Raw genomic sequence first — 243793 nt, 5'->3', positions numbered from 1 at the left:
TTATTATAATAAAGTATTACATGTATGTCATAGAATGACTTAGAGAGAACAGTACTGGGAAATGACTGATCCTTTATTTAAGTAAAGCTGTCAGTACCAGAGTAGAATAATACTGCATTCAGAATGTAAATAAAAGAAGTAGTATTTAAAGTGGAATGTAGTGAAATATCAGAAGTACATGTACATGGAGGGTTCACTGTTGAACTAATGTGTTTTACAGTAAATATCTCAGTCCTCCACATATTGCTGGTGTTTAGCCATTCACTTCTGGTCAGAGCTGCTAACCCAGTCTTTATGCTAAGCTAGGCTAACCAAGTCCTTACTCCAGACTCTTAAGAATAGTTCAGCATTTTGGAAAACACAGTTATCTACCTTCTGTCATGAGTGAGCTGTTGGATACCAGAGTCACGACATGGTTAGCTTAGCTTAGCATAAAAGCAGGGGGAACAGCCAAGTTCAAAAATACACCAACACCTCTAAAGCTCACTGACATGTTGTGTCTCCTTTGTTTAGGTTGTTCTAATGACTGTATTTAAAGATGGACGACGCGTCTCCACTTCCTCCCACCATATGAAAATAAAGCCAAAATATCCGAGAGCTGCCATTTTCTGCTGGTGATGTCATTTAGAGCAAGAGTCGGCGCAGCAGTGATCAAGGGGTGGAACCACTTTATAGAGGTCGCATCCATACAGCCACCCAACCCAATCATGAGTCAGTCTAGACCAGCCACTAGGGGGTGATTGAGATGTTTGGCTTCATTTTTGAGGAGCTGTCAGTCACCCATCTTTATGTGCAGTCATTGATTCGAACATAAACAAAAATGTAAAAAAGATCATCCCTGGTTTTGTATTTTGTGCTGGAACAGGGGCAGTGCCTGTGGTTTGGTGCCATCACACCTGTCCGGAGCAGAACCATCGCCTGTGCTTATTATCTGTCCCCTGTGATACAGGTGGAGACGCTGGTCACTACTGTATCTGTAAACCAGACAGTGTTTAAAACAGTGAGCTTTAGAGACGCGGCCAGGCCTATTATTTCACTCAGGCTAGCTGTTACTCCATGATTGTAGTTTTAATGCTAAGCTAGGCTAGCTGCGCCCTCACTCCAGCTGTGTACCAAATATATTTGCTATGAAAGCAAAGAAGAGGATTTCCCCAAAAAAATCCTTCAAACGGAGGAAAATAATATGAGAGAAAACACAGACTCGTTGCTTGTCTTTACTTAAAATACAACAAATGAGTCAGGTTTGTTCATGTCCCCCCTCCTGGAGGTCCAAGGCATCACCTATCAAGCCATGATAAAGCAGTCACTACAAATCGAGCACAGAGAGAGATTTAATGTACAGAGAAGAAGGTTTGCATATTAAAATAAAATGATCTTTGCAGCCTACACATTTCTCCCATCACACCGGCTGGTTCAAACTCCAGCAGTGCATCTTATTTATACTTTGCATGTAACAACGTTAGTCTTCAAAATTACTACAGCTGTAAGGTTCATGTAGTGGAGTAAAAAGGACAATATTTCCCTCTGAAATGTAAAAGTATGAGGTCTCACAAAATGGAATCACTCACATAAAGTTAACTACTCACAAACTACTATACTAAATGTTTTTATCTCTTAACTAACCCAACCCGCGCTACTCTTTCAGAATACAGCCATCTCAACCTCTCAGTGTGTTAATCTTATAGTTGTTAGTCTGCTCTGAGAATAAAATATAGTCGCCATTTCAGTGCCACCGCATACGAATGTACAAACGTCTACATGTCTTCTGTGAAATGGTTCAGCACTGAGGAAACATACTGACAGAGAAAAGCTTCTCACATGGAACTGTGTGATTGTTTCTGGACATCACGATGTGCGACAGGTCGATGCTACTGTACAGGAGATAGGAGCATATCTATTATTGCCAAAGACAACTAAAGTGCATGCTGCTTTACCCACTAACTCAATGGCTTGTACAGTAAGTCATAAAACATACATTAATATAATATGTAACCCTGTAGGAGGGTTTGCAGCACAATGTGTTAGCATTTTATTCACCTGTATACAAAGTATACCATCATCACATGTTTCAAACAAAGTGCTTTAAATAACCAAATAAAAAAAAAAACCTACATTAATTCAGTTCAGTGTCGCATTCAACCTCTGACCTCTGACCTCTGTCTGTGTGCTACAGGGTTGTTCTCTACAGAGACATTTAACTCATGGATCAGTGTTCAGAATAAAAACTGTAAATTTCTTTAAGCTAATTGACAAATCTAGTTTAAGTTTTCAGTCATGAAATTTGGCACATCTCTGAGTTTCCTTTTAAACACACACACTGCATCCACGTCCAGTGAAAAATACTGTGCATAAGAGCATCTGCTGCAAATACTGAGCAGTGTGTCTGTGCACAAAGTGTGAAGTGAACACAGGCACGAAGCTCTCGGAGAGCCTGTACCTGACGAACGGGACTGGGGACACTGCTGGTTCATCTTTAATATCTAATGTTTTTATTTTCCTCATTATCAAACACATCCTGCATGAAGGCGACCCTGACTCGTATGGGTTGGCGACGTGTGCCCATACAAGCAGTACGGCATCGTGGACCATTTGTAAGTTTTATATGTTGTAACTAATGGCTTTGTTAATGGGTAATCGGGTGTTAGGGTTAACATTTAACTGGCAAAGAGAGACACAGACGTTTTCCACTGGTGGCAACGTTGTTATAGGTTTTAAAGCCTCAGAGGTCAGAGGTCATCGTACAGGATGGGTGCTTTCCTGCCAAAAGTCTGTTTCTTTAAACCAGATTTCTCTTGATGACGGTTTCCTTCTTTGACACAACAGCTGTTTTTGACCCAAATCACAATCTTTCCACTGACTTAGTAGTTTTAGAACCCAAACATCACCAAACCTTAAAGGGTCCGTGTGTCTGTGTTTTAGTTTAAAACCTGCAACAAAGATTATCAGCAGATGAACCGTTTTGATGATATTGTGTTGAGACATCTAAACCATCATCGTCAGTATTGACAGTGAAGGAAACAAACTAAACCATCATCAGATTTAAAGGTGAACCTGTTAATTAAATCAATGAATTAATTCTTAATTAATGTAATTAACCGTCCTCTGGTGAGGTTAGCTTTATTCCAGCTAAACATGACAGAGAGGGTTGAAACTTGGTTGTGATTGGCTGGTGAGTCCAGACCAGATAATGGATTGATGGATTTTTTGATGATCCACTGGGATTAGTCCCAGTGTGCCTGGTTCCAACAGATCTGTTTCAGAACACCAAATATATTCATCCAATTTCTCTGAATCTTGTGACCTAAATTTAACTGACGTTGAAAGCATTTTCACATAAACTATTAATAAACTTATTGGTTTTACACATGGCATTAAAAAGGTTAATGTTCAGCTGTCACACAAAACCAAACTGTTGCCCTTATCAATAGATTATTTATATGTAAATTAATAAATTATGTATTATCATTGATAAAGCCATTAGTTACAACTTGAAAATGGTAGAACTGAAAAAGGTTAAATTCTGTTGGGCTACATTTTTAACAGTCTTCTTTTTTTTTTTTACAGTATGCAGACATGTTTTTGATCAAATTTAGAATGGTCAATAATATTGCTCAAACAACATTTTTCTGGATTGATCTCAATCTGCAGAAACTCTTTTTCAGTAAGTGAAGCTCTAAACATTATAGACCACAGATGGTTCTAATAATCTCTTCACCATTGGTGGAATTATTAACAAAACTGTAAACACCTGTATGTAATGAACATGGCTCATTAACATGGCAGAGAAATGCAGAAACACGACTTACTGATTCATTTGCATGTTAATGCCACAGAGTTTGGAGTGTCAAAATAAAAGCATCCAAAAGATGCTTTCTCTCACATGTGATGATGACTGGGTCACTGTTTAACATGAAATTAACATGAAGATTTAGACTGAAGGTATCAGAGTGTTATTGTTAATGTGCACACACAAGACAAGACATGCCTCCCTTTCTGCTGACAGGCTGTAACCATCAAAGAGGCTTTGTTTTGCATTTAGTTAAGAGTCATTCAGGTTTGTAGGAGAAGTAGCTAGAACTCAAAATGGCAGCCTTAAAACCATTAGAACTGACCATGCTGATTTATTGAAGCTGTGAAGACCCCAGCAGCTAAAAAGGAATTTGTTTGAGCACAAAAAACTTAAGAGATACCAGGTCAAAACTGAACCTCAAGGCCCCAGTATGCTTAAACAAAGTACTTTACAACAGGTTATTATGATCCATAGTTAGGTTTTGTTGCTAGGCAACATCTAGTGGTCATAGTAATGATGTCAGGAGCAAAGGGAAACGTGCAGTGACGTAGTTTGTATAACGACAGCGTCCACATCAGGAGGAGGTTGGGGTGGATGGATGGGACAACAAAGGAATATGACACAGGAGAGTGGTGTTTGATTCCCAAGTGAAACTAGCAGTTTATGTTGTTTCTATTATCATTGACTGTTTGTCGTTATTATTGTAACCATGATGACAAACGTTGTCTAATGTTGAGGAAGTACCACTATTAGTGATGGTGAGATGAAGCTTCATGAAGCACTGAGGCGATCCAGCAAAGTGGTTGGAGAAAAAGGTTCACTTCTTGATGCTTCATGTTAACAGAGCAACATCTACTAGCCAGAATTTAAAATAGGCAAATACAAACATCTGTATATTACAAAGTATCAGTTTAAGGGAAACCATAATTGTATCTTTATTCTAAGCATACCTTTAAAGTAGTTACTGTAAAATCACTCAACATGTGTCCTTGACAAAAATATAGTTAAATAAACTTAAAGAATCTATAATAATGTTCACTTCATAATGTTATTTCATTAGGAGAAATAAGTGTTATCAGACTGGAGAAGTCATCTTTGGTGGAGCCATTGCAAATGCAATCCAGTCAATGTCAATCAATGTTCAACCAAATCTATGAAATTCATCATTCCTCTCAGAGATCTAATAGCAAATTTTGCAGTCGCCCTATAATTTGAACTAAAACCAAAAGCAGTCACATGGTACAAACAAGACACAAGGCTTCACATGTCATCAGCTATACTCGACACACACTTCAAAGCCTCAACGTCTCATGTAACATCACTACTTATTTTAACCCAAATCAACATCTTTTCCTAAACCTAACCAAGACATGACTGTTTATTATTGTAACCATAGCCACCAAGGTCTGGTACACCTGCCACTGCAGGGGCGCTATTTCAGGTGACACTCCTATGGGTCATATCAGAGGTTGTTGGTCGTTCAGGTTGGATGTATTACATTGACATTTGTTGAACAAAATGTTGTACAACCTACTTTGTTTAAAGCATACTGAGGCCTCAGATGAATGATGAACCAAATTTGATTAAAAGATGGGGGGAAAAAAACCTTTTACAAAGAAAGTGGCCAGAAGTCTTAAGACCTGAGGTGAGTGGACAAAGAACAATCTCTAATTTCAGGACCATGCTGAAAGGGCGCTAAAAGTGAGGCTGCACCAGAGCACACGGAGTGAACATCGCAAGTAGAAAGTTTTATTTAAAAAAAAAAGTAAGATGATCAATGAAAGGTTGACAAGTTTTGTGAGATATATTGACAACTGGCTACTGTTTGTCTCCTCAGAGTGAAGCTCTCATCAGGTTTTAGGCCATTCAAGTGTTAACATTAAGTCTTCATTCTGGCATCACACAAGCTCCAGTACCTGTTCAGTACAATGTACAATATTTACACGGATCACATGTTATTATGACAAGACAACAAAAAATAAGTTAATGAGTATATTTAACAGGATATCCTATTTGCTATGTTAGGTTAGGGTTAAACTTAACAGAGGGTGTATTTGATTGTGAGGAAAATCTCAAGCTAAATTATGTTTCAAAGATTACCCAGCTAGTTAGTGTTGACTATGCTAAATGGTAGTGTGTGTGTTTGGTGTGGGAAGGGGCTGCATATGTACATTTCTCACTGGACAAAGGCTTTTAAGATCTTCATCTTCCTAGACATCATCTTCATACAGAGGATGCACATGGGTTAGGATGGTCATTGTTGTTGTATTTAGGTTAGGTAATAGCCTTGAAATTAACACATTTCGTTTTCTTGTGATCACAAACAAACACAAACCAAACTGACTTCTCATGATCATTAGACAAAGTCCATGGTGATCTTGTGGAAAATGGTGGATTGATAACTTGGGAGTGAGTAGCTACAAGCAAGAAACCTAAGTTACTGGGGTCTTGTTTACAACTAAGGGTAAGATGGAAAGTGGTATCAACAGGCAGGGTGGTGCCACATCAGCAGTCATGCAGGTGCCAAACCATTGTGGTGAAGAGGGACCTTAGCACTGGATTTACCCGTTGATATACATCCCAGCCTTCACCTATAGTTAATGATGGTCACTACTTACTTTGATTTGAAAGAGAGTAACAACCACACTTTAAGGAATTCAAGTGTCTTGGGGTCTTGTTCACAAGTGATAATGAGATTAAACACAAGATCAACAGACACCTGGGTGCTTCATTGGCCATAACGTGGGCACTGTACTGGCTTATCATGGTCAGGGCAAAGCTCTTAATTTACCAATTGATCAATGTTCAAACATGATTTTGGATACGTGGTTGGGGTATCACATTAGGATGCCTTCTGGACATCTGGGCATTGACTGGGAGAATACTGCAGATGTGGGTCAGATTACACACCACATTAATCCAGGGAATGTCAGAAAGATCTGAGGATGAGGCTAATTGTAAGTAAATTTGGGCCACCTTGCGTTGCCTTGTGCCACTGTGACCAGGACCAAGACCCCACTCACCAAACCAGGGGACATGTCTTAATCCAGCATAGGAATACAATGCACAATGCATGGTAAGTAGGATGAACAAGGGGGCCGGTAGGGGGCCAGCTCCTCACTGATACCATTATTGGGATATCAATTTAAAACTGAGGAGGATCATGTCAGGACCAGAATCATGAGAACACAGTTTGGGTTCTGTTCTGCCAAGGTAGGAAAATAACGATCACGGGGAAACAAACTTGTGTGAATAATTACAACCATGGCCTCTCCAACCTTGCATATTTTCACCTTCACTCTAGGCAGCAAATGATAGGGCATCACTTTAGATGAGTGGTGACTTTCTTTGGTTACACAAACAATAGGGTAAAAATGGCCTCCTCTTTAGTTACGCTCCCTGGAATAAGTCGAGGATTATGGCCACACTAAATATTAATCATTTAAAAAAGGTTGTTGATGTTGGTTTAATCATTTATTTTCTTTCTGTCAAATTTTTAAAGACTAACTCATAATTTACCTTTCCTTAAAGAAAATAGGCCCAGTCATCTTCACTTCCTAGAAAATTGCATACCAGAAGAAGAAGGTGGTCAGGTCCAGATAAAAGCTGGTCAAGGCAGTGGGAAGGTCAGATAGTTCTCTACAAACTGAGGTGTTTTCCAATAAAATGTTCATGTTTGTCTCAGACTAATGGTCCTGTGGTACACACTCTAGAAGGACATTTAAAGGGAGCTTTAGTGAGTGTAATAAGTGTGTCTGCAGTGTTTTGGATATGCCTAATGTGTTATTTTAATCACCAGAGAAGATTTAAAAACACTTTGAGATCTGCTGTTATGCCTCCAGTGGAGGCTGAATACATAGGTGATAATGGCAGATGTAGGCCAAAGACGTATAGTGGAGTTCATGATTTTTCGAATATGGAGACAAAAGTGTCTGGTATTGTGCTTATACCATGGCCACTTACCAACGAAACAAGTCTACAGCACAGTGCTTTGAGCTAAATGCTAACAATTGCTAATAAGCACTGACCAAAAATGGGAATGTCATTAGTTTTTCAGGTATTTGGTCATAAACCAAAGTATTGGACAAACTGAAACACTGACCTCATGATGGTGCTTGGTGCTGGATGAAAAGTCAGAGGATCAGTGTTCTATCTAGATATATCCTGAGGGTAGCATGAATGAGTCTGTAGCAAATTTTGGGCAAATCTGTGTCGTAGTTGTTCAAAGGATAGGTCTAACCTAAAACTTAGACTGCTGGTGGCAGTATGCAAAGTAATGGGATTACCAGAGTCACTATAGATTCTGAGGACCATGAATGTTTGAACCAAATTTCATGACAATACAGCCAATAGTTGGAGTTAATAGCCAATAGTTAAAGATAGTTCAGTTGGGACAAAAGTGGAGGACCTGCTATCCCTAAAACCACAGTTAGTGTGGCTAAAAACTGGAGCCAAGAATGATTATTGTTAAAATGGTTGCTTCCATTATCAGATGACAAATTACAGTGGACAAACAGATGCTTCCAAACAGAGCACGAGGGTTCACTGAACTGTTTGATGGGTATGAAAATGATGTGAGCTGTTCTGGATGCTCATGGTGGATCAACACTTCACAGATTAAACTGTTCGATGTCCTGATTCCAATGGACAAATGCCAGCTGTGTAGAAAAGAGTATTGTCCGTGGCCATGGCATGACGAACAATCTTCTGTTCATGTCTAGACTACAAACTAGAGATTAGTTTGCTCTAACATGGCTGAACTGTCTCTTAACACTGCTCTTGAATAGTTACAGAGAGAACACTTTTATTTTACCAGCTAATATTAGTGATGGTTAAATATATAACATTATGTCTCTGTTAATTCTAACAGTTATTTCCGCCCTGCTCCTTCTCCCTGCATTAGCTGAAGTAATTAGTAAACTGCACAGTAATGTTAAACATTTTCAAGCATTAGCTTTTTGTTTGGCTTTACGCTAGCAATTTACAGAAGTAAGCCTAGATTATACCTTACCGCTTCATTAGTTAATCATCTCTGTTAACATTTTATTGCAGCATTTAAGTAAAACGTTAAATTAGTAACTTAATGATGATGATAATAATAATAATAATAATAATAATAATAAACAAAAAAGACAAAAGCTAAGACATAACTTTGACTATAACGAAGATTAAATTGAAAAGACTGAGCATGTTCATTTCACTAACAGGCTTTGTTTGTTGTTTCTGCAGAGATTTGTTGCTGCTGTTCTAAAGTCATGCTAGTTATCAGATGCACCCTCCAGCATTAGAGTGACGGCATCTGTGAATTACACCTATTTGATCCTGACCTATTCCTTCTCATTCTAACTTCGACACAACATCTCTGTGTAGTTTTAATAAAGTGCCCTCAGAGCTGTGCAGATTTTACTAATCCAACTCAGTTTGTGTACATATTTTGAAGTTTCATATTTACAGAAAGAACAGAGATGAAAAATTCAAGATACCCTGAGGGTACTTCATTTTTTCCCTCAGAGAACATCATTTGCATGTTGACTGTTTTAGAGTTTTAGGTTTCAGTACTGCTACTGGTGTGAGAAAGCTTCCCCAGGCTCAGCACGCTAATTAAACCTTTCCATGTCATGAGACATGGGGTGAACATAAAATCAAAAACACCTGCAATCAACTTCAAATTTAACCTAAGCTTATAAGATGATGAGTCAACTTTGTAAATATTTTTGAGGCAATAGTTTGTAAGCATTGTTGTATTGGACTGCATTCAACTCTGACACCCACATTTGCACCTTTGAGCAGTTGCAGACTACCTAGACAAGCTAACGCAATGACCCTGGGATCAGGTGGGTTTGATTGCCCTTAGGCTCAATTCAGATTAGGCCTGTTTTCAAAATCAAATTGAGAACGTTGGGTATGAATGTATTTCCCATGGGTCTGTTTTGGATCCAGTCCAAAATTTTGACCCAAGAAGACTTCCACTAAAAGGTGTTTATACTATTAAGTACCCCCTCTTTATATAAAGTGGGGGCGCAGAATATTAAATATGTCATAAAACTACAGCCTTAAAAATTTTACTTAAATGAAGACATCACTTTAATTTAGACCTGTTGTAGCTAATTACATGATGTGTTTGTGATTTTATGTCCACGCTTTATATTTATTTGTGTACTGTTTGGTCAAACTCACTGCATTCTTAGAAGTTTTCTAGAAAAGACATTTTGTTTGGCTTCTGTCTCAGTAGAGAAGGTTGAGTTTTCTGTTAAGTGTAATTGAGGGTCTTGGGGTCTTGTTCACAAGTGAGAATGAGATTAAACGCAAGATCAACAGACACCTGGGTGCTTCATCGGCCATAATGTGGGCACTGTACTGGTTTATCATGGTCAGGGCAAAGCTCCTAATTTATCAATTGATCAATGTTCCAACCCTCAAACAAGATTTTGGATACGTGGTTGGGGTATCACATTAGGATGCCTTCTGGACATCTCCCTTAAAAGGGACTCTGGGCTTTCGATGTCCTGATTCCAATGGACAAATGCCAGCTGTGTAGAAAAGAGTATTGTCCGTGGCCATGGCATGACGAACAATCTTCTGTTCATGTCTAGACTACAAACTAGAGATTAGTTTGCTCTAACATGGCTGAACTGTCTCTTAACACTGCTCTTGAATAGTTACAGAGAGAACACTTTTATTTTACCAGCTAATATTAGTGATGGTTAAATATATAACATTATGTCTCTGTTAATTCTAACAGTTATTTCCGCCCTGCTCCTTCTCCCTGCATTAGCTGAAGTAATTAGTAAACTGCACAGTAATGTTAAACATTTTCAAGCATTAGCTTTTTGTTTGGCTTTACGCTAGCAATTTACAGAAGTAAGCCTAGATTATACCTTACCGCTTCATTAGTTAATCATCTCTGTTAACATTTTATTGCAGCATTTAAGTAAAACGTTAAATTAGTAACTTAATGATGATGATAATAATAATAATAATAATAATAATAATAATAAACAAAAAAGACAAAAGCTAAGACATAACTTTGACTATAACGAAGATTAAATTGAAAAGACTGAGCATGTTCATTTCACTAACAGGCTTTGTTTGTTGTTTCTGCAGAGATTTGTTGCTGCTGTTCTAAAGTCATGCTAGTTATCAGATGCACCCTCCAGCATTAGAGTGACGGCATCTGTGAATTACACCTATTTGATCCTGACCTATTCCTTCTCATTCTAACTTCGACACAACATCTCTGTGTAGTTTTAATAAAGTGCCCTCAGAGCTGTGCAGATTTTACTAATCCAACTCAGTTTGTGTACATATTTTGAAGTTTCATATTTACAGAAAGAACAGAGATGAAAAATTCAAGATACCCTGAGGGTACTTCATTTTTTCCCTCAGAGAACATCATTTGCATGTTGACTGTTTTAGAGTTTTAGGTTTCAGTACTGCTACTGGTGTGAGAAAGCTTCCCCAGGCTCAGCACGCTAATTAAACCTTTCCATGTCATGAGACATGGGGTGAACATAAAATCAAAAACACCTGCAATCAACTTCAAATTTAACCTAAGCTTATAAGATGATGAGTCAACTTTGTAAATATTTTTGAGGCAATAGTTTGTAAGCATTGTTGTATTGGACTGCATTCAACTCTGACACCCACATTTGCACCTTTGAGCAGTTGCAGACTACCTAGACAAGCTAACGCAATGACCCTGGGATCAGGTGGGTTTGATTGCCCTTAGGCTCAATTCAGATTAGGCCTGTTTTCAAAATCAAATTGAGAACGTTGGATATGAATGTATTTCCCATGGGTCTGTTTTGGATCCAGTCCAAAATTTTGACCCAAGAAGACTTCCACTAAAAGGTGTTTATACTATTAAGTACCCCCTCTTTATATAAAGTGGGGGCGCAGAATATTAAATATGTCATAAAACTACAGCCTTAAAAATTTTACTTAAATGAAGACATCACTTTAATTTAGACCTGTTGTAGCTAATTACATGATGTGTTTGTGATTTTATGTCCACGCTTTATATTTATTTGTGTACTGTTTGGTCAAACTCACTGCATTCTTAGAAGTTTTCTAGAAATGACATTTTGTTTGGCTTCTGTCTCAGTAGAGAAGGTTGAGTTTTCTGTTAAGCGTAATTGAGTTGTGTCCATTCATTGTTGGCTAGACCCTTGTCTTCCTTCCTTTCTGGTTTCTTCACCTTCTACTCCCTTACATCCACCTTCTGCAACTAAGCGAGGTCTGACTCGACCACGCACTGCTCGGTGTACTCCTTCACCAGCTCCACGCTCAAGGTGTTGCGGCAGAATTCGGCCATGGGCTTCCAGAGCGGTGGGTCCAGGAACATCTGGCACATCACATGACCCTTCAGAGTGGCGGTGTGGCGCTGCAGGTGGCACAAGAACTGCTGCCGAGCCAGGTTGAGGTCTTTACCGAACATGTCAATATTCAGGTAATACCTGGTTCAAAAACAGTGCATCAGATGACTGAGTGAAATGAAAGGCTTATTCTGAAAATGCACATCGTCTGCCTTAAATGTCATGAGTATCTTAAAGCCACTGTTACTATCAAAGGATACTATGGTAGACAGCAGTTCATGCCACTTTCGTACACCTATCTCCGGACAGCAGTTGTGCCTGACTAAACTTGCGACATCTGCTTGGCATTATGAGTAAGTAAAGAATGGACACTTACCAGTCATCTCCAATGGGCACCCTAAAAGGGAAGGTACAGAGGCTGGCCACGGTAGGGTTGGACACATCATCCACCATCCAGTCGATGTCCTTCTTCAGCAGGATGGCCATGTTACTGGGCAACAACTTGAATGGCTGCCAGTCTTGAATGATGGTGGAATTAGGAAGGACCCCCTGCATCAGCTCAGTGGTCAGATACAGCCGGTGAATAGCTGAGTGGTCAAGACGCACCGGAGGAGAGTTAGAGGAAGGGATGGACAAAGAGGATTGAATGTCTCCACCCAGACCAAGCTCAGACAGATGGAGTTTGAGATCTTCAGCCCTGAAGCGCACCAGCAGAATACCCTGTGGGCAAAAGACAACATGTGAGCTGACAAAGAATCACAACAGTAAATGCAAGACTGTAGCATTTTGAATGAAGCATGTTGGTCATTACCAACAAGCATAGATCAAGATAAAGGCAGGGATTTTATTATTTGTTTGTGGCTCATACCTGCTTGGTTATGATGCGATACTTCTGGAAGTCCTTGGGTCCAAGCTGATCATCACGGGTCAGGCGGCTTACTTTAACCTCTGGGTACTTGGTTTTGACCAGTTCAGAGCAAAAACGCAGCAGAACTCCTGCAACGCCTTTGCCCCTTTCCTGAGGAGCAACACGGAGACCTTCCACCAGCATGGTCTCCCCATCATCAATCACACACACCGACTCCAGAGCAATCTGTCAAGCATCACAGAGGAAGACGGATGACAAAAAACGTTCGGTCACATTGACATTGACATTGTCCCTTTTAGAACTTTTGGAACCTACTACATCCATTCATCCAACCATCTTTGTAAAACTGAAATATGACATAAGTATTCAGACCTTTTACTCAGTATTTAGTTGAAGCACCTTTTGCAGTGATTACAGCCTCCAGTCTTCCTCGGTATGATGTGATAAACTTTGCCACCTGGATTTGGGGATTTTCTTCCATTCTTAGCTGCAGATCATCAAGCTCTGTCAGGTTGATGGGGACCACAGATGGACAGACATTGACAAGCCTCTCCAGATGTTGGATAGAGTTCTGGCTGGTCCACTCAAGGACAATCACTAAGCCACTCCTGTGTTGTCGTGCCTGTGTGCTTGGGGGTCATTGTCCTGTTGGAAGGTGAACCTTCAGCCCAGTGTGAGGTCCTAAGCTCTGGACCAGGTTCTCATTAAGGATCTTTCTGTGCTTTTCCTCAGTCCTGACCAGTCTCCCTTTCCCCGTCAGTCTGATGCTGCCTCCATCATGCTTTATCATTGGGAGGATGTTGGGCAGGTGATGAGCAGTGCCCAGTTTCCTCCAGACATCACTCTTAGTAATGACCAAACAGTTCAGTCCTGGTTTAATCAGACCAGAGAATCTGGTCCCTGTCAGTCTCAGGGACCTTTAGCTGCTTTTTTATAACCTGTCACTGAGGAGAGGCTTCGTCTGGACACACTGCCATAAAGCCCAGATCAGTGGAGGTCTGCAGTGATTGTTGTCCTTCTGGAAGTTTCTCCATCTCCACACAGCATCTCTGGAGGCAAGAGTGACCATCAGCTTCTTGGTTTCCTCTCTCACCAAGATCCTTCTCCCTGATGTCTCAGTTAGTCCAGGTTCAGCTCTGGAAGAGTCCCGGCTATTCCAAACTTCTTCATGTAAGAATGATGGGGGCCACTGAGCTCTTGAACCTTCAGTGCAGCAGAAATGTTTTTGTAGCTGTCCATAGATCTGAGCCTCTACACAATCGTGTCTCTGAGCTCTGCAGGCAGTTCCTTCCTCTGCGTGGCTTGTTTTTGCTCTGACATGCATCGTCAGCTGAGAGAGTCCAAGAAACTCCAACAGTCAGCTGGCCAACCAATGGTGTAACCTTATCACTCAGTCAGTCAGTGACATTAGTGTTTTATAGGGCTGGTCCGCTGTTACAGTCCAGCCAAAAAATGTAAGGGTCTGAATACTGAATTTGCACTGTACCTTGAGACCACAGGAGGAGCTAGAGGACATGGCTGAAGAGGACACCTGGGCAAAGCCTCATGCCACTGGGCCTGCTGCCCTCATACAGCTTTCCAAAAAACTTTGAAATACCAAATTTAATCAAAGTAGTCTTAGTAGTCTTCTAGTATGAGGCATTACAGTTTTAAATTCAATAATCAAAGTCACAATCAGTTAAAGTAAGTAAAAAGAGCTTTATCTGATTATGCATGATGGTTTGTTCACATTAGTGCGGGGTGGTGGCTTCCTTTCAGTCCATATATAATGATCAGGATTTTCTTAACCCCATAGTTTTGAAATATTTTCAGACTATATTGACTCCTCGTTAGACTTACCACTTTTCCCTGTTTGCGGGCCAGTATGACTGTGCGGTTGGTCTCCCTCAGCCAGCTGGTGTACCTAGTGGGCAAGTAGTCAAGGCCTCCATAGATGTCCTGGCTCATAGCCATGATCTCGTCGAAGTCCTCCTCAGTGGCCACAGCGAACTGTAGGCCTGCCTGGGACAGAGACTCTGGGAGCTGGGGCATAGTCAGGCTGGTGTCAATCTTCATCGCGACACAACTGATGAGATACAAAGTGGAGCAGAGGTTATTTTGGATTGTATTTATCAAGTGTCTCAGAGCAGGCTGTCATTCTCAACCAGTCAAAGATGACCAGTTGAAAGTGACAAAGTGATATAAAAACACTTTCTTAAACCAGGGTTTAGGAGAGCTCAGGAGCTGTCCTAACCTGAGAGATCTTGACAGGTTCTGGGTGGTGTAGAAAAACACAAAGTCCATCTTTTGATTGGAGGCAACAACAAGCTTCAAAGACATGTCTTCTTGGATAACAGCTGTTTGTATCTGATGTTCTTCATGATGTTATCAATCCAACAACATAAAACAACCTTGTCCACTCCACACAAAATGAAAATCTTAGTATAACACAGTCAATCATTTCTCTGCCAACTAAAGTGATACAATGACATAAAGAATAATCAAATCAGTGGCTGAAGGCACAAAGAAAAAAACACAAAGTACATCCCTATTGATCACCAATCACAACATCAGCAGCAACACCACACTCATCCCAGTAGCCTACACTATCTGATCTGTATTAGAGACAGAGGGATGGAAGGAGAGGGACACTGAGAAGTCAGGACTGAGACAGGATGAATACTTAGGTGAGAATTTTGGAGGAATCTGTATTTGACATCCAAATGTAAATTTAGAAACTAGGCCTTATTTTACAAATGAAAAAAAACAACCCTAGGGACATTGAATCCAGAATCCTAAGCATTAATACATCAGTAATCTTAATAATAGTCAATCTTCACTTGGAACTGAAAAAGAAAAGGGGAAGAAAGGGACGAAATTAGCACAGCACTGGAAGTGAGAATGCTGCCATATGACCAATCAAGCCTGTACCACGCGATGCATGCCGCAGTGCACATCATCAGCCTCTCAGCTGTTACAACTACTTCATTCCACAATCTGAGTCAACACAAGCACAACCATTGTGCCAAAGCACTAACCAAAGGAGAATTAAACACACAATTGCTGGGAAAGATAAGTGCCAGGTAGATGAAGTAGATACTTGGTAAAAGACGAGGGAAGGTGTATGAATGGACCAGAGGAACCAAAAACAATGAGACAGAATGAAGACAAAGAGAAACAGACAGATGACAACAGACACAGGAAGTGAAGACTGGCACATATTTTGATCCCTGTCTTTCCCCATAAAGCCTGTAAATCCATACCCTCACCCCCCCTAATCTGTACACTAATACCCTCTGATACCCACTCCACATTACAAACATGGGTATTTGTCCATAGCTTAACTAAGACTCCAAGATGTAATGGAGAAATACACAATAGTTTAATCACAAAGTTATGAGCCCAACATGTTGCCCATATTACTGTTACTGTACTCAGATGGGGTGAGGGTCTTCTGGCAGCAGTGTCATTTGACCAGCAAAATGTAATTAATATTCAATATTTAATGATACTGAAGAAGATACTGAAGGTCTCTCGGAAAAACAAAAACAAGAGGCTCCTAAGAGTTTTATATTTAATTAGGTTCAAACACATTAACACATGATGCAGTGATGAGATCAAAACCAATAAAACATGCGTGTGCAAAAAGAAAGCAAAAGAATACAAAACAGAAGGGATACAATATGATAAGATACAACAAAATATAAGTAAATGATGACATATGGGTAGGATTGGGTGTTGATCTCAATAGGTATTGAATATTGATCAAATTGTGTAGGTTGCACCCACTGATCAGTTTTCCCACTTTTACCTGCAGCCTTTGTCCTGCTAATGACAAGTAGCCAGTACTTGAGTTACAGACAAGGTCTGCACTAATACACTGATGACAAACAGTCTCAAACAATACCCAGCCCTAACTATGGGTGGCACTATGTGGTCAATGCATGTCAATGGAAGTATAATAACCAGGAGACCTGAAGTCAAACACAGTTTAGTTAGCTTAAGACTGGTTATGGCTACTGAAACAATACAATTAAATTGACACTCATGAGACTTCTATACAGGTGTCAGACTGAGCAAACAGTATATCTCAGTGGATGACGGAAATAACACCAAAACACCAGATAACAACAGACTCATCAGACACCAATCTGGGTACTGCTGTTGACTGACAACATGAAGCTAACACAACATAAATCCAGTCTTGAATTCCTGGCACAATCTGGATCTTAGAACCAGAGGCACTGCACTCATAGGACCCATTCCCGTAGAACCTGACCATGGTCACCCCCTCATCCCTTTCTTCATGCTAATCCCACACAGATACAAGGCATTAGGATGTGACAGGGAACATTTTGGTATTAGTCCGACCTGCCACAGCAACTCTGGACAGAACAACCTGATGAACACAATTACACACTGTGGAAACATATTCAACAAAAAGTCTCCCAGAGAGAGACTCTCGCTCATTGACTTACACTGTTTATGACACATCAAGGAAACTGAAGAACAACAGTCAGTCTCCAAGTGTAGCTGTCCTGCATTAACTTCAGCCTTGCCATTTGGTCCCCCTCTGCGTGGACCACATCTGCCCCATTGAGGACGGTTGGATGTAAAGAGTGAGGATTAGTGGGACTGAAGGGGCTAAACTCACAGATGGCCACACAAACACAGAGGGCAGCTTTATTCTTAAGGGTTACACAATCACATGGGAGCTGGGAAGCCAGAAAAACACGGGAAAGAAGAGGACTGTACTGAAGTGGTACTTCCAAGTCAACAACGTAGAAGATAGACATGTCCATTTGTGTAGTAAGATGGTCGTGGAGCGACATGGCCACATTTATCAAGACCTGCACAGAGGCCCACTGTCAGGAGAGGCAAACCAGGCAAATGTTTGGGGCACCCAAGGGTAAATGGGCCCCCACTAGCCCCTCATATTGGTACATTTTGCAATGACAACTACATACCCCTTAAGCCTCCCATAAAGACTATACAGTGCACTACTGGTGCCCCAACCCACCCCTCCACCTCCCCAAATGGGGCCCCTGATGATGTGTGCTGTTGTAGCATCTACCCATTGTCGGCATGTGAGGCATTCAAGGAATGTCTGTAAATTGTAGCCTCTTCCAATAGTCTGCATGGGGGGTGGGGGGGTTCTTCATGGGTTTTGACGAGCTTCTTTTTTTGGGACCCTCCAAAGTCTAGGATCGCCACTGGACCTCAAAACTCCCAACAAAGCAAGAGGAAAGGATTGCACCTCAAGTCCAGACCCTAGAGACTATGCAACCCCAGAGAAAGGAGGGCCAGGAAGCCAGGGCTAAGTGACTATCAAGCCCAGTGTCCTGAGCCAGATACAAACCACCTATCAGTATATTAATATAGTGGCATCCAAGGATTTAGTGTTTTCACTGCAACAGGTAGGGACTAAGGAAAAGCAATGGAGTGATAGGTTTAGGATATTCCACTTGTAGATAGAAGAGGTGGCCAGGTCACTACAAACAGAGCACAGCAGCACAATGGGATCCAAGGTGCATACTGCACAATGACTCAGAATGCAGTGGCAAGACAAAGAAAAAAAATCATGAGGAATATCTGTGCTATAAATCTGTCCAATAGTACAAGAGTGGATAGAAAGCTCATATAATAAATATGACACTGGTTTGAGAAATACAAGGAGGTGAAAGATAAACTATAGAAAATGAGGAGAATGTGAAGACAAAAGTGTCACAGATGTGGAAGGAGCGTTCAGGACTGTTCCCAAACAAGTATGGAGATTCAGGCAGATTCCAGGAACCAGGTGAAATTCTCAAGAACGGTGTTGCACAGAATCTTCACGTGCTAAAGCTTCAGTTGAGCTTGAAGCTTGAAGAAGACATATTTGAGTCACATGTGACAGTGGAAAAGTTTATAAAACTGAAGAAGACAGAGTCTAACAATGAACACAGCTATTTTCACTACCTTTCTCTCTCTCGCTCAACTCTCTCATTCAACATGCACTAAATGCCCAAAGATGAAGGTAGAGAAGGATCGTAGCACTGGTCCTCTGAGTCCCCTAAACTCTAAGGCACCAATCATGCAGAACCAAAAGAGTAGAGAGATCGCTTTGTGGGAAGTAGTACAAAATACTAAAGCAGCTCCTGGCCAACCTGGCCATAGTCAAACTTGGGGTGGGCAATCTTACTTCGGCATATGATCTACTTTAAGATGAATCATACAGATAGCATCATTAGAAGTTTCTGTATTTAGATATTTAAATTCAAAAGTTCAATTATTGCAAACCAGCCCACTGTTAACGGTTGAACAGCTAGCCCACAAACTGCAGCTGGAGACGCTGAGTTTTGGCACATGTACCAGTTATCCACCGGAGCAGAACTACAGAATGACTGAACCTTCAAAGTAAAATACCAGCATATATCATCTCAAAGATGACAGCACTGTCCAAACAAATACTCCATATGAACTGAGCAAAAAGTTTGATAGATTGTGATGCAATTCGTAAACAGAAGACAGGATTGTGAGTGAAGAGTACCACTGAACGGACAAATATCTGAAAGACGCATCACAGCAGCAAAAAGATTCGAATAACAGTTTCCAGTGAGGACTTTCACAATAAATTTGGAAACTGAACGCAGATCGTGATTCAGATTGCAGACTGCGATTCTACCCAAAAAGGTTGTCACATGATCTTTTGGTTAGATTGCCCACCCCTAGGTCAAAATACTATTTCCCCCATGGGAGACAACGAGCTGAACACCTAGTGCTGTGTGTGAGGATAGACAGGTTCTCTCTGCAGAAAACTGTTTCAGGCCATGAAGGAAATCATAGTTTTAAAATGTCAGTTTGAAAGCATTTTAAAAACATATTGCTTACAAATGCTGATCCCAAAAAAAGTGACAAAATAATGAAAGGTTTTTAGAAGGGCATTTATTAACAGCTCTGGCATCCTTTACATGTCAAAGCACAGATTTCACTATCTGCGAGACACCTCTACAGGCCATAACACCAGCTAAATACTACAGGAGGACGATGAGTGCTGCTGCTGTGCAGACCAGACTGGCCTCAGAGGTGGTCCCACCTGTTCAGCAGTCTTCAAGTCCAGCAGCCTGCCCCCACCCAACACGTTTCTGTCATGTTCTACAGTTATCTACACCTGCCATGGAACTGGGTGCATGTCACTTGTGTTTTCTTTCAACCAGAGGCCCACCATCAGGAGAGGCAAACCAGGCAAATGTTTGGGGCCCTAAGGGCAAATGGGCCCCTAATGGCCCCTCATATTGGCATATTTTGCAATGACAACTATAAACTTGGTTAAACCACCCATGAGGACATTATACAGTGCACTGCTGCCCCCAATCCCCGTGATGATGTGTGCTGTAGCTAGCATCTATTGATTATTAGCATGTGAGAGGTTTAGGGGACATCTGTAAATTGTAGCCTCTGCCAGTAGTCTGCATGTAAGGGGGAATTTGTTGGGCTTCTTTGCCTAGGGGCCTCAGAATCTAGGACCACCACTGCTTTCAAAATAAACATAACTATTCTGATCAAGCATTGGGTTGTTGGCTCTATGAGTGTACAGCAGTACAGTGGCTAAACACATGAAGTCTGAGAGAAGTGTGCTCCATTAATTAGCAAGTGTAGACAGCTAGAGAGAATAAAATGGAAGTAAGTGGACCTCATGGCTGAAACGTGTCAGGTGTGACGTGTCAGACCAACACCTCTACACTCAGTTCTGTTCAGTGCTTCATCTGTACTTGGTTCCTGGATGAACACAGTGTCCATTGAAAACTTGGTAAACAAAATGTGGACACATTTAAATGAGACAACCTGGATCATTCTGTGTTCATTCATTCTCAGCTCCTGTTTGTGTTAGTCAAAGTACTGTCTTCTGATACTGTTATGTCCTCTCATGTTATGGTGGGGGTGTAACAATACCATTAAGAGAGGGGATTTAATGGGGGGGGGGGCAATCAGTCCCTCGGGGGGGTTGCTGGTTTGCAGAGGCCAACACAGAAATGCTAGACATGTTCCAATAATCTATCAATCAGCCATGTGAGCTGTGAGGGTATTTGTAGTGCAAACACTGTCTGGTCACAGCAGACACACACACGGACACATGGTGGACTCTGGTACTTTTCCATCATGCTTTGGTGCTGGGCTGGGAAGTCCAGGGCTGCCAATGAGAGCGATGCTGTTTTGTTTTGGAGTTTCTATCTCCCGCTCTCTCTCACACACTCATTGATTCACTCTTCGCCTGCACACTCTCACGCTCTCGCTGTCTTCCTGTCGCCGGCTGGCAGTATACTCCAAACTAAATGGAATTTGGCACGTTTGCAAAGACTGTGGAGCTGTGGCTGTGGGCAAATGCCAGTGTGCTCCCTGCATATTGGGTTCTGGTCACTGAATGATGCCAAGGCCACATGGGGGGCACTATGGAGCAGGCGTGTGAAAAAACACAGGATGCACAAGAAAAACTCCACCACATGACTTCAATGGTGAATTGACTGAGTCATGAGGAACGAGGGTGATGGTCAACAAAGCTGTGGGAATATTTTAGCTCTAAGGAAATATGAGCATTCTGCATTTTGTTCACATGAACATGAGACGACTTCACTTACCTAAAGCTGCCAAACAGTGACACACTAAACAATGACCACAGATAATATTCAAGAGTCTGTGATAGATAGTTGAGTTTAGCAACATCCACCGAATTGTGAGAAAACCTCTAAAAAGATAATTGATCAGATGATTTATTATAAACTGAGCAGGTGAAGTTGGGTCAACACGCTGGCACACAGTCCTCAAGATGCCATCTAGTCTTTCTTAACACACCAGTTGTGATTTATTTGGAGTATGCTGCCAGCTCTCCTCTTTGTCTCCCCCACACCTCCACACAGAACAGATAAGACCATCATACTGAAAATAACAGGAGCCCCTGAATAATGCAAAACTAAAAGGAACACACCATGTCTTCAGTAGATTATCCTGTTGGTCAAGTGATGAGAACATGGACACCAAAATCATTCATGTCTCCTGGGTAGATCCTTGGCTCCAGTGCTTCATGCCAGTAGGCTCCATGCTGACGCAAACACATAAGCATACCACCCTGTTGTGCGATAGCAGGCTCCATGTCATTTTTCCCACGCAGCCCCGCCTATACATGAAACAAACCAGTGACACACAGGCACCAGAAAATGATTAGTTGTTGAATCTGTCAATCATTACTCTGTGCTTGTTGCCATGACAATAACACAACTGTGCGACATACTTCAACATTGTCACCTGCACTGTTTGGTTCAGTGTAGGGTAATTATACTTTAGGAAAATACTGCACATTCACCTGTTTCTATGCATCATACTCCAAAATAACTTTAACCTGACCTTTAACTTTAATTCATTTAGGCTTTAATTACAATAATGATCATGCATGTTGCTCAATTTATTAACTGAAGTTCTGGCCTGGTACCAGCAGAGAGCACAAATCTGACCTACAGCTCATTATTACAAAATGTACATGTTCCCAGTGTACATTTGAAACACGAGGAATGTGTTTTATGTATATTTCCAAAATCCTCAAATCTGCATGATTCTTATTTGTCAATTTTATCAATAAAAAGATTGACACAAGGATTAAAGGTTCTTTCTGTCAGTTTTTTCTGCTGCTGAACCTGGTTTCCTGTCAAGAGCAGTAAATGTTTCTTGACAACAGCTTCAGCCGTCATTGTCTTTATAATACAAGAGGTTTTAACACGTCTTCTGAGCAGCTATGTCTTCAGACTGGGAGCTACAGTGAGGAGACGTGCTGGAACTAACTGGTTAGCATGCTAACTTCAGAAGAAGAAAAGACATAGATAGATAGCTAGGTAGCAATAGCAAAATTTATTAATAGCTCCTTTAAATACGTCTATCATGTACTGTGTGTCCAGTTAAGCTTAACCTGTGAGATGTGATGGACCTTACATCACAGATTCAAAATTCTGCTAAAGCAGCTAAAAGGTGGACCTTTGTCCAGATCCAGACCCAGACTTTGTCCTATCCAGACCTGGACCAATAAACTATAAATTACTGAGAATTATTACATTTGGAGGAGCATTTCTATTTTAACTAGCACAGCTTTTCCAACCTTAATAGCACTGGTCACGTGACGCTCCTCAGCCAATCACTGTGACTCGGGTCAGTGTGTGAGATACACACAGGTGAGACAACGTTGGAGAAGTAAGTTTGGAAAGTGGATATAACACAGCTGTGCAGTTGTTAAGATGTGTTGAGACTGTTTATTATAAACTGGTTGAGACTGTTGGTTAACTGGTTAACTGTTGGAGTTAACCATAAAGTATAAACATGGAAAGTCAAACCCTTTATTTCAGTTTTATTTTAATTTTTTTATTTTCAGTTTTAGTATGTGTATAATTATATTAATATCACCATCACCCCACCTCTCGACCACTGTTCAGGACCTTTGTTTGAGGAGTTCTGGTCTAGCTGGACCTGTTAACCCCTGTGCTAAACTGTGGATAAAGAGCTGTAGGTGTGGTTAGAGGTAACTGACCCTCAGGACCTTCAGGACCTTCATACTGTCTCAACACGTGACTGTAAATCAAGAAGGCTGACTCAAACTCCTACAACATCCTTGTGACTGATGTCAGAGAAACATTAACCTTCACGCGTGAGGTGAATATCCATGTGGATGACTCCATCTCTGTCACTATGAAGACTGAGGTCATGGTTAATGTCAACCCACAGATTAACTGCTATCACCAGAGCCCCTCCCTCTTCTGGAGGTGACCCACCACTGATTTCTACTGAAGAGAAACTTATTTCATTTTAATCTTAAACAGACTGAAGCTCAGTGGTCTGAATGAATGACTCTGTATTTTAGATGTCAGATTCCTTTGTGCACAGAGACGCTCATGCTGAGTTTAATTTGAGTTTTACATTAAGTCTAAAATTGTATTCACCTGTATTTTACTGAATGTTTGTGTGCAACCAGTGATCATGAGTAGATTCCAACTGGACCAAAATTTATATATATATGTGTATATATATATATATATATATGTGTGTGTGTGTGTGTGTGTGTGTGCGTGTGTGTGTGGTTTTTTTTGTTTTTTTTTAATTTCCTCTCAAATGATTGGCTATAACAGTATGCAGTTAATATAAATCCCAGTGAAAATGACCTGGATGTACCATCTACAGATTAATACTCTCCATGTCGGAGGCATCCAGCCAACACTGGCTCTCCCTCTGCTGCAGCAGTTTAATGGGTCAGAGCAGAGACTCTGTGTTAGTGGTGGAAATGAATGAACACATAAAATCTGAAGGGATAATGAATGTCCTCTTTCAGTCAGATGTCATTTTAATTTTTAATTAAAGTTTTAACTGATGACGAGAACTTAAAATCTTCCTTTGCTGTCTTTCACATTTGTCTTCAACAGAAAATCACTGTCCAGGAACTGATGCTCCCAACTGTGGGGGGGGGCATCACTGAAACACTTCAGGTTCGACTCTAACTCTTGTGACAAATCAGTGTTGAGTTATAAACTGACAGAGTCTGCTGATGGGACATGGATCCTTCACTGTCACTAGTACTCATTGTGTTTGTATTATCAGTTTTTTTCTCTTTTGTTCGGAAAGATTTGATAAAAATATTCTGCTTTTACTTAATTGCTTCATTTACATTAATTTGTGAATGATCTCTTTGAAATTCAGGTGTCAGTCACTTTAACCAAGACTATTGATCGAGACTGAGGAGCTGCTCTCATCACTGTGTGAACAGGAACCACAGGCACAGAGGACTGACTTAAAGATGAACTTAATAATCAGTTGTTGAATAAAAGCTCTGTATCACATTGATTCTAACTTAGAAATATCCTCAGATTTAGAGCCATCACCACCCACCCTCCCCAGCTCCCCACCCCATGACTGCTGAAGGAGCCAGTCAGCTCGAGTCTGTATCAGACAGACGTGGGGCGTGGTGGAATAAAACTGACTCCATCTTTAGGACGCCTCAGACTGACACGTCTGAGTTTGTCTTCACAGTGTGCTCCGTGTCACCAGGGTCATGGACAGTCCAGGTCCCAGAGGTCCGACTGTGGCTCCTGCAGGAGCACCTTTGCATGTCCTGCAGGGTGTCTCCGCAGATACACGGTCATGACCTCATGGAAAACGCTGTCTGCTCCCAGGATGAGACGAGAGTGAGCGCTTAACAAGAAATTGTTCCTTCGTTCCTTGATCGTGTACAATGACAAACAGTTAGTAAGGAGTTTTGTTGTTGTTGCTTATGTGACATAGCAGAGATAAAACATCTCACAGAAAACACAGTGAGGTGATGTGGATGATCTGAAGCTGTCACCGCCATGTGTCAGAAGGTGTCACCAACACAGTCGTGTTCAACATGTAGTCTGGTTTGTAGAGTTTCAGTCTGCCTCCGACAGTCATCGGGACAGAAACGCTGCAGTCAAACTAAACACTTCCTGGTGGGCGGAGTCATAGGTGTTACATATTCAAGTGAGAAGGAGGAAGCTTTGGTACAACAGTGTCAGGTTTGATGGAGCCAGGTGACTTTAACTCACCTCAGCTCCCACATCCTCTCCATGCTAACAAGCTGGCTAACTGCTAGCTGGCTAATTAGCAGCTAGCAGTTAGCCGTTCACACAGTTCACAGTTCTTATACAGAGCTTAATCCTCCAGCAGAGGAGGGGTTAATAAAAGGTGCAACACAACCAATCAGCTGAGGGCTGCATCCGTGTTGGACTTCCTGTTAGCATCATTAGCACAGTTTGCTAATGGTCAACAGTGTAAAAACACTCATCAAAGATTTACCCCTCAAGTGAGTCCACTGATCGTTCAACGTTTTGACGCTTTAATGATTTAAATGATTTAAGAGGAACCAGGAGGTGCCATCTCCACGGTAACAACAAAGGCTTCTGACTCCGTCCTCAGGACGACAGCTGGTTATAACCAGAGGACTGATGACTGACAACCAGCTGCCTTACACAAACACATGTACATGTGAAGCTCCTGTTCTCCATGAGCATCCTAACACACATTATCACTACCTGAACCCCCCCTCCATCACCCCTCCCTCACCCCCAACCCCCAGGTGATAACAACGACAACAGATACCACTACAGCTCACAGGTTTCAGATCACCTCCATTCAGCTGCAGTTTTTAATTAGAAGAAGAAGAACTGGACTGAATCTAAATCTAAACTCAGCGTTGACCTGATGAGGATCAGAGGAGCAGATCATCAACCTGGAGGACGCGTCTGCTTCAGGAAAACCAGGTTTATTATGTAGAAACCATTCAGACAAAAATACAACCCGCTTTCCACAGAGATGGAGGTGCATTAAAATTACATTCAAAGGACAATAAAAATAAAACAATACTCAGATCTTTACAGAATAATTAAAAGATTTAAAGTCAAACAATAAGAAGAAGAAAACTATAAGCAGAAATCTATATGATCTAGCTGACCTTATTTTCTGGATGTAATCTATTGAGAAGCCGTAAAAAACATCATGTTTGAAGCTGATGATGAGCTGTCAGAGCTCAGGTGTTCAGGAAGCTGCTTCCACAGGAGAGGAGCCCAGAAGCTGAAAGCTGCTTCACCTGGCTCTGGTTCTAGGGACCTGCCCCAGGTGAACCCATTTCACTGGGGGCTGCTGCTCTGTTGTCTGTGTGTCTCTGTGAGTCTGACGCACAACTGGAGTCAGATGAGACAAAGTAGCTTTGAGGACACGCCGTTCATCCTGATACTGCTTTACACAGGACTGACAGATACTGGAGCTGCTCTTCAACAGCAGTGGTTCCCGGTCCAGTCTGGGTGGGGGATGGTTTGGGGATGGGGGGTGAGGAACCAGTCGGTCTTGGATGTCAGCGTGTCCTGTGCTGCAGAGAGACCATCCGTCCTTGGTTTCAGTAGATAACAGGGAACAGTTGGTGCCACGTTTAACTTCAATCAAACTCTTTATCTGCAGCCATAGTGTCCTCTGACGTCCTGCTGTCCCTCTGTGGACGTTCTTGTTGACGTCAGTGTGATTCCTCTTCATGGACGAATATTTAGAAAATTTGAAAATGTGGAGAAAATCAGAGCTGAAGAAAACAGGTCTGTAACTTTATGTTTAAGTTAAAGTCAGTTTTCAGTTCAGTTCTGACCTTTGAACCATTTCAGCTTTAAGAAGCTGAACGTTCAGTAGAGACTGGAGGTGATCTGAAGTCTGAGCTGTCTCTACAGTCACTGATTAAAAAAGACCCAGAAACCATTTGTTCTCTTTATGTGTTTTATTAGTGAAGCACAGAGGCTGTGAGCTCAGGTCTGACTGCTCGCTCACACTTCCTCTCCACAGCCTGAACGATGAAGAGTGAGGATGACTCACAGCTGCTTCTCCTGGAAATAAACAAACACACTTTATTCAATGAATCTGGGTGTAGTTTAACTCCCACATTAAAATGATCACGATGTCATGACCTTCATGATGTCGTTACCTTGGTCAGAGCTCTGGTGTCCGTCAGCTGCCGTCCGAGGAACCACTCACTGAACCAGTCCAGCTCATGTTCTTAGTGGTTTTAAAGGTTTCAGACCAGCACCTGCACAGCGCAGCAGGGGTCATGAATAATAAGTTAAGAGAGGCAGGATGTATAATTCAGAGGAGGACAGTGTCCGCTTACCAGGTCTGTCTGTGAGCTGTGATCCTCCGAGGAACTGTGATGGTCGATCACAGTTACGTGTTGTTTCAGTTTCTTTGTCTGTTTCCTCCTCTTCAGTGTGTTTGTAGACTTCTCTTTAGTTCAATGTTGTGTTTCATTAAAATAAAATGTGACGTGATGCAAACAGACTGTGTCCTCTGTCCCTGAACCTGACACAGACTCAGGGCGGAAATCTTCAAAATTCAGCCTGTAAAGAACCAACATTATCAAGAGAGAGTGTGTGTGTGTGTGTGTGTGTGTGTGTGTGTGTGTTAGCTGTTGAATTAGCACTTCAGAGCTGTTTTAAACCAACTGAAATCAAAGTGTGCATCATGTTATGTTATCTGACAGAAAAAGTGCACAGCTAAAATCAGGCTACATAGCTGGTCAGCTGATCAGCTGATCCCGCCCCCTCCCTTCAATTAGCCAATCACCTGCTTTATAACCACCAAACAGGAAACATGTCAAGCAAGTGAAACCTTGCATGTGTGCAGCAGAAACATAGAGACAGAGAATGATGATTCTTCACGTTGGTTTATTTGGTCTGTTGCTGTGTCTCTGCACATGCGATCTGTTGATCCTGATCCTGATCCTGAATCATGTGGTTGGATTCAGGTTCAGTTGAGTCAGATCATGACTGAGTTAGTTTGGTTCAGAGACTGGTGTTTGTTCTGGGTCACAGAGAAACCAGATCAGACCAGGATCTGTACACCTGGTTCACATGATGTCATCTGCAAGACACGTGTCTGTAGACGGTGAGTGCTCGTGACCCTGCTCCTGCTGTAAAATGAGTGGGGGTCATGGAGTGGTTGTGTGCGGGGGAGGGGTGAGGATCACGTGCGTGACGCGCACAGACAGCTGCAGGTGTAATATGATGAATCAGTGAAGGGGAGGGGCAATACATCACTCTATACACACACACACACACACACACACACACACACATACACATTATCCCCTGTTTGACTTTGCAGTGGTTCATTGAGGTAATAAAACTGCTCAGGCAGTTATCCTCCTCACTTCCTCCTCACATCCTCCTGGTCTCCTTGTCACTTCTCACCTCTTCTTTGCCTCCTTCTATTTTAATCTCAATCCTAATTTCCTCCTAACCTCATTCACGAACTCCTCTGAGCCTCCTCCTCTTCAGCCTCCCCCTCCCCCTCCCAGCCTCTCTACCATCCCCCTCCTCCTGCTTCTCTCCTCTTCTCCTAAATCTGTCCCTCCCTCTTTTCTCCCCCCTCCCACCCACCCAATTCCACCCCACCCCCGCACTGCAGTACCTATACAGTCATTAATCTCCAAGGTCCTTTCAGTGCAACACAGTTAGTGTGTGTGTGTGTGTGTGTGTGTGTGTGTCTCTGTATATGTGTGTGTGTGTGTATCACAATGTCACATTAAACCCTGAGAAGTCACGGGTACTACTAAAGGCAGATTCATACTGTACACGTTAAAGGTACTATATGTAAGTTTAGCTACTGCTACATAGCTAACATTAGCATTAGCAGCTGTTTACTCACCAGTCTAGAAGAAACGTTATGAGTTGAGCGTCAAACTTTATTCTTTACTCACCAACATCTAACTCCAGAGGTGGAGACAAACACCAGTGTTAACTCTTGTCTCTGTCAGATCTTTTCTTCTTCTGAAGTTAGCATGCTAACCAGCTAGCCCGTCTCCTCACTGTTAGCCTCCAGTCTGTCCTGAAGACGTAGCTGCTCAGAGGACATGTTATAACCTCTGGTCTTGTAAACACAATGATGGCTGAAGCTGTTGACAAGACTGGTCAGTAAAAAGCTGTTAATGCTAACGTTAGCAATAGTAAAACTTACCTATAGTCCCTTTAATGTTCTGCAGGATGTAAGGTTTTGTTTGCTGCTGAAAATAGAAAAAATTCACCAAATCTGGAACATGCAGGCTGTGATAGAGCCTGTTTCCTGTGACGCTAAAGTTTCATGTGTTTCTCTGATCAGCCTCTGCAGGAGTGTTTCATAGTTCAGCAGGAATTTATCTGCAATTTGCAAGTGACAGTCATTTGTAAAATGTGACGCTGCCTCCTTCCTCACCGTCCTCATTGTCCATTAAAGAGAAACATAAGTTGAGTGCAGTTAGTCACACCCTCCTGTCAGAGTCACTTCCTGTGGCTGCCTCGTCCTCCAGCTCCTCATCATCACTGACTCTGGTGTCAGATTGACAGATGACTGACCTGAACTGACAAACACTAAAAGACTCATTGAAGACAGCCGTTACCTCAACAACACAAATGGGCTACAGACAACCCACAATGCTACTCTCTCTGTAGGAGCTGGACATAAAAAGAACCAAATGTCACTTTGCTCTAAACTCATTAGACAGACCATAAAGTCTGCAGTTATATTAGTAACCACTGAGTAAGGACAATAGGTCTGTCACCTATAAATGTTGATAAATCACCAATACCTTCAACAATAATCAGTTTCTAAATGGAGTTTGGTCCAGTTGGTCAAACAGTCACTGGAGACATCTCCCTGAAGGAGTAAAGAGCAGCTAAAGACAAAACTGTCATGGTGGACGAGGAGGACACAACCTGGCAACAAACAAACTGATCTGTAGATAATCCATAAATGATTTGTTAATTACAGATGATAACACTCTTATGAATGCTGGCTTGTCACAAAGTGGTAGCTGAAATATGATTTCCATCTCCTCGTCACAGCTTGGTAAACGTGTCTCTGAACCGAGGAAACAGTTTGATGAAGCATCTCAGTATCTTTCCGTTGCTGTGTTTCTGTCCTCTGTCTAATGATTCTCTATTCACCTCTTTGTTCCTGAAACTAGAACCACTGACGCGTCTCTCATCACACATCTGCATAATGTTAAACTATACAATCACTGAGCACTTTATTAGGAACACCTGTACACCTGCCTATTGATGCAACCAGCCAATCATGTGGCAGCAGTTCAGATCCAGGTTCAGTTAATGTTCATTAAACATCAGAATGAGGGAAACTGTGACTTTGATGAGAGAGGACAGAGAGGCTGCAGTCACTAAGATAACCACTCCTCGTGGCCACAGGTCACCATCCTCTAACGGCTACTTCCTGCAGGATAATGCTTCGTGTCACAAACTGGTTTCATCAACACGACAGTGAGTCCAGTTCAGGCTCCAGGATCCTGCAGCATGAAGGTGATGCAGTCATGTCAACATGGAGCAGAGTCTCAGAGGAAAGTTTCAACATCTGGATGCAGGACCTGAGGAGCTACACAGAGTTAGCGAGGTGTTCCTAATAAAATGATCACTGAGTGCAGATTGATCAGCCTTTAGCCAAAATCACGGAGCAACAGTCAGAACATGATAGAACCCAAACATCAGACACTGAAAACATATAACAAACTACATCGAATGTACAGCTGTGTGTCCATCCTGTCCTCAGAGACTGCTGCTGTTTGCATGGGGACAGGGACAGAGACAGAGACAGAGTCAGCGACAGGGACAGACAGGGAGACTGGACTGTGTGAGTAAATGTGTTGACAGCAGAGCAGAGAACAGGATCTCAGTGTTGTGTTTTCCTATCTTTTCTCTCCCTTCCATGATTAATACAATAAAGCCTCCACGCTTTCAATTCCAAATACCAAACTGTCAGAGGACATCACATCACAGCCACACGTCCCTCTCTATCTCTCTCTGCCTCCCTCTCTCTCTCCCCTCTCTCTCACTCCCTCTCTATCTCTCTCTCTGCCTCCCTCTCTCTCTCCCCCTCTCTCACTCTCCCTCTCTCTCTCTCTCTCTCTCTCGCCCTCTCTCTCATGACAACAGAGAGCATCCATGACTCACCATGGAAAAGAAAGATGTATATAAGTAAGAGTATGGTGATGATGATAATGATGATGATGATGATGATGGCTGCCTCCTGTCCAATCATTATCAGCTTCAGATTATCAGCTTCACTTATCGATAGTTTTACTTAAGCAGTGGATCAGATGACATAGTGTTTTCACTGCTGACAAACTGTGATGTCATCACAAACCGTGATGTCATCAGCATCATGTCCAGCAGCAGCAGACAGATGTTGGCGAGCAGCTGGTGTTTGACATGATTTATATGAAACTGAGCTGTAATCCAGTTTACAGCTGTGAGAGGCTCACACAGTCTGATCCACTACATGTGTGTTTCTTACATGTTGTGTTTCTTACATGTTGTGTTGTGTGTTTCTTCATGTGAAGGTGCAGACGAATCATCAGTCAGAATTCATCTTTGAATTCATCATGTGGCTCTGAGGCTGCTGCAGGTGTAGACACAGCTCTACACAGACACTACAGCTCCCAGCGTCCTGCTGCAGCTACCTGCTAACTACAACAAAAGGCTCATCATGACATTAATGTCACATCGTATCATATTAACAATGTTACTTTAGTTTAATCTTAATAAAAGAAAGTCTCTTATCTGTGTCTCACTGACTCTGACACTGTGATAAACTGGATCCTCTTGACATTTATCATCAATAATAATCATCCATAAACAATCTGTGTAACACTGTGTCTGCCAGATATGACCTCTATACACAGATAATCTGCAGCAGATACATGTTGAAGGAAACACACACACACACACACACACACACACGACAACACAATGAGGAAATGTTCATGTGAAAGTCACAGGTGTGTTGATGCAGGTTGTATCAGAACATGTTGTTTTCACCTGAAGATCTGACCTCACAGAACAACCTCCACCTGTACTGAGTCCACGTCATTAACCTGGTACATGGTTCTGTTCAGACTCTCACTGATCCTGGTTCAGGTTCAGGAAAGATCCTGGTCTGGTTTCATACAGAAGACTGTTCACAGCCTGTTTATTTACCTTTAACCTGAGCTGCTGATGATGTGATGTGAACCTGGTCTCTAGATGTGAACCTGGACCCTGGATGTTAACCTGGTCTTTGGATTTGTAAACCCACCATCCACCCCAACCACCACATGCATTCTCAAATCAAGTGAAAGAATTTTCCCAGAACGCATTGCAGCTGTGGAGGAATGGCCATGGTTGTGGCCATGTTTCGCTCTAATTAATGGTAATGTGATTGGTTCACTGGGTAGATTCATGTTTCAGTGGCTTGATGTTTAAAAACAGCAGAACAGAGAGGGAACTTTGTGAATCTCTGTTTTGTAAAACAATGTATTTATGATTTTGATAATTGATCAGTTTTTGCTTCATTTTTATAATCATTATCTGCTACGAAAACTATCAATACCAATGACATAATAAGAGCCCTGGGTTTAAACCTGATCCCTAACTGTACTGTCTGATACCTGTGGTTTGTCCATGCTTGGTCTGGTGATGACAGAGCTACCACCATCTTACAGATCCTGTGTCAGACAGAGGAAACTCTGGATGACACAGGTTGATGAAGGGGCTGCATTCTCACCATGTTCTCTGCAACTAACATGGATGTAGTGAGCAGATCTTCATGTTGTGTAAACACGTAAATCGGATGGAACATGTCACACACATGCAGTGGTTTTATTGGATCTTCATGAGGAGTACTTGACAGGAGGAAACCATGGAAACCACTAGTCACTTCATGACTCCAGTGTCTGTTGTCCACTACTGCAACTGGCTCCAAATTCACTGACCGCAATGGCCCCTGTAACCCCCCCCCCTTCAGTCAAGAGCACTTTGAGAGCAGTGATAGAGTTACAGAAGAAGTAATGAGAGAGGATCCACTTTTGTTAATTTACATGAGTCTCATTTATCTGCTCACATTCTCAGTATAAGATGAGATGAAACTAGACAGGCTACATTTCCTCTGTTTGTAAAGCTCAGTGGCAGGTTCATTGTGTGCAACATGTTATGCTAAATTTTGCACATTAGATGTTGGCAGGTCAACACACTAAATGTAAAAATTAATCAATCAATTTTTTGGAAATTAATTAATTTATATACTAAATGTTGTACATAAATTAGCATGTTGACATGTTGGCATGTTTACACACAAATTCTAGCATGCTAATGTACTACATATTACTCGCCAAACATTATTATGTATTCACATGTATATTAACATGCTAAGCTTAGACACTATAGCATGCTAATACTAGCATAGCACACAAATGTTAGCACGTTAATATACTAAATTCATTTACAACATTAATGACAAAAACTGGAAAAACATCCAGATGTTCTGAACTTAAAGTTAGTTATCGCTACTTCTCACATCATTTAAATAAAAAGTAGTGATCAGCTGTTTGTGAATTTAAGCTGTTTGACTCAGGTTAAACTGGAGCATAGCACGCAAATGTTAGCATGTCAGAATACTAAATATTACACCCTGACATTATCATGTATTCACATGTAAGTTAACATGCTAAGCTTACATGTTATAACATGCTAAAGCTAGCATAGCACACAAAAGTCAGCATGTTAATATAATAAATATTACATGCCAAACATTATCATGTATCAACATGTATGATAACATGCTAAGCATATGCACTATGACATGCTAAAGCTAGCATAGCATGCAAATGTTAGCATGCTAATATGATAAATATTACATGATAAACATTATCATGTATTAACATGTATGTTCACATGCTAAGCATAGGCATATTTGCATAATATAATAGCAAAAGCATATTCACAGTATTAATGACAAAAATTGAAAAAAATACAGATGTTATGAACTTAAATTTAATGCGTTTCTTTCACCTGCAGTTGAATTAGCCATCATCACTTCTACAGATGTCATATTTATAACTACAGCTACAGATGTCAACAGTTCTTGGCTCTTAGCTGCTGTTAGCTGTATTCTCTGTCTTTCATGATGTGAATGTGGGATAACAACAACATCTGGTTTGACAAACAGATATCTAAACACAGAAACAGCCCAGACTGCATCCATCCTTTCTGTTTTGTTTTTTTTTCCAAACTAAGTATAGCGATGTATACCTCAGAGATTTGGAGCTGATAAATAGTTTTATCCCAAAAATCTACAAAAGAGCCTGAACATGTTTGATTCTGCCAACCTGGTATTTCTGGTCCTGTCAGCAGTACAGGTCTAAGTATAGAAAAGTTGTAATTCCATTTTAAATCCCTCTAGAAAATCTGGTTTCAGTGTGTAATGACAGTTACAGCCTCACTGGATGACAGATTGTTCATCTTGTTTTATCTATGATGGGACTGGGTTTTGTCTTCTACCCACTCTGCTCTCCTTTATTTAACGACTCTTCTATGGAAAGCTATGGTTTGTCCAAAAAGGCTGTTGACTGACGTGAGATGCTGCATTTAAAAAAAGTCTGAAAGTCAGGAAATCTAGCAACAAAGGTGCTACGTTAGCAACAATGCAGCCCTGATGATGTCACAGAAACTGTTCGCACCAAACCATTTTGAAAGAGCTACAGCCAATGGAGAAACTTCAACACTCGTCCGGCCAACCAATGGTGTAATTTTATCAGTCAGTCAGTCAGCGACAGATGGTCACGTTTACAGGGCTCGTCCCACTGTTGTGGTCCAGCCAGAAATATGGAGACCACTTTATTAACTTGTCTTTATTCCTAATTCCAGCTGGAAGCCGTGAACATTATAATACAGGTCAGTGAATGCTGGTTATTGGTGCCCATGAGGACAGTCTAGCGTCACTGGGACATGAGGCATGAGATATCACAGAAACATATTTGGGCCATATGAAGAGACAGTTTCAGGACCCAGTCTTGGGGGTTGGACTCTGGTTAACTGGTTTAACAGGGAGGAACCTGTAGACACTGTCACTGATCCCATGATACCTCATCCTCAGGTGTTTCTGTTTGTTTGTCCGAACAAACACAAACTATGATCAAATTCAGTTCATCAGTTGGTCCACCAATAGAAAATGAACATCAGCCGTGATGTGACACATCTGGAGGACGTTGCTCCATCAGGTCCATCCAGATGATCTGGACCAGGTTAAATCTAGGTGAGTCTGTCTGACTAGTTCGTAAATGACAGTCCTAAAATTATCCCACTGTGTCCTCATCATTACCTCCCTCAATCACAGATGTTTCTGTTATTTAGTCCAAATCAACTGAGACAGTTTCTATTAAACTGAAGCCGCGTTCACGTCATTGATGGAGCGGAATTTTCTCCGGTTCCAGCTGCTCTCCAAACATCTCATCTCTTTTATAAATAGTGTGTTGGACACTTTTCAGTCACTTCTGTCATCGTTCAGATTAGATGATGAATCAAAAACTGATCTACAGATTAACTGATGTGGATGATAAATGTTTAAACAGCCACCGCTTTGACAGGAGGCGCCGCTCAGTAAACTGTGTTGATCCTGATGTGAGATGATCTGAATCAGGATGAAACCACCTGACTGGGTTATAAATATCCCAAACAACTGCAGACCACTGTTACCTGACAGTCCTGTTCTTTTAGTCCAGATGAGCAGACACACACGAGGCTGTCAACACAAACCTCCGGGACATCAGTGCTGTAAAGGCATGTGAGGAGCTGCTGTTTCTCATGTTCTGCATCAACTGAACAGTTTAGTGTCGGACTAAAGAGAGTCACCAACTTCAGCTTCAGGAGACTGTGATGATCATTTTCACTGTTTCCCGCATTAATATGAAAAATAATCAACACATCAGCAGAGCTGCAACAAGCACTGAACAATTAACAGAACTATTATTGAAATCACAATTTGACCGAGAGCAACATCCAGATCACAGCTGCTGCGGGTTTTTAATGAAGGTGAAACAGAACGGAGATGAAGCATTGTGATGCTACAGAGACGCCTCGGACTACAGATCATATTCTCCAGATGTAAAGGAACAAAAATCACATCATCATCTTTTTTTTTGTGAAAATGAATCTGTCAAGACGATCACAATATGATTTTTGTTGCATATTGTTCAGCCCTGGCTGCAACTAATGACTGTGTTGATTATCAGTAAATCTTATTCATTCCCATTAACAGTCCAAAAGCTGAAGACCTTCAGTTTATAATGATGTTAAATAGAACAGAAAATACATTGAATCTGGTTCAAGCTATCGGTTGAAAAGTGACTTTAAAATAGCGCCAGTACACTGCTCTGTGACTCAGTCCTAATCAATAGGAACATGTAGGTTATCAATAAAGATATTAAGCCGATCACTGCGTCATGTCACAGGTGTTTCAGATGAGGTGCTGTGTGGGAAGACGCAGTGAGGTGAATGGCGACCTGTGTGTTGCATGTCGCCCAGAGAGGATCATGCATGATGCTCTGAGGATCCTTCACGGTTCAGGCTTCACTGCTGTGTGACGTCATCAGTGATACCACCGTGATAACGGAGAAGATGGACACGGGCCGCAATAATCCAACAAGGTCAGCGGGCTGTCATCGGTGAGGGGGCCCGCATCACGTTTGCACCGGGTTACATAACAGATTCAATCAGACAAAACCATCAAGCCCATACGTCACAATGAGCCCCGCGGGCCTGCTGAGCCCCGCACGCTATAGGCTGCCGGTCCCCCCGCGCCCCACAGGACGGCACCGGGCCGCCCGCTATCTAACCACCTCCAGCCCCGAGCCGAGCGGGTCTTACCGCGGATGATGGCCGGCGGCGGTGTCCTTGGTGTCGGTGTTCGGAGGAGACAGGATGGAGAGCGGAGCGGCGGCTGGTGTAGGCGCTGCACAGTTCCGGTGATGAATGAGACACAGACAGACCGGCTCTCTGTCGGGGATCCGCTGGACACTCGGCACGGTCCACAAGCCCCGCCCCTCCCAGTCCCTACGTCAGGCCTCCGTACTGGACTCACTGGAGCGGCTCAGCATCTCTGCAGCCCTCCCCCTCCTCCTGTGTGTGTGTGTGTGTGTGTGTGTGTGTGTGTGTGTGTGTGGACGTGCACAGACTTCTAAGGAGCGGTATGGTAATAATATCACACAGTGGATTTACACCGTATCAGACACACTGAGGCGCTTTGTGCGCGTTTCTTTCTTTCTTTTTTTTCTTTTTTTTTTTGCGCCGTTAAAAAAACAAAAAACTGCGCAAAGTGCAGCCCCGCGCCGTTTAGGCCTGCTGCTGTCAGAGCTGTGGTAAGAGGAGAACAGACTTCATTCTAACAACAGGGAAGCTTCAGGAGGAGAAACGTGGAGGGGGATGTGACTCCTGTGATCATCACTAGTTCATATTTACTTATCTTCTGTTATTGTTATTGTTATTATTATGATTATTATTATGATTATTATTATTATATTCAGTCTTCAGTGGCAGTTTGGTTCAGGTTTTTTGGTCAGGTTTGGACAGAGATCAGGGTTTGGGTTAAACCTCTCACCACATTAACATTAACCAGGTGTTGGACAGGACTTTAATGACCTCTCTGTTCTACAGCAGATCAATAATCAATACATGTAAATCTCCCTCTCTCTGGAACAGTTTGATAATATTAAAGCATCTTTTTTTCCTCCTGTTCTGTTTCTTTTACATTTGTCTTTTTTGTTCAGTTTTGTTTTCTGCTTTTCCTTATTACACGTGATTTATATATATCCAGTATATACACATTACATTGTATAGTCCTTCACCTTCCTTTTCCTCCCAATCATCCACTGAGCTGTATTATTGTGTGTCATTGTGCGTCTCTCACTGTGTTGTTGGAATGATGCAGACTGCAGACTGAATGGGTGCTTGTGTGCGTGAGTTATAGTAAAATGATTTCACTGTCTTCATCAGGATGAGATGTTGACCCACACCTCATCATGTGTGTGTCAGTCTGCTCCACTGATGACCTGTTGTATTCATTATTATTTATCACTGGCTTTCTCAGCTTTAACCCTTTACTCAAACAGCCCTAGTTAGAGTTTATAACAAATATATAAACACTTATAACACTGTTATTATGTATTTGTCTTTAGTGTTTATTAATATATTTGTTAATAACATTATCTCCTAAACAAACATGGTTTGTTCAGGAGACAAAGATGTTAGATATACACGCCTGTATATAAGGTGTATTGTTATTTTGCCCCTCAGTGGGGTGGTGGGCTAACTGGGATGGTTTTGTAGATGGGGCCTGGTAACTATGGTGACAGTCAGGGGTGGTTTTACAGTGTGATTTATGTTGCTTTTGTCAGAGTAAATCACATGAAGTGGTTAATGTATTTGTACAAGCACATGATCCCACAGAGGTCATTCAATGTGCTGAAGAAAATCATAATAAGAAAAGAGAATAAAAACACAGATTATAAAACAGGTCATCTCTAATTAAAGTGCCAGATTTAACAGTTAATGAAGGCAGCTGCTCCTTAAAGACACTTACAGTTTGTGCAGATTTGATTTCAGCAGGTTCAGTGAACGGCAGCACTAAACTTCAGACTGACCATAAAGAAATAATCAAAAAGAAAAATGAATTTTGTTGATCCTCAGAAGAGAAATGAAAGTGAAGGACAAGAAAACAAAAGAAGAAAAACAGATTCAGGCTCTGAATAACAGAACTAAATAAACTTACTGATCTGACATAAAGCTGAAGTATTTTACACACCACACTTAAGTGTGCACCAGTGTATTATTGAACTAAAATAAATATAATTCAAATGCAGTAATATATTAATACAAAACTACAATTGGTTTTTAGAGAGCAGGTCCAGGACTGTCAGAATCAGACTTTCAGGCCAACAGATAAATGAAATATGTGAAGGGTTTATTTTAGACTTAAAACAGCATCTGCACCGTCAAATTAGAAAACACAACCTTAAAGAAAACACTGTATAAACTGGGGAACATAAAAGAGCCTGAACTGATTGAATTTTTCAATAGAATCCATTAATAAAGTGATCATTTAAATTAATTATCAATAAAATAAAATGTTGCATTTCAATTTAAAGTACAAATTAAAAACACAGTCAAAAATCATACCAATAACAACAACAACAACAATAATAATGATAATGATAATGATAATGATAATGATAATAATAATAATAATCACAGTTGCTGATGAGTGTTCTTTTTTGAATGGATAGAAATGTAAAACTGACCAGCTGTTGACCTCTGACCTGTGACTCCGGCCACCTGTTCCTGCTCACTGCAGACAGTGACAGCTGGCCAATCAGAGCTCAGCCGCTCAGGCCTCATCTAATTTCTCTGTTCTTTAAATTTAACTCAGATGAGATGGAAACTAGAGACGGTTCAGCTGTGACAGACACGTTTTAAATGAACTGTGAGTCATTATTTTAAAATCATTATTTATACTTTAAAGATGAGAAGAGAAGAATTCTTATCAATATTTTTAATGAGTCATTTGTCACTGTTGAGTTAATTATAAATAAGTAGGGTTTGTTAATGAGGACTGTTTCCACCACCACTGCTCCTCAGGATAATAATAATGATAATGATGATGATGATGAGTGGAGCTGATTCTGAAACAGGTTCGGGTTCAGTCAGGTACAGATGAGCAGACCATGACACCACAGTCATGTTCACACCAGGTTCACGCTCAATGAAGTCATGTGACCTGTCTGGAAACACCTGACTTGTGGACGTTCATTTCCCCTGTAAACAGAGTTTTAATCAGAGCTCTGCTTCTGATCTTCACTTCACTACATTCATCTGATCTGATCTACCAACCAGTTCAACTGCAGTTCATAATGTTACATATGAAACATATGATCAGTTCATATACATAACTGAGCAGCTGATTACACAGTAATACATTAAAGGAGCTATTTATAAGTTTAGCTGTTGCTACATAGCTAATGTTAGCATTAGCAGCTGTTTACTCACCAGTCAAGCTAGCTAGCCCCAGCCCGTCTCCTCGCTGCAGCCTCCAGTCTGAGGACGTAGCTGCTCAGAGGATGTGTTGTGTTTTGTGTGGTTACAGTTCACACGCCATCATTACTGCTGGTTAGAATTAAAACAGACAGCTGCTGTTAAGTGGAGCTGTTGTTCATTGGTGCAGTTTTATGTTCCACAAATTAATGGTTTTCTTTTGACATGACACATGACACCATGTTTATACACTGAGTTACATCATCAGTGATGTCACTGGGGTAGACTAAGTGTGGGGTTGAAGTTGATTATGAATAGTAATAAAATGGTCAAGCGATGGGGGTGGGAGATGGGGGGGTCATTTATCATATAGGAAGGTCAGTGAAAACAATTAACTTTGTCACACCCCTGTTCTCAGGAAATATGGTACAGTCCAGATTGGCTCCAGTTGATGGAAGTGGCTGTCTAAGCAGTTTGTTCTGGTGCTGGTGAGGGAGAACATATGATGACACGTGACGTGACGTGACGTGACGTGACGTGACATGGATTGGCGTGGCGTGACGTGGTGTGACGTGGCGTGATGTGGCGTGACATGAATTGGCGTGGCGTGACGTGACGTGGATTGGCGTGACATGGCGTGACGTGGCGTGACGTGACGTGACGTGACGTGGCGTGGCGTGGCGTGACGTGACGTGGATTGGCGTGGCGTGGATTGGCGTGGTGTGGCGTGACATGACGTGACGTGACGTGGATTGGCGTGGCGTGGCGTGGCGTGACGTGACGTGGCGTGGCGTGGCGTGGCGTGGCGTGGCGTGGCGTGGCGTGACATGACGTGGATTGGCGTGGCGTGGCGTGGCGTGGCGTGGCGTGGCGTGGCGTGGCGTGGCGTAAATCCAAGTTTGCTGTTTATTCGTTACATATGTGTCATGGTGCTACTCTTCATGTAAATAAATCACCACTTTGAAAATGGACAAAGGTCTGGCTGCTTCATTTCTTCTAAACACTATGGTCAGGCTCCTCACATTCCTTTAATTATAATGATTCAGCCAAATATAGTGTATGATGTAAATATCCTCATTCAGGAGTCATGGAGTCATAATGGATGATCTTACTGTAGTGGAGCTCATAATGATGCACTTTTACTTCAGTAGAGCTGTGAACGCAGGATTTCTGTTGTAATATTCAAATCATTTAAACAGGAAGTTTCCTCTGTACAGCATCTTAATGTCGCAACTGTGGTTCCAACACACATGAGGCAGTCTGACACAGTGAGGTACTTTATAAAGACAAAGCAGGTGTACAGGAAGGTGGTAGCTCAGCAGGTGGATCAGGAGACACACAGGTGAGGGACACAGGGGAACATGAGGAACACAGGGGAACATGAGGAACACAGGGGAACACGAGGAGCCGGAGCAGATGATCTGACAGGGACCGGACAAAGGGCTGGAATAAGTTGGGAGGGAGGAACAGGTGAAGGGAGATCAGGTGACTGCAGGGCTGAGAACAGGTGTGCAGATGGGTGCTGTCAACATGTGAGAGTCTGAGGACATCTGATAGATGAGAGGAGGAAGATCTTGGAGGATGGGGGGGGGGGGTTCACCCAGTGTGAGGTGATGTATTAAGCTGGAGACATGTCCTCATCAACATCTCTGCAGCTGTGGTGAGGTCACACTGATTAATAAAGTAATGAAGGTGATTGGTGCACAGACTGTTCACTGACGTCAGGCCTCAACATTCATCATCATCATCATCATCATCATCATCATAATATTCATCAAAAAGAGTGGACAATCACATGCTGGGCCTTTATTGGACATTCAGCTTGTAGTATAGATATACATGAGAAGTATATCAGACCAATAAGCTACAGCACAGCCCATGTTCAACTACTCAGAGTGAACAGATTCTTTGAACTGTTCCACTATTGTTATCATTAAAAACACCAGTTAATGAAGCTTTAAACTGTGGTTTTTATTTCTGTCACACATAACTACAGCAGCACCAGAGCTGCTGACACATTTCAGAAAGAAAATAAAGACGATTCAAACCTTCACTGTCTACAAACATCACTCAACACATTCAGGCCTCTGAAAGAGAAACCAGAGTTAGTCCATCTTCAGGCTGCTGAGACAAAGTCAGAAAACTTAAACTAACATTTCCATTTTTGATCATATGAACATTTTACTGAGTCAATTCATGTTAAATTTACTTTCTTAAATCATCATAATTGACGTAGTCCAAAAGAAAAAGGGACCAAACCACAGCTCACTCTGTTCATGAATCTTCAGTGGTCACAGAAGAACCAGGGGGTGTGATACATGACCAGATGTTTAATATGCACCTGTTCATGTTTTTGCCTTTTTCTTCAAACTCCAGCGAAGTGAGTCAGCAGCTGACACAGTCCACCTGTGAACTGAGCTGGGATCAGTTCTTGCTCACACACTGGACTGGACTGAGGTGAACTCCTTTCATTAATTCTCATTACTGAAGTATTCATAGTGTTATACCAACATCAGGAAATCTAGTGTCTCTGAACTGGTGCTTTCACTTTACTTACACCAGGGACGTGTCTTAATGAGCTCAGTGGACAGTCAGGTGTAACTGTACAGGTGTGATGTGGTGGTTTCCCTGCTGGCTCGTGTACAGCTGCACAGATCAGCTGGTGAGCAGACTGAGCTCTGCTGTCACCTGCTGTTAGAGATGAGCGCGGCAGCTACAGGTGTAAAGACTTCACCTGATCCTCCTGTCTGATGTTACTGCCTGTTTGTGCTGCTCAGGTCACGCTGAGGCTGAGAGGAGGTTTCATCTGTCAGGGTGACTTTGTACTGCACCTATAGAAAGTGGAGGTTAGTTAGCTTAGCATGCTAATGTCACTGATGTTCTTTTTCATTCACGTCAGTGTTAACTGGCTCTCTTCGTGGAGCCAGATGTGGTGACAGCAGATGACCTGGTTAAACTGACTGACTGACAAACTGTTTCCACTGGACAGACAGAATATATCACCTGGTCATAAAATATCGCCTGATCTTTATCTGAGTCAGTGACAGTTATAAGGAGACTGGATGATCCAGTGAAGATGAGGACAGGTTCACAGGCTGATGTGTGGACGAACGGAGCGGAGAGCAGCACCAGGACAGGTGAACCTGACACAGGTGGAACCTCCTCTGAGGAGCAGACACACAGGTATAAACACAGACTGAGGCAGCTGGGTTCAGGTGTGTGAGTGGGTGGAAAGCTCTGGTGATGAAAGTGATGGGGGACAGAGATGAGGGAAAGGTCTGAGGACATCTTGTGGACAGATGGAGAACAGCAGCCTCTGTTCCTTTATGATGGCGATGAATGAAGACATGTTTGTTCTGTATTATGTAATTACCAGTGGTGACATCATCAGTCAGAGACAAACTTCAAGTCCTGTCAGTGTACAGTGTTGTAATTACATTTTTTACCGAATAAGTGATTTCAGATGAGGTTTTCTTTCATTTGTCGTTCATTTTCACACCTGTTGCTCTTTCTCTCACCTGGATGTTTCATAAAGCTGAATTCATGTTTTTATGTGTTTTCCTTTCAGGCTGTAAATATTCTGAATCTTTTCTCTCCATATTCACACAAACATCTGCACAGTTCATTCACAGTTTACAGTCATGTAGTTATACCATGTTTATCATGTTTTATTTCCATTCCTGTCATTTATTTAATATCTTAGTTTATTTGTTTGATTGAAACAGACAGAGTGGACAACATGAGGCTCAAAATCTACTGAGGAAGACCATGACATGAAAGCTCAGTCCCATAGAATGGGAGGATATATTATCACATATATTCATCCTCTGGATATATGAAGATATAATTTATAACATGTATGAAACACCCACAGTAAAATTTGTATATACTAAATGTATATATATATATGTGTGTTTGTGTGTGTGTGTGTGTGTGTGTGTGTGTGTGTATGTATGTATGTATGTGTGTGTGTGTGTGTGTGTGTGTGTGTGTGTGTGTATGTATGTATGTATGTGTGTGTGTGTGTGTGTTTATATATGTTCTATATGTTTATATATGTTTCTATTATTAATTTTAAACATGTCTATCTTCACATTCTGGGAAAGTGTCTCAGACTTTTCGACTTCACTGTTTATAACATCAACATTTATTAACAGGCTTTGGGATGGATGTATATTTATGTTTATGTTACATATGTCTATAATATAAACATACATACATAACCATACATATTTGTATGGACTAGACATGTGTGTCATTATATAAAATTGTTCCAAGGTTTCATATATAATTTTACATATATGTCTGTATTTTACGTACATATGTTTCATTATAAAAATTCAATATATGCAGATATATTAAATTTGTGCATATTTGCTGAGTTATCTTATTGTGAAATTTAAATAAAGTTTTTCATAAACACCTCCTCCCCTCAGTTTCATGTGTTGGTAATATAAATATCTCTGTAAGTTTATTACTCCAGACACACATGTCCACACACTGCTGTAAATATGTCTCTGATCCGATTAATTATTTACTACATCAGATCCAGTTCTGTCTGTTTATGTGATAACTTTATTTTATTTTATAAAATATTTTTTGCAGATTAAATAAAACAGAGATCAACGTGATCTGACGTAAAACGTGACGCGTGTTCATAAGAAAATCTGACTAAATTTCATGCCTAATATGACAAGTGTGGAATATGGCAACCCTTTTGAAAACTACACCTCCCAACATTCCTTGCGAGCTGTAGTTTGACAACCAGCCAATCGGCGCCATGACAGGCCGGCACGTGACGAGAGTAAGTTCCTGCTGTGGCTTGAGGGAAACAGATCGACATTCAGCCGCGGGAGAATCGCACTTTGCGGGTAAGTAAAGACATTTGGCCGCAGTGAGTCCAGCTGGGCCCTCGCTAAGTGTCCTCCGGAGGCGGTTCCCGGAGGTTTCTGAGCTCTGTGGCGGAGAAACAGCCTGAATTTCGGCTGGAGCGAGCCGCCGTACCGTCTAGGCCTCTGCTATTTCCTGGTCAACTCCACAGCTGTACCCGCTGGAGCGGCCAAGTTGGAAAAGTTCAGTTCAGGGCTGTTGGAGAACCTTTGTTCTCCTCCACTCTGCCGGTCCTCAGGGTTTTAAAACGTGCCGGGAACAGGAGCCGGGTCTGACCCGGACCTGCTGCCGATGGAGAGAAACACAGAGACTCAGTGTTCAGACCTCAGAGCTGGTGGACTGCTCCTGAGCTGTCAGGTCTGGTAGTCTGTGGAAATCACCAGATAGACCAGTTCCACCGTGGAACCGGTCTAAGAACTGATCTAAGTAAAACCACTTCACTGAGGTTCAGCTCAGCGTCATCTCTTTGTGCTCAGATCAAATCAGGTGTTTTCAGATGTAGGTGAAAGTGCTGGTGCTTTGTTATTATTGATGTTTATCATCATTATCACCGACACCGAGGTCCAAGGTCAGAGGCTGCGCCACAACTGTGTGAGAAATGTTCCTGAGGATGTGGTGAACAGTGTATTGAACCTGTGCAGGTGTTTGTTCTCATGATAGGGCTGAAAAATGAATTCAGTTATTATCAAAATCTCAAAATAACCAAGTGACGTCTTTATACGTGAAGCACTGTGATGTCACATCCTCCACCTGTCAAGGAACATCATCATCATCGTCGTCATCATTTTTATATTGTCTTCAGTGAAAATGAAATTCAAATATTCTGCCTGCAATCCCATATATGTCATAACAGTAATAATAAAAATAATACATTTTATTTATAGGTTCCTTTAAAAGCACTCAACACCCAACACACAGTGAAATAAATAAAATGGCAAGTACAAGACATAAAAAAAAAATTAGAATAAATATAATTACATAAGATGAATATGATAACATTGAACAGTTAAACAGAACAGGTGATTGTGAACGGGTGTGTTTTGAGGTGGGGTTTGACGATAGGCAGCTCTGTCAGTGAAGCACTGTGATCCTGTGCGGACTCTGCAGCCTGGTTCCTGCATCAGCCGCTTCCTGGAGCCAGATCAATACATCAGCATGATCAATAATATTGATACATGTCAGGATGGATCTGCTGCAGAACAGGAAACTCCTGGTTCTGAATTACTCTTTAGACACATTTGAATGATTATGATGACATTTTATTCTTCAGTGTCATTTTGTCATTTGATGTGCAGTTACCATGGTTGCAGGTGTCCTGTTTACCTGTTCACTGCTGTGCTGATCTGTCCTCAGTACAAAGTGTAGAGCTCTCTCAGGAAGCTCATTTTCATTCTCTACCAAACCAACATGAACAGACTATAAATAGCTGTGATGCTGAGGTCTTGGTGCTGCTGTCAGAGGCTTTCACAGAATGAGGAAGTCCTGCCAGTTTCATGTCTTCAGTGCGAGTGTTGATGCAGCACAGGAGGATGTTCAGCTCCGTCACAGCCTGTCACTCAGCCGACCGTCTGCAGCATCCTCCTCCAGCTCAGCCTCAGGTCAGCAGCTGCTCAGACTCAGTCCCTGTCTTAGCTGAGGCAGTGATGTCCATCCACATGTAGAGATTAAAAGCTGCTTCTATTGATACACCATCTCCTCCATCTGATCTAAAAGTTTTCGTGATTTTCTTCTGAAGTTTGTTTTGTGCAGAAATCAGAAATGAGCATAAAAACATGTGGATGGAAACTGATCCAGGGACTGGTCTGGGCTTAGGACCAGCTGGTGCAGTGGTGGTTTATATCCCTTTCATGGTAGCTCAGCAGTAACACAAGGAGTGATGGTGCGTTCAAGTGCATGCAGTTCAGCCCCTCTCTCATCTTTCCTGCGGAGTCTCTGTCCGACGCTGTGTGAAGGTCTCACTGTGTCACTGTGTCAGACACAAACAACAACATTATACAATAATCTGAATATAAAGCAACATCCTCATGTCTAATTATCACAGGTCAGTAGATGAAGAATTTCCCTCTTTTAAACATGTTGTCAGTTTATTAGGAACACAGATAAACACGACTGAACGATATACAAAAAAAATCATTGCGATTATTTTGGCAGTTAATATGACAGATATTTAGTTATTCTTTTCATTTTCACTGAAATTATTTTTACTTCGTCCTGTACCAAACAATAATTTTTCTTTATGTCAGGAGAAAATGATCTGTAGTCTGGGGCGTCTCTGTAGCAACACAAAGATTCATCTGTGATCTGTTGTGACCTTCATTAAAAACACTGCAGTTGCTGTGATTTGGATATTTCACTTGGCCACTTTGTGATTTCCTGTAATATTTCTATGAATTGTTCACAGTCCTGGAGTAAATCCTCCGTCATGAAGGTTTTAATGTTCATGTCTTATTGACGCTGATTTAAACAGGTGTTGATTCACCTGTGGTGGTTTTGGAGGCTGTAGTTTGAGCTGCTGCTAGACACAAAGTTTGGATCAGTTTCACTTTGTTGCATGAACAAACTTAAATGTGTTGCAGAACCGAGTGATTCAGATTCAGGACTAGATCCAGATTTGAGCCCACCCACAGACCTGCCCCCACCTGTAGACATGAGTCAGCTTACCTGTCAGCAGGAAGAGGACAGCTGAGGGCTGTAGCTCTGGAGGTGATGTTTGGAAGATGTGAACATTTAAAAACAAAACTTTATTTAAACAGCACTTTCTTAACAGTGAAGAGTGTTTTATAGAAGAAACAACAGAAGAAGTAAAACAGGAAATGAATAAATAAATAATCAGTGTGAACAACAACATGTCAAACATGTCTTTGACAGACAGGGAGGGCCTCATTAAAATATGCTTTGAGTTGCATTATGGGACTTGGTGTTTTTGGAGCTGGACTCGTACCAGAGAGTCCAGTTCAGTCTTGATCAGGTGACTGTATTAGTTTTCATCAGGACCCTGCAGCTGATTGGTCGGTAGGTTGGTCAGATGTTACCTGATCTGGAGGCAGGTAGCTGAGCTGATAACCTGCTGATGTCACCTGATGACAGGTCTGGGGTTCAGCTGCTGCTCAGTGAACTTTACTGTTGATGAAGGTGTCAGTCACCATGTTCTCTAGGAGCTGCTACTCCTCCCCATCCTAACAGTCTCTGTCTCCCTCAGCCTGTGGAAGCCCCCTCCCTGAGCGATGGCCTCACCAGTCTCAGTCTACAACTCCAATGCCTTGGACACACACATCTCCAGTGTAAGTGACTCACACACCTTCACTGTGTCATCCAATGTGTTTTAAATGGATCAGACTTTACCCATCAATCAATAATCAATAACCTGAAATCACAAAGTGAAAATGTGATTTTTGGAAACTGAGGGAAGGATGAATGCAGCAACATACAGAGAGGTCCTGAAGAGAACCTGATCCAGAGTCCACAGACCTGAGACTGGAGCAGTGGTTCGCCTTCCAGCTCCACAGTGACCTGAAGCTTCAGGACCAGTCCCTGTCCCTGAGGGGACCAGTCCAAGCCTGGACTTAAGACCCCACAGACCATCTGAATCTGACAGAATCTGAGTCTAAGAGGCAGGACAGGATGGTCATCTGGACAGGTAGAGTCCTTAAGTCTGTAGAGACTCAAGAGGACTGAAGCTGGACCTCCTGCTGAAGGAGTCACCTGTGTCAGGTTGTCACCTGTCCTCACCTCTGTAGCTGTGACCATCTTCAGGACACCAGACTCTCAGTCTCTGTCCACAGGAACATCAGAGACACGGAGTCCTTTAGTGTCAACGGCTCGTCCCTGGAGACCAGCAGGTTTTTTTTTTTTTCCTGGCCACAGACTGTGAGCTGTTTGTGCTGCTGTCTCATCTGCATGACTGACAGAAAAGAAAAAGGCTCCAGTCACAGTCTGTGGGACCATCTGGACCTGGACCTGGACCTGGGCCCGGACAGAGTCACCAGACTAGCAACAGTCCTCCGGGTCTGAATTGCTGACAGAGAGCAGGAGACAGTTAGAGACAGTTAGAGACAGTTAGAGACAGTTGGAGACATTACTGTAAAGATGACTGACAGTAAATATTCAGTCAGCAGAGACACTACGGGCTCAGAACCTGTCACTTTTGTTATTAACACTCAGTTAATTAATTAATTAATTACACACAGACACACCTTCACCTGTTTTTACTTCTATTAATGTGTGTGTGTGTGTGTGTGTGTGTGTGTGTGTGTGTGTGTGTGTGTGTGTATATGTGTATGTGTGTGTGCGCACGCACGCACAGACCTCCAGAGAGTCTCTGAAGATGGAGTTGTTAGCAGATGTCAGTCTGCTGCCAGGAGAGGAGAAAATCACAGGTGAGTGTTTCATCAGTGTCATCAGCTGGTTTGTCACATGACAGGGCTGTCATCATCATCATCATCATCATCATCATCATCATCATCATCATCATCATCATCATCATCATCATCAACAACACTAAAGTGAAATACTAACAAACCAGCTGTGGCTGTAACCTCCATGACACCCTGACTACATTCAGATTTCTCCCTCTGTTAAACTGCAGCACAGAAAATAATGAACTAATATAACTAATATGACTAATGTAACTAGTATAATGTGACTCCTCTGTGATGATGGTGATTCAGTAACAACAACACCCTGACACTCACTGTGTGTGTGGCTGTGGCTCAGGAGGTAGCAGGTCGGTCCCCAGCTCCTCCAGTCTGTATGTCGGAGTGTGAGTGGATAGATACTGAGCCCTGATGAGAATGTGGCTCGTAGTGTAAAGCTCTTTGATTGGTCGGTAAGACTAGAGAAGCATTTACCATTTACATGTACAAGAAACAGGAGAGACTCTGTCCCGACAGATGTCACACACACCACACACCCTCCTGAATCACCACAGACTCAGCTGCTGCTCTGATCATCACTTCACATGTGATGTAGTAACATGTTGACTGGGTCTGTCCTCATCAGTGTTTATAGTCTCCCCTCTGCTGCTGTGAGACAGGGAACCTGAGCCAATCAGACATGACAGAGGACAGGAGAGAATATATATATATATATATATATATGTATATATATATATATATGTATATGTATATAGAATATATAATGTTTCTATGTGTGTGTGTGTTTTCAGATAAAGACATCATCTACATCTGTCCATTCAGTGGAGCTGTGAAAGGAAAAGTGTTGATCACCAACTACAGACTCTACTTCAAGAGCTCAGACACTGTAAGTCCCTGTGTGTGTGTGTGTGTGTGTGTGTGTGTGTGTGTGTGTGTGTGTGTGTGAGAGTGACAGGTCAGACAGGATTTTTCCTGGCTCAGGATGAGGTGTACCACACCTTCAACTGACTCAAGCACTTTTTAAAGCACCACGTTTTAGTTCTGGTGAATCCTGAGGAATCTACAGCCGGACAATAATAAACTGTAACAGTTCAAGAGACAAATCTTCGGTGCCTTTGTGTCACATTTACAAATTCACTGTTAGTGTCTCTCTTGTTGTTATTGTACCACACAGCAGCTGACATGAATGAGCCTCTAACCTCCTCTCTGATCCTTTCACAGTGAATCAGCTGAAATCTCAGCTCAGTCTTTGTCTTTAACTGATCGTGGTTATAACATCAGGGTTTTAGCAGCAGTTTGAAGTTACTGCTGGATAACATGTGGACCACATTTCAGTCACTGTTTCGAACTTGTTCCGTTGTCATGACAACAGAAACAGAAAAACATGTAAATGAGAACAGATTCACTGTGAATTTAGCTGAATTACAATACTGTATATGTGACACAGAGAGGAGGAGAGAAGAGAGAGAGCTGAAACAAGCTGATATGAGACTGAAACCAGCTGAGACTAGACTGAAACCAGCTGATACTAGACTGAAAGCGGTCCAGATGTAAACTAGGTTTTGATTTGGTTTGAGAATATATTTTCCCCATTCACATGGTCAGAGATGCAGGTTTCAGACAGTTCACAGTGCACTGTCAGGAGCAAGAGCTAATGTATTTAGTGGAGATGGCTGTTCTCTGCAGAGTAATGGAATTAGAACTGAGTAAAAAGCAGGGGAACCAGAGTGGAGCCTTGTGGCACTCCATATTGATTGTTCATGGAGAATCTTTACAACAAAAGAATTGAAATGATAGTGACTCCCACATTAAGCAGGAGTTAGATTGGTTCAGACTCTGGGGTCTGAGTCTGGGGTTTACAGGTCGTTGCAAAGTAGTTTATTTTTCTCCAAAATGAAGATTCATGGGAATAATTCTAGTTCATTTTGCAACATGCTGACTCTGTGTTGTAGGATGTGGCGGTGACGCTGGACGTTCCTCTGGGTGCCATCAGTCGGGTGGAGAAGATGGGTGGGGCATCAAGCAGAGGAGAAAACTCATATGGCCTGGATATCACCTGCAAGGTGTGTGGGTGAAATAAAGAGTGTGTTTTATTATATATCCAAAGGTCATTTAGTTATTTGCACCAATCAGCCAACACAGTCTTTGTGCTTGACATGTATATTTATATTTAATTTTCAGCATCTTTATATTTACAATATCTTTATATTTAAGACTTTTCTGAAGGACAGTTTTGATTCCACCAAAACAATTTATGTCACATTCTGTATAATTCACTGTAGATGGCTGCTGATAACTGTTATACTTTATGAATTACTATATTTTTCCCTATAGCCATGAGGCTTGGGCCAATATTTAATGATATTGAATTGATTTTCACTATAAAAACACCTGAAACATAGAATACAATTATATAATTATGTATTGTAAAAAATACCTGAGACATGAATCCAATAATATAAATATATATTATAAAAAATACATGTAACATAAAATAAAATATAATTAATAAAAAAAAATAATGACCTGAAATGGAGGCCTGTTCATTTCCAGTGTATTTATATCTCAGCTATTGTGTACAGTACAAACACCATTCAATTTTAAAATGCTCTATAGCACACACTTATCACCTGTGTGTGTGCTCATTATGATCACTACTACAGTCTATATGTTTCATACCATAATTCATTAAAACCAGATCCACTGGTTAGATTAAAAGGGAACTTAGTGATTCTGTTATTTTACAGGAGTTCAGTGTTGGAGTGTAACTCTTCCAGACTTGGGGAGTTTCAGTTATGAAGTCATCCAGAGATCATGTGTTAGCATCAGAGCACACAGCAGTCACACTTACTTACCTCTTTACTTTGGAACATTGTCTTATCTGCTGTAGTGCTGTCTGTGTGTGTCTGTGTGTGTCTGTGTGTGTCTGTGTGTGTCTCTGTGTGTGTGTGTGTGTGTGTGTGTGTGTGTGTGTGTGTGTGTGTGTGTGTTGGTAGTAAATGTGTTTCTTTTCTGTGTGTTCAGGACATGAGGAATTTGAGGTTTGCCTTGAAGCAGGAAGGCCACAGCAGACGAGACATCTTTGAGCTCCTCTTCAGACACGCCTTCCCTCTCTCACATGGTCTGGTAAGTCCTGGTATGACCTCTGACCCCGTCCACTGACTGATGACTGTCAGGTAGAGTCAGATGATCTCACATAGTTAGATCCACATTGGGTGGTTAAACCAGGAGGAACACCTGTTCAGTGTGGAGCAGGATGAAGATGATGTGTTAGATAGAAGGCTCCATAGTCTTCATGGTGAATATTAGCCCAGTCGTGATCACTGTGTATTTATAGCAGTACCAGCACTGGCTTACAGTCAGCCTCCATCTGTTTCAAAGCCCACTATTCATGCAAATGCTGAAATGCAGAGATGCAGCCCCCTCACACACCATGACACACACCTGCCCGCCCACACCACAGCTGCATCTGCATGGCTAATATCTGTGCATGGTAAAATCTGTGTCAGAGCCTCAGTACGGAGCTTTATAATGGAGCAGGGGTTTGTCTGTTAACAGTGTTTAAAGCTCCATGTCTGAAATGTGTGCCAAGTGGTGTGAGTTATGTCAGGCTGCTCATCTTCTACAAAGACAACATCAGACTGCAGGGTGGACGTGACACTCTCTGAGTCATCAGAACAAAAGTTGAACTCTGTGGACCAGCCTGGACTAAATTCTGAAGGAGCATCAGTCAGAGTCACAGAGCTGAACCTGTGGTTACAGCTGAGTGAACAGCAACCAGAGGATTTAGATACGACACCTGATTTCAGCAGCTTTAGGTCACTGTTTTAAACAGGTAGAAAACTAATCAACAGTTCACCTTAAAATCAATAATTGTTACAGTGATTGAAGAAGGTCCAGCCTCTATAATGTGAAGCGTTACTGCTCCTCTGTTTCTGTCCATTTAAAACTGAATCTGATTGATAAATAATCTGAGATCAACTTCACCAAACTGAGTGTGTCACTGTGCTGCTGCTTTAACATCACTGCAGATTGTCAATGAAACGTCTCCTCTGTTTCTCTGCCCCTCTGTCCTCTGTCTCTCTGTCCCCACTGTCTCTCTGTCATCTGTCATCTGTCTCTCTGTCATCTGTCTCTCTGTCCCCACTGTCTCTCTGTCATCTGTCTCTCTGTCCCCACTGTCTCTCTGTCATCTGTCCTCTGTCTCTCTGTCCCCACTGTCTCTCTGTCCTCTGTCTCTCTGTCCTCCGTCCCTCCCTGTCCAGCCTCTGTTTGCGTATTTGTCTCAGGAGAAGTTCGGGGACAACGGCTGGAACATCTACAAACCCATGGAGGAGTTCAGACGACAGGTGAGGAGGAGGAGCTGTCACATGGTCATTTCTTTACTCTGTGATATGGTCCACACCTGATATAACTGCATGGAGGGGGGAGGGGCACCTATTAGTAATATTAATCATATAATTAACATCTTATGTTAATAAGCTATGCTGTGTTAAAACATAACAAAGCTGTAATCACAAACAAACATTATTTATTTACATACAATAATCGGAGCAGGAGCAGTGATCAGTCAGAATCAGCAGGAAGTGATGTCATCTAATCAGGAGCTCTGTCCATGGTCCTGAAACAACAGATAACAAACGATAAGATTTGCTTTATAAATGCCTGTGTGTGTGTGTGTGTGTGTGTGTGTGTGTTTGCGTTTGCTTTACTATATTCATGGGGTCCAACACTGCTGGACTCCATAGGTTAAGATCAGGATCCAGATCCATAAACCTCTGTGTTGGTTCTTGACTAAGACTATGTGAACGCACAAAACCAGATCAATAACTGTAAAGTCGTGTTAGACTCTGACCTTCATGGACCCGATGAAGACTCTGGTCCCGACAGGCTCAGACTGTGATCGGTGAATCTTCAGATAGAAACAGTTCACACAACGACTCACAATGAACAATGAGGATATGATGTTACACAGTGAGAACACAAACACAGTTATTTCTGTTCATCACAGTTTAAATCTGATGATGATGATAATGAATGAAGCTCAGTGAAGTTTCTGTGTCTCCTCTTTATTTTACATTTTCACTTCACAAATAAATCTACTGATGATGATGATGATGATGATGATGACTGTCTCTTGTAGGGTCTACCTAATAGCAAGTGGCGCATCACCTTCATCAATAAGAGCTACGAGCTGTGTGACACCTACCCCACTGTGCTGGCTGTGCCCTATAAGAGTAAAGAGGAGGACCTGAGGAGAGTGGCTGCCTTCAGATCCAGAGGACGCATACCGGTGAGCTGAAGACCTGAACCACGTCAGGCAGGGGACTTAAGATGACTGAACTCAAGGACCACTTACTCACTTTTACACGAGGTCTTCTGGCTCAGAGGAGTAGGATCTGCCAGGCTGTGTTTGGTTTGGTCTCTTCAGAAGGTTGATTATATCACAGACGTACTGAGACTCTGAGGTGACTGTGGTCAGAGGATGGAGCAGAAGTAAAACAGTCAAACTGTGTGTTTCAGTCTCTGTTTCATGGCTGGTTGTAGTTTGAAACTCAGTCATGTGACCTGTCCTCAGGTTCTAGAAACAGAACTACTCCAATTTCTATCAACATGGCAGTGAACTCAGTTCAATTCTCATTCTCTGTGACAGCGGTCAGTCAGCTGTGAGTCCGTCCTGTCTCACCAGGTTTAACAGACCCTGTCCTTATCAGGGACTCACTCTGATTAACAGAGTCTGTTTGAGGAGGTTCACAGCCTGTGGGGGGTCAACAAAGACTCAGACTCGGACTCAGACTGTGTGGAAATGAGTCAGTGATGTTGAACCTGACACCTGCCCTCCGTTCAACATAGTCAAGTTCTTCACTTTAGATCCACTTCACAGTGACTCCATGTCCCATAGTTACTCACTGGTACCTGAACACATTTCTGTCTTTGTTCCTCAGGTTCTGTCGTGGATCCACAGGGAGAACCAGGCCGTCATTGTCCGCTGCAGTCAGCCTCTGGTCGGCATGTCGGGAAAGAGGAACAAGGACGACGAGCGCTACCTGGACCTGATCAGGGAGGCCAACGACACCATCAAGCTCACCATCTACGACGCCAGGCCCAACGTCAACGCCGTGGCCAACAAGGTCAGAGGGACAGGAAGTCCTGTCAGGGGTCGGAGGTCAGCAGGTGTAAGACTGTGATGTGAAGGAGGAAACTTCACTGACCCTAGGTCTGAACAGGTTCAGGTTTTAAAATGAAGAGAATCAGATCTACAGATAACGATCCTTCTTCATTTCAGTTAATTGGTTAATCATTTGAGCATTTAGTCATCAATTCAGAACCATGTACTGAAAAATAGTATTTTTTACTTTTATATCAGCGGAGTAATCACTGTTGATGTCTGTCTCACTAACAGTTGGACCTTTGATGTCATCTCAGTCAGTTGTTTATAAAGTTGAACTGCTTTGTCAACTTCTGTCCACACTGATACAGACAGATTGAAGGAGACACAGTCTCAGTCAGGAGTGATCTTCACTGTCTCTGACTCTACTGAGCTCTACTGTCCAACACGTCCCTCCAACATCTCCCACAGTTCACCTGGACTGAGGTCAGGTGATTGTGACAGTCATCAGACCATCAGTGACCTGTGGTCCCAGTTCACAGTCCTGTAGACTGGATCCTGGTGTTTTCAGGGGCAGATCTCTACATGTGAAATGAAGGAGCTGTTTGTTTCTCTCATCGTCTGTGTTTCCAGGCGACTGGAGGAGGCTACGAGGGAGACGAGTACCAGAATGCAGAGCTGATCTTCCTGGACATCCACAACATCCACGTCATGAGGGAGTCCCTGAAGAAGCTCAAAGACATCGTCTACCCCAACGTGGAGGAGTCCCACTGGCTGTCCAGTCTGGAGTCCACACACTGGCTGGAACACGTCAAGGTCAGACTGAGTTCACTCTTCTGGGTCTAAGATGTTTACGATGTGCCTGTATGTTCTCTGAGAGTCTATATCTGTGTGTGGTGTGTGTGCACGCAGCTGGTGCTGTCAGGAGCCATCCAGGTAGCAGACAAGGTTTCCAGTGGGAACTCAGTGGTGGTTCACTGCAGCGACGGCTGGGACAGAACCGCTCAGCTCACCTCTCTGGCCATGTTGATGCTGGACAGTCACTACCGCACACTCAGAGGCTTCCAGGTCTCACACACACACACACACACACGGTCAAAACACACACCTGAGTTATACAACAGTGAATCTAAACCTGAGGCAGCACAGAGCTTCAGATACACCTTTAAACATCATAGTGTGACCTCTTTAACCTGGTGTGATGAACATCTCCTCAGGTGCTGATAGAGAAGGAGTGGATCAGCTTCGGACACAAGTTCGCATCAGTAAGAAACATTTTACAGCTCGTATCCTCAGAGTGGTGTTAGAGTTTACCTTCCTGTTACTCATCTGTGTGTGTGTGTGTGTGTGTGTGTGTGTGTGTGTGTGTGTGTGTGTGTGTGTAGAGGATAGGTCACGGGGATAAGAACCATGCAGACCAGGACAGGTCACCGATCTTCGTTCAGTTCATCGACTGTGTTTGGCAGATGACTAAACAGGTGAGTTGGAGTTAACCTGATCAGAGACAGATCACCTGAGGGTTAAACAGGTGCAGCTTTAAAGTGATCAGAGCCTGTGTAGGACTGGTTGACCTATGAGTTATGTCATGATATTTTTATGTATTTTATATTTATACAGATAGATTCTTTTCTCATGTTGTCATCAGGTCGTCCATCCATCTCATTCTTTTGGATACGATGTCTCTGTAGCACGTGGACAGAACGTTCACCTGGACTTAAGGACAAACTGATTAGGTTTTGGTAGCTAAAGGTCAAAGGTCAAGGTCACGGAGACCTCACAAAACTTGATTTTGGCCTTGTAAGGACAATATCTCAAGAACTCCTGGAGGGAATCCCTTCAAGTTTTCACTTTGGTGGTCAAAGGTCAAAGGTCAGGGTCAGTGTGACCTCACAAAACACTTTTTATCCATAACGCAAGACTTCACAGCAGTTATGACAAAACTGAACACAAATATGATATATGATATCTGATCTGACTCTGGATAAACAGGGTGTGACCTGAGACGAGTCTGAGTAGAGGAGGGATCACAGGTTAAATCTGAACACACTCAGAGCTGTTTGTCTCTGAATCAGTTCATCTTCAGTTACTGTCTCTGATCATGTATGAGGTCAACAAGTTATTGATATGATGACATCAGTGTGACTCTGTCTCACATCATCTCAGAACTGATGTGACACATGTAGTATGATAAACACAGTTAGTCCAGTTAACCCAGTGTTGCCACATCAGCACAGTCAGAGCAGACTGGTCTGATTCTGGTCTTTCTCTGGTTTCATCATGAAACACAGTGCTCGCTCTGCCCTGTCTCATGAGAACCGGTCTGACTCACTAGATGTGGGCTGTAGGTATAATCTGAGCACCTGTTCTCCTCCCTCTCTGCTTCCTCTGCCTGTTACCATTTTTAAAATACCCTTCACTGCAGGACGCACCAACAACCTCCGAGCTGCAGCCACACACTGACAAAGACGTGCAGTCACACAGACACACGTCTTCACTGTATTTTGAGATGATGTCTTTGCAGTCTGTTCCCCTCCAACACTGTCGATGTATCCTGAGCTCAGAGCCACACAAGGCAATCGTGATTAGTTTAAAGACATGAAAACAAGAGTGTTTTTCCCCTATAGCAGAATGATGATGGCTGCAGCAGCAGACAGGTCTGACTCTGTGAGACAACATCTGAATGAGCCTCCCACCTGTTCACCATGTGCTCTGCACTCGGTGCCAAAATACCACAGAGAAAATGTCAGGTTCAGGAAAACGCCAAACTGTGAGAACTGCTCATGGACCTTTTGACTCTGTTACAAAAATCTTTAAAACCAGTCTAACAGAGTCTTTCTGATCTGAGATGAGGCTCTTTGACCTGTATCTGCTTCAGCTGATATTTCCCGCCATAGAAATTATTTTTCAGATTGAAAATATAATAATTTGTTGTGCAGTTTTACAGTTTTGCACAGACCGAGTCCGACCCTCATTTCACTGCTTTGCTTTGTGTATATTTTCCATTGGTATGTGACAAAACAACTTAGAACTGCTGTTCCGTGGTAACACCTGAAACATAATGTATTTATATATTATTAAAAAAACACCTAAAACATAAATTACAATAATATAATTATATATTATAGGAACCACCATTGAAATATACAATATTATAATTATATATTATAAAAAAAAAACAAAAAAAAACACCTAAACACCTCCTGCAATTATATCGTATATCGTGATATTTGGGCTGGACTGTATATTGGATATTGTAACTGATGAACTCTCGCCTCCTCTCAGTTCCCTACAGCCTTTGAGTTTAACGAGCGCCTCCTGCTGACGATCCTGGATCACCTCTACAGCTGTCGCTTTGGGACTTTCCTCTACAACTGTGAGAGTGCCCGAGACCAGCACGTAAGACCCCCTGGACTTAAACTCTCAGCTGCCTTCCACATACATGCAGCAGACTGCACTGTGTTTCCTCTGCACATGTTTGACGACTCCTCTGTGTCTGTGGTCAGGAGGTGAGGTCAAAGACCGTGTCTCTCTGGTCTCTGGTCAACAGTAAGATGGACATTTATCTAAACCCCTTCTACACCCCTGAGTCTGGCAGAGTCCTCTACCCCGTCGCCAGCATGCGTCACCTCGAGCTGTGGGTCACATACTACATCCGCTGGAACCCACGCATCCGACAGCAGGTAGGAGCCCACAGTGTGTCTTATAAGATACTGTGACCCAGGAAACTACCATCAGGGTCCTGGACCCTCAGGGGCCCAGAAGCCCCCTACTCACTGTGTGTCAGCTGAGTTGTAATATGAAGTATATGCACAAACCAGAAGCAGGGCCAGTGGTGGTGACTACAGGTGCTTTGTATTTCTCTAAATTGTCTCTTACCTGTTCATATCTGTGGCAGTATTCACCTTATATCTGTGAAATTAATTGGACAGACTCAGGACATAATAATTAAGTCCATAATTTTAATTATTAATTAAACAGGCATCACAAATTATTATTTAGTTAAATAAAAGAATGTCAGTCTTCACTCAGACTAGAAATTACATATAAAAAAAATCAAAGTATCAGTTTCACTGTAAGGAAAGATTTTAAGAATAAAACTGTAATATTTTCAGAATAAAAGTCTATAAAATAATAGTAGTAAAATAAATTATATAAAAATTATTTTATATAATTTTAAAAGAACACGTTTAATTATATTGAAAATACAGGCAAAATATTTTGAGAAAATGTTTCAGTTTTCTTTGTAAGGATATGTCTATATTTCTATGTGTATTTATAGACAGTTGTGTAGCTGTAGACAGTTTATATTTGTGTTTGTTGACATTATTCAAGCTGGATTTTTATAATTTAACCATTGTTTCATCAACATTTTGTTGCTATAATCTTACAAACATTTTCTCTCTTTTCTCTCAAAAAACTACACAACTGTGCTAATGATGGTGAATCATCACCTGTTTAAATTTAGACATTTCATGTGAATGAAGTCTGGAAAATATAAATATAAATTTAAAACAGATGCTAAAACATTTAGTTTTATACCTTTTGTGTGTGTGTGTGTGTGTGTGTGTGTGTGTGTGTGTGTGTGTGTGTGTGTGTGTGTGTGTGTGTGTGTGTGTGTGTGTGTGTCTCCAGCAGCAGAGCCCGGTGGAGCAGCGCTACAAGGAGCTGCTGGCCCTCAGAGACGAGTACTTGAAGAAGCTGGAGGAGCTGCAGCTCTCTGACTCCTCCTCCCGCCTGGCTAACAGCCCTACCCCCAACACCCCCTCTTCCCCCTCCTCCACACCATCGCAGCAATACACACACCTACACACTCCCTTCTGAGGGCGGTGGCACGCACACACACACACACGCACACATACATACACATGCGCGCGCACACACTCTCTCTCTCTCTCTCTCTGATATACTTGTTGACTTGCACTTGTGTCTTTCACTCTGCTCTGTCTTACACACACACATGAATGACTTCGTGTTGTTCAGTCCTAACTGAGGATAACAAAGATGCTAATCAGACTTAGTTTGATGGTTAACTCTAACACCAGAGAGGTGGTGGTGGTGATTTATGCAATATGTCACAGTACAGCCTTGTCACAACACGTCTCTACACACACTCATCGTACAGTGAAGCCTTAAAGACATTCAGCACAAAGGGCTTCAACACACAGGACACACAGCGGCTGTGCATCAGTGCTCACACAGGCAGGTGTGTGTGTGTGTGTGTGTGTGTGTGTGTGTGTGTGTGTGTGTGTGTGTGTGTGTGTGTGTGTGTGTGTGTGTGTGTGTGTGTGTGTGTGTGTCATATTCACCTGGTGAGGAGTAATTAACTCCAGGTCCACTTACTCACATTCTCCAGGTGAGAGCTCCAGATAAAGTCAGTAAGTGACCCTTGAGTTACGATGAGGCATTTAATCTGTGTTTCCACTTCAAAGAGAGGTCGGGGTGTGGCTTAGCTTGTGCTAGCTTTAGCCTAGCTTAGCTTAAACACAAGGATGTGAAGCAGAGGAAACAGCTCTGTTCAAAATGAGAAGATCCTGATGTGGTTGACTCCAGGAGGAAACATCTGTCTTTACTCCCACAGATGATTTATGTAAAATAATTAAAACCCTTTAAAGTCGCAGAGGAAGCTACAGGACGCCTCGGTCACACACACAGACACACACACACAGACACACACACACACAAAAATGTGCAGATTAAAAATTTACTACAATAAAACAGTAAAGTGATGAATAATTAAAGTCAACAGAAAAATAAACACAAAGGATAAAAGGGATGAGACCTTAAAACTGAACTAACATCAGATCTGGATCAACACAGTGTTGGACCAGGAGGATCAGGGTCAGACCTGGACTACACTCTCCAGTTTTATCTGGTGACTCAGACGTCTCCTGTCTGCGTCCTGCTGCACAGCCGCTGGTGTCCTCTGTGAACAAAGCGTGAAGCTAATCAACATGTACAACTCTCACTCTCACACTTCTTCCTACCTGCTGCACTGAGTGTCGCCTTGTCCCCCGAAGGGTGGAGCAGAGGCCTGGAGGGTCTGAGGCCTGGTGGTCTGAGGTCTGGAGGGTCTGAGGCCTGGTGGTCTGAGGCCTGGAGCTCCTGTGGCGGACAGGCCTCCAGCTGAGTGTGTAATCAGGTGTCAGGTCAAAGCTGGATGTGGGTGTGATTGTCTCTGTCCCGTGTGTTCTGCAGTATTTTCTAGCTCTTCCTCAGCAAATCCAGTTCTAGCCAATAGAGGGAGTTTGGTGTGAGCAAATCAGTGATTTACTTTTTTGAATGCAGCTTTGATACCGTTTGAAATGTATTTCAGGTGCTCAGATAGTTTTGGGAAGTTTCAGTGGTGCTGGCCTCTGATCCTGCATCACCTTGTACCTTTATGGTCTCACTAAACACAGACCCTGGATTGAGAAACCAGACCAGGTCTATGATAGCCTTACCATGCCAAGATGTTTGTTACCAGCACAGGGTTTTAGGGACAGTGGAAAAAAAAAAACTCTTTTTGTAAATCAGTCTGTTTGTTCAAACCTCCTCACTGAAAAGTCCTGTGTGAATGTCACACGATCAACAGCACAGGTGCCTTTTGGACAGGTGTTGGTTTTTACATTCTCCAGTTATCTGATTGGACAAGATAACTGGGTTGTTTACAGCAGCTTGTTTAGTTCATGTGTTCACTCGACTGGACTCCAGGTTACAGTTTTGTTTCCCCAGGCATCAAGAAAACACATTGTCATTACCGACAGGGGGAGATGGGGAAACTACACACCTGTGATTTAAGCATTATACTTGACTCTTTGTAGAAAGTGACTTTTCATACAGGAGAATCTATGGACGATCATTTCTGCCAGAAAAAGAAAAAATAGATAAAAATTCAAATATTCATGATGTTAAATTTCGAGGAACATTTTTCAATAAGAACTTGTTAAATCAATTTTGTTTTGTATTTTGATATTCTAAATTAAAATTGTGTATTTTTTTATATGAGTAATTTATTTGTTTTAATCAAAATGATGAGACAGTATTAGTTCAGTTTTTTATTTTGTCATTGTTTTGATTCACGGCCTCAAAGGTATGACCCATCCCATAATTATACAGCACAGATTTAGACATAAAAATATTTCAGTTGGAAAAAATTTACTTAAAATTGGGCATATTTTGGATCCACTGTGTGTACTTTTATTATCATCATTTTCCTTTTTCCCTCTGACTCTAATGAGCTTCCATAGACTCCTCCAGTATCAGGACCTGAAAACCACCTGTCCAAAGACTCCTGCTGTGACAGGGGTCTGTCTGGGTTGTTGTGCTGTCATGGAGCTGGTGTCTACACAGCAGAGTCAAACTCAGGACATCACATGGACATCAGTGCGTGCGTGCGTGTGTGCGTGCGTGCGTGCGTGCGTGCGTGTGTGTGTGTGTGTGTGTGTGTGTGTGTGTGTGTGTGTGTGTGTGTGTTGGAAACAAGTTTCTCTTTTATGACAATGGAATTTAAAGATTTTTAGAAATAGCCTGATGAGGATTTTGCTGCTAACTCTAAAGTTCCCCTTCTAGTTAGTTTGAACCCAACTGACACAAACTCAGAGGAATCAAGGCCGACATGGTGGTGAAACGTCACGATGTTCGTACTGTGTCCTTCAGTCTGTCACACGATGACAGAACTTTTCATTGCTTCAGTCCGTCTGATGAGAAACGTCTGTTAGTTCTCAGTCTCTGGGTCTTCGTTCCAGCCCAGGTCACTGATAACTAGCTGGGACTTGAAAACCAGGACTGGAGTGTAGACTTTGTGTTGCCAGCATATCATCATCCATCAGAGAAATCCTGATTGGCAGCTCATTGATCCATCACCAATAAAACCAATGAATAAGAACTAAAAAGCACCAGATGTGGTCTTGGTACCATTTTGGCTTTAGCCCTGCTACAGTGCTACGTTGTATGGATGACCACTGTAGATCAACCCCCACCCCCACTTCACCACAGGTTTAACTCTTTAAAGACACCTCCATCACAGGTGAATTACTGTTGCAGTAACAGGACGTCCTCTCTAACAAGACCAGTCAAGTGATAGATACCAAAAGATCCACAAGCATTTTCTCATGACCATGTTTGTTTACATGAGTCACTGAGACCTGGAGGGTTTTTCTTTAAGTAGATCAGTATCAGGCAGTTCAGCATACATGTGACCCCAGGTAGACCAGACCAGACCAGTTAAAGATAGGTTACCTGATCTGTTAAGGTGCCCAGTGAAGATACAGAGTGTGAGGAGCAGTTGGTTCCAGGAGGATTTTCCCTCTTTCAGTTAGCAGCTAATCCTTCTTACCTGGGTCGAACACGGTTTAGATTCTGTCCTGCTTTAACTTTAAACTGGACACATTAACGGCTTTTAACAAGTGAAATCCCTCAAGAAGACATTAGGGTTAGAAGTTTGAGCGTGATGATTGGATTTCTTACCAAAAAGCCCTTTGGAGTTTGTTGTTAACTCCACAGACTGGGGGCTCCTGATGGACCTCCTCCACTGTGCTTCTCTACAATGTCCCCGAATGTAATGTAAGCACATTCCTGCTGAAATGGGGAATAGAGTCATAGAAAAACCAGCTCAGACTCCAGCTGGTTGGAAGCAGTGATGATGATGTATTGTGCGATCAGTGTAACGGGTTCCTGTGTGAATGAGGTGTTGTAAGTCGTTTTGTGAGGTCATGTCCAGATTTGTGCCTTGATTCTTGTGAGAATCACCTTCTGTCATGTTTGAGCTTGACGGCTGTGGTGCTGGTTTCAGCCTCTTTGTTTAAGGGTTGTTTGAGGTGGGATCAGGTGGGCAGTCAGTACAGGAAGTCCTCAGGTAACTACAGAGGGTAAGAGATGGAGCAGTTGAGAGGGTACCTCTCCCTGTGTCCCCCCGAATCCTGCACCATATGAGGCAGGAACAGATCAAGGAAACCTACAAACTACCTGATCTGACTTTAACGAACCCTGTTGGTGAGCACATCATGTCATTTTGTTACTGAGCAAATGTCACGTACCTTCAAACTGTCAGAGATTTGTTGGTTCCACCCTGTAAAGGTCGATTTCTGACTATTCTAGGACTCACAGGCTCTCTGTTGAGTTCCCAAACCTCATCATTGACTGCAGAACAGGTGTAGTCTTTAAAAGAAGAAGTGATACAAAGTTTCAGTGTCTCACTTCAACACAAACAAGGCCTGGTCATAAGAGAACTAAGAACTTTACTCTTTTTTAATGTGGTTTAGTTTTATACAAGAAACAGACTCTGCTTCATTAGAGCTGCCTGGTCTCCAACTGTTTCTGAAACCAACAGTCACACGTGCTTCACCGTAATTGGCCGACTGTGGAGGTGAAAGAGGGGCGGGGTTTGAACTCTCCCCTAGTCCCCTACCAACATTTTACAAATGACAAATTAAATGTCAAATTAAATCCATATATCACCTGTATACATGTAATTCTGTGGATTGACCAGCAGGTGTCGCCAAAGCCGTCCACCATCACCGGGGGAACTTAAAATCAGGGGTGTACCTAGGTAAACTCTGAGGGGAGGGGCCACCTGCGAGTATGTCAAATCTCAAACATGACCTGTCTGTGGTGGAGTGGGCGGAGTCGAGAGAATGACCTGGTTCCTGTTCAGAAACGGGTGAGGAGAGGTTTGGTCTCACTGAGCAGGTTCAGAGGTGACGCAGCAGAGACGGCCACTTTAACGTGTGTTGGTCGGGTGGTTGTGTTTTTAGGGGAAAACAGAAGAAAATCTATTTTTTTTATTTTTTACTTTGTACAAGCACCATGATGTAATTACCTCAATCAAAACCTATTTTACTGTCTAAAGTTCTATTGTTGTAAGATACAATTATTTTGTGTAGTGTAAAATCTTACAGTTTTATAAAAGGAAAGTAATGTTGGTTCAGAAATTGTTGGTATAAATTGTGGATTTCTGCTCCATTGGGTAAATTTTTTCTTTGAGGGATTATTATTTTTTTTTTTGTACTTGCTAATAACCCAGAACAAAAGGCAGAAGCTTCTGGATCTGTTGACTCGTCACAGACCGTCGACATCTTCCTCTCAGTTCTCTGATGGTCTTTAGATTCACTCTGGCTCTGTGGTGATGAATCTGACAAGTACCTGTGTCATTGTTCATTTCAGTTTGACTCTTTCATTAACATAGCGGATGTAGTTTGAGGGGTTTGTGTCATAATATAACCTGCTTTCTAATGAATACACAGGAAATGTGTGTCAGCATCTTTTTGGTCTCAGCAGAAAGGTGGAGTCAGAGCACATTTCACATGTATGTCCTTAATCATGTTATATCCTCTCCACAGTTTGTTGGATAGCTCCTGTTATGTAAATATTACTGATTAAATTAATTTAAGTACGTCTGTCTCTGCCTCTGTTTGTTGATCAGAGTCCACTGAGATCATGTGTCTGTGTCATACTCATTCACACTCACATACATTGACACAGTAATAAAGTCAAACATCTGTTTATAAAGGGTTTATAAGGTGTCGTTATTGGCATATTGTTAATTTACTCATGTGTCATAGATCAGTTATGAGACCAATGAGAACTTCTGGGTTGCCAGGTTGTGGAAAATCCTCCTCCACTGATCTGATAGAAAACAGCTGCAGAACATCTGGACCAACTTCATGTAAAGTTTATTTGTCATATGCAGGTATAAACAAAGTTGACGGTACAATGTAATGTGTTGGACAAGAATCCAGTCAACTCAGCAATAAAAAAAGCATAATATGAATTAGAAATAATAGTACAAATAAATAAATAAATAATAATAATAGCAGAAATAGTGAAAATATAATTATAGTATGTGTATATCTCAAATAAATATAAGTAATTGTGCATAAAGTGACAAGTGTTATATAAAATGAATATTGCATTGCAGCAGACACAGTCACAGATATGTCATGAGAGACAGTTCAGGGTTCTGATGGTTTAATCTATAAACTGATTATTGACTGATCTATAAAGATTTAGTAAAGGTTTTATTAACGTTTAATAACAGTTTATAAACCCTTTATAAAGTGTTGTTTATTCTCAGGTGTTCACCTTGTTCTCACTGTGACCCCACAGTAAAGAAAAACAGGAAATAAGAAAATAAAAGTTGGTTCAGTGTAAACAGGCAGAGGCGGGGTAAGGACAGGATCAGTGTCTGAGAGCAGCTTCTGACACGTCTCCTTTAAGGCGCAGAGGAGGTTACATTTAGTTTCACATTTAATTTCACATCCTGTGAGAGGAAGTGAACAGAGCAGGGAGACTGAACCACATCTGCATCCAGCTGTGAGGCTGCAGCTGGAAGTGTCAGGTCACTGACTGCATGTCCCGTTAGACAGTGAAACTCCCATCCTCCTCATCCTCCTCATCCTCCCCGTCCTCTTCGTCCTCCATCTGTGGCGGGCTGTAAGTGGGCGGAGCTACAGAGGGAGGAAGAGATGCGAGAGAGTCAGGAGGAAGAACAACAACCAGAAGAGAGGAAACCACAGTCTGTCAGAGACACACACACACACACACACACACAGTCCCAGTCTTAACACACCAGACACACACTGAGGGCGGGTGCTGGATCAAACCCAGCTCCACTTCATCCTCATCCTCATACCAGAGGAAGCCGTCCTCCCCGCCCCCACTGACCCGGGGAGTCAACAGTCTTCTGACTGATGGAGAAACAGGCCGGAGCTGCCGGAGCTGCCGGGGCGGCGGACGGAGCAGCGCCCAACAGAAAGGCTTGGAGTTCGGTGACCTGCGGACCAGCGGCCGGTGAGACTGTGGAGAGGTGAGCAGGAGGGAAGTGAAACTTTGACGTCTAACATCATTTATTATGTTATTCTAATGTCTCGTTATTATTATTATTATCCTGAATGAGGAGGATAATGTCTCTGTCGACACAGTTTATTTATTTAAGTTTTGAAACGGGACTTTTCCAGTAATCAAAGACTAAATCAGCAGATTTTTAGCTGGAGTTTGGTTGACGGAACAGTTCAGGAGCTAAGTGTTATCTACATCTGTACACCGCAGAAGAAGGAGGAGGACGGGAGAGGCTAACATACAGCCTGAGGAAACGGCGGTTTACCGGAGGCTAACAGGCACCTAGCATTAGCGGCTAGCATTAGCGGCTAATGGTAACAGTTCAGTATAACAGGCCTGATTTAGCAGCGACAGCTAACGCAGCTCACTGTGATGAACTGTGGGCGATGCTAATGTTTACAGATGTGCTTCACAGATGTTTCTGTCCAACAGCTGTCAGTTTACCCACCCGCGGTTTTCAAAGTAACTGAGATTTTATTAAAAAAAGCAGTGTCAGTGAAATCATCTGATGCAAACTGACACCTGGAGACTCACCTGGACCTGAACCCGGGTCCGGATCAACTCATGTTAGTAATTTGATGAAACTCAGATTTATTCAAGAACATTATGTAACATCATGTATCAATAATATATCAGATTAAATATTAATGGTAAAGTGCTGCAGGTGTTTCCACTCAATCAGCCTTTCATCAGGACAGTACAGGGGTGCACAGGTGTGTGCAGATGTGCTGGATTGACACTTCCTGTCTCTCCAACTGCACCTGTGATGGCAGAATAACTGTGACGTTCAGATTAGCTACATCAGTTTCCAGTCAGGCTCACAAACTCTGACAGTGATCGCAGTGGGATTTGGGTGGAGCACCAATAACAGACATTACAGTTGAGATGACTGTAAAACAGTGTGAGTGTGTGTCTGTGAACATCAGCTGTGTGTGTGTCTGTTCAGTCCCACAGGTTCTCATGTGGAGTGGTGTAAACAGCTGATCGCAGCCACCATCTCCAGTCAGATCTCAGGATCAGTGCCACCTGACATCGTGAACAGGGAGAACAAGGTACCTGACACACACACACACACACACACACACACACACAAGCACACTCACACACACACACTCACTGTGTTCACAGTGTTTCTCATCAGTGTGTTTTGTAACTGTCAGGCTGGGAGACGACCAGATTTCATGGTAAGACAGAAACAGCAGTGTTTGTGTGTGTGTGTGTGTGTGCACATGTGCTGTATATGTGTCAGTGTGTGGGCAGAGCTTTGTGTGTCACGTGTGTGTCACAGCTGTGGTTGTGTAGATGAGCTGCTGTACAGTGTCTCTCTGCCTCTGTCTGTCAGCAGCTGCTCAGCCCAGTGTTCAGCACTCTGACAGACAGTTCACCTGAGAGCAGACACCTGGGGTCAGATATACAAAACACCTTAGGTTAAGATTTTACTTAAAGTCCAAGGTAAGATTTCCTTTAAAAAATGCACTAAAAACCTTATGCCCTCTCCTTAAGGTTTGCTTAAAATGTTCACTTTATTTAAGGTTTTCTCCTTATCTTAGTCTTATACTTAAGGATTCACTTAAAGTCAGTTAGGGTGCTGCACAGAAGACCTTAGTGACCAAACAAAGGGAAAAAAACTGTCAGTGCTGTAAATGTCTTAATGTTTTTCCTTAACTAAGCAAACCTTTTAAGAGATTCAGTGCAACAACCATAAGTAACTCCCTCAGCTAAGAAGAAATTCAAACTTAAGTAGAAAACCTAAGGTGTTTTGAGCTGCTGTTCCCAGGTGTTGAGGGATGAGAGGTAACCATGGTGACTGCAGTGTGAAGCTTCGTCACCTCAGGACATGGGAGGAGCTGTCAGCTGATCAGTGTTCAGTCTCACAGCTCTGTTACCTGACTGTCCACACACTGTCTCAGTCTCTGATGACAGCTGGTCATCCTCAGGTGTGTGGGTTACGAACAGGTACACCGTCTGTGGACTGACTCCCACAGTAGTGACAGGTAAATCTCCTCTCACCTGCTCTGTATCAGGGCGGAGTCAGGACCCAGGTCAGAGTCTGGAGGACCAATCACACACAGCTTTGCGTTGCCTGTGTTCATGCTTCTGCAGCTCTCAGCTGTGTTCACTCAGTCCACTTCTCTGTGTGGGTCTGCTGCAGGCTCTTGTGTGTTTGCTCCTGCACCTGTCACAGGTAGAGACTGCTCACTCTGTACTGTCTGATGTCATCAGTTCATGATGAGGTGGAGTAACACGTGAACTGGGTGTGTTTAACCTGCAGGTGTCCAAGAGGCTGAACCCCAGGGTAAGAGTCTGTGTGTGATCATACAACAACACATGAGGGGGGGGGTTGTAAATGTGATAATGATGATGATGATGATGATGATGATGATGATGATGAGGATGATGATGATGATGAGGATGACCTGCAGTAACCTCTCCATCATCAGGTCAAACTTGATCTGCCAGAGATGGTTTATTAGTGAAGACGCTTCACTCTGTCATGTCTCTGACCTCCAGTGTTCAGAGTGGAGACTCTCTTTAATGTACATGTGTCCTCTCTACACTGTATATACACTGATACTGATGAGGTCATGTCAGCTGACTGCTCAGTCCAGCTCTGATTGGTTCATATTTATTGTGTTTTGTTGGGGAAGTTTCTGCTTCTGGATTCAGTGAATTAAAACCTGAGCAGTCAAAGGAAGTCCAGTATTATCCTGAACCAGTCCTGAACCAGTCCTGAATCAGTTCCTGCTCAGTCCTGAACCAGTGTTCAGTGTCAGGGAGGAGGAGCAGCACTGTACTGGGAGTGTGGAGCATCACCAGTAAAGATACTGTGTGATGACTTCAGGTAGCGAGGGAACAGGTAATGATGATGTCTGTCACCTGGACTCTGGACTCTGACTCAGAGTCCAGCTCTCCGGGATGAGGATGAGTTTCCTTCATCCAGAACAATGTCTGCTGTGTAACGTCTCTTCCTCTCTCTCTTTTCTCTCACTTTCTCAATGCTGGCTCGACCCTGCAGCAGGATTTACATGATGAAGGTCTTTGTTACCATGGAGATAGTGATTCTGAGCATCCTTCCACTGCTTCGGCAAGTCGCTCACTGTCTGTCCTTCCTCCTGTTTTCTCCCTCCTCACCCTCCTCACCCTCCTCACCCTCATCACCCTGTCCTGGCCTGGTCTGCATGCTTCCCCCTGCTCCTCCTCCTCCTCTTTCTCTTCTTGTTTGTCCTCCTCCTCCTCTTCCTCCTTCTCCTCCTCTTCCTCCTCCTCCTCCTCCTCTACCTCTGTCCTGTGATGTTACAGCGGTGAATATTAAATCACTGCAGTTTATTCATTTCTTTGATTCTGTTGTTCTGATCTGCTGAGTTTTCTCTCTGTAAGACGTTTTATTATCAATCATAAATTAATTGATTTTATATAGATCTGAAGATACTGCACAGTCTCACTAACATATGAAATTATTCCTTTGATATTTATATTATAAATATCCAGATGAGTGTTTCTCTCCCTCCATTTAAACCCTCGTTGACACAGACAGTCACTGTTGTCCTCTCTGCTCCATATTTAACGTAGCTCTTGATGTTTGATGTGACATATTAACCATGACAACGTGGACAGAAGTATTGGGATGCTCCAGCTGATGTTCTGACTCAGACTCTCTGTGAATCTTAATGAGACCTCTGGTCAGCTGGTGCTTTGACTGAGCTCTCCCAGTTCTCCCAGTTTGATGGTCTCCTTCTCCCAGCTGAGCTCCAGCTGTTTCCACAGATGAGCAGCTGGATGAAGACCAGGAGCTGGGTTCACAGAGACACTTCAGACTGGTCTGTAGTGGTCTGTAGTATCGGTCCACAAAGATAAAGACTGACTCATTTTAACACAGAAACATCAGACACCAGGATAGCTCAGGCTTAACACCTGTGTTACCATGGTAACAATCAATGACCCCATGGTAACAATCAATGACACACATTAATGTCTGTCTAAAGTAAAACATCCTCCAAACTGTTGAATTCCTCCCAAACTCTTTCTGCTCAGGTAAACACAGCTCGGTCGGCCATTTTTTGATTTTGAAAAAGTAATTTACCCAGAATTCATTGTACCATAGTCTGGCTTAAGATGGTCAAGAAGTGAACTGCTTTATGCAGCAAATGAATTCACACCTGAGTCAGAGAGAAACCAGCTCAGGACTCAGAGAGAAACCAGCTCCTGGACTCAGAGAGAAACAAACTCATAGAGAAACCGGCTCCTGGAGCTGATCCTCTGATTAATAGTGAAGTTAATAACAACCACAGTTCCTCTTTATCACTGTGACATAGTGATGTCATCATGAGTTTGAACACAACATTATTCTGTTCTCATCAACAGTTGGTTTATGTCCCTGTCGTGTCTCCAGTGTTTGTGTGTGTGTGTGTGTGTGTGTGTGTTAACACAGTGTTACATCCACAGTGTTGCATTCACTGACCTGAAGGACAGAGTTCATGTTTGATCATCATCAGTCACTTTGTTTTATATCTGAACACAACAGTGTACAGAGGAGACCACAGTGATACTGCTCAACTAGTTTAATCTGTTTAATCAGTTTCATTAGTTTCATTAGTTTATTCAGTCGTGCTGGTCAACAGTGTGTGATGACCACCCTGTCAGACACATGTTCAGTAATACTTTGTTAGCGCTGCTGGTCTACGTTGTGGTCCACTAACTGGTCTGTGGTCTGTGCAGAACCTTCCAGCTCTGAGATACGGGGCTCAGGTCAGGATGTCCCAGAACCAGGTTCCTCTGCTGCCAGGAGAGACCATCCAGACCACAGGTAACCTCTGACCGTCTGAGTCTGAGTCCAGGTTATGATGTCACAGCATCAGATGTTCCTCATTTAAAATGTGTGTGTGTGTGTGTGTGTGTGTGTGTGTGTGTGTGTGCGCGTGCGTGCGCGCAGTCAAAGATGTGATGTACATCTGTCCGTTCAGTGGTCTGGTTAATGGGACTCTGACCATCACAGACTACAAGCTCTACTTCAGCAGCGTGGAGAGGGTACAGCTCACCTCACTTCCTCTTTACCCTCTTACTGATTTGATTGATGATTGATCTGTGATGATTGACATCTCGTCACATGTGCAGCAGCTGGCAGCGTGCTCCTGTGTGTTACAGTCAGTGTGTGTTGTGCAGGAGTCTCCGTTCGTCCTGGATGTGAACCTGGGCGTCATCAGCAGACTGGAGACCATCAGTGTCTCCACACAGGGAGAGAACACCAAGGGCCTGGAGCTGGTCTGCAAGGTGATCCTCATCACACTGTCACTGAGACAGGTTATTGAGAAGTGTGTTTCCTCTGGGTCATGTGGTGTTGTCCTCTCTGCATCAGGACCTGAGGAGTCCCAGGTTCGCCTACAAGACAGAGGACAGCCATCCAGATGTGGTGGAGGCGCTGGCCAAACACGCCTTCCCGCTCTCCCACAGCCTGGTCAGTGTCACTCGGTCTTCTTTTGTACTGGATGAGTATGATGTTGGCTTTTAATTTGAAGAGACTGGTCAGTGTGTGTAGGGTGGGGCTTCATTTCCAGCCTCCAGGAGTGGGGGGGGGGGCGTTCAGACCTTGATGCAGAGCTGCAGGAGTCATGGGACAGAGATGAGAGGTGGAGATCCTGCGGGAGGTGAAGGGAAAGGTACATGACAGTGTTAACGATGGATAGGTGGTAATTATCAGCAGACGGATTTAATAATATCTGATCACAGAGGACCCCCCCCCCCCCCCCCCCCCCCCCCCCCCCACACACACACACACACACACACACACACACTGCACTGTAGTCATCATCCAAACTGACTGTCTGCTAACTGCTAGTTCAGCAAACTGTCACTGGTACCAGTTTTGCCAGGACTCTGGTTGTAGCTCACAGCTAACTCACTGACTCCATAACAACACTGTACTTCCTGTTTATAAACCCTAAAGCATCATGGGAACAGTAGTTCTTCTAGCACTGTTATCAACTACAACATCATGTTGACTTTTTGTGTAGTGATGAATAAAGAAGCATCAGTCAGAAAACAACAAACAGTACAGGACCAGGAGGTCACCTGACTGTGGTGGGAGGCTGGTGAGGGATCATATCATGAACTAACATCACCTGAAGGTAACACACTTCCTGTGTCGTCCTCTGGCAGCCGCTGTTCGCCTTCCTGTACAAGGAGCAGTTTCCTGTGGACGGCTGGAAGGTGTACGACCCAACTGCAGAGTACAGACGCCAGGTGACCACACATCTGACACCTGACAGAGCTGAATATACCTCTACTTTAACTATAAATCATGGGACTGCATTGATCCACTGACCTATTATTGACTGACTCATCTGACACAGTGAGTTGTTCACCTGTCACCTGTCTCATGTCTCCTTGTGGACTGATGTGGTTTTCCAGGGCCTCCCTAACGAGAGCTGGACCATCAGTAAGATCAACAGCAGCTACGAGCTGTGTGACACCTACCCCTCGGTGCTGGTCATCCCCACCAACATCACAGACGAAGACATCAGACGAGTGGCTGTGTTCAGAGCCAAGCACCGCATCCCGGTCAGTCTGAGAGCCGCATCCAATCAGAGGCCCACGTGGGTCTGTGAGGGGTTCTCCTGGTCCTGATCTTGTGCTGCTCTTCCTGCAGGTCTTGTCCTGGATCCACCCTGAGTCTCAGGCCACCATTGTGCGCTGCAGCCAGCCGTTAGTGGGACCTTCAGATCGCCGCAGCAAAGAGGACGAGCGCTTCCTCCAGATCATCATGGACGCCAACGCTCAGTCCCACAAGCTCACCATCTTCGACGCCCGGCAGGGCAGCGTGGCCGTCACCAACAAGGTACGACAAAGACGGGTCGTTGTTGTTGTTTGTTTCCCTCCCTCCTCACCTTCATCAACACTGTTCTCCTCCTCCTCACTCAGGCCAAGGATGGAGGGTTCGAGAGTGAGAGTTTCTACCCCAACGTGGAGCTGAACTTCCTGGAGATCCCCAACATCCATGTGATGAGGGAGTCACTGAGGAAGATGAAGGACGTGGTTTATCCCACCATAGATGAAGCTCACTGGCACTCTGCCATTGACCAGACTCACTGGCTGGAGTACATCCGGGTAAACCTCACACACACACACACACACACACACACACACACACACACACAGTATGTTTGTGTAGCCTGTGCTGACTGTGTGTGTGTAGCTGCTGTTAGCAGGAGCAGCTAAGGTCGCTGATAAGCTGGAGTCGGGGAAGACGTCAGTGGTGGTTCATTGCAGCGACGGCTGGGACAGAACCGCTCAGCTCACCTCTCTGGCCATGTTGATGCTGGACAGCTACTACCGCACACTCAGAGGCTTCCAGGTCTCACACACACACACACACACACACACACACACACACACACACAGCATCAACCACACACTGCATCTGTGCACTGCTCTAATCTGTGTGTGTGTGTGTGTGTGTCTGCAGGTTCTGGTGGAGAAGGAGTGGATCAGTTTTGGACACAAGTTTGCTGCAGTGAGTTCTGATCACACTCATCATATACACAACAAACGGTTACTACTGTAACAACAGAGCAGCCGGTTGTTTTTTTTGTTTCAAACCAGAAATGACAAAATAGAAAAAAAAAAAAGAAAAAAAAAACCAAACAAACATAATGTATAAAAACTGTTTTTCAGTTTTTGCTCACAATTAAAAAGCAAAAAACATCAACATCAATGAAGAAAGGTAGTCAGGTGACATGGAAGTAAAGGTAAATATTTCAAAATAAAAGCAAAGAGGATAGAATGGCCATTCTGGAAAGTGTGAAACTATGCAGGCACAGACAGATGAAGGTCTGAGTAACATTGGATCGATAAAGATCTATTTTTGCTTAGCATTAGCACATGAAAGATACTTTGTCAAAAGTGTATGTGTGGGCGGGTGTTTTTGGTTTCAAAGGAAAAAAATAGAAATACCATGGTTGTTTTGTTTTTTCATTTTTGGTTTAAAAAGAACAACCAAACTGCCTGAACGTGCACAGACCTCAGTGATCACAGCTTTATTGAGCCTCAGTATTGACACCACAGCTGTCGTCTCACTGGTTTAATGTCAAACATCAGACACAGTTTCACTGAGTTTTCACTGAGTTTTTACTGACACAGACACAAACATGTCGTCCAAATGTCACTGATGTAGAAGCGCTTTGTTCTGGCTCTGTTACAACAATTTCCCCGTTTGATGGTGAAACATCGAAATTCACAACGTGGCCACAGGCAGGCCATCCAATGAAAATTCAGGTGGGGGTGCAGGAGGCTTTGTATAGGTGTTGGTGTTTCATGTGCCCAGTAAATTTCATACATGTAGCTGAAACACAGGGCTCACACCAGTCACATGACACCAGAGGAAGACGACACAGGAGGAAGAGTAGTACTGACCTCAGGTGTTCTGTCTCTGTTGCAGCGTGTTGGTCACGGTGATGAGAACCATGCTAACTCAGAGCGCTCCCCCCTCTTCGTCCAGTTCATCGACTGTGTTTGGCAGATGACTCGGCAGGTCAGATCCTCTTCATCATCATCATCATCATCATCATCAGCCTGCAGAAATAATAACCCAACACCATAAACATGTGCTGAACCTGCTCAGCCAATCATGTTGATAACCACTCCTCCTCCTCCTGACTACAGTTCCCAGCAGCCTTTGAGTTCAATGAGCTGTTCCTGATCACCGTGCTGGACCACCTGTACAGCTGCCTGTTTGGAACGTTCCTGTACAACAGTGAAGAGGAGCGGGCCGCCAAGGTACATACCACTCTAACTAACATGGGGGGGTCTGAGGATCCAGGTCATTACACTCCTCTGTTTACGTGGGTGGGGGGTCTTAGGATCCAGGTCATACCATTCCTCTGTGAATATGGGCAGGTCTGAGGATCCAGGTCCTAGTAACCCTCCTCTCTCTGTGCAGGAGGTGCAGACCCAGACCGTGTCCCTGTGGTCCTACATCAACAGGTAAGATGGCCACCTGATTGACAGGAGTCAGTGGAGTGATTGACAGCTGTGACTCTGACTGTTACATGTTGCCCCCTCCCCACCCCCCCACCCCACCAACAGCCAGCCTGAGGACTTCACCAACCCCTTCTACGTGGACTATGAGCACCACGTTCTGTATCCACTGGTCTCCTCCAGACACCTGGAGCTGTGGACCAGCTACTACGCCCGCTGGAACCCCCGCATGAGACCACAGGTACGCAGCCTCTGGAAGACGGTGGAATTATATGAACTTTTATGACTTAATGTTCTAGTTCACCGTTCACTGTCCTGAATCACTCCAACATGAAGCAGGACGAGAGGAGCTCGACCAAATAAATAAAGTCTAATATGCTGATGATGCTGATGATGATGATGATGATGATGCTGATGTTTCAGGTTCCGGTGCACCAGACCCTGAAGGAGCTGCTCATCCTGAGAGCAGAGCTGCAGAGGAGGGTGGAGGAACTGCAGAAGGAGACCACCTCCCACTCCCTGTCCTCCTCCTCTGAACACTCCCCCTCCCCCACACACACCACAGGAACTCCACTCCACACTGCCGTCTGACACACACACACACATGCACACAGAGTTAAATTCATGTTTTATGTCAATAATAAATAACAATGTTTACACTGAAGGATTCTTACATTTATATTAACATTGTTACAGGTTTATAAAGTTTTTTTTTTTTTAAACAGTATTTAAAGAAAATTAAAAACCAGCCATCAGTGAACCACCTCCCTCTGATTATTTATATTATTTAAATGTTTCACCTGGTTCAGAGCAGCCAGGTAAAGCTGCACTGGAGGAACACCTGAGTCTGAACACTGACCTCAGCTCAGTGAAGAAATGTCTCAGGGTCGTTACTGATCGATTCATTATTGTCTGTAGTTTTTAAATAAAATCTTCTCCATGACCTGAACCAACACGGTTTTAAAATCTTCTACTCTGATTCATATTTAACATGTTTTTATAAAAACTCGTCTAAAGCTCGTCTACTCTGACTTCCTGGTTGAGACACCTGGATCAGGCCTTGGCCCCGCCCACCACCTGCTGGCTCCAGGTGTCCAGGTGAAAGAGCAGAGAGGATGAAGATGGTTAGAGGAGGAAACATCAGAGAGACTCAGCCACATGTTGGAACCTCAGTCAGACCCAGACTAAGATGAGGAGTCTGTTGAGACCAGAATCAGAGACCAGCAGACGGATCAGAACAGTTAGCATAGTTAGCATCTTTTATTTGTTTATGTTGTTTGTTAGCTTGTAACCAGCAGTGGCTGACACACTGTTACTGGTTGTGCTAATGCTAACTCTGGCTCTCTGTGCTGACAAAGTTTCAGGTGTATTTAGCCCCGCCCCCCATCCCCACAAGGTGACAGGATTGGTTCCTTAGGTTCTATGACGTATGAATCCCTGGCTGTCTGAATCTGTTTTTATGAGACTGTCATTGGTTCACTGCAGTTCAAGGTGGAAACAGTCAGTCATGGTGCTGACTGATTATTTCACTCATCATGTGTCTTTATTATAGAAAAACATCATGTGGACGTTAACGAGGTGAAACACCTGATCCTCTTTAGAGGCTCTTTAACATGTTTACAGCCTCAGTGTGTAGTTCAAACAGCCTCTGTAAAGACTCTGTGATCCCTCATCTGTTTCCCTCCTGTCACATGGAGCTCGCCCTCTCTCTCTCTCTCTCCCTCTCTCTTCCTAGTCACTGCCTTAATGCACATTTCCTTTATTTACTTTTTTGTTTACGTGAATGATCCTCAGTTTTGAGGTTTGTTTCTGTCACTGTCACCAACTCACTGTTTTATAATAAACCAGTCACTCACCTGTCACTCAGCTGTCACTCAGCTGTCAGTCTGGTGTTTCCTGTAAATAATGTTTGTAATTAAACTCATGTTGCAGTGAACTCAGATGGATCAGACTCAGACTCTGTGTCGTCTTTTCAAACTGTTTCTTTATTGGTTTCATATCACGAACACAAACCTGTAACATCAGTTATAGAAGAGGAAGCAGAGCTTATGATTACACTTCGGGCTACGAGGACAGGTCACACCTGTCACTGAGTGGACAGCAGAGAAAAGCATGCATCTAGAGTGTGTATGTATGAGAGCAGTGATCTGTGTGTATGTGTTGTATGTGACAGGAAGTCTCACAAAGAGCCCTGGGGAGGGGGCAGGGTGGGGGGGGGGGGGGGGGGGGGGGTGCAGGCACTACAGTGAGAGGACAGTCAGAGTGTCATTTTGTCTGAGAGGAGGGGTCATGTGATCTACACTGCGGGCACCAGAATAATCCAGGTTTATCATCAGTTAACCTGACACAGTTCAGGACGCAGACCTGGAGCCAATCCTTGAGACCAAAACCTGGTCCTGGACAGACTGAAAGTCTGGATTAAGTCCAGTCCAGGGTCCTGTTAGCTTTGATCTGATTGGACACAAGCCTAAATTTATCAGTCCCTCAAAATGGACTCAAACCTGATCTGGAGCTGTCATTGTCAGAATGAACAGCTACTGTCAGCCAATCAGGAGTCCAATCATATGATATTTCAAAATTAAGGCGCACAATAATTTAAGATAATATCCAAATTGTTAAGATAATAACAAACCTGAAACTGCAGTCAGAATGAACTGGATAATTTCATCTGGTTAACATCATGTTAGCTTAATATTTACAACATTATTAATATTAATAATGATATTAACACCACTCATATACCTTTATTTCTACAATAGGTGATGTGCTGGTTCAAGGTGCTGGCATGTTTTCATCAGATCCAGTAAATTATCAACTTATCAATTATCAAGTAGAATATTTCATATTGATCAGACTCATTCACAGCCTCCCTCACTCTCCTGTCTCTGTGACACCTGACAGCTCAGTTTATGTCGCCATGACAACTTGGAGCTTTCTAAGCACCTCCAGATACCTGGACCAGGTGCACTGACTCCACTGCTGCTGAAGTACAGTCACCTGTCACCTCTCTCCCAGCCTCATATATACATTTACAACAACCATGACCCCCAAGGTAAAAACCTACCAGAGTCCACAACCTCCCAAAACCTGGACCAAGACCACAGCTGGACTCCTCTGCTACAGGGACCAGGGTCAAGGTGAGCTACAGTCTGCTGGTTGGTGGTCCAGCTGTGGTCCACACCTGCACCATCAGGTACATGGCTGCAGCAGCATCAGACTGTCCTGGTCCAGAACCAGACCAGTAACCAGGTGTTTCAGTGCACAGTTACTGACCTCAGGTGACCTCAGACCCTGAGGTCATGTGTTACATTCAGGTTCAGTCCTTGTTCAGCTTCATCATCTTTGGTGACTTTCTGCTGCAGCTGATGAAGACGAGGATGAAGATGTTTCATACATTCACTCAACAGGAAATTTGTCGTGTTGTGTTTGTGTGACGTTCGGCTTTCAGCAGCACCCACACCTGTGACCCCCCCAGAGGAGGTGAGAGCCGTGGGCGGTGCTCGTGCGCAGTACAGCTGGGGTGTGTTTGATGAGTACTGCAGCGTGTCCCTGTGGGACGGTGCAGATCTAAGGCAAAGAGGAGAACCAGAGGGGGAGTCCGTGACCAGGTGAGCTCTTCAGCTCACAGTCCCTGAACACAACACAAGTCAAAACCACCTCAGAACCATGTGGGATCACTTTAAATCCACCACAGAGACCAGAGACCAGACCCTGGTTCATCAGAGGAGGAAGTGTCAGTCCTGATTCCTCAGGGTCTGGCTGCACGAAGATCAGTCAGATGGTCTAATGAGTCAGGTCTGTCTCAAGTGGATCTCCCCAAATTCTCAGTCCAAAAACCTGGACCTGTACCAACTACACTGGGTTTTTTCTGCTTTGGCACATTTGTAGGCACAAATAGTCCCAACAAAAGTTTGGTTGGGAACAGGCGTCCAGACCACGTCCATGAGGACCACATGGACATGAGGACAATGAAACCATCACACAGACCCTCAACAGGGTTCAGAATCAGTTTCAGTCTTCTGTTGAGAAGGAAACAACAAATACTGGGGAAATCCACCAGTGTTAATGATGAGGGAAACCAGGTCTGGATTTAAAGACTGGAGGGGACTGGTTTCCCTGAAGGCAGCTAGGTGGAGTTAATGAGTCTGTCTGCTGAGATCTTAGGAAACATGAAGGACACATGAAGGAGTAGAAGGTTTACAGAGTACTCGTTCTCCATGACTTCAGGGTAAAGATACAAACCAGTCCAGGACCTGGGTCTGTCTGATCCCTGCAGCCTCATCAGAGCTCACAAAACCAGCAGAGGCCAGATCCTGTTGTGTTGTTGATCCTCATACCAATAAAAATCAAATGATGATGATGAGTCTGTTTGATGAACTGATTTAATTCAGTTCGGCTCTTTATGAACTCTTATTGTGACAGTTAACGTCTTGATGAACTGTTTCCCGTCTCATCACAGTGAATTCCTCCTGCTCAACAACAGGAACTCTCTGACAGAGGCTCTTTGTTCAGAGGTCAGAGGTCAGACCAGCTGCTCCAGTGTTCAAGGACTCTGAGAGGAGGAGCAGCACAGAGGGATTGTGGGTAAGAAGGCAACATGGAGGAGACCAGGCTGTGGTGGTCACTGTAACACAACACTGTCCCATACAACACACAAAAACAACAACAACAACAACAACAACAACAACAACAACAACTGTCTAGTTCAGACCAGGAGCCGGTTTCCAAAACCCTCCACCTGTGTAGATCCAGACTGATCCAGATCAGACCCACTCAGCTCAGGTTAGTTCATGTGGTGTGTGTGTCTGTGTGCAGAGGGTCTGAGTCCTGAAGCGGGTCCCTCAGTCCAGGTGGACTCTGTGAGTCCAGCACCACCTTCACACACATCAACACAACTTCACTCAGTGACTGACTCTGACTGTCAGACAGGAAACAGTGAGTGAATCAGCCCTGGTCTCCAAAATAAAAGCCTCTGGTTGAGAACACACAGGAGTCTTTATGAAAACGACAAACTGTCGTCAGCAAAGATACAAAAAGTTCAGCTACGTTATTAGGAAAAGTTCAGTCGGGTACAAAGTGTAAAAAGAGCAGGCAAAGAGTGTAAACACACACACACACACACACACTCTGAAGAGTACCGTCTAATACACACTGCTACCAGTACAAACACAGTAATATGTACAATCAGCGTCCTACAACTACAGCTGCTAACACCAGCTACACAGCTACAGCAGGTCTACTCTACACCACACTGACACACTCACATCAACCTCTACAGCTTATCCCACGGCGGCCATCTTTAGGTCACACCTCACAGGCCTCATCTCTGCGCTGTGATTGGCCGGTGGGGTTCAACCACAGGTGTGTCCCAGTTCAGGGGCCACATCCCTCAGAGACTCATCTGAGGACATGGCAGAGAGATTGGACTGTCCCAGGTCAGACGTGTCCTTCTCCTCCTGGAGGAACCAACAGGTGCTCAACATATCTACAAACCACCTTCATGATAATTCTTACTGTTAATTATTTGTTTCCTGTATTTTGTAGTTGTGTCATTTTCATCCTTGATTGTGTGTATTCTTATTCTCAGATCTCTGTTGAGACTGCCTGATTAAATAAAGATTAAATAAATAAAAAAATCCCAAAATTCATTGCACACCAGTAATGTAGATAACATGGCAGCAAACACCAACAGAGAGCCTGAGGGTCACACTGTTAAAACCAAGGGCCACACCCACCTCCTCAGGATGTGGCCCCCGAACGGGGACACAGCTCAGCTCAGATCTCAGAGACACACGAGGACTCATCTTCACCAGGACTGACTCTAACAGGATATCTTAACGACTCCTTCATGTGGGGCTTCAAATGTGACATCACACAGCAAACAGTTACTGTGCCACTGTCATTTGTCACATCAGCTGATTGTAATAAACGGTAATAACCTCCTGGAGTCTGATTGAAAATCAGTAGATGTTACTGATGAACCTTTGACAGCAGGGTAAAGCTCCTCAGTGTGTTTCTGTGTCTGTGCGTCACATTCCTCACCAACTGACAGATGTGTGCAGATGTTTAATGAGGAGAAACATCTGTCCTGCTCGTTAGGATCCACATGTTTCTTCCTGTCAGCTGTCTGTCTGTCACTCGTGGTGATGTAACAACCACCGTGGGATAAAGATCTGCTCAGCTGTGCAGACGCTGGCACCTCAGTGCTAACACAGTAAAACACAGGACAAATAGCAGCAGCCGTATCTTCAACAACGCGTCACTCTTCTCCTGGAACAAGGTGCTCTGACAGGTCGTCGCCGAAGACGACCTTCTCTAACCTCCAGAGAGAAACTGGACTGAAGCTACAGCTGACTCTCTCTACAGTACATGTGGTGACTCTTTAGTTGACGTGTGTATTTGGTGCTGTGACCTTAAACCTTTCACTTCTTCAGTGGTTCTTAAAGAAGCTGATGGATCATCACCACATGACCCAGACTTCTTCCTTCATCAAGCTGCGTCATTAAAGCGAGTTGAAAAAACAACATCAGATATTTACAGTAGAAAATGTTGAGATGCCTTAAACTTCAAAATCCAAATGTGAAAAAGGCAACGCTGACGTGATGATGTCACAGTCACATGAAGTGAACAGGGGTTACCTGCAGTGACCCCAGGTCTATGAATATGTACCAGGAGGGTCACACATCAGTGACTCTTCATCATCATCATCATTCACTGAACAAACATCATTACAGAGCTAACACATAAATCTAATTAAACATGTCCTTAGTATGAAGGTCACATGACCTCAGATCTATGAGTACATGCCTGGCTCATAGTTTAACATGTGATAATAACAGGCTGCTGTGATCATGTGTTTCCACACGTGTTGCCACGGAAACCTGGTACCACTGTTCATGTGAGAGCAGAGACTGACTCAAGTACCATGTTGATCCAGTTCAGATACGATCAATAATCAATCAGCTCTATGTCAACAGGAAGTGACGATGATGAGTCACAACCTTCATTCATCCAACAAAAGAAAAACAATAAGAAACAGCTGGAGTGTGTCACAGCAGCTCAGGTCCACATTTCTCACAATGCTCTGTGGGGTCACTGCAGGTCACTGACTCATCTAACTGGACCATAGTCCAGGTCCCTGTCAGGGACTGGGCCCTTGTGACCCCTGTGACCCCTGTGAGTCAGAGCAGCTGCGACACACCCACAAATGCTCCAGTTCTGTCTCCACCAACATGAACAGGTTGTTGTTGTGTTTCCAGTTATACTTCGACTGTGTGGAGTTCAGAGACTAAACTATAAGTTACTGTCATCACATGTAGAAAGGTTCTGTTCACAGAGAGTAAAAATCATGTTCACATTCAGTGTTGAGGGACTACAGGACTACAGGACTACAGGACTACAAATCCCAGGTCCTGCAGTACAGAACTACAGGATGAGTAAGGACATGCTACACAACAGACTGCAGCATGGCTGTGAGTGTGTGTTTGTGTGTGTGTGTGTGTCTGTGTGTGCGGTGTGTGTGTGTGTGTGTGTGTGTGTGTGTGTGTGTGTGTGTGTGTGTGTGTATGCAGGAGGGTTGGGGGCGGGGGGTGGTACATGTAGGTGGTGTGTGTATGTGTGTGTTACACAGCATTCTCCTCAGTGGGGGGCTCAGCGTTGGGCGGCTCCAGAAGAGTCTGTTGGACTGAAGACACAAAACATGATGTCACTCAGCTGCAGGTCAATCAATCAATCAATCAATCAATCAATCAACTAGTGGTTTGGCTGGATGGTCTAACAGCACTGAAGTTAATGAATACAAAGAAAAACTGTATATTACAGTTTGAATACATTGGATATATCTCAAAAGTATATAAACTGTAATAAATATACATACATGTATGTATACATAGACAGTATATGTGTGTGTGTGTGTGTGTGTGTTTACCTTGCGGTTCTGTAGCCACCACAGCTTCAGGGTTCTCAGTCTTCACCATATCAGTGTTCAGACTCTCTGTTAGAGGACAGAGAACGTTCACATCAGAACAGACTGTCCTCTGACTGTACTGACTGTACTGACTGTACTCTGACTGTACAGACTGTACTCTGACTGTACTGACTGTACTGACTGTACAGACTGTACAGACTGTACTCTGACTGTACTGACTGTACTCTGACTGTACTGACTGTACTGACTGTACAGACTGTACAGACTGTACTCTGACTGTACTGACTGTACTCTGACTGTGCTCTGACTGTACTGACTGTACAGACTGTACTCTGACTGTACTGACTGTGCTCTGACTGTACTGACTGTACTGACTGTACTCTGACTGTACTGACTGCACTGACTGTGCTCTGACTGTACTGCCTGTACTGACTGTACTCTGACTGTACTGACTGTGTACTGACTGTGCTCTGACTGTACTGACTGTACTCTGACTATACTGACTGTACTGACTGTGCTCTGACTGTACTGACTGCACTCTGACTGTACTCGGACTGTACTGACTGTACTCTGACTATACTGACTGTGCTCCGACTGTACTGACTGTACTCTGACTATACTGACTATACTGACTGTGCTCTGACTGTACTGACTGTACTCTGACTATACTATGACTGTACTGACTGTGCTCTGACTGTACTGACTGTACTGACTGTACTAACTGTACTGACTGTGCTCTGAATGTACTGACTGTGCTCTGACTGTACTGACTGTACTGACTGTACTAACTGTACTGACTGTACTCTGACTGTACTGACTGTGCTCTGACTGTACTGACTGTGCTCTGACTGTGCTCTGACTGTACTGACTGCACTCTGACTGTACTGACTGTACTCTGACTGTGCTCTGACTGTACTGACTGCACTCTGACTATACTCTGACTGTACTGACTGTGCTCTGACTGTACTGACTGCACTCTGACTGTCACATCCACAGCTCAGTGGGTGTTGTGTTCTGCCTGGAGCAGCAGCAGGAAGACATCCTGTGGAATAAAAGATTTGTGTTGTGTTGTTGTGGTTTTAGTAACTGACTTTGTTGCTGCTGTAAAAGTGTGTGAATCAGTGGGAACCTTCACAGATGTTTTAAATGTTAGAATTCATCTCTTTCACTTAATAATTATTCTCCTCTTATTCTAATCTTAATTCTCTGTCTGGTTCAGAAATGAAAGGGTTACTGTCCTGAAACCATCAAAGAGAGTTATCCAATCAGATTTGTCTGTAAGATCAGCGGGCTCACTCATTGGTTAGGACAGAAGGCCTGAAGCCCCCACAGCTGTGTGTGTGTGTTAGGAAAGTGGCAGGTGAATTAACCAATCACATTTTGATTTACAGAGGGTCCTGTTCTAGTCCTTCCTGCAGGCTGAAGGTCTGACCTGTTGTTGCTGTGATATGTCAACATCGCCGCCATATTGGACCAGACAGCACTGGTCTGTAAACACAGTGAAGGGAGGAGCTGTGGTTTCTCTGGATAAAACAACTGAGTCGTTTTTATGTTGAAGACTTTATGATCCACAAGGAGTAAAAATATAAGTATTTAATCATGGTGGTTCAGGCTGTATGTCTCACCTACAGTTATTAAATGGTTAAGTTGGCACCATGACGGCAGCAGGTGATGTCACAGATACAGATGTTTCCATGTTACCATGGTCTCCACATGTTAAACTGTGGAGCAGCATTAAAACGCCAAGACAGCTGAAACCATAACAATGCGCTAAAAGAAACTGAAAGTTCAGGGGGTCATAAATCTCTATCAGATCAGCTGATCAGCTGTTATTATCAAGTTATTGATTAGGCAGATTAAGTTTTGGTGATGTCATCAGATTCACTGAGTAACTGGACTCTACACACTGACCTAATGACTGAGCTTCAGGTATGTGGTCCACTGTTAGTCCACAGAGTTAGACCTACAGGAAGACGTCCACAAAGTTGAGTCTACTGTTAGTGGAGAGGACACTGTCCTCAGGACTGAGTCCTCAGGACCAGGTCTTTAGGACCGGGTCTTTAGGACCGGGTCTTTAGGACTGGGTCTTACGCTGCAGACTGAAGCATAGCTTCTTCTTCTGGTAGGAGATGTAGCTGCTGATGGCTCCCACCAGCGCCATGGCAACCGCACTGACAATCCCTGCAATGGTGCCGACCTCTGCTGTGGTTCCTGAAAACACACACACGCACACACACACACACAGACACACACAGTGAGCTCAGATGGACAGACTGTGATGTCTCATTGCCACAGACAGCGACACTCACCACTGTTATCATCATACTGGTCAATCTGGTCACTGGCTCCACCTGAGGCTCCACCTGTGGAAATAACAGCAGGGTCACATCTGTCTGAGGAGACACATGTGGTCTGTTCTTTAATCACAGGCCCAGTATTTACCTTTGCCTTTGTCAGGTTTGTAGGTGTCGTCTTTACTGACATCAGCCAGGTCACTGTCAGAGAATCCACCTGCAGGAGAGACACATCATCAATGAGGATGAGGATCTGATGAAGACCACATGAGACTGGATCTGGTATCCTGGATCCATCATCATGTGTCCGGACCATGAGAATCATCAGAATAAAGAGCACATCACATGTCTAACCATCACCTGTGTATCAGGAGTGCTGGGCCTGTGAGGTGAGTGTGGTTCAGTTGATTCTGATGTGAGAACATTTCATCACAGGAGCTCAGATCAAGTTTTGTATTTGTGCAGTGTCTCATTCTCACTGATCAACATGTGGACAGACACTGTTATTATATTACTATTGACCTGTTTCCTGTCCAACTCTAATACTGAGGACACATGACTCTGTATTTGCAGACTGGATCACCACAGCTCACAGCTTATTGTATCATTACATCATCATTACATAATAAGAATCAAGATTGGCTCAGAGATCTACAGAACAGTTAATTAATGAAAAACAGAAACAGAACAGGTTAACATAGATATTTAAAGCTCCATATTTTAAGTTCTCCAGTGTTTTATCTGAAGTGTTGATATCCATCAGAATATATATTACCATCTCAGTGCAGTTTTACATCTCCTCTCTCAGGCTTCTCTCTGGAGCTCTAGTGACAACAGGTCAGTCAGCCAATCAGAAGAGAGGATCTGAGCCCCAGTAGCTCCCTCTCTGCTGCTGCTGTCAGCAGAGATGATGGCTACATTTTAAAAGACACAGGTGACAGGTGAGAAGTTCCACCTACCTCCCTGACCCTTGTTCTTGTCTTTGCCACCGATATCGTTCTTGGGGTCCAGAGCGTCGGCCAAGTCAAAGCCATCATCAGCTGTAAGGGTCAAAGGTCAGTTATCAGTGTTGTTGTAAAGAGGACGTGTTGTTGTCCACATGTTGACAGTCAGACTGATCATGTGTGTTTACAGGAACAGAGACCTGTCTGTCTGTTTGTCCGACTGTCTGTCTGACTGTCTGTCTGTCTTTCTGACTGTTTCTCTGTCCGTTTGGCTGACTGTCTGTCTGTCACTCTTCTTTTCTTGTGGTTCATATCGTGTCTCATCTCTCAGCTCAGTTTCATCTGTTTCTTCATGTTAATTTTCAGGCTCCTTAAAAATAAATAACTGTGGTTTGATCAAAATATCTGGTTTCTAAAATACAGACCAGGATCTAAACCTGCCTCCAGGTCCAGGTCCAGGACCCAGGACTCAGGAGGGGAGCTGGCTGTGAGGTGTGTTCTCTCACCTGGTTTGGGTTTGGGTTTGGCTGGGGTCTTGGTACCTGTGGGGATCTTAGGTGTGACCCTGGGCGGGGCTTTGGTGGTGGTGGTGGTACTGACTTTAGACAAGTCATCGAAATCAAGTTCTGCAGAGAACATTAATATAATTATATAGATATTTAACACATGATGTCACATGATGCATTCACTGTCACATGAAGCGTTCACTGTCACATGGTGAGAACAGGTGGATGTGTCCTGCAGTGCACCATTATCACAGTGACACAGGTGATCAAACTGGAGCTGCTGCAGTGATTGGTTCACACATGTTAAACAGTTATTATAGAGAGTTAAATGATGATGGTCTCAGCTGCTGTGGGGGGAGGGTGCTCACCTGGTCCTCCTGCTGGTATAGGTGGGTGTGGTGCAGGAGTCGCTGTGGAGACAGAGACATGAATCGTGTATTAATTGCAGGTGGGCAGCACCAAGAGACATATTGACGTGAACAGGTCCAGGAAGTAAAGTCAGGAGCCCCAGCGAGGCGTTTGAGAAAACAGAACACTCACATGAACAAAAAGCTGAAGAGAGGGAGAACTCAGAGAGGAGAAACTGCTCCTCTTTAAAGACTGAGAGGAGGAGACATATCTGAGATAGGACACGAGCTGCGGTCTCTGAGGATGTCCTTCACTGTCCTCAGCTGAAACAGACATGTTTAACCTCTTTGCTGTTGCAGACTTTACCTTAAAGACCCTGCTCAACTGCACAGGTGTTTTCATTACACCTCTGCTCAGGACGAAGGTGGGTGGAGCTCTGAGGTCGCTGAACTGTCAATCAGATTCACTCCTGACAAGAGCTCAGGGTGTTCAGGGTCTTTGATCCACCTGAGCTCAGATTTGCAGGTGAGTGTTGTTCTGTTGTACTTACCTGGTTTACTGTCGTCCAGAGCATCAGCCAGGTCAAAGGAATCCTGAGAAAGGACTACAGAGAGGACAGAGGAGACAGAGGACAGAGGAGACAGGAAACAGGAGACAGGACAGAGGAGACAGGACAGAAGACAGAGAAGACAGGAAACAGGAGACAGGACAGAGGTGAGAGGAGACAGGAAACAGGAGAGAGGACAGAGAAGAGAGGAGACAGGAGAGAGGAAACAAGAGAGAGTACAGAAGAGAGGAGAGGAAGGGAGAGGAGAGAGGAGAAGGGAGACAGAGGAGACAGGAGAGAGTACAGAGTAGAGGAGAGGAGAGGAGAGGAGAGGAGACAGGAGAGAGGACAGAGGAGACAGAGGAGAGGGGAGAGGAGACAGGAGAGAGGGCAGAGGAGACAGAGGAGAGGAGAGAGGAGACAGGAGAGAGGGCAGAGGAGACAGAGGAGAAGAGACAGGAGAGAGGAGAGAGGGCAGAGGAGACAGGAGAAAGGAGAGAGGAGACAGTAGAGAGGACAGAGGAGACAGATTTATGAGACATGTTAGATTCACCTCGTATTGTCTGATCTCTGACTACAGTTGTGTAAATGTTGTATACGTGTGTGTGTGTGTATGTTGTGTGCAACATTTACACAACTGTAATTGATGTTTGAGCTGTTCACTGATCAGCTGTTGTTACAGTGTCACACTGACACACACCCTGGGGCCCCAGAGCCAGACTGGACCCCACGAGAACTAATCCTCTGTTTGTTGTCTGGACCACAGTCCACAGGTCATTCAGCACAGAGACACAAAGAGACAAACAAAACCCTGATAACCTCACTCTGCCAGTGTGTGTGTGTGTGTGTGTGTGTGTGTGTGTGTGTGTGTGTGTGTGTGTGTGTGTGTGTGTGTGTGTGTGTGTGTTTGCGCGTGTCTCAACATGCTGCAATGAAGAGACTATAACTTCATGTTTGTCTCTTTATTAAACCTTAAATATGAGAAGAGTCATTAACATTAACGACGCTGCAGCTTCATGACTCTGACTGATTAACACTCATTAGCTCTGACACAAGATAAGGACACTAATGGTCACAAGAAGAAAATGCAGAACAAACATTAGAAAATACACAAACTGACTTTGTAAATAAATGATACAAATTATCAATGAAACAAAAACAAATTGTTTAAGAAAATCAAAAAAAAAAAAAATTAAATAATAAGTTCAGGAAAAGAACCAGACCAGTCACAATCATCATCATCACACACATCAATGGTGTCAGTAACAATTAACATAAATATTAATATGTATTCTTTTTTAAATGTATTTATGCTTTAACACAGATATTGACAAAGGTGGCAATAATAACAAGGGGCTTAGGAGTGTCTTAAAAAAAGAATAAATCTGTAAAATTATCAGAACCTAAATGTAAAAATATAAACAGGAATAAAAGAATAACAAAGAGCAATTGCAGAAGCTAAAGGCTATTTATTCTTTTATTTAGTCCTGTTTATATTCACACATTTACTTTGTTTATTACACTGTTATAAACACACCTGTAGAGCTGGAGACAGGACAGCTCCAATCATTAGTCTTAATTATTATTCATTTGTCTGAAATGATGCAGCAAAGATTCTGACAAAGAAACTTTTTAAAACTCATTTACAATGTTGTGAAGGAAATGTGATGCTGCCTGTATTATATTAACATAATGAGGAAATTATATTCATGAATGTTTGTCTAACCATGAAACTGGCGATAATGGGTTTATCAGTTCATTAAAAATGAATTTCATTAGTTTTCCACCAAAATGTATCTGATGTTTATTTACTATTAATGATTAATGAAACATGATTTTATCACATCCTTTACCAAAATGTTTTTGTTGCCAACGACAACAGGAAGTCTGATGGATCCTGACTCTGGAGTCCTGAAGCCCCTCCTCCACACAGACCACCTCCCTCTGCTCCATTTAATTAGAGATTATGAAGATGTTGTCTCTGAACATGCTCCAGGTGATTAATATTCTTGTCAGCACAATGAATTTAGATCATATGGAAGATTGAAATGTCTAAATAAAAGTGAAATACAACAAACACACTGTTATTTATATATATGTGTTTCTGTCTGATAATTAAATGTGAAACATTTGATTTCTTTTTAAGAGGAAGATGCATCATCGATCATTAGTATCATCTGGACTCAGTGGTCAGACCACACCCACCTTCTAACTCCACCTTCATTTTGATCTCAACCACACACCCGTAGAGTTTAGTGAGTGTGTGTTTCACAGTCATCACACAGACATGAACCAGAGTCTAACAAGGTGAGAGCAGCTGTGTCCTCAGAGAAGAGACCAACCCACTGAGGATCCTGCAGAGGTGGAGGCCTCAGACTCCCCTGTGCACTGAAACACCCAACCTGTCTGTATGAAGGAGTCTGAGGACATTTAAGACCCACCAGCCTGACAGAGGCTGTGACTGTCTTCAGAGTGACTGGGGTCATTGGAGTCTTTGGGGTCATTGGCGTATTTGGGGTCATTGGAGTCTTTGGGGTCATTGGAGTCTTTGGAGTCTTTGGGGTCATTGGCGTCTTTTGGGTCTTTGGAGATTTTGGGGTTATTGGAGTCTTTGGGTCTTTGGAATCTTTGGGGCCTTTATGGTCATTGGAGTCTTTGGGGTTATTGAAGTCTTTGGGGTCTTTGGAGTCATTGGAGTCTTTGGGGCCATTGGAGACTTTGGGGTCATTGGAGTCTTTGGAGTCTTTGGGGTCTTTGAAGATCATCTGTGTTGGGACAGAGGGGTCTGTCTTCAGAGGGGGGGACATGATTTATCTCTGTCCCTCCCCCACATCTGTGAGTGGACAGTTGATTGTTTGTCATTTTGGTGTCGATGATTCATTTTCCTCTTAAAAAGAAAAATAAAAAGTTTTTCTGTGTTGTATCAGGAAAATTCATGTTAGTTTATCAAAAATAAAAGCTAAATAATTCTCATTAAGATTATTTTGATTTAGTTATAACACTAGATAAATACAAATAACAATGTGTGTTTCATTTAACTGTGTTTCTGTTTAGTTTCATTTCGACCCCCTCCATCACCCTGATCTCCATCAGCTCACTTCCTGTTTCTCTACACAGATGTGGTCTGAATACAGAGGAGCTGCCCCGCCCACCTGCTCCCACCTGCCCCCACCTGCTCCCATATGCTCCCACCTGCCCCCATCTGCCCCCACCTGTCCACAGCTGTCCCCACTTAACAGACAACAGAACTGTGATGGAGATATTCAATCAATCATTTTTATCAAAGAAGTGATAATGTTCAGAGTAAATCCTCCTTAATGTCAGTGACACACAGCCCTGATGTGGAGGAGGAGGAAGTGGAGGAGGTGAAGAAGGAGGAGGAGGTGCAGTGAACGGATGTAGTACAGGTGCAGCTCTCACATCTTTTACTGAAGTAAAAAGTAAAAATACTCTGTTACAAGTAAAAATCAGAGGATTATCAACAGAATCTACTTGAAGCATCAACAGTTAAAGTTCTGACATTGGAAGTGTTTTAACGTTAATTGATATATTCTCATAGACATCCTGTTGTCACTGATGCTTTAATACACTAGTCTGACCTACTTTCTGCAGTGGTGGTACTTTAATGTGCAACTGTTTAACAGAGCTGAACAATAAACAAAAAAATCACAATGTGACTATTTGGACAGATGCTGCGATGAGTCATGATTTCAGTGGGAATCATCAGCAATTTTTACGGAATTTTGACTGAAGAATCTAAAAATGATGATGTGATTTTTGTTTCTTTATATCTGGAGAACGTGATGAAGATGATGTGTCATCTGAAGCGTCTGTGCAGAACCACACACTGACTCTTCTCTGGTCTCTGGTTTTATATCAGTTAAAAACCTGCATCTGCTGTCATCATTTTGATAATATTTCCATTAACTGTTCGTCTCTACTGTTTAAAATTTGATAAGTTGATCACGTCTTGTGTGTAAAATCATAATTTGAAGATAAATGTGGTGCAGTGAAAATATTTCCCTCTGAAATATGGTGAGGTAGAAGTTTAAAGCAGCATCAAATAGAAAACACTCTGAAATACAGAACGTGGAAGTGTCGATACTGAGCTTGTCAGGCGGCTCAGTAAAAACAGCTTCTTCATCACTGTCATAATAAATGTGTTTCTGGCATCAGTTCTTCTTCATTAGTGTAAAGAGAGTCAGGAGACAGTTAAAGCAGATACAGAGAGAGAGAGAGAGAGAGAGAGAGAGAGAGAGACATATTGCTCACATTATTATCCTCACTTGATATTTACCTGATCCCACTGACCTATATTAACCTAAAGATAAATATTTTAAACATATATATAATTACACTACCTGGTATATGGAAAACCACCCCCCCTGGTTACACCAGCTAAAATGAAATCACAGTATTTTCACTTGATTTGCATGAACCTGCCTCCCAGCTCTTTATTTCCTCTGCTCATCGCCTGCAGTTTCACTCGGACTCTATTTCATATGTCTGATGCTCTGAAGGATGAAATCATTTCAGAACAGATCAGACACGGTGAGGTGAACGTAGAGATCACATGTTAACTTTTCATATCCATCATCAGGATGACATCATTGTCAGCAAGTGCAGCTGCAGACAGACAGGTCACTGAGGGTGGTGCCTCTTCACTCCCATCCCCGACACCTACCACATCCCATAACTAACCAATAACTAATACTCAACCAATACATCTGTTTATCGATCAGTCTGTCATCACTGAGCCTCGTGCAGCTGTTTAACGTCGACAGCTGTTCTATGAGAAACATCAGGAGCCGGAGCAAACCTTACGAACTGTCTGTGATAACACAATGTGAGCGTGTGTGTGTGAGCGTGTGTGTGTGTGTGTGTGTGTGTGTGTGTGTGTGTGTGTGTGTGTGTGTGTGTGTGTGATGTATGATTAGTGGGTCTCTGCTGTGTCTCTTTAACATGTGTCGGGCCGGTGGGCCGCTGCTCGGCCTTGAATCAAAGTGCGGCACAAAAGGCAGAGCATGGGGAGCCGCCGGTGGGAGCGGGACAAAGCCTTACCTTCCAGCGGCAGCAGCAGCGCCAGCAGCAGGCTCACAGTCCACACAGGGCGGGAAGCCATGACCCAGTCTGCACACACAGGAGCACCCGGAGGAGGCTGAGCAGAGTGCGGGTAGAGAGCGGGCCGGTACCGTTATGTCTGTCTGGGGCAGTTCAGCTCCGTCACGCTGAGAGCCGCAGTCAAGGCGTTCACTATGGCACTCTGGGACACGCCCACACGGTGCAGCTTCCTGCCACGCCTTTCAAAATAAAGTTACGTGCTCAGTAAAGAGGAAGCAGCCTTTTGCAGTTAGAGGTCCTCTGCTCAGCGTCGATGTCCCGGGTCGGAGCTTCAGAGTCTCAGGTCCTGAACCTGCTGACCTCCTGGACTTACACACAGCAGGCTCTAGACCCGGTGGTGCATACTGATATGGGCGATATGGTCAAATGCAGTGACCAATGAAAAAAAAACCGGAATGTTTGTCAGCTTTCATCCGAGTGAACCGGTTTTCTACCGCTCATCTGCACGTCAAGTCAGTGCAGCCACCGTGTGGGGAGTGGGCGCATCTGTTTCCTGCTCACAGAGGTTGTGGAAGGGGGCGAGCCAGCAGCAGGGATCCAGCTAATACAGCGCAGCTAGTGTAATTAGTAGTTTAAAGTCAGTCACACCATGAACTGCTTCCAAATAAAGCACTTTTCATTGCTCATATAGTTTAGTATAGTATAGTATTTATTATACTAGTTTATTTCTATTCTCGTTGCTTTTTGTATTCGTGATTGTGTATATTTTTGGTATTATAACTGTAAATGTCTGTGTGGTTCTCTAAGTTCTGATGTTTAATAAAAAGTTAGTTTGTGCAGAATGGTGTTTTTTGTTGGGGGGGTAACCACAACAAAAAGACCTAGAACCGCCACTGTCTAGACCAGTGGTTCCCAACCTGTGGGCCGACAAATCATTTGCAAAACAGTACAGAAAAAAGTTATTTAAAAAAATACTTATAAAGTTTTAAAATGTTTTAAAATGAAATTATCTTTAAAAAGATTAAAGATGTTTAAAAACTCTCTCTTTTTGATCAGACAGTAAAAGGAACATCATGCCATCATATACTTGTTTTCTGTCTCAGGCTGATTGTGCAACAGACACATCTATGGCAACAAGTGGAGTTTCAAAACAGAAAACTGCTTAAAAACAGGAAGAGTTAGAAGAGTCAACAGGTGATGAGTCCTCTGTCAAACAGAGAAGAGAAACTGATCCTCCTCCATTTTCTCCTCAGTCTTTTTCTCAATTTTGAGGTATTAATACTTAAAAATTGTTATTAAAATTGAGGCTATTAAAAATTATATTTTGAGGTATTAATACCTCAGTATTTCCATACTGTGTACTTCCTGTCTGAGGGAAATATTTCAATCTCTTACTTCACATGAGTTTTGCAGCTTTAAGCTCTGCACACTGGAAGGAAGAATAAACAGATGTTTGTGGATCTCAGTAACCACTTTACCACCCCTGAGGTTTATATGTTGGCCCCTGGAGGGGCCCGACCTGCAGGCTGGGAGCCGTAGTTAAAAGAGGCTCCACATGAAGCAGCTGTTACACACTGATGCTTCAGTATGAAACATTAATAATGTTCTGTCATTGTTCTGCAGGTTTCACTGAGACACTCAACATTTCACTGAACAGTTGCTCAACACACTCTGAAGCAGGAGTTCAAATACAGTAGTTATGTTGTTACTGCTGTTACTGCAGTACACATCTGAGTACTTCTTCCACCACCAGGTACAAGTACTTCATAAATGTATTAATCAGTCTATTTGAGTTAAATAGGCTTTAATTACTGACCACCACTTATCACTGTTGGTACTAACGGCAGTAGTAGTTGTAGTAGTAGTAGTATTACTTGAAAGAGGCTGCTGTCCATCATATTATGTGGGCGTGGCCTTTGTCCCTTAGCCGCGGAAACAGGCTGAATGTTCCCACAGAGCTGACAGCAGCGGATCACAGAGACCAGCAGAGACCACAGACCAGCAGAGCTAAGACACCCGGTCCACAGCAGAGTGAGAAGATGGGGGACAGAGCGGGGACCAGGTAAGAGTCTGATCCAGGTCTTGATGTGTTGTCAGGATGGCGGGAGGAGTCGGAGGTCCCGTTAACTCAACTGTTCAAGATCCTCTGAAAACAGCTGTTTAAACTTGTTGTTCTCACCGGAAGTAGATTTAATCTGCCGAACCAGACCGAGCGTGAATAACATGAACTGAGTCTAACTGGTCCACATCAGTCCCTGTCCTCAGTTCACTGATGTTAGAAACTGACAGTGACGTAGACCTGCACGGAGACAACAAACAGACAGATGTTGTTTTAGATCCAGATGTTACAAACTAACTGTCTCAAACTGCTCAGATCATTGAAGTCTGACTTCACTTCCTCAAACGGCACTGGTGTGGGTCAAGAGAGGAAGGATGTAGGTCCTGTCTCACCATCTGTCTCACTGTCTCTCTCACTGAGAGCCTGTCCCACTGTATGTCTCTCTGTGAGTCTGTCTCACTGTGAATCCCTGCTCTGAGGACATGTCTCTCTCTGTCTGTCTGTCTCACTGTGACTTGTGAATGGATAAAGTCTCAGATCCAGGACCAGGATCACATGTGGTCCAGACAGTGGTGGATGGGGGACTGTGAAGGTTTGGTGAAGGTGTCTTTCTGTGCAGATCCACCAGGTGTCAACAGAGACACAAACATTCATCTCACAGCAGGTGAGGCTCACAGGTCCCCCAGTCTGTCAGACTGCGGTCATGTGACTGGACGGTCATGTGACTGGGTGGTCAGGTGACTGGGCAGTCAGGTGTTACCTGCTGCAGTCCCTCCTCCAGCTCAGAGGTGGACAGATTCTTCTGTCAGTGTAACGAAGGGGAACAAACCCTCAGTCCTCTATCTGTACCAAGACGTATCTGAGGCTCACACTGAGCTTCAGTCATCTGTGTTACACAGACTGATACAGTCTGTGGTGATAAAGTCCCTCTTTGAGTTACAGGTGAGATGTCCACAGGTGAGATATCCACAGGTGAGATATCCACAGGTGAGATATCCACAGCAGCTTCTCGTGACCTTCACATAAACCTGTGAACACACTGTGGATTTTGTCTCCATCACTTACATGAGATCCTCTGATGGTCAGACAGTAAAGTCTGTCTCAGTGTTTATAAGGATATCTGACAGTTAGACGGACTTTAATGTGAATCACCTGGTAACCTTGGTAACCTTGAATCCCGTTTTAGATCTTGTGAACAGAGCTGGTTGACTTGTGTTGAGGTTTGTGTAGAGAAATACTCAGTTTGTCTGAAGCAGCAGGCTCAGACTGAGATGTGGGACATTTCAGGCTGTAGACACGAGGTCAGGAGATGAAGGTTTGTGTGAAGATGGTGTTTAGAAGCTGAAGTTTGAAGCTTTTTGTCTCATTTATTTTGTCCTTAATGTGAGTCCATGGAGCATTAGTGAGGCTAGAACAGGGTTTCCTGTAGAGCTTTACAGTGGAGGAGCCAATCTTCCTTAAAGAGCACCTCCCCTGACACTGTCACATGTTATCATCACAGGAGAGAGGTTCACCTGTAGACAGATGTCCTGTGATGTAGGAGACACAACTGGAGACAACCAGTCACCTTCTTAGCATGAGTGATAAACAGTGGAATACAGTTTGTTGTAAAAGACGCCACCAACACACAAACTCTCATCCCACTCATGTTCACGTTGTGTCTTACTCTGGTGCAGTTGTCATAGCAACAACAACCAGTCACAGTTTCCCGCTCATGACATCACATAGCTGCCTTTTGAGGAAGCTGCCTGAGCGTTGTTGTCATGGATGTTGGTTTGAGAGCAAAGGAAGCTCTGAGGACATGTGCATTTGATTGTGCTGCTGCTTGATAAGTTGAACTTTTTTCATTTTCTACCACAAACAACACAAAACAACGCATAGTGTCACCACATTCAAAGTGAATGAGAAGTGTCTCCACTGAAGCCCCCTCTGTGTGGGTGTGGGCGCTGTGTTCAGTTGTCGTCTGACATGAAACATGCACTTTGCATCATGTTATTCTTTGTCCTCCCCGTTAGGCACGAACACTGATCACAGTTAAATGACACACAGCACCCTCAGTTAATCTGCACTCATCACATGTTGTGTAGCACGTGTGTTGACCATGAGCATGTTGTTGTGCAGTCATTGTGTTTCAGCAGGTACCTCCATCAAAGCATTTTCAGCCACAGCCCTTTCTCCGCTCAGCTTGTAGTTGTACAGACAGACTGCTTCACCTGCATCATCACCTGCACCTTCACCTACATCACCTGCATCATCACCTGCATCGTCAGGCTGCATCACTTGCATCATGTCCATAGGTGTTCCTGTTTGGTCTGAGGTCTCTGGTGTGAACAGTGGGTCAGAGTCTCATGGCTGTCGGACCATCTCCAAATCTTTCTCTCTAACATTTGGAGATTTGGTCGTTCAGTTGATAGCAGTTAGCAGTTAGCAGTAAGCTCTGTGAGACTGTAGAGTGCAGAGTGTGAACCACAGGTCAAAGACATGATGGTTGAGTTGTATCTCGTCCTGAGTGCTGAGCTCAGAGGTTCTACCCTGCTGAGATCAGGTTTTTGTGCCTTCAGAATAAGGGTGGACAGGAAGAGGTTCACGTCCTCTGGAGATAATCAGGATGTGCATTTTGTTCTCTGCCCCTGTTTTCTTTCCTCAGGATGTAAAAGGCAGCACATTCCTGCACAGGCACATGCTAATATTCTTAATACTGCAGCCATGTGCATAAAGCTGGTGAAGCTGACTCAGGTCTTGAGAATGGTTCTGCTCGTGGACCAGTCCTTTCACAATAATCATGTTCTACAGTAATGAAGAAGACAGTTTTTTACTGTGTTCTGTTACGGTCACACACATGGACTCTGTGGCTTTGCTGTTTCATCACATAAACACTTGGTCGCACAATCGTTCCTGACATACACATTACTGGCACACTGGCCACATTTCCTGGAATACACTTCACCCACTTCCTGTTTATATTGTACAGGCGCTCTGCTCTTTTTCTCTGCTTCGCCTTTGACGGACTTTTACTCTCAGCTGTGTCTGGATAACGAGCAGGGGCTAAACCATACGTCTGATTTTACACACTGTACTTGATGCACATCTGTCACCTTCAACTTTTCACATAAACTAGTAGTGTTGCGTGGAGTCACCGAGGAGCAGCCAGGTGTCTTCATTGTCTTTTTAAATGTTGTATTGATGTATCATGTAAATCTCTTGGAATTACTTGTATGTTTGAGCCTTTCTGTCTTATGAACACTGTGTCAGAGGGACAGCTTTTCCTTCACATCAGCTGGAATTATTCCTTTAGTGTGTTTCTGCATAAACATATTTCCTCTCAGGTTTCTCTAGTGCAGTGGTTCCCAACCTGTGGCCCATTGGTTGGTCGTGAAAGTATAGAAGATGGGCCACAAAACATTTGCAAAACAGAACAGTTTGGGAGAAAAGATGTAACTAATTATAAAAAATGACAATATTAATAATGACTTAAAATGAAATTATCTTCAAAAACATGCTGAAAAATGTCATTGTTTTTCTTTTTCTCTCTCGTGACTGTGACCAGACAATGATAGTGACTTTTATGTTGTTGACCACATCATACACTTGTTTACTGTCTCAGTCTGATTGTGCACTAAAAGATCAGATCCATGGTTTAAGACTGGAGAAGCAGAATGGACAGCTGATTAACAACAGGAAGAGATACAAGGAGAGAGAGTCAAGAGACAGACGCTGAATCCACCAGTGATATTATTTAACCTCTGTATCCTTCAGGGTGGACGTGGATCACCAACAGAACCACTGCTCTGGTGTTTGGGTTGATGTTGTTGTTCTGAGTTAATTATAATGTTCTGTAGTAATGAGTGATGTCCTCCTCTGAATTGTTCCATACTGTGAACCAATTCATCACACACACACACACACAGGCACACACAGACACTGTAGTTGATCCATTCCATATGTAGAGTGTTGTGAGCTGGTCCAGGATCAGCTCTGTGACTCTGTCAGACTCAGTTTACAATGAACTTCCTGTGTTACACTGAGCTGTCAGCTGTTTACACCAAAGACTGTCTCAGTGTGTGTGTGTGTGTGTGTGTGTGTGTGTGTGTGTGTGTGTGTGTGTGTGTGTGTGTAAGGCAGGAAGTATGACTTCATTATACAGAGCAGTTGGTGTGTGTTGGGTTGTAATGAGCTCCCCTGTTCCCACACAGTGTTGAAGCTGTTTAGACAACAACTCTGTTGTGTATCTTCACTCTGTCTCACTGAAGTTTAACACAACCAGAGCTGTCAATCAATCAGTTCATCTTTTGTGGTCAACTTCCTGTTTCCTCTGCACAATGAGCTCAGGTATTAGACCTCAGGTATTCAGACCTCAGGTATTAGACCTCAGGTATTCAGACCTCAGGTATTAGACCTCAGGTATTCAGACCTCAGGTATTCAGACCTCAGGTATTCAGACCTCAGGTATTCAGACCTCAGGTATTCAGACCTCAGGTATACAGTCTGTCTGTGTCACATGACAACAGAACCTGTGACTCAGCTGATTGCTTGGTTATTGAATTGATTTCAGATCAATATGGTGGTTGTTCCAGGTCTGTCCACACTCATTTGAAATATGTAGTGACTTTAATAAAAGGCAAAACATTATGATGTCACGATGAAGTTGACCTTTGACCTTTAGGATATAAAACGTCATCACATCATTTTATCCTGTTAGATATTTGTGTTAAATAACTGCATATCTCTCGCCCACTCTCTCTGCTGTACTTCCTGTCTGTCTCCTCTCTCCCTTTCAAATTAAGACATAAAAATGACTTTGAACTCAGACTTGATTTTCAGGACTCAGGACTGGACTTGGACTCGAGCACTGACTGCAGTGACTGACTGCACTTCCTGACAGCTGTTCAGTGTCGACCTCTGTCAGCTCTCTGGACTGGACTCTAACAACTCGACTCAAGGTTTAGTAACTCGACAACACTGGTCATAATTAGTATGAATTCAGTTTCTTATGGCCAAAAACATGTTTTGTGAGGTCACAGTGACCTTTGACCTTTGACCCTGATTCTAATCAGTTCTTGAGTCAAAGTGGATGTTTGTACCAGATGGCAGGAAGAAAAAGAGCAAAGACATTTTGTTTCTGTGATGTGAAGATACAGACTCACAGTCTCTCTCCCTCTCTTTCTCTGCCCCCGCACCTGCCCCCCACCCCTCCTCTCCACAGAGTGTTTAAGAAGTCCAGTCCTAACTCTAAGGTAAGACCTGCAGGACAGAGTCTCTGTCAGTCTCTGATCTTGACTGCTGCAGTTTATCTGACTCCCTCTGGTTTCAGCTCACTGTTTATCTGGGGAAGAGAGACTTCGTAGACCACTTAGACCACGTGGACCCAGTGGGTGAGTACACACACACACACACACACACTTAGATTATGTTATTTACCATATCAAGAGTTTTTGAAGTGAAATGATTAAATTCTGTAGATGTTGTATTGAACTCAGAGGCAGGATCCTAACGCAGGACTGGAGACACTCAGCAGGTTAGAATAACAGTCTGTACTTAGTAAACAAGTTCAGTTCACAGGAAGGAAACTGAAGGTCAGAAACACATCAAACACTGACTCACTGGGAAAAACTCAGGTCGGAAAAAGACTGAAACAACTAGACAAACTCTGTCGAGTTGTGTTCTTACATCATCACAAATGTTTCCATCAGTTTCATCCATGTTTCATTCTTCATCTGTCGATGATGTCACTGAGTGTTTGAGCATCACTGCTCATATATCACATGTTCAACTGTAAGTCTGTGTGTGTGTGTGTGTGTGTGTGTAGATGGAGTGCTCCTTGTGGACCCAGAGTACCTGAAAGACCGTAGAGGTGAGAGACCTTCAGACAGACACAGATCCAGACCGCTTCACTGACTGAACCTTCATCAATGTGTTCCTCCTCCTCATCCTCAGTGTTTGTGACTCTGACGTGTGCGTTCTGTTACGGCCGCGAGGACCTGGACGTCCTGGGTCTGTCCTTCAGGAAGGACCTGCACGTCAGCTCCCTACAGGTCTGCCCCCCCCTGCAGGAGGAGCAGAGGCCTCTGAGCCGCCTGCAGGAGAGGCTGCTGAGGAAGCTGGGTCAGCACGCCCACCCCTTCAGCTTCACTGTAAGACCAGCTGACAGCAGCTCCACCCTCACACCAACACCACACAGCTCCACGTACACCAACACCACCTCAGCTCCACCCTCACTTCATCACCACCCAGCTCCACTGACAGCAACACCACCCAGCTTCATCAACACCACCTCAGCCCCACCCTGACACCAACACCACCTTAGCTTCATCAACACCACCTCAGCTTTACCCTGACACCAACACCACCTCAGCCCCACCATCACACCAACACCACCTCAGCTTCACCCTGACACCAACACCACCCAGCTCCACCCCTGTCCTCTCTCAGGTCATTCTCTAGCTTCAGGCCTTTTTCAGTCTCCTTCTCTCTCTCTGTGTTGTAACTGGAACAAACACAAGTCTGTTCTCCTTGATCCACGATGACAAAATCAAACATGTTTCTTGATAAACTCTATAAACTAAGTGACGTCTCTTGTTTCTAAAAGTCTTCAGACCCACAGTTCACCAACAGGTCTGGACAGAGGCCACGAAGTCCAGTGGACTCTCTAGTAGACCTCTGAGATCAGACTGTCACCCTTACACCATCTCTGTTTTCATAATCTGCTCAGTGAGGTTTAGAGGAGGAGGAGTTGTGTGCACTGATCTGTGTCACAGTTTTCTCTTCATGTGTCTGGATGTGTCAGATCCCCCAGAACCTGCCCTGCTCAGTGACCCTCCAGCCGGGCCCAGAGGACACTGGGAAGGCGTGTGGCGTGGACTATGAGCTCCGAGTCTTCTGTGCAAAAACTGTGGATGAAAAGATCCACCACAGGTGCAACAGATTCACATCAAACTGACTCCATGACACACCCAAAGAAATACACACTGTGCTCCATGACACACTAGTTCAGCTGTTTACATGAAGCTGCAGCCTCAGTAGATGAACATGAACATGAAGCTGCAGCCTCTGCAGATGAACATGCACATGAAGCTGCAGCCTCTGCAGATGAACATGAACATGAAGCTGCAGCCTCTGCAGATGAACATGCACATGAAGCTGCAGCCTCTGCAGATGAACATGCACATGAAGCTGCAGCCTCTGTAGATGGACATGCACATGAACAGATGCACATGTTTGAAGCTGCTGTGTGTGCAGGAACTCTGTGCACCTGGCGATCCGGAAGGTGCAGTTTGCTCCAGAGAAGCCGGGTCCTCAGCCGATGGTGGAGACCAGCCGCAGCTTTCTGATGTCTGACAAGTCTCTGCACTTAGAGGCCTCACTGGATAAGGAGGTAACACATTCACACTCACTCACACACACACTGTGATGTGTTGTTAGATGAGAGGGACACACACACTGATGTGTGTGTGTGTGTCTGTATGCAGCTGTACTACCATGGTGAGCCCATCAGTGTTAACGTCCACGTCACCAACAACTCCACCAAGACTGTGAAGAAGGTGAAGATCTCAGGTAACTCCACCTGTCCTCACTCACTCTGGGTTCACATGACACACATGGTCATCAGTTTCTGTGTTGTATCTTACACCTGCTGGGACCTGTAACATTTTCCCATGATGCACTGTGGTTGGACGACTGACTCTCCCTCCTCCTCTCAGTTCGTCAGTACGCTGACATCTGTCTGTTCTCCACGGCCCAGTACAAGTGTGCAGTGGCCCAGGTTGAAGCAGAGTGAGTACCCCCCCCCCCATACAGATGTTACAGATGTTGAAACTGCAGCCACAAACAAGAGTAATGGATCCTCCTTTGTTCTCTCTCCTTTCTTCGCGTCACTCCCTCCCTGACCTTTAACCCCCACCTCCACCCTCAGTGACCAGGTTTCACCCAGCTCCACCTCCTGCCATGTCTACACCCTGACCCCTGTGCTGGGTAGCAACAGGGAGAAGAGAGGCCTGGCCCTGGATGGAAAGCTGAAGCATGAAGACACCAACCTTGCCTCCAGCACCATGTACACACACACACACAAACATACACACACACACACTCACTCACACTCCTGGATGTGTACAGTCTCCTGACACTGTGTGTGTCTTTGTGTGTGTGTGTGTGTGTGTGTTACAGAGTGAAAGAAGGGACCAACAGGGAGATGATGGGCATCGTGGTTTCTTACAGAGTGAAGGTCAAACTGGTGGTGTCTCGTGGAGGGTAGGTCAACATTCAGGGGACCCAGCATCTTCAGGACCAGGGGCCATGGGCAGGGACGTCTCCACAGACACAGAGGCCCAGAAACCCCCACATGCTGACTGTTTGGAGACACTACAATTTACAGACATTTCCTGGATTTCTCACATGCTGACAGTGGTAGATGCTAGCTATAGCCCACATCATCAGTGACCTGTGTAGAGTCTTTATGGGGGTTTGTAGTTGTCATTGCAAAATGTACCAGTTAAAGGGGCAACCAGGGGCCCTCTTTCCTCCTTAGGGGCCCCATGCATTTGCCTGGTTTGCCTCTCCTGATGATGTGTCTCTGGTTAGAGTAAGTTTATCACTGTTAATCCAGTGAACAGCTACTTTTGATCCCAGATCTAGATTTGTATTAATTCAAATATAATGAGGAGTCGTCAGCGTACATGCAGACATGTGACGAGACAGCGTCCTTCAGTCGCTCCATGTTTCACATGTCTAACCTCTGAATGATCATTTTCATTCTCTCACTTAAAAAACAATTTTCATTTCAACATGATCACAGATCTACTTCTGGTGAAGGCTGTTGAATGGTTTATTTATATGCCTGCATGCTTTTTGGTTATTGGAAAAGTAAGATTGAAAAGTAGGTTCAGTCTGTAAACACATGGGTTTAATATCTTGTATTTATGTATTGTGTGTGTGTTTAGAGATGTAGCTGTGGAACTTCCTTTTGTCCTGATGCACCCTAAACCTGCAGTCCAGCCCTCCTCCACTCCCAAGTCAGGTAGTACACACACACACACACACAGCCCAGTTAACAGTCAAATTACAGTGTAAAAACTGTGTAAACCTCCTGTCTTGTTCCCTCAGATGCTGATGCTCCTGTAGAAGCAAACCTCATAGAGTTTGGCACAAAGTAAGTGTGTGTGTGTAGTTATCATAATAACAGATGTTACTCTGACTGACAGTTAACATGTTAACAGATGTTTGACCTTTAACTTATCATAATTCGTTTTTCTAATTAAATCCCATCAGGTGTTTCAGCCTCTGCACAGAGTAAACATGTTCTGTTGTGTGTCCTTGTGTGTGTGAGCTGACAGTTTGTTAGTCACATGTTGTGTGTCTCTCTTCAGTACTTCCTGTCCGGCTGATGAGTTTGTGTTTGAAGACTTTGCGCGGCTGAGGTTGACAGGGATGAAGGATCAGCCCGGTGACCAGGACCCCTTCTGTTAGCTGGTCTTGATTGGCCAGCAGGGTCCCTGGTCTGAGTTCAGGACCATGAACCCCAGAGGCCAGAGAAGAGAAGACAGGGGGCAGGTGGACCCCCGTCCCGACATTTATTGTGTCTTATAGAGGAAGTTCTTGTGTTTCACTCAGAGTTTTACTGGTTGTGTGTTAGTGTCTGAACAGAGGAGGAGGTCAGTCATCAGTTCAGTGATCAGCTGGTTGCTATGGTGACACTGATCACTAACAGGAAGTTTTGTCTTTTACGTCTTTGTGATGAAATCATCTGTGGATCAGAGTCTAATGAAACTACACAAATCATTTCATTGTTTTTATTTTTTCTTCTCTGAAACACACAACATGATGATGATACATGTTCACACTGTTCAGGACCTCCTCTTCACTGGGTCTGTTTAAAATCCACTCAATCTACACTTTCATACAGAGCGTAAAGAGCAGTCTGTCTCAACACACTGTCACAGTAACACATCCTCACCCTGTTTAAATACAGTTTGTTCTCAGAGGATCATGGGAAATGAAATATGAACATACCGCGCCGTCTTACACACTGAAGCGTGATGTTTAGGATAAACTGTGAGCAGAGGATTAATTAAATAATAAATCATTTGAAGACATTGTACGACTCCACATTGTCAGTCAGTCCAGCACTCTGGTCCAGAGTCAGTGATCTGGATCAGATCCCAACTGATGGAGTTTTGAAGATGATGCTAACATTTGAGTCTTTTAAAAAAAATTCATGGTAGTATAAAAAAAAATAAAATTATTAATAATAATAAAATTTACCTGATTTATCATCACCTCCAACTACTGAATGTGTTTCCATGTAAACTGGTACACTGATGAACTGTAATAACTTTGCTCTGACTCACTTTTCATCAATTCTTTCCATTATTTCATTTAATAACCAGAAAAAAAAAATAAAGGTTGATCCATGTTTAGTGCTCTGAGTTAAATCACCGTCACACTCGTGCCTCAGGACTTTCTTCACTATCATCTCACATCAGATCTGATTCTGTTTCATATTTTAACCTGTGAGTCAAACACATAGATGAACCACAGTCTGTGTCTGTCCATCCTGGTCCACATTTAATCTGAGCTGTTACAGTATGAAAGACTCCACAAACTACAGTCACACTGAGTTAGTTTATAAGTGTCTAAACAGCACTGTGTGTGTGTGTTATCTGTGAAAGATGTTAGGTTATGAATCAGATTTATACTATAAGTGTAAATGTTACATCTCACATCAGACATTTATAGAAAACATCTCACTTCAAATATTCCAAGAAAACATGTTATAAAATACTAAACAAGCTTCATGTTGTTACTCAATAAACTGAAGAAACAACTGTTGTAACTAAAAAAATCTTTATTGTGTTGTTTAACAAAAATGTTGTTGTACAGGATTTTATTTACTCTGTGAAAAAACATTTCCAGCTGTCAATCAGCTGACGAGTCCAGATGTGAGAGCAGGTCTCTGATGATGATGATGATGATGATAATCAGAGAATCAGGGAAACAAACTGGGCTCTAGTCCCTGTTCACTGGACCTGAACTTGACTGATCAGGGCTGTCATATACCAGGGTCCTGGATCCTGGGCCTGGTTCCTCTACTAACATTTCATGTTGGTCCACGTGAGTCAAAGATTTAACAGGCAGGTCATCAGACACCTTCACTTATTACTGTTGGTAACATTGCACATGTGAACATGAGACTTCAACTGTCTCTGTATGAATCTGAGTGAGAGACTGAAGGAAACTCCAGACGACTGTCTCTGCTGGTGGAGTCCACATGTGACCTGTTACACACATGAATAAGAAAACTGGACCAGGAGCAACAATAACTTTTTCTTTGAGTTTGTAATTATGATAAAAAGATCATTAAAAATATTTAACATTGGTGGTGAAGTGGAGGATGAGGAGTGATCAGTCTCATCAGGTGTTCATCAGTGATCAATACTCCACCAGTCAGCCACCGTCTCTGCTCTCATGTCTGCTGCTGCTGTTGTTGCTGCTGTTGTTGCTGCTGCTGCTGCTGCTGCTGCTCCAGCATGACTTCACAGGTCCGTCCCAGTTCTCCCAGTTTGACCTTGGCGTACTCTGCCCTGTTCAGGGCCATCTGACAGTCCTTCCTGGCAGAGTAGGTGGAACCTTCATGAGGTTGACCAGTAGCGACCTGGAGACAAAGACGGGAGGAAGACCTTCACTTTGCTGCTCAGTGTGATGCTCTCTGTTTATTATAACTGAACTGTTCTGTGGGACCTGATTTGTTTTAATACTGAGGAACATGTTTTAAATATTAAACAAAACCTGAGGAAAAATACATTAAAGCCACAAAGTCAACTAAAAGGAAAATTTACAAGTTACTTATTAAAGAACTTTTAGCAACAGAGGAGTTCCTGAGCTCTCAGCTTTCACACTAATATCTCTGGACATATCAGACACATACCACTGAATATGACGCCTATAATAACTATGAGTCTGACCTGTGTGAGGTAGCGGATCTGGCCACTCAGTTCACTCTCCACCCGGTTGACGGAGCTCTGGAACTGGACCAGCTGTCTGTCCAGGAAGCTGGCGTTGTGCTTGTCTTTGGAGAGCTCCAGAACGATGTTACCTGTGAAAGTGAGCACAGCAGTTCATGACCTCACACTGTGACAAACCATGAATTTAAAGGTCTTATAACAACAGGTCAGTGAGGGGCTCTGGGTCTGTCTTTTGATTGGCTGACTGTTTTCTGAGTGATCCAATAAAAATATAGCAAATTTCAGGTAAACACTCAGAGAAACCAAATCCTGCAAGGTTGGATGGTGGGTCCAGGTGGGTGGGGCTTGGAGCATGGCTGAGAGCGGTGACTGCTTTGTTGTGAGATCACAAAGTTCCAGAAGTCCTGACGGCTGGTTTTAAGGCTCAGTTTCTGAACACAGGCTGTGTGCATTTCTCTGTGGACTGAGGCTTTGATACTTTCACAGTATTAATATAGAACCTAGACCTGCTTTAAAATCAAAAAACACATGGACATCTACCTTTAGACAGTATGGACCTTTCAGTTCATAATGTAGTCAACATTAGACAAATCAACAATGCACTTTTGTTTTAAACTGCACATTTTGAAATTGCACACTAAGAGTTTTACTGTAAATTTAATTGTAAATATTTAGCATTGTAAATTTTAGAATAGTAGTTATTTGAATCTCTTTCTTCTTGTTTTGCTGATGCTGCAACACTGCAATTTCCCTTCGGGGATCAATAAAGTATTCATTCTATCTATCTATCTATCTAGTAGTCTTATAGTCTACAGTCAACTACTCACAGGATTAGTGAGCTGCCATCAGGAGAGCCTCAGTGCTCTGTTAAACAGCCCATACACCTTCCTTTACATTACTTTCATGGCTTTTTCACACCAGCTGTGATAAACGATACATATACAGATTTATCTGCTCTAATGTGATCCATTGTTAATATAAAACATTTATAATGTAGACTATTTAGGTATAAAACAGTCAACATTATCCAATGGTACGGTTTTGGCTGTTTAAATCTAACACACTCTGTCCTCACCGGCACACTGCAGGACCATCGCTATCTCCTTCTCCACGTCCTCCAGGGCTCTGAGCCGCTCGTTAGCCATCTCTGAGCCGGACACAGCTCCTGTCGGGTAGGGTACAGTGACACACAGTGGGGTCCAGGCGGCTCAACTCGGTGCACACAGGGGCAATTATACACCTGAACCGGACTGATGCATGGAAGCTGAAACTGCTCAAGCCGCGCAACAACAAAGAGCGCACTAAATCTACGTCACTTGTCGCACAGCGCTGACGTTCGCTTAACGGAGAGGAAAGATGGCTACCTCGGCTTGGCTGCATGGCCCGTCGGCTATGCGACTAACAGAGGGTTTGGTGTCGGTTCTGAAAGAACACCGTCCAGAGTATTTACCCGCCTTGTTGACCAACTACAGAGAACATGGCGTCTTCCCGGCACAGGTAGAGCCCGGCGCGGAGAGGCGCGTTAGCTTGGAAGCTAGTTGACTGTTAGCCTGGTGCAGCGGCTGCTCCAGGCTTTGTTGTTCAGTGAGCGGACACCTGGGTGTACAGCCGGACTGACTGTAGCACAGGCTGCTGCTGTGTCTCCGTGGGTCACCTTCACTGACACTGAACACCTGTGTTTATCTCTGCAGGGCGCGAGCGCCGTCGGGGGTCTCGTGGGCTTCAGTAACGCCAAACTGGGCTCGAGCAAAACCAGGTGAGAAAAGACGCTAGTGACGTCATCACCCCGCTCACCATACCTGCGGTACCGGAGCTGTGAAGACGCGGTTCCGCTTTTTGCTTGTTCTTGTTGCAGTTTTTTATATTAGCTTCAGCCAGCAGGTGATGAAAACATGAACACAACAGGCGTTTCCCTTAGGAAAACCTCCCACTGTGTATTTGGTATTATCTTTATGTGACAGGATACATATAGGGGAGGGTGCCATTTAAATTTTTAATAGTGGGACAAGTTTCAGTATCAGTCAGATACCTGTTTGAAAAGTGTGTTTACCTGGACAGGAGTGTCCTGATTTAGATATTGAGACGTGTAAACACCCGATCCAGGTTAGGGTAAATGTTATGTCCTGTTACTGTTGATCAGCTGACACAGGTGAATCGCAGCTGAGAGGTAAATGATCACTTGATACAGAAATGACAGAGAGGCTGAGATGTAGAGGAGTCAGAGACCTCGCTCTAAACACTGACACACAGTTAACTGATTATCAGTCTCATTGATGAACCACAGATTAATTGATGTCAGTACAGTTTACAAGGAATAACATAAAGAGCCTGGATACTGTGTGAAACACATGAGCAGATCTGATCATAAGTAGGAAACTCCATGAAGAATCCATGTAAAAACCTAATACAAAACATTTTATTTAAGAAAATGAGTCGTCAATTGTTAAATGTTGTCTAAACAAACAGATCCTGCTGTACTGCTGTCTAGAAAACCCCTCATTATGCTGCATGTGCTTGTTCACACTATCCAAACAAAGCTGATAACATGACAGTGTTCAGGAATCAGAGGGTGAACTATAACACAACACCATCTACATCTGTCCAGCTGCTGGTATAAAGACAGAACAATAATACCCCCCTTTACATGTTCATACCTTTATACAGAACAATGAGGTGGAGTAAAGGCACAATGCTTCCGCCTTGAAAAAAATTACAGTTTGAATCAGAAATTCTCTGATCAAAGATCAGAAAGATGAATTCGACCAAATCAAACAAGCTTTTAGTTTCCAGTTTGAAGTGTTAAGGTTTGATACTGAGCCCTAATTATAGCAAAGAATTAAATCCAAATAAATGGATGTGAGGAAAACTTTCACATTTACTTTTGAAGGTGTTAAAGTGATTTGTATTGTTTCATAACCAACCTCTTTCTTATACATATCCAATTTCCTTTGCTCTTTTCAAGTATACTATAAAATTAAATTCTAAATTTCAAGGTAAAAGTTTATCAGACATCAGTTTTCATGTTTCCTCAGTCTGTCAGTCTAATTCTAGATAAACGTGTGTGTGTGTGTGTGTGTGTGTGTGTGGGTGGGGCAGGTTTGAGGGCCTCTGCCTGCTCTCCATGCTGGTTAAAGATAGCTCCAGTGACCTGTTTGAGCAGCACTGCCTGTCCTGGCTGCGCTCCCTGCAGCAGGTCATACAGGTAAGATGTGCACACACACACTAACACACAGCTGTCACTCTGCCTTCTCCATAACACCTGAGTTAAGACCAACCTCCTCCCCTGTGTGACTGGATGTTCTCCCTCAGTCTCAGGCTCCAGTTCAGACCATCCAGCTGGCAGTGAACATCCTGAAGGATTTGCTCCAGTACTCGTCCCAGCTAGCAGAGCTCGCCAGGGAGGTCGGCCTCAACTCTATCCTGGGCATCCTGACGTCTCTGCTGGGCCTCAAGACAGAGGTGAGGAGACCGGGCAGTGGAAGAATTCATGTTTACAGGGACCAGTAATCGTGAGTGAAGGATGTCGGGATCCATGATAATACAGAACATCAAAACACAGTTTTAAAGCATCTCAGAGCCTCGTCATTCAGTTGATTAACAGAGAATTTAAACCAATATGTGCTGTGGTTTAATGTGATTATATCATCTCCCAAATGATGGAGTAAGTTTTGAGACAAACCTGGTGCTGCTTTTTCATCTGAGGCTCTGTCTACGTTTTAGTTTTAAACTCATCTCTTCTTCTACGTTTTGGTTCTAAAGACCACTTCACTTCACACTTACATCACAGACTCCTTGTGTGTTGAATTATGTGGTCCTTGCTGCATAAATTTGCTTATTTATGAGGTATATTTGACCTTTTTAAAACTTCATTTGGTTTTTCATGGTTCTTTTGTTGTAGAAATCATGGCAGGACATAAAGCCAACCAAATGCCTATTTATATGTAAGTGTTATTATAAATAAGAAATCATTTAAATCAGCTCCCACACAAGCTGCAGGTTCCTGCTTCTTCATTGTGAGAATTTTCTGGTTTTCTTCTTTTATTTTGTTGTAAATTTTGAGTCTGTTGTGACTGTTGCTCATCAGACTCCATGGAACTGTGACAGACCATGTGTCTGACATTTTAATGACTGAACTATTAATTGATTTATTGAAAAGAGCTGTGAATTGTTGCAGCCCTTTATGAAAGCTAGTTGAGCTCTATTTTGTCTTCCTGTGGTCTCAGTGTGAGCTGTCAGCCATGGAGGGGATGACAGCCTGTATGACCTATTACCCCAGAGCCTGTGGATCCCTCCGGGTAAGAGACAAGACTAAACAAGACAATACACGACTCGAGTGAAGGAGTTTTTTTCTTAGTCTTATGGTTTAGAAAGCACTTTAAGATCATGTGTATTTCATTTGATCTTTGAGAAAGAACATAAAAACGTTTTCTTCTTGTAGGACAAACTGGGAGCGTATTTTCTCTCCAAAATGGACAGTACAAACAAGAAAACACAAGAGGTTTGTCATTCTCTTTCACCATCATGTGTTGATGTTTGCACTTTTTATCCTGTCTCTTTCTCTGTCTCCTTCACAGAAACAATGCACTCCTACCTAACTAAGAAGTTCCTGAGTTCAGTTTCTCCCAAAATGACTTCTGAATAATATTTGTTGTTGTTGTTTTTGACTCTGCACTAGATTTAGACTAAGATTAAGATCAAGATTAAGGTTAAGATATTTCTTTATTAGTCCCACATTGAGGACATTTGCAGTGTTACAGCAGCAAAGTGGACAGTGCAAGAGAAAAGCTGCAAAAGTCAGTAACAAAAACTTAAGAAAATGATAAATAATAGATAATAATATAAATGTACAATTAGATATTTACAATATATACAACAACAGTAACAGCAGAAAGGAAGGAAGTTGAGTTCAGACTGTAGGAGTGAAGCAGCTCTAGTCCTACAGGATATTTAACCATCTCATTTCCCTGTCTCTGTGTCACTGTCTTTCTGACAGTTGGCCTGTCAGTGTTATGGTCGTTTGCCCTGTCTGGGGGGCCTGTTGGACCGAGGGGTGGGTGCTGGCAGAGCTGAGGGCTGGACCAATCAGATTCACTGCTTACTGGCCTCAGCCAATGGCCTGCTGGCTCAGATCTACCAGGGTTCAGAAACAGGTACAAAATTTTTAAAATCATTGTGGTTATTTGCTAAATAATAACAACACAGACTGAAGTGTTGACACCAATGTGTAGTTTTCACTGCTGACATTTGAATTGTCCAGTGACATAATCAACATAAATAATTTGAGAAACACAAATGTCAAAGAACTGATAAATCCTTGTCACAGAGGATTGAGACTAACTCTGTCAAACCCCATAATGTAGGAACTGTTCAATTATTTTAAAACTCTTTAACGTGGAATCACACTTTGAACTGAAGCCTATCTCTTTGAATTATGATTTCTTTTTATTTTATTTGTCTCTTGAAGCCGTTTGTAGCTCGAGCCCTGATGTTGGTGTACGATCAGCTGCTCTTATGTTCCCTTCATCATACAGAAGTCACTGTGTTTGTACTGTACATAGATCTGCCCATTTACACACCTGACACATGTATCCATATACCTGTAAGTAAATCAGTCAGTAGAGGATTTGGTTGGACTCTCGACCTGTGTGTTGAGCTCTGATGATGCTGATGGTGGTTTGCTGTCTCAGATGGAACAGTGCAATATGACGGTCCGGGGGTGGAGCTGGCCTTTCCTCATCTCGACCAATCAGATCCCCTGCTGCTGCTGCAGCTCCAGCACAGATACACAGCTGTCTGCCTGGCACTCAAACACACACTCAGGTACAACACACACACACACACACACACACACACACACACATTCTGTTAACTGTTACCAGTTCTCATTGGACCTGAACCTGAGAAGGTCCCAGTAAAGACTCTGTCTCACTTAATTCATTAACTGGGTAAATGGGCTTTGATCTGATGCCCACTCTTTGCAGGTTATTGATCTGTATTGTATTTGTATGTAGTGGACACCTCTCAGGTAAAGATAACCTCTTTAGTGTCTCAGTGTCTCAGATCTTTAGTGACTCAGTGATGTTCTGAATTGTAATTTCCACAGACAGTGAAAACCAGGTTGCGGTGTGTATGTGGGATTCACTTCCTGTGGTAAATTTCATTAACAGTTGCATTTCAGCCTTACCAGAATAAGTCAGAAGGAGCACTGATAATTGTAGCACTGTGATGTGGCCTAATAACATATATATAATGTTATGTACTGTGCAAAAAATATGAGCCCAATCAGCCACATGGTGGTGCTGTAATTCAGGCCTCAAAATGCAATTCTTTGAATAATTATGCAACTCACAACCCAACCCCATCCCACGCCTTCGCCGCTTCCTCCCATCCAGCGCGGCGAGCGGGGTCCGATAGCTGCGCCTTAATGGCAGCGGCTGCGGCTGGCTGCCTGTCTGCACTGGAATCACCTCCTCCCCCCTCTACCCCCTCCCCTGGAGCAAATTGTCTTGAGTCACTGTGTTGTAAGATGTGTTTGTTTATATATGCCTATGTTGCTGAGGTTTTTTTCCTGAATCCCACACTGTAATCCCAAAACTGACTCACATCTAGAGCTCAGTCTTCTCCACAATAAAATACCAAGAACGTACCACAGATCCCAGAGGACAGAACCTCTGTAGGTGCAACCTGCTCAGCTTTGTCAAAGCTGAAACCTGCATAAACAGCCCTACTAAAAAGAAGCCAAATTTTCTTAAATTTAATCAAATTGTAAAACTAGCAGACAGTTTTTGCCACTGAAAAAACCTGAAAACTGCTCCTCAAAACTAGACAGAAAAACCTAAATTCAAGCAAACAGATCAACAAACTTGTTGTTTCATAGGATTCCCAAATTGTGTTCTTACTCTTAACATAAGGAAAACATCTTGTTCCTCTGCTGGGATAATTACTGGTTCAGATTACCTCAATATTAGCTGGGATATCTTATTAAGGAAAAGTTGGATGTATTTTCTTTAATTAGACTTTTCTAATGCAGAACATGCTTGATGAGAATATTTTTCCTTTTATGCAAAAAATAGACTAATATCCTGCAAACAAGGTTTTTTTTACTTTCTTGAAATTCCTTTTATACATTTCTTTTTTGCAGTGAAACCTGCTTGTTACTATTCATGATTTTAATTTGAGCTGTTTGAACTCAGAAAAGGTGCTAGCAGCTGTGTCAAAGTTCATCTTTGTGTAGAGTTAATTTTACAGTGATTGAGGAATAACAGACTTTAAAAGTTTGTAGCAGATATAGCGCAGCGGTCTTTGTTTCATAGCAACAAGGACTAAAGATCACAGGTGTTCTCTGTCTCTGGCCATCAGGGTGGATCCAGCCTCAGCTGTCCGTCTACCTGTCAGACCAGTACTCAACCTAGTGTGTCGAGCCCTCGCTGTCAGCTCCAAGAGCATAGTGAGTGTTCACACACACACACACACACACACACACACACACTCTCTCTCTGACTGATCAGTATAATTATTAATGAACAGAGGTGACGGTGCCTCGACAGACATTTTTATTATAAATGTACAATAAACACATGTTGATCTGTTTGTCAGAATCTAACAGGAGATGGAAGTGTGAGGCTGCTGGTGCTGCCCATCATACACACCAACACACTGGACGTCCTGTCAGCTCTTATCACAGCGTGAGTACACACACGCACACACACACACACACACACACACACACACACACACACACACAGACAGATATTGTCAGATGTTGGTTATAAGAGGTGTGAGCAGCATCACTCTGCAGCAGCCATGTGGTTTTTGTTCTTATCATTATTCCTCTTTCTTCTTCCTCTTCCACTGAATTTGTTTGTGCAGCAAAAACCATGAGAACAAGCTCTATATCGACCTCCAGGTGGTGCTGTAACAACTAGTTTGTTTACCTTTTCATAATTATCTCAGAGAATTTGGTCGAGAGTCAGAATCTTTCATTATTTTAATCTCAGTTCATCTGTTTCTCATCTTCTCCTCTAAAATGATTAATTTTGGGGCGCCTCGGTGGCTCACCTGGTAGAGCATGTACCATTAAGGCTTAGTCCTAACCACAGTGGGGGTTCAAGTCCAACTCGCGGTCCTTTGCTGCATGTCATCCCCTCTCTTTCTCCCCAGCTTTCCTGTCTCTCTCACTCTATCTATAAATGAAGACAGAAAAAATAATTAAAAAATGAATAAAATAAAATGACTAATTTTCAAAAACTGAAAGGTAAAAGTGAAATGAACCAATCAGAGGCCATTCACCTGATCTCAGGAAATTTAGTCTTTGATTATCTACACTGTCAAAAAAGTTACCACAGGTACTTCAACACATCACAGTGACACAGTGAGCTGCAGCCCTGACATAAGTTTCAAAAACACACTGTCACCAACCAAAGCGTCTCCTTTTTACAAACCTGCAAAAAAAGGTAACTGACTCCCTTTACAGCTGCCAGACCAGTTCACATTTCTGTTTGGAGTGATGTCATCACATGGAGAGGAGGAGTGAGCTGTAGCTGCTGAGGCTGCGTGTGATTGTGTGTTTTTGAAACTTATATCAGGGCTGCAGCTCAGTGTAGCCATGATGTTTCTTGCTCAACAGCACCGTGCTGGGCAGGTGACAGGTGTATTCAAATTGTCTACGTCTGAAGACATCACTGCAGGAAAAAATAAACAAATAAAAGTGCTGTTCCCTTGTTCACAGAGTAATGTGGTACTGATACTGGTCCCTGGTCATTTCATGTCTATGTTGAAGTTTCCAGTATCTACAGAGATCAGTGTTCGTGTGTGTGTTTATAGGGTCCGCAGCAGCATGGTTCAATACACTGTAGTTCTGCAGAGGCTGTTCTCTCAAACCCTGTCTGCCTGGACGCCTCCACATGAAGCTGGTCTGGGACAGCAGAGAGCCTACAGGTAAGGTCAACACCTGGTCCTCATCACAGAGGAACCAGTACCAGAACCACAGGAACCAGAACTCCCAGTACAACACCACATCAGCATTTTATCAGTGACATGGACAAAAATCCTGCATCAGTAAATTAACATGGGATCAGTTTAGAGACATCGAGGACATGATGATATCAGGCTGAGTGTGTTTGTGCCTGAAGTGTGTGTCTCTGGTCTGGTCCAGCTCGGTGCGGGTCTCGGTCTACAGGACCTTAGAGCTCTGGGTCCAGGTTGCTGGAGCCTCTGCCAGTGTTCTTCAGGGAAGCCCAGGTCACTCAGAGCTCCTGTTCAGCCACCTGCTCAGTGACATCACACCAGGGGCAGAGTCTATCAAGGTGAGTTCAGGTGCTGTGTAGTCATTGTGAATTTTCAGTTTCACAGCAGGGGGTGTCGTCTCTAACCTCCCCTCCCCTTCAGCTCCGGGCAGGTCTGTCAGCTGATGTGGTTCCTGGAGGGAAACCGGGCCCTCGGAGGACAAAGCCTCTGGTCATGGCAGACACAGTGGGGCCATCGCTCCAGAGGAAGGGAGACCTTCTGGCCAATCAGGACACCTGCCTCTCAGCCCTCAGAGGTGATTGGCTGCTCAGCTTTTGTAAAGAATCTTTTGTGAATGTGGCGTCGTCACAGGTGTTTTCTCCTCCACAGCTCTGAGACAGATCATCCTGACCAGCGGCGGGCTGCTGAAGGACGACATGCACAAGGTACAGCTCAGAGCAACCTTCAGTCACCACCATGAAGACGTGGGTGCTCCTCCTCTCTCTCTGCTAACCTCTCTCTCTCTCTCTCTCTCTCTCTCTCTCTCTCTCTCTCTCTCTCTCTGTCTCTTGCAGCGTCTCCATGACGTGGTGCTGCCGCTGTGTGTGCGTCTGCAGCAGCAACAGTCCAGCAGCAGCGCAGTGTGTGAGTCATTGGGGGGCGTGAGCGGACAGTACGGCAGCGCCCTCACCAGACGAGAGCTGTACAGGTGCTGCAGTGTGATTGGTTACTGAATGAAGCGTTTGAGCTGCATGTTGTTATTAAAAGATTCAGGATGAATTAATATATGAATGAATGAGTCTCAGTCCTTTTTAGTAACTGTCTGAACATCTGGACTGTGTCTGCAACCTAAACAACTCCAGGTGTTAATGAGACACATCTGTCCACAGCTGTGTATTAGATGATGTGTAGTTTGACTTGTGTGTTGTGTTGTGTAGTGTTGTGTAGCAGGGATCCTATCGGGGTTTGGTTTGTGTGTATTTCCAGGTTGTTGCTGGCTCTGGTCCTGGTCCCATCACCCTGTTGGCCCCCCCCTCTGACCTGTGCTGTATCCATTCTGAGCGGTGGACGCACCGACCGCAACCTCAAGGTGAGAGAAGCCATGTGTCATCAACCTGCTTCATGAGCAGTTAAACTGTGTCATGGAGACATTTGTTCACTGTCATGAGGAGGTTTTTCACACATAAGTCACATGACATCCAAAAATACTGCAGACTGTTATCTCCCAAAACTCCCTGAGGTGTGGCACTGACGCCCTTGTCACCTTCGACTCAACTGCTGCTTCTGCAGATTCTGAGCTGATCAGAGTTCACAGTAAAACAACCTTTAATCACCATTCAGTGGGAACATGTTGGGTCTGAAGAACACACAGCTGATTTATTATGATTTTAACATTTATAGTATTTAAGATTCAAAATATTATATCAACACGTTCATGAGTTATTGTTCATTTCTGAAAGTGATCAATATTGATTAAAAACTTGTTTCCTGTTCCTATGGTAACTTTTTGACAGTGTAGATGATCAAAATATTTCCAGAGAATCAGGTGAACAGCCTCTGATTAGCTCATTTTACTTTTACCTTTCAGTTTTTGGAAATTAGTCATTTTAGAGGAGAAGACGAGAAACAGATGAACTGAGATTAAAATGATGAAATTTTTTTTTTTTTTTTAAACAGTAAACACCAAATACCGTCGTTACCCACTCACCCATCTTGACATGAGCTACACTCACCTACGGCAGAAAGAAATAAAACAATTAAGTAATTAATTAATTGATAATAAGATTAAAAAATTAAAGGTCTCTTTTTGCTGTGCCCAATGTCCTCGTGTGTATGCATATAAATATCTGTATATGCATACAAGCTGGATGTACATGGTATATTAAATACATAAGAAATACAGTATGTCTACGTCCTGAGCAGGTCCCCAAGTACCTTTTTAATCACTTGGAGGGGCACATGAAGAGAAACAGACCACCCAGACCACTCCTGGGGCCCATAATATACACAAAATAATAAAAAAATAAAATCAGTCGGTGTTAATGACTCTCTGCCCCCCCCCCCCCAGGTCTCTTCGTTCTGTGCTGAGGCTCTGACCATCTGTAACTCCCTCCTCCACCCCCGCACTCCCTCCATCGCCCTCCCCTTACCACCCCTCACCCTGAAACCTACCCCAACCGCTCCGGTCCTCCCATCCTCCCAGGGGCCCGCCCCTGGACTCACTCTGCCGACCCTGTTAGGAGGCACCGCCCCCGGCCCTCCTTTCCCCACCCGCCACTCCCTCGGCCTGGGCCCTGCCTCTCTGCTGGGCTCACTGGAGAACCACCTCTCCCTGGTTCCGGGGCTGCCGGGCCAGGCCCCCACCCCAGGAGACATGATCCTGTCCCCGCACACACACCACCTGCCAGACCAGGCCGGGCTGGGCCCCCCAGAAGGTCAGAGACCTGTGTTTGTCCGCTATGATAAGGAGGAGGCGGAGGATGTGGAGATCTCTCTGGCCAGCGACTCTGACGACAGCGTGGTCATCGTTCCTCCAGGGATGCTCAACATGGAGAACCAGCAGGATGACGCCGCCGCGGGAAACCCCCAGAACTTGGTCTCTACTGCACCGGGGGCCACCACAGCCTCGCTGCCAGGAGGTGAGTGTGTCACTATGGCGCCCACCACTGCACCACCAACCACAATAGACAGCATCTCGCTTTCCAACAACCTCGCCACCTCCTCCCCCCTCCTCACAACCTCCACCACCCCCATCAACTCCTTCCCTCCTTCCAGCACCTCCGTGGTTTCCCTGGTCCCGCCTCTGAACTCTAGCTCACTCACAGCTCCACCCGGTGGTCTCGGGGACTCGATGCCTGGCAGACCCCAGCTCCAGCAGATGCTGATGCAGCCCTCCACAGCGGGTCAGTCCGGACCCCTGGGGCTGCCGCTCCAGATGCACCAGCTGCAGAACCAGCTGAGTCAGCAGGGACGCCACCTCCACCAGCACCAACCGCCTCCAGCCAGCAACGAAGACTCGGCCGTCATCAACATCAACAGCACCGACGACGAGGAGGAAGAGGAGGAGGAGGACATGGAGGATGATGAAGAGCTGGAGGAGGAGGAGGAAGGGATGGATGAGGAGGACGAGGAGGAGGAAGTGAGCGATTTTGCTGAGGAGGAATTTTATGACGGAGAGGAGTATGAGGATTATGATGAAGAAGAGGGGGAAGAGCTGGAGGAAGAGGAGGAGGAGGAGGATGGAGACATACCTCCATTGGAGGGAGCGGAGGACAAGGCAGGAGAAGTGGGGGTGGAGGAGGGGAAGGTGGTGCAGGCAGCAGTGGATGAAGGAGGGATGGCTGCATTCAGCGTGGAGGGAGACGAGGAGGGAGGGATAGAGGAGATCCAGCCCAACAGAGTTCTGTTCCCGGAGGACAGGATGAAGGTGCAGGAGGTGGAGAGCATCGGAGTCCTGGAGGAGGCGCGGGGGGCCGAGGGGGAGGAGGATGAAAGTGAGAGGATGGATGACCCCACCATGCCACAGATACTGTGTGTCACTGGCGGAACGATGGAGGAGAGGGAGGAGACAGAGGAGGAGGGAGGGGGAGGAGCAGGAGCAGGAGGAGGAGTAGGGGCAGTGGCAGCAGCTGGAGGAGGAGGAGGAGGAGGAGCAGTGCAGGAGGAGGCGAGCCTGTGGGAACCAGGCGCCGGTGAGCCTGAGCTGACATCCTCCTCAGAAGAACGCACAACCAATCAGAGTCAACAGGTGAGTCAACAGTAGCCTGATGACATCAGAGTTAAAGACACAGACTAGGTGAGGGAGAGGGAGAGGAGGAGAGATGAAGAGGAGGAGGAGAGAGGAAGAGATGAAGAGGAGGGGGAGAGAGGGACAGGAAGAGGAGGAGAGAGGAGAAGAGAGGGAGAGGAAGAGGAGGAGAGAGGGAGAGGAAGAGGAGGAGAGAGGGAGAGGGGACAGTTTCACATTTAGTCTCGATCTTCTTTTTTTAAAGATGATTCTTTTGGATTCCACTTTATTTGACTTATTTGATGGTGATTTTAGAGAAACAGGAAACAGGGAGAGAGAAGAGGACATGCAGCAGAGGGATCAGGTTTTAATCTGAAGGGCCACACAGGGGTCACATCAGAACACCTCCACCTGTTGTTTTCTAAGCCCTCAGCAGCTTTCAGCCACACCAACTGAATGTACTGACACTGACAAAAACCTTGTTATGAGCTGAACTTATTTGTTCTGTCCACGTGTCGTGCTACACACGTGCTACACTTACCTGTGTGTAAGATTAAAGCGTCATTGCTGCTCATGGTCATGATGTTTCACCTGACTTTGCTCCATGTATCTTAGCTGTGATGTCATCAGTGTTGTGTCATCATCACTGAACCTGGGGGCCTTGAACACATCACAGGCTGTTCTCATGACACACCTTTGTTTTTTTATTGTCAGAGTCAGAGGAATCATGAAATCTCAGTAACACTTTTGAGATTTGGTTATAACTCACAAATTAATTCACTAATTGTGACACTGTTTAAGTGTGCAGTGACCTCTGAGAATTACTCAACACAGGAAGTAGACTGTGACCATGATTCCTGAAACTTGACTGGTTGGTGGAGGAAACAACAGGAGGAGGTGACTTTAGTTGTAACTTAGCAGCAAACTGTCACCGATGAAGTCAGGGAGGAAGAAGATGGAAACAACACAGGTTCAAAATACTCCAACAATGATGATTGTAAATGAGGAAGAAATATACCTGTTAGTTCTGGAGGGTACACACATTTCTCTTGGTTACCTGTGAGTGTGATTAAAACCATTCTGTGTGATTAGTTCGGAGAAGAACACCAGAGAACAGAGACATCAGATTAATCTGGAGGTCAGGAAACAGGGCTGAGTGTTTCCTCCTCCCTTATCTGTGTTTCTGTGGTCTATCAGTGAGACTGGTGTTATCACAGTGTTGTCACACGGAAACCAAACCCTTCACCTTACACAGACTATGTTTCCATACAGGAGTCCAGGGCTGAACCAGAACAAGAAGTGAGTGAGAAACAGCCCTGCAGTCGTCAGGAGGAGCAGCAGCCCTCAGCCGCTCAGGAAGGAGACTCAGCAGCTCCAGATCCTGAACCATCAGCCGGTCTGAACCCTGAGGACCAAGTAGAGACGAGCTCTGAGAAGGGAGACGGAGTGGAGGTGGAGCAGCAGGAGACAGAGGAGGGAGGAGCAGGGGAAGAGGGTGATGGAGAGGAGGGGAAGGGAGTGAAGAGGAAGAGAGAGGAGGTGCTCAGGGAGGAAGAGGCAGGACAAAGCACGGAGAAGAAAAAGGTAAGAACTCACAGCTGATCAGACCCACGACAGGAAGTACACCAGAGACCTTCACATCTGTATTAAACTTTATTTACACAGAAACCCTGCTTTTATTGCTGGTGTTTCTGTTGTTTACATGTTATTCAGATCTGCTAGTTTCTGTAGCAGTTAGAGATGGGAGATGACTCTCTCTCTCTCTCTCTCTCTCTCTCTCTCTCTCTCTCTCTCTCTCTCTCTCTCTCTCTCTCTCTCTCTCTCTCCATCTCACTCTCTCCTTCTCACTCTCTCTCCATCTCCCTCTCCCTCTCCCTCTCTCTCTCTCTCTCCCTCCCTAACGACAGGTAATGTAAACAGTCAAACAGTCACACTAGAGTACAGCCTGTGTTCCACATGTTCAGTGGAAATAACAGACTGGAGTCTGAAGTCTCAGCTTTATTTGAGTGAATCAACCCCACCCAGAGCCTGCCCCCCCTCACAGAGCCTGCTGTCTCTCTCTCTGTCCCTCAGATGGATGATGAAGCCATGGCGTCCATGTTGGCTGACTTTGTCGCCTGTCCTCCTGATGATGAAGATGGTGCTGGATCGAGCCGCTCATGAACCGACCTGATGTAACTGCGGTCGCTGTCGACACAGCAGAGACTGTCATCAGTGACATCATGTAGTGACTTCATCAACTCCTCCCTCATCATTCTGGACGTCTTCAGTCCTTCATACTGTGGCTCCAGGTGTCTGTCTCTGACTTCAGCTGCAGGACTTTTTTACTGTCACACCATCAGCTTGTTATTGACACAGACGAGTTCAACATGAGCTCAGAGAACCGGCCCAGCAGGGGTGGAGCTCTGAATGCTAGCCTTTGTTCACGGTACATGTTATCTACAGTTAGTGTATGAAGTACCCATTTGTTCCTGGATTGATATGTACCTCCTGTGCTTTTCATGTTTCATGACTGTCATATGATTTGTTATAAAAAAGTAAAAGAGAAAACCAGGTCCGGAGTTTTCATGATTTCCTTGTTAATCAACAGGAAGCTGGTGTTTGTTTGTTTGTTTTTTTTTTTGTTTTTTTAAAGGTTTGTCATCAGTGAGGTTATCAGTGAGGTCACATCCCACTCTGCACACTAACTTTATATAAGCTGCCACTGTTGTGCTTTGTAGTTATGCACAACAGACTTAGCGTTGTATGGAAAAAAACAGGAAATGATAGAACCCATCAGATGCCAGTCAGTCTGTAAATACCTGTGAGGATGAAACTAATGAAGACACCACAGAAGAAGAAGAAATACCTACTTGTTTCCCTGCAGCTTTCTGGAGCTGAATCTGCAATTTCTTTTTCTTAGTGTGTTACTGTCCTTCAGAATCACACTCGCTGTCTACATTGTGTAACTGTGAACGCATTACACACCTGTTCAGAATGAGTGTGTGGTCTGGACCTGAGACAGTAGCAGCTGAATCATGTCACTCAATCTCTGACAGTATCTACAGATCTGAGGTTCTGGTCTCTAACTACCTACAGGTCTGAGGTTCTAGTCTCTAATATTATCTATCAGTCTGAGGTTGTAGTCTCTAACAGTACCTACAGGTCTGAGGTCCTGGTCTCTAACAGTACCTACAGGTCTGAGATTCTGAGCTCTAGCAGTATCTACAGGTCTGAGGTTCTGGTCTCTAACAGCACCTACAGGTCTGAGGTTCTGCAGACCCTGTGATGTGATCACAACAGCTGTGACGCCTGTCACATGTTGATGTAGATGAAAACAGTACCAGCCACACTCAGACCAGTACAGACCAGTATTTGCTGTGACCCCCCTTTACCTGTAAACTAGCTCCAGTTCCCCTCATACCCCATATTATTCTCTCTATCATACACACATAAATCTCCCAGCCCCCCCAGTGTGTCCGTCAGAGTCTATCCTGGGTGGACTGAAACTTCAGGACTGTTTAGGGGGACATCAGCAGTTCAGTGTAACACCGTCATGAACTCAGAGATCAGAGAATAAATAATCTGTGCAGCAGACGTGATGTTGTCTTTATTATGGGTCAAATGTCAAGAACCCTTTTTCCCATAATTCACCCAGAAGCACTTACCCAACAGGTAAATGTCTGTGTGTAGGAAAAGCCACAGTTTATAACTTAGGTTTTCTGTCATGAGCCTGCAGTCTCCAAAACCAGGTTGAGGTAACCTCTGATGACATCATTGTGACATCATCAGGGTTATTTTGTCCAAGCCACAGTAAGTATCATACACCAGTTCACACAGGCTGAGGAGTGTTAACTGGCAGTCATCCTCCAGAGTCTGTTTGACCTCCTACATGTTTTCATTCAAACATCCTGTTTACACTTCTTCAGTTCTGCAGAACGACAGAGTTATTTACACTTTTCTAAATACGTAATTAATCACTTGCATAATAAAAGTCAGGTTCTATAATTTTTCATTAGTCATTAGTTAAGGGATGTTCTCTATGGTCCTTAAAGAAGTTCCAGTGGTTGTCATACTGGAGTGGCTTCATAATCCACTGTCACTGAGAGGCTCCTTCATCAGAGTCTTCATCAGTTTGGTCTTTTACTGAACTCCACTTCATGCACTTCTTCAGTTTGTGAGTTTTTCACAGCCGCTACTCTGTGACGTGACTCTTATCTGACCCTGTGGAGTCCAGATGTTGACACAACTTCCCTTTTTGTAACTGTGTGTGCGTAGTGAGGTGAAGCCACACAAAGGACTGATTGAGGAAGAGGCAGTCTGTAGAGTGGAGGTGTGGTAGAGACTGAGCATGCAGCAGAGACGTGTCGACTTTATAACAGACACAAAGAGAAGAAACAGGACTCGAGTGTGAGAGTCAGAACCAGAACCAGAGGAAACCTGCAGGAAAGAGTAGGCGATCCTGATCCTCAGCTGAGAACACGGTCAGTGTCTCTGTCTCTGAACGCTGTCGTCTGTAACTGACTGTGGTTATTCACTATGATGTAACGTTCAGGTTCTGCATCAGTTAGTTATAAAACTAAAAACTTAAAGTACTGTTAAAATAAAGTACAAACATTTTCTGTCTGTCAAAGTAATTCATGTCTCATCAGCAGCTGTTGTCCTGTCCACATGTGAGACATTAATAACACAGCTGATCAGACTGATTGACCTGACAGGACAGTGAGACTCAGTGGATCTGACCTCAGAGCAGTGATGTGGTCTGAGGTGTCAGAATGTGCTCGGTCAGTGGATGTGTTTGTTCTGCTGAGGAGAACCAGGCTTCAGTGGTGTGTTCACTGACTATATAGGTAAAGGGGAGTCACAGCAAATACTGGTCTGTACTGGTCTGAGTGTGACTGGTACTATATATATATATATATATATATATATATATATATATATATATATATATATATATTTAAGTTTAAGTTGTTTGTTAGCTTGTAACTGGCAGTGGCAGACACAGTGTTAGTGGTTATGGTTATGCTGACTCTGTCTCTCTGTGCTGACAAGGTTTCAGCCCCCCGTCCCCACAAGTTGACAGGATTGGTTCCTTAGGTTCTATGACGTATGAATGGAAACAGTCAGTCATGGTGTTGACTGATTATTTCACTCATCATGTGTCTTTATTATAGAAAAACAATATTAACAATGTTAACATGGTGAAACACCAACATCTTGGGCTGATGAACTTTACCCCACAGTAATGTCTCTAAATGTGGCTCCTCCCCCTTAAACAACCAATGGATGATTTGCGACGACACCTCAGTGGAAAACCTCTTTAAAGGGTCTTTATGTGTTGATGAGCACTGTTCTTATAATGTGGGTTATTTACAATGTGACAGTTATTTAGTTATTTATTTAGGTTTTTCTTGTTCTTTATGTTGACTATATTGACTTGGGATTCACATACAGCCCTGGGGGACTGTTTTTGCTCAGGTTTATTATTATTCATTAATATGAAACTTGGCAAAGTGACTGGAAGTGATGTGCATTAGTTTTCCAAGAAATATGAGTCCCGTGGCGTTGTAACGAAGGCCAGTGTTGGAAAGGTCATGACCCTCACACCGTCTGTCTGATTGGTTTGAAATTTAACACACAACTCCAGCTCCATGTGCTCTACAAAAAGCCTCCTGGACCATTAAAGTCCACCATGATGGATTCTTTGCTAATTAGCATAGCATGAAAAACTACATTTTGACATTATTTTTATATAAATAAGCAAGATTGGTCAAAATTATGGCTGCCATCAACCATCAAAACATCGTTGCAAAGGTTGGGGCTTACCCAATTTTGGCAATAATTTATTAACCATTTATCAGGCCAAAATACCAAAAAGGTATACCTCAAAATCTGGTGGACAGAATTTCACCACTTCTGGTGAACATGTTCTGGGGGTGACTATTAACCAAAATCTGAAGTGTCATAATGATTGATGAAAGTGGGCGTGGCCTATTAATCAATATCTATGTGTGTTTTATGTTGTTCTGCAGTGGATCTTGTTTATGTCTCTGTTCACAGTCTGATCCTAAATCAACTGACAGAGATTACGAGAGTTACATCAGAGTGGCTGATGTTCTCTTCCTGTTGACACACTCTTATGTTATAATCCACATCTCCACATTAGCAGAGTCTCATGTTCCTGCAATGCCTTTTTTCTGAACCTTTTCACTCATTCACTCATATACTTATTCAGGTCTCAGTCTCAGAGATGTGAGATACGCACTCACATCTGTTGCTTCATTTACCGGTTGTTCCATCAGCTCATTTACATTACTGTGGTTTCCGCATTTGATTACTGATGATACAACATTCAAATAAGTACCAGGAAGTTGCATTGACAGCAGCTTATGATCACACACTAACCTCAGAGATCAGGAAAGACAACTATGTTCTCTTCTTAGATACCTGACGAAGAGATAAAACCAACTGTAAGGGACCAAGCAGTGAGGCAACAAGAACACAGGTTGAAAGTAATCACATTTTTTATTACCCAAACAATACAAAACCAAAATGTACATCTAGGCCTTTCAAAAAGGTCAACAAAACATAACTCTACTCACAAACTGACCTAACACAGTGAGACACAAGGTAACATATATACTGGCTTGACCAAACCAAATAACACACAAAGTGGTAAACAGAATGGACACCATCTCTAACTTCATACTAAATAAAGGTAACTAAACTCAAAAATCCCCCCTTGACACATCAGGAGATGGTTTGGCCCAATGAGCTGGCTCTCAGATTTAAGTGTCCTTAGCCTTCAGCCACACATTTCGCCTCAGCAAGAAGGGACCTCTCAACAACCACGGTAACTCAAAACAAAAAAAAGAAAAGATTAATACAACAGAAATTTCCTGTTTAACCCCACAGTGTTAGAATGTGTGTCCTCCATGTAAAACAATGTCAGGTTAAAAGCAAACAAACTGTCTGATATTAAATATTTAAGTGTGGTTGACTGCAAATAAAAAAAAAAACCTGTGTTGATAACTGATAAGATAAACCAGGACTGAAATGCTTTAATCTGTGTGGCTGCCATCACACCACCTGACCGTGATGTCATCAGTGAAGCGTGCTGTCCTGCTGCAGCTCCGCTTTTGATTAACTGTAACACACTTGACATTAGTAACACAGTCAAAGGTCACATGTACTGGTCGTACACTGAGAGCCAATCAGCTGTGAGAGACTGCTCCATGTGACACAGCTGAGACACTACAGGCTGATGTTAAACTGTTCTGTTCATGTGTCAGCAGCTGCTGGAGGGTTTGAGTTCCAACCTGTTTGTGTGACAACACTGAACCTATTTAGGTCTTTATTCAGTGTGTGTGTGTGTGTGTGTGTGTGTCCATGCCCTCAGATGGAGGTCTACTCGGTGACAGTAGCCACTGGTACATCAGAGTATTCAGGCACCAACAACTATGTGTTTGTGACCCTGGTGGGGGAGAACGGGGAGAGTGAGCGCACCCTGCTGGACAACCCTGGACTGGACTTCTGTCGAGGAGCAGTAAGACCAGAATCATGATAATGATGATGATGATGATGATGATGATGATGTCTTGTAATGAACTACACAGTCTGAGGATGGATCAAACATGTCCCCCCCTCTGGAGTCTGATAGTAGCAGCAGCTATTTCAGTTACAAAGTTACAGACTTAGTTAAAATCTCAGTGAAAATCCACTTTCTGGGTCTGATGATCCAGGATCAAGGACCAGGTCCACCTGGTCTCCTCTTAGCTCAACAACACTGTTGCTCTGCCTGGTGGAGACACCATGATGGACGTCCACCATACTCCTCACAATCCTGATCAACCTACTGTGAGACCAGGTCACGACCAGAATCCTTGATTGTTAGTGGTCCTACCCCAAGTGAAGGGGTTCAAGAGTCTCAGAGCTGTGCTGAGTGAGACTGGGACTGAAGGGAACCTGACAAGTGGACTGAGGTCCAGCAGGATTCAGGATCCTGCTGGACCTCTCCCAGTGGAGGGTTTCCTGGTGTGTCTAAATACAAGGGGGGGCGGGGGAAGACCTCAAACCCTCTGGGAACGTTACCTTATTACACAGTCGGTGAATCTTTTAGTTTGGATTCAGTAGAGTTTGTCCACATTTATTTCTCTGTCCTCGTCCACCTCTGTCAGGTGGACCAGTACAAGGTGACCAGTCCATCCCCCCTGGGCCCCCTGCTGCTGGTCAGACTGGAGAAACAGAGGTACTGGGTGGAGGACAACTGGTTCTGTCGCTATGTCACAGTGGAACCTCCAGGTGGAGACAGAATCACATTCCCCTGTTACCGCTGGCTCGTAGGGGACATCCAGGTGGAGATAAGAGTGGGGACAGGTAGGAAGACTCAGCTGTAAACATGTTGTCATAGTGCCTTTGAGCAACGCAGTAGTGTGTGTGTGTGTGTGTGTGTGTGTGTTGCTGGTGGTGGTTGGGGGACCTGTGGGTCTGAACTGTTGTTTCCTGTCTCCTCAGCTAAGACCCTGAGGGACGAGTCCTCGTCTCAGCTGCTGCAGCACAGACGGACAGAGTTGCAGGACAGACAGAAGACTTACAGGTGCAACAACAACAACACATCATCACAACAACAACAACACAACAACAACACAACAAGACAACGACACAAAGCTTCACCTTCCAGAGGTGATGTTTAAAAAGTTTATGTATCAATATTTCTATGGTCCTGTGTGTGTGTGTGTGTGTGCGTGTGTGTGTGTGTGTGTGTGTGTGTGTGTGTGTGTGTGTGTGTGTGTGTGTGTGTGTGTGTGTGTGTGTGTGTGTGTGTGTATCAGATGGGTAACATGGGCTCCAGGGATTCCCAGATGTATCGATGCTAAAACAGAAGCAGATTTACCTCAAGACGCCCGTTTCGAAAACGAGAAGAGGAGTGACTTCGAACATTCCTTGCACTACGCGTAGGTGGTGCACTCGCACACACACACATACACACACACACACACACACACACACACATACACACACACACACACTAACTGTATAATCACTTCTCAACAGCTTGCTGGAGTTGTCTCTGAAGAAGTTGGCCATCAGGTTTGGAAAGTCCTGGAATGACCTGGAGGATTTCAAACGGATCTTCTGGAAGCTGAAAAGCCCCATAGCTGGTGGGTAGACACACAGCAGACACACTTAAGGGCACACACACAGACACAGAGTGAAGCACAGAGCAGGTTTGAAGGAGAAGGACCAGAAACCTGAGGCTGCAGTGGACTCAGACACACCAGCACTGGATAGGCGAAGACCTGGTCTGATGGATCTGGATTTGTGCTGAGGCAGCAGATGGTAGGGTCAGAGGGTCTTAAGACCAGTCAGTCCTGGTCTGAATGTCTCAGTCTGTCAGTCTTGTTGCTGACCATGTTCTTCATGGCCACAGGTCACCATCTTCTAATGGCTGCTTCCTGCAGGATAATGCTCCATGACACAAACTGGTTTCATCAACATGACAGTGAGTCCAGTTCAGGCTCCAGACCTGGATCCAGTAGAGATAGAACAGGAGACCTGCAGCATGAATGTGAAGACCCAGCATTTCTCTTTGTCTTCTGTGGGGACATGAGTCTGAGTCCTCTCAGTCAAGCACCATTTATACAACCTGTCTGAGTCCTCCTGTCCTGTCCAGAGGACGCCCTGGGCTTTCCAGTGATGTCATAGTTGCGAGGGTGTGGCTAACAGAGCGCATGGGCTTTCATTTCTAAATGACAGACATCCCAGCTTCTTTGTTGTCTGGTCAGAAAGTGAGCAGATCTTTATAGATGATATTTCTGTTGCCAATAATCAAAGTGTTTCTTCAACATCAGAGTTTTAATTTCAGTTAAACTTAACTTCAGAAACTTTAACCTTTTAAAGCCCAACTTTGATTCAGCAGGACGTACTGACTGGACCTGACCAGGGCTGCTGAGGTGGGAAGTTTGCACTTCTCTCTCAAACCTGTTTTCATTCTTCAGACCTACTTTCTTCACCTCCTGTGTGCAGCACCTGTGCACACCTGTGACTGTCCTACAGTGGGAGCCATGGTGCTCACCTGTAGATGTGGTCACATAACATGTCAGACTAGTTTTATCTATGCTAACCCCAGAGTTAGCTGGCCAGTGCTCAGCAGCAGCTGATATGAAGTCTTTATTATACCACTGACACATTTTGACTCAAATGACAAACAGGTCGAGTTAGTAGTTAACTAGCAATTAGCTGGTCAGTAAGTGGAGTTTCATTGAACAGTAGTGGAATGGATGAAAATATTGGGAACAGGATTATTCTCTGCAGTCAACCAGAGTTGGAGTTCTGCTCCACGTCTGTTCCAACAGCCTGTATTATCCTACGTGTCTCCCCCAGAGGACACACACTCTGTCACCACTGTGTTCACAGCTGACACTGAATCAAAGCCTCAGAGGTGATGCAGTTGTTCAGTGCTAACACAGCAGTTGTTATTTGTGTTCATATATCAGACACTTCTACAGCAGTGAAGACATTTATCAGAGTTGATTACTCACAGAGTACTGCATGGAGCACTGGGAGGAGGACTGGTTCTTTGGCTACCAGTGTTTGAATGGCTCCAACCCCAGGATGATCCAGAGGTGCAGGAAGCTTCCAGAAAACTTCCCTGTCACATCAGACATGGTGCAGAGCTCCATGGCTCCCAGGACCAACCTGGACAAAGAACTCAAGGTGCAGAGATGAGTCACATCTGTCTATAGAGGCTTTAATGTGACACTGCAAATCTAACAACTGTAAAATGATCTCACACTTCCTCCTCCCTCCATGTCCTTTGGTCTGTCTGCTTCTCTTCTGTCCAGGCAGGAAATATTTACCTGTTGGACTATGCCATCATGGACGGGATCCCCACCAACACAATCAAGGGTAAACCTCAGTACATTGCTGCTCCGCTCTGTCTCCTGTATCAACACCCTGACGAAGGACTCATACCTGTTGCTATACAGGTATACATCATTCACACATAGACCCACACTGACATACTGACTGAACTCAACATGGCAGTGATGTTCACATAGTCACACACACACATGTCTAAATACAGTGAAACTTGATCAGTTGTGTTGTTGCAGCAGCACTACACTGCACTACACTACACTACACTACATTACACTGCACTGCACTACACTACACTGCACTGCACTGCACTGCACTGCACTACACTACACTGCACTACACTGCACTGCACTGCACTGCACTGCACTACACTACACTACACTGCACTGCACTGCACTGCACTGCACTGCACTGCACTACACTACACTACACTGCACTGCACTGCACTGCACTGCACTGCACTGCACTGCACTGCACTGCACTGCACTGCACTACACTACACTACACTACACTACACTACACTGCACTACACTGCACTACACTACACTATACTGCAAAACACTACACTTCACTGCAATACAATAAACTACACTACAATACATTACACTGCACTGCATTCTACACTAGAGTGGAAACAAAACTGGTGACTAATATCTGAACTTAAATGATATGGGGGGGTTTCATATGTAAAGTCTTAGTTCTTTCTGTGGTGGACCAGGACTGTGTGTAACCGTTTCCCTTCCTCGTCTTCAGCTGGAACAGACTCCTGACCTGGACTCGCCCATATTCCTGCCCACAGACCCACCTTTGGCCTGGCTGTTGGCTAAGATGTGGGTGCGTCACTCTGAATTTCAGGTGTTTCAGCTGCTGTCTCATCTGCTCAGGACTCACCTGGTCATAGAGGTGTTTTGTGTGGCAACTCTGAGACAGCTGCCTGCTGTACACCCTATATATAAGGTAAACACCCACACAGCCATATTATTCAGGACTGTAGTTTACATTATACGGTCGATGTCACACTATCATAATAATTCTCAGAGAGAGAACCTGACCTTTATTTGACACAAGCTTTATCTCTAATTTTTCCTGTTGGGTGGTTGAAACAAATTCAGCACCTGTTGTGCATCTCCACAGCACTAACTCCATATTTACACATGACATCACACAGCACTCTGCTGGAAACATTTCCTCGCTTTATCACAAATATTGTTGTTGTGTCAAATAATGACTTCCAGTCTCTTCCACCTTGTAAGTTTTTAGTTGTTAAGTTACTCTCAGTTAGACTCAACACTTCCTGTACAGATGTTTCACATTAAAAAGATCTCCTGCGACTCAAAGGATATATCCATCCCTTTACTGACAGGCTTTTAATTTGAAACATATGCAGTTCATGGTAGCTTAATAACTATAACTATAATTCAAAAAGGCAAAGTAGAATAGGAAATAATTCATGAACAAAACAGTATTAAAGTGACATGACTCTATTGCTGTAGTGACGTAATTATAACTGAGGAATTACACTGAAGTAAAGTTATTCCACCTTTATTAGCAACACTTCAGTTGTTCCTGTGATTTGAGACTCTGTCAGTGAGAATGTGCCCGTTAGCGACATGCTAACACAGTCAGCTGTACCCTGAACAGTTTTGTGTCCCCTGCTGTAGCTCCTGGCCCCTCATCTGCGCTACACTCTAGAGATCAACTGCAGGGGGCGCACTCAGCTCATCTCTCCTGATGGCATCTTTAAACGGGTGAGTGACTCTGAAACAGAACATGTGATATGAATTTTGGATGTTAGATCTTACTGACGTTGGCCTGACAAACCTCAGCAGGGACTGTCATGGTTACCAGGACCTCAACCTCACCACAGTCACTGTATTAATGTTGGATATCTTGCATTAGTCTGTTGATGATTACAGTGATGGCATCATCGCTGTGGTCATGATCATGTTTGTGTGTAGGTTGTGTCCACAGGTGGTGATGGTCTGTTGATTCTGGCTCAGAGGGAGTACAAGGTCCTGACCTACCGCTCGCTCCAGCCCCACAAAGACTTTGCTGACAGAGAAGTGTCCCAGCTCCCTAAGTATTTCTACAGAGAACACAGTCTGATGCTGTGGGACGCCATTCACAGGTAGGACAACACACCACGCTCATACTAACGTGCCATGTTCATACTAACACTTGAGCAGCTACACTAAGGGATCTTTGCCTCATTATTACAGGGTGTCCTGGTCCAGTTAGTACTGTTGGTGCTTGATTCTCCCAGCAGAGGTTAACAGACGGGTCTTTCTCATGAGATATTTAGACTTCACTTGATGCCGTTAACTCTGAGGACTGAATTCTGTGATTTGAGGACACCTCTTAAGACCAGATGTTTCTTATGAGCACTAACTGAATCTAAGTCCTTCTTCAGTTTTGTCTCAGGTATGGTGGAGCTGTACTACCAGTCAGACCACGATGTGCAGGAGGACCTGGAGCTCCAGGCCTGGATCAGAGACATATCAGAGGAGGGCTTCACAGAGCTCCCCACCTTTGGTGAGTCATTGATATCCTGCTTGCAGTGGTGTATAGCATTTAAAATGGGATAGTTCAACAATACTTACATAAAGTGGCGATATTGTAGGAGATGATTTATGGCACGTCTGTGTATCTTTTAGTTGATGATGGGGTTTATTTCAGGTCTGTCCAGTAAACTCAGCTCCAGAGAGGAATTGTCCACCCTGCTGGCAGTGGCCCTCTTCACTAGTACAGCCCAGCACGCTGCCACTAACAACGGACAGGTGAACACTCACACTGTGACTGGACGACTGATTTGAATTCAGGAAGGGAGCCAATCATGAATATTCACTTATTTTTCAGTTTGACTGGTGTGCCTGGGTCCCTAACACCCCCTGCACCATGAGACAACCCCCACCAACAGACAAGGATGCTGTTACCATGGAGATGATCATGGCATCCCTTCCCGATGTCAGCCAGTCCTGTATGCAGATGGCGATCACATGGCACCTGGGGCGAGTACAACCAGACGCTGTGAGTCCACCTCTGGTTTGTTTGGTAACAGATTAGACTCCAAATCCTGGTTTGAACACGACTGATAAGTTAAAAGGTTGATTCAGCCAAATATGGACAAAAATTTGTTTTCTCATTAATTACCTAAATATTAAAAACAGAAGTGTTTTTGCAGAACATTATGGTGTCTCGGTGAAGTTGACCTTTTGGATATGAAATGCCATCCCTTCATCATTTTATCTTGTTTTATCATTTGTGTTAAATTGTGTCATAATTAGTGGATGAATTCTTGAGTTATGGACAAAAACTTATTTGTCCCATTCTACTTACGTACGGTAGGTATATAGGGTTGGACAAACCAAAAATATAATTCCTCTGGACCTGGCTGTCGCAAAGGCATGAAAGGTGGTGTCCAGGCTGGTGGTGGTGGTGGTGGTGGTGTGATGGTGATAGTGGCTATCAGTGAGCACATCTACGACCTCAATGTGGAGGCTGTGACCTCACCCATCCTTTCAGTGTGAGTTCATCACCTCCTTGTCAGGTCCAGAGTTATTTCTCCAGGGGCTTTCTTTCCTCCTCCACCTAGTGTTGGAGGAGAAGCACCACCATGTTCCATGCCGAATGTGTGTGCTCTGCTGTTATGTGCACTGCCCAGCTAGCCTCAGAAGTCTGATTGACTTTTCTTTGGTTGTGGTGTGTGGGGCCATGGGACCACCTTTGGACTCAGTGATTATCTCACTGGATCTTCAGTGCCTCTGCAGGTTGTGACTGTTCAACCTCTTCTCTCCCAGCTGGTCCTGGATTAGTTATGTTCCGTTATGGGCCCAATACATGACATCCCCAACAGCCTCCACCTTCAGTGGTGACCAACAGTGAAACCTATTAGAGGGTGTAGCACTACAACATAGAAATACTAGTTACCTGGATGTAACTCCAGTTCTATGATTACACATGTAGCCCTCTAATTACAGGTCCACCTGGTCACCGTTTGTGTTTCCTGAGCACCAAAAGGAGACAAACAGTGGTGTCTAGGGGTTTACAGTGGGTGTTGCATGGTTGCTACATCCTGATTGGGTGATGAGTACAAATATATCTCAGGGTACCAAGGTGGAGCCCCAAAGGTCTTAACCAATAGTGAAGCCCATACTCATAGAGCTGGATTATTATTATTATTATTCTTCAGTCTCATACGCTGTGGCTGTACAACCACTGCTGATATTAATCACAGCTCATATATACACAATCTTTACTGTGAGCTGTATTTATATGCTCATTGATGTTTTGCAAAAATCATATCAATTATCTTGTATTTGTCCATTGAGCTGTTGATCTGATAGTGATTCCCCTTTAATTCCTCTGACTTCTGCCTCCTGTTTTCTTCTGCCTAGATTCCTCTGGGCCAGTACACAGAGCAGCACTTCACTGAAGGCCGGGCGCTGGAGTTGATCGATAGGTTCAGAGCAGAGCTAAAGGAGATTGAGAACCACATCCTGAGTCAGAATGAAGGACAGGAGCTGCAGTACCTGTTCCTCCTGCCGAGTCGCATCGAGAACAGCATCACTATATAAAATACAGACCAGATGCTGCAGCATTAACTCTGACATGTTTTTATTTTTTATTGATCATTGTTAAAAAAACATCCATTGTGACTCAGTGTTGAAAAAATAAAAAGATTTTCTACAGGTCATTAATCAGACCATTTCTGATTTATTTGACATTATGATGAGTTGAGGAGAATCCACCAGGGGAACATCGGCTGGTTCTTCATCTTTTCATTATGTAACTTAAACTGATAATTACAGCAACACATGGTGATGATACTTTCAGCAGCTGGAAAGTCTGGGTCATGATCAAGGGTTGAGATATGAGGGCTTGTTGCTATGACAACAGCTCCAGATAAACTTTAAGCCGGTTTTGAAGAGATGGAAAATTCAGGCTTGTGTATCTACAGACCAATCAAACCCAGAGATCCCAGTGGAACAAAAGCAAACAGTAATATTACTATTTCTGTTTTAGAAATTGCAATCCCTTACACTACTTGTTACTGGGAAAAGTAATATTACAGTAATTTGTTACTGAGTAATGTGTTACTGCCCAACACTGGTCAGCAGTGGCGGTTCTAGCTTGTATGACACCCTGACGCTCATGCCACCCCACCCAGGTCAGTCAGCCAATCAGAAGAGAGGATCAAAACAATTAAAACTTTTTTTCTTGGAGAATTTCAGTCTTTCCTCTGTACTTGGCTTCATAAAATCTCTAAATATCAGAATTGAACGATAACCTCAAATTTTATTAAGAGTTATTGGCCACCTAACTTTGTCTTGGACAAAGACACTGTGAATCTCATTTCTTAGACGCCTTCAGTCTTTCCTCTGACATAAACCTTCAACACTGAGAGCCTTAGGACCAGTTTCATTGTCTGTCTTTTCTCAGACCTTTCAAACAAACTGTGACAGCATTTTAGTTTGAAATGAACCAACTCAGTAGAGATTCAGAGAAAGACAAAACACTGATATTCACAGTGACGCTTTTATTGCGAAAAGACAAAAAATTAGAAGCATTTCATACAGTAATGCTGGGCATTGATATTTTAACAATTATTACACAGGCCTCAAACAGGCAAAATAATCATGTGTGGGTGTGTGTGTCTTTGGGTACACAAAGAGAAGATGGTTGCTGTGACCACATGGCTTAAACAAGAATGACACCACAAGATGGTGCCAAACAAAGAAACTACACTTGTTCACTCATTAACCTTCAGCAGACAGTGTCACTGCTGATGTGGAGCAATCTGCTGTGAGCAGGCCTAAAGAGAAGAGTTGTTAGCAGCAGTGCTAACCTTCTGCTGGGAGCCTTGACCCTCCCACAGCGAGGGCCAGGGTGGGGTGGTCCTCCCAGGTGTGAAAAATGAGGAATTGCGGGGGAGCCTTTTTTTGTCTGTGGAATAGAAGAACATGTGGTCTCCAACATCCTGAATGGATTGAGGCCCAGCAGTAATAATTATACAGGACTGGAAGAGAAAGACGTTTACAAGGAATCACTTACAAGAGTTCAGAAAATAAACTGATTTAACACATTAATTTGAAAACATGAGACATGTACACACTGAACTGTATCTGTTCAACATTGAGACAGTTTCTCTATCAGGTGGAGACTTTCTCGGCTACACCGAACACAGAGACACTGAGGAACCAGACCTGGACCAGAGTGCAAATCCAGGATACAGAGGTCCAGTGAATGTGGTGTTGAAGGTGTGGAGGTGGATCAGTGAGTCAGAGGAGAAAGAGAAGAAGGACAGAGAGCCAGCAGGACAGTCCACATACACTGCTACTCTGTGAGAGACGGAGGAGGAGGAAGAGGAGGAGGTGGAGATAGATGTTACTTTGCTACTGTGATAGACAGAGTAACCACCATCAGAGCAGTCCAGAGACCAGGACTGATCGTTCCAGCCAAACACACGGTCTTTGCTGTTTCCTCTCCTTCTGATTCCTCTGTAACTCACTGATATATAAACATCTCCTCTCCACTCGACCTCCCAGTAACAGCGGCCAGTCAGACCTGTTCTACAAAGCAGCTGAGGACACTGGTCAAATCTGTCTGGATGATCAGGATACGACTGATCCTCCTCCACATGTGTTGCCTTCCTGTTGTTGTCAGACAGTTTGATCTTTGTGTTCATTGTGTTTGTGTCGAGTGTGAGTTCACAGGAATCTGACGGAGAGAACAAGACACAGCTACAGTTACTGATCTATCATCTGATCAGTTATTGACAGTCTGATGATGACTCATGACATCAGTGATGTGACAGTTTGAAGATGGCTGAATGTGCTGCTTTGTTTTCATTAATCAAATTAAAAACACACTTACACTTCCTCAGACCTGGTCTCAACCACCGGACCACACCAGGCTCCATGCTGAAAGGAGGAGGGACACTGTTTCATTATTCTGATTGATGGAGGTTTTTATGTGTGGATGTACATTCACCTTATCTTGTAATTATACGGAGCAGGGAGGAGACAAGGAGAAAATATTTCATCATTTATTTTCTCTATTTGATATCAGTATTGTTGTGTGACACATATTTATTTCCTGGCTGGACCTTGCTAATGATTGTGGGTAAATCCCACACTAGTTAGTGGAAACTAGTGAAAACTATTACTATGACTTTAGTCTGAGGGTGTCATCGCTGGCTGCACTATTTCACTGCACTAATTCAGTGGTCCTCAAGAAGAGAAGAGTAACCAATCAGTTCTGCTTCTTTCTGGGAGACACCCAGATTCCATCAGTGACACAACAGCCATTCAAGAGCCTGGGTGAGCAACCAGTAAGGACCTCCACACTTGGCTCTCCACTGTAGACAAGTCAAAGCACTTCTATAGATATCTGTGATCAGCTGTGATGGCAGGTTGGCTATTTATCCACTAATTTAAATCAGATTTTAAATGGACATCAGTTAAACAGGTAAAGGCTGACCTGAGAGTTTGCAGTGTACAGTATGGACTCTCCAGTCCAGCAGACAGAAGCTTCACTCCTGAATCCTGTAGGTTGTTGTTAGTTATGTCCAGGTTTCTCAGACTAGAGCACTTGGAGCTGAGAACTGAGGACAGAACTTTGCAGCTTTTCTCTGAGAGGTTACAGCCACTCAATCTGAAGAGATGATAACAAACAAGAAGACAAATAACATCTGTGTTAAATTGTTATTGCTGTTGAGACTGGATCACAGACCAGGGATTCAAAGGTCTCAGTTTTTGCTACAGCTCACAGGAAAATAACAGACCTGCATTTTAACTCTGGGACAAAATATAAAGACTTTGAATTTGCTCATTTAAACAAAATTACCTCTACATGTTAATACCAACCACTGAGGAGTTGCTAGTTTTGTTGATATGTAATCTTGCCTCAGGACTGAAGTTCTTATATAAGTTTAAACAAGCTCAAAATGCAGCTGTTTACTAAGATATAACTAGTAATTAACAAGCACGAAATAATCTAATAATATAACAATAATAAACTTTATTTATAGAGCATTTTTCATACAAGAGATGTACCTAAAAGTGCTTTACAATTAAACATGTAAACGGTCCCAGAGAGCCCAACCCTGTTCTCCAGACAATCTGAGATAATTTCAGGGTCTATTGTGTCAGATGCAGCACAGAATCAGGACAGAGACCTTATTGGCATCGGTGTTAATTCTGAGATCACTAAGAATTTTAACAAGGGCTGTCTCTGTACTGTGGATTGACCTGAAACCTGATTGGAACATTTCAAAAACATTTTTTTCATTCAGAAAATTATTAATTTGGTTAAAAAACAACTTTTTGAAGTGCCATTCAAGTTACTTAAAACTACACTATCAAGGTTTGGCTTTGTTTGCAGTGGTTTTACAGATGCTGTTTGGAAAGTGTCAGGAAAAATTCTGGTTTCAAAGGATGTATCGACAATATCTCTGTCAGAGTTAAAAACCATTTTAATAAAGTGATACAGTCTTACAGAGATCCAGGTTCAAAATCACTGAGAATTTTGACATAACTGCCATTTTTTCCTTTAGATGATTATCATGAATGTGACCATTTCTAACAATTTCTGCTCTAATGGAGGATACATGATTTGCACAGAATGCAGCAAATTCTTCACATTTTGACGGGGATGAATGATTATGGGGTCACTGACAGAGCCAGGGCTCAACAGTCGATTGACAGTGGAGAAAAGTGTCCAGGGGTTCCTGTCACTCAATGTTATCACCCTGGAGGAGTGGGCTCTTCTTGCAGGGCGCATAGCAGAATTAAAGGAAAGTGTTTGGTTCTTGTAAATATTACTATTACTGCTCTGCATGATCTCTTAAACTTATGAATCAAGCTTGTTATCCAGGGTGATGGTTTGCAAAAAGATTATTTTCTCACCTTTACCGCGGCCACAAGGTTTAGGATGTTGACCAAGTTGCTGTTAATGAATCAATCACCTCATTTAATGTACCATTTGTAGCAGTTAGGTGAGAGTGACTAACTCTGACACTTTAAGTGTCTATATATCACTTGTGAACTGTGACTTTTTTGTGCTTTTTGTTACTGGCAGGCATGTGTCAAAACTTACACAGAAGTGATCAGATACAGTGATATCACTCACTGAGACAAATCATCACCAGGTCAAGGGTACTGTCTTGACGATGTGTGGGCTCAATGATATGCTGAGTAAGATCTAAGATTTTTAAGCAAACAGTAACTTGATCTGACCTGAGAGTTTCCAGTGCACAGAGTGGACTCTTCAGTCCAGCAGACAGCAGTGTCACTCCAGAATCCTGCAGGTTGTTGTTACTTAGGTCCAGATCTTTCAGACTAGAGGACTGGGAGCTGAGGACTGAGGACAGAGCTTCACAGCTTCTCCATGAGAGGTTACAGTCACTCAGTCTGAAGAGATGATCATGAACAAGAAGAAAAATAACACCTGGTTAAATTAAATTGTTACTTTGTTTTTTTATTTGTTATTATTATTATTACCTTCAATGTTAAAACTGGACTTCACAACAGTCAGATAACAAAAGTCTCAGTTTTCACTACAGCTCACAGGGAAATAATAAACTCACCAAACACAAAGAGAATTTAAATTTGCTCAGTTGGACAAAAATCAACTCTACATCTTAATAATAACAAGTGAGGAGTTGGTAGTTTTGTTGATATGTGAGTTTGTCTTAGGACTGTCTAAAATCCTTATTGTGCTATTTTAAACAGAGTGAAAATGCAGCAGATTATTGTGACTATTGCCACAGTTTATCAAAACATGGATGAGTTGTTGTTTATTAGCCCGAGTTATTCATCCATCCATCGATCCATTATCTATACCGCTTAGCCGTACAGCATTGTGGGGGGGCTGGAGCCAATCCCAGCTTACATTGGGCGAGGGTGGGGTACACCCTGGACAGGTCGTCAGTCTATCCCAAGGCTGACACATAGAGACAAACAACAAGAAACACTCACATTCACACCTATGGGCAACTTGGAGTTGCCAATTCACCTAACGTACATGTCTTTGGACTATGGGAGCCAGAGTACCCGCAAGGAACCCAGGCAGACAGAGCGAAGCAACAGTGCTAACTTCTGCACCACTGTGCCATAGCCTGAGTTAATATTTATTAAATTTTCAAACAAACAGTAACTTGATCTGACCTGAGAGTTTCCAGGGTACAGTGTGGACTCTCCAGTCCAACTGACAGCATCTTCACTCCTGAATCCTGCAGGTTGTTGTTGCTCATGTCCACTTCTCTCAGACTAGAGGACTGGGAGCTGAGGACTGAGGACACAGCTTCACAGCTTCTCTCTGAGAGGTTACAGTCACTCAGCCTGAAGAGATTATAATAAGGAGAAAGAAAGTTATTTTATCTCCCAGTGAATAGACAGAAGTGTCATCATATAATGACGAATAAATCCACCTCTACACTTACAGAGCTTTGTTAGAGGCTTTGACCACTGGCAGCAGCCTCAGAATAGCCTCCTGTGAGTTGCTGTAATTTTTCAGGTCAAACACATCCAGACCTTTTTCTGATGACAGCAAGAAGAAGATCAGAGCTGACCATTGAGCAGGAGACAGTTCATGAGTGAGATACCATGTACACATATAACACTTGATCTGCGAAAACCAGTCATCATAGTTCAGTTCATTCAGACAGTGGAGCAGGTTGAGGCTTTGTTCTACAGCAGAAACCTTTTCAAGCTTCTCCCTGATGTACGCCACTGTTTCCTCAAGGGTCTTTGATCCACTTCTTGTCTGTGTCATCAGGCCTCGTAGAAGAGTCTGATTGGTCTCCAGTGAAAGACCCAGGAGGAAGCGGAGGAACAAGTCCAGGTGTCCATTTGGACTCTGTAAGGCCTTGTCCACAGCAGACTGGTAGAAAAGTGTATCTGTAGATGAGTATTTTCTTCTTACAGACCAGAGGGAGGTTGTTGGTTTTTCTGACATCAGATTGACTCCAGAGTTGATGAAGGTCAGATGGACATGAAGAGCAGCTAGAAACTCCTGAACACTCAGATGGATGAAGCAGAATACCTTGTCCTGGTACAGCCCTCTCTCCTCTCTGAAGACCTGTGTGAACACTCCTGAGTAAACTGAGGCTGCTCTGATATCAATGCCACACTCTGTCAGGTCTGATTCATAGAAAATCAGGTTTCCTTTCTGCAGCTGCTCAAAAGCCAGTTTTCCCAGAGACTCAATCATCTTCCTGGTCTCTGGACTCCAGTGTGGATCTGTCTCTGATCTTCTATCATACTTGACATTCTTCAGTTTGGACTGAACCACCAGGAAGCGAATGTACATCTCAGTCAGGGTCCCGGGCAGCTCTCCTCCCTCCCCCTCATCCTCCAGAACTGTAGCAGTCATCCAGCAGAAGACTGGGATGTGGCACATGATGTGGAGGCTTCGTGATGTCTTGATGTAGGAGATGATCCTGCCCGCCTGCTCCTTATCTCTGAACCTCTTCCTGAAGTACTCCTCCTTCTGGGGGTCAGTGAACCCTCTGACCTCTGTCACCATGTCAACACACTCAGGAGGAATCTGATTGGCTGCTGCAGGTCGTGTGGTTATCCAGAGGCGAGCAGAGGGAAGCAGTTTCCCTCTGATGAGGTTTGTCAGCAGCACGTGCACTGAGGTGGACTCTGTAACATCAGTCAGGATCTGAGTGTTGTGGAAGTCCAGAGGAGGTCGACATTCATCCAGACCGTCAAAGATGAACACAACTTGGAACTGTTCAAACCTGCAGATTCCTGCTTCTTTGGTTTCAGTGAAGAAGTGATGAACAAGTTCCACCAAACTGAACTTTTCCTCTTTCAGCACATTCAGCTCTCTGAAAGTGAAGGGAAATGTGAACTGTATGTCCTGGTTGGCTTTGTCTTCGGCCCAGTCCAGAGTGAATTTCTGTGTTAAGACTGTTTTCCCAATGCCAGCCACTCCCTTTGTCATTACTGTTCTGATTGGTTCATCTCCTCCAGGTGAGGCTTTAAAGATGTCTTCTTGTCTGATGGTTGTTTCTGGTCTGTTTCGTTTCCTGGATGCTGTTTCAAGCTGTCTGACCTCATGTTCATCATTGACCTCTCCAGAGCATCCCTTTGTGACGTAGAGCTCTGTGTAGATCTGATTCAGAAGGGTTGGGTTTCCTGCTTTAGCAATCCCCTCAAACACACACTGGAACTTCTTCTTCAGCTTAGATTTGAGTTTACGTTGACAAACTCCAGCAGGAGTTCCTGAATGAACAGAGAAAAAAAATCATCAATAACTGATTCATATAGTACACATAATAATTCAATTCCCCTAAAGAAGCCATATATGAACATATTTGCCCTAGACTCTTGAGACATTAGTAATGTCCCATTTCTTCATCTCGTTCAATTTTTAGGATGTTGGAACTATTTATTTATTTATTTATTTTTATGTACAATTTCATTTACTAGTGGTTGTTTCTGATGATGCATGTAATTTAGTATTGGCCATTCCCATGTAGTGTAGAAGAAGAGTGACAGACAGGAAGTCTCCAGAAGAGTGAAAGTGAAGAGGATAATCTTTAGCCATCCTTTTGTTTGTCTAATAAGAATATTGTGTTAACATGTAACTACACAACGCGTTGATTAAAATTGTTCATTGGATAAGTACCTTATGTATCTGCCTGGTTATCTCCCTTATCGTGTTGGGGTTTGTGCTTAATTGCTTTCCTACTAATAGTATATTGAGATGATTTTACTTAGCTGTATTTTTGTCAGTTTCATATGTCTTCATATTAAATCTACTTAAAACAACTATCGCCTGTTTTGCCAAGTCCAGAGGTGACAGCAGGTATGTTGGTTGACACACCTATAAGGAAAATTTTTTACATACAGAGATGACAAGAGCAGAGCACACGACAGTCAGATGTGTGCAGCAAGAGGTGTACTCTGAAGAAATCAAGTGCATCCAGGCAAAGCAAGAACTTCCTCCTAACAGTCCACTTTGCAAATTTCACCCCTTCATTGATGTCAACAGCTTGCTACCAGTAGGGGGCGAATCTACATAAGGATGAAGCTAATCCTTTCTTCATCCCAGGCAGACATCACATTGCTGTTTTACTCATTCGTCATCATCCTGAAGCAATGTAACATCAATGGAGACACTTGACAGGGGGGCAATCCGCGCAGGAGGCCTATGGATAGTTGGAGCTAAAAGATGCATAAGTATCGCCATCCACAAATTTGTGACCTGTGGAAAGCTGCAGGAGCAAAACTGGAAAATAAACTCTTTTTCCATTGAGGAGAATCTCTTTTTTTTCCATGCAGTGTTTGGCACCAGTTCCTGGGTTCTGGTAGACGAGGAAGCAAGTGATTGTGGATCTTGGGGCGGCTTGTGGTGGTGGTTTTGGTCCGAGTGATCTACGACAACACTGTATGTTAAGATCAATGTCCGAGAGCGATAACTGTGGGCATCATGGTGGTGCAGTGGTTAGTGGTTTCTTGCTGTGCCTCACAGCAAGAAGGTTTTGGGTTCAAACCCTGGGCCTGGGGCCTTTCTGTGTGGAGTTTGCATGTCCTCCCCGTGTCTGCGTGGATTCCCTCCAGGTACTCCAGCTTCCTCCCACTGTCCAAAGACATGCATGCTGGGTTAACTTGTTACTCTAAATTCCCCATAGTGGGTTGCATCAGGAAGGGTGTAAAACTTGTGCCAGACTTGAATATGCGGCGATCCACTGTGGTGACCCCTGAGGGAAGCAGCCGAATGACCAAAAAAAAAAAAAGTCTGCTTGATAAACTCACATGCATTGTCCCCCTCCATACCTTCAGGGATTCCAAAGATGCAGAGGTTGTTTCTGAGGAAATGCGCTTGTACTCAAATGTTTTTGACTAATTTGGAGTAATTTGTTCTAATAAGAAAATATTGTGTTAACATGTAACTACACATGGTGTTGATTTAAATTGTTATCATACTGAATTTTATGCTTAACTTCTAACCAACTAATAGTGTAATTAAATCTACTTAAATCAACTATTTGTTCCTTGGAGAAATTAAATGAAGAGAAGTTTAGCTGGCTGTGAAGTATAGGCTCACTAGGAGGACAGTGGGCAAAAACAGTACATTTAGAGAAATGCTTTTACTGTTCTGCAGATGGTTAGCCAGCTCCTCCTGCTTCATCCTCCTCAGGAAGTTCACTGTGATCTTCAGAAATGCCTCTCTGCTGCTCCTCCTCTGCTCTTCATCCTCACCATCCAACACCTCCTCATCCTCCCTCCGACTCTCTAAGCATTTTGGACACAGAAACTTCTGGATTTTCTTCAGCTCGTTCTTCACAAAAGTTACCATGTTCTCCTCCAGCAGCTGGAACAGAAAACTATATGAGTGACACCATCAAACTAAAACAATGGAGCCAAACATCAGATCCATGTTGGGCAAACTGACAATCCACTGGTCTAAAAATGCAGCATGGAGATTATTGTGAGCAGATGTTAAAGTCGTTGTTGATGTACAGACCATAAATATGGAGTGCAGGTGTGTTTGATGCTGCTGGGCAGACTGACCACTGGAAACCTCTGAGCTCTCCTGGTCCATTCTGTGAATGAATCATGAAGAATGAGCTCACACTATGTCTGTCCACACAGAAACAGATACAGGTCTGCTATAGGTCCATGAAGTGATGTGTTTGGATGTGAACAGTGAAACAACACAGTTACAGCTTACATCTGATCAGCTGCTATATGTCGTCTTTTAAAATCAACGAACCACTCCTTTGACCAGTCACTCTTTAAAGACAGACAGCTGGGTTCAGCAGAGTGTGGTCTCTGCTGCTGGATCCTGAAACAACAACAGAACTTATAAATGTGCATGTTGAATAAAAACTGATGACAAATATGACCATATGTTTAATAGACACAACAAATAACTTGTAGTGTGAAACACCTTCTGTGTCAGTTTTAAATTCTGATCTTCCATCAACAGATGAAATGAAGTGAAAAGGACATGAAGATCGAGGTCCTGGTCCAGGTCCAGCAGAGTGGGGTGTACGATTAATCAAATTTTATTTTCATTTACGATTTTGGCTTCCAACAATAATGAAAACATGATCATCGAGATAAAATGATTATTGTGCCACAGGGCTTGAGGTTAACAACATATTGTCATGCTGGGGACAATAGAGGAATATGTTTGGGATGACCAGAGATCTGAGTCGGGATGCTTCCGGGACTAAAGGATCTAAAGGATATATAGCCTATAATTTATCATTTACTTATTGTTAGAAAGGCAGCAGACTGTTGCGCAGATGCCCTCTTGTGGCAAAGGTGGGCAGTTGTGTAATTAGGTTCATGGAGTTAGTAAATTGGTTCAGTAAGAGGGATGTCATCAGGACAGTGTACTGAGCGGGCATTCTGGCATCCAAGTGGTGTGAGTTGTGCGTTTCTCTGATCAACTACCACACAGTGTTCAACTCCCACCTGTAAACCTAAATAATTACAAAACTGTACTGTTGTGTTACAAAACAAGTCAGTGGAGGAGAGTTAACTGAATCCGAGTGTCCTGTGTGTTCTGACTGACCCCAAGGTGAACAACAATCCATCAACCATCACCTATATAGTTGTCACTGATCCAACATTTGGGCCTTCGAGCTGGAGGTGACGTTTCCTTGGATTCAGGATACAGTCTAGTTTTGTAGTTGGTAAAGCACTATCAGAATCTGTACGTCATAATATGAATTTTTTTTCAACAAACTAATTTGTTCATGTCTCCATTAAACTTTTAAACTATGCTGCTTGAAGCTTCAGGGATTGTGCACAGCTCACACAAAGATCGATGTGTGAGGTGTGTGTTATGTGACGTCTTTGTTGTTGTGATTTGATATGGCCAGCGCTGTTCTGTCTGTGCTGTACGTCTGCTGTGGTGTGAAAGCATTCAGATTCGCAGCTCCAAGTTCACAACAAATTTCCCTATGGGGACAATAAAGTACATTCTATTTTATTCTATTCTATTCTATACCCAGTACAGTATGCACCAGCGAAGCCAGCTGGGACTTCACATTATATGAATAGAATTCTGCCCTTAATGAGATTCAGGAGGGCCCAACACCTTTTTCCCCTGATCTCACAGGGTCTGTCTCAAGACTGTCAGAAATTTGACCAGCTTCATCAGTTTTCTCTCAGGAAAATAGCCAATGTAATGGACAAACCTGACATTAGATGTGGAGACACAGAGGGCTTCGAAACATTTGCATTGCATATCTGTGCTCTTGTTGGTTTGTTAAAAACAAGGTCTAGGTCAAGATGGAGAAGCAGAACTGAGATGCCATTCTCATGTGTCACATCTCCTTAGTAAGGTACCAGCTGACATGAGGTCTGAGTTTTGGAGACACATACGCCAGGAGTGATATATAACCTCATGGACTTCTCTGAAGGGTTGCAGTTGGAAACTTGATGCCAAGATAGTGACAGCTACATAGGGGTTCGGGGGCAGAAAGAAAAAGTCTTGCAGAAGACAGATCAATGGCATGAATCAAAGGCAGTCCCTCTTGCAGCAACCATTCTCCATGGCCTAAAGGATGTGTCAGCTAAGCAGGTTACTGAGGTAGCAGCCAGTAATCTACCTGTTCAGAGCAAGAACAAGAGTCAACATAAAGCTTATTGTTCCTATCGTGAGTCAGAGGACCATTACTTGAGCCAATGTGCCACCTTTAAATGTTTTGTTAAGGCGCATATCACAGACTGGATCAAGACAAATAGACGTTGTTGGCGATATGGGAGATTGCATCAAGCCACCCTGTGAACCCTGAAAAAGGCCTGCTGATTTTCTATCCAATGTCCAGCCTCAAGAAAAGATTTGCTGCTGTTTTGGAAAGGCAGCAGACTGTTGCACAGGTGCTCTCTTGTGGCAAAATTGGTGCAGTAAGAGGGACTTCATCAGGACAGTGTACTGAGGGGGCATTCTGGCATCCAAGTGCTGTGAGTTGCCTTGGCTGTGTGAGTGTTCATAATCTAAAGCATTTAGACTATTTCAATATATCATTGTGGTCCTTTTGTTATCATAGTAAACAGCTTGTACGTAAACAGTAGTTTAATACAGTAGTAATAATAATATCACTGGTTAATAGTGGATGTGTTGGTGGTGATATGATTCATGTCAGCATGGTGGGCCAAGCTGATTGTTGGGCCACAAGGTGAGAGAGGGAAAGAGAGAGAGAGAGGAAGAAAGAGGGGAAGACGGAGAAAGGGAGGGAGAAAGATGTGTCGATCAGCCTGGTGGAGCACACTGACACTGTGGCTCTGTGTGGCCTCATCTCCCTCACTGTCTCCCCTGATAACTACTTTGGGTTCAGCCCTGCGGCTCCGTCCAACTGCTCACTGTTTATGTGTTTCATCATTGTTGAATCACTGAGGCAGCAGTGGACTGTCATTTGTGTCTTTGTTTTACATGATTAACTAAGTAAAAACTGTGGCTGAAAATCTCAGAGAAAAGAAGTTAAGATGCAGAAAAATGCAGATGTTGTAAATAGTTGTTGAGCCCAAAACATATCTGCCAGAACTAAAGGTCCAGGAAGTGATGTTTGGATGCGAACAGTGAAACAACACATTGTACAAACTGGTTCTTTCCCACAATAACCTGAGTCTTACTGTCAGTTACAGCTTACATCTGATCAGCTGCCAGATGTCTTCTTTTAAAATCAACGAACCACTCCTTTGACCAGTCACTCTTTAAAGACAGACAGCTGGGTTCAGCAGAGTGTGGTCTCTGCTGCTGGATCCTGAAACAACAACAGAACTGATAAATGTGCATGTTGAATAAAAACTGATGACAAATATGACTATTAAACAATAGACACAACAAATAACTTGTAGTGTGAAACACCTTCTGTGTCAGTTTTAAATTCTGATCTTCCATCAACAGATGAAATGAAATGAAAAGGACAATATATGGACCAGTTGCTCTTCCTGGACAAACAGATGGATCGAGGTCCTGGTCCAGGTCCAGCAGAGTGTGGTGTATAAGGCAGGATGATTAATCTAATTTTATTTTCAATTACGATTTTGGCTTCCAACAATAATGAAAACAAGATCATTGAGATAAAATGATTATTGTATTGTACTCAGATATCTCTAACTTATGTCATGTATAACCAGAAAAACTACAGAGACCCAACACTTGATGATGACTGAAATCTGTTTTTTATTTTGATATTAGCTGCTATCAAGGGTTGATGTTTTGTGTTGGTATATATTTAGATATTATATATCTAATGTATCTAATATGCCCCCTTATTTCATTTTTAAATACATTTTTTTATTTGTTTTTCCCTTGAATTGTATTTAAAGTTTAAGAAACTCCTCTGTTAAAAAGACAAAGTATTTTTAAAGTTCAATAAATGCATGGTATTTCCAAAGTCATTGACTAATTGTGTTAAATAACTGTGATTTCAATATGGATCAAAGTAATTGTGATTATGATTGTTGCCATCATCAAGCAGCTGCTCTGGGCTTCAATCATGATGGAGCAGTGATCTGAGTGCTGAGCTCTGAAATGGAGAAGAGTCATGGACAGTTAGAGATCATCATCTCACCTCTGAGCTCTGGTCTGGCTGGCTTTAGAGGGAGGGGCTCCCTCCTCTCTGTCCTCGTACTGATCCATGCTGCTGGATTCACATCCACATCAGCTCACACACACTTTCTACCTTCATGTGGAGACAAACACAAATCATTCATCTGCACATCAACTGAAATTGACATCATTTCTCCTGTAAAAATATCAGCTGCTCCTCCACTGATTGACTCTTCTTCTCTGGTTCATATCAGTGTCAAGTTGAATGCAGTCAGTCAGCAGTGTGAGGAAGGGGAAGCTGCTGTACTTCCACTATCAGTCCACTAGATGGAGTCATGAAGCTGCAGTGACGTGAAGAGCAGCCTAGCACACACGATTGACCATCATTAACATCCACTGACACAGAGAAGGACTGAGATCAACTGATTGTATCTGACACAGTCTCTGCGTCGACAGAGAATATGACTTTATGAAACAACCTAAAGTTGATTATTTCACACACAATATCTATTTCACGTCACAGCTCCAGTGTCACAATATTCAGTCATTTCACTGAGACAGATGATCCATTCGAGTGTCTCGGAGTCTGAGGTGACGTCTCCAAATGTCTTGTTTTGTCAGACCAACAGTCAAAGACCCAAAAAGATTCTGTTTACATACAATACTGTTTCCTAACAAGCACTGTGAATATTTCATTACTACCTCCATTACTAACTATTCTATCAATATTTAGTGCAATGGTGTTCCTTACCTCAAACAGGTAATGGTTCAATTAGGATAATTCACTCGTTTTTCATTTTAAAAAATGCATGTTCAAACTTTTTTTTTTTAAATGTTTCACCACTGTATTGCTTTTGAAAGACCAACTTATGAAACACAATAGTTTTACTTAACATTGTAATAACCCTGTGCCATGCCGAGTACAACCCTTGTGCCCTGATTCTTCTCTGGGGCTCCTCCAACCGGCTTTCCAGTGTAAACCTGCATGTTCAATGCATAGCTGGTGACAGCATCACATGCTGACCAGATTTTTATTCCATATTTAGCTGGTTTGGAAGGCATGTATTGCCTAAATGGGCAGCGACCTCTGAATGCCACCAGCCTTTCATCCACTGTGATATTAGGGCCTGGGTTATAGTTGTGGAAGTTGCTCTACCCACTTGTTCCACACAGTCCTAATAGCTGCCAGCTTGTCTCTCTCCCGTCTACCTGCCCTTGTCTCTCGATTATCAAATCGGATTACTCTGGAGAAAATGTGAAAAGTCTCCAGAGACATTGTGGCTCGAAATATAGCCCTGCCTGTCTCTGCATCCCACAGACTGGCTGTCGATTCATCCTTCGAATTATAGACCCCAGCAAGGATGAGGAGCCCCAAATATGCATCTAAACGTGTTTTGTCTAGCTCCTTCCAATTCTCCCCAAAAACACGCCTCCCTTCCAGATTAGTCATTTCCAGAATGATTTTCTGTATTGAATCTGGCATGACCAGCTCAAAAGTTGACTTGATGTCAGTCACACGAGTCACTGCCATCCTAGTGGGCCCTGGCACTGTCTTGATTATGTTTTCTGCAGACAGTTTTGCCTGACGCATATTTGGGGATGAAGACCACTGTATTTCACCATTTTTTGACATGAATGTCTTGCTTGGAAGAATAGGAAGAGCAATTCCCTCATCTGGTTCAAAATCAGAATCATTAGAATCAGAATTTAGCTCAAGATGGTCTTCATCTTCAGACACATCCTCCTCCATTTCACTGTCATGATCAATGGTGACTTCCAGAGCCTCCTGGACTGTCATCCTTTTGCTTCTGCTGCTCATTTTGTAAAGGTTTGCCTGACAGAGTGTAATGTTGGTAGGACTCCCATGCAGAGAATCTTTTATATGTTTCGCCCCTCCCCAGTTGAGTGTCCACTGAATGTGGGTGGAGTTTTCCCGCGAGAACATAAATGGTTCTCGTCAAATATTATAACACCTGCACCTGTGTGTGCGTGTGTGTGTGTGTGCGCGAGTGTGTGAGTGATTGGGATGAAATATGTCTCACAGTTGTGACATTTCTGACACCCTTTTACCTCCAGTTTGACTGCTGGGTCAAATTGACCCGAACAGTATCTATGTGATATAAACATGCAGGGGGTGGTTGCAAATATGTGAGATGAACCATTTTCATATTAATGTTGATTACACTAATTAAGGCAAGCAGAAGAAGTTTCATACTGAAAAAATACTTTTAACTATTTTTCCTAGATCTTCAAACTTTAAAACGGGTCAATTTGACCCGGAACATAACAGGAGGGTTAATAATTAATTGTACTGAGTGTTTGAGGGTGTTCAAATTCCTAATAACCGCCTACAGTTTCCTGTGAAGGACTCTAATTACAGATATTAATAATCAGGGAAACAGTCCAGCTTCGTCTTCTCTACTTCATTCATTCAAATGAATCATCTACAACCTGCAGCCGGAAAGAGACCAGTAGCTACACCTGTCAGGTAAACGAGCTGCAGTGCAAGTCTACAGTAGCAGAACATAAACCTGCTCTCCTCTCCTCTGCTCCACCCAATTCACCACCAGTCTGCTGACTCAGGTGATGAGGGGCTTACTGACCACCCCACAGACCCTGTCAGCCCCTCATCCCGCCACTGAGTCCTCCTCAGTCCCATAGAGTAAATCTAATGACAGACCATTCACCCGCAGAGAAAGTCAGCTACGCAGTAATAAAGACTGTGTTCAACTACTGACCATCAACTAGCGAACTCTGTTTCTACTGCGAATATCCAGACAACATGGCGGACACGTCTGATGTCGGTCCTCCTCCCGCGTCGTTACAATAACAGCCAACATTTTCAGCCAGTGACAATAACATGGCATTCAATAATACCATTACAATAACAAGATAATAATGATACACTACCTGAAGGTGGGGTAACTCCGGTTTTCACTGCTCGCATTACCGCCAGGCGGGGGGGAGACAATCCGCGCCAACGTCCCCTCAAAGTTTAAACTTCAATAGAGAGAGACGTGACTTTCCGGTGTCCAAATCCCACACAATCACACAGGATGTCAAAGGTCAAAACGAGATGTGGGGCAAGTGGCAGATCTAGCGCAGGCAGCGGAGCTGGAAACGAGGACAAACGTTCCTGCTTTCAGCCTGTAGCTCTGTGGTTTTGTTCAGATGTTTAGATGTGAATTCACACTGTATATTTACAGTGTTTATACATTTAATTATATGTGCACTATGTCCACACAGTCAACTATTTACATTTTTATGTTTACACGATTTTTATTTACATATTTACAAGTTTGAATATTTACATGTGCATATTTTTAAAAAAAGTTATAGCAACCCCCTGAATCCTTAATTGAAAATAGTTCATCAGAACAAACCAGATGTATAAACAATTATACGAACAAGTATGGACACTGTAAATAGTTCATCAGCAACAAGCACATGTATGAACAAATATACAGTTTAACAACCAAAGGTAAAAGAAAGGAGGGGAAAAAACTACCAGGGGGTAAATTTCAGGTCTATGTCAAACAAAAGTATTATAATGTAAGCAAGCACTAGACGTCTTAATTACTTTTGTGTTTGCACTTTAAGAAAAGGGTGGATATATATTTTTTAAGCAGGAAAGACTGGATTATTGTTGGAGAACTTACTCTCATGAATGTAAATTTTGCATAAAAAAGAACAAGATTTATTGAGTAAAACTTGTCACCTTTAGTAAATTGGGTCGTGGAAACCAAACAATACATATTCCCATTTAAGTGAAAAATTATTTCAAACTTTGGACATAACCCTCCTGAATCCACCTCTCTACTTTTCTTCTCATTTACGTCAGTTAGGCCTTCTTGCTTCTGATTGGTTAGTTGGTTGGAAAGTGTTGTTGCTGTGAGATGAATGAGGTGTGAGCTGGATGGAGACTGATTAACTTTTTAAGCAGCAGTTTTCTCCTGTTTGTTTTATACAGTGATCCACACCAGCACATATCAAACCTTCATGTTACACTGTCATGAATAATTTCCACTGCTGCACGTAAAGAGAAAAACAGTAAACTCTCATAAAAGTCTGCGAACAGACCCTCAAACCATGTGTGTTCCTGTGTGTTTCTGTGTTCCTGACTCCTGTGAGTCAGAATGAAGGAGTGGAACAGCATCACTATATAAAATACAAACCAGACCCAGAAGCTTTAACTCTGACATCTGTTTTTATTTTTTTATTGATCATTGTTTAAAAAAAACATCCATTGTGATTCAGTGTTGTAAAAATAAAAAAAAAAATTCTACAGGTCATTAATCAGACCATTTAGATTTAAGAAGAGGCCACCAGGAGAACGTCGGCTGGTTCTTTATCTTTTCATTATGTAACTTAAACTGTGATAATGGTGATGATAATTTCAGCAGCTGGAAAGTCTGGGTCATGATCAAGGGTTGAGATATGAGGACTTGTTGCTATGACAAAAGCTCCAAGTAAACTTTAAGCCAGTTTTGAAGAGATGGAAAATTCAGGCTTGTGTATCTACAGACCAAACAAACCCAGAGATCCCAGTGGAACACAAGCAGAGAAGGTGAACCATAGAGAAGACTGTTTAATGACTTCCTCTACTGACCGATCCAATCACAGCTGGATACTGGCTATAAAGTGAAATACGTTCGCTTGTACAGTACAGTCAATACAGAAAAATTATTTACAATATTTAAATACTTTGATAAGAGGAATGATTCAGACACTGGAGAACAACAAGTGAAATCATTAAGGCTCTTGTGATCAGAATTAATCTCATGTTAAATGCATGAAGGGAGCTGATCTCTCACAGCGTCCTCGCTCCTTCATTAAACCCTGAGACAGAGGCAGTGAGCAGAGAGCAGGTGAGTCCAGGTATGTCCCCCTGCTGTCAGTGCCGCCGGGAGCTCGCTGGTCCAGCAGGTGGCACTAGTGCACCAGGTACGCCTGAGGAACAACACGTCAATAACGCGTATGAGAACAGACTGTAACACCTGATGATACTGATTCAGGATGGGTCCAAACAGAACGATAACATATTGTCTGTTCAGTCCACCATGATTCAGTGTGTGTAGTGAACACTTCAGGGATTATTGTCAAATAATCACAAACAAGCTCATTCCTGAAAGATGACTAATGTGGACACCGTGTCTCTGCTGCTCATCATCATCATCATCATCATGACGAAGATAATATGACATCATTTTATAAACAGCTGTGCTTCAGACCTTCAGACTTCACTGTCCTAAACCTGAAACATCTACACAGCCCAGGTCTTGTCTACAGGTGCAGTCTGGGTGAAGGCTGTCCTCTCTCACCCGTGCCCTTCACTGACTGGCCCTGGACTCAGACTCACCTTCTGCTGGTTGAGCCTCATCTGGCAGCAGGAGAAGGCTCCAACCAGGACGTAGATAGCAGCTGCTATGAAGCAGTTGTAGCCCACCTTATTGTAGAGCTCGTGGATCCTCTGAGGGGAGTCACTGTGGAGACATGACACACTTCACACTGACTCACTGTCCATGTTCACTTCAGTCACTTAAAGAACCAGAAAAACTTTATTGATCCCTGTAGGGAAACAATTAGTTACAATCAAACACTTTAAAAACGTGATGACAGTGGATCAGCTGATGTAAACACAGATGATACAGACTGAGACATCTTGCAACATTGACTCATCAGCGCCCTCTGGTGTTTCTGAATGACCTGACACCTCAGCTACTATTTCTGTTCCACAGACACACACTGACACATACACACACACACAGGCAGATGGATAGAGTGTACTTTTTTTGCAGAGTATTGGTGTGTTTTTGTCATTTTGTGTCTTTTTTTCTGGTGTTTGCTGTTTCGTCTGATGATGGCGCAAATAGTGACGCGAGGGAGGACCTCCTTGTTTACAGCGTACCAGATATGGAGTTAAATATCCCATACCGGCTGAGCTGAAGGTGTGGTATCAAGGATGCAGAGCTTGGGCTAAGCTAAAGGCTGAGCTAAAGGCTGAGCTAAAGGCTAAGCTAAAGGCTAGGAGATTGAGATACAAGCCTTTTCTACCATCAGTCCTCATGAGGAATGTTAGCTCCCTGACTAACAAGAGTGATGAAGTGGATCACCAGTGACATCAAGACCTCCCATAACCAGAAACAGGGCTGGAGGCCTTCAGGGCTGGAGACAGGGAGAAGTGTAGGTGTGTGCAACATGAGCTGAAGGGGAGATTAAAGTAGGAGAAGGAGGACGACAAAAGGAAAGTCGAGAGGAAGCTGCAGCACAACAACATGAGACAGGTGTGGAAGGGGATGAGGACCATCACTGGCTATAAAGAGGAGAAAAGCCAGGCAACATCAGGTGATGTGGACAGGGCCTATGTGGTCAACCAGTGCATTAACACCATCCGACACCCCACATTCAAAGACAAGCTAGATGCGATGTGGGTGGATCCTCCTTCAGGTCCTGGATTGTGGATTACCTCACAAGATAACCATAGTACGGCACTGGTGCTCCACACGGGACTGTCCTGGATACAGTCCTGTTCACCCTGTATATAGCAGACTTTAAATACAACTCTGAGTCTCCACATCTGGATGATGACACAGCTGTTGTGGTGTGTATCAGGAGGGACAGCACAGGGATCTGACGATGGCCTTCAGTGAATGGAGCGACAAGAACTGCCTCCTTCTGAACCTCCAAGACCAAGGAGATGGTCTCTGACATTCACAGGTCTAGATCCACACTTCAGCCAGTCAGAGTTAGAGGGAAGGACACTGAGGTGGCGCACACCTATAAATACCTAGGTGTGCACCTGAACAGTGAACTGGACTGGTCCTTTGATGTCTGCAGTGAAATACTGCACATGTTTTACAGTCAGTGGTGGAGAGAGTCCTCTTCTCTGCTCTGGTCTGCTGGAGCAGCAGCAGGTCAGACCAGAACACAAGGAGACTGGACCAGCTGCTTCAAAAGGCTGCGTCTGTGACTGGAGGAGTCTGGACTCTCTCAGGACTGTTGTGGAGAGACACATGCTCCGTAAGATGCAGCCATCTTGGACAACACCAACCATCCTCTCCACAACATCCTTCAGACCAGAGGAGCAGCTACAGCAGCAGCTAACGTCTCATCTCTCTGCTGCAGGACTGAGAGGTTCAGGAAATCCTCTTTCATCAGACTGTTCAACACCTCAGAGACAGTGGATCATCACACTGACTCAGATATTAACTGAATACATCAGAGAGCTGCTGGACAATCTGAATTTCCCCAAGGGATCAATAAGTACTTTATCTATACACACACACATACTCGTACTTCACTTCACTTGTACTCAACACTCTGGTGTCTGCGGCTAAGAGAAGCTCTGTGTACTGTGTAGTCCCGCTTCCCACAGGTGCAGGAGTGGCCCCCGGTGTGGTCTCCTGCTGCTGTAGCCCCTCTGCTTCAAGGTGTGACGTGTTGTGCGTTCAGAGATGCTCTTCTGCAGACCGTGGTTGTAATGAGTGGTTATTTGAGTTACTGTTGCCTTCCTATCAGCTCGAAGCAGTCTGGCCATTCTCCTCTGACCTCTGGCATCAACAAGGCATTTTCACCCAGAGAACTGCTGCTCACTGGATGTTTTCTCTTCCTCAGACCGTTCTCTGTAAACCCTAGAGATGGTTGTGCAGGAAAAGTTTCTGAAATACCAACAACCATGCCACGTTCAAAGTCACTTAAATCACCTTTCGTCCTCATTCTGATGCTCAGTTTGAACTTCAGCCGGTCGTCTGGACCATGTCTACCTGCCTATACGCATTGAGTTGCTGCCATGTGATTGGCTGATTGGATATTTGAGTTAACGAGCAGTCGATCAGGTGTACCTAATAAAGTGGCCGCTGGGTGTATATAAACCTAGGCATCAGTGAAGCTCTAACAGGTGTGTGACAAGTATGACGTCGGTGCAGGTGTACAGGTGTGTGACAGGTGTACAGGGACAGATGTGAGGTGTGACAGTAGAAACTTACTCCTGTTGGATGTTTTCAGGAACTGGCAGATCTTCAATCAGCGTGGCTGAGTGTATGCTGAAGAAGATCCCGAGCATGGCCTGGGGGGGGAGGGGGGGGGACAGGTTAGCTTCACGACTTCTACTTCCTCTAGATAGTCGAGTTTGACCGTCTTCTCGGTGCTCCGTATCTATGGAGACGAAGGTTCAGTCGCCGGGAATAAAAACAGAGAGGACACTCACCAACATTATCACCCCCCACATGCTGAGTACAACCCCGCAGGCGGCGCATTTAGGTCCACAGACGAGGCCGCGCATCGTTAGTGTCGGACATGAACAGAAGGAGAGAGCGACTGAAACAGCTGCACAAACTCAGGGCAAACTTCTGTCATGTGTTCAATCAGGTGACTGGGACTGAACCCGGAAGTTTCCGGGATGTTGAAAGAGTTTTATAAAGTTAGATGAATGAGTCAAACATCAAACATATTTAATACAACAACAGCGCGTCCGCTTCACGATGTTTTACAGCGCTTCACATTAATTATGTTCATGTAAATATAAGAAAAGTCATGTGACCTTAAATGGCGTGACTTTCGTCCCAATGGCCGTGACGTGGAACTATGCTGCGTTCTGGTCCTGTCGGAAATACAACACTCTTCAGCCCAAACAGAAACAACCTGGCCACAGTTGTGTCTTCAGTAGGTCGTTGCTCTGTCTGGTCTCTGTATATTTGTTTGTCTGTTTAAAACACATTGTGGTTGTTGTGTGTTTAAGTTGTAACTTAAAGGCGCATCTGCTGAAGCCAAAGATTCCTGTGTCTGTGGTACAGACACAAAGTGGTGGATTCATTCTGGTTCTCATGTTGTGAAAACAACATTACCAGTTTATCTCCAGGAGGCTGCTCATGAATAGCTGACAAAGAGGCAAATGCCAGTGTGGCCCCTTATAACGTGTTGGGCTCTGAATGATGTCGCCATTGCTAAGATGTGATGTTCATGGGTAGTACTGAAGTTTAAAAAGAAGTGATGATATTAATTGATTTGGTCTATTTTTAACACAGTCAACAGACACAATGAAGTTTGCTTCAAATGGGCCAGAATCAAACGAATGTGTCTGATTTTTAGATGAAATCTGCATCATCCCTCCAGAGCTCCACACACCTAGATAATCTGTGAACTACTGACACTGTTCTGGGGGCTGAACAAGAACCAAAACCAGTCCATGTTTTCTGCTTCATCTAAAATAACATGACAAGCATAGATCTCATGCAGGTCAGGATGAGCACAACCCATCAACTGCTGCTCCTCAATGGTGCACAGGAAAAGAAAAAAGACAAGCAACATAAAAAAACACAAGAAAGAAATTTGATCTGTCTGAGATTAATTATCCAGCAGCCATTTGTAACAGTTATATTATAATCCAGGACTGATGGAAACAGAAGACGTAGGCTACAGCCAGGAAGTAAAAATCTCTGTCTGTCATGAGAGGAGCTGTGAACATGTGACAGATCAGAACAGACTGTGATATTTACAAAGAAACAACACTGCAAAGTTCTTCTGCTATGTTATGATGTTTGATTTGACTGTAATGAATAAATGTAAAGGAGACATACACAGATGGACGAGGAGACTGGAGACTTCCTCTTTACACCACACAATACAAAATGTTTGGACAAAAAGAACAAGTGTAAATGCAAAGCTGGTCTCCAGGTCAGGAATTATCCTCCTCTGGGGACCACCATTAATTTGATCCAAGAGGGTCCACCTCAGATCCTTCCTTGTTGTGAGCACTTTCAGTTTGGTTGTTAAGAACCATGGGAACAGTGATGGTGCAGGTTCATTGAACATCCTCAGCAGAATTTTACTTTTTAATTTCACTTCAGCTTTGAAGACAATGACAAGATGAATTGACCTCATTGTTACATGTGTACACCTTACAACCATAGTCTACTGTAATACATTAGTGACTTATTTACAAAGAGTGATGTAAAGTGTATAGTCAGTAGTGCTCTGTCTGTCTGCTGCTTGGTGGAGAGCAGCCGTGATTTATACATCTGTATGTTGCTTTATATTTTGTCTCCAGATGTTTTATTCTGTGAAAGTGTAGTTAAAGAGACATTCATCACACTGATGGACACTAAAGTCACTGCACTGCAGTGTAATATAACACATCACAATGATAACAGTGTTCTCTGATTTTCTGTCTCACACATGTAGAACTTGAATGGCTGCTGTAACTCCTTCAGACCACCAGATGCCGCTGTGCTACGTGCTGAGTTCAAAGACCCCAAGTTTTCAATCAAACACGTTAAAAACCTTTAATATTGCTGATTTAAATGACTTGAATGTTCATATTTACCTCCACCATAAACATTAAATTACTTCTACTGAGTGCTAACGCCCCCCTACATTACAGCTTAATTAATTTGTGTTGTAATGATTTCATTAACTGTCTCTGGGTTTCCTCTTATCTTCTTACACATGTATAAATTCCACAGATGTTTTCAATATATATTTAAAGAGGAAACCCAGGTCTATAGTAACGTGTACGTGAATGAACACGGCACAGTGAAGAGAGTTAGTGATTCCGAGGAGACTTTGAAGGCAGCAGCGGCAGCAGCCTGTTGTTGTGTTCAGGGGCGGCACTGGCCTGTTGTCTCCGGTGATGTGATCAGTGGCGGATGAAACGTTTCCTCCATTATGCTCCGGTGTGTTCACACGCTGCTCTTCTCCACACACCGACACTAGAGGCGGAGGAAGAGCCGGGTTCCAGCTGCTCGACGGCGGGAGGAGCTCCCGATGCGACTTAGCTTCACTGTTAGCCTCTTAGCAGCCGCTGTGTCCATTGAAGGCACCACTGTTCCCGCTCACAGACCATAAACGGTCTATGTCAGCAGCGCAATGACCTCAGCCTCCACCAAAGTAAGTTCTCCGGCTGTGGAGGCCTCAGGTGAGGGCTGGCCACATTTCCCGCGCTCAGCAGCCTCCTGCTCTGCGGCTCGAGCTCCTCAGAGCTTCCCGCTCCTGCTCGCGAGAGCTGAGAGGTGGAGTCAGGAGAACACGAGCTCCACATGACACACGTTACTGAGCAACCGAACCTTCCGCCGGCCGCGTGATGTCGATTAATAGTGATGTCGATGCATTAAAAACCCGCCCTGATCAGTTCTTCAGTCATAGCTTTTACATCCGATATAAAAGCGTGTGGACACAGCTGTCCAGATGTTGGTCCTGGTTCCTCATGACCCAGCATCAGTGCTCGACCTCACTGATGCTCCTGTGCCTGTTACAGCCGCATGTCAATGACTGTCACATGACTGTTAAGGTGTCTACATACTTTAGGTCAAGTGGGGAGTCTCATACTATGTCATGCCCCCCCCCCCCCCCTCTCTTTCTCTCTGCCCCTCCCTCTCACTCTCTGCCCCTCCCTCTCACTGTTACAGGTTGGAGAGATCTTCTCTGCTGCTGGAGCCGCCTTCACTAAACTAGGGGAGCTCACCATGCAGCTTCATCCAGTGGCAGACTCCAGTCCTGCAGGGTAACTAACACACACACACACACACACACACACACACAGACAGGCAGCTACAGCTGACCCAGTCTCCAGCATCACCAGGATCCAGAGGATCAGCAAATACTCAACATGTCGTCACAGTTCATTGGTTGGTTCAGTTCTTACTTATACAGGATGGTCCAATGAGAGCAGATCACAGGAATTCAACAAGAATTTCAACGGTAAAATCACAAGATTGTAAATAAAGGATAACTGTCAAACTGAGAGGGTAAAAAGGGAACCAGCTTTAAACCAGTGTTAAACCAGCGTTAAACCAGCTCTGAGTCAAATGGGACCAATTCAATTCAATTCAATTTTATTTGTATAGCGCCAAATCATAATATACATTATCTCAAGGCACTTTACAGGGTAAGGTCAAGACCTTACTTTGTTACAGAGAAAAACCCAACAGTTCCCACAAAGAGCAAGCGCTTGGCGACAGGGGGGAGGAAAAACTCCCTTTTAACAGGAAGAAACCTCCAACAGAACCGGGCTCAGGGTGGGCGGCCGTCTGCCTCGACCGGTTGGGTTTAGGAGAAGATAGAAAGAGGGGGAGGGGGAGGAGAGGGGAGAGAAGAGAGAGAGAGAGAGAGAGAGACCAGGAACAGCTGTGTCGGTAATGGTGTTATCAATAATAATGATGACAGGTAACAGTGGTTAATAGTAAAGATGAGTAGTGGTGGATCTGGATCCATCTGCTCCCGAGGCAGAGAGACCTGCAGAATGAGGACAGAGAGAGGGAGAGAGAGGAGAAGCACAAACTACGGGAGAGAAAAGGAAACAAAGTTAATGGCATGAGGTCATCGAGAGAGAGAGGGGGAGAGAGACAGAAATAGGGAGAGAGCGCCCAGTGAATCATGGGAATCCCCCAGCAGTCTAGCTCTATAGCAGCATAACTAAGGGATGGGTCAGGACAACACAGGGCCACAGTACCGAGGCTGTAGACTGACTGAACCGCTGCCTGACTGCAGGAGAGAGGAGCATCTTGTCCACAGACCTGGGTCTTAGCAGGACGTCTCCTGCTCCGTTGAGTATTTCAGGTGGATGTGTTGGACCTGGTCTTGTTGAAAGCCAGACTCAGATCAGAGAACCTGTCTGTCATCTCCTGAAGGTTCATGTTTTCTTGTTAAACCTCCATGAACAGATTATTTCAGTGTAACAGTCAAACACCTCAGTGGGCTCATCGGTGTCCACGCTGATTGTTGGCTGGTTCATCAGGTACTCTGTTGGTTTCCTGTTATTGAACAAGGATCAACAGTCGTCCAGGTACAGTCAGAGACAGTAAAGGTAGATTCAGGATCTGAGGGAGTGGTGCTGGACTCAGATAAGACCAGGTCCCTTTGTGTGTCTGTGAGTGTGTGCACTGACTGACTCAGGACCCCGTTCACCTGTATGACCTCACCTGTTCACCTGTATGACCTCACCTGTTCACCTGTATGACCTTTCCTGTTCACCTGTATGACCTCACCTGTTCACCTGTATGACCTCTCCTGTTCACCTGTACAAATAACTAACGTCAGTTCAGTTCCCATCTTCCCTCCAGTGGTCAGACGAAGAGCACAGTGAAGAGGAAGCTGTACGAGGACGTGGCTCCGCCCGCCACCTCTGACGGACCCAAGAAAGTCGCAAAGAAAGCCACGGTTACCGTTTCCATGGCAACACAGGGGACTCCAACCATCATCTCTGTGCCCACAGCTCAGGTTGTCATGCCTTCAGGACTACAGGGTCCCCCCTCCAACAAGCCCCCCCTGAAAAAACAGAAGACTGCAGGTGAGTCCAGCATCAAACCACCTCCTAAACCCTATACACCCCCTACACCCTCTGCACCAGGGTTATTCAACTATATTGTTTGCGGGCCACATTTCCTGAAAGCTAGGGGCCCCGGGGCCGGACACTTCCCTGAGCTCTTCTCATCATGTACGTACACTCCACACAACATTTTCCAAACTTTTATTTTGCCACATTGATAAAGTAACCTGATGATTAACTAAGAAAATAAAGAGTCACCAGGTCAGTCTGACTTCCTGTGCAGCACAAGCTGAGATATTAACAGAGGGAAACAAATCGTTTCCATGTCAGCTGACTGACACATCACTTAGTTCATTCTATAGTTCATTTAAGAGACAAAATGAGGCAACGACAGAAGAATGAAAACTGAACCTGACTGTGTTTGACACCTCACAACTAGGGATGGGTGTCATTCAGATTTTAATGGTACTACTACTTTCATTGGTTCTGGTGATTGATCCAGTACTTTAACGGTTCTCTTATTGATCTGGTACTTTAACGGTTCTTTAACGGAAAATTGTTGAGTCCCAGACTTCACCATCATTGTTTTGAACAGATGGCTCTCAGTGACCTGAACCTGAACCTGAACCTGAACCACAGTTCAGATGACAGTTCAGTCTGTCTGTTTCAGATTGAACTGAAGGACACACCCAGAACCATCACCTGGTTCTTGTTACTGTTCATCATCAGCCATGTTGGTGTAATTTAAAGAGATCACAACAAAGACTGAACCACACGTTAACGTTAGTTCTCTCCACAGTTGCTGGGTTAGAGTTACCCTGCACCCTCTGCACCGTCTACACCCCTACACCATCTACATCCTCGTTTCTCTATCATTTTAACTGAACTCATATTTGTAATTTTATAAACAATGTTCACAGACCTTAACAAATTTTAATATGTGTGTGTGTGTGTGTAGATGTGACCCTCAGTGCTCTGAATGACTCAGATGTTAACAGTGATCTTGTGGACATTGAGGGACTTGGTGAAGGATCCAACTCAAAGAAACTCAATAACTTTGATCAAGGTGAGTCCTTGAACATCTGAACACCTAAACACCCGAACATCTAAACACCTGATCATCTGAACACCTGAGCATCTAAACACCTGAACATCACCAGCTTCACAGCACCAAGTGTGGATTTATCCGCCACTGATAGTAGTCCCCAACAAAGTCACTGTTTCCTGCTGATTGAGTGACGTGTGTTAGAAACTGTAGTGCCTTTTTTACAGGTTTACATCCTCAGTAGGAACCAATGAGCTTGGAGCTGAGAGCCGCAGACAGAGTTTAGAGACGGACTGACACACTGCTGGTTGTAGTCTTTGTTGACAGTAATAAATGTTTTGTGTCTCTTTAGATAACCTGAACCTGGACTCCAGCCTCATCATGAATCCCAGTGACCTTCCTCTGCTCTCCCGCTGACCTTTCACCTCTCACCTCATCAGCTTCACATGGACACAACTATACAAACAAGTTGTAATAACACAGACTAATGATGCTGAAAATATAACAGTGCTGAATGTTGCAGGACTCATTCTGTTACAGATGTTTTTATTTCAGATGTTTCATTTTGTCCTCACTGAGTTTTATTTTGTAGGAAAACTCTTTCAGCAGTGCTGATCACACTTCCTGTGTTTTTTGTTTTATTTGTGTTATTTTTGTCTCAACACATTTCATCAGATGTTCAGAGGTTAACAGTAGTTAGGTCCTGATTAGTTTTTTTTTTTTAAGATATTTTTTTGGGCATTTTTTGCCCAGGACATTTTTGACAGGACAGTAGAGAGTGACAGGAAAGGGGCAGAGAGAGAGGGGGAATGACACGCAGGAAGGAGTCGGGCCGGTCGGGATTCGAACCGGCGCTCGCCTGCTGAGAGCATCCCCTCATGTGGTACGCGCCCTAAACACTCCGCCATCGGGCCGCCCCGGGTCCTGATTAGTTCAGTGTGAACTGTCTTAAGTCTTCCTCCTCTCAGCTGAACTGTGTTAGAGGTTAAAAGGTCACCAGGGGGTCATTCACCTGCTCCTGCGGTCTGAAGAAGAATCAACATCATCATCATTTTCTTAAGATAAACATGTTTTATTATCAAAGTGGCAGAAACATGTGAAAACCAATTCTCTAGCTTTAAGTCCTAATTAGGGAACTCATTATTTAAAGTTCACTTACTAGCTTATTTCAGAGCTTTCATGTCAGACAGTGAAGATCGCCCAGTTGTAATGGAGGTGGTGATGAAGACGAAGCTCAGAAGAGGACTTTGAGTTTTTCCTCTTTTATGTTTAAATTAATTAAAGTCAAGTATTTTCTTAAGTTTTGGTAAATTCTGTTTCTCTGTTTTAGATCAGTGATCTTGTGTCTGTGCTTAGAGTACATAGGACATTAGCCTAGCTTAGCATAAAGACTGGAAGCAAGGGGAAACAGCCTGTGTGTGACCTCAGGAGTCAGACAGATGAACTGCTGGTTCAGACCTGTACAGGTGTTTCCTGTTTCCCTACGAGACCACGTCCTGACTGAGACTGTTCCTTTAAGAACAACCTGTCATCTGACCTGAGATTAGTCTTTAATGAGCCTATTGTCATCTCAGATCAAAGACAATGATCTGAACAATTATTTAGTAAACATAATGTTGTGACATTATCAGTGTGATGTCAGATATTACATCACTGTTCTGAGGTCTGACAGCAATAACTCATATATACAGTGGTGTGTTGTTTTGTCTGTGTCTGGTTGTTGTGTTTACAGCATGATGTATCTGAGTGTGTCCAGGCTGAGGTCAGGCAGCTGCTGGTACACTCACTGACCTGCATCACACTGATGATGATGATGAAGAAGATGTAGTACTCAGTATTCAGAACCACAAGGTGAAAAGTTAAACTTGTGGTAAATAATTAAATTCTATAAAGCTTCATGATGCTTGTGTTAATCCCATCATCTGAGGAAGAACCTGAGAGGTGGTTGAGAGCTCTGGTAAAGCTAGAGAGAACATGTTACTCTTAATCTGTATGAATACACAACAACACAACTGTAACACAAACAGGTTGTCAACTGAAGTTTGATCAGTGTCTGTAATAATGACAGTGGTGTGACATTAGAAGTGTGTACAGGTGTGTGTGTGTGGTACAGGTCAGGTGTGTATAGGTTTGTGTGGTATAGTCACTCAGTGTTGTTGCAGTGAACCTCTGTAGTTCAGTCAGGCACTCCCTCTTGTTGCTAAATCATTATTTTTAATAAAAACTGCTGATGATTTGTGTGTTCTCTACCTGATTCTACTGGAGACCAGAACCACCATCCACTCCATCACATTTGATCCTCATTTTAAATCTATTCTCCTCTTCCCCACTGGTCCATGATAGTCTTCCTCACTGATGCTCAGTCACAATTTAATCTGTTCTTCTTAATGAAGGAAACTGTTTGAGATTAAAGGTACAATGATCCTGAGAGGGGCTCAGGCTGCAGGTCACGACCTCCTGTCTCTGACTCAGTTCAGTATAAAGATGAAGAAAACACATTTTCTTTATATTAATATTTTATTGAAATGGTCATGTTTAATCATTCTGTAGAAACATCTTGATCAGTTATAAGAAACATGAGGAGGAGGAAGATGATGATGAAGAGGAGAGTATGTCTGACAGGAGCAGCACATTTCATACTGGCAACTCAGAGACGACAAATACCAGTAATGATGTGCTGCTACAGCCTGACACACACAGAGACAGACACACACAGTGTATTGCTGGGAATCCCAGAGCTCACAGTAGCAGCACATAATGATTTGGAGTGATTTATAAGCCTGCAAAACATGATGTGCTGCTAGAGCGCCCCCTGGACCACGAGTCCATAGACCAGGAGTCCATCAGACTGACTGCCTCAGTCAGAGACCCAATGCAGACAGATTATATTCTCCTTTATCTTCATTTGAATATTATTACTAATCTACATAAATTACAAAGAACTTATCTTAACATGTTCATATGACACGTGTGTATAATTTAACTTTAGCCTCATGCAGATCTGATGATTGTGGCGCTGGTCCGTTCTTCTTCTGTGATGTTTCTACAGGAAACAAACAAAATGGCTGAAGAAGACAAAATGGAGGAAGAAAAGAGGAAGGAGTGGAGGTGAAGAAGAAACACGACTGAGCTGTTTTCAAAAACAAACTGTAATAATATAATGATGTGAGACCAGGTGGAGTCTGTAGCAGCAGGTAAAGAGATGAGCTGAGCAGCATCTTACCTCCAGGTCTGAGGAGGGTCCACAACAAACCCTGGAAGAGGAGAAGATGGGTTAGTGATCCAGACTGAGGCCGCAATCAGAAACATTACACACTTATCCACACACACACACACACACACACACACACACACACACACACACACACACACACACACACCTGCTGTCGCCTCAGTCCTGAATCTACAGGTGAGATGGACCTGAGTCCCTTGTGTGTCAGAGAAGAAGAGAAGGATCCAGACTGAAGGATCATCCTGACCTGCCTGTGACAGATCATTAAAATGTATCAATAAAAACACACACACACACACACACACACACACACACACACACACACACACTCTCTCTCTCTCTGAACACAGACAGCTACCAACAGTCATTAACTTAATGAGGCGACAGCAGGTGTGTGTGTGTGTGTGGATCAGTAAACAGTGTGTAATGTTTCTGACCTCGTCTATAAGCAGTCAGTAACTCTAAATCTCTTAAGTCAGATCAGAGATACAAAACCTCTGGAATCAAACTCGATACAAATGATCAGCATTTACAAAGCACAAGAAGCAGCCACATTAACACCAAAAAGAAGAATTGCTCTGTTCTGATGAGAACCAAACAACATGGAGGAGGTTCTAACAGGAACCATGACACGGATGGCATGAATCAAGATGGAGGTGGTTCTAACAGGAACCATGTCACAAATGACATGAAATAATATGAAGGAGGTTCTAGCAGGAACCATGTCATGGATGACATGAAACAAGATGGAGGTCCTAATAGGAACCATGTCACAAATGACATGAAATAAGATGGAGGGGGTTTTAACAGGAACCATGTCACAAATGACATGAAATAAGATGGAAGAGGTTCTAACAGGAACCATGAAACAGATGACATGAAAAAAACTTGGAGGTTCTAACAAGCACCATGACAAAGAAAATAAGAAACACAATAAAGGCGGTTAAACAGGAACCATGTCACAAACAACATGAATAATTACAAAGTAGAGGGAGTGATAAGGGTCAAAATCTCTGTCAAAAATCTTCTGTCAGGGTAATTAATTAATTCATTCATCTTTTTTTTTTTTTTTTTTTTTAAATTAAGATGTAGGAGATTTTTGGGAAAATCAGTTGAATAAATAACCAGAGACTAAGCCTGTTTATTTTGTAATTATTGTAATTAAATATCTGACAAATCACCTCATTCAATAAAATCCAGTATCATCATAAACCAAGCTTCTATAATTAAACATCAGATGTAAGGGGGGAGAGACAGGATGGTTTATTTTTATATTCAGTTTCATCTCTACCACAAACTGAAAACTATAGTACAGCTTTGAACCTGTTTTTTTAATATCAGATGATGAAACCACAGATCAGTTTGATATTTCTTACTAGATAAAGGAACACATTTATTATCATAACTGTTGGTGATTTATTTTCTGATCAATCAAATCAAAAATTAAGCAAAAAAACAAAAACTAAACTAAACTATGGATAATCTCTAACAGCAGTCTGTGAGCTAAATTTTTTTATTTATTTATTATTTTATTATCAGCTGATTTTTTTCATTATTAATTGTCTCATTCTGATTAATTAATATATTGGCTTTAAAATGTCAGAAAATGATGGAAAATGCTTGTTGTGAAGTCTTCAGATATTTGTCAATTCAGATACAGTGACAAAAAAATTATTCTGTTTTTCTTAATCATCTTATTTGTTCATGATCAGTTTTGTCAATTGACTAATCAATCACATGACTATTGTTTTCCCAGTATACACACTCACACACACTTATATACAGTACACAGTATACAAATATATATATACACAACAAACACAGTACACAGTATATATACTGTGCCGCTACAGACCAACAGCTGTGGTGTCACTTTGTGTGTAAAGTGAAGTTGGAGTCATGTGATGTCAGAACTACACCTCATCAGATTTTACTGTCAGAACAGCTGGATTTAATCATTACATATTCATATACATCACATGCAAAAGAAAATTTCACTCTAAAAATTCAGATGAGGAATTTAAAGGTGAGGTGGACAAATGATGTCGACCACAGTCGGAGACAGAGCGACGGACGGTGAGGTCACATCACAGGGAGAGCAGTGACAGACCAGCGTTAGATTCAGACCCAAACCTCCAGTCTCATTCACAGAAAAACAACACAAAACAGAGAGAGAGGAGGGGGAGAGAAGGAACGACAGCACAGCTGAAACTGTGGTGGAGGGAAAGAGGAAGAGAGAGAGGAGCCTCCTCTGTGGCCTGCTGTTCTCCATTCACTACAGAGGCCATTTTAACACTGCAGAGAAAAAAGAGTCACTTACCGTCTGCTGCAGAGACCACAAACCAGGACACGCAGCCACTAACCAGCCCCAACTACTCACTAACTACCTACACGGGTAGTTATCTGACCACTAGTCCCCTCACTTTGTGTGGATGCTCTCACCAAAAGGCCAGAGTCACGACCCAGACTCTAACTAGTCCTGAGTTAAAACTAGTCCTCAAAAATAAAATAAACACACACACAGACACACACTCACATAGACACACACGGACACACACACACGCTGCATTCAGGCTCAGGAGGACAAAGATATTCAAATAAAAAGGAAAACAAGAAAAACGGCAGGTCTAAAACCGTCACTACAACACACACACACCAACACACAGACACACACACACACACACGCATCAGTGGGAATACACCCAGACAACTACAGTGACAGGGAGCGAGCAGAAAAAGGCCTGATGGGGGTTTCTGTTGCTCCTGCTTCTGGTCCTAGTAAGAGGGGGGGTGTCAGGGGTGCCAGGGGTTTGGGTTGGGGGTTCTAGTCCCAGTCCCAAAAATTGCCCCCCCCCCCAAAAAACTGAGAACCCCCCCCCTCATCCATCCTTCCTGGCCCTTCACATCTTCACCTCCTAGCTATGTGAGTGTGTGTGTCCCAGCCGTCGTCAGTGCTGCCTCTGCCTCGCTGGAGCCCCAGCTACGCACACTGACACACTGAGGAGGCTCAGTAGGCATAAAAACCTACAGGCTGCAGCCTTTTTCCCCGGCCATCACTTTCTACAATACAAATCAACATTTTAGGGGACACCGAAAAATCTGAAAAAAATTCAGGTCGCCCCCACGGGTGTGTGTGAGACAGGTGTGAAAGGAGGGGTCTATCAGAGCTACCGTTATAGAGTTAAAAATAAATTAGTGGAAGGCGAGGGGGCTGCTGCGCTGCGCCGAGCACAGGGCTGTAAGGCTGCCAAGCTGCTCGGCTGTCAGACTGAAAGAAAGAGACTGAGGAGACGGGGAGGGAGGAGAGGGAGGGAAATAAAGTGGAGAAAGTGTGGCTGTGAGAGGAAGCCCTCTGCGCTCCCACACACAGAGCACAAGAAGTCTGCAGAATAAAAACCAGAAACCACAGCAAAGACGTGAGAGAGGAGACAGCAACAGGCCCACTTTTATCCCTCACACAGAGAGGCTGCGGCGGACACACACACAGGTGGACACAGGGCATCACTGCACAAACATGGACTTAATCACTGTGATGCCTGGACTCATGTCCGTCTCTCTCTCCTGGGTTTTCTCATGTCATTTGGTCATGAGACGGGAGTTGGCGGGAAGGAGGCTGGCCCTCACAGTGCTGAAAGTGCTGCTCTCAAACTGCACTGCTTTACCAGGAGGACACGAGGCCCTGCCCACCCCCTCTGTGTGTGTGTGCATGCGTACAGACACACAACACGACAACAGTGCATATACCAAAAAAAAAAAAAAAAAAAAAAAAGAGCAAGGCTCCGCTTCCAGTTCTGACTACAAAAATCATCACCAGACACAAAATGGAGAGTTAAAGTTTAACACGAGTTAACTGTAGTTTACTCTGGTTAACAGAGTGATCCCTCCAGCATGACTTGGTTTAACACTAGTTAACACAACCAGCGAGGCCCCTGAACACACAGCAGTAGAAACGACTGTGACACAGTGTAATGATCAGACTGAGGTTCACCTGAGGTTAAAACTAATCAGCTGTAATCACAGACTGTCACCAAACATTTGAGTCAACACTGTCTTCATTTTATTCTCTATTTTATTTAAGTTCTTTTATGTCTGGTTAGACAAAATTAAAAAGAGAAGTTTTTTCTGATTTCCTTAAGTGACAAAGCAAAAAGTTTTTGGTAGAAAAACAACTGTTTATTGCAGTAAATTAATAATAATCACACTGAATAATTAAACCTGCTCCAGGCTTAAAATGCACAAATTAATTAGCAACAACTGTTTAAATGAATTAATTGGTGAAGTAAAGTATTAAATGTATTTATTATGTCAAACAGCACCAGGCTGAAATGTGTTAATAATGTTGTCTATCATTGTAATTGAGAACACACACTGAGCTCTGAAACACTGACAATGAAAACTATGAGCAGCTACAGCTGTGATCTGCACAGTGGAGACAAGTAAAGGTGAACGGCTCTGAAATGATGGTTTTCACAGGATAAACATATTGATGAAGATTGTACAGAGGCTGTGTGTTATGTTGGACTGAATCCAGGAAAACAATCTCTCCTCATATATTCATTCATTCATTAAGGATCCTTATCGCTGATTTGAATAATGGGATGTAGCTGTGAAATAAATGACGGCTCAGTCAGTTGGAAAAGACTAATGTCCAGTAAAAAACTCACAAATCTACTGTAGAGTTTGTTTGTATTTTTTCTGATTGGTCACTGTAAACTGCAGTCTGACTAATATGACCTAACTTTTCACTGATGACATCTATGATCCCTCACCTGTAAGTCACTTTGGATAAAAGCAAATGAGTAAATGTATTAATAAACAACAGTAATTAGGAGAGAGAAAAAGTGATATTCTGCATTTATCTCACTGAATGTTTTCATAGAAAAAAAAAGGAAAATCAAAAACTCTACCTATCTATCTATAAGTGAATATTAGTGGGAGAATGTGAACACACATTCTGACACACATCCTCAGACTGTTCTATATCCAAACAGAAGATTTGATCAGTCTGTATGATTCACTGTATACACTATACATGGTTAGATTACTCATTATCATGTTTTATCTTATTAGTTTCTACAAGATTTAAGATGTAAAATGTGCTTTTCATTGGCTGTTAATTTCTTCTGCCAATATAAAATTTTCAGCGGCTGTGTAAAGCTATCGTACATGATTATAGCTGATATATTCAAGGCTGATTTACATGATTGTAGCTGTTATATTTAAGGCTAATGTATAGGATTATAGCTGTTATATTTAGGGCCAATGTACATAATTATAGCTGTTATATTTAAGGATAATGTTCATGATTATAGCTGTTATATTTAAAGCTAAAGTACATGATTATAGCTGTTACATTTAAAGCTAATGTACACGATTGTAGCTGTTATATTTAAAGCTAAAATACATGATTATAGTTGTTATATTTACAGCTAATGTACACGATTATAGCTGTTATATTTACAGCTAATATCCATGATTTTAGCTGTTATATTTAAAGCTAATGTACATGATTTTAGCTGTTATATTTAAAGCTAAAGTATATGATTATAGCTGTTTTATCTAGGGCTAATTTACATGATTGTAGCTGTTATATTTAAAGCTAATGTACACAATTATAGCTGTTATATTTAAAGCTAAAATACAAGATTATAGCTGTTATATTTAAAGCTAATGTACATGATTATAGCTGTTATATTTAAAGCTAAAATACATAATCATAGCTGATATATTTTAAACAAAAGGACATGATAATAGCTGTTATATTTAAACCTAAGGTATATCATTATAGCTGTTATATTTAAAGCTAATGTACACAATTATAGCTGTTATATTAAAGGCTAATGTACATGATAATAGCTGTTAAATGTAAGTTTAATGTACATGATTATAGCTGTTATATTTGTGGTTAATGTACATAATAATAGCTGTTAAATTTAAGTTTAATCATGAACATATTTAAAGCTAATGTACATGATTATAGCCGTTATATTTAAGGGCTAATGTACACGCCTATAGCTGTGATATTTAAGGCTAATGTACATCATTATAGCTGTTATATTTAAAGCTAATGTACATGACAATAGCTGTTAAATTTAAGTTTAATGTACATGATTATGGCTTTTATATTTAAGTTTAATGTACACGATAATAGTTGTTATATTTAAAGCTAATGTACACGATAATAGCTGTTAAATTTAAGTTTAATGTACATGATTATGGCTTTTATATTTAAGTTTAATGTACACGATAATAGTTGTTATATTTAAAGCTAATGTACACGATAATAGCTGTTAAATTTAAGTTTAATGTACATGATTATGGCTTTTATATTTAAGTTTAATGTACACGATAATAGCTGTTATATTTAAAGCGTACGTGAGTGTAGCATGTTTGTAATGACACATTTCAAACTAATTAATGAAAGGACCTGTTTTATTACTGTTGAGCCAGATCGGAGAGAGAGAGAACCAGCTCGAACACACTGATACTGATCTGATCAATAATTAATACCTGATAGATCAGTGTGTGGTACAGACTCTGCAGCAGATGGTGAACTGCTGACTCGGCGGGTTTCCTCTGAGGGGCTGGTGGACTCGGTAGAACCTGAATGATCCGGTTCAGACTGAATGGAGACTGGCTCCTTTTACCGGTGAATTTCTGATCGTGTTGAGACTGAGTGGAGGTCGGGGTGGGCCGGGGTCTGTGGGGAGGGGGCTGTGTCTGGGGGAGTGTCCGCTGCCTTAACTTACTCAGTATCTGTTCAAAGCCTTTGTACAGAAATATAAAACAATAGGTGAAATGTTAACGTTAGTCTGCCGTTCGTCTGTACAGAGAAGCGGCTTAAAGCGGCCTGACTCTGTGTTTCTACCCGGAGCAGCAGCACTAAAACACAGTCTGAACACTTCACAATCCGCCTTTGTCTCTGTCTGTCTTCATCACAGCTTCATGCCTTAACACAGTAAACTCACCGCAAACACTCCACTCTCCCCTACGACTAAAACACGCCAAAACCTCAGTACTACACCGTGAATACTCAATTAAAATCAAACAGTGAAGTACCTGACACACAGTGAAAAATCTATAAAATATTTAAACACTGAGTTTCTTACCCTCCGGAGATAAAACGTCCAGCAGACACACGGTGCTGAGATAATCCAGGTCTCACAGTAATTATGAAGAAGAGAAATTAATTGGTGTGTAAATGTATTTGAAGCCGGACTCTCATTCTGTGTCAGTGGAGGATTTGAAAGTGGCGCCAACCGCTCTGCTCCTCGGATCCACACACTCACACCGTCACACACACAAAAAATAAATAGAAATTCAAACGCGTTCGCAGCAATATTTGACCCGTACCAAAATGTGCCTGTGGACCAGCACGATCGATCCCTGCCGTCAGTTTTCAATAATATGGCTCCTGTGATTTTTATTTATTTTTTATGTTAAATTAAAATAACCGTCAGAGGCTTTTGTGGGCCGCGGTGCAGGTCGGGATATCATGCGAGGCGGTTGTGTTTTGAATTTCTAACCGGCCAGAAAGAGGGGGGCAGTATCTCCCCCTTCAGGGTGTGTGTGTGTGTGTGTGTGTGTGTGTGTGTGTGTGTGTGTGTGTGTGTGTGTTTCAAACATGAGATTTACAGTTCATATCAAAGCTATGGTAACTATGGTAACCATGTAGTGACTGTTGAGCCATAGTTCCTGTTATTTTATTCAAGCCTTACAAACTGACTGAATGTCTTCATTTTTATGCAAATGTTGCATAAAAGGAAATTATAGATGTGAATGTAGCAGCTAGTCTCATGTACATTTTACAATATTACATTGATTTTATTAATTCAATATGACCACACATCCCTAAACATAATTATATGACACCAACATGTCACAATATAAGTTATTGTATGAAACATGACCTCACAGTGTCCTCAATACTACTGCCCTGATAAAACACAGTGGTAACTGAATCAGCTGATAGTATATTACTCTACATATGCAGAAAGATTTAATATCAAGGTTTTTATTACATTAGAAGAATTTCTGAATTTTACCTTTTTAGTAAATTATTGCAGACACTTGGAGAAGGCCTCCTTCATATGCACCAGCAGAGGGAGCCAGAAACACAAGTGGAATATGAATGACAGTCAATGACAGATTTACACAGGTACAGGTCATTAGTGGGGGGGCAGTTCCTGTTTTGTAATAGTGTTTAGACAGTAAATACACAATGTACAGTCAGATGAGCAGATATAGCACTTCATAACACAGGGACAAAACCTAATGTGATATAACAGAGCACTGCATCATCCATTATCAGAGCTCCTACAATGTGAGAAGAGTCATTATAAGCTGTGGATGGTGCATGATAACAAGTGGTAAAGATAACACAACAAGGTCATGAGTGACTTTAATCAGAAACTCAAATAAATCTGTACAGTGACACTGCCTGGTAATGTGCTGTTAGGAGTGTTATTTTGTTTTGAATATGGGCTCTTTTGTTAGGATCAACAAACGGTCTGATCCTGCTCCCGTCCGAGCTGAATCCTGTACACTCTCCCTGTCCTTAACATAGACAATGAGCTGCTGTGAAAACATCAACCATCACTGTGGTATTGATTACACTTTATAACCTGAGAGTTCATTATACCTACAGGCTGGAGAAAAATATAAAAAGTGATAGAAAACAGATGGACAAGACACCACAGTATTGCCAAAGCAGATTGTACAAAGTTTACTATGCAAGTACAATAATTCAAGAATAAATGATTTGCACATTATTGATTATATACACTATACAATAATCACTGATAACAATCATCCATCTTACAGTATACAAGCCTACACTAACTGCTCTGCCACTAGTTTCATGTCCATTTTAAAGCAGGATTTGTGATCTTGTGGGTTCTCTGGTTCTCTGAGGACAGGTTATTACACAGTCCAGTAGAAAGTGTCTCGACAGCTCCTTTTCTAGTTTAATGTTGGCAGTGTCTTTTTGATGCTATGACCAGATGGTGCCAAGAACCAGAACAGGAACAGTGGCTGCTTCAGAGTTGAGCAGTCATCATACAGTAGCTTGTAAATGGTTCCAGTAAGAGAATAATGACCCTCAGCAGGTTTAGTGCAGAACGAACTGTACAGTGACTCTGCTGTTACAGCTGGTTCCTGGTGGAGTGTACAGAGAGAGAGCTATAAAGTTCTTGAATGACTCTAAACATCACAGAGCTTCTACCTCTGGTCAATGTTGAGAGATACATTAATGACAGAATAAATGAGAAGCTTCCAAACAGCTGCACAGTAGGTCTGTGTTTTCCTGCATAACCGGGGTCTGGATTCACTTTGTTGTAGGTGATGTAGGTGTTCTCTGAGTACTCTTGTGTTCGTCAGCTGTCCGAACGAGGCAGACTGTAGACTTGGTATTTGCTGCTGTTTCAGCCTGCTTTGCTGCACTGTGGGGACAGAAATATCTGCTGCACATTGAGATAAAACATTCAGAGCAGATGTTCTCTTCACAGCCTTCCCAAAGCTGTCTGAAATGCTCTATCAGTTTTGCATTGAAGCCCATCACCAAGACACCTACGAGCCGCTGCACTGAGAACACCTTACAGTCCCTAAAACCATCAAGTCCTGTTTCCTGTTTTTACCTCTACTACATTCATGGTGTTCATGGGGTTGAAAATAACGACTCTGGTGCCACCAACAAACAAAATTTACACTTGATCAACACTTCAGTTTAAGTCAAATCAAGTTTTATTTAGTGCATTAAGTTAAGGTGGATCATATTTACATAAAACAATATTAGGAGCAGTGCTAACTCTGTACACTGTGTTAATACACCATTAAGATAAAACGAGAGCATGTAGAGAAAGTAGCTGTGTCTCAGTTCAGGGGTCAAATCCTTCAATTGAAGACTGACTGAGTTACTGCGGGTGGAGAAGTTCCTTTAAATGTGACTGAGAAATGCGTAATTTGTTTTCCAGTTAATGAAGGATTCATCAGATGGATTTAACAAGATTTAATGTGTGCCTGGGATATATCTCAATCATGGATGTATTAAAAGATCACTATGGAATCACCTTTCAAAAAGACAATATGGCCGATCCTATATCAGGCTGTCTCATTTCAGTTTGGCCTTCATGGTCAATGATGGCAACAAAGTCCAGGCCTTTGTAGAATGCATTCTTCAAAGGATGTGACCTTTGAATTGAGACACAGCAAGTGAAACAGTAATAACAAAAAAATCTGGTGACAATGTTAATTATAAAATGATAAAACAATATAGAATAACAACAGTAAAATGTAGGATGAAGGTCACAGAACTGGTGCAGCTGGTTCTACGTAATGTGTTTCCAAAGAAGATTTTCTAAAGTCAGAGGGAAGACTTAAGGTCAGGGCCGGGACCGGACAAGGACAACCGACAGAGAATGAAGAGTATTTACAGGTATATAAGGGGCAGTGGAGATGGATCGAAGTTTGGTAAGAAGTCATCAAATGTTCTGCTTATGGTTTGCATTCTGGCAGCAGTGTTGTGAACAAGTTGCAGGCTTTTGACAGATGACTGAGGACAGCAGATGAATACAGAGAACACTGAAGTCTGGATTAAATAAATGCATAAATCAAAATTCAGTCAGTTTTGTTGTGGAGGTGGTTAAAACGATCTCAACAGTAGAGGTTGAGGGTTTAAATGAATGAATGGCTACATTTTAAGGTGGTGTGAAAAGCCTGACATCATTGACAGGGGCAAGGCATGATGAGTCGTATAAACTGGGATAATGGTGCACACTTTTCAAACAGTCCCTCTGTTTAAGGGATTCATACGGTAGCTGTACATGCAATAATCAACTGAAGTAATTATGAAAAGAATGAGAAAAAAATAGAGCTTCTAATTCAAAAACTATCAGAGGCAGCCCGACAAACCCTGACATCAGAAAGGTGTGAGGGGAGGGGCTTCAGATACTGTTCAATGATGTCCCAACCACTTGTCCATAACATCATCAGATCATGCGATCCAGTCAAAAAAACATCTGTGTTTGGCCCTTAGTTAAGAAATGTAATTATTTTTCCAATTAGTAATTAATTACAGTTCAAGTACGACACCCAACACCGATTGTCAGATTGTCTAACAGAGTCTGTTCACATCATCTGTCCAAACACAACAGTATTAGTAATTTCCTGAAACCAAGCAAGCTGACATGAACCCACACACTCACTTTACAACAGCAGCTGGAAAGGTGTGCAAAGGTGTGAGACCGTTTCTCTCGGGATCTTTTCATCCTTCACAGGACGAGTGCCCTCACAGAGACTGAGAGTGGGCCCATCTGAACAGACCATGTGTCTCATCCTGGCTTTTTGAATGCAGCCATTTGAACAGGTAGAAACATTTTTACCTTTACATCTGGTTGGATGACACTTATACAGAAGTTAGGGATCCCAGTGTAACACACATTATAAATATACACCACGTACAACACAATAACAGAATCACCAGGACGAGGTGTTACATTTGCATTCATGTTGCATTTACCCACTAGGTGACTTTAACCTTTAAAACATTAGAAATAAAAGGCATATTCAGCATCTTGCTCAGTCATCTTTAATCTCTGCTTCACCCACAGTGCTCATATATTATATTATAATGTTTTTTCCACTTAAAGAAAACCTACAGTGCATCTAAAACCCATTCTTTCATTTCTCATGAAAACATTGAATCAACTATATATCTGACTTTTGCTCTTGTTCATGTATGACGGGCTGTTGTGAAAGGCCTTATTCTCCTTATTGTCAATTCTGTCATCCATCCCTCCTTCCTCTTCATCCTCTCCTTTTCCCATCATCCTCAGTGGCAACAGAAGCCCACCATGTTGTCGGGTGTTGCTGTTCACCATCTGGCAGCAGTGAGCTCCGCCCTTATCTTTAGTCAGGAAGTAAAGGAGGGCGTTGAGCCACGCGTTGAATGATGCCAAAGGCCTTGTAATCTTATAGCACATAGAGACCATGGTCATGGTGTGACAGGGAACTCTCTTAGTCACTTTCAACAGGAGGAAGATGGTTCTAGTAACATGAAAGGGGAAAAAACACAGAGCAAAGAGGAGGGTGATGGTGATAATGGTCTTGATAGATTTACGTCTGCGATTGGCATACGGGGAGTGGGCACCAAGAAAAATGGAAATCCCTTCATCTCTTCTTACTTTCCTCGACAGTCCATTGTTTCCTCTTCTTTCTCTCTCAACTATTGCAGGGCTTGTCCTCTCTCTTCTGTCCACTCCTTCATGTCCTGCCTCTCTGGGACCTCTGCGGGATGAGGGCCGGGAATGCAGGGTCCTAAATATGGTTAGAACAACGTGAGAGTAACACCAAGCTATTATGGAAAAAGGCACAAAAAAGCCCAGCAGGTGAAGTATGATGCCATAGGGTACGTAATCAGGAAACTCCTTATCGATGGCATCATCCCAACAGTTCTGGTACTCCTCAACGACCCCTCCCAAGTTACCATGGCTTGCATTACCATTTATCAATGATATCTCATGGTTTGGGTTGCCAGTACTGCTTACATTGGTGCCAGGTCCACCCAGTCTTGTCACATGACCAGTCTGAGCAAACCGGAAGATAGGGCAGGTCAAAGCAAAAACCACAATCCAAACCAGGACACAAGTGCACTTGACAGCTTTCTTGGTCTCCAGTGTGATGACTTTCATTGGGTGGCAGATACCAAGATACCTGTGGACAGAAATGCAAGTGAGGAAGAAAATGGAGCAGTAGAGGTTAAAGTAGAAGAGAAAGCGGACCAGGCGGCACATGAAGTCCCCAAAGATCCAGCGGTCACGCATGATGTAACTGGCCACAAGAAATGGCAGCGACAGGCCGTACATGAAGTCTGTAGAGGCCAGGTTGACCATGTAGATCAGAGATGCGTTCCAGCGTTTGGTCTGACGGAAGGAACGGAAGAGGACGACAGAGTTCAGGAAGATGCTGAAGATGAAGGTGAAGGAGTAACAGATAGGGAGGAAGATGTACTTGTAGGACTCGTCTATGCTGCAAGATGGAGGCGTGGTGGAGGGAGAAGAGGAGGGTGAGGAGGAACTGAGGGCGTCATGGAGTACTGAGACACTGATATTGGGAGGAACCCCACTTCTGGATGACATTGTGAGGAATGAAGTGATTTTCATGTGAGGAAGGATGTGAACAAGGCTGTGGCTTGTATGTCTGGGATTCTGTCAAACTTCTTCTCTGTCATCCTTGTTCTTCATACCCTTCAACGTAAAGCAGGAGAATGTCAGATGGTTTCAGATCCATGTGGGTGTTTATCTAGAGATAAAGAGACAAATCAGTTATTCACCAACAGTCATTCACAGTCTCACTCCATCTGATCAACTGAATTTCATCTTGGCAGTGCAGTCAGCAGTGTTTAACTGACTGCACAAAATAAACAGTTCATGTTGCCACTGTTTGATGATTCTCCTGACTAATCGCTGTGGTGGAGTTTAATCTCTGACTGGTTGATGAAGGCGTCCCTCAAGGATCAATATTAGGTGCTGAACTGCTATTCACTCATGTTCACTCATATTCACACTACATGAATTCTATTTATTTTCCAGCTGAGAACTCAAGAGTCAGTCTTTATGCTGATGATACCATCATAATAGCTCTCAGCTCTACCACTGACCAGAACTTTCAGGTTCTACCTACTGACAGTTTTCATATGTGACTTGTGATTGTTTTGTAATTTGTTCTCAGGTCTCAATGAATACATAAAGACTAATTAACTGGGGATTTGTAAGTAATGTAGTTAACTGTCTGTCTGTGCATGAAGTTCTCCAGTCTCTGACCCACTCACTACCGTCTTTATTTGACTGTATAAAACTATGGAAAATTAGCTGCAGCATTGGAAAGATGCAGGAATTATCAGCTCTGTACTGATGTGGACTGACTGCACATCTAACATCATCCATGTACTGCAAACTTAAATATGGACCAGGCTTTTATTAAAAAGAGATATATGATGGCCCAGAGAGCTCAACGCTCTGCAACTTAAAAAACACAAATTCAGAAAACATCTTCATCAATTTGTCAACACGTGTGCTGCAAATACTCAGAACACAACCAAATAAACAAATCTGTTGCAAGTAGCAGAGATGACTGAAGGGTTTCCAGGAGACACTAAAAAGTAATTATAATACATGTGATATAACACATCCATGTGCACTTGCTGTTCAATGTTTTTTACTTCAAAAGTCACAAAACTGAACTTGTGTTTCCTCTGGAAACACTTTTGTTGTTGTTTGTGCTACTTGCAGCGTGTTTGTGTTTTTGCTTGTGTTGTGAGAATTTGCAGCACGTGTTGTCAAATTGATGTTTTCTGAAATTGTGTTTTGTCTGTTTGCATGTGTTGTCTTAAGTCGCAGTGTGTTGATCTCTCAGGGCCACCGTACAGACAGACACATTTTACATTCATGTCTCTATGTTTTCAATCAGCTGTTGATCCAAACTCTACAGTTTCTCCATGTTTACCTGTTGATATATTCAGTATCATGTCCTTTTCCACAGCTGTACTCCCTTCACCACAACCACAGTAAATCAACACTGAAGGAATCCTGATGCCTTTGGTGCTCCATTAACATCATCATCATCATCATCATCATCATTATCATCATCAGTCCAACACTTTGTTTCACAACCTTCACCAGCCTCAGCTGTACTTTGTGTTCAATGCTAAGAAGCTAAGCTAGCAAACATGATAAATATTGCCTGATAAACACCAGCATGCTAACACTGTGAGTATCTTAGCATGCTGATGTTAGCATCTAGCTTAAAGCACCAACTAAAGTAACAAAAAGAAAAGTCTACATGAGACTTCTTGGTTCATACTGAGGAGGAGGACTGGAAAGAGGTGGTGCCCCCACCACCCCCACCCTGACTGTTGACTGGGGCCTTTACACAATCTGTTTGACCTCCTGCTGTCTGCTGCTTGTTTGCCTTCCTGTGTACAAGGGTATGCTGCTGATTCAGTCTCTTCTCACCCCATTAGCTCAGCAATAAGTAACCACACTTCCCTCAGGTGTCTCCCCCCCTCTGCACATCAGCTCTCGCTCTCACTCCACTGACCTTCTTCACAAAACCATCTCTGATTGTACGTCACATAGAGAGGGGCTACGGGACCATCAGAGTCAACAGGATGAGCTCAGGCTCCGGCTCAGCATCAGCACACAGACAGGTGTGTTTGTGTAAGTTTGAAGTGAGCCATCTGCAGGTTATACCAGCACTTCACTACAGAGTTCAAGTAAATAAGGGTAATGTGTCAACCAGTAACATGACATATTAACAGGAAAACACAAATACACAGGCAACAGACAGTGAGTGACGCCTGTGGAATTATCCATGAGTAAATTTAGTCATTATCTATCTATCTATCTATCTATCTATCTATCTATCTATCTATCTATCTATCTATCTATCTATCTATCTATCTATCTATCTCTGTGTGTGTGTATGTAGGGTTAGATAGATATAGATATGTAGGTTTACTGAGTTTACTAAGAAGTCCAGTGAAAGCAGACTGACCTAAACTGGGATCAAAGCTCTGAGTCGAACAGTCAAAATTCTGACTGAACGATTACGGTGGAAATATGCTTTGTCTGGGCAGCAGCTCATCAAGCAGCTCATCCTTTTTTTTATAGAGATATCATCCCTTAACTGTGAGTAAGAGAGTGTGACTGCTTTGTAATGACATCACAAAGTTCCAGAGGTCCTGACGGCTGGTTTTAAGGCTCAGTGTCTGAATACAGGCTGTGTGCATTTCTCTGTGGACTGAGGCTTTGATACTTTCACAGTATTAATATAGAACCTAGACCTGCTTTATGATCAAGAACACATGGACAGCTACCTTTAGAATGTATGGAGCTTTAAACCACCTGAGCTGGTCCACAGAGTGTGCCTCCACATAACTACTTGAACTGTTGAACTGTGTGAAGAACATGGTGTAAAAACTGCTCTGCACACCAACATGAAAACATCATCCCAGGGGTCTCTGATCCAGCAGGACAAAGACCCTGATCATCAGAGTAAATCCACCTTCTGGAGTGGTCCAGTCAGAGCCCAGACCTGGATCCAGCAGAGTTGCTGTGGACTGCGACCAGACCTCCTGAGACTGTGTCTGAGCTGAAGCAGCTCTAGAGGAAGACCTGGTCCAGACCTCCTCCTGAACCTGGAGCAGGTCTGATCAGCTGAGGACTGAAGATCTGGTCTCAGGTTCAGCAGTTGTTAAAGGTTCACTGACTGTTTCCTCTGAGGAGGTGTAATGTTAAAGAGCAAAGTACCTCCTGTTAATGGTTACTGAGACGACCTGCTGTGACGAACCATTCAGACAATCATTTCATCAGGTCGTTAGTCAATCACTGGTTTGCTCCTTCACCACATGATGACAAGTGTTTGTAGAAACTTTAGCTCTGGCTGTTTCACTACAGCTGCAGACAGCTGTTGACTTCCATCAATTTTAAAAACAATCCCAAAAACCAACGAGACGACTTCATGTTTGAATACACACTGATGTGTGTTTATGTGTGTCCTTTCACCTCGTCACTGCTGTCAGTGTGAAGTCACATCACACAGCAGACACCTGGTTACATCTGTTTACATATACACAACCTATATGAACACACAAAAGTGTACACAACCAGCTGTGAGGCATCGAAGTGCATGTACACACAATGACCAACAAACTGAACACACACTGACTGACTGACAAACTGAACACACGCTGACTGACAAATAGAGCATACACACACTTCACGAATCTGTTAACAGAGATAAATGGGAAGCAGCTGCTGCCTGGAACTATCTATTATTTCTACTATTCTATTGGCTTCTATTCATTTGTGTATTTCACTGTTACACAACTAGGCTCTGTAAAGACACGAGGGCTGAAAAATGAATCAAAATCTTATTAAAATGCAACATCCAAATGACAGGAGCTGCTGTTTTTCTGATGACACAACAACACAGCATGAATAAATGGTTGTGATACACAGACCACAGATCAGATTCTCCACATGGAACAAAAATCATCATCATTATCATCAGTTTTTTTCAGTGAAAATGTAAAAATGATCATTCCTCTAGAAATCAAACACATGGTTCAGTCCTAACAGACAAGAAAAGAACCCAGAGGAAATCTACATGTAAACATTAAAACAGGTCGACTCAGGTGTGAAGTAGAACAGACACAGTTCGTGGTTCAGGTCCAGTTAAATCCACCTGCTGATGAACGCGGACTCAGATCAGTTTCATTAGTGATTTATTATTGTTAAAGACAAGTATCACATGACTCTCTCTCTGCTGTTCAGTCAGGTTAACCACACTAACACCTTTTGACAACAGTTAAAAGTACAAGGTGAGCATTAGTTTTATTTTAGTTTATACCTGAGCTAACATCCGGATAAATGAAGACCTGGTGAATCCCAATCTGGTGAAAACTGAAGACTTACTGTTCAGTGACAGATCCCATCTCTTTGTTTTCTGGACTGAGGCCAGATCCACAGGTAGTTTTCCAGGAGCAGCTAACAGCTTCTGAGAAACCCCAGACCACACAGAGTCCAGCCTGGTGGATCATCTGCCCCTGAATTCATATTCAGTCTGATCCAGTTTAGGTTTTTAAAGTCACAATAACCTGATTCTGGAGCTGATGTTTAAAGTGAACTGATGTTTTACTGCTGTGGAAAATGCTCCGGACTAAAAATAGCTGCTGAGGTCAGTCGAACCGCATCAGGATTCAGTGTTTGTGCACAGGGAACTGCATGAACTCATAAATACCTGCATCACTGCAATCTGCTGCCACACAAAGAGCTTACCTGTGCCAGCGAGGACTTCTACTCCATATGGCCCCTGTTCTGTCCCCCATCAGAATAAACCTCCACAAGGCTTCACCTGCAGAGCAGCTGGACCACATAACCTGGCCCTGGTCCTGTGAAACCCTCAGCAGACATCAGCTGTGGTCAGTGATCCGGGTTGTAGCGGTCTGGATCAGTGACCTTGACAGTTGGACCACTTCAGCTTTCACCTTCTGTTGCTGCTCCTCTGAACAGTCTGACCAGTTTCTATGGTAATTCAGTCCCTCCCCCCGTCCCTCACTGAGTGTCATCCAACTCTTCTTCCCCGCTTCACCTGTCCATGTCTGTGTGTGTTTGTGTGTGTGTGTCCTCACCTGCTGAGCTGAGCTGAGCTGGATGTTTTTCAATGGAGGATGAGAACACACACACAGATAAAGTGACTCCACCAACACATTTTCATTCATGTACCAAACAGGAAAATCACTGTCTGGTTGCCTGTGCACTTACACCAATTAGAGTTAGCTCGTGTTAGCTTAGTATTAGCTTGTGCTAGCTTACTAACACTAACACTAATACTAGTGTTGTGTTCGTGTTAGTAAGCTAACACGAACACAACACTATAACAGTGTTAGTGTTAGGTGTAAATGTCTAATAAAAAAGTCCTTTTGAGGCATCTGTCTCAGGTCCAGTCTTTTATCAGTTTATCAAGTCTGAAGTCCTCAGATTTGTGACTCAAGTCTGACTTCAGTCAGGTCATGTGACTGAAGTCCTCCACCTCTTTGATTATTGGATATTGGAGTTTTACTCTCAGTGTGCCCTTTAAGTACCACACATACTTATGGTTGTATTGATTATAATTGGACATTATAATGACACCAGGACGTCAGCTCTCACATTCTCAACTAACTGTTAATCCAGATGTAAACTGGTCGGCCTCACTGTTCCAGCTGTTCAGTAAATAGACCTGATCTACATTGTCTCATGTTACATAATGTTACAATAATTTCATCTCAACACTGAACTGAAGCAGCAGGTGCTCCTGCTCCTTAGAACATTAGCTTGTTAACTAAGTAACTGGCCAGCAAATGAATTAGCTTTGGGTTAGCCTTTGAAGAAGACACCAAGCTGTGCTAACAATGCTAACAGACGCATATACTTGCCAGTTATTACACCAGCATTCACCAACGTCTTGGCTCCACACATGCCACACCTTTTTAACCATATTTGGATTAGCTGGGAGTTAGGGGCGGAGTCAGGCACTGCCAAGATGGCAATGGTGGAGCAGCTCACTCTGAGCTTCAGAAACCTGAGGGTGACGTCACAGAGGCTCCGCCCATCTTTATTTATATTTACTATGCGTCTGACCTGAGTGACACACAGACACACACACACACACACAGAAACTAGACTAACACTTTATTTATTCAAAGGCACAATCAGTAATCACATGTAAACAGAATTGGAATCAGTGTCCAGTTGATGAACAGGTTTTATACACAAACACCAGACGACGACTACATGACGTAAACAACTGTTTTTCTGCTGTTTCTTCTCTTAATTCAGATTAACATGATTAGTTGATCCTGTTAACTCCGATCCTGACTTGTTTGATCCTGGATGAAGTTCAGCATCATCAGTGAAAACCACGATCAGAGCTTGATGCTCATTGGCTGAGAGTTGGTCACATGATGGATGTAATAACAACATGAAGAAGGGCTGAGGATAGACTGTGGTGGATGAATATTAAAGTCCACGCACAGATACTGGACCTAGACTCTCTCAGAAGACCATCAACAGAGGTCTTGATGCTGGGTCAAGGTCCTGAGGAAAAACTAAACCACTGGGTCCAAAATACTGGACCCTGACTGTGCTACATGTCATACAAGCTGGTTTTGAAATAACTGTCAGGTATGTAGTGAATTCAGATAAATTTCTAATAATTTCTACTTTGTCATTTTTAAGCTGTTGTGAAACGCAGTGAAGAAAAAACAGCAAAGTCGAATTCAGACTAAATGAGAAAAAAAAAAACTGTAGTTAAATGTTGTCTCTTCAGTGAAAAATATTAAAAATCAAAACAAGACCATCACAAAAATAAAATATCTTCCCTTACATATCCAGAAGCAGCACTTTAGTGAAGAACAATAAACTGTGCTGATCATACAGAAGAAACATTCAGACCTTTACTAACATGTAACTATACACAGATGTGCTGAAGAAAATGTAGATCCTCGACAGAAGAAACCAAAGACTGTTGAGAATCAGCAGCTTCTTCAGTCTGAAGGTGATCAGGAGATAAAGCACTGAGCCAGAGTTAACAGGCCTCACCTGTTACCTGTACACTGTTGTTCAGATACCTGAAACAGCCTGTTGTTACTGCTCCTCTTCACAAACACATTAAAACACAATGTGCAGTTTCCTCTCTCAGTCTCCTGCTCTCTGTCAGCTGACTGCTGACACCTCCACCTGCTCATAAAACTCCTCTGTTCATGTCCCCCTGGCCCTCCAGTCCTGGTGCTGAGCTGGTTCAACATGATCCAGACCTGAATGTGATGTGGAGGTGAAACTGGTCCTGATCTTCTGGCTCGAGTGTGAAGGTGAAAACTGCTGGATCTGGTCTGGATCTCAGTTTACTATACCATGATGCTCCATTATCATCATCATCCTCATCATCACTGTGCCTCATGACTAAATTTCCCTTATAAACACAGACAACATAAAATATTGAGCAGCTGAAGGACATCCCCTCAGTCGTCACAGTCCCCTCAATCCTCACAGTCCCCACAGTCCTCTCAGGTCTGACAGTCCCCTTAGTCCTCACAGTCCTCACAGTCCCCACAGTCCCCACAGTCCCCCCAGGTCTCACAGTCCCCTAAGTCCTCTCAGGTCTGACAGTCCCCTTAGTCCTTACAGTCCTCTCAGGTCTGACAGTCCCCTAAGTCCTCTCAGGTCTGACAGTCCCCTTAGTCCTTACAGTCCTCTCAGGTTTGACAGTCCCCTTAGTCTTCACAGTCCTCAGTTCTCACAATCCTCTCAGTCCTCACAGTCCCATCACTTCCCTCAGGTCTCACAGTCCCCTCACTCATGTCAGTCTTCACAGTCCCCTCAGTCCCCACAGTTCCCTCAGACCTCACAGTCCTCACAGTCCCCTCAGTCCCCTCAGTCCCCACAGTTCCCTCAGACCTCACAGTCCTCACAGTCCCCTCAGTCCTCTCTGCGATTGGCTGCTCAGCCTTGGGTCACATCGAGATGTTTGTGAGGTCACTGTGACACTGTCCAATAAACAGTGTTCAAATGTTAATGTGACCACTCCTCCCTGCTTGACAGGTGAACCTTGAAAGGTGAACCTCAGCTGGTTCACAGCGAGGTCAGATCCTGGACCTCCAGCAGCATAGCGTCCTGCTCTGTCCTCAGCTGGTCCCGGACCTGGAGACGACCCACGAGTTCTGAGCTCAGGTCTGATGAGGACAGATCAGAGAGAAGCAGATGTGGATGAAGCAGCTGTTCAGGTTCAGGTGAATGTGAGAGAGTGAACAGGTCTGTACCTTGGATGGTCTGACTCAGAGACCTACACAGGGAACTGAGGTCCTCCACACTGAGGTTCTGGAGATCACTACGATCCACATGTCTCCTCTGGACCACAGGGTCAGTCTGAGCCACAGTCTGGGGGGAGAGGAGAGGGGGAGAGGTGATCAGTGGACACACAGACCTACACCAGTGTCTGAGGCCCTGTTCAGACCTGTTATTTACATCTGTCCTGAGTGATCCGAACTGAACAACAGCTGCTGCAAAGACAAGGTTGGTAACACTTTAATTCATTATCCATATTCTTTCACAACTGGTAGTCGAGGCTGACAACAGCTAAGGAGCTCAGGAGCTACCGTGGGTGTCTATGTCATCATTTCCAAAGGTCTCCATTTTTGACTGTCCGTTTTTGCCCGTCCAGACCACAACACAACCCTGGAGTTTTCAAACTAAAACATGGCCAGCAGTGTTTCCAAAACGCTCAGTTTTTGGGGCTCGAAAACTCTGGAGTAGTGTCGACGGCAGGTGAAAACATAGCATAAACATAGCGTAAGTGATGCATTTTAAAATGAAAATGTAGTAGTGTGGATGTAGCCTTAGAGCTGAGCACTTGTGATCGGACCTGGTCCGAACAGGGCCTAACTGACTCCTCCTGTCACAGCAGCCTCACCAGGGTCTTCTGGTCTGTTGTCCTCAACCGGTCTCTGAGACTCCTCAATGTGCTCCTGAAGCCTCTGGACTTTGGTTTCTCTGGCTTGGCAGCAGGTGAAGGATTCTTCTGAACCTGGACAGTCCCTCTCTGTAACAGAGGGGGGGTGAGGGGTCACAGAGGTCACTCAGGTCCAGACCACCTGATCTAAACTGCTGGATCATACTGAACTGGTTTTAGTTACCCAGAAGCTGGAGCTCTCCTTCTTGCTGGTATCTGCCGCCTTCTCCCCCTCCTCCTCTTCCTCACTCTCACTGTTGTTGATGAAGCACAGCTGAAGATTCATCTGTGTCTGCAGGCTGGACGACAAACAACAGTCAGACACACCTCAGGATCTGGATTCATACTGGTGCTGGTTCAGGTCTCTAGAGGTCAGAACCCTCCTGAACCCAGAGGATGAGCAGAACCAGACTGAAGAGTCCAACAGGCTGTGACTGAGAATGAGGATGAGGAGTGAAGTCAGCAGCCCATTGGACCTTCAGCTGTGACATCATCACTGTTTAACTAGTTTAACTAGTTAGTTTCACCCTGAACCATCATTGCACTAACACTGACCAGCTTCATGGGGACAGACTGCTGAAGGGGTGTATGATGGTGTGTGTGTGTGTGTGTGTGTGTGTGTGTGTGTGTGTGTGTGTGTGTGTGTGTGTGTGTGTGTGTGTGTGTATGTGTGTGTGTTCAGTGTGTACCGGGAGGTGAGGGCCAACACATGGCTGTTACAGGCATCGTCTCCGTCCTCACAGCTCTCTGCTCTCCGTCCTCTCTCCTCCGTCCAGCTCACTGGCGCTCTGCCTCTCTCCAGAGGAGGTCCACTCTGAAAACACACAACAGTCACACAACAGTCACACAAACTGTCACACAACAGTAACACAAACAGCCACACAACAGTAACACAAACAACCACACAACAGTCACAGAACAGTAACACATCAGTCACACAAACAGCCACAAAACAGCCACGCAACAGTCACACAAACAGTCACGCAAACAGTCACACAACAGCAGCTGTAAATGTAATACACTGGGAACTTTAACTGGTGTGATTGGTGTCTGCTTCTGTTAGCTCAGGTTAGCGTAGCATTATTATGTCATACTGTATCTAATAGACTGGGACATGATGAGGACCTGATCCACATGACTGTGGTGGTCTGAGACAGAACTGATCATCATGAAGGTTTGTTTTCATCCAAAGACCAAAGGTAGAAGAATCTACATCTTCATTTAAAAACTGAAAGATGAAACATCTGAACTCTGCTGAATAAAAACAGACTCACGGTGACGTCTCAACACCTCAATGGACTGAAGTGAAAAATAACATCAGTGAAGTGAAACTGGGTAATCCACATGTTTCTCTGATAAATAAACTATTTCCTGTTAACTATTAGACAAATATATTTTTATGTTTTTCAAAGTAAAAGGCTCTGAACTAAAACTCAGGCATCAAGACATGCACACTCAGCTGTAGTGTTCATGTACCTGTGAAACCACATCCCAAAGTGTGGATCTACTGTATGAGCTCAGACACATCAATACAGATCTGTACATTATCTGTTTACACTTAATATACACTGGCCTGAGCAGTTTCTCCATCTAGATCTACTACAGCCTGTAGAAGAGACAGACCCTGAGGAGTGGCCTCTATGAGACTGACCTGGAGTTAGACTCTGGGTTATCAGACTCAGGATGAACAGATTCTGGATTAACAGACTCTTGACTATAAACTACACCAGGGATTGTGCAGGACTGCCTCCTTTACTGATACAACAACACTGACTGCTCCCAGTCCAGGACTGAACATCAGACTCCCCTCTCCCAGACTGTGACCTCTGACCTTTGCCCTTTTCTCCTTCTTCTCCTCCTCTTGCTTCTCCAGCTCAGCGATGCGCAGGCTCAGTGCCTCCCAGTGCATGATGGGAAGGCCCAGATTGTCCTCACCGTAGCCTTCCTGCCAAATCAACGCCGCACCTTCAGAGTCTTCATCCTCCTCCTCCTCTTCATTGTCAGCATCATCATCGCTCCTCCTCTCGTCCTCCGCCTCATTACTCTCCTTCTCCTCCCGCTGCTGCCTCTGTCGCTCCTTCTCTCCCTCCATCTCTGCAGAGCTGGAAGCAGCAGGACACAGATTTACACTAGTGTTACCAGTACTGTACAGCAGTGTCTGGGACAGAGCTACAGCTAACATGATGTTGGTCACCATTAAAGTCTCACTGACTGATTCCAGTGTTTTCAACACATTTAAATGTGATTTACTGTAAATTATTTGTAGGATATTTTAAAGCTCCATATTTTAACTTCTCCAGTGTTTTATCTGAAGGGTCGATCTCAGTCAGAAGATACATTTGTGGTTTTAAGAACCAAAAACCATCTCAGTGTAGTTTTACATCTCCTCTCTCAGGCTTCTCTCTGAAACTGTAGTAAGAACAGGTCAGTCAGCCAATTTGACAAGACTGTTTTCTGACTAATCCAACAAAAATATAGCAGATTCCAGGTAAACACGCAGAGAAACCAAATCCTGCAAGGTTGGATGGTGATCCAGGTTGGCGTGGCTTGCGGCTGGTTTTAAGGCTCAGTTTCTCTGTGGACTGAGGCTTTGATACTTTCACAGTATTGATATAGAACCTAGACCTGCTTTATAATCAGAAACACATGGACAGCTACCTTCAGACTGTGCACCTCACGTAGTTTTAATTCTCTCAACATGAAGAAGAAAGGGTTAGTGTGTCTCATGTATCACAGTCTGATAATAAATAAACTGAACAACACAGCTGTGCTGAATTTATGTCTGTAAAATAAAAAACAGTGGAGACAGAAGGGATGAGGGTGGGGTGTGTGTGTGTGTGTGTGTGTGTGTGTGTGTGTGTGTAGGGGTGGTGGGGGGTGGGGGGGGCATGAATACAGGGTGTAACTTCAGAGCACAGAGACCTGGAGAAGACACCAGAGAACACACTGAGCACTTACAGCTTCATGTAGAGAAATAATGACGATCCAGATCTCAGATGATCCGGATCGACCTGGACCAACGCTAAGGGTGAGGACAGGCCCCGGTGATCCGGATCATCTGAGACCTGGATCAGCACAGAGCAGGAAGAACCGTGTTCACGAGCAGAAACAGAATACAGTCCGGTTCCCACATCCCTGTCCCGGGTCCAGGGGGTCAGACTAAAACCTTCTGAGTCTTTAAATAGAGTAAAACCCGGACTCACCTCAGTCTCGACACTGACTCAACTTGTGACGTCGTCCTCCAGAGTTTTGCCACATTGCTCAGCTCCTCCTCCTCCTCCTCATCTTCCTCCTTCCCTCCTTTCCCTCGACTTTCTTACTCCACTAAAACAACAGGGGAAAGTGTCTCAGGATCCGCTCAGACCTGGTCCGGCTCAGTCCGCTCTCTGACCCGGACTGTGTCCCGGTGGTTTTATCGCCGTGCCTCCTATCAGTCCACAAACCCGCTCAGTCCAGACCAGGACCTCCGAACAAAAGGAACCTGAGGAATTCCACAAACTGAAGACTCTTCTCTGGCACTTCCTGTCGCAGCCTTCAAAATAAAGGGCTTCTTCAGGAAAGCCGCCCTGATCAAGGAGCCCCCTCCCCCTCCCCCCCCCTCCCCCCTCCATCAGCACGTCAGTTACTTCTATCAGGTCGAAGTCACAGTCGCACTGACATTCATAAAACTTCTTTTTTCATCGGGAACCACTGATCTTCCTGTTGAGGTGACGCTGACTGGTCCTGGACTAGACCTGGACTAGACCTGCTGCTGGACCGGGCCTGGGGTCTCTCTCGGTCTGTGTCACTTGTTGGATCAGTTTTAAAGTTTAACCTGAACAGAACTTTACAGAAAACAACAATGACAACAATCACACAACCACAACAACAACAATAATAATAATAATAGTAATAGTGTAATATAAAAAAAGTGCCACTGCAAAAGATTACTTTCAATTGAGTTTATTGCAAAAAGTATTTACAACATTTATCAACAAAAGATAAAATAAAATAAAATGAAATAAAACAAAATAAAATGAAGTATTGATGGTGAAATGCAGGGGCATCAGCTTTGGTTTAGTTTACAGTGAGTGCTTCACTGTTGTCATGGTGACACTGAGACTCAGGAGGTTTATCCATAATGATGTTGTCATGTGTGACCCCTGACCCACACTTCTGGACATGAGCTGTCATCACAGTGGGCGGAGTGAAAGAAAAAGGGCGCGGGGCTGGTCACAGCCGAGACATGATGGTAAAATAAAAATCATTCCTTAAATGTTTCAGTCGTTAACTACACACTGGTGAAGAAATTTAATGACATATAGTGTGTGTGTGTGTGTGTGTGTGTGTGTGTGTGTGTGTGTGTGTGTGTGTGTGTGTGTGTGTGTAGGAGAGAGATTCTTTGTTTAAGTTTTCATCTAAAAGAAAACATATATTTCTACATTCACATTCAGTAAAATGTCGTCATGAAAGATGAGGATGAGGATGAAGATGCTGACTGAGGCCGCAGACAGTGACTCATGGTGACATCACTCTGCTGTCATCACCCCGCCTGCTCTTCACTGTCAGATCCTCACTCTGTAGAAAACATTCTAACTGTGTCTGAAGTGAATCTGAGGCTTCAGCAGTTGGAGTAACAAGTGGTTCCAAACCCATGGTGCGTGGCCCACCAGGGGCCTGTGAAGGTATTGCAAGTGGGCCCACAAATCACTTGCAGATGTTTCCTGTTGCAGAGTTTGCAGCTGTTTGGACAGGGGAAGGTAAAGGTACATGTTTGACTGAACCTGGTGTGATGTGCTCAGAGGACAGAGGACATGTGGTGTGATGCAGGAGGACAGGACAGTGACCAGAGCTGACTGACTTGGCTTTAATTCACAGTTTTTGTTTCATGCATCAGTCAAAACTAAAGTCACGTTGTCAAAACTCTTTCCACAGTCAGTGAAACAGAATCTATCTGGACCAGACTGTGAATCTTTTTTCATCACTTTCACACAAAATACATTCACTGAAAACATTTTCCAAAGTCCATGAACTCTTTTCTCATTCACACTCCACCTCCAGATAAACGCACTGTTTTCAAAACTGTTAAAACACATGCTAAACAGTATGATTAATTTAAATTAATACATTTTTGCAGTAACCACATTGAAATATATAGAAAATCTCAGCAGAATATTTACAATTAAAATCAAATTATAATTATTTTAAACATAGCTGATTGCCGTTTCAGCTGAATGTCGATCCACGTGTCCAGTTTTTAGTCTCATTGTCAAACAGATGAAAGGGGGATGGTTCAGTATGATCACAGAGAAAAGATGAGTGGAGGACGAAGAGAGGAAGAGAGGTGGTGTCTGATGGGAGAAGGCAACAGTGAGGATATTCAGACAGAACAGGGGAGCTGTGCATCATTCTGCAGTCATAACTGATCTACAGTTTACATTTGTACTGACATGCAGTGGTAATACCCCCCACCCCCCAACAAGAGATTTTCTGATACTAATTTACAACTAATTATTTAGTTGACAACCAGCACTGTTATGAAATAGGTTGTGCTTAAAGGTGCATCTTAACCTTCATCCCCAAATCTAAGTGGATGGATGGATGAATATTAGCCTGATCAATTTGCTGATTATTGCCTTGTTACATATGTTGGTTATTGCATAATATAGGCTAACGTAGACTATAATGTAGGCTACAGTTGGCAATATATAATCAGTTAAACAATAGACTGTACCATGTCCTCCTCAGGAATGTGGAGTATAAGGAATTGAATGATCCCACTCACACTGCAGTCTGCTCTGTAGCTGCTGTGGTACACAGGTAACACCTGCAGCTGCTGTTTCAGATCAGACATTGCTCCATGGGCGATTGAAAATGTATGTGTTTCTTTATTCTGACAGCCACAGTGAGAGAGAGACAGGACAGTCAGGGAGAGAGAGGGGAGGACCTACAGAAGAAGGCCACGGGATGGATTTGAACCTGCACTGGCAAGGTTTAAACAGAGGTTTAATGATACCTGCTCTACCTGGGGAGACACTGCAACATCATACTGTAGTTCATCAGTGTAGAGGGAAACCACTGACACTGATGTGTGTTTTCTCACAGCACATGGAGCTTGTCAGTTTACTGCTCATTGATGAACTTCTCACTTGACATCACGATTCACAGCTCCCGTTTTTTTTTTACATAAACAAATTATTGAAGTGCAAGTTCAGTTACTAAACTCTGTTATTATTATGTATCCTTGGGCTTTTTTAAAGTGGACTCTCATTAACCGGTTTGACCTTGGAAACATGGAATGTGGGGTTAATCCTCATGGATAATGGAAGACAAACAGCCACAGGATTGATTACTTTAGAGATTGGGAATGGGCCCACAAAACGGGGAGCCAACTTCTTGGAGTCCACTCTGAGAGGAAGATTCCGTGTCGACAGCCAGACGCGTTGTCCTGGGGTGTACCGGGGTGCAGGATTGCGATGTCGATTGGCCGATCGTTGGTAACGGTCCAGGAGGAGTGTGGAACGGGCCTGCATCCAAGTGCACCAACACCGTCAGATGTATGCCTGAACAGAGGGAACGCTGGCTTCATGTTCTTGTTCTGGAAAGAGTGGTGGTTGGTAGCCCCAGGAGCATTGGAAGGGTGAAAGTCCAGTGGCTGAACTGGGCAGAGTATTATTAGCATACTCAATCCACAGGAGTTGCTCAGACCAGGAGGAGGGATTGCGGGAAGCAAGGCAGCGCAGAGCTGTCTCCATCTCTTGGTTCATGCGTTCCGCTTGACCATTGGATTGTGGGTGGAAACCAGATGACAAACTGACAGTAGCCCCCAGCATCCTGCAAAACTTGGACCAAAAGTGAGAGGTGAATTGTGGTCCCCGGTCAGAGACCACATCAGATGGGAAACCATGTAACCGGAACACATGTTGTAACAGAACTTCAGCCATTTCCTTGGCAGTGGGTAATTTGGGTAATGGAATGAGCATGGCAGCTTTGGAAAAACGATCAATAACAGTGAGTATAACTGTGTTACCGTGGTAGGCCGGTGACAAAGTCCAAAGAAACATGAGACTAGGGACGGCGAGGAACTGGCAGAGGATGAAGGAGACCGGATGGAGCTTGGTGAGAGATCTTATGTTGAGAGCAGACATGGCAAGCAGCAACAAACTCCCTGGTGTCCCTTTCCATGGAAGACCACCAGAGGCGCTGTCGAAGAAGGGCTAAAGTGCGTCTCACCCCAGGATGACAAGCCAGACGAGAAGAGTGCCCCCACTGGAGGACTTCAGAACAGAGACTGTCTGGAACAAACAATTGGTTCTCTGGACAAGCACTAGGAGCAGGGTGTTCTGTGTGGGAGCGTTTCACCTTTTCCTCCACTTTCCAGGTTACCACCCCGATGACGCATGCAGAGGAGAGAATACCTTCAGGCTTGGATGGGGAATTCTCTGACTGGAACTGACGGGACAGGGCATCAGGCTTGACGTTTTTGGAACCTGGTCTGTGTGAGAGGGAGAAGTCAAAACGGTTAAAGAAGAGAGCCCACCTCGCTTGACGAGAGTTAAGTCTCTTGGCTGATCGGATGTACTCAAGGTTTTTGTGGTCAGTCCAAACCACAAATGGTTGCTCTGCCCCCTCCAACCAGTGTCTCCATTCCTCCAGTGCAAGCTTGACCAACAGCTCCCGAAGAAATGTGAGAAGAAAGCACATAGGTGAACCTTCTCAGCCGACCGCTGAGAAAGAACTGCCCCAACACCGGTGTCCGAGGCATCCACCTCCACAATAAACTGGCGAGCAGGATCTGGAAAGATGAGAATAGGAGCAGAGGTGAAGCGTGACTTCAACTCACCAAAAGCCACTTCAGCCACGGAGGACCACTCGAAGGGCTTACTGAGGGAAGTGAGAGCGGTGAGGGGAGCTGCCACTGAACTGTAGTTCCGAATGAACCTTCGATAGAAGTTGGCAAATCCCAGGAAGTGTTGAAGCTCCTTGCGTGTGGATGGAGTTGGCCAGTCAGTGACTGCCTTGATCTTGATCCATCCGGATGTTGCCAGCGTTGATGATGAAACCCAGGAAGGATACCTCTGAAGCGTGAAATTCACACTTCTCTGCCTTGACAAAGAGCTGGTTCTCCAAGAGCCTCTGGAGGACTTGACGTACATGCACCACATGCTCCTCCCTGGACTTAGAAACAATGAGAATGTCATCCAGATACATGAAAACAGATATGTTGAGCAGATCCCACAGGACATCATTGACTAATCCCTGGAAGACTGCAGGAGCATTAGTGAGACCAAATGGCATGACCAAATACTCATAATGACCACTAGGAGTATTAAAGGCTGTCTTCCACTCATCACCCTCCCTGATTCTCGCGTTACGGAGGTCGAGTTTGGAGAAAATGGTAGCCCCTTGCAGCAGTTCAAAAGCAGGAGATTAATGAAAGAGGGTACATGTTTTTTATGGTAATGTCATTAAATCCCCTGAAGTCAATGCAAGGTCGTAGGGTCTTGTCCTTTTTATCCACAAAAAAAAAAAAAAACAAAAACAAAAAAAAAAAAAACAAACAAAAAAAACACAACCCTGCTCCAGCGGGAGACGATGATGGTCGTATGATCCCTGCCGCCAGGGAGTCATTGATGTATTTCTCCATAGCCTTTGTCTCAGGAAATGATAAGGAGAAGAGTCGCCCCCTAGGGGGAGTTGTACCTCTTTCAAATCCAGGTAATCCGTAGGAACTCCTGACAGGTCTGGAAACTCAGAGGGGACAGTCAAACCAGAAGCAGATGACAGGGCAGACTTCAAACAGACAGCATGACAATGAGTACTCCACTGCAGTATAGTTCCTGAAGACCAGTCAATGTGTGGATTATGTCTCCTAGGCCAAGGAAACCCCAAAATGACAGGTTCTTGTGGAGCATTAATCAGGTGAAAAGAAAGAGTCTCAGTGTGATTACCTGAAATGGTCATTTGAAGGGGAGTAGATCGATGTGTAACCCGGACGAGGAGACGACCATCCAAGGCTGAGGCGTCGATAGGCTTCTCCAGATCCACCTGACCAAGACCCAGCTGGGAGGCAAGAGTCATGTCCAACAGGCTTTCATCTGCATCAGAGTCAATGAGGGCTGGAACAGTCTGATAATTCCCAGAGCAGAGCAGCTTGACCTGAACCAAAGACCGAGAGGGCATTTCAGAGTTCACAGACCGGCTCACCAGCGTCCTCAGGATGACTGGTGAGCCATGTCTTTTTACTGGACACGAAGAGGCGAAATGGCCGTCCTGACCACAGTACAGACACCTGTTCTCCCTTAGGCGGCGCTGTCGTTCTGCAGTAGACAGCCGTGTCCTGCCCAGCTGCATAGTCTCAGGAGCGTCACCAGGAGCATTAGTGCGCTGCTCAAAAGGACGCCCCGGAGGGTGAAATGGCTGGTTAACCCGGCCAGGGGAAGCAGCAGACCACACTCTCTCCCTACGCCGCTCCCGCAGACGACTGTCTATGCGGATAGACAGAGACACAAGAGCGTCCAAATCAGCAGGAAGATTGCGGGCCGCCAGCTTATCTTTGATGTCATCTGAGAGGCCGTTGTAAAAGGCATCGAAGAGCGAAGCAGCATTCCAGTTACTCTCAGCTGCTACAGTACGGAACTCAATAGAGTAATCAGATACAGATCTTCCCTCCTGCGTCAGGTTAAACAAATCCAGAGCGACCTCTCTTCCGGGTGTGACGTGGTCGAAAACTTTCCGCAGCTCGTCGGAGAACAGCTTGACAGATGAGCAGATGGCGGATTCCTTCTCCCACTCTGCGGTTCCCCAGTCTCTAGCTCTGCCGGCAAGCAGAGAGACAATATACGCCACCCGGGACCTTTCACTGGGGAAGGCGGAAGGCTGGAGTTCAAAGGCAAGGGAACACTGCACGAGGAATGGCCGGCAGCTACCCGGAGCACCGGAATAACGTTCCGGAGGAGGCAAACGAGCATCCAACACAGGAGGAGTCTGGACAGGAGGGCTGACAGACGATGCAGGGCCCGGACCATGACCTGACAGCGAGAGCCTTTGGAGAAGTTCTTGAATGGTGCCCATGCTCCTATCATGACGAGCCGCCATCTCCTGCAAACCGCCTGAAATGGAGGTAAATTGTTCATCGTGGCGCTGAAGAGCGCTGGCCTGTGCTCTCAGCTCATTACAGATTGAGTCAGTGTCGGCTGGGTTCATGGTGGCCAGATTGTTCTGTCACGCTCACTGATGCAGACAAAGGAGAACCCAGAAGCACGACAATGAGGCAGACGAGTAGCAAGGGAAGATCAGTTTACTTAGTCCAAAAAAAAACAGGCAGAGTCAAAACCAGGAGATCAGAATCAGGCAAACAAATCACAGGAAGGCAGAACTAGAAATGCTGGAGAGCTTGGAAATGTATTACACAAGACAATCTAGCAGGGAACAAGTGAAAATGGACTAGTATATATACTGAGGAACTAATGAGCAAATGGACTGCAGGTGAGGAGGAGATGGGTGGGGAAACCCAGGTGAAGGAAATGAGTTGATTGCATGGCAGGGAAGAATCTGAAATGACAGGGGAGTTCATGAAGTGAAATGAAACCAATAAAAATAAACTAAGAGTTAGTGTAACTACGTTACACACTCACTCTTTTAACCATACCCTTGATCTGGTTCTGACTTATGGGATTGACATTGAATATCTAACAGTATTTCCCAGAAACCCTCTTTTATCTGACCATTTTCTGCTAACATTTGAGTTTTCAGTCATGGACTACACAGCATCTGGGGAAAAAATCCATTACAGCAGATGTCTCTCTGACAATACCATTTAAAGAAAGAATCCCATTAGTACTTAGCCCACTGCCATGTATCAATGCAGTGAGGGACGGCTGTCTTAACTTCACATCCACACAGGTTGATGATCTTGTTGACAGTACTGTAGCCTCACTGCGTGCAACTCTAGATACTGTGGCCCCTCTGAGGAAGAAGGTGGTGAGTCAGAGAAGGCTAGCTCCATGGTACAACTCAGAAACACAAGCTTTAAAGCAAAATTCAAGGAAGCTAGAAAGAAGGTAGCGTTCTACTAACCTGGAAGAATCTCTAAAGGCTTGGAAAGACAGCCTATTGGCGTATAAAAAAAGTCTCCATAAAGCCAGAACATCCTATTATTCATCATTGATAGAAGAAAACAAGAACAATCCCAGGTTTCTGTTCAGCACTGTAGCCAGGCTGACAGACAGCCACAGCTCTGTTGATCCATCTATACCTTTAGCCCTCAGTTGTAATGACTTTATGAGCTTCTTTACAAATAAAATTGTCTCTGTTAGAGAAAAAATTCACCATCTCCTCCCCACAGCTGGCTCAGATGTACTGTCCACTGTGACTGGTTTATATTTTGACTGTTTCTCTCCTGTACATCTCACTGAGCTCACTTCAACAGTTTCGTCATCTAAACCATCGACTTGTCTTCTAGACCCCGTTCCAACAAGGCTGTTCAAAGAAGTTTTTCCTTTAATCAACACCTCTATATCAAGCCTGATTAACTTATCTTTATCAACTGGTTATGTACCGCAGGCTTTTAAAATTGCAGTAATTAAAGGTCTACTCAAAAAGCTTACTCTTGATCCAGATGTTTTAGCCAATTATAGACCTATATCTAACCTCCCCATTATTTCCAAAATCCTTGAGAAGGTTGTTGCAAACCAGTTCTGTGATTATTTGCACAGAAATGGTTTGTTTGAAGATTTTCAGTCAGGTTTTAGAGTCCATCATAGCACAGAAACAGCTCTGGTTAAGGTTACCAATGATCTCCTCATAGCTTCAGACAATGGACTTGTCTCTGTACTTGTCCTACTAGATCTTAGTGCTGCATTTGACACCATCGATCATAAGATTCTATTACAGAGACTAGAGCATATGGTCGGCATTAAAGGAACCGCTCTAAGCTGGTTTAAGTCTTATTTGTCAGACTCCAGTTTGTTCATGTGAATAATGACTCTTCTATCATCACTAAAGTCAGTCATGGAGTTCCACAAGGTTCTGTGCTTGGACCAATACTTTTCACTCTATATATGCTTCCTCTAGGAAACATTATTAGGAGGCACCAGATGAATTTCCATTGTTATGCAGATGACACCCAGCTGTACTTATCCATGAAGCCAGGTGAGACTAACCAGGTAGCCCAGCTTCAGGTGTGTCTTAAGAACATAAAAATCTGGATGACCAGTAACTTCTTACTCTTAAATTCAGACAAAACTGAAGTTATTGTAATTGGCCCAAAACACCTCAGAGATACACTATGTGATAATATACTGACTCTGGATGACATCACCTTGGCCTCCAGAGCTACAGTCAGAAACCTTGGTGTCATTTTTGACCAGGACTTGTCCTTTACTTCACATATAAAGCAAGTCTCTAGGACAGCCTTCTTCCACCTGCGCAATATTGCTAAAATCAGACCTATGTCTAAAGGATGCTGAAAAGCTAGTTCATGCATTTGTTACCTCAAGACTGGACTACTGTAACTCTTTATTGTCAGGATGTTCCAAAACTTCAGTAAAAAGCCTCCAATTGATCCAAAATGCGGCAGCACGAGTACTGACAGGAACTAGGAAACAGGATCACATCTCTCCTGTGTTAGCCTCTCTGCATTGGCTCCCTGTAAAATCCAGGATAGAATTTAAAATCCTCCTCCTCACCTACAAAGCCATTAATGGTCAAGCACCATCGTACCTTGGAGAGCTTATAGTTCCCTATTTTCCCAATAGGACACTTCGCTCTCTAAATGCAGGTCAACTTGTGGTTCCCAGAGTTTGTAAGAGTAGAATGGGGGGCAGAGCCTACAGCTATCAGGCTCCTCTCCTGTGGAACCAGCTCCCAGTGTGGGTTCAGGAGGCAGACCCCCTCTCTACCTTTAAGATCAGGCTTAAAACTGTCTTGTTTAGTAAAGCTTATAGTTAGGGCTGGCTCGGGTATGTCCTGACCCATCCCTTAGTTATGCTGCTATAGAGCTAAACTGCTGGGGGATTCCCATGATTCACTGGGCGCTCTCTCTCTCTCTCTCTCCCTCTCTCTCTCTCGATGACTTCATGCCATTAACTTTGTATTTTTTTTCTCTCCCGTAGTTTGTGCTTCTCCTCTCTCTCCCTCTCTCTGTCCTCATTCTGCAGGTCTCTCTGCCTCTAAAGCAACAGGATCCAGATCCACCACTACTCATCATTACTATCAACCACTGTTACCTGTCATTATTATTGATAACACCATTACCTATACAGCTGATAAACAAAAGTTTATTATTTGAGTGTTGCTGGTGTTTTAAGTGAGTGTGTTCCAGTGACAGTATGTTGCAGTAACAGTGTGTTATAGTGAATGTGTTATAGTTACAGTGTGTTACAGTGACAGTGTTATAGTTACAGTGTGTTACAATGACAGTGTTACAGTGAGTGTGTTACAGTGACAGTGTTATAGTTACAGTATGTTATAGTGACAGTGTGTTACAGTGAGTGTGTTACAGTGACAGTGTGTATAAAGTGTTCTGGTGGTTTGAGTTGTTACAGTGAGTGTGTGTTGTGGTTTGACTTGAGTTCGTGAGATGAACTGATGCCTGTTGGACTCAGACTGTATGAAGAGTTTTGATAGAGCAGCTTCGGCTTGGCGGTGCTTGTTGACACCTGTGAGAATTACCTGAGCTCAGTGTCAGTGCAGAGAGGAGCCACCAGGTGGAAGCAGACCACTGTCAGAGAGACGAGTGTCTCGTGGAACTGGTTTATTATATATGAGAAAAATAAAATGTCTCATGTTTATCACTGATGTCTTCTCACCACCATGAGCTCAGAAACAATGATCACCCTGTAATAAAGATGACCACAGACCCAGGGTCAAAGGAAGAAGCAAGAACACACTCACTGTTTCTTACTTTACCCTGAGGACAGTGATTAAAGTCTGACAGATCTCAGGGGGACTCACGTCCTGGATCTTGAACCTGTGTGGATCCTGGTCTGGATCAGACTCAATGAACACTGGAGGCTGACAGAAGCAGCAGGCTCTTTATTTCTGTTGCTATAACCAAGTCAGCATTCATGATACACAGAGACAGTGGAGCTACAGAGACAAACTGAACAGTTTATGGCACTCAGTTAGTTTATACTGGGAATAATTATCTTTATATTGCTTTAAAACACAACCTCTATGATCATTGTTTAATCATGTGGTATTTAAATATCAAATATATTCCTTTACTGATGTGTTCAGGTTATTGCTAACATCCAACATTACAGATAATGACTCACTGTCTGTTCAAAAGTACAAATCTTACAGAAATAACAGTCACGTTTGGCAGGTTACACTGGGACAGGGTCCACTGCAGGGCATGCACAGGGTCTGACAGGGGGGCCGGGAGGGGGGCAGGACTTAAGCAGGGTCTCCCATTGGATGAGAGGAGCTGGAGGAGCTGTCAATCACGCAGCCTGTCACACATGCATTCTTCACTGGTACGTTAGACATCAGCTACAGTCCAGGTCCAGAGACAGGAGCGTCACATGCTGCAGCCGTCAGCCAATCAGAGATCAGAGCCAACTCTGCTCCCTTCCAGTGGTCAAATCAACAGAGCACGCACGCACGTACACACAAACACACAGGTTGATGATAATGTAAATGTCCCAAAGATCTGAGGTTGACTCTTTTCTTCTTCTTCAGTGTTATTAAATGTAATTACTCATCATTATTAATGATCTTTATTAATTATCTCTCAGTGCTGAATCTTCCTCTCAGTCTGTGGCGAAGAAAAGATCATGAGCAGATGAAGCTGAAACAATACAACACAGTAAGAACCTGTGACGTGACTCAATGATCACATGACGAACTTTGGATTATATTAGTCCCACAACAACACAACAGACTCACAACATGAGGAGCTGTTGTGTTCTGATCATGTGACTGAGACTGAGAATCTACTGAGGACAAGTTCTAATGAGAACAAGATCAGGACCTGTGAAGAGAACCGTCACGTTCTCAGAGGAACGAATCGTGTTTTACCTCAGACGTCATGTGATCAGCTGTAGAGGATGAACATGTGACCTCGTTTAACTTCCTGTGATGGATCTGAGTTCATTATGAGATAAAGTGAAAACGTTCAGAGCCACTGAGGCTATTTCCTCTGTTATGTAATGATGTATTTCTCTGACTGTCCTTTCATCTTTCCATCACATCACTGCCCGCACTCCTCCTCCTCCTTCTCTTCTACGTTTTCACCTCCATCCATCCATCTCGTCCTGTGGGCTAGCAGCCCAGAGGCTGAGCCAGCGCTCTGTCACATTATCCTGCTACTGAGTGAATTACTCTGCCTCCATTAGACTAACGACAGAGCAGGAGGACGGGGTGGGGGGGTGGGGGGTGCTACTGAGAGATGGACTAAGAAGGAATGAGAAAAGAGAGAGAGAGATGATGAAGAGGAGAAAAGTTAGATCAGGTGGAAGAAAAAAGGAGGAATGAGGGGATGGAAAGAGGAAAAAAGAGGGATGACACCAAAGTGAGAGGAGGGAGAGAACGATGAAAGGAAGAGAGGAGGAAGGACAGGAGGGTGGGTGGAGGTTAGAGATAACAGGCAGAGAGGAGAGGAAGATTAAAGAGGTGGAGGAAGGAGAAAGAGAATGGCCAAACAACAGGGCGGTGATGGAGGGAGAGGGACAGATGGAGGAGGAGGAGGAAGAGGAGGGTGATGGAGAGGAAAGAGACAAGGAGAGACAAGATGGAAGGAATAGAGAAGAAGATAACTGATGGGAGAGAGAGAGAGAGAGCAGTGACACACACACACACACACACACACACACACTGAGGTCATGAGATTAGATCTGAAAAATCTAAATGTTGTGATTTTTCATTCATTTAATTTAGTTTTATTTTAGTTTTATTGTGAAAAGGCCTGGTGTGTCCTGTGACAGACCTAACAGAATAATAAACTCAGGTGTGGACACACTGACTTCTTATTTGTTGTCACTGTGGGTTCATTGAAGGAGGTCGTGACCTCAGTGTGACGATGTCACTGTCCAGAGTCAGAACCTCAGTGTGATGATGTCACTACCCAGAGTCAGGACCTCAGAGACTTTATCACCGTCATCTCTCCCTGTAGAAACTGACTCACTATGATGTAAGAACAAGCCAAAAAAAGGACAAACCAAACCTGGAGTCATTTACTTCCACATCATGTGACACAGGAAGTATTATTACATCATCATCATCATCATCATCATCATCATCATCATCATCATCATGGTCTTATGATTTATCTGAGGGTGCAGGGTCCTGTTGTCTGCAGTGTTAATGCTGCCACCAGAGGGCGCCACACTGAGACAGTCTGACATCCAGCAGCTTTAAAACAGAGCAATATCAGTCCATTGATCTATCAGCTGACTGAATGAAAATCCACTGAAGAAACGTTGTTGGCTTTTAGATGAAAAATCAAACCAAGCATCAGTCATCAGGTTTAACTCTGATGATCATTTATCATCAGCTGATTATTGATTAGCTAATCATTTAAACAGATGTTAGCTGTTAGAGCAGTCTGATTGTAGCTGTGGAGTCAAATCTGACTCTCACATCTTTTCATTATATCAGATATTTCTGACATCATTATTGAACAGCTTCACTTCCTGTTCCTGTGAATCTGACCTCAGATTAGGTGACATCGTGGCTTCAGAGACACTAACGAGACGGTTCACTCAAAGATTAGGATGTAACTCAGCTGTTCACCACCTGATAGACAAGACAAAGGTGTCAGGTCAGAGGTCAGACTAGAAGTCAGACTAGAGGTCATGGTGTCAGGTCAGAGGTCAGACTTGAGGTCATGGTGTCAGGTCAGAGGTCAGACTAGAGGTCATTGTCTCAGGTGAGAACTGAGAGACTAGAAAACAAAACCCTGATCTGTTGTAAAGAAGGAAACAGAAAGTTAACACAGAGTGAAGCAGCAGTGGTGCAGTGTCATGGGCCTGTCTGAGTTAAACACACACACATTCTCACACACACACACACACACACACACACACACACACACATACATACCCGAGGTAATGACACATCATTTCTAATACTCCACACTGACTCCAGTTCCCTCCACAGCCCTGAGTCAAACTCAGAACAAACTCAAATAAATAGTATAAATAATATAAATAGACGCACACAAACACACACAGTCTGTGTGCGGACACACAAACACTGAAAATAAAAAATGACGGTGGATGAACTGGACTGAGGGGCTGTGGAGAGACCCCCCCCCCCCCCGGGGATGGGCGCTCAGAGGTCGGTGCAGCGTTCTTGCTTGCTGTAGTGGTCAAACTGGCTCTTCCAGTGCATCATGTAGGACGACCAGCGGTGGAACTCCACCTTCCACTGACGCTCTGCCTCGTCGATGTTGTCTGACGAATGAGAGCAGAGCTGTTAGAGAGTTCTGACTGGTTCAAACCTCCAGAGGGCGGGTCTTGTGTAACTGACCACACCTGAAGGATTTACCTGTAGTTTCTTTTTGTTAATAAATGAAGTGAAACTGAGCTCAGTGATTAGCTGGAACACAGACTGTAAATAAAGATGGAGGTAGCCTCTGTGACATCTCCCACAGGTTTCTACTACTCCGACATCACCATCCTGTCACTGCCTGACTCTGCCCTTAACTCCCAGCTAATCCAAAAATGGTCAAAGAGGTGGAGCCGTAGATTTCGGTGCATACGCTCACCCATCTCTCAGTCAAAGAGGCCACACCCTCAATTTGCCATAACTTTAGTAATAAAAAATATATAAATAATAATCAAATGTAAACAGGTGAGTTATATAAAATTCAGCCCATACAGTTGTCATGAAGGAGGAAATTAGCTCTAGAGACCAAAACAGTTTTTGTACCAGGCTGTAAACATGCTTATTTCTGCTGTAAAGTTGAACATTTTAACATGGGAGTCTATGGGGACTGACTCACTGCTGGAGCCAGACTCTAGTGGTCATTAGAGGACCTGCAGCTTTTAGCTCTTCACTGTTGATGCTTGGTCTTGAACAGAGGGGTCTGGATCTAACCACCTGGTCCAGACCAAGAGTCAGCCCACCATGACGTCACCCAATGGTTTGTGAGATGTCGTTTTGAAGCCTCCAGCTTGTAATTTGTCGATCGCCATCTAGGTTTCTTTGAAACCAGAAGAAACCATATTTGGAGGAGAAAGTGGAGCTGAGGAGGAGTGAGGGGTGGAGCTGACCTGCTCTGTCCTCTATCCTGATTGTATGGTACAGTCTGTCAATCACACAGTAGCCCCACCCTAATGCATCCCCTGCTTTGGTCTATTTTCCTCTAAATGGAGCATAATTTAAAAAAAATGAACATCATGTTGTATTGAAGAAGACTTGAAACTAGGGACTGAGACCATCAACTCTTCAGGAAAACGTTTACTGAGGTAATAAATCAAGCGAGGAGTAGGGTCATTTTCCCATAGACTTCAATACAATCAGACTTCTTTTTACAACCAGTGAAGTCGCCCCCTGATGCTCATTAGAAAGAATGCAGTTTTAAGGCTCTTCAGCACTGGCTTCACAGTTCACACCCAGAGTCTGAGTCCAGGGTTACATACAGTCTGTGGTCCAAAGGTGACCTGTCAGAAGCTGCTACAGACGCAAGAGGATTAATGTCACCTGTTCTACCTGATCAAGTTTTATTCATTAGGTTCATTTGAAACAGTTTTATATCTTATCACGTTTGATCTTCACTGATCATACAAACTGAACACTTCCTCCATGTTCACATTTTCACTGGTCTACAATGATGAGGAATAATTCTGTTCATGTTAAAAATGAACATTAGCTGATCAATATCAGTATCAGTATCAGTATCAGTATATATCAATATCAATATGACATGATGAGTGGGAGCAGTGTTTACCAGTGATGTTGAGGAGGCGGGGCAGGAAGCGGTTCCAGAAGGCACACATCTGGTTCCTCAGACCTTTGTGGACCTTCAGAGCTTCAGTGTTGAGTCCTACGTGTTTCTGCTCACTGACAGTGAACTGGGGCCAGCGCTTCCTGGTCTCCACCTGTCCATCATGGTTCACATTTGGATTTCTGATGGGAGGGGGCAACAGGAGGGGCAATTAAAAACGGATCAAGCTGAATAAAAACTGACCGTTAACACTGTCTCCATATACTCAGTTGCATACTCAGTTGCTGGTTTCTTAGTCCACTCAGCTGAACTGGTTCCTCAGCCAGATGACCTCACCTTCGCCTTCACCTTAATATTACACCTGTATGTATCGCCAAACCCTAACTAAAGTTCTACCCCAGGTGTCCTCACACCTGAGCAGGAGGACTGCTCAGTCTATGACATCTCACCCAGTTCGTGCGAAGTTGGCCCAGTATTTCATCATGCGTCGGCTCAGCCTCTCCTCCTCCTGAGTGTAGTTGAGTCTCTTCTCCAGTGGCAGGCCGAAGATGAACTCAATCTCGTAGCCGTGGATCACGCCCATCCATTCTGGCCAGGCCAGGTTAGAGGCTCGGTGGTCGAACAGGTACAGGTAGACCCCTCCTGGAGGAGGAGAGGGGGAGGGGTTGAGGTTGATCACATGACCACCACTGAGCAGGTGAAAAGAAGTTAAACAAGCCTGCTGCTCGGTGAGGTTAGATCTATTGATGAACTGATGATCAGTTCCTGTTGTTTCCTCCACCAACCACACACGTGTCAGGAAACATGTCACAATGATAGTTAAGTCGACCTTTGACCTTCATCACAAACACACGCACTGAGGTAAACACACATACACACACACACACCTTGTGAGTTTCCTCCACTGTTCACCACCCCAGCTCCACCCATGTTGGCCTTCAGGGCGCTGTGCTGGGCGTAGGAGCGAGCGAAATGGGCCAGAGGGCAGATGACATTGTGGTCTCCTACAATGTCGTCCATGGCGTCCCGGTTCTTCACTCCGTTGTTCTCGTCCATCCAGTCAGTGTACTGCAGCACCACCGCCTCTAGGCCGATGTCGTTAGCATGTGGGACGCTCAGCTTGACACCTGACAGGTGAATAGTAAAGGTTTTACTGTTCCACAAGTTGAAGTGGAGAATGGTTCTCTCTGATTTACAGAAGGATTTTCAGTTTATTACATTACATGAGGGGTTTAGAAACGACTGTGTGGTGACATCATTGTTTCCTGTAACACTGTTTATTATCTTCACCTTCCAGGAAGTCCTCTCTGGAGATCAGGCTCTCGTTGTCCTTGCTAAATCCTGGTGCTCCGTACAGCAGGAAGTAGGAGCCCTCGTCCTGGTTGACCCCGAGGAGGATCTGAGTGTCTTTGAAGTTGCCTGAGTTGAGCATGGCCTCGGGAGTGTCGGGCAGGACCTCGCCATCCACAACAGGGACAAACGAGAACCGGAAGAGGGCCGACCATGGCAGGACCTGCTCAGAAGAGGAAAAAAGATGTAGCACTGAGCTGATCTGAGTGACTCAAAACAACCAGACCTAAAAACAAGTGGTTGTTGTGCTTTGACAGCCCACCACTGGTCAGACTACAACAGTGTGGGTAAAACTACCATCCAGGGTCCAGATTGGTAAAGAGTGTGCCACAGCCCAGGAGAGGATGAAGTGAACTCCCCCGGCTCCTGGCTGAATTAGCGTTACCTGCCACTCATGGTCAATCAGCTCTTGTGGAGTTTTGCCGCGCAGACAGTCAACCAGCTCGGTGTCATTGCCTCCATTACAGCCAACCAGCTTCCCCAGAAGTGTGGCCCGTCTGCGGGCCTCAGCGGGACTGACCGAGGCCCAGGGGCAGTTGGGGACCCCGCTCTGGAGGATGGCCCTGGTGAAGGTAGGCCGGCTGTCCGGAGACAAGAGGTGAAATCCTACTGAAGCACCACCAGCACTTTCCCCAAAGATAGTCACCTGTTGAACAGATTGAAAGAGCAAGTAGAATTAGCTCACAATTGATTCTCTGTTTAGATACTGTAAATAAAGCAGTGATGAACTCACCTGTTTGGGGTTTCCACCAAATAAATGGATGTTGTCTTGTACCCACTGCAGTGCCATCCTCTGGTCCAGCAGACCCACGTTACCAGGGGCCTCAGAGGAACCATGCAGAGCGAGGAAGCCAAAGGCTCCGATCCGGTAGTTCATGGAAACCACGATGACCGTCTCACTGTGAGCCAGGTAACGACCGTCGTACACATCCAGAGAAGAAGAGCCACTGTAGAACCCTGCAAGTGTTGAATATCATAGAAACCACATCATCACAACACACAAGGACTCACAACCAAACTATCACCACAGTCACTATGACTGAATGAGGTTTTTAAGGTGGAGTTATTCATGTTTCAGTATGTAGACATACACATTATTAGATAGATAGATAGATAGATAGATAAGGAAACAGGTTAAAATGTGTCAGAGTCACTCATCGTTTGGGTCTACAGTAGTTGTTATTTTTAATCCTCTTAAAAGAGGCTGTGTTTGTTTTCTATCCACCTCAAGCCCAACTGGAAGAGAGAGTGTGAGAAGAATCTGAAAGTCCAGACTAAGTACCTCCGCCGTAGATCCACACCATGACGGTGAGGTTGTGTGGTCTGGCTGAGGAGGGTACCCAGACATTGAGGTACAAGCAGTCCTCGCTCATCTCCCTGTTAGGGTTCCACATCTCGCTGCCCTGGAAACCGGGGAAAGACGTGTCCACAAACTGGTGGCAGGCGTTGGGGTAGGCATTGGCCTCGTACACCCCTGTCCATGGACGCTTGGGCTCAGCACGACGGAAACGCCTCTTCCCTACCGGTGGCTCAGCGAAGGGGATGCCCAGGAATGCGGTGACATAGCTTCGGTCTGGGACTGGCAGGCGGATACCACGGACTCGACCGGTACGTGTCTGGACAATGAGGTCTGCCTCGCTCTGGGTGGAGCAGGAGGGGATGAGGAGAGACAGGACAAAGATTGGGGAGAGAAGGAGAAGGGCAGAGGTCTGCATGATGGTGGCGAAGAGGGCGTGAGTGGCTGGAGCAGTGGTTGTGTTTCCCTCTCCGGTCAGGGAGGGCAGAGTCTGCTCTGCTTCCCCTCAGATCTACAGAGCGAGAGAGAGAGAGAGAGAGAGAGAGAGTAATGTGATTACAGAGAGTGACGGAGAACAGACTTAGAGGGGGAGGGGGAATCAGATGAGGAGCGGGAGGAGAGGACACAGGAAGTAAGAGGTCTCGTGGTGTCATTAAGGTAGATTCAAAGATGTGTTTAGACACATGGACAACTGAAGTCCAAAATATTATTTTAACATGTGATACTGTTCTCACATGTTTTTAAGGTTTTGTTCATATTTTAACTTCTTGTTAAGTGTTAGAGTTAGTATCCATCAGAAGATATATTTGTGGTTTTAAGAACCAAAAACCATCTCAGTTTTACATCTCCTCTCTCAGGCGGGGGCCTCTATAACCACACTGCAGGACACCCTGGTATAATGACATATCTTAAAACAAAGTCATGTCCCAGAAGTAGTTAGGACAACTCACCTCTGTCTGATGATGAAGACCATGAGGTGAAAGCTCCCACTGTAAATTAAATCTGAGTCTCAGCCAGTAGAGTTCTGCAGGACTGAGTCCTAAAATCTGGACTTTAGTCTCATCTTATCACTTCCTGTCCCCTGGTCCTGAGTCTCTGGTTGTTTGAATGTGTTTCTGGTTGATGACTGAAATCAGGTCTGTGGTTAACAGCAGCTCAACACATTTTCAGGTTTTATTCTCTGACATGAAATCCGTCAGTAAATCCCCCAGTCTTGATTTCTTGAAGCTTTTCTGTCTGTTAAAAGAGGCCAGTTGCTAACGAGCGTCTAAATGAAACTACAAGGGTTCTCGGGGGACGTTAAACGTCATCAGTCCAACATGAAAACCAATCGTTACTAACTTTGTCAGAGGAAAGGCTTTTATAGAAAAGAGCTAAATCAAACTACAAGTTGAAGTTTAGTGGTGGTGAAGGTGAAGTCATGTGATCACGGTGTAGTTGGTTTTTAGCCGAACATGAGCTTTTCACTGCTGCAGATTGTATTTAGGCTTCAAACATAATAAAATGGTGTCATTAGTGAAGATTGTCCTGCTGAACAAAATCTGCCACGATCAGAAACTGATCTAATCATCTAACTAACTAATCGTCCCAAACACAATGCAGAAATCCTATTGGCTGTTTGTGGAGGGAACCAGGTGATGATGACATCATCATCCCTGCAGAGCTTGGGAACAGTGACTCATAATGACATTGTCCCCTTTGTCTTAAAGATGAATATTTAAACTGATATAATGAACCAGTGTGTGTTAAAGGCTGAATGTCAGGAGTAAAAACCTCAGAGTCAGTTCAGATCAGACATGAATGTTAACAAGAGGAAATCAGAAAACGATGATGATGATGAAGAATACAAAATCAGGTCTGAAATCATCAGTTAGGAAAATCAGACAATTCACGTTGATCCCATGATGAACTAATGTTAAAAATAATTACTGGTTTTAATTAAAGTGAGCTTGTAATCATTCAAGAGAATATGATAAATGATGACACACTATGATCACATAATGAAATCAGATATGAATCCACAGCCTGACTGAGTGTGATGAGGATGGTGCAGGTTAGTGATGAAGATGTGTAGGTGGGTCGTCCCAGAAAAGACTCATTAAATATTCATCAGTACAGAGACAACAGCAGATGGACATGTCTCATCAGTCTCACAGTCTTCATCACGACCAGCTGTTTGATCAACTCCATCAGGTCACACGATCATCGCAGGTCACTGTGGTGTTCAGACAGTCTGAACGTGATATCAATCAGCTGATCTGAGACCAGTGATTACAATCAGCTGATCTTAGACCAGTCACTAACTGGTTCCTGTTCTGAAATACAGTTCATGTGGTAACATAGAGGATGTTGATGCTGTGATTCAGTTGAATGTCTGTTACAGTCTGAGACGAAGTGAACTCATCAGCATGTTTGTGTGGATAAAACAACAAGTTCAGTCTCCTCCTTTTCTTCTGACACTGTATCTGAGAAGTGATAGAATTCAGTGTAATTAATAATATTAATAATATTGATCATCATCATCATCATCATCATCATCATCATCATCATCCTCGTCCTCTTTGTCTCAGTGAGAGTTGTGTGCATGAGGGACAGAGGAAGGTGACATCACCAAAATAGATCCTCTATGTACAACTGAGAGGGACCTGCTCAGAAATAGTATCCACACACACACACACACACACACACACACACACACACACACACACACACACACACAGCTGCCCCCTATCCCTTACAGTACCTCCAAGCTAATCCTGTCACTATGACAACCATACATTACAAAACATAAACAGCGACCTCTGACCTGACAGGTGGGAGACAACTGTGTCCACACATTGTTGGGCGTTCATAAAAACACACAATCACACACATGATGAGACTAAACATGGAACAGATCTGAACATGTTTCATGCTGTGACTGAATGCTGCTGAATAGATTTTATAGGTTGTATATGTAGTATATATAGAATAGATTATATATACTGTATTCTATATATTGTACATGTTGTATATACTATATGTTGCATATGTTAGTATCAGATGATCATGACAAAGCAGATGTGACTGTTTCATCGTGTGAAATACGTGGACTGTGTCTGTCTGTCCACCTGCAGCAGACAGACAGACATTAATGCTGCTCTGTGTCAGAAAAATAAAACTTAATCTGTATACAAACCTAATGTAGACACAGCAGTTTGTGGTTATATATGGTTATTCTACATGCTAAGACCATACTGGGACCAGTGTATAATGCAGGCTTCCAGATGTGTACAGTACAGGTTCTATTTTGGTCTCTGTACAAACCTCAGCTCACTGTGATGACACACATACACACCCACACTCTCACTGCACTCGGCTATTTGTTGTGTTTGTGTGTTTGATTGTGAACAAAATGACACAATATTTCTGCTGAACACATGTGGACTTCAGCTCTGTCCTGAACACACAGCTCCATCTCTCTGGTCTCTTCTGCTGTAACTGAGATCTCAGTCACTTGCAAATCGATACCATCACTGCCAGGAGTTGCACATCTGTAAGTTTTACATCTATGAAAAGTGCTGCACTGCATGATGGGATTGTTAGAGTAGGTAGTGCATGTTCCACAGTGAGAACAGTGTCATGGATTCAGTTACATATACACTGGGTCAGTAAACATTGAGCTCTTTAATGTCTTGAAAATATAAATATCCTCTAAATGTATCAGAGTAACTGCTCTGCTGGTGATACCTGGTAGCAGTGATCCCTGAGAAAAGAGTGGGAAAGAGGATTAATAGAGAACAGGCAGAGAGGAGGTGGGAGGAGGAGGAGGGTAGAGTAAGACACTGAGTGGAGGAGATGTGACTGGGTGGGAGAAAGTGTGTCACTTCTCAAATTAGACTGAAGAATTTGTGTATGAAGTTCACAGGAGGATTGGTTTCACCGGGGGCGGGGGCAAGTCATGTGTCCCTCAGGATAAAACACTGGACAGAGGAGCCAGAGTTAGTGTATGGAACATACAGTTATGTGTTTATAGGTGAACTGTATGGAATATACAGATATGTCTAAAGTGAAGTGTATGGAACATACAAAAACATGTTTATAAGTGAAGTGTATGGAACATACAAATATATTTTTATAAGTGTATGGAACATACAGCTACGTGTTTATAAGTGAAGTGTATGGAACATACAGATTTAAGTTTATAAGTGAAGTGTATGGAACATACAGAAACATGTTTGTCATCAATCTGTTCTTTTGTGGAAGTAATTTACTGAATATTAATTAGGACTAGGGCTGAATGATATGCAGAAAAATCATATTGTGATCATTTTCACAGATTTTTTAAATTGCGATGAGTCACAGTTTTGGTTGAAACAGTAATTTTAGTATTACATTTTCATTAAGAGAAAAAATATAAAAATGCTGATGATGTGATTTGTTTGGGGTCTTGTACCAAACAAAGATGTTCCTTCACGTCTGGATAATCTGATTTGTAGGGCAGTTGTAGGTCTCTGTAGCACCACAACGCTTAATTTACGGTCTGATGTGACACATTTTACCTTTATCAAAAACAATGCAGCTAATGTGATTTGAACGTAGTGTTGCACAGCCCTGATTATTACTGTTAAACTACAGCAGCTTTGATCACGTATCTGTTCACTCACTGAAGAAGTGCATGTGGTCAGATAATATATATAGAAACAATCAAATCACATGAAGAAGATAAAAGAAGCTCCAAGTCAGAACTCCGACAACAAAACAGGAGATTTAAGAGTCTTTAGTGATCAAATCATTACTGACTGTACTGTACTGTACTGTACTGACTGTACTGACTGTACTGTCACGATGCAGTGAACTGATTACTCCAACCTACAGCAATGACTAATGATCAATGACACCATTAGATGAGCAATAATACCATTACAGCTGAAACGTTTAGTTAATATTTAGTAATATTTAGTTGGGCAACAGAGAATGAACCAGCAACTACTTTAATTATCAATTAATTATTGAAGGAATTCCAAACGTTCTCTTGGTCATCCTCTCAAAGTGAGGAACTGTTCTTTAGAAGATATATTTGTGGTTTTAAGAACCAAAAATCATCTCAGTGTAGTTTTTCATCTCCTCTCTCAGGCTTCTCTCTGAAGCTCTAGCAACATAAGGGGCGGTGAGCTAATCAGAAGAGAGGCTCAGAGTCTCTCTTCTGATTAGCTGACTATTTTCTGAGTGATCCAGTAAAAATAAAAAAGCAGATTTTGGATAAACACTCAGGGAAACCAGGTTGGATGGTGGGTCAAGGTGGGCGGAGCTTGGGGGCGGTGACTGCTTTTTTGTGACATCACAAAGTTCCAGAGGTCCTGACGGCTGGTTTTAAGGCTCAGTTTCTGAATACAGGCTGTGTGCATTTCTCTGTGGACTGAGGCTTTGATACTTTCACAGTATTAATATAGAACCTAGACCTGCTTTATAATCAAGAACACATGGACATCTACCTTTAGACTGGATGGACCTTTAACGTCTCTGAGTTTTACACTGTTGGACAAAACATCTGAAACATCTGTTGTTTAAGAGTCCCATTATCAAAAATAAACACAAACAGAGTTTGTGTTACGTAGTAATGTGCAAAAACCTGCACACAGTGTCACATGCTGTGACACAGTGTGACACACAAAGTACCCAGGAGCAGTGAAGCATCTCTGCTCTGTGACAGACTGACTGGCAGCAGGGGAATCACTGGAATTTTCCATTTTGCAGTTTGGCATCTAATGTTTCACACAACACCACGATTAGAGGACATAAACACACACACACACACACACACACACACACACACACACACACACACACACACACACACACACACACACAGACACAAACAGCCAGTGCAGCAGAGAGCAGAGTAGCAGAGTAAAACACCATGAGGAACTAGAAGGTGAGTGGTTTTTACAGTGGGACAGACTGGACACAAAATGGAGCTTTAATGAATGTCTGACATGAGACATCATGTGTCAGGAGCCTCAGTCATTACTGATCAGATAACACTCAGTATTAACTCTGTGTCTGTTTCTCAAAGCACTGTAGGACAGTCAACACTGGTAATCATAGCACACACCAGGAACTCTGAAACCATGATGTAGATGTGTATTTGTATAAAGAAGACATCACTGAGACGTGTCAGGACTCAGTCAGTCATTATCAACACTGACCTGTTAGCTGAGAGGCCACATCCACACAGACCCAGGAGGTCCCTGGTTACCCTGACCCCCTCTGTTACCCCGGTAACCATGTATGACATCACCCACTCTGTTACCATGAGACTCTGCACCCCAGAGCTTTCTTCACGATCTCCAGGGACTTCATCACGACAAGACCCTCCACACTTTCACTCAGGGTGTGGACTGAACCACCAGACTAGACCAGACCCTGGACCTGCTGTGTGCTGATGTTAAAGAGGCCTGAAGACTCAAATTACAGGGAGTGATAAGTTTGTCTTAACCAATCATCAACCTCTGTCTGAAACATGAAGCATCAACAGTGAAGAGCTAAAACCTGCAGTTCCTCTAACGACCACTAGAGTCTGGCTCCAGCAGTGAGTCAGTCCCCATTGACTCCCATGTTCAAATGTCCAACTTTACAGCAGAAATAAGCATGTTTACAGCCTGGTACAAAAACTGTTTTGGTCTCTAGAGCTAATTTCCTCCTTCATGACAACTGTATGGGCTGAATTTTATAGAACTCACCTGTTTACATTTTATTAAGGACTAAAGTGATGGAGAACTGAGGGCGTGGCCTTTTTGAAGTCTGTTCGGGTTAACCAGGAGTTAGGGGCGGAGTCAGGCACTGCCAAGATGGCGATGTTGGGACAGCAGAAACCTGTGGGTGACGTCCATCTTTGTTTAGTCTGTTTTATTAACGCAGGATGTAAAGACTTTAACAGGTCAAACAGGAGTGGATCAAAATGAAACACCACTCTGATCAATCACACATATCAAACAGAAGGAATTAGGTATAAAGACCTGTTACCTGCTGCAGGTAAATAAAGGCCCCGCCTACTGTCTGAGGAAAAACAGTGAAAACTGTTGAGGATCTGCTGTAAACGTCCACTGATGACATCAGAGAAGTGGTTCATTTTGAAAGAGAAATGGCCTATAGGAAAAGTCCACTTCTGCACACATCCAATTGATGAAGATGTTTTCTGAGTGTGTTTGTGTTGAATCTGTTTGATAAGTTGATAAGAGTGTTGAGCTCTCAGGGTGGACGTACAGTCCACTGGATGACAATATGAAAAAAAATAAATAAATAAATAAATAAAAAAAATAAAAACATCTTAAATAAAATTAAAACCAAACGTCATCAAAGAGAAGATGTGTCACCGTATAACACGTGTCTGCTTTATTCATTATTAAATACACAGTTTCTACAGGCGTTGATAACCACCACAGGTTTTACTTCACGGTTGTAATGATCATATCATTATGAAAATCGTGCTATAATTAGTGTAGTCTTATAAACACAGAGCTGAAGCTACTGAGAGGAGCAGGACACACTGACACACTCAGTGTTTTCAGGGTCCACGTCTTGAATGTTGTCGTAACATTCATTTACTTTCGCTCACATTTAGCTCTAATTAATTGTTTTTATTTTATATTTATATTTATATTCATCCAACAGGAAATAATACATTTATTGGGGCTGGTCTTCAGCAGGAGGGGGCGGGGGTGGGGGGTCATATTAAGTGCTCTAGTGAGTATTTGGGGCAGCAGCATGGCGTGTGTTTGACTTCATGGTGGTAGACAATGTGTTGACCTGTGGTTCAGTCACTTCACAGACCTTAATCTTTATCTCACTGAAACGTGACTCATCATTTTAATGTGTCTCCTTCTTGCTGTTGTACAGGGAGTCTGAAGATCAGGACTGTCAGTGATTGATCAATTGATTTCAGTTGATTTAATTGATTAAAGATGAAGTGAAGATGTAGCTGAGGCTGTTCTGCCAGTCCTGCAGCTCGCTGCCTCATCTATGTCCATCCAGGGAGGGAATCGGTGGAGGCGAGGCTCTGTGAACGCTGCAGCGTCGAGTTGGGTCGTCTGTCAGTTTCTGAGGCCAATATTCGAGCAGGGAGTTGTGATGAACTGTGTCAGCCATGCACTCCTGATGTGGATATAGATGATGTAATCATTAAATGTGGAGCACTTCCTGGACTGATGAAGTGGGTCACACACTGTTCCCTCACCCTGCCCACAGGCTGCACAGGTCAAAGATCACACTGCACATCACTGCCTCTGCAGTGTTACTGTGGAAACTACAACATGTTTGAACATGAACCAGGTCTGAAAGATGACTGCTGCAGACCTGATCCAAACCAGACTCGATGATAATGATGATGATGAGCAGCACTACAACAAGACCACAGTAGACCACAGTAGACTGGATATAACCTCTGCTCAGCCTGACTCAGGATATAGATCAAGTCTTGCTACAACACTGCACCACGTACAATTGCAATTATAAAAAAATATCCCATAGTTAGGAATGGACTAAGGACAGACACCCACTTCAGGGGGGTCACAAGAACCGATGCCAAAACTCAGATCTGTTGAGGCCAGCAGATCTGAAGCTACACACAGACCTCAGTCAGAGAAATATAGATCTCCTTACATCTGGCCTCATAACAGCCTCCTGTCCACAAAGGATCTGATCATCATGTAATTTACTGCCCTCCTGTGGCAGCACCAGGGTACAGTCTCTGGAGCTAGCTTGACTACAGCTGCAGTCTCAGGAGCTTTTTAGACCTGCGTCGGACCTTTGACGGGTGGCTAACGTTAGCTAGCTACAGATGTGTGTGCTTGTCAAGCTGCCCTTGACTCAGCTTCCACTGCTCTGAGATCAGTTATGATATCAGCATTATTACACACATGCACAGATGTGTGTGGAAACTACACCGGATGTCTTGTGTGACTGGTGGCAGGTGTGACTGTCAGGTGTGACTGGGTAGCAAATGCTTTATGTGGCTCACAGGTCAGGTAGGAGGCCCCTGAACCCCAGGGAGGTCAGACCAGCTCTGGTCTTACTAACTTTATCTTGTTTAGGCAAATATTAGTTTGTTTAGGCCAATGTTAGCCTGTTTAGGCTAAAGTTAGCTTGTTTAGGCAACGTTCGCTTGTTTGGGCTAACGTTTAGGCTATCATAGCGACAGCTCATAATGTGAGTTGGGTGCTAATGACATTAGCAGCTACAGTCACTGTTCATTCTTTTCACGCCATGTTAGTTTAAACTACAGCTGCACACTGACTCTATGGAGGAGTGTGTGTGTGTGTGTGTGTGTGTGTGTGTGTCTGTGTGTGTGTGTGTGTGTGTGTGTGTGTGTGTGTGTGTGTGTGTGTGTGTGTGTTATCAGCCTGGTTAGCTATAAAGCATTAGCAGACTGAATACAGTAGAGTCCACAGACAGTTTCCAGAGCTCAGATCAGTCTGTCCCAGACCTGAGACCAAGCTGTTGTGGTTCACCTCTGGAGGACTGTCCTGGGTTCAGCTGCTGGCTGTGTTACCTACATTAAACATGTCACTCATCACTCTGCTACACAACACGTAACCCCACACACACACACACACACACACACACACACACACACACACACACACACACACATTACATTCCATTTACTAAAATGGTGAGTTTTCTCACTGAAACATCAATATAAATGTTAGTGTACATCAGCGAGCTGCTGTACCTGCAGCACTGATCACACTCTGGCAGACCTTCCTCTGAGGATGAGGAATGCGCACCGCCTGCTGCCAAAGTGCATTTACTGTCATTACTTACAGAGGTATTAAATTCAGACAGCCGCAGGGAGGGAGGAGGGAGAGTCACTGCATTTTAACCCACACTAACACACACACACTAACACACACTAACACACCCTCAGCTAACTTGGCCTCAACTCATCTATCCTCTGACAACATGCAGCATCCCTGAGAGCAGCCATTGTTATGCAACATGCAGCACAGGACACTGAGCTGTTAGAGATGAGACAGACTCAGCTCCTGTGAGGAGGAGATCGCACACAGTCAGTGATGAAGGCTGAAAACACACACAACAGGAATGAGTCTTTAATGAAGCCAGACACTGGTGATAATGCTGAGTCAGTCTCTGAGAAGCAAAAACACAGGACTGTCAGAGATGTGCTTGGAAGGCCACTGTTACAGACATCTGTGGGTGAAGCCTTCACCATCACAGTGTGTGTATGAGAGAGAGAGAGAGAGAGAGAGAGAGCGAGAGAGAGAGAGACAAAGTGAATGTGTGTAACGGAGGAAGACGCCAACAACACACGGCAGCCACATGACGCCGTCATCCATCCATCTCCCTGATGGTCCTCTCCATCTCCTCCTGCCTCCTCCAGCCTCCTCCTGCCATCAGGAAACACTTCACTGTGTTGCACAGTGAAATTCTCTATTTTTATATGTTAATGTCATTAAATGTATTTATTTAAACACATACCTCTGACATTTACTTGCTCCTGCTACAAGCTTGTGGGCAGCACACAGAGCAGCGTCAAGTTACAATACAATTTCATTAGAACTAATTATTCTTCAGCAGTTGTATTCATGCCGAAAACACACCCTGCTCCTGTGGAGTCAGACGTGATGTCCACACATGTTCCACGAACTGTGCAAACTGGTTCATAAACAAGGGAACCTAAAATTACCTGTAAATGAAACGGAGTTTGGTTTGACGTGCTGCCCATGCTGGAGAGCCGCTCGTACGGCAGACGGACAGGCTGACTGGCGCTGGTTCTGAGCAGCCGGAGAAATGGTCAGTAACCATGACTACGATGAGGATGTGAGATTTAAGGGCATCACGTCAGTCACGCACGAGATAAACAGTGTTAATTACTGCACGAGCCTCGTGGGTCTGCAGCTGGACTGGATGAGAGCAGATCCACCAGGATCTGGTTCTGTCGAGCGGTAACACAGCTCTGTCAGTGACACTGTCCCACCTGACCACCCCAGCCAAACCCCGGCCGACGGCTCACTCACTTATCCCCTCCTTACCTCGCTCTGCTCGGCGGCAAACGACGACACCGGACCGGGGCTTGGTGGGCGACAGAAAACGTTCTCCGCAGAAAAGGCGTCCGGCCGGCTGTCCGAGACCAAATGTCGGTACTGCGTCCTCCCAGCAGGACGTCCACCCCACATTCACTCAGCCGGACCGTAAGGCAGTGACGGTAGGGGGAGACTGCTGCTAATAAGTACTGCTTGTAAACATAGTACAGACTGCTCCTCTCGCGAGAACAGGCTCGATTCTCCTGTCAGACAGAATGGAAGAGCTCATGGTGCCAGATTTCAGCAGAGAGAAAAAGACACCACAGCTCTGAGGAACCGGTTCAGCTGATGTTCAACACTGACTGAACACACAGAGAACAGACCTGTGACAGAGGAAGACCAGTCAGCCAGAGCTCAACTAACACAGGGAGCCAACTGTATAACAGGTCTGATTATGATCAACGACCAACATGAATATGTCTTTGACTGTCACATAACACAGGCTGTTATGAATTCATTCACCTGAATTATTATGTGTAAGCAGATTATATAACCACACACCTCAGTGGGTTAATTTAATATGGGAGGCCTCTCTTCAGTACTGAGCAACATACGCACATTACACACACACACACACACACACACACACATATATATATATATATATATCATCTCATTCTGGTCTGGTTTATGCTGCGTGAGTTCACGATGGTGGAAACATATATAGGAGACATTAATTCACTCTGCTGAGGTGCTGAGGGAAGCCAATGACTGGTATCCCTTTACTTCTGGTGTCTACTTGGCCTCGATAATATCAGCATCAAATGAAAACTTCCTACAGGTCTGAGAGCTGATCTGTGTCCTTCTTTTCCTGGACTATGAAGGCTCCAACAGGTGGATCCTTCATGGTCTAACATATCCCAAGATTCACTGCACGCTAGAAATGAAAATATTCTGTCATCAAACAGCACAGACAGAGAGTCTGAGGATCACACATTTTTAAATGTCAGTGTTCTGTCTCAGTTAAGTTCAACAGTAACGGTATAACTGTTAAAACCAAGGACCTTAAAACCTCAAATTACTGTGAAGAAAAGTTACCTGTTGTCAAGGTTGCTAAGCAACAGGAGCTGCACTTTGCGATGCAACAGTAAGGGCGGGAACAGCTGGTGACGCAAAGTGAAAATCCTTCATAGACCAGACCAATGTACGAAGGGCCACACCTTTGCAGACTGCAGCCTCTGAAGGATGTGGCCCCTGAATTGGGACACAGCTCATGTCTTTCAAACCACACACCTTGGGATAACCTTGCTGACCACTATGACATCACTGTGACATCATCAGAGTTATTTTCTTACAAACAGAAACAAAGCTAATTTTTGCTTCATGTCATTTACACAAATTAGACACAGGACCATTTGTTTATTGGCCCTCAACGGCTACTGTACCAACTGTGGACACGGTCAGAGAGTAAAGGACACACTGATGGTGTCTGTGTGTCAGGTCAGACTCTGCTCCACCCTTTTCCTCTCCATGTTCGTAGCTCACCTCGAACCTTCATGTCAGATGAAGGAAACATGTTCAGTGCCATCATCATCTACACAAACACTACATACATTGAACACAGGCTGTAGGGTCCTCATACATGAAGCTGGTGCAGTGTCCCTTTAAGTGCTCAAACCACACACACGCACACGCACACGCACACACACACACCAAGCTATAAAGGAACAACTGTTGGGTTTTTTTGGTGCTTGAGACAACAACTGTTCTGAAACTTATAGGATGGAGGTCATACTCAGGATTGTGGGAATGTTTTGTGTGTGTGTGTGTGTGTGTGTCTTACTGTGTGTGTCTGTGTGCCTTGTCCTGTAGAAACGTTGTTCCTATATTTATCACAGTGTTCAGATGTTCGTCCACTTTATTATAAAGGGATATGAAGACACACTGACAGATCATCTCAAATTTGTCATGTTGACTGTAACAAACAGTTTTTATCTATTATTAACACGAGCACATTCATTTTTCAGCCTTTAAAGCTGAGAACTGAAAGGTTGATCAGTCTGAGTGTCACCGTTCACATCACAGTCACCTGACCCTATGATCAGTATAAGCTGATCAGTTCACATTTAAAGTGTAAATTCAGTTTCCTCTCAAATACACCCAGCTGTCAGTTTATTAAAAATGTTCATTGTGGTGCTGCTGGTGAGCTGTATTGTACTGATAGATGTTTCTATTAGTTTGTCCACTTGTATCAATGAGGATAGACTAATTAACAGAATGGAGTGTTTATTTCATCATTATTATTATTATTATCATTATTATTCCGTTTTCAGGCGCAGTTTCATCAGGTTAAGGTTAAGATCATGGTTTGAGTTAAAATAGACCCTTTGACAGGAGAGAACTTCTCCCATTTGACTCATTAAAATGGTCCAGGAGAACCTAAAACCTGGGTGTTATTAGCCACAGTAGCTATCCACGGCAGGTGCGAATACCATTGCTGGCTACAGACACCTGGTGCAAATTGTCCAAAATATCACAGAGTTGAATCAACACTTCAGTTTCAACAAAAACTGAGCATTATGACCTTGATGAAGGAGGATCTGCTGCAGGATTGTGGATCAGCCTGACTTAGCTTGGTGTACCTAATATACTGACAACAGTGTGTACCGCAGCTGATCAATACCTGACAGAAAAGCAGCAAATAGAAATCAGTTTGAGTAATACTGGAGATAATTAAATTAAACATTACAATAAAGCTTTATATGTTTCTTTCCTGGCTGTTCTCCTCTTGCTGTGCTAAATGAGGACGGTGTACTGAAAAGGAGAAAAGGAGAGGAGAGAGGAGAGGAGAGGAGAGGAGAGGAGGCACTGCAGTCCAGAGAGATTTTAATCAACCTAAGTGCCTTCAATCTGACCTGTCCCACATCTCTCCTCTCAGGGTACATTAAGACACACACACACACACACACACACCCCTCTCATGCAGTTGTATTGGACCTGTTACAAGAGCAGGGTAGGATGAATATGAGAGATAAAATCCTGTGGCTCCTTCTCTGGTGTTAGTTCTCAGCCTAGTTTATGTAATAATTATTAATATTGTAAATATAAAATTGTATAATTTAATAATGACCTGTGATTCCCCCTAAATGATCCTGTCTCTGACATTTACCACATGTACACTTATTGATTTGTCCAAATCTAAAAAGACTGAAAGATGAAGCCACATGAGTGGTCCCTGGGGCCACAATGATTGTCAACCCCCCCGAATAAAAATGCTTGACAGAACAAACAACATACTGACCATTCTGCTGTTAGAGGGCCACAAGGTCATGGACGTCAAAAGGGTTGATTCCCTTGGGAGCACGAATGTGTTCATTAAATTTAATCATCGCTCAGAGTGTGTGTCGCGAACCCTGGGGGGGTCCTGGTGTCATGAACCCTGGGGGGATCTAGGTGTTGTGCATTTTAATCATATTTTACATTGAAGAAAAGGTGAAATTTAACTATATTTTTACATTTACATTTACATTTACATTTACATTTACATTTACATTTACAAAACACGACTCAAGGCTGTGGGTGGTCATAGAGACTCTGAAGTGATCCATCCATCAGTTAATCTATCCATCATTCAACCATCCATAATCCATCCATCCATCCGTCCATCTATCCTCTTATTTCATGCCCTCCTCAACAGCAACTGAACATGAACTGAAAAACTAACAGTTCAGATTTTTTATGGACAAATGGACCCAGTGATCTCACTGACTCTCTGAGCCCTCCTTCAGTCCTCCTGGAGCCAACAGGCAATTTACAACACACACACACACACACACACACACACACACACACACACACACACACACACACACACACACAGAGACACACACATATATGAATTTGCAACCAGTTACTCCTCCTCTGTTGAATTAATCTCATTCTATCCAACTCTCCCTCTATACCTCCCACCCCCACCCCCACCTCCACTCTCCCTCCATTACAGTGTCTGTCTCAGCATAAAGGCGAACAGCTCTTAGAGAATTAAGGAGTCACTGCAGCACCATGGTTGTATATTACATAATCAATATGTTGAGCCCTGAAAGTGCAGACACTGTTCACTGTCCACACTCTATCTATCTATCTATCTATCTATCTATCTATCTATCTATCTATCTGTCCGTCCGTCCATCTGTCCCTCCATCCGTCTGCCCATCTATCTATTCTGACAGTGTGAATTGGTGAAACATTCATCAATTTTCGTGTCTTGTTTCCTGTTTCATTTTTTAGTTTATTGGGTTTCATCAGAGGAGTAATGGATGCTGATTACTCTTACAATATGAAGAGTACATATTTGGGAGCACACTACATTTTTCCAGAGAGGCTGGTGAGAAAAAGAACAGAGGCTGGTCCAGATGACATGTCAGGACTTTATATAACACAACACCTGAATCAGTGATTCACAGGTCTGGAGCTTAACAACCTTTGCCAACACTTTCACACAGCAGCTCACCAGGGAGCTGGAAGCAAGAGAGAGACAGTTCCTACTTGTGACTGTTTTCTCTGTCACTCTTTGTGTTTTAAATTACTGTGGTCTTAGTGACTGGCTCTTTAAAAATGTTCTGTGTATCTTCAAGAGTTTTGATCACACACCACAGTTGAGAGTGTGTACTGCTTTTAAAGGCAACGAGAACATTTTATTGGCCCTTAGTTAAATGTCCATACAGTCTAAAGGTAGCTGTCCATGTGTTTTTTGATTATAAAGCAGGTCTAGATTCTATATTAATACTGTGAAAGTATCAAAGCCTCAGTCCACAGAGAAATGCACACAGCCTGTATTCAGAAACTGAGCCTTAAAACCAGCCGTCAGGACTTCTGGGACTTTGTAATGTCACAACAAAGCAGTCACTGCTCTCAGCCACACCCCAAGCCCTGCCCACCATCCAACCTTGCAGGTTTTGGTTTCTTTGAGTCTTTACATGAAATCTGCCATATTTTTATTGGATCATTCAGAAAACAGTCAGCCAATCAGAAGAGAGGCTCAGAGCCTGTTTCTCCAGCATTTTCAACGATGTTTCCCTTTGTCTGTCTTCTTTCTCTGCCTGTCTTTCTGTGTGTCTCCTCCCCCTTCTGTGTGTGTGAGTGTGTGTGTGTGTGTGTGTGTTTGCTTCTCAGCAGGGGCGTAGCACAGCACTGGCTATCTGGCACACCTGCAACTCATCACTGATCAAGCTCTGTGGAAAAACCCCAGCTCCCCACTCACTCGTCTCCAGATTGTTGCACTCCTTTTGTGGTAACACTCCAGACCACTAAACCTCTCTAGTTTTTGCTTCTTGTTTGATTGCTTGTTGCTATTTTTTTCTCTCTCCACCTCCAGTGCTGCTGCCACTCACCTGCTGGAGCCCTTCGCTCATGGGTCCAAACAGAAAATACACCCAAACATAACAAAATAACTAGATGTGTTATCACATTTCCAACTGACATTTTCAACTGTGCTCCTTAGTAATGTCCACACCTTTATGTCCATTTGGAAACAGAACCATGATGTTAAAGAATTTTTATCCAACTAAGGCCAGTTTTGACAGGCGCTCTGACTTTCATGAACCATGCTGCAGGTATTCACTTCATTATTTGACATTAATCTCATACAAAGAGAAGTGGTGTAGCAGCTATGAGGAGTACCTGGGCAGGTAAACAAACACTGATGCTACTGATGTAAGGGACAAATGACATAAAAAACTACATTTAATCACAGAGCCAAACAGACACACTAACGTAGGGTGAGGAACATTGCTGAGTTTGCACAGTGATAGTGGGTGTCAGCAAGTATTTGCAGGTTTTAGCAGATGTTAGCAGGTGTTGGCAGGTGTTAGCAGATGTTGGCAGATGTTAGCGGGTGATAGCGGGTGTTAATGAATGTTAGCGGGTATTAGTGAGTGTTGGCAGGTTTTAGCAGGTATTAGCAGGTGTTAGCTGGTGTTAGTAGGTATTGGAAAATGTTAGTGGGTGTTAGCAGATGTTAGCAGGTGTTTGCAGATCTTAGTGTCTGTTAGCATGTTAGTGGGTGTTGGCAGGTTTAAGCAGGTGTTGGCAGGTGTTAGCTGGTGTTAGAAGGTTTTGGAAAGTATTAGCAGGTGTTAGCAGATGTTAGCGGGTGTTGGCAGGTAATGGTAGGTTTTTTGGCCAGTGTGAAAGGGTCCGTGGTTTAAAGGGTCAGTTGTATTTTTGTTTAGTGTAACGAAATGCTACAGACCTGCATATTAAACTGACTCTTATACTACTGTTTATTTATCTAATCAGATCTGACCTGATCTGATGTTGAAGAACCCATGAAACATACAATATAGAAATAACAGGGGGTCAAACATGAGGATCTGGTGCAGTGTCAGAGGCAGGCGGGGAGCTCGCTCTCTGGTCACTCGCTCTGCAGAGAATCCATCAGGCAGAGAAGAGAGCCAACAGGATCACATGGAGGCAGTTGAAGGATGTCTCAGAACTACCAGTTTATTTCTACTTTTTATAGAGAAGAGCTGGATCAGATTTCTTTCTCGGGGGTATTTCTGTTGGTCTGCTGGGTTGGACTGTGTATAGATGAGATCCATAACGACAGAGCCGGTCCACATCCAGCAGCAGTGAAACAGCTTTCTCAGGCTAATCTCTAATGGTGTTGAGCAGGCTGTGTGCTGCTGATCCAGACCTATTATCTAATTGCTGCTGCTGCAACAGACTGGGCATAACACATCAATCTCTCCCTCCTCCTCCTCTCCTCCTCTTGTTCTCCTCCTCCTCTCCTCCCATATCTGTTGTGTAATTTGTTTTTCCTCCATCCATCAGTCACTGCTTACTAAGATACTCTCTCTCTACACACAGTGTTTGCTTTCTGTGCATTCAAACGTTTATCGTGTTTTTTAAAAATTAATAATTTTATATTTTACACATTAATATTTTCATAATGCTTCCACCATGTTGAACCACTTGGTGTCGATTACTCAAACTGCCAAAACAACACAAAAAAAACACACGAGAGACATGAAAGACTGTGATGTCATAGAAACATAATATTATACATAATGTTAGGTTTCTGAATGTAAATAAATCACTTGCCCATTGAGGCCATGCCCTCAATTCTCCACAACTTTAGTCCTTAATAAAATTAGCTCTAGAGACCAGAACAGTTTTTGTACCAGGCTGTAAACATGTTTATTTCTGCTGTAAAGTTGAACATTTTAACATGGGAGTCTATGGGGACTGACTCACTGCTGGAGCCAGAATGTAGTGGTCATTAGAGGAACTGCAGCCCTTTCACTTTCACAGACTTGAACTATCTCACGGGGTTTCCCTTCTTCTGTCCAGGGGTTTAAGCAGCAGATGAAAGAAATGTGACCTGAGCCTTGATGCCTGAATGCTGCTGCTTGTTAAGTGATTAAAGATGGAGGTGTGTTTCTGAATGTAAATGTACAATAACAAATCATCATCATATTGAAGTGACAAAACATTTGCTGGGTGAAGTGACCTGACTAATTCAAATATACAGTAGTTTATGTTGATAACATTTTTTCTTTGAATTGGCACCTTGATGTGGTGGAGGTGTTTGTATGACCCAACAACTTTGGGAGCTGTGTTGTTGGGGCCAATAGCCCCTGGTAGGGTCTCCCAAGGCGAATTGGTCCCAAGCAAGGGGCCAAACTTAGAGGGATTCACAAAACCCTAAATGGACAGGCAAGGTCAGAGCTGCAGCACCTTGCCTGGAAAAGGAAAACCAGGGCCCCCTCCTGGTGCCAGACCCGGGAGGTGAGCTCGTTGGCAAGTGTCTGGTTGCTGGGCCTTGACCCATGGTGCCCTCTTGGGCCCAGCCTGAAAAATCAACATGAATTCACTGCCTCGTGGACCCACCACACACCAGGATGGACTTCAGGGTAGGAAGCGATCACGCCTCCGGAATAATTCCTCATGCAACTCAGGGGAGGTTGGGGACATGGAGTGTAAGTAGGCCATGTTCAAAGCCTCCGTTGCAGAAGCGACAGTTAGGAGCTGTGGTCTTAAGGTTATCTGTCGAGGTGGTAACCTAAGAATCCACAGGTGGAAACCCAAGGTGAGGGAAGCCGTCAGGCTGAAGAAGGAGGTCTCTCAGGCTTGGCAGGTCCTACGGTCTCCAGAAGCAGCAGACAGGTACCAGGCGGCCAGAAGGGCTGCAGCTTCAGCAGTCACAGCAGCAGAAACTCAGGTGTGGGAGGAATTCTGGGAGGCTATGGAGGACTTTCATTTGGCCTCAATGAAGTTCTGGCAAACTGTTCAGTGACTCAGATAAGGGGAGCAGGGCTTGACTTGGGCTGTGTTCAGTTGGGGAGGAGAGCTGCTGACTGCTCACCCACTCCTGGGTGAGTTGCTTCCCCAAGTGAAGAAGTTCAGCATCTTGGGGTCTTGTTCACAAGTGAAGGTAAGATGGAGCAGGAGATTGATAGATGGATCAGTGTTGCTTCAGCAGCAATGTGGATTTTGTACCAGACCGTTGTAGTGAAGAGGGAGCTGAGCCAGAAGACCAAACTCTTGATTTACCAGTTGATCTCTGTTCTGACCCTCACCTTTGATCATGAGCTCTGGGCAAGGACTGTAAGAACAAGATCACAGATACAAGTGCCAACAATGAGTTTCCTCCGTAGGGTGTCTGGGCTCACCCTTAGAGATAGGGTGAGGAGCTTGGAGAAGAGTCACTGCTCCCTCAGCGTTCAAAGTAGCCAGTTGAGGTGGTTAAGGCATCTGATTAGGATCGTCCTGGGTGGTCCGTTGGAGGTTTTCCGGGCACGTCAAACTGGGAGAAGACCCTGGGGAACTTGCTGGAGAGATTACATATCCCATCTGGCCTGGGAACACCTTGGGATCCCTAAGGAAGAGCTGGAAAGCATTGATGGAGAGAGTGATGTTTCGAATACCCTGCTTAATCTGGTGCCCCCTTGACCTGAACCTGGATAAGTGGAAGAAAATGGATGGATTTTGATAACATGCTCAGCTGGGAGGTAGCCTACATGTTAACACCTTATGTTATGAAAGGTTTTATTTTTTACACTGAGTATTTCACCAGGCAGAGCAAATCATCTGGAATCAGACTTGCTTTAGCTGAAATCCCAAATTGACGACTTCATCAAATCCTCCATAAGAATAATGGGTGTAGAAAAATCACCTATATATGCAGCTGATCTTATATATGACCAAACAAGCTTGAGTAATAGTGTCTGACTGCACCTACATCCTGCACAGTGAGTTCCAGCTCCATTTGTCAGGCAGAAGGTCCAGAGCCCCTGATCCACATTGAACTGGTGCAAATACCAATTTATTCATACTGGTCTAATGTCTCATCTGTCTGCATGTTTTACTGCTTCTGGTTTTTACTTTTCAATTCTGCTCTTATGTTTTGTTTTTTAAGCTGCTGAATTTAAACTTTATGAGTGTTGGTTTTATGACGTTGTGACATGTTTTATTTCATATATGTTCTCATTGCATTGTTGCCCTGTGCTGTTTATTTGTTTCATGTTAACAGGGCTGAAGATGATGACATGTAAACAACTTGCTGATGATAAACATGAGACTAAAATCACTGTGGGGTGTGATCAGCTGATCAAACACAAGAATAACAACCAACAGGAAAAGATACAGTGGCATTAAAATAAACGAGTGGTCTAAATATATCAGCTTCACATTTCTGCCTTTCAGTCACACAGACATTTTTAGCAGCCATTGAAATCACTGGAGAAATGCACTGTGTTTTTGTCCTTCATTCAGAATGTTGTGAAACCTATTTATTGTAGTTCTTCAGCCATGTGGACAGACAGCATCTGTGGCCTGCCTGCAAGCCTCACTGAGTGCATCTTTACAACAGCTCACACCCACTTACTTTATAGTGCTGTGCAAGGCTGAATGCAGCAAATGGCATTTACTGTTGTTACTTTTCCAGATCTTGTTTCATTGATGTCAGCTTTTGATTTGACATTTACTTGAGCATACTGTATTTCAGCAACATACTGGATGTACCAGTTTTCTTATAGGATCATGTACATTGTTTTTAAATGAGACTTTTTTACTTTCCAGTCAGGCACAGTTTTCTATTCATTTTGGCTGTCTGGTTAACATAACTGTGACATAACTGTTTTCATACCACTGAAATGAATTTAAACCAAAGGCTGTGAGAAGAGCTGGAGGTACTCATTACAAAATCAAAAACACTGCAATGTGCTTTGATAAATGACACTGATGTACATAATTTATAATAAATTATCTAAAATAAGCAAAATATATTTGCCCTGAAGGAAAGTTAAAACACTTAAAATGGAGGAAAAACTTATCAACCCTGTTACAGCCTATAGGACAGCTGAACTGTTAGAGGGTTAACATTGACCCTGTAGCACTTCACTGCCAGTGGTGCCAAGCTCAATAAAACTGCACTGACCCTATTTGGCTCCACACTGGCAGTACACACTGACAGTACACACTGTATATGACATGTTTGTCAGACCATGTTCCTTAACATGAAAGACAGTTTTGAATGTTTACACCAGCTCTATACATGTGGCCATTACCACCTGCTAATGACTGAGTACTGATGTAATAATGTAGTAATGACTACTGAGTACTAATGTAATAAAGTAGTAATGACTAATGAGTACTGATGTAATGATGTAATAATATAGTAATGACCACTGAGTACTGATGTAATAAAGTGGTAATGTACCATAAAAAATGAATTAATGAATTAAAAACCTATTTTGAATCCCTGTATTTGTCAGACCATCAGTGGGATTCTTAGTAGGAGTCATTACATTCACAGTGCAGTCAGAAAGCATTCAGACCATCAATTCTTTCTACATTTTATTATGTTGCAGCTAAAGCTAAAATCAAATAATTTTATCATATCAATCTACACTCAGTACCCCATAATGACAAAGTGAAAAGAGAATTCTAGAAATATTTGCAAATTCATTAAAAAGGAAAAACCGAAAAATGACAATGACATATCTCTAATATGATGTTCCTATCCAGACAACTGTTTATAGTTCTGGCAGACTATGAAAGTACAGTTACAGGTTCACACAGATGGAGACTTGAGATCCACTGTACTTTTCCCTGAGGTTTCAGCAGCCAAATGCTCTTCACGTGTTATGGTTAATTCCATCGGTCAATATATACACGTTTTTCTGAAAATGACACATCCACTTAGTGTATGACAGTAACAATCTGAGTCATAATCAACCTGAGTTTAGCATTTATACTTTATTTATACGTCTGAAAGCAGAGGAAAACTCAAGTCAACTCAAAATGTAATTTGTCATGTTTTTAATGTTGTTTTTGTGGTGTTTTTTGATTTAAAATAAGGAGCACCTGGAGTAAACTTGCACCAACACGGGGGTTATAGAAGCCCCACACAGCAAAGACTGAGGCTGGGAATCCAACCCTGACCTTTGCTGCGAGGCCACAGTGTAAAGCACTGAGGCACCATGCAGCCCTGGACGCTTCTCACAGCAGACATTTTGACTTAAAACACAAGTGTGACTGACTTAGATTTACAATTAGTTGGCAGTTTATCAGTCCTGCAGGTGTTTCTGTTATGATCACCTCTTTTCTATCAGTGAGGGAGGCTACATAACAGAAACACCTGTCTGCATCAATAATGAAGCTGTATCACCCACTATTATGAGTCAGAAATGTCTGCTGAAAGGTCTATTAATGGTTTTCATCTTGAAGGAAAAAAGTTCTCTAGGTTCTTGATATTTTTGTGCCAGAGCTACTCTCCACATCGACCTTCTACAAGTCAGGTGAGGTGGAAGGTGTGATGATGTGTGAACCTATCAAATTATTCCCTGAACTGGTTCTCCAAGGGTTGATGGGGTGACATCCCTCCGGACTGTGCAGGGACTGGTGTAGGCTCAGGGCATTTTTCAGCAGATTCCTGTGAATCCAACTTGTGTGAGCTTGACTCAAAACTATCAACATGGTCTTTGTCATTCAAGCCATCATCATCATCACCATCATCATCACTGAAGGATTCAGACAGTGCAGCCTCACAAAGTGGTGACCTCTGACCTGAAGGACAGGGTGTTGTGGTCTGGGTGTCTCTGGTTTCAGGGGACTCTGGTCTGGTGGGGTCATTTTCTTCTGGTGTGGTCAGCATATTTGCGACGATGTCTTCGATGTCAGCGAGAGCACCAGACACTGCCTCGCTGTAAATTGTGCTTTCTGATGGTTCCTCCTCCATCCAGAGTAGAACCTTCTGCACGAACTTTTCTACTGCATCCTCTGTCATGGCGTACAAAACTTCAGGAGAAAAGTGTGACTGAATGGTGTCCTCCTTCCTCTTGCGTTCACAGATGACAGAGTCAGAAAGACATTTGGAAATTTAAGCCGTGGGCATTCAAAATGTCCACCCAGGCATCAGATGTGCGTATATTTTATCAACCAGGTCCCTTGAAAATGTCTTGATGTCGTCATCGATTTCTTCCATTGTTTTGCTGCCATGTACTGCAGGTTCCTTTGACTGGATTAGTTTCTGGAACAAGCTGTCGACATCGGTTTTGAAGGTCTCAAAATTAACTAGGGACCGTTTGTTTCTCATTGTGGTAATGGGAGGTTTAGGTGTAGACTCCTGAACACGATCTGGTTGACTGTATTCAACAGTTTCCATCTCTCTGAGCTGAGGGTACCCTTTGAACCTCACCAGGAACTTTGTGTCTTTTCTATTAAATATACTCTTCAGCTCTGACATCATTTTTTCAAATTGTTTCTGAGCAAACCTAGAAAACCTGTGTTTCTAGCTATCTGGGTTTTTGAAGTTCTGGACACCCCATAGAAAATTCACTCACCTTGCTAATAATTAGCTCCATATTAAAACGAGGTCTCTGTGAGCTGCTTTTCTTGCTGCATCCAGCAACATATTCAAAGTTCTCATAATGCAGGTCTTCTCTTATAACATTGACAATATGAGACGCCACTTCCTGAGTCTCCAGACAGATGTGAGGCAGAAAAGAACTGTCTCTCTCTTCGTTCATGTCTGGGGTCTCTCTGAGTCATTTGAGAGAACGTCAGTCACAGCCTTAGTGGCTGAGGGGACGGAGATCTTGGATTTCATGCTCTGCGGTGATTCATGTTGCTCTGGTTCCTCTGGTTCCTCTAATTCAGGGATCCCTGGTGTTGGCTCAGAGCTTTTATAGCTTTTTGTAGACTCCATGTTTGTTGGCCGCCAACACTCTCCCAGGCACTGGGATTTCAGCTTTTTCAAATATCTTCAGCCGGCTGTTACGGCCACTCAGAGCTTTTGATTACCTCAAATGCTATGGAGTTTACCTTCTGTGAAACTTCCATGTCCACTAGTGCTGACAGCTCATCAGCATTCTGATATACGTCCTGTGGGACATGAAGAGCGGCAGCAAAGCTACGAGAAAGGGAGTCTCCCAGACATATGTTGAAGTTCTCCAAAGAGTTGCTTATATCAGCCTGAGATTCCTTCCTGAGTAAGCGCTCCTCGATCACTGGTCTGACAATTCTCAGGACAATAGCAGAGAGTGTCTGAACCACTTCTGTACACAAATCAGGCAGTGTAGCTATTGTTGCTGAGTCCTGAGTTCCCTCAGCTAACATATTCCACTGTACTGCTGAGAACCATCTCATATGGTCAGTGATTTATTACCCATTTCCTCAAATAAAGTGTGTAAATTGTGTTAAGTGTGTGTGAGATCAGTAGTAACAAGACGCTGCCTGAAGCCTTCAGCATTTTGTCGGACATGCAGCTCAGACAGACACAACTGTCACGTCAACCGTCTGTCTGTCAATGTGACATTTTTTTTTTCCTTTTAGTTTGACATAATTTACTAATCACTCTCCTTTTACACTCCTTCTACATATTATTCTACATTTATTTCACACCTGTTATGTGTCTGATCAGTCATTGTCTTTTACACCTTCCATCTCTCTCTCTTTTATTCTCCTTTATGTTTTCAGCTATTTATTGATTAAATTGATAAATATCTTGACATTGTGAAAAGCCATTGAAAATGGACATCTCCAGATCAGCTGCAGAAATGCTTCATACAACTGTGATGTCATCTGTCTGTCTATGCTCCGCCCATGTTCCACATTAACACAGAGCGGCCGTGGCGGTCATTTTGACCGTTTTGAAACTTACATCTGTAATAACTTTGTTAAATGGAAAAAATACAGCACTGCTGGTCCCTGAATTTTCATAAAAGTGTCTATATTTTCTTTATTATATTATGATCATTTTTACCCATTCCGGCCAAACGGTCATATTGACCACACGGAATTTCGCGCTATTCTATTCATTATCAGCGATGGGCTTGGAGATGCTTCAGGACTTGGACAGCGTTCATTCAGATGCAGGGGATCTGTCGGAGGCGGAAACTGACAGTGACTTTGTGATTCAAAATCCATACTGAGGGAAATTAGGCGACTACTTTTATTAGCAACTGCGGATCCAGGTATTCTGTTCACGGCTGAGGCACCAGGTGAGCTCCGCTGTCCTGTCCTACGCTGAGCCAACTAGTACTCAGCCTGCCCTTGGGGTCATCTCAGCCAGAGGTGGCTGTGGAAAAGGGAGGGATGGGACCGTGTGGACTGTCTTTTAGCTAACTAAACATCCAGGGAGAAGGCAGAGAAGCGGCTGGCCTGACGGCGCCCGCAAACTGCAACAATGAAAATGGGCCCCCGGAGTAGCTCACCCAGGAGCCCCGGTAGAGTGCATGCCATGAAGGCCCAGTCCTTTCCGCAGCAGCCAGAGCTGGTTTGTTTAGGTTCTTTTGTCTCTATCAAAAATAGGCCACTAGTGTGCATATGTGCGTTAACTGCTGTTTAGGTGACTATAAGCAAACATATGAATAATGATGAGGAAATAGCACATATTGGTGCTATTTCGTTTAAAAAAAACCGAAATAGCACCCATATAGAGTTTGGAGTCTAGCAGTTGTTGTTTCTTAAACAGCGATGATGTGATGATGATGAAGAAAACACCGCTGACACCGTCTTGCTTGTATATAAAGAGGTTTATTACAAAGAAGTCCAGCATCAAATCAAGCACCATGGATTGCCTGAGAGAGGAGTCAGAGCCAATATGAATCTCCCCTAAATAAATGCTCCAACTCCCCACTTATATAGGTTGGTTGTTCTCATGAACCTAAGCTAAACATGTGATTTCCTATAAAAACAGGAAAAGGGCTTCATCACATAAGATGAGGAAGCCATCCATCTCCTAGTACCTAGAACTTTTGACCTAAACCTCTTATCTAAGGCCCTCAAATCTTTTTGACCAGGGGACACCCAGCTAAACATAACAAACCCATAAATTCACACATCCTATAGAACTTCAGATACTACACAGTCAAAATGACCGCTTATGGCTGTAGTTATGGAATTCCGGCGCCTCTAGTGTTAATATCACAATGAGTTCAGAGCAGCTGGACAGAGCAGTTCTCAAACTGTGTCATCACATGATAACGTGTCATTGTCAGAAACATGTGAGAGCCTCTTCTTCACCAACCTGAGCCTGTAGGTGAGTCAGTGTCTCTGAAGTCCTGACTACTGCTCCTCCTGCCTCACTGCGGCCTCCTTCATCCTTTTTGTTGTAGAAAAAATCTTATTATATGCGCAGACTGAGCTTGATAGATTCACCAGAGGAGAGTAACAGGCCTGTAACTGCTGCTCTCACTCTCTCTCTCTCTCTCTCTCTCTCAGAATCAGCCCTTTGGTTGATTCTGATGCATTTAATGCTCTGATTATTAATGTTCACTGTCCCTGTTAAGTAAACCAGTAAATAAATAAAGTTAGTTTGAATGAGACAGAGAATTCTGTTTTTGACAGCAGGAGCCTTTTATTTAGATAAAGTGCATCCAAATCATGAAGGCCACAACAACTGTTGTAGTGCAATCAGAAGTTTCAGACATGAAGGAGCTCATTTGCCCTGTAAGCATTTCTGCTGTCCAACGAAACCTGTTCTTTGTGTAGCTGGGAGTTCAGATGGCTCAGGAGGTAGAGCGGGTCGTGCACTGATCCTTCATATGACCCGCAAACTACCCCAGTGTATCATCGGTGTGTGAGTGTGTGTGTTAGGAAAGTGCTGTATGCAGAGGAAAAGTGCTGAATGAACAAGTGAATGTGGATTATAATGTAAAGCTGTTTAAGTGGCCAGTGAGATAAATACAATTCATTACCATTTAGTTAGTGAACTGATGCCAGACCTTCTCTGCTCTCTCAGTCATTCACAGACTGATGTGGTGTGTACAGTTTTTAATGTGTGTTTTTGATGTGACTTCATCATCACCTGTCGAACACATATTGACCTATTCTTTCTGAACCAGGGAGCAGCTGGAGAAACACCCTGAGAACTGAAAAGGTACAAGTGGAGTCAGTTAAATGTGAGTAACATCTATGTCCAGTGACAACACCACCACTAACTACAGCCTCATAACTGAGCACAGAGAGGACTGAGCATTAGAAGCTTTATAAAGGCACTGTTCATGACAGGGCTGTTCAATAGAATCATAAATATTGAATACACAGTAAAGCAGCACTTTGGCTGTTGTCAGCTGGAAAAATCAATAAATAAATCAAATAATAATACAAAGATCTACAGATCAGCTGGTATGAATAGTGCAGGAGGTATCAAGAAGACATGAAGGCAGGTCATCAGCAATTTGAAGACATAATTGAGGTCCAATTAGTTTTCAGTGCACTGCTCAGGCATCCCAGGATGTCCTGATCTGAGGCCTGCTGATCCTTATCTGTGAGAGAAAGAAAAAAAGACAGAATTATTGAGACGGCCAAACCTTCATGTACTCAAACACCACTAAACACTGATCTGCTGTGTTTCTGCAGAGATGCACTGACCGGCCGGCTAGATGAGAAGTCTCCGTGGGGTAAGGTCGGACTGCCATTAGAAGATGGAGTATGGTTTCTGTTTCCTGTTTGTGAAGGAGGGTACGTGCTGGCTGAGGGGCTGGACTGTCTGTTGTCAGTATCCACAGATGGTTGAGTCAGCTGGTAGACAGGTACAGGTTGTCTGGCTGATTCTTCATGTGTGAATGAAGGGTTTCTGTACTCTCCTAAAAATACAACAGTTAGTGGTTCTGACAGATTTACACACCCCACCAGAATAAATTTCATTTTATGTTTGTAATGTCAAGAAAGGATGAACACACTGATCTATACTGTCCCACTGATGTACAGAACACAAACTGAGGAATCATTGACGGTAAGTCCCCAGCAGTTATTACTGCATATCACTGCATTATTACTGCATTATTACATGAGTATTCAGTTGTTATTACTACATTATTATTACATTATTATTACTTCCTTATTACATATGTGCCCAGTAGTTACTACTATATTATTACTACACTATTACATGACTACTCAGTAGTTATTACTGCATTATTACTACATTATTACTAAAATCATTATTTCTACATTATTACATCAGTACTCAGTAGTTACTACTACATTATTACTACATTATTTTATGTTTACTTAGTAGTTATTACTACATTACTGCATTATTACCACATTATCATATGAAACTCAGTAGTTACTACTACATTATCAGATGCATACTCTGAAGTTATAACTACTTTATTACTACATTACATGAGTACATGAGTAATCACATGAGTTGTGCCCATACACGATCTTCAAGATGAGCACATTTATCTGTAGCTGCTCCAGCATTCAGTTTCAGCGTTCAACTTCCCGTTCTAGTTTTATTGGTCAGCAGTAATTAAAGTGTGTTGCTCTCTAACTTTGTTAGCTTGTTTGCTAGTTTGTTAGCACATTTAGAGCATTTTCTCCTTGATCTCAGGGCTGAACGAACGAAAGTCTGGCAATGGCAACTGGTATTGACTATTTCTCAGGGTTTTCAATCAATTGCACCAATCACCAGAAAAAATTCCTTGTATGTGAAAACATACTTGGCAATAAAACTGATTCTGATTCTGATTCTGATTCTGATTTTGAGCAGCCTCTGCTCCATCTGTGCTTCATCTTAAGGCCACTCTACAGCCTTGCTCAGGAGCTTGACCTTAACTTTACTTTACCTTTAGTTTACCTTTATTTTACCTTTACTTTATTTTACCTTTAACTTTATTTGGCCTTTAATTTACTTTACCTTTCTTTATGTTTACTTTGCCTTTACTTTACGTTACCTCTACTTTACCTTTACTTTATTTTACCTGATTGGACATGATACTATATATACATGTTGAGTTAATTCGCAAAAGCTGCAGATTAACAGATGGGAAATGACTTGAAAATTCATTCACTTGACAGAACTAACTTCAAGTGCACACTACACCCCCCCCCCCCCCCACTATAAGATCATCCATGAATTCACCACCCACTGCAGTAATTAACTGAGTGTGTGTCTAAGGTCCATTATAATCTTACCAGCATTATAAGTGTCAGTTGAGCTGTTGGATCTGGACCATTCAAAGTCCTCATTCAGCCACTGGTCCACCAGTTTGTCTTTATTGTCTCTTCTCCTGCAGACAAAGAGGAAACTTTTCATCCATTCAGAAAATGTATTCCTCTTCACCACCATGACACTAATGACATCACAGTTTATGTGACATCATTATTTATGGTATTCATCCGTGTTCATTTTTTCTTCACACCAATTAACATTTAGAGAGGCCATGTTTGAAAATTTCTGGAGAAACGCTCATCCGTCCTCAGCGATATAACCACTGACCACTTTTCTAACTGTTTCCCCTGAAAGAGACTTTTTATTGACACATTATAACCACTTAATAGGAGGAGTTGATTATTTCCATGTGCTACAAATAAAGCCTGACTGACTTGTTTATGTCTCTAATTTCTCAATTTGACCATATTCTGAAATCTAAAGAACCAGGTCTGACTGGATCTGAAGAACTAATGGCTGGAAGAAATTTTTAACAGCTTTCAGTTCTCTCCAGTGTGTTTCGTGACATCACATTTCATACCAACAGTCAACAATGTCAGTGGACAGCTTACTGTGTTTGCTTGTGTTTGTTCATCAGCATGTATGTAGTCAAGGCGACCACAGTCACCAACAGACATGCAAGGGTCACACTTAACCCTGCGTAGAAAGGAGTCCTCTGTATAGGGAATCTACAATCGTTGCCCAGGTACCAAGTGGAATCCACATTTTGACACCTGGACCATGAGAGGAAGAAAGACGTTAAGCAAAGGTGAACAGCTACATTGAACCAGTCCAATGAGGCAAAGTCAAAAACAAAATATTAAAAATAACACAAGATATTTTGTCTATTATTCTATCAGTTTATTACTATTTTACCACTTTAATTTATTTTGTAAAGTTTATGCCATTTTGTTAAATTTCATCATTCGCCTCCTTAAGTACGTATCAAGCCATTTTCTAGTGAGCAAGTACTTAAAGGTAGAAACACTGAAAAGGGCAAATCCGTCTGTCTGTCAAAATGTGTCTTTTTTATACTACCACTGGGGTTTGGCAAAGTCTGAAATGATCAAATTGATGGATTATAAATTATTCCAAAAATACACCTCAGTAGTCAGGGACTGAAGGGTGAAGAGCTGAATACTGAATGGACTCATCTCACTATGTTCTCAATCACCCATAGAAACATCAAATTCAGCTTAAAATAAGTACCTCCTTATAATAAGAAGACCAATGTCATGGTTACAATAATAACAACATGGTTAAGGTTGCAATATGGTCAGAAATAAAAGAAACAACATAAAATACTGGTCTCAGTCAGGAATCGAACACTGGTCTCCTGTGTCCAAAAGTCCAGTATTTTGTTGGCCCATCCAACCAGCCACCCAATCTCCTCTTAAGGTGGACTTTTATACTCTCTGTACTGCCTTTGTCTCTGGTCTCTGATCCAGTTAATGATATTCATGGACAGGATCTCAAGATGCAGCAGAAGTGAGGAGTGTGTCCAATTTGGGAACCTCAGAAATGTATCTCTGCTTTTCTCATGTAGTATCCACTCATCCATCCCTCTCTCCAGAAACGCTTTCCAGCTACTCATGGGGATGCCAAGGAGTTCCCTGGTCAAATGGATTACGTAATCCCTTCAGCATGTGGACTTTCAGGCTAGGCAGGGCCAGTGGTCTCCAGAAGCAGCAGACAGGTACTGTGAGGCTAGAAGGGCTGCAGCAAAACCTCAGGTGTGGGAGGAATTCAGGGATGCTATGCAGGAGAACCTTTATTTGGCCTCAAGGAATTCTGGCTGATATACCTCTTCAGTGTCTCATGGAGGTCAGGTCAGTACCTGTGGAGTGGCACAATGGGTTGGTGGTTCCCATTTTTAAAAACAGGGACCAGAGGGTGTGCTCCAATTATCGGGGCATCAACTGGTCTCTAAGAGAGGGGTGTGGAGGTATTGCAGGAGTATGAGTATTGAGACCATTGTTAAGAGCCATCCAGTCCCTGTATAACCAAAGTGACAGCTGTGTCCGTATGCTGGGCACAAAGTCAAACAAGTTTCCAGTGAGTGTTGGACTCTGCCAAGGTTTTCCCATGTCTCTGATCCTGTTTGTGAGATTCATTGACAGGATCTCAAGGTGCACCTGAGGCAGGGAGCGTGTCCAGTTTGGGAACCTCAAAATTGTATCTCAGCTCTTCAGTTGGCTTCATCAGATGTGACCTCCAGTGCGCTCTGGGGTGGTAATGCAAATGTTTTACTGGACCTTGCGAGCTGAACCAGAAGGCAAAGCTCTCGATTTACCAGTCGATCTTCATTCCCACCCTCACTTATGGTCGTGAGCTCTGGAGGGATTACATATTCAATTTGGCCTTGGAATGGCATGGGATTCCCCAGGAAGAGCTGTGAAATGTTGCTGGAGAGACCATTGTCTGGAATACTGTGATTAGCCATGTCCTGACCCCAGATAAGCAAAATGGATGGATGGATGGATGGATAGATGATGCAACATTATCAGACTTCTTCCTTTGCTCCTGTCATAATCACGACAACCACTAAATGTTACCTTACAATGAAATGCAACTATAGGTCGTTGTAAGCTTCTGCACAGTTTTTTTACAGGATATAAGTGGTCTGTCGACATGTACAGTTTATAAGAAAGACCAGTGCGATTTCCGTAAAATATAATAAGGAGACAGATTTGAGTATTGAAATATCTTAAATATCTAAATATGTTGAGGACTTGTGGCAATACACTTAA

At 43.4% G+C, this 243793-nt stretch overlaps 15 protein-coding genes and 1 long non-coding RNA gene across 36 annotated transcripts in view; 6 read left to right on the top strand and 10 right to left on the bottom strand.

The window, feature by feature from the left end:
• Window positions 1–1200: 1200 nt before the first annotated feature.
• On the bottom strand, window positions 1201–40689 carry nat16 (N-acetyltransferase 16). 3 transcript variants are annotated; one of them, XM_071478165.1, is made up of 7 exons: window positions 40348–40682; window positions 37174–40116; window positions 21915–22103; window positions 14813–15038; window positions 12974–13198; window positions 12482–12825; window positions 1201–12246 (listed from the first exon to the last, which is right to left on the bottom strand). In XM_071478165.1, exons 3-7 carry the CDS (start codon window positions 21971–21973, stop codon window positions 12018–12020), a joined length of 1083 nt encoding a protein of 360 aa, XP_071334266.1. In that variant the 5' UTR covers window positions 21974–22103; window positions 37174–40116; window positions 40348–40682; the 3' UTR covers window positions 1201–12017. The 3 variants fall into 3 exon arrangements, 2 of the variants coding, with proteins under 2 accessions (XP_071334266.1, XP_071334267.1); XM_071478166.1 differs by lacking the exons at window positions 21915–22103; window positions 40348–40682 and having other exon boundaries at window positions 37174–38283; XR_011691019.1 differs by lacking the exons at window positions 1201–12246; window positions 12482–12825; window positions 12974–13198; window positions 14813–15038; window positions 21915–22103 and adding exons at window positions 22138–27339; window positions 27438–27539; window positions 27621–27846 and having other exon boundaries at window positions 40348–40689.
• A 4393-nt stretch (window positions 40690–45082) lies between these two features.
• On the top strand, window positions 45083–66073 carry mtm1 (myotubularin 1). Of its 2 annotated transcripts, none has more exons than XM_071478145.1 (16): window positions 45083–45203; window positions 48422–48503; window positions 49526–49598; window positions 50387–50481; window positions 51548–51658; window positions 52620–52721; window positions 53861–53944; window positions 54739–54888; window positions 55541–55726; window positions 56338–56520; window positions 56617–56772; window positions 56922–56969; window positions 57090–57182; window positions 58987–59100; window positions 59208–59384; window positions 60340–66073. In XM_071478145.1, the coding sequence occupies exons 2-16, from the start codon at window positions 48447–48449 to the stop codon at window positions 60523–60525; spliced, it is 1815 nt and encodes a 604-aa protein (XP_071334246.1). In that variant the 5' UTR covers window positions 45083–45203; window positions 48422–48446; the 3' UTR covers window positions 60526–66073. The 2 variants fall into 2 exon arrangements, with proteins under 2 accessions (XP_071334246.1, XP_071334244.1); XM_071478143.1 differs by having other exon boundaries at window positions 60337–66073.
• A 562-nt stretch (window positions 66074–66635) lies between these two features.
• Window positions 66636–78434, top strand: mtmr1a (myotubularin related protein 1a). Of its 8 annotated transcripts, none has more exons than XM_071478136.1 (20): window positions 66636–67486; window positions 68465–68570; window positions 68679–68702; window positions 69791–69814; window positions 70538–70603; window positions 72235–72322; window positions 72449–72543; window positions 72679–72786; window positions 72872–72970; window positions 73672–73755; window positions 73924–74073; window positions 74162–74350; window positions 74434–74619; window positions 74708–74866; window positions 74978–75025; window positions 75950–76042; window positions 76174–76287; window positions 76451–76494; window positions 76597–76729; window positions 76912–78434. In XM_071478136.1, the coding sequence occupies exons 1-20, from the start codon at window positions 67371–67373 to the stop codon at window positions 77077–77079; spliced, it is 2094 nt and encodes a 697-aa protein (XP_071334237.1). In that variant the 5' UTR covers window positions 66636–67370; the 3' UTR covers window positions 77080–78434. The 8 variants fall into 8 exon arrangements, with proteins under 8 accessions (XP_071334237.1, XP_071334236.1, XP_071334238.1 ...); XM_071478135.1 differs by having other exon boundaries at window positions 70535–70603; XM_071478137.1 differs by lacking the exon at window positions 69791–69814 and having other exon boundaries at window positions 66637–67486; window positions 70535–70603.
• An 18-nt stretch (window positions 78435–78452) lies between these two features.
• Window positions 78453–94721, bottom strand: cd99l2 (CD99 molecule-like 2). Its single transcript, XM_071478147.1, has 10 exons — window positions 94116–94721; window positions 89058–89111; window positions 88528–88569; window positions 88160–88279; window positions 87669–87749; window positions 86858–86926; window positions 86725–86778; window positions 86507–86626; window positions 84416–84481; window positions 78453–84172 (listed from the first exon to the last, which is right to left on the bottom strand). Exons 1-10 carry the CDS (start codon window positions 94174–94176, stop codon window positions 84111–84113), a joined length of 729 nt encoding a protein of 242 aa, XP_071334248.1. The 5' UTR covers window positions 94177–94721; the 3' UTR covers window positions 78453–84110.
• A 1302-nt stretch (window positions 94722–96023) lies between these two features.
• Window positions 96024–106260, top strand: arrb2b (arrestin, beta 2b). The gene is made up of 14 exons (XM_071478146.1): window positions 96024–96177; window positions 101378–101408; window positions 101486–101546; window positions 101981–102025; window positions 102109–102305; window positions 102959–103086; window positions 103411–103546; window positions 103641–103725; window positions 103872–103944; window positions 104084–104221; window positions 104335–104418; window positions 105108–105184; window positions 105271–105316; window positions 105534–106260. Exons 1-14 carry the CDS (start codon window positions 96155–96157, stop codon window positions 105631–105633), a joined length of 1224 nt encoding a protein of 407 aa, XP_071334247.1. The 5' UTR covers window positions 96024–96154; the 3' UTR covers window positions 105634–106260.
• A 731-nt stretch (window positions 106261–106991) lies between these two features.
• med11 (mediator complex subunit 11) lies at window positions 106992–109466 on the bottom strand. Its single transcript, XM_071478148.1, has 3 exons — window positions 109204–109466; window positions 108129–108259; window positions 106992–107818 (listed from the first exon to the last, which is right to left on the bottom strand). Exons 1-3 carry the CDS (start codon window positions 109271–109273, stop codon window positions 107630–107632), a joined length of 390 nt encoding a protein of 129 aa, XP_071334249.1. The 5' UTR covers window positions 109274–109466; the 3' UTR covers window positions 106992–107629.
• Window positions 109467–109484: 18 nt separating this feature from the next.
• On the top strand, window positions 109485–123635 carry pelp1 (proline, glutamate and leucine rich protein 1). Its single transcript, XM_071478133.1, has 19 exons — window positions 109485–109625; window positions 109820–109884; window positions 111225–111330; window positions 111438–111587; window positions 112352–112423; window positions 112567–112626; window positions 113122–113278; window positions 113816–113948; window positions 115488–115575; window positions 115725–115813; window positions 116952–117065; window positions 117283–117433; window positions 117516–117669; window positions 117744–117799; window positions 117929–118062; window positions 118341–118443; window positions 119422–121101; window positions 122353–122664; window positions 123154–123635. Exons 1-19 carry the CDS (start codon window positions 109485–109487, stop codon window positions 123241–123243), a joined length of 3855 nt encoding a protein of 1284 aa, XP_071334234.1. The 3' UTR covers window positions 123244–123635.
• Window positions 123636–125338: 1703 nt separating this feature from the next.
• Window positions 125339–136654, top strand: alox12 (arachidonate 12-lipoxygenase). Of its 2 annotated transcripts, none has more exons than XM_071478124.1 (15): window positions 125339–125543; window positions 128462–128608; window positions 129240–129438; window positions 129577–129658; window positions 129894–130016; window positions 130117–130223; window positions 131606–131778; window positions 131907–132050; window positions 132694–132897; window positions 133602–133688; window positions 133899–134068; window positions 134351–134472; window positions 134617–134717; window positions 134797–134967; window positions 136335–136654. In XM_071478124.1, exons 2-15 carry the CDS (start codon window positions 128462–128464, stop codon window positions 136512–136514), a joined length of 2010 nt encoding a protein of 669 aa, XP_071334225.1. In that variant the 5' UTR covers window positions 125339–125543; the 3' UTR covers window positions 136515–136654. The 2 variants fall into 2 exon arrangements, with proteins under 2 accessions (XP_071334225.1, XP_071334226.1); XM_071478125.1 differs by lacking the exon at window positions 125339–125543 and adding an exon at window positions 127845–127915.
• An 807-nt stretch (window positions 136655–137461) lies between these two features.
• LOC139621528 (protein NLRC3-like) lies at window positions 137462–153639 on the bottom strand. Of its 4 annotated transcripts, XM_071478119.1 has the most exons (12): window positions 153379–153639; window positions 150491–150601; window positions 149564–149677; window positions 146629–146742; window positions 146422–146500; window positions 146049–146268; window positions 142382–144173; window positions 142107–142280; window positions 141177–141350; window positions 139420–139593; window positions 138814–138860; window positions 137462–138657 (listed from the first exon to the last, which is right to left on the bottom strand). In XM_071478119.1, the coding sequence occupies exons 2-12, from the start codon at window positions 150556–150558 to the stop codon at window positions 138110–138112; spliced, it is 3504 nt and encodes a 1167-aa protein (XP_071334220.1). In that variant the 5' UTR covers window positions 150559–150601; window positions 153379–153639; the 3' UTR covers window positions 137462–138109. The 4 variants fall into 4 exon arrangements, with proteins under 4 accessions (XP_071334220.1, XP_071334221.1, XP_071334223.1 ...); XM_071478120.1 differs by lacking the exon at window positions 146629–146742 and having other exon boundaries at window positions 137835–138657; XM_071478122.1 differs by lacking the exons at window positions 146629–146742; window positions 150491–150601; window positions 153379–153639 and having other exon boundaries at window positions 137835–138657; window positions 149547–149643.
• Window positions 153640–154671: 1032 nt separating this feature from the next.
• LOC139621532 (ribonuclease kappa-A-like) lies at window positions 154672–158976 on the bottom strand. Its single transcript, XM_071478132.1, has 4 exons — window positions 158675–158976; window positions 158454–158533; window positions 155828–155951; window positions 154672–155418 (listed from the first exon to the last, which is right to left on the bottom strand). Exons 1-4 carry the CDS (start codon window positions 158747–158749, stop codon window positions 155401–155403), a joined length of 297 nt encoding a protein of 98 aa, XP_071334233.1. The 5' UTR covers window positions 158750–158976; the 3' UTR covers window positions 154672–155400.
• Window positions 158977–161039: 2063 nt separating this feature from the next.
• Window positions 161040–167008, top strand: LOC139621531 (BPTF-associated chromatin complex component 1-like). Of its 4 annotated transcripts, none has more exons than XM_071478128.1 (5): window positions 161040–161352; window positions 161871–161965; window positions 163524–163750; window positions 164688–164795; window positions 165127–167008. In XM_071478128.1, exons 1-5 carry the CDS (start codon window positions 161332–161334, stop codon window positions 165189–165191), a joined length of 516 nt encoding a protein of 171 aa, XP_071334229.1. In that variant the 5' UTR covers window positions 161040–161331; the 3' UTR covers window positions 165192–167008. The 4 variants fall into 4 exon arrangements, with proteins under 4 accessions (XP_071334229.1, XP_071334228.1, XP_071334232.1 ...); XM_071478127.1 differs by having other exon boundaries at window positions 163506–163750; XM_071478131.1 differs by having other exon boundaries at window positions 161040–161380.
• LOC139621533 (uncharacterized) lies at window positions 166746–175626 on the bottom strand. The gene is made up of 3 exons (XR_011691014.1): window positions 175116–175626; window positions 167998–168028; window positions 166746–167817 (listed from the first exon to the last, which is right to left on the bottom strand). It is a non-coding gene; the product is annotated as an uncharacterized lncRNA (long non-coding RNA).
• A 2103-nt stretch (window positions 175627–177729) lies between these two features.
• LOC139621530 (P2Y purinoceptor 3-like) lies at window positions 177730–186587 on the bottom strand. Its single transcript, XM_071478126.1, has 2 exons — window positions 185841–186587; window positions 177730–181302 (listed from the first exon to the last, which is right to left on the bottom strand). The coding sequence occupies exon 2, from the start codon at window positions 181161–181163 to the stop codon at window positions 179706–179708; it is 1458 nt and encodes a 485-aa protein (XP_071334227.1). The 5' UTR covers window positions 181164–181302; window positions 185841–186587; the 3' UTR covers window positions 177730–179705.
• Window positions 186588–187220: 633 nt separating this feature from the next.
• Window positions 187221–193592, bottom strand: LOC139621527 (schwannomin-interacting protein 1). Of its 3 annotated transcripts, XR_011691013.1 has the most exons (9): window positions 193254–193592; window positions 193009–193115; window positions 191882–192152; window positions 190740–190864; window positions 190235–190349; window positions 190012–190140; window positions 189362–189479; window positions 189000–189274; window positions 187221–188945 (listed from the first exon to the last, which is right to left on the bottom strand). XR_011691013.1 is itself a non-coding variant. In XM_071478117.1 (8 exons), exons 2-8 carry the CDS (start codon window positions 193014–193016, stop codon window positions 189174–189176), a joined length of 867 nt encoding a protein of 288 aa, XP_071334218.1. In that variant the 5' UTR covers window positions 193017–193115; window positions 193254–193592; the 3' UTR covers window positions 187221–189173. The 3 variants fall into 3 exon arrangements, 2 of the variants coding, with proteins under 2 accessions (XP_071334218.1, XP_071334219.1); XM_071478117.1 differs by having other exon boundaries at window positions 187221–189274; XM_071478118.1 differs by lacking the exon at window positions 193009–193115 and having other exon boundaries at window positions 187221–189274; window positions 193254–193590.
• A 10459-nt stretch (window positions 193593–204051) lies between these two features.
• ache (acetylcholinesterase (Yt blood group)) lies at window positions 204052–224127 on the bottom strand. 2 transcript variants are annotated; one of them, XM_071478115.1, is made up of 9 exons: window positions 222605–224127; window positions 211557–212082; window positions 211008–211231; window positions 210660–210920; window positions 210215–210437; window positions 209812–210051; window positions 209374–209566; window positions 208928–209106; window positions 204052–207428 (listed from the first exon to the last, which is right to left on the bottom strand). In XM_071478115.1, exons 2-9 carry the CDS (start codon window positions 211987–211989, stop codon window positions 207307–207309), a joined length of 1875 nt encoding a protein of 624 aa, XP_071334216.1. In that variant the 5' UTR covers window positions 211990–212082; window positions 222605–224127; the 3' UTR covers window positions 204052–207306. The 2 variants fall into 2 exon arrangements, with proteins under 2 accessions (XP_071334216.1, XP_071334217.1); XM_071478116.1 differs by lacking the exon at window positions 222605–224127 and adding an exon at window positions 217760–218321.
• Window positions 224128–238943: 14816 nt separating this feature from the next.
• The window catches only part of LOC139621525 (mucin-12-like), an 11165-nt gene continuing 6315 nt past the window's right edge, over window positions 238944–243793 (bottom strand). Inside the window, exons 9-12 of the mRNA XM_071478114.1 lie at window positions 241616–241777; window positions 241028–241122; window positions 239474–239688; window positions 238944–239367 (exon numbers count right to left, since the gene is read on the bottom strand). Coding sequence (XP_071334215.1) covers window positions 239323–239367; window positions 239474–239688; window positions 241028–241122; window positions 241616–241777 — 517 coding nt within the window. The 3' untranslated portion in view covers window positions 238944–239322. The remainder of the gene's footprint in view (window positions 239368–239473; window positions 239689–241027; window positions 241123–241615; window positions 241778–243793) is intronic.

This window comes from Trachinotus anak, unplaced genomic scaffold, assembly GCF_046630095.1.
Source record: "Trachinotus anak isolate AG129_WGS33_773 ecotype Australia unplaced genomic scaffold, CSIRO_AGI_Tana_v1 ptg000005l, whole genome shotgun sequence".
Taxonomy (NCBI): domain Eukaryota; kingdom Metazoa; phylum Chordata; class Actinopteri; order Carangiformes; family Carangidae; genus Trachinotus; species Trachinotus anak.
Note: the sequence above shows the minus strand (reverse complement) of the source record. Positions and strands in the feature narration are given on the sequence as shown.

Coding starts and splice junctions, on each gene's coding strand:
- med11 (XM_071478148.1), bottom strand. CDS start 109,273: ATGGCTAACGAGCGGCTCAGAGCCCTGGAGGACGTGGAGAAGGAGATA. Junction 108,260..109,203: donor GATGGTCCTGCAGTGTGCCG/GTGAGGACAGAG, acceptor TCACTTTCACAG/GTAACATCGTTCTGGAGCTC. Junction 107,819..108,128: donor AGATCCGCTACCTCACACAG/GTCAGACTCATA, acceptor CTTTGTCTCCAG/GTCGCTACTGGTCAACCTCA.
- LOC139621527 (XM_071478117.1), bottom strand. Junction 190,350..190,739: donor GTGTTGGCCCTCACCTCCCG/GTACACACTGAA, acceptor TTTGTCGTCCAG/CCTGCAGACACAGATGAATC. Junction 189,480..190,011: donor CAACAGACCAGAAGACCCTG/GTGAGGCTGCTG, acceptor CTCTCCCCCCAG/ACTGTGGCTCAGACTGACCC.
- pelp1 (XM_071478133.1), top strand. CDS start 109,485: ATGGCTACCTCGGCTTGGCTGCATGGCCCGTCGGCTATGCGACTAACA. Junction 109,885..111,224: donor CTGGGCTCGAGCAAAACCAG/GTGAGAAAAGAC, acceptor TGGGTGGGGCAG/GTTTGAGGGCCTCTGCCTGC. Junction 113,279..113,815: donor CTACCAGGGTTCAGAAACAG/GTACAAAATTTT, acceptor TTGCTGTCTCAG/ATGGAACAGTGCAATATGAC.
- ache (XM_071478115.1), bottom strand. CDS start 211,989: ATGCAGACCTCTGCCCTTCTCCTTCTCTCCCCAATCTTTGTCCTGTCT. Junction 210,921..211,007: donor TTGGTGGAAACCCCAAACAG/GTGAGTTCATCA, acceptor TCTGTTCAACAG/GTGACTATCTTTGGGGAAAG. Junction 210,438..210,659: donor TGATTGACCATGAGTGGCAG/GTAACGCTAATT, acceptor TCTTCTGAGCAG/GTCCTGCCATGGTCGGCCCT.
- alox12 (XM_071478124.1), top strand. CDS start 128,462: ATGGAGGTCTACTCGGTGACAGTAGCCACTGGTACATCAGAGTATTCA. Junction 131,779..131,906: donor ACCTGGACAAAGAACTCAAG/GTGCAGAGATGA, acceptor TCTTCTGTCCAG/GCAGGAAATATTTACCTGTT. Junction 134,473..134,616: donor CACAGAGCTCCCCACCTTTG/GTGAGTCATTGA, acceptor GGTTTATTTCAG/GTCTGTCCAGTAAACTCAGC.
- mtmr1a (XM_071478135.1), top strand. CDS start 67,371: ATGGAGAAACAGGCCGGAGCTGCCGGAGCTGCCGGGGCGGCGGACGGA. Junction 70,604..72,234: donor AGCATCCTTCCACTGCTTCG/GCAAGTCGCTCA, acceptor TGGTCTGTGCAG/AACCTTCCAGCTCTGAGATA. Junction 72,323..72,448: donor AGAGACCATCCAGACCACAG/GTAACCTCTGAC, acceptor GCGTGCGCGCAG/TCAAAGATGTGATGTACATC.
- mtm1 (XM_071478143.1), top strand. CDS start 48,447: ATGGCCTCACCAGTCTCAGTCTACAACTCCAATGCCTTGGACACACAC. Junction 49,599..50,386: donor AGGAGAGGAGAAAATCACAG/GTGAGTGTTTCA, acceptor GTGTGTTTTCAG/ATAAAGACATCATCTACATC. Junction 59,385..60,336: donor ACCCACGCATCCGACAGCAG/GTAGGAGCCCAC, acceptor GTGTGTCTCCAG/CAGCAGAGCCCGGTGGAGCA.
- LOC139621532 (XM_071478132.1), bottom strand. CDS start 158,749: ATGCGCGGCCTCGTCTGTGGACCTAAATGCGCCGCCTGCGGGGTTGTA. Junction 158,534..158,674: donor TGTGGGGGGTGATAATGTTG/GTGAGTGTCCTC, acceptor CTCCCCCCCCAG/GCCATGCTCGGGATCTTCTT. Junction 155,952..158,453: donor CCTGAAAACATCCAACAGGA/GTAAGTTTCTAC, acceptor ATGTCTCCACAG/TGACTCCCCTCAGAGGATCC.
- LOC139621530 (XM_071478126.1), bottom strand. CDS start 181,163: ATGAAAATCACTTCATTCCTCACAATGTCATCCAGAAGTGGGGTTCCT.
- LOC139621531 (XM_071478127.1), top strand. CDS start 161,332: ATGACCTCAGCCTCCACCAAA. Junction 161,966..163,505: donor GCAGACTCCAGTCCTGCAGG/GTAACTAACACA, acceptor ACGTCAGTTCAG/TTCCCATCTTCCCTCCAGTG. Junction 163,751..164,687: donor GAAAAAACAGAAGACTGCAG/GTGAGTCCAGCA, acceptor GTGTGTGTGTAG/ATGTGACCCTCAGTGCTCTG.
- arrb2b (XM_071478146.1), top strand. CDS start 96,155: ATGGGGGACAGAGCGGGGACCAG. Junction 101,409..101,485: donor AGTCCAGTCCTAACTCTAAG/GTAAGACCTGCA, acceptor CTCTGGTTTCAG/CTCACTGTTTATCTGGGGAA. Junction 104,419..105,107: donor CTGGTGGTGTCTCGTGGAGG/GTAGGTCAACAT, acceptor GTGTGTGTTTAG/AGATGTAGCTGTGGAACTTC.
- LOC139621528 (XM_071478119.1), bottom strand. CDS start 150,558: ATGGATCAGTACGAGGACAGAGAGGAGGGAGCCCCTCCCTCTAAAGCC. Junction 144,174..146,048: donor GGCTAACCATCTGCAGAACA/GTAAAAGCATTT, acceptor CTGTTCATTCAG/GAACTCCTGCTGGAGTTTGT. Junction 142,281..142,381: donor AAAGCCTCTAACAAAGCTCT/GTAAGTGTAGAG, acceptor TAATCTCTTCAG/GCTGAGTGACTGTAACCTCT.
- nat16 (XM_071478165.1), bottom strand. CDS start 21,973: ATGATTTTGGTGTCCATGTTCTCATCACTTGACCAACAGGATAATCTA. Junction 15,039..21,914: donor GATAATCTACTGAAGACATG/GTGTGTTCCTTT, acceptor GTATCTCATCAG/TTGTGTCGCGATGAAGATTG. Junction 13,199..14,812: donor CCCGCAAACAGGGAAAAGTG/GTAAGTCTAACG, acceptor GATGCTTGACAG/ATTGCTCTGGAGTCGGTGTG.
- cd99l2 (XM_071478147.1), bottom strand. CDS start 94,176: ATGGCTTCCCGCCCTGTGTGGACTGTGAGCCTGCTGCTGGCGCTGCTG. Junction 88,570..89,057: donor TCTGGACGACAGTAAACCAG/GTAAGTACAACA, acceptor CTGTCTCCACAG/CGACTCCTGCACCACACCCA. Junction 84,482..86,506: donor GCTATGCTTCAGTCTGCAGC/GTAAGACCCAGT, acceptor GTCCTCTAACAG/AGAGTCTGAACACTGATATG.